Source organism: Camelus ferus, chromosome 21 (assembly GCF_009834535.1).
Source record: "Camelus ferus isolate YT-003-E chromosome 21, BCGSAC_Cfer_1.0, whole genome shotgun sequence".
NCBI classification, from domain to species: Eukaryota; Metazoa; Chordata; class Mammalia; order Artiodactyla; family Camelidae; genus Camelus; species Camelus ferus.
In genome coordinates, this window is record NC_045716.1 from 24,501,258 (window position 1) to 24,753,465 (window position 252,208).

At 44.8% G+C, this 252,208-nt stretch overlaps 18 protein-coding genes and 1 pseudogene across 65 annotated transcripts; 7 read left to right on the forward strand and 12 right to left on the reverse strand.

Annotated features, from left to right (window-relative positions):
• Nucleotides 1–1,073: 1,073 nt before the first annotated feature.
• On the reverse strand, nucleotides 1,074–8,772 carry PSMD4 (proteasome 26S subunit, non-ATPase 4). 3 transcript variants are annotated; one of them, XM_032464319.1, is made up of 11 exons: nucleotides 8,659–8,738; nucleotides 8,232–8,408; nucleotides 5,047–5,187; nucleotides 4,071–4,185; nucleotides 3,603–3,689; nucleotides 3,303–3,371; nucleotides 2,920–3,135; nucleotides 2,407–2,524; nucleotides 2,105–2,236; nucleotides 1,953–2,020; nucleotides 1,074–1,379 (listed from the first exon to the last, which is right to left on the reverse strand). In XM_032464319.1, exons 3-11 carry the CDS (start codon nucleotides 5,166–5,168, stop codon nucleotides 1,209–1,211), a joined length of 1,098 nt encoding a protein of 365 aa, XP_032320210.1. In that variant the 5' UTR covers nucleotides 5,169–5,187; nucleotides 8,232–8,408; nucleotides 8,659–8,738; the 3' UTR covers nucleotides 1,074–1,208. The 3 variants fall into 3 exon arrangements, with proteins under 3 accessions (XP_032320210.1, XP_014416271.2, XP_032320208.1); XM_014560785.2 differs by lacking the exon at nucleotides 8,232–8,408 and having other exon boundaries at nucleotides 2,416–2,524; nucleotides 8,659–8,772; XM_032464317.1 differs by lacking the exon at nucleotides 8,232–8,408 and having other exon boundaries at nucleotides 8,659–8,772.
• A 5,093-nt stretch (nucleotides 8,773–13,865) lies between these two features.
• Nucleotides 13,866–47,680, reverse strand: PIP5K1A (phosphatidylinositol-4-phosphate 5-kinase type 1 alpha). 8 transcript variants are annotated; one of them, XM_032464312.1, is made up of 17 exons: nucleotides 47,536–47,680; nucleotides 47,047–47,443; nucleotides 38,611–38,649; nucleotides 31,582–31,613; nucleotides 30,140–30,220; nucleotides 27,258–27,388; nucleotides 26,703–26,820; nucleotides 26,368–26,520; nucleotides 25,355–25,654; nucleotides 22,978–23,183; nucleotides 21,794–21,877; nucleotides 20,880–20,928; nucleotides 20,629–20,713; nucleotides 19,434–19,580; nucleotides 19,101–19,230; nucleotides 15,724–15,863; nucleotides 13,866–15,534 (listed from the first exon to the last, which is right to left on the reverse strand). In XM_032464312.1, the coding sequence occupies exons 2-17, from the start codon at nucleotides 47,126–47,128 to the stop codon at nucleotides 15,485–15,487; spliced, it is 1,827 nt and encodes a 608-aa protein (XP_032320203.1). In that variant the 5' UTR covers nucleotides 47,129–47,443; nucleotides 47,536–47,680; the 3' UTR covers nucleotides 13,866–15,484. The 8 variants fall into 8 exon arrangements, with proteins under 8 accessions (XP_032320203.1, XP_032320202.1, XP_032320206.1 ...); XM_032464311.1 differs by lacking the exon at nucleotides 47,536–47,680 and having other exon boundaries at nucleotides 47,047–47,512; XM_032464315.1 differs by lacking the exon at nucleotides 47,536–47,680 and having other exon boundaries at nucleotides 15,815–15,863; nucleotides 47,047–47,511.
• On the reverse strand, nucleotides 28,568–28,690 carry LOC116658864 (annotated as a pseudogene).
• A 3,062-nt stretch (nucleotides 47,681–50,742) lies between the features above and the next one.
• On the forward strand, nucleotides 50,743–60,294 carry VPS72 (vacuolar protein sorting 72 homolog). Its single transcript, XM_006186635.2, is given in 7 exon segments — nucleotides 50,743–50,956; nucleotides 54,373–54,396; nucleotides 54,398–54,526; nucleotides 54,704–54,818; nucleotides 55,211–55,387; nucleotides 59,245–59,389; nucleotides 59,712–60,294. Coding segments are annotated over 7 exon segments (1,095 nt in total). The 5' UTR covers nucleotides 50,743–50,839; the 3' UTR covers nucleotides 60,100–60,294.
• Nucleotides 60,295–60,456: 162 nt separating this feature from the next.
• Nucleotides 60,457–65,318, forward strand: TMOD4 (tropomodulin 4). 2 transcript variants are annotated; one of them, XM_006186636.3, is made up of 10 exons: nucleotides 60,457–60,836; nucleotides 61,854–62,018; nucleotides 62,217–62,373; nucleotides 62,685–62,801; nucleotides 63,313–63,402; nucleotides 63,579–63,709; nucleotides 63,805–63,912; nucleotides 64,298–64,441; nucleotides 64,698–64,842; nucleotides 65,199–65,318. In XM_006186636.3, the coding sequence occupies exons 2-10, from the start codon at nucleotides 61,896–61,898 to the stop codon at nucleotides 65,219–65,221; spliced, it is 1,038 nt and encodes a 345-aa protein (XP_006186698.1). In that variant the 5' UTR covers nucleotides 60,457–60,836; nucleotides 61,854–61,895; the 3' UTR covers nucleotides 65,222–65,318. The 2 variants fall into 2 exon arrangements, with proteins under 2 accessions (XP_006186698.1, XP_014416273.1); XM_014560787.2 differs by having other exon boundaries at nucleotides 60,457–60,808.
• A 502-nt stretch (nucleotides 65,319–65,820) lies between these two features.
• Nucleotides 65,821–68,182, reverse strand: LOC102515441 (sodium channel modifier 1). Of its 2 annotated transcripts, none has more exons than XM_006186638.3 (7): nucleotides 68,016–68,182; nucleotides 67,677–67,747; nucleotides 67,339–67,427; nucleotides 67,144–67,238; nucleotides 66,772–66,860; nucleotides 66,167–66,361; nucleotides 65,821–66,015 (listed from the first exon to the last, which is right to left on the reverse strand). In XM_006186638.3, the coding sequence occupies exons 1-7, from the start codon at nucleotides 68,064–68,066 to the stop codon at nucleotides 65,916–65,918; spliced, it is 690 nt and encodes a 229-aa protein (XP_006186700.1). In that variant the 5' UTR covers nucleotides 68,067–68,182; the 3' UTR covers nucleotides 65,821–65,915. The 2 variants fall into 2 exon arrangements, with proteins under 2 accessions (XP_006186700.1, XP_014416274.1); XM_014560788.2 differs by having other exon boundaries at nucleotides 67,677–67,785; nucleotides 68,016–68,166.
• A 129-nt stretch (nucleotides 68,183–68,311) lies between these two features.
• Nucleotides 68,312–75,408, forward strand: LYSMD1 (LysM domain containing 1). The gene is made up of 3 exons (XM_006186639.3): nucleotides 68,312–69,152; nucleotides 73,430–73,791; nucleotides 74,181–75,408. Exons 1-3 carry the CDS (start codon nucleotides 68,973–68,975, stop codon nucleotides 74,317–74,319), a joined length of 681 nt encoding a protein of 226 aa, XP_006186701.1. The 5' UTR covers nucleotides 68,312–68,972; the 3' UTR covers nucleotides 74,320–75,408.
• Nucleotides 75,405–78,336, reverse strand: TNFAIP8L2 (TNF alpha induced protein 8 like 2). Of its 3 annotated transcripts, XM_014560790.2 has the most exons (3): nucleotides 78,147–78,331; nucleotides 76,932–77,045; nucleotides 75,405–76,483 (listed from the first exon to the last, which is right to left on the reverse strand). In XM_014560790.2, exon 3 carries the CDS (start codon nucleotides 76,476–76,478, stop codon nucleotides 75,924–75,926), a length of 555 nt encoding a protein of 184 aa, XP_014416276.1. In that variant the 5' UTR covers nucleotides 76,479–76,483; nucleotides 76,932–77,045; nucleotides 78,147–78,331; the 3' UTR covers nucleotides 75,405–75,923. The 3 variants fall into 3 exon arrangements, with proteins under 3 accessions (XP_014416276.1, XP_032320212.1, XP_006186703.1); XM_032464321.1 differs by lacking the exon at nucleotides 76,932–77,045 and having other exon boundaries at nucleotides 75,405–76,521; nucleotides 78,147–78,336; XM_006186641.2 differs by lacking the exon at nucleotides 76,932–77,045 and having other exon boundaries at nucleotides 75,407–76,483.
• A 6,941-nt stretch (nucleotides 78,337–85,277) lies between these two features.
• SEMA6C (semaphorin 6C) lies at nucleotides 85,278–98,841 on the forward strand. 12 transcript variants are annotated; one of them, XM_032464297.1, is made up of 21 exons: nucleotides 85,278–85,807; nucleotides 86,383–86,702; nucleotides 87,801–87,850; nucleotides 89,557–89,569; nucleotides 91,149–91,263; nucleotides 91,563–91,626; nucleotides 91,755–91,811; nucleotides 92,167–92,268; nucleotides 92,482–92,572; nucleotides 92,782–92,901; nucleotides 93,087–93,175; nucleotides 93,487–93,704; nucleotides 93,989–94,120; nucleotides 94,393–94,545; nucleotides 94,788–94,961; nucleotides 95,254–95,400; nucleotides 95,636–95,713; nucleotides 95,841–95,896; nucleotides 96,055–96,099; nucleotides 96,461–96,556; nucleotides 96,967–98,841. In XM_032464297.1, exons 4-21 carry the CDS (start codon nucleotides 89,566–89,568, stop codon nucleotides 98,022–98,024), a joined length of 2,799 nt encoding a protein of 932 aa, XP_032320188.1. In that variant the 5' UTR covers nucleotides 85,278–85,807; nucleotides 86,383–86,702; nucleotides 87,801–87,850; nucleotides 89,557–89,565; the 3' UTR covers nucleotides 98,025–98,841. The 12 variants fall into 12 exon arrangements, with proteins under 12 accessions (XP_032320188.1, XP_032320189.1, XP_032320190.1 ...); XM_032464298.1 differs by having other exon boundaries at nucleotides 86,383–86,552; XM_032464304.1 differs by lacking the exon at nucleotides 85,278–85,807 and adding an exon at nucleotides 85,809–85,943 and having other exon boundaries at nucleotides 86,383–86,552; nucleotides 89,557–89,728.
• A 4,832-nt stretch (nucleotides 98,842–103,673) lies between these two features.
• Nucleotides 103,674–126,961, reverse strand: GABPB2 (GA binding protein transcription factor subunit beta 2). Of its 2 annotated transcripts, XM_014560848.2 has the most exons (9): nucleotides 126,726–126,961; nucleotides 123,010–123,149; nucleotides 121,434–121,601; nucleotides 120,686–120,880; nucleotides 118,597–118,735; nucleotides 114,133–114,249; nucleotides 112,073–112,258; nucleotides 108,922–109,055; nucleotides 103,674–108,790 (listed from the first exon to the last, which is right to left on the reverse strand). In XM_014560848.2, the coding sequence occupies exons 2-9, from the start codon at nucleotides 123,115–123,117 to the stop codon at nucleotides 108,491–108,493; spliced, it is 1,347 nt and encodes a 448-aa protein (XP_014416334.1). In that variant the 5' UTR covers nucleotides 123,118–123,149; nucleotides 126,726–126,961; the 3' UTR covers nucleotides 103,674–108,490. The 2 variants fall into 2 exon arrangements, with proteins under 2 accessions (XP_014416334.1, XP_014416335.1); XM_014560849.2 differs by lacking the exon at nucleotides 114,133–114,249 and having other exon boundaries at nucleotides 126,726–126,958.
• Nucleotides 126,962–128,270: 1,309 nt separating this feature from the next.
• MLLT11 (MLLT11 transcription factor 7 cofactor) lies at nucleotides 128,271–133,518 on the reverse strand. Of its 2 annotated transcripts, none has more exons than XM_006186633.3 (2): nucleotides 133,360–133,518; nucleotides 128,271–129,651 (listed from the first exon to the last, which is right to left on the reverse strand). In XM_006186633.3, the coding sequence occupies exon 2, from the start codon at nucleotides 129,643–129,645 to the stop codon at nucleotides 129,373–129,375; it is 273 nt and encodes a 90-aa protein (XP_006186695.1). In that variant the 5' UTR covers nucleotides 129,646–129,651; nucleotides 133,360–133,518; the 3' UTR covers nucleotides 128,271–129,372. The 2 variants fall into 2 exon arrangements, with proteins under 2 accessions (XP_006186695.1, XP_014416290.1); XM_014560804.2 differs by having other exon boundaries at nucleotides 133,406–133,514.
• Nucleotides 133,519–134,253: 735 nt separating this feature from the next.
• Nucleotides 134,254–142,413, forward strand: CDC42SE1 (CDC42 small effector 1). Its single transcript, XM_032464341.1, has 5 exons — nucleotides 134,254–134,410; nucleotides 137,480–137,776; nucleotides 138,310–138,420; nucleotides 139,136–139,224; nucleotides 140,103–142,413. The coding sequence occupies exons 2-4, from the start codon at nucleotides 137,723–137,725 to the stop codon at nucleotides 139,208–139,210; spliced, it is 240 nt and encodes a 79-aa protein (XP_032320232.1). The 5' UTR covers nucleotides 134,254–134,410; nucleotides 137,480–137,722; the 3' UTR covers nucleotides 139,211–139,224; nucleotides 140,103–142,413.
• A 421-nt stretch (nucleotides 142,414–142,834) lies between these two features.
• On the reverse strand, nucleotides 142,835–145,109 carry C21H1orf56 (chromosome 21 C1orf56 homolog). The gene is made up of 2 exons (XM_006186631.3): nucleotides 143,897–145,109; nucleotides 142,835–142,977 (listed from the first exon to the last, which is right to left on the reverse strand). The coding sequence occupies exons 1-2, from the start codon at nucleotides 145,073–145,075 to the stop codon at nucleotides 142,957–142,959; spliced, it is 1,200 nt and encodes a 399-aa protein (XP_006186693.2). The 5' UTR covers nucleotides 145,076–145,109; the 3' UTR covers nucleotides 142,835–142,956.
• Nucleotides 145,110–145,206: 97 nt separating this feature from the next.
• BNIPL (BCL2 interacting protein like) lies at nucleotides 145,207–153,713 on the reverse strand. 2 transcript variants are annotated; one of them, XM_006186630.3, is made up of 10 exons: nucleotides 153,505–153,713; nucleotides 151,459–151,554; nucleotides 151,199–151,263; nucleotides 150,750–150,974; nucleotides 148,207–148,389; nucleotides 147,910–148,012; nucleotides 147,646–147,777; nucleotides 146,701–146,787; nucleotides 146,351–146,449; nucleotides 145,207–145,865 (listed from the first exon to the last, which is right to left on the reverse strand). In XM_006186630.3, exons 1-10 carry the CDS (start codon nucleotides 153,546–153,548, stop codon nucleotides 145,829–145,831), a joined length of 1,071 nt encoding a protein of 356 aa, XP_006186692.1. In that variant the 5' UTR covers nucleotides 153,549–153,713; the 3' UTR covers nucleotides 145,207–145,828. The 2 variants fall into 2 exon arrangements, with proteins under 2 accessions (XP_006186692.1, XP_014416287.1); XM_014560801.2 differs by lacking the exon at nucleotides 151,459–151,554 and having other exon boundaries at nucleotides 153,505–153,712.
• Nucleotides 153,714–154,187: 474 nt separating this feature from the next.
• PRUNE1 (prune exopolyphosphatase 1) lies at nucleotides 154,188–172,087 on the reverse strand. Of its 3 annotated transcripts, none has more exons than XM_032464326.1 (8): nucleotides 171,954–172,087; nucleotides 164,429–164,521; nucleotides 163,678–163,880; nucleotides 161,716–161,900; nucleotides 160,695–160,853; nucleotides 159,699–159,793; nucleotides 157,905–158,063; nucleotides 154,188–156,090 (listed from the first exon to the last, which is right to left on the reverse strand). In XM_032464326.1, exons 2-8 carry the CDS (start codon nucleotides 164,465–164,467, stop codon nucleotides 155,662–155,664), a joined length of 1,269 nt encoding a protein of 422 aa, XP_032320217.1. In that variant the 5' UTR covers nucleotides 164,468–164,521; nucleotides 171,954–172,087; the 3' UTR covers nucleotides 154,188–155,661. The 3 variants fall into 3 exon arrangements, with proteins under 3 accessions (XP_032320217.1, XP_006186691.1, XP_014416280.1); XM_006186629.3 differs by lacking the exon at nucleotides 171,954–172,087 and adding an exon at nucleotides 170,539–170,735; XM_014560794.2 differs by lacking the exons at nucleotides 160,695–160,853; nucleotides 161,716–161,900; nucleotides 164,429–164,521; nucleotides 171,954–172,087 and having other exon boundaries at nucleotides 163,678–163,753.
• A 134-nt stretch (nucleotides 172,088–172,221) lies between these two features.
• MINDY1 (MINDY lysine 48 deubiquitinase 1) lies at nucleotides 172,222–183,070 on the forward strand. Of its 2 annotated transcripts, XR_001366276.2 has the most exons (11): nucleotides 172,322–172,542; nucleotides 175,452–176,269; nucleotides 176,632–176,689; nucleotides 177,105–177,169; nucleotides 177,580–177,738; nucleotides 178,067–178,169; nucleotides 178,529–178,671; nucleotides 179,480–179,671; nucleotides 180,004–180,159; nucleotides 180,457–180,624; nucleotides 182,975–183,070. XR_001366276.2 is itself a non-coding variant. In XM_014560792.2 (10 exons), the coding sequence occupies exons 2-10, from the start codon at nucleotides 175,817–175,819 to the stop codon at nucleotides 180,535–180,537; spliced, it is 1,410 nt and encodes a 469-aa protein (XP_014416278.2). In that variant the 5' UTR covers nucleotides 172,222–172,542; nucleotides 175,452–175,816; the 3' UTR covers nucleotides 180,538–181,000. The 2 variants fall into 2 exon arrangements, 1 of the variants encoding a protein (XP_014416278.2); XM_014560792.2 differs by lacking the exon at nucleotides 182,975–183,070 and having other exon boundaries at nucleotides 172,222–172,542; nucleotides 180,457–181,000.
• ANXA9 (annexin A9) lies at nucleotides 181,271–194,853 on the reverse strand. 10 transcript variants are annotated; one of them, XM_032464332.1, is made up of 16 exons: nucleotides 194,784–194,853; nucleotides 193,049–193,172; nucleotides 189,349–189,428; nucleotides 189,124–189,228; nucleotides 188,572–188,657; nucleotides 188,270–188,366; nucleotides 187,626–187,720; nucleotides 187,304–187,417; nucleotides 186,990–187,080; nucleotides 185,906–185,985; nucleotides 185,659–185,667; nucleotides 185,099–185,183; nucleotides 184,882–184,977; nucleotides 184,738–184,796; nucleotides 182,171–182,293; nucleotides 181,559–181,946 (listed from the first exon to the last, which is right to left on the reverse strand). In XM_032464332.1, the coding sequence occupies exons 5-16, from the start codon at nucleotides 188,644–188,646 to the stop codon at nucleotides 181,884–181,886; spliced, it is 987 nt and encodes a 328-aa protein (XP_032320223.1). In that variant the 5' UTR covers nucleotides 188,647–188,657; nucleotides 189,124–189,228; nucleotides 189,349–189,428; nucleotides 193,049–193,172; nucleotides 194,784–194,853; the 3' UTR covers nucleotides 181,559–181,883. The 10 variants fall into 10 exon arrangements, 9 of the variants coding, with proteins under 9 accessions (XP_032320223.1, XP_032320224.1, XP_032320222.1 ...); XR_004314038.1 differs by lacking the exons at nucleotides 193,049–193,172; nucleotides 194,784–194,853 and adding an exon at nucleotides 181,271–181,407 and having other exon boundaries at nucleotides 181,734–181,946; nucleotides 189,349–189,511; XM_032464333.1 differs by lacking the exons at nucleotides 193,049–193,172; nucleotides 194,784–194,853 and adding an exon at nucleotides 189,582–189,766 and having other exon boundaries at nucleotides 189,349–189,425.
• On the forward strand, nucleotides 194,072–202,847 carry CERS2 (ceramide synthase 2). Of its 2 annotated transcripts, none has more exons than XM_032464329.1 (11): nucleotides 194,072–194,203; nucleotides 198,964–199,137; nucleotides 199,568–199,685; nucleotides 199,885–200,003; nucleotides 200,212–200,269; nucleotides 200,372–200,422; nucleotides 200,660–200,752; nucleotides 200,943–201,071; nucleotides 201,274–201,380; nucleotides 201,513–201,666; nucleotides 201,847–202,847. In XM_032464329.1, exons 2-11 carry the CDS (start codon nucleotides 198,965–198,967, stop codon nucleotides 201,985–201,987), a joined length of 1,143 nt encoding a protein of 380 aa, XP_032320220.1. In that variant the 5' UTR covers nucleotides 194,072–194,203; nucleotide 198,964; the 3' UTR covers nucleotides 201,988–202,847. The 2 variants fall into 2 exon arrangements, with proteins under 2 accessions (XP_032320220.1, XP_032320219.1); XM_032464328.1 differs by lacking the exon at nucleotides 194,072–194,203 and adding an exon at nucleotides 194,563–194,581.
• Nucleotides 202,797–230,772, reverse strand: SETDB1 (SET domain bifurcated histone lysine methyltransferase 1). Of its 8 annotated transcripts, none has more exons than XM_006186623.3 (22): nucleotides 230,446–230,607; nucleotides 229,292–229,562; nucleotides 228,397–228,548; nucleotides 218,605–218,639; nucleotides 218,081–218,180; nucleotides 217,315–217,440; nucleotides 216,945–217,146; nucleotides 216,317–216,390; nucleotides 215,227–215,417; nucleotides 214,348–214,477; nucleotides 213,533–213,707; nucleotides 213,294–213,452; nucleotides 212,031–212,663; nucleotides 211,412–211,528; nucleotides 207,354–207,523; nucleotides 206,168–206,796; nucleotides 205,442–205,470; nucleotides 205,196–205,328; nucleotides 204,759–204,924; nucleotides 204,158–204,369; nucleotides 203,806–203,894; nucleotides 202,797–203,616 (listed from the first exon to the last, which is right to left on the reverse strand). In XM_006186623.3, exons 2-22 carry the CDS (start codon nucleotides 229,549–229,551, stop codon nucleotides 203,499–203,501), a joined length of 3,900 nt encoding a protein of 1,299 aa, XP_006186685.1. In that variant the 5' UTR covers nucleotides 229,552–229,562; nucleotides 230,446–230,607; the 3' UTR covers nucleotides 202,797–203,498. The 8 variants fall into 8 exon arrangements, 6 of the variants coding, with proteins under 6 accessions (XP_006186685.1, XP_032320213.1, XP_014416311.1 ...); XM_032464322.1 differs by lacking the exon at nucleotides 230,446–230,607 and adding an exon at nucleotides 230,638–230,772 and having other exon boundaries at nucleotides 203,086–203,616; XM_014560825.2 differs by having other exon boundaries at nucleotides 203,086–203,616; nucleotides 213,294–213,449.
• Between the last annotated feature and the right edge of the window lie 21,436 nt (nucleotides 230,773–252,208).

Consider the following 252,208-nt stretch of genomic DNA (forward strand, 5'->3'; position numbering starts at 1 on the left):
GTAGAGTGCATGCTTAGCAGGCATGAGGTCCTGGGCTCAATCCCCAGAACCTCCATTAAAAACAAATAAATAAACCTAATTCCTCCCCCTACCCACTGCCTCCAAAACAAACTACTCAGCAAAACCAAGCATATTCTAGTCAGGAAGCTATGTACAGGAGAAAACTGTGAAGGGGAAAAAAACAATAAATGTTAAAATTAGGATAGAGGCCGTCTCTCAGGAGGGTGTGAAGAGTTTGGGAAGGAGCGCAGCAAGGTATTATTAAGACTCTAGCTCTTAAATAAAGTGGTTTCAGATACGATCATTTTCTTATGCTTCACAATCTATATATAGGTTAGGTATTTGAGGTGTAAATGTTACTTACCTCTTTAAATATAATAGACAAAGGAGGAGGTTAGGTGAATTGTGCATTCTATTCCATACCCCACAAAACACCTACCTCTCAATTTGGTGTTCCAAGGAGACTATCATGTTTCTCCTGTGGCCTCACAGACCCCACCTTGTGAAAGTCAGGCCTCAGAGATCCCTGATCCCTGGTGTTCTGTCGCCTACTTCCCCACCTCCGGCTCCGTGCACTCGCCCAACCGGTCTGAGTGCCCAAGTGCTGCTGCGTCATTGGCACGTGCTGTCCCTACTGACTGGCAGCATCCCCGTCTGTCACCTGTCGACTGACGAGCTTTCTGCCCCATTAGAGGACTTGAACGTTACCTCCAGGAGCCTTCCCAGAGGCTGGAGGAGTTCGGCCCTCTCTCCTCAGTTTCCACTGTGCCTTGTTGAGGCCTCTCTTTGGGCGCTTAACATGCTCATTTACAGGCTGGCCCTTCCCTAGAGGCTGAGCCTCCAAAGGCCAGTACTGTTTTCTTGTCACCTCTGTGTCCCCAGTGACTAACACAGTGGCTCTCAGCAAAGTCCTTCCTAAAGAAGGACTGTCACGGCTGGATGGGTAGAAGATGGGGGGGGGGGGAAGGGAAATGGTCAGGACTTAGAGACCGGGCAGCAGAGACAGAGCAACAAGGTACAGTCCCCTGTGTGCCATGCAGTCCTCCCCTCTCTCACACTCAAAGCTTCCACTGTTTGAAGCAGAAGAGAAAACAAAAAGTTGCCAAGCTTTATTTAGGTTGTAATGGTTACAGATAACACATCTAACCCTACAACCCACCCCGCCCTATGCGGCCCTGGAACAGGCTCAGCCCCCCCTCCTTCCAGTCTCACTTCTTGTCCTCCTCCTTCTTGTCCTTCTTGCCATCTTTGGTGGCCTGGGAGGCCAGGGAGCCCATGGCATTCCGAATGGCCTCATTGTTGGGATCCACGCCTGGAAGGTTCTCCAGGACACTCTGAAGGAACTCTGGGTCCTGCATCACGTCATAATCATCCTCCTCCTGAAAAAGGGCAATGTCAGCTGGGGCAGGGGGCCAAGTGTAAGAGACCTGGGCCCCTCCCCAACCCGATGGGGCTGGGGGCACCTCTGGCCAATGGTCGCAATAACTGAGGAAAATGCCCAGTGCCAAGATACAGTATGGACCAAACATTAATTACGGACCAATTAGAGGAGAAGCTTGAGAATGCTGCTTCCTGAGCTCAAAGGGTAAAAACAGATGCCACTGCCTTCAGGTTTCTGGCTATCAGACACCCTCTCCTCCTCTTCCTTTTCCTAGACCCTCTTTTCACCCTCCTGGGAAGTTATCACTGAGGACTCTCCAGACTGGTCCCACCAGCAAGGAAGGAGAATTACAGAGCACTGAGACACTCCTCCAACTGCCTGCCAGCATTCTGGCCTTAGCAAGGCTTCCAGACAAGACATGTGCGTCTGTGTGCCTGTTTCCTTCTGCTTCTCACAGAGCTCATCTATGAGGCCCTGAGAGAGGAGAGGCCCCAGGCCTACAGGCCTGAGGGTCTGGACACGAGGGGACTTTGAAGCCTGACGGGCGCAGGGAGTCATCGCTGGCCCTCACCTTGGCAGGCTCGGATGTGTCCATGGCTGAACTGGCATCCATGTCAGCTGACTCCGTCTGGCCAAACTCTGAGAAGAAGAGGTTGTCTGTTCAGTCCCACCTCCCCATCCCGACCTCTCTGCCTCGGCACGACCACCCAGGCCCTGGCTCACCTGCACCCTGCAGGGACATCTGCATGGCGTAGGCGATCTGCTCCTCCTCAGTCATACTGCTGAGATCTGGGAGCCCGGCGCGGCCAAACTCCTGCTGGCTGATGGTCATCTTCAGCAGCGCATCATCTGAGTCTGGGACCAGGAGGAGAGGCAGGGTAGAGCTGTGACAAGTTCCACGCAGACCCAGCCCCAGCCCATCCCTCAGCCCCAGGTTCCCACACTGCCAGACCCCCAGCCCTTCCCCCCGAAGTCTACACCGGGCTCCCACCGAGCACCCTGCAGTCCCGGGACTTCAGTTCCACCTCTTTCACCTTCAGTCCCGGTCGTGGCAATGCCGGCCTCAGCGGCAGAGGCGGCAGCTGCCCGCCGCGCCTCCTCCTCCTGCCGCTGCCTCTGCTCTTCCATGGACACACGGAGGGCCTGGCCAAGGGCAGGGGAGGTCAGACATTCTCCAGCCCTCACGCCCACCGGGCGCAGGGGAAGGCAGCTGAGGGGTGGAAGGGAGTGCAAAGGGCCAGCTTCTGGTTATACATATGGGAAAGAAGCTGGAGAGACAGAGGTGATATACAAAAAAAGGACGGGCTTGGGAGAAGCCTGGGGTTTAATCGGAAGAAGTGAATGAGAGAGAGTCTGACACTGGTGCCCCGGAGATCAGAAAGAATTGTGGGGAAGAGGGACCAAGAGGGGGTCTAGGAAAACGAGCAAGGGTGTTTAGGACTGCCTAGCCCTAGAGAAGCTGTGTGACATATGGGCGTGTCAGTAGAGGAGGGCCAAGGAGGACCCTTGGGCTCTACCGGAGGTCAACGTTTGCTCACCAGGGCCAGCTCAGGATCAGCACTGGGATCCACTCCAAATTCAAAGTCACTAGCACCAAGACCCAGCATGGCGCCGCCTTCTCCAGCCAGAATTGGAGAACTGATAAGGGCATCAGCCAGACTAGGGCCAGGAGGCACTGTCACCAGGTGAGAACCGGTTCCATCTTTGCCATTCAGTGTATTTACAAAGGCGGTCAGCTTTTCTGTGTTCACCTCCTGGGGAAGGAAGAACACAGGAGGCTCTCCTTGCCACCCTGCTCCCGGTTCTCTGCCACCTCAGTCCCTGTCTGTAGCTACTCGCCCACAGTGCACACTCCTCTGGGCGAGGACTGCTCTGTTTACAACCAAAGCAAGTCAGTGTCCCACAGTTGGTCCTTACTCACCTCTTCCCCAAAATTGATTATGTCAACATTTACTTTCTCCTTCTTGAGGCGCTTAGCCAGTTTCACCAGCTAGGAAGAAGGGGAGGGAAATAAGGAACTCTATTCCACAGCTTAAGAGGAAACAACACACCTCACAACAGCAGGCAGAAACCAGTGGCCCTCTCCAGGCCCCCCAGCAGAAACACTGAATTCTGCATATCTACCTTTCCCCAGTGCCTCTGCCAAGCTCTCCTAAGGGCCCAAAGACCCCACTCCCCAAACATGCAATGCCCAGATCCCCCAGCTGTCACTGGGACTCACATCCTTCTCATTGTCCTCCACAGGGCTTCCCACAAAGGCAATGATTCGCATCTTGTGATTCTTGCCCTGTCGGTGCTTCAGAGCCAGCTTGAAAAGGAAGTTCTCAGAGTCAGCTGGAGAATCATCCAGCTCTTTACTGTCACTTTGTTCCTTTCCTTATGGCTTCTATGTACCTCGAGCCTACCACCATGCTCACATCAGGTCTAAACCCTCTCCTCCAACCTTCCTTCTTGCTGAGCCTCTCTGTGGACAGGAAGGGAGGTTAATTCTAAATTCTAGGGAGTTTTCCCTTCACGATCCTCATTGATCCTAGGATTCACCCCACCATATCCTTTCTACTCCTTTCTCTAGGTCATCCCTCTTCCCTTGCTCTGGTTCAAGCTCAAGATTCGAGGGAAGAAATGGACAAGGGTGGAGGCAGTACCCTAGAGCAAGGAGGAACCACCAAGGGGATCCTGTAGGACTCACATGGGCCACGCGGATGCCAGTGCAGAAGGTGATCTTGCCCTTGGGTTGGACAGTGTGGAGCTTAGACAGGATGCGGCCGGTGTCAGGGGTGAGCGTGGTCAGCACTTCACAGTCACTGGGATGCAGGGAAAGCACTTCTGTCCTGACTTCAGGTCAGGACAAGAGCCTCCAAACCGTGCTTGACTCATCTTTTCTTTAGAGACTTTGGTAATAACTATAATCTCTATTTTTCTTAATCAAACATCTAGTGTTTAGAGAGTAGTTCTTACAAGTTCTCATCACAAGGGAAAAAAGTTTATAACCATGTGAGACGTGGATAGTAGTTAAACTTACTGCGGTGATCACTTTGTAATAGACACTTTATCAAACCATTATGTTGTACACCTTAAACCTATACGATGTGATATGTCAATTATATCTCAGTAAAACTGAAGAAAAACATCTAGGGTTTAGTAGAAATAAAACACAGAAAATAAGAAGGGCTTGATTTTGTGAGAAACATGCCCTCTTCTCCCAATATTTCCCCCAAACCCCTCTGATGTCATCTTGCCCTCAGGGCCCTGGGAACCCTCTTTCAACCACTGGATGCTACTCTGTCTCTCTCCTACCTTCTCCTTTCTAGACCCACTTCCTAGAATAGCATGTATACTGGGATGTTGGTCACTCATTTGAAGATTATCAGTTTCAAAAAAAAAATCACTTTTGGGGCAATAAGATGTGTGATACACACCCTGGGGCTCTGATTCAAAATCACTTTTCACTGCCTTTAAATACACTGTGAAATTTTACCCCAGGAGATTTAGCTTAACATTAAAAACAAGTTGCTATTTATATTTATACTGAATAGTGAAGAAGGGAGTCTAGGATGGTGATGGGCGAAAGCAGCCTCGTGGAATCCACAAAAGGGCAGCACGCCGGGTACCATAGCATGTCACGTACAGGAGACACCTCCGCCTTCCCCAGGCCCCTCACGTACTTGGCCAGTGTGATGAGGCCCACGTTGTTCTCAGGGTTGCTGCGGGTCTTGGAGTGGCAGACTATGTTGACGGCGTCCTGTTGGGCCTGCAGCCGGGTGGGTAAGAAGTCCCCGTTCCGCATGTACTCACTGTTGTCCACACTGTCGGACAGGAATGGAGGAGGAGGGAGAAGACATATTGCAGGATCTCTCTGAGACATTCTCTCCAGTCTTTGTGGGACAGAGAATCACCTGCAACCTTTTCTGTTTTCTTTTTTAAATATACAGATGACCAAGCCTTTTTCTAGACTAACTGATTAAAAATAATCAAGGGAGGAAAAACATTTTAAATTTCCACAAGTGATTCTTTAAGCACCCAAGATCATGGTCTACTAATGAACCACAAGCACCTTTGTATAAGGTGCATTTACTGTTCTTAGGCATGGTCATGAAGGAATATGCTGTCTGCTACTGAAATAGGAGTATTCCAAAGGGAGGAAATGAAAAGTGGAATTTAAAAATATTTATAAAATAACACACACTTGGCAGCACCAGGTGCAGGAAAGCACAAAGTAATCATCTGGTTAAATGTTTAACAGCTTTGGCAGCTGAACTGAGCTGCAAAAATGCAGTTTCACAGATTTGGAGGGGGTCTCACCTATTTTATCTATGTGCAACTTTCTCACAATCTCTAAGAATCCAGATAATATGAAATATAAGTGCCAATTTCCCGGAGGCCAGGGGAAGGCAGGTAAGTGAAGCAATTACACAGGATTAATTCATGAAGACCTGAGGTCCCTCAGAACTCTAATGGTCTACAGTTCCGCCCGTAGTGAGGGAAGAGAACAGTGTCCCTGACAAGACACCTCATTTCTACTGACAAGCAAAATACAGACTGAGGCTTTTTTTTTTCTTTAGTATCCTTTGCCTGGCAATAAATACAAACCAAAAATGAAGACAGGTAAGTAAGAAGCTACTGGAAGACAGGTAGAAAAGGGAGGGAAGGAGGGGCAGTTTTCAGGCACAGGTGCACATCACCTCTGCTACTTGTCAGTTCTGTGATCCTGAGGAAGCTACTCAGTTTCTCTAAGGTCCAGTTACCTCAACTGTAAAATGGGTTTTATTGCACCTACCCTCATAAGGCTGCAATGAGGATTAAATGCATGGAAACTTAGCACGTGCCTAATGGCAAGCATGAAACACAGACTAGTTCTTCAATCCACATAAAGGAGGTCAAGGGCTGACTCTACTGACCATGCATTATATTCTTCTTTCCCTGACACACTGTTTCTAATTATTCTCCCAGCAGGGAGGCAACTGCCTCTCTAGGTTCAAATTCAGTGGTGAGTCCAAATATAAAATCAATGGAAGCTTTGAGGATCATCCAGATGGAACAGCTACTAAGTAAAGACTATGGGCAAGACCAGCAGATGAATGAGAGCTGGAAGAAAGGTGCCAGAGGAAGAAGGAGGACTTGAGAGAGAGGGAGAAGCGACAGCGCAGAACACGGCGGTGGGACTCACACTGTGCTGTGCGCGCATCAGAACCACGGCGAGGCTGCTGGTTGCGGTGGCAGTGTTAAACACCAGATGCCTTTGCACCTGTGTATGCAGCCCTAAAAAACGCACTGTTTAGTTTTCCCAACTCTGAACTTCATATGAATGGAATATTGTATGTATTTCTTGTGACTACTTTCGCTCAACAGTATATAATTTTCCCTGCCAAAAAATTCACATCGAAATCAGGGCTTAAGATATGATCCAGCTATTCATAAAGTCTTCATTTAAAAGAAGACTACAGATGCTGAGACCTCCTTGGCCGGAAGTCTGACTCAGCAGATCAAGAACAGAGTTCAATACGCACAATTTTTAATAAGCTCCTCCAGAGAATCCTGACGCACAGCAGAGCACAAGGCCCTACACAACAAAGGAGTGGCTCCCACGGCTATTCTATGGCTGGGCTATTACAGCAGGCTACCAACATGTCTCTCTGGGTGTATTCGTTCCTCCTATACTCTCAGCTGGACCAATGGTCTCACGTGCCCATTTTGTACATAGCTCTGCCTCCACCAGCCACAAAACTTTTTTCACTGGTTCTCTACCGAAGGGTGCAGGACAGAATTCAACCTCCTCAGCCTGACATTTGTGGTCTTCTACCTGGTTGCATCTGCCTTCCCTCCCCAAAAGAAACTGCCTTAAACCAACAACCTTATGACGAAGTCACATTAGACTATTTCCTACTCCCTAAACGTGCCTTGGGAACTTACACTTAGTAGCTTTGTTTATGCCCTTCTGCCTACGTGTAATGGTCTCTCTTTCTCAATACTTGTCTCAGTGCCTTCAAGGCCCCTCTTAAATCTCTCTTGAGGACTCTGCAAATTTCATGGCAACTAGTGTATGTACAGTGCTGCACATTTACAGAGCATCATGACATACATGTGCCATCAGGAAAGCAGATGTTACTATTATTCTCATTTTATAAAGAAAGTGAGAGATTTACTACATTCTCAACAACACACAGCTGGTAAGTACCAAAAAAAACACAGTCCAAATTCTGTCCTCTTTCTATTCTAACATGCTCTCTCACACAGGTTGCCAAATTTAGCAAATGAAAATACAGGACTCCCAGTTAAACCGGAATTTTCAGATAAACAACAAATAACTTTTTAGTATAAGTGTCCCATGCAATATGTGGGACACACTTATAACCATTTTTCAATATTAAGAATTACTGTTTATCCGAAAATCAAATTTAACTGAACATCCTATATGTTATCTGGCAATGCTATCCTCCTGGCAAAAAGAAAATTCCTAGGCATCTGTTTCATCCACCTGGCGATTTGTGTATGTTTGTGAACTATTCTGTATTTATTCTATGTTCACACTTAGAAGAAACTTTTGAAAGCTTGCAGAAGTTTGTGTCCTCAGCTTCTAATCTGACTCCTAATAACTACTCAGCCCAAGTTTGAGACTGATGAGGAGAGCTAGCTCACTGGATAAGAGCCTTTGTGTCAGATAATCCTGGGTTTAAACCTTGGCCCCACCACATAATTAGCTGTGTGGCTCTGGGTAAGTCATTTAAAACTGGCGAGACTCGGTATCCTCATCTGTAAAAAGGAAGGATATTTACCTGGAAGTACTGTGAGGTTTAAGTGAGATAAAGTAAATTAAATGCCTGACACTTAGGTAGCAATCTATAAATAATACCTTTGAAGATGATACAGGGGAAAGCAATGAAGTTAGAGACGAGTGAATGGGGCGGGGAAGGGATTTATCATCTCTCTTCCTAACATCCAACATTTCGAGGAGGCCACCTTCACGACGAGTCCGAGAAGCAGGACTCTGGCTAAAGACAGACCTGAGGCTGGTCTAGAGAAGACGATGCTGGAACAGAGAAAGGTAGCAGGGATCGGCCGGTCAATGGCTGTCCGCAGGTTGAGGGTTAATGTCCTTCGGGAACTAGCTCCGAGGCCCCAGGATGACTCAGGGAGTCCATGCAACGTCTTCCCTCCCGGCCCAAGGCCTCACCTAGCCCGTCAGCCCCCCGCCCCGACCCCAGGCCCGCCCGGCCTCCGAGCTACACGCGCCCCCGACTCAGTCCCGCTCCCAACCGGGCCCCGAGGTAGCTCCTCACCAGACCATAGTGCTCTCCAACACCATCTTGCCAGCTTCCTCCCTCCCGACCGGCTCTCCCGGACCGCCTAACAACGACTCCTCCGATTGGCCCAGCGCTCACCACCAATCACGGATCTCGGCTCGGCCGGCTGGCTCCGCCTCCATCCTCCGCGTTGCATTCTGGGAGTCGTAGGCGCCGCCAAAATGAAAGGGATGTTTGGGGGCGGGAAGAGCAAGATAACACTGAAAAAGAGGACCCCACCTCCACCTTCCCTGTTATTCTGGTTCTCTGATGGGGTTCCTTGCCGACGGGTTCTAAGAGAAGCTGTAGAGGAACGTGCTGTGGCTGCGTCTGTTCCAGCATCATCGTTTTAAAAAAGTGGTGGGATGACTAGTGACAGTCCAGCTCCCCCTGTTCCCCAAAGCGCTTCGTTCGTCCAACTACCAAGCCCTTATACCCCTGAATTGCATGTTTGCGTATCCAGCTCTCCCATTTCATTAAGGGCAAGAAAGTGTCTTCATCTTTGCTATCCCTGAGTCCACTACATAGCCTGATACATGGTGGGAGCCCAGAATAGATTTGATGAATTAATAATTTTCATCTCCCAAAGAATGGGAGACAACCTAGTCAATCGTTTTGGGGTTTTAATCAACAATTACATTCAAATATGCCTTGGCTTACCTCCCCTCTCCTCCACACACACATCCCAAAGTAAAACTGGAAATTCCAGGTGTCTATCTTGGGGCGGGGGGGGGGCAGTGGGGGAGGACGGGGGTGGGTTGGAAAGACTAGGCATGGCTACAGAGATAGCAGATGGTAGATGGAGATGGCAGGAGTGTTGTAGATATTGGTTAGTTGTTGATAAAGTTTAAACGGATATGTTCGAAAGTTATTGGTAACCATCAGAGCTGGTATAGAAATAAAATCTCCATACCACTAGAGAAAAAGATGACAATATTATCATAGATGGAAAAGGAAAAAATAGGAAAGCACATAAAAATAATTGCTGACAAGTTCAAACATAAAATATTTTAAAAATAAGAATTATATATATATATATATATTTAAAAGATACACAATGTAAATAGAGACACACCAGCTAAGTGACAAAAGTTGACAAAAGTTAAAAAAATAAAGGGAGAGGAGAAAACAATATATCAGGCAATAATAATGAAAGAAAACATTGTAACCATGTAAACATTGTACAAATAGAAATCAACACAGATAGTTGAAATCAGATCAAGAGAAGAGTACTTCATAAAATATAAAATTCATCAACAACAAAATGTTCTGAGTTAATCAGGATAATGCAACTCCAAATACAATTTGAACTATCAGGAATAACTATAAATTATTATTCTTCTAAATGTAGAAGTAAACAAATTTTCAACCCAAACAAAAGAACTAGAAAGTGAATGAATACTGTCATCATTGTTCTGGGAAAACATGATCATGGTACCTGCACATGGAGATGTCTGACACCTGCTCAGCTTTAGTCAGATATTTAACAGATTGTGACCAGTTTTTAGTTACTACACTGAAAAAGTCTACGTAGATATTGCAAAGAATACAAAATACAGTGGGCATAAAAAATGAGATAGCGAACAGGTCCTGTAAGACTGATTCTATTCAACCTGGAGAATGGAGAACTAATACTTTCCTCAAAAGGAGAAGATGTCCTGTTAAAACTATGTCAGAAGCTTTTCAGTTCAGAGATGTGTGAGTTGCAACAACGCACACAAAATATGAAATCTGATAAGATCACATTTTAGTAAAACAAGAGATCTATCATGAAAAAACAAAAACAACTCATTCATTTACCTGGGAGTCAGGCACTATTCTAGGCACTTGGAAGGAAACAAAACAAAGTCCTATCTTTGTGAATCTTACATTCTATTGGGGAAGGCAGAAACTAAACCAATAAGTAAATATAGACATAGTCAAATGATAAGCACTGAGAAAAATAAAGCAGGGTGGATATGGTTTCTATTTTATATAAACAGGATATTAGGGAAGCCTTACATTTGAAAAGAGACCTGAAGGCTACCTGGCGGAAAGAGAAAGTGCAAATGTTCTGAGTTAAGAGTGTACTTAAGAACAAGGCCAGCAGAGCCTGGAATAGAGGGAGAGAGAGAGAAGAAATGAGGCCAGAGAGGCAAACGGAATAAAAAGGTGGGATCATGTACAACGGCATAGGTTATTTTAAGTACTCTGAGATAGGAGCTGTTGGAGTTTCAACAGAGGATCACTCTGACTACTGCACTGAGAACAAACTATGGGGAAAAAGAGCAGGAGATGGACCAGTTAGACTATTTTAGTGATCAGATAATATGATGGTGGCTTATTCTAGGGTAGTAACAAGACGTGAAAATTGTGATATATGATTGGATTTCAAGTATGTCATAAGATACAAAACTGACAAAATTTGCCAATGAATTTGATAGAGGATGTAAGGAAAGAGAGTGTTAAGGAAGATACCAGAGTTGGTTCTAAGCAACCAGAAGAATGGTGTCACTATTTCTGGAGATGGATTAGGAGGGGTAGGAACCAGAAATTCAGCTTTGGACATGTTAGGTTTAAGATGCCTATAAGACACCTAAATGGAGATGTCAAATAAGTGGGTAGATATATGAGTCAGCAGTTCAGGAAAAAAGATCTGGACTGGAGATAGTAATTGGGAGCTTTTAATTGATTGAGGTGACAAGTTGGACAAATTATATAGGGTCTTCAGGACTTTAAAAAATTTCCTAGGGAGTGAATGTAGACTAAAAGGGGTCCCATGATTGAGCCCTGGACACCTCAACATTTAGAGATAAGACAAAGAAGGAGGAACCAGAAAAGAGGCTGGAGATGGGCCAGCATCTTGGTAAGGACAACCAGAAAGTATGTAGTACCCCAGAAGCTAAGTGAAGAAAATATTTCAAGGAGAGAGTAATAAACTGTCAGATGCTGTTGACATGTCAAGTAAGATGAGGACTGATATATTTAGCAGGATAGAGGTCATCAGTGACCTTAATAAAAGATATTTTGTCGTGGCAGCAAAAACTTGGGAGTGAGTTTGAGAGACTGGGGTCAAAAAAACTATTTGTAAAAATTCATTTTAAGACTGTTGGCTAACTGTGATCGCTGATTGGACATTAGTAAGGAATTAATTTTTAAAGGCATGATGTTTTAAAAGAGCCCTTATCTCTTGAGTTAAAAATAAAAGAATATGACGTCTGGGATTTATTAACTTAATCCTTTGGAGGTGCAGAGAGAAAGCAGGGGTGGGGTAGAAAGCATAGATGAAATGAATTGGTCTTATTTATGTTGACAATTATTCAAGCTGGCTGCTGCATACATGTTGGCTCACGATACTACTCTTCTTTTGGTTTGGAAATGTCCATAATAAAAAGTAAAGAGAGGAGAGAGAGGAAATTGGAAACAGCTGATGCTTTATAATGAATTTTTTAAAAATAATTTTACAGATGATACTGATTTGTCATGTCTTTGAAAAACTAAATCTGAAATCCATTTTAACTGGCAAGTCTGTTTAAAGAATGAATGAGACGCCAACTCTGAAAACAATGAATAACTTTCAGAATAACTGAGATTGACATACCTTAGAGTAAAATATTAGACCAGGATTTCCAGCTTTATTATCCTATGGCTTTGATTTCCCTGACTTTTGGACCAGATCCTACTTGTATCTGAATACAGATCACATCGTACAGCTGTAAAGCAGCAGCTACTGCTCACCACTAGAGGGACCCTTGACCACTCAAGTGCACATCAAGCGCACCTGCCCGCCAGTTGCCCGAGTATGCCCAGCAACAGGGTAAGGGTAGCAGTAAGATAATTTTTTGCCTAAAACACGTTCAGATTCAATTTCTTTTAGGGAAGAAGTCTCCTTACCCAGCCTAACGGAGGGCTGAGCCTGTGGCTTAACCTCAAGGTAAAAACTTTTAAGAATCCCCAATTCTTCCTTCAATCCAATTACTTGCTCAATCATAATAGTTTTACTCTGTTCTCTCCCTTCCTCTCCAAGTGGTTACCACCATCATCCTAGACACACATCACCTCAAACCTAAATTATTATAGTCTAATCACTTTTTTGGATCCACTTTGATAGGGCTTAGTCAACAGACTAGCCTCAGAATTATTTTTTGATCATGTCCTACTTAGGGACAAAAACATCCTATGCATCCTCATTGCCACAGTTTAAAATAAAAATCCCTCGGCCTAGAGGTCAGGGCTTCCAGTGCTGCTTCTACCTACACTTATCCCAGTATCCTCATTCAGGTCTCCCTCCACCATTGCTCTCACCGCGGTCTCTTCCTCGTACTCTGAACAGATGATTCTTAAACCTGTAGGCTCTTGTGCTGAAGAAAAACCTTCCCAAGCACTTCCAGCCCACATGACCTCTGATTTTCTTCCACCTTTATATTCTGTATCACTCTTTCAGAGAACTGAAATCCTTAACTGTATCATTAATCTAATGTGCTATTTTTGCATGCATGTACGTGTGTGCTCCTCCTGGACACTGTGAACTCTTATGACGGTTACTTCTTCTGAAATGCCTGCCCCATGCACTGCTCATTAGCTACTACATAAATATCTGTAGAATGACCTTAACAAGACAGGGAATAGCAGTGTGGAAAGGAGCAATATTAAATTAACTTGCTTCTCTCCAAAGCTCCCCTACCCACACACCTTAGAGCAATCCTCAGTTTTTGTCTAGTTTCCCATCTCAGTAAAATAGCCTAAGCTCAACCTCACGGAGGGAAACACAGAGCTGAGGGAAGCAGTCTTTATGCCTCCCTAAGAGTGACATCTTAGGGCCAGGTCAAGGGAAAGAAAGGGAGGGAATCCTAGGACCAAGCAATCTCAAGCTTGTTTTTCCCACTGTACCCCTCCTATCCCTCCTAAACCTGAGTAAGATTTGGAGCTTTGGATCCCCAAATCCCTCAATTAAAGTGGGTTGCAACCTAGGCAACAGAACTACATTAATTTCCTTCCTATTCATTCATAGTTTTTCCTTGTGAAGTTTCAGTTGTTAAGATGGAAGGGGTGGCTGGAAGGTGAATGAAGCCATTTCTCCTAGCCTGAGTTAGACAGAACTGGAGTTAAGGAAAACTGGAAAGGATGCATTTGTTCATGGCAACGTGAACAAAACTGAGCCTGGGTGATGGGGTAGGAGGGTGGAGCAGATGGTATATGAAAAAGAACCAAGAAGAAACAAGAGGTCTAAATAACTGATGAAAGTTTAATACATTAAAACCAGATATTTATCACTTTTATATTGTATTTGCCATTTCCGAACAATACAAAGTAGAGGCAAATAGTGACACTTCATAAAAATGTTGATTCCCCATCCCCTTCCCTAAGACCCAGCCTCCCTCAAATATTCCCTCCCACCCCCTACAGAACTCTGTCCTGAATAAAACACTTAAATACATCATAAATAGTAAATTATGAAAAAAAATAGCAAGAATTGTTTCTTTCCTTCTTGTAAAAAAGAACATGGCAGCAAAGACAGGCAGCCAGAAACTGGCTGGGGGTGTCTAATATAGACAGTTAGTCGGGGTACGGGTTAACCTACTATCAAGGTAGGATGGGATGGAGAGGGGATGGTATGGGGATTCAACAACTGGCCTGAGATGCCAGGCCCCCCTCTTCCCCTGACAGGACTAGGGGGATCAGACAGAACCACGACTCTTGGAGACGGGGAGGAGAGGGATGACACAGCCCCCAGTTCCAAGGTCTCTGCATGAAGAGAGGCGGCAGGGCATGAGGCACAGCAATGACCTCACTAAGGCAAGAATCTGCTGGCTCCCTGTGAGTTTAAGAGAATATTCTCTAGCCTCAGAGTCATGGACTACCTGTTAAACAGACACAGGTGCACAGAGCTGCCCCTCAGCTCCACGAATAGCAGGATACTATTGGAAAAGGTGGTGGTAAGAACAAGGAAGAAATCTCCTTTGAAGAAGAATCTGAAATTCATTTGATAAGTCTTCATATTTAGAAAAACAAGCAGAATACATTTCAAACGGCAAAACAGTAATAGTCATTACGGCCCGGCAGTGAGTAGGCCCCACCAGGGAAGAGTTCTGCTCTTTCAGCCCCGTGACTACCCCTCTGCTTAACAAGAGGGGTAAAGACTACCCCCCGTCCCACTCTCTCCGTTCCTTCAGCCTTAAGAAATTCATCAGGAGAGGAGGAGGTAAAGTTGAGCTGCTCCTGGGAGAGCAAGCACCACACTTCCGTTTCTCAAATACCAGGGCTCTTCTGAGGGAACCGTATCAACAGGCATCTCTTTGACACGTGTGCAGTTTTGATCTGAAACTGTCTGGCTTGAAACTGTGTGCTATTTTTCTTTTCCTTTTTCAAGGGGGAAAATAAAAAAGGCTGGAGGTGGTTAAACACCCTTACCCCAAAAAAACTTTTACAAAGATTACAGGGGTCTTCTTCCAGAGAGAAAGTTAAGGTGGGGATAGTGTGCCAGCCAGTCTGTCCTGAGGAAAGTAAGAGTCCAGCTCCTGGTAAAAGGTACATGATGGGGAAGAAAACCACCAAGTCCAGCAATCGCACTCCCAACAGGAAGAATGGGGGTTTAAAAACAACTCAGTTGTGGAAGTCAAGGCTGGCCAGCTGGAAACTTGTGCCACTCAGCTCAGGAGTGGAGAGGATGCTGCTGTTCTCAACCAGCCGGGGCACTAATGCCCATTCATGAGGAAGGGGAAGTAGAAGACGTTCTTCTTCAGGAAGGAGACAGAGAGCTCCCCTAGCCTCCATTACACCCCTTTTCTGATGACCAAGAAAAAGAAAAATCAGCATTGCTGGGTCAAGGGCTGACATCTTGGGATCACAGAGATGGCAGAATCTTGTTCCAGGTCTTCTGATGATTTCTGCTCACTGAAAAGAAAAAGGGTGTAAAAGTTAAGGATGTGGAGTATGAGGTGAGGAGGTAGGAAAGGAATTCAAGTGAATTTCCACCTAGTTGGCAGAGTTAAGAAGTTTTCTTCTAGTTCACCCTCAACTTCCAAGTTACAAGGCACCAAAAACACAAAATTTTAATATTTAGGCGGCACCCAGTCCCCTAACCTTGCCAATCAATCCCTTGCTCTACTCCATCAGTGATGCTCTCTATACTCTTCAAAGTGTCGCACACCTCCCCCACATTCCAGACACTCACGTGGATGAACTCTGACTCTGTAACTTCAGGCTTTTCCAAGAGGGTTGAGCTAATAGAAGAGAAAGAAAGAAAAAAAAAAAAAAAAAAAAAGCAGAGAGAAGAATTAGTAAATAAAAAAGAAAAAGGACTCTCAAGTCAAATCTCATACTGCTTCTTCATGTTTCATTCAGAATCAATTTAGGATTCAGAAAGAAGAGGTTAAAAGCTATTAGATTTGGAAGCACGTTTTTTTAACTATCTAGTTTCTTGACTTCTATGAAATACTTCCCAACACCCTCTTCTCGCGTCTTCAATCCCCAGCTGTGGTAGGCACCCAAGTGATCACTGCCGCCTGGTCATGTCATAGTGTAATTTTCTCCTCTTGAGTTTAGTAACTTTCTTTTAGTGAAGAGAATGCAGCACAGGTGATGGAAAGTCAACTTTTGAGATTAGTTACAAAAAGACGACAGCTTCCTCTTGGACACACACTCTTTCACTTGGAGGCTGTGAGGAAGCTAGCTGCCCTGCTGTGAGCTGCCTTATGGAGAGGATCATGTGACACGAAATGTAGGGAGTAACACAGGCCAGCAGCCAACAACAGTCTAGAAGAGAATGAATCCTGCCAACAACCACACAAGTAAGCATGGAAGCGCATCCTCCCCTGGGCAAGCCTTCAGGGGTTAACAGCTTGACTGTAACCTCCTACGACTTTGAGCCAAAGGCACCCAGCTAAGTCACACCCAGATTCTTTTTTTAAATATATATATTTTTACTGAAGTATAGTCAGTTTGTAATGTGTCAATTTCTGCTGTACAGCATAATGCTTTAGTCATACATGAATGCACATTTTTTGTTTTCATATTTTTTCACCCTAAGTTACTACAAGATATTGAGTACAGTTCCCTGTGCTAGACAGCATGAACTTGTTTATCTATCTTATATATATTAGTTAGTATTTGCAAATCTCGAACTCTCAATTTATCCCTTTCCACCTTTTTGCCCCCTTGGTAACCGTAAGTTTGTTTTCTATGTCTGTGAGTCTTGTTTCTGTTTTGTAAGTAAGTTTGTCTCTTTTTTTTTAGATTCCACATGAGTGAATATGGTATTTTTTTTCTCTTTCTAGCTTACTACACACCCAGATTCTTAAGCCACATAAAATCTGAGATAATGTTTGTTGTTTTTAGCTACTAAATTTTAGAATAATTTGTCACACAATAATAGATAACATAGATTTTTGTACCTGCAAGTAAAGTGTTGCTGTAATAAAAATCTAAAATGTGAAAGGAAGAGGGGAGCAGGCTTGATGAGGGTTCTAGTGCAAGTTTAAAAGTGTCCTGAATATACTATAGAATCTTGCACTTTAAGAGGTTTGCCAGTGAGGGCTTAAAGGAAAGTGAGAAAAATCTTATGGGACATTGAAGAAAGAGGATCCCTGCAACGCAGTGGAACAAAGTTCAGCAACAGCGTCATATGCAGGTATGTGGAAAGTATGTGCCTAAGGAACTTGGTGATCTAGTTAGGGTTTCTAAAGCAAGTGCTGAAGGTGCCACCAGGCTTCTTCTTAGTGCTTATAGTAAAATATGAGAGAAGAACAGTAAATTAAGAAACAGACTACTAAACAAAAAGAAGCCACAACTTGATGGGTTTTGAAAATTCTAAACCTCTCCAAATAATGCTAAAATTAAGAAATGGATAAAATCTACGGCACTGCCAGGAAAATGTAGTCTACAGATGAAGCCAAAGCTATGACTGTAAAACATATTTTTAAAAACCGAAAGTACTATTCATTCATACAAAAGGCCATTCAAAAGACTAAGGGTATGTCTCTCAGATCCTCTCACGTTAACAGGATCTCTAAGAAGCACAGGGCTTATCAAGAAGGTATTTGTGGGTATGGTTTTTGTCTAATAGAATGAATCCCAGTGAGATTCACAGGAGGCCCATAAAATCTTGGCAAGTATTGTAAGACCAGGAACACTACAGCTTGGACTAAAAGGAACAGAAACAGTACACAATGAAGAGAGACCACTGGATCCCCAAAACTCTGCTGGCAAGAAGCAGGCTGAGAAAACTACTCAGCTGCAAACACATTCTAGCTTTCATGAAAAAGGAAGACTCAGAAGGCAAAACCAAGAGTCCACAAGGCAGAGCCAAGAGCCATGAATCATTCTCATGCTTTGAGATCTGATCAAAGAAACTCCAACATTTGCTGGATTTTAGACTAGCTACGGTCAGTGACTCCCCCGTGCCTCCCACTCTCTCTTTTTTGTACAGGAATGTGTGAAGTGGTTGTCTAATGTTTGTCTCACCAATGTATGCTGGGTGTGTGGGGAAAAGACAGCTTGTCTCTTAGTTTCAGAAGCCTACAGTGATCCCTGCTTCCTGACATTCACACTCTTGGGTAATCCCTTCCTCTTGACTGTGGGGCTGATTTAGCAGAATGCAGTACAGGTGACAGAATGTCAATTCTGAGATGTGGTTACAAAAAGACTGTGGCTTCTGCTTAGGTGCAGGCACTCTCACTTGCTCACTCTGAGAGAAGCCAGCTGCCATGTTCTGAGTTATCCTACGGAGAGGCTCATTTGGCAAAGACCTGAGGGAGGCCCCAGACAATAGCCAGCAAGAAACCAAGGCCCTCGGTACAGCAACCCACCAGGAAATGAATCAATAACCACAAGTATGAGCTTAGAAGTGAAGCCTCTCAGTTAAGCCTTCAGGTGGGACCTAGCCCTGGCCAACGGCTTGACTACCACTTCATGAAAGACCTTGAGCCAGAGAACCCAGGTAAGCTGTACCTGGATTTCTAACTCACAGAAACTACAATATATGTTTGTTATTTTAAGTCACTTAAGTTTTGGGGTAATTTATTATAATGTAATAGATGATTAACATACCAAGTAGCAAAATTAAATCACAATCTTTACACTGGATCCTTTTGAAAGGCTGACTGTTCATTGTCTTCACTGCCTATGAATCTTTCCAGCCTTAAATCCTAATCTAAGAATTCTCACTTTACTCACCAGGAAAATGAAGGGTTAGCTGGGATATTCTGACTAAATGTCAGAAAAAGTCTGTACACAAAGGCTTCCCACCACCCCCTAAAAGTGCAGAGATGTCGATCCACCTCTGGATATATTTAGTTCCAAATCACTAAAGATGAGCTCTTAGGAAGGTGAACATGCAAAACTCTAGTAAAGAGCAAAAAGACCAACAACGATCTCTGGAAAAAAACAGAATTGCAGAGGTTCTCAAGGACCTGAACAGAGAGATGAGAAGACTAAGTGGAGAAAGAGGCCAAGGAACCAACCTTGCAGTTAGCACCTGCAAAGCCTCTCCAGCTGCAGGTGAGGAATAGGGGTCGGGGACAGTCGAGACCTCACTGATTTTCTCCAAAGGTGGAGTCTGAGGTAAAACATCAGGACGACCGAAGTGGACGCCTGGAAAAAAGAAAAGGGGAAGAAAATCAATAAATAAAAAAGAAGAGAAAATGGGGTGGGGGAAATAATAGGGAAAAAAATGTAGCAACTTGGCTTTTCCTGGACAGGAATGGGGAGAAGAGGTCCTAGGCAGGATAAGGTAAGGGCTCAGAAGGAAGGGAGGGAGTGCCCCATCACATGGGGACCCCAACCCCGGCGCTGACCTGGCTCCACTTCCGCCTTTGTTGTCACTTGTGCCTTGTGTTCCCCAGAGACCGATGGCTGGTAAGTTACGCAGGAGTTGCCGCTGGGGCCTGCTCGCCGTGAGAAAGATGAGCCAGACCGAAACTTTTTGGAAGGAGAGGGCTTCACTTCAAAAGGGAAAGAGACAGCCTACTTAGCACCCACCTCAGAAACCGTCACCAAGACATAGGTACGGCTCGCTAGTGTCCCCAGCACAAACCCCAAGCTGTTCTTTTGCAAAGCAGGAAAAAGGGTTAATGTCAACAGAGATGGGCTCTATGCGCTACTCTTCAGAGGGGGCATCTCAGTTCACTTCGCAAAGCAGCAGAGAATCTAGAGGAAAAGAGACACGTACATCTCTCTCCCCTCCTACACACAACCTCGACGACTTTGCTTTCCACCTGATGAAATGCCCCTAGGCCGTAACTCCTTTGTCCATTCATAGCATCCTCAGTTAAGCCAGACAGAGATGACCCTCTCACTCTACATCCTCACAGCACTATGGTATTTTACACTTGCCTATGTATCACTTTGAAAAGACTGAAAGGACTTTCCCGTGTTTCTTAAGACTGGCATGCCTAAACCCTCTCTGCCTCACCAAGGGACGACTGATGCCTGTGATGAGGAGATGGGAAGGAGGAGCTGGAATCTGCCAGTGGCAGCAGCATGGAAGGTTTCGAAAGAAGAACACTGGCACTTCCCAACCGAGAAAGTTGAGGGAAGAGACCAAGAACACCTGCTAAGCAGAAATGAGTAAATGCTTCTCCAACCTTCTGATCCTAATCTGAGAACTCCTTGGCACTGGGGACATGGACAAAAAAACTGAACACTGGTAATATCCTTGCCTATCTCTGTCCATAAATGTCTGGCTTTGCCTATCTCAGCTTGTAGCATGGATCCTACACCCACAACTACACATTTTTGCAATCCCGCCAATTTCTCAGAAATGCCCCTCACCTCAATGACATATGTAGGGATTGCCGGGGAGGAAAAGCAGCAACTTGGAAACGACTGGGACAGACAGAGTGACTGACATAAGGATGGGCAGCAGTTCTCACACGATGTGGGTAGAGCAGGAGAAGCCTCTGGCTTTGGCAGTTCCCTGACAGAGGTGTCCTGCCCCTCATCTCTTGAAGTAAGGGGGTCATTAGGGGTCATCTGGCAGAAGCCACTTACAAGGGATCTTCTTGAACACTGTATTGCACATGAAGCGCTGGAACCGTTCAGCATAGAAGCCTGGGCGATGCACCGATACGGTGTCCTGCAGAGCAAAAGAGACGGCTGCACAGTTAGGGAGGGGCGCCCAGCAAGAGGACTTCTAGTCCAGGGGCCTTACCCACAAATGAAATAACCCATAAGAGGAAACAGGGGCAAATCAGAAGGGAGGGAGGCAGAAAGGGGAGAGCGTCTAGTTGGCTGCTACTCACCCCATCATGTACCAAAGCTTTCCAAGAGTGCTCCAACTTCTTAACAAACCTGCCGAGAACAATGTGTATCATGCATTCACATAGGTTTTAAATGAATGACCTTACTGTTTTCTGGTTCAGGTAGTTAAAAAGGCAAGCATAACAGAAAAACTTAAAAACAGCAGCTGGGAAAGCACTCCCACTGTTAGACTGGCTTTCCAAGGAACAGACATTGTAGTGCTTATTCAGCATGGAGATCAGAGATGTTTCTAGATGAATCAATTATCTCCCTGTGGGAAAAGGGTAGTTAGTATGTCCCTGGCGAAGTCAGGGACAAGAATATTTATTATAAAAGGAGAGCTGCAAGGACAGATGGGCAAGCCTGAATGGGGAAACTTAAAATTGGATGATAAAACTCTAAATCAGTAAATCAAGTATTGTCCAGTCCTCGTTAGTACCTGAAAACTTACAGGAACAAAACTGGGGTCTAACACTTCAAGTTTCTCCCCCCTCCACCCCTTCACTGCCTCTTAGTGCCACAGGCTAATACTCTTCACAGAACACAATGACCCTCTTGTTTTTCCTCCATGGAAAAAAGGAACGTGTTTCCAACTGTATCCCAATGTGGAGTATGACTCATCTTAGGTTTTTCACAAAGAGCCAGACAGATGGGGTATTTTACCTAGCTCAGACTTGCGAAGACTGACTCAGCTTTCCACAGAGGTATATGCTATGCTTGGGGAGGTGGTGGGGTAAGGAAGCCAAGAGACAGGCGAGATCAAGGAAATAACCACCATTTGAAACCCAATGAGGCAAGCAGCCAGACTGCAATCATTGTTCTTATTTCAGGAAGGATCTGGTGATAAAGCCACCTGAGAGAGCAGTGTGAGTAGTCAGCTACAGCCGCCCTGCCCCTGGGCCCATAAGCTCCTCACCTGTAAGACTGCAGGATGTCGATGATGCCAATATAAAGCAGCAGCCTCTCCCCTTTACTATTCCGGGCTGGGATGCCACCCATGCTGGGGAAGAGAAAGAGAGTAGGAAAGCCTTTTGGCTAGCAGGCAGAGGCTTCGGCTAACCTCTAATCAAATCACGACAAGTAACTGAAACCTAAACATAACTGTCCCAATCTTCCATAAACTGGGGAAGAAGGAGAGCCTTCCCCTAACCCCAAGAACCACTTTGGAGTACGTATTATAACCTCTTTTTCTCCAAATCTCACTTGCCTGCCTCTCCCACCCCAACACCACCAGACAGAATCTAAAAATCACCCCTACTCAGCAATTTTAGGAACACTCTCCCAATTAACTAAATTTTCTTAGTACTTTCATATTTTAATTTAGGCACACTAAGGCATTCTTCTTGAGAGTCATGGTAAAGAATACCTTAATATGAAACCATCTAACATTTGCTGAGCCCTGTTCTATTTTATTTTTTAAACTTTTTTAGAGGGGGGAAGTAATTAGGTTTATTTATTTATTTATTTAAATGGAGCTACTAAGGATTGAACCAAGGACCTCATGCATGCTAAGCATGTGCTCTACCACTTGAGCTATACCCTCCCCCTAACATGAAACCATCTAAGAGACATTTATAATGCTTCAGCAACTACATTTCCTTGATTCATGATGGTAAGAAAGATGCCGGCCACCCCTCTCTCTCCCTCTTCGGAGACGGCCCACATTCTGTCTATGGGGTGTGTACCTACTTTTAATCTGAGCACCCAACCCCCACACCTCGTGGCCTTTCTCTTACCTTTCAATGTATCTCTCTGACTAAGTCTACCTTCACTCAAAAAAAAAAAAAAAAGAAAGATGCCCTTCCATAAAGAAGTCTACAATAAACTGTTTTTGATGAAGTTCTAACATAATTTGCAGACATGTGTCTAAGACTCTTAATGGCACATTTTTTTCAGTCTCTTCCTTCTGAATAGTTCTCCTTCCCAGATGTACAAATCCCAAAGTTAACACATCTTCCTTTCCTTTTAGGTCTGTAAGCATTAATGTTGTTGACATAACTGCTGAATCAAGGCTACTTCTTCCCTAAAGCTGCATCCCTCCCTCAAGAGAAAATGCTCTGAGCTTATGCTCTCATTCCTGGTGCCCCTGAGTCCACTCACTGGTCATCAGTCTCCACGGTGCCACCTCGTCGAGCCTCGCCCTGAATAGATTCCATGGCTGTGGAGTAGAGAGCCTTTTGTGGGGCCGGTCTGCGAGTGTCAACTGAATGCTGTGACTCATTGCCCAGAGGCTCTCGCTGCGCATGATCTATGTTATGGATGGACACCAGGAGGCTATAGTCCATTATCTTGAAGCTCTGCAGCACCTAGTAGAAAGAAGAAACGCAACCTGAGCCTTGGGAGGTCTGAGAGTCTGTCTTTAGGCTCTCACAGCTTTCCTGATCTAATTTTTCTCAATAATGAACTTCCAGAGTTAACCACAGGATTAGCCTTTGCTCTTCCTGCTCCCTGGAGAACAGCATATTAACCTCCTGTGGTCACCCTTCACTGATACCCTTCATTTTCTTTCACTGGAGTAAATACAAATTAGGCCACTGCCTAGCCCACAAGCTCCTCTTTGTTTATTCCTTCTTTGTATCTCTTCATGGAACAAAGAATACATATTTGTGCTCTGAAGAATCCACAAGGAGGGGCTGGTAAAAGCACACTTTGTGACACAGCAGGTCTGTTGCAGGATCTTAAATGGCCAGCTTCAATTCAGTTCAATATTTGCTGAATTCCCATCATTTGTAGGCATTCTGCCTGCTTTTGGGGATACAAAGATAATTAAGAGAGCTTCTGTCCTCAAGGATATTATAATGTAGGAAGGGAAACAAACATAAAAATAAATACAATACTGTCTAATATGTGTAACAATAGAAGTGCCTACATGATTGAGGAAAAGCACAGAGGAGGTAAGGAAGTATACATAAATTTATGAGGGATAGATTAGAGAGAAAATATAAAAGAAGGAAAGACTAATGCCAAGGCCTGGATGCATGAAAAGCAGGCTATGTGCAGGGAGGTATAATTTGGTGTTGCTAGACCATGAAATGCAAAGGGTACGTGTTTGGCACATTAGAGAGAAGAGCAGGGACAAGACAATGACAGGCCTGATGTCATATTAAGGAGCCTGGGCTGTCTCCTACAGTGCTCAACCCAGTGCGCTCCCACCAGTTGTAGTACCTTACTTTGGTGGTGCAGCTCAACCAAGGGTGTTTTGGTAGATGGGTAGAGTAAGGGATAAAGAGAGTAAAGGACTGATTCTTTTTTTTTTTCCCTCCAGACTGATTCTTATGTTTAGTTTGAAAAACCCCTCTGCTCCACGAAGTCTGTAGGTCTCACAACCAAACGAGTCCACCTGAAACAGGCATTATCCTGGAAGCAGATGCACAGTGAGCAAAGAAGGCAAGGATGGACAACATTATGGATTGAGTAGAAGATGACAAAAGCAGTTTGGAAAAAAAAAATCAAGGACGTGGAAAAATAAGCACAGAAAGAGGTCAAAAACGCAAAAGATGTTAAGAAATGAAAATAATCAACTGTCAAACACTGTAGAAAATTCAAGGAAGGACTGAGAAGTACTCTGTATTTGGCATCTAGGTGGTCATTAGAGACAGTAGTTCAACTGAAGCAGTGAGAGCAAAAGCCAGGACACAGTGGGCTGAGGCAGGAACAGGAGAAGAGAAAGGAAAAGGAGAAATGGAGGTATCATTAGACGGAGACATTGAAAAAAATCCTCCTAATCATAAAATAAAAAAGAGATAAACTTGTTTGTATGTAGACAGAAAACAGTAGAGGTTGAAGCCTGAGGAAGGAAAGGAAGTAAGCAGGTGAAGCAGGATCCTAAAGAAAGAGGGGGAAATGGATCTAGGTCACAAAAAAGACTGACCTGGAATGAGCCACCAAGTTGGGAAGAAATTAGATTAAGGATGCTTAATGTAGAACCATTTATAAATTGGAGATAGGGGTAGCACAAAGCGACAGCACAGGATAGAAAGTTGAGGTAGTCTGTTGAGAAACAAGGCTCGGGGGCTGGGAGTTAGAAAACTGTCCGAAGAGAGTGCCAGTCATCTGAAGTCTCTCAGAGGGGCTAATGAACAACAAGGGGAGTCCAGGCTGGCTATCAGAAATCTGTAGAGACACCAGTACACACAGCTGTGTGATTTTCTTCAGCAGCACTTAGCTTCCAAGATATAAATTTCAATTAGGCAGTCAGGACCAAAAACTGAGGAATTATGGTGCTGGTAAGAAAATAAGGAGAATGTGTGATTTTGAGGCCCAGGACAGGTAGGAAAAAAAAAAAATGAAGACAGGTAGGGGAGAATAAACAGGGAGAAAGTAAAAATATAAAGGCATAGCAAGAATCTAAAGTAAAATTTATTTTAAATGAAGTCTGGGACATGGAGCTAAGGAGTCCCATCTCCCACAGATTAGATGCCTAAGAACAGCAAAGCTGTTTTAGTGCCTGAGAGAGAAGGAAATATGACAAACTCACCAAACAGTCGCGCTGCAAGGTCTTGCACAGAGCATTGTACATGTCAGCATCCAAAAAGAGCCCGTCAGGGATGTCTTGTAAAAAGTCTAGGTCTTTAAGGGTGGGGAGAGGCTTATCTCGCTCTTTCTGGGAAGCCCGCCGTTTGTAGGTTGAGCCCTTGAGGTCGTATTTGATGTGCATCTTGACTGACCGTGGTAGAAGATTGTTCATCACCACAATCCGAATGTTCTTACCACCTGCCTGCACACAGTACAGTCCATAGAATTTAGGCAGCAAAGTCCGAGGGTTCTGGTTGAGGTTCTGAGGGCAAGAAAGTACAAAGAAGTAGGAGAGCAAGTTAGTTTATTTTCCGTGAAACTCAAGGGCCACAGCTGCCACCTACCTTTGTCTGCTACAGGGGATTCAGGTACAATCTACCTGCCCATAAGCCCAAGACGTATTTGTTTAAAATTTCCCAATGCATCTATCTCAGTAATGAGATCACCACCAAGCTGAGCAACTGACCTTCCAATATAGTCATCAGTCAGAATGTTATACATATGATGAATATACTCCTTCAGAGAGGTTTAAGACAGCACTGAAGAAGTCTTAACCCTCAGCCTTCTGTATAATATATTCTTGCAGGTATTAAGGGAGGCAAAGGAGAGTTCCCTAACTTCTCCAGAACCTCCAAAAGATCTCAGTCAGAGAAGAATGAATACAGAACTATCAAGGGAAGTAACCAACCTCATTCCCTAATCTAGAAGCTGGACTAAGAATGGAAAACAAAAACGTCACTGAATCCTGCCTTTGTGTAGGAGGGTCTAAGCCAAATAACACTTAAAATAGAAGCGATAAAAAAAAAAACCCCTTTAGCCACAGAGAGGCAAAAAAGATGGGGCCAAACACACAAAAATGAGCTATGTCCCTAAGACAGAAGTGCTGACATCGTTTGCCCCCCGAGGACAGCCGCCTCAGCTTTGCCCAGGAGCAGAGTGGACAGCACAGGCGGCCACTGCTCCTCTTCCACTCACCATGTAGTAGCCTGGAAGCAGCTTCTGCAGAAACTCTGCCTCTTTGTGCTGGACTGTTTTAATGATGAATTCGTCGTCACTGGACACGTAGAAGAGGGAACCACTAGCCCCAGAGTTGCAGAGTTCAATCAGTGGCTCACTGCAGAGAGAGTACTGGGGCCCAGAGAGAAGAGAGCAAAAGGTTCAGAGATACCAGGGCGTGCCCAACCAGCAATCAACTACAGACGCAGTTCTATTCTAAAGAAAAACTAGAGCAAGAGCGTGCAGAGAGGGTCTTCCTTTGGAAGCATCCCTCTGATACTGGAGTCCCAGGGTCCTGGGATCCGGACGCTTACCAAGTAATCATCAGGCCGTATACCAAACAACTCTCGAAAGTAGCGGAAGGCAACAGGTGCATAGGTCTTGAACCGAAAATCATTGTAGTGATGAGCAGGGGTCAGGTTGCTCCCTTCACTGTGGGGTTAAATAGAAGAAGCCATAACTTACCAATCCCTGTCATCTAGGGAGTCCACACGCTGGGAAGACACTCAGTCACCCAGAAGGAGGTCAATATATCCCTCCTGAGAGAACCAGAGGGACTGGATGAGTCAGGCACATAAATGGACAAAGGCACAATGTGGGAATTAAGACACGGGCACAGTGAATCATATTACCTGCTACTTAATGCATTGAATTGTTTTTTAGGGCTCAGTCCACAGGCCAGAGGCTCATGGAAGCATCCAAAGGACAGCATCTGCTCTCCAAATTCTGCAGTCCCACATCACCCTGATTAAAATCAGGTTTAGGACTAGATGCATGCCTTAATTAGACATGAACCCCTAAAAGGCCCTGATGTTGATATGAAAAAGCCTCATTTTCCCAGGACATTCCCCTGAACATTAACCTCTTACCTTGGAAAGAAGATACTCTCTACCACATAGAAGTCTTGCATGAGGACATCCCGCTCTGGTTTGGTACTCAGGCTCCCCACAGTGTGAGTAATGCCTAACTGGATGGCACCTTTTAGGGCTGATGAGGTTGTCTGAGAAACCAGAGAAACAAGTTTCTATTATTAAATCTGATCACAGCAATAAAAACTCAGGAGAAAAGAACCAGGAGCCCGGGAAAGCAAATGCTCTCCTAGTAGTTCAGACTGAACTGGGGTGATCCAGTCTCGCCATCTCAATGCTTCACATGGCAGTTAGGCCTGCAAAGAATACAAGGGCATGAAGATACACAGTAGCCAGCCAAGGTGGGACTGTCTGAGCCAGCCCTGGCTAGGCAGGAGTTCCCTCCTAACCCTATCTATATTTGGAAGATACATTGTATTAACAGAATAATCTTAGGTCTCACTCCAAGGGTTACTGCCCCTAGAGTATCTGGGGCCCTCCAAACATTTTATTCATCTGATATAGAATGTAACTAAAATTAACTGATGTTCCTATGGCTACTGAAGCTTCACTCCTCTAAGGCAGGGCCTGAATGGTGTTCCAAGGACAACAGGGTGGCAAAAAAGTTCCTTTTTTCTATTTTTTTTTTTGAAGGTTAATTTTTGCTTTTATTTGCCAGTATAACTTAACTACAGTGGCTTGCAAACTTTTTGACCTAAGAAATACATTTTACATCACAATCCAACAAACACACACATACATATGTATATAACTGAAATCAAAGTTTTGCCCAAAATGTCTACCCTGAGTTTTCTTGTTTTTAAGACTTGTGTGTGTGTGTGGTTTTTGGGGTTTTTTTGAGCAGTTTTAGGTTTACAACAAAATTGACAGGAAGGTACGGAAATTTCCCATATACTTCCTCTCCATACATATATATAGTTGTTATTTTCATTTACCAGAGTGGTACTTTTTCTTTTTTTTAACTAAGAATGAACGTACTTTGACAAATCATAATCACCAAGGTCCACAGTTCACTTTAGTTTGGACAAAAGTTCAATGACAGATATCTATCGTTATAATGTCATACAGAGTATTTTGACTCCTCTAAAAAACTTCACTACTCCAGAATGGCATATGGAATCTCTTTTTTCCCTTGAAGAGAGGTTCAAAGCCTTCATGTCTATAACAGGACTCATGGCAGACCCATGCATGGACCAGACAGGCTCTAAGTAGAAAATTCCCCCACTAAATACTGTGGCTTTTCTTCCAACATTGAGCCCTGTCCTACTGGTTCTGCCCAATAGCCATGTGGAATGGAGGTGCAGGGGGACACGTGTAGGGTGTATGTTCATAGGAAGGCCCTAAATTTTGTGCCTTGTCACAATGAAGCTAGATTCCTGTTGGGTGTGTTGTAAACAGAGAGAAAAAAAATTTCTAACTGAAGAAGAAAGCCTGAAAGGCTCAAATTATTTCTGAGAGAAGTATTTAGATTTAAAATTATCATACTACGGTTAAAACAAAAATATAAAAGCCCTACTCTTACAATCCAAGGTTCCAATATCATGGAAAAATGTCATATTAGCTGGATCCGTGCTGTTCAATATAGTAGCTACTAGTCACATTTGGCTATTTAATTTTAAGTTAATCAAAATTAAATTGGGGAATAAGGATAGCTCAGTGGTATAGTACATGCTTTGCATTCACGAGGTCATGGGTTCAATCCCCAGTACCTCCATTAAAAATGTTTTTTTAATTTAATTTAAAATACACTTCTTCAGTCTTACTAGCCATAGTCAGGTATGGTTAGTGGCTACCACACTGGATAACACAGATATAGCACATTTCAAACACAGTAGAAAGTTCTATTGCACAGTTTTGCTCTAAGTGATTTCCTTTACTCCAACCCTCACTGGATATTACTTGTATTTCTACTTACAATTTAATTGGGCATTAAAATTATAAATATTTTTTAAGTGATTACCTTTCCAAATAGATTAGAAACTCATCTGTTTTTGTTTGTTTGTTTCAACGTTTAGCACATAAAAAGAACTCAATAAATGTCTGTCGAATTGACATGGGCCTCAGAGCCCATTCCCGGGAAGAGTCAGGTCCCTGACTGCGAATTGAGTCAGTCCACTTCTATTACTCAAGATAATGCAATAAAGGCAGAGAACAGACACAAGAAAAATTTACGTGGGCCAAGCAAGGTACAGATGCCAAATAAAAGGCTGAATGCTGTCCCCTGGGAAACCTAAGCATCTCCAAATTAGTCCAGAACTGAAGAATCAGATCACCCAAGGATGCTTCTCTCCTGCTTTCCCTTCACCAGTTCAGTTTTCTCTTCTTGGCTATTACTACTACTATCTTTCCAATCCATTCGGTATCTATAGCTCAAAATCAGGTGTTCTAAGTCCTATTCACCAACTGAAATTACAATCTTAAAAAAAAGCCAAAAGCCAAAACATACACAAAGAAGAAATAAAGAAAAACACTTCAGCTGTTGTCTATCTCTGTATCACCAGGCTGAATGGGATCCAGCCTTCACTTTATGTACATACATCCAGCCCCAGACAAAGACAGAAAAACTTCAAGAGTCATGGTTCCCTAAAGCTAGGTAAGAATGGCCTTGGAGGCTTGTTACATGTTTATACCTAACAAGGAAACACAGTTTCTTCAGATCAGTGAAACAGCATCCAACACCAGATTTGTCCATTAAGAACATTCCCATGTAAACACACGTACAGATGGGAGATAATTCACCCTTTGTGAAGCAAATTCTAAACTTCAAGTTGCACGATGGCAACAGTTTAAGATACCAAGAAATGGGATAGAATGTGGAGAAAAATATCAAAGGGACAGAACTCCTTTCTGGAGTTAGAGGGTAGGGTTCCACCCAAACACACCTTTTTATATGTTGTCTCTCCCGAGGAATCAACACCTCGGTGGCCTATTTTCTTCATGGTCATGCCAGAGGCATAAGGCACCTAGAAAACAGAAGAGTCAAGATTAGTATATGATTCCCATTAACACATCAAACAGCTTACTTAATGGTACATCAAAATAAAACAAAACACTCAACACATCCTTTTTAGGTTAAGAACATTTTATAAAATCTTCCGAAGATCCACCCTCTGCAAACACAGCTATATGGTGTTACTTCCCAATGAATCAACTGGCTAAAAGACACAGAAGAAAACTCCAAAGGACACATTTCACCTTTGGTCCTCAGAAATATGACATGGAAAATAAAAATGAGTATTATTAGAGAAAAGTAGAAACAGGGGAAGTAGGAAACAGCAGCCCCAGAAAAAAGGACAGCCCCTCAGTTTACAAAAGCAAGACAGAAGTAAAGCGCGGCAGACCCAGGTTCTTTTTAGAGACTACTAGCCCTCTAACCTTCAATGCAACATGAACACTATCTGCTCAAACTGAATGCACCAGCAGAAATGACTGAGCCACTGGCAAATGCAAGTACTGTGAGCCCAGATACGAAAAGGCTGAGGTAATAAGATGAATCCTCTAAGATAGGGGTCTCACTGACTTGAAGAGATTCCTGAGAATGTGATGTGGCTTTGTTTTCTACTCACATGACAGCCTCTGAAAAACAGAAGGAGTAAAACCAATGGGGCAGAACCTGGAAGGCTAGTCTCCACAGCCAAGACACCAGCACGACAGACATGAAAGGATTCTTCGTGGTGTCAATACTCATTAATTTAATAAGCCAGAAGGCAAAAAAACTATTAGAAATAGGATGTCACGATCTTAGGGCTTGATACTTAAGTTCTGCTCTTTTTGCTAAGGTCCTGAGTGCCGGAAAACTGTCAGTATATAACCTGAACAACAAAGAAAAACTTAGGAAATCAACAGCGTCAGTATGGTTAAAAGAAGTTCACCATATTACCCATGAAGCAATGCACTGGAGGCATTAACAGCAAAACAAGGGAGTGAGCTTCTGCGTCAGACTGGGTCTGAAGTCCAGCCTTAACGCCACGTATTCATTCTGAGACCTTGGGCAAGCTACAGAACCTCTAATCCTCACTTTCTTCATCTGTTCAACATGAATGACGATGGTACCTACCCTCATAGGGGCTGTTTGAAAGATTAAGTAAGAATACCTACAAAAGGCACTTAGATACATTAAAGATGCTCAATCAATCTGAGCTATTATTAATATTCATAATAAACTGTGATAAAAGTAGAGTTGTATAATTACTAGCCTACCAAAGAGATGTGAGAACCCTATCTAGATTCCAAGGCCCAAGCAGGGGGAAAACAAAGATGTCATAAACAGGTATCCTATCCCAGAATTAAAATTTTAGAATCACTGTATCAGTGTGAAACTCACCTCAGATGCCATGGGTCTCTTGATTCCAGACCCTGTTAAAAAAAAAAGCAAACACAACCGTAAGTGTGTACACATACTCACACAATCTCTATCAAGCACACTGAGACAATCAGGATTTGAGTTGCACTGAACCTGACAATGAGCTCCTGCCTCTTGCTCAAGTGATACCATATCCTTTAGGATAGGGATTTTAAATGTCCCTTCTCACTCACAGAGTCCTTATTCCGTTCTTGTTATAGTCCTTTTTTCTTACAGAAGTGTTCATATTTTCTCTAGGAAATGTATCTGTTCTTGATACATTTAACCATCAGAGCCAGAGGGTCTCATTTGATACCATGGCTGAAAGAGAAAGGGCATAAGAGATACCTAAGACTCACTGGACAGTCTGGGGCTTGATTAATCATTTCTCCTGTAGAGCTAAAAGGGTAAGAACTTTTAGAGCATATCTATGGTGCTTTTCTCCTCTATTAATTACTTCAGAAAAAAGGTAAAGAGTTGGTCTATGGAAACTTTATTTATGATAGCCAAGATATCGAAGCAACCCAAATGTTCATCAAGAGACGAATGGATAAAGAAGATGTGATGTGATGTGATGTGTGTATGTGTGTGTGTGTGTGTGTGTACACATAAATAAAATATTACTCAGCCATAAAAAAGAATAAAATTCTGCCATTTGCAACAACGTGGATGGAACTAGAGGGTATTACGCCTAGTGAAGTAAGTCAGAGAAAGACAAATATTCTATTACTTGTATGTGGAACCTAAAAAATAAAAGAAATAAATGTATGTAACAAAACAGAAACAGACTTACAGATATAGAGAACTAGTGGTTACCAGTGGGAGAGAAAAAGGAGGAGGGGCAAGATAGGGGTGGGGAATTAAGAGACACAAACTACTATGTATAAAATAAATAAGCACCAAGGATATGTCGTACAGCACAGGGAAATGTAGCCATTATTGTATATTAACTTTAAATGGGAGTATAAGCTATAAAAATATTTAATCACTATGTTGTACACCTAAAATTAATGTAATACTGTAATCAACTATACTTCAATTAAAAAAAAAGAGTTGGTCTTGGAGATGTGGAGGCTAAGAACTGGAAGATGCAATGTCAAAATAATGACACATCACTGGGTGCAGGCAGAAACTGGCTCTATGTCCCTACATCCTCATCTAGATTTCTGCTGTAAATGCAACAGGAATTTGCTGGAATTTACTTACTTACCAAAGTAACTTTGACTTGCTAAATATTTAATCAGTGCAGATGTGTAAGTGTGTAGTTAAATCTCATAAATATTATTTATGACTTTTATCAGTTTAAATTTAGGAAAAATTTCAAGAATAAGCATGTTTAGAAAGTGACTAAAAGACCATTATCTATAGAAAAAATACTGAACGGTTAAATCAGTTCTTAAGGGTCTGCCATCCTGTAACCTTCATCAATGATCACACTGGAGACACATGATCACAATTACTCAGGGAGACAGAACTTTCTCCCCTTCATATTGGAGAATGTTGGCCTTTTTTCTTCAAAGACTACTGATACATTACTTTGATCTAGTTCTAAAGAAGTCAAAGGGAATAAAGATTAGCCATGTTAAAGAAAATTAAAAAGAAGTGGTCGAATGGGATGAATCTTCAATAATATAATACTTGAGTGGGAAGACCACAGTTCCAGTCCATGTATAAGGATTAATGTAATGCAACACAGACAAGATAGGATTAAAGACAATCAGGTAAAGCTCTAATTATGATTGTTTAAGACCAATGATCAAGGGCCCTGAGAATTTCAGAATATAGCTGGGCTCAGAGGAGAGAATCTGATAGCCCTTAATAGTACAAAGGCCACAGACTAAGCATTTCTGGTATCAACAAGCAGAGCAGCAAAATTTCCTTCCCCCTCATGAGTCTGAGCAGCAAAATTATGGGGAACAGATGGTTTTCACTCCTCTTCCCAAAAAAGGAGGCAAGGGAAATGTCATCTAGCTGTTAAGATGTGCTACATAAAATGACCCAGAAAATTAGGGAAAAAGCAGAGTCCAATAATCCATGCGTTTTGCAGGATGCTTCATCTTCAGTCATGCTGACTTCAGACAGGTGAAAGCGTGTATTTTAGGACTGGAACCCTAAGCTAACGTTTCCAAGGAATAAGCCAGGATGACTCAGGTTTATGATTAAAACTGCTACCGACTTACTGTAAAATTTAAGGTTTCCACTAACAAAAAAATTAGTCAAACTTTTATCTTAGAACCTTTTAGCTGACAGTCAACATTCTGAGCTATTTAAAAATCAGAAGACCTGGGTTCAAATCCCTGTTACACCAGGCAAACTGTTCTCTATACTTAACTAAAAAACGAGGAACCTATATTAGGAAGTTTCTGCAAAGACTAGATGAGATAAACTAAACCAAAGTACTTCATGAACTGTGTGTGACATGCTATACAAATATGTTGTTATATGTGATTTCTAATGCAAGAGCAAAGTTGGGCCCACAGGAAGATTTAATGTTCAATAACTAGACCTTCATGAAATCCTAATTAGCATCTCAAAATTCTTGTCTCCTCCTAAAACCCTCAGACTCTTCTTTCTCCCAACATCCCCTGTGCAAGTGCACACACAACTACACAATCAGTGATTCTCAGTGAGGAAATCGATATGCTTTCAGTTGAGAAGACAACATTGATTCTGGACTCCTTGGTCAGTGCTCGGCTTATCTCTTCCTTTTCTGTCCCAGGGGAAGGGGTCTGGAGGGAACTGGTAGAACCAAGAGCCAAGTCCAGTCCTAGGCTGACAGTCTATTCTAGAAAATAACCTCCTCTGCATGCAAGGAAGGAGTCACTGGACAAAGTAAACAACGGAGGAAAAAAAGCAGGTAAGTGATTTCAAAGCAGAGAGTAGGTCTGAGGCTTTTCTTACTCCCTAAAAAGTTCTACTTTGCTACCTTTCCTAGTTTTATCACACAAACATGTAGCTCTAGGGCTGCTATAATCTTGCAAAGTACCCAGCATGAAGGTGGGAGGACTTCACTCAGTGGAATATTGTGCCAACTGCTTAGCTATCTGCAACTGCAAAGCTTGGATTCATCCCAAGAACACTACAGCTGAAGCAGTTAAGAGTGCTGGGGTCTACGTAACAATAATCAGAGCAAGTAACACAGGGAGGAGAATCAGGACCCAAGACTCAACTCTCTTCCTTGTCTGAAGTTTTGCCCCCAGGGCACAGACCACAGCTCTAACCTACCAAAGAAGAATAAAAGGGAAGAGAAAAATATCTAGAGAATTTGATCAATGTTACTGTTAACACCCAGCTTGGTCCAGAAACCCAATGAAGAGCAGAGCGAACATTTCAGGGAACCACGTACCACCTGCTAAGGCTTAAGCTCTGCCAATGAGAAACCACACCCTGAGACTGAAGAGTCACTAGCACCCGTACCTGTTCACCTCACAATCAAGCTTTCTCTTCAGAAGGAAGAGGAGTAGAAATGGAAGAGGAGGAGAAATGGGGGGGGGGGGCAGGGAGAAAGACAGATCAACTTAACATGGCAACATCCAGCTTAGTAATGCCTGCCAGCCCATGTTTTAGGAGAATGAGATTCATCCCTATGGATAAGACTAGAATATTATTCAACAGAAAGGTTTCTAGCATCTGTGTGAAAAACACTCTCTGATACTATACTATCATCTTATAATCCATATCCACGATCCAAATATATCATCCTCTTTTTTAGGCAGGGAAACTGAGTACAGGGCAGGATTTCAATGTTAAATTTACTCTTCCTCAGGGAAAAACCTTTCTCCTGAGGAATGTGGGAGCTGTTTCTCCCCATCTTAGCTAAAACTCAGAAGGATTATCATTTAAATGCCTACATTACCATCGGTCCACACTAGGAAATGTGGCACGTGCAAGAGAGGACAGCACACTACCTAAAGGTAGGTATAGAGGCTGACAGCTTGGCTATAAGTGCCATAGGAAAAGTCCTAAACCAGCTTCCCCTCATTGGTTCAATTTTAACACATCTCAGCACCAGTTCAATGCTGAATTATTTTTGCTCCACACCGCCTTCATTTATTCAACAAATATTTATTGATCGTCTGTTATATGCCAAGAATTATGCTAGGCACTATGGATAGAGAGTTATACGTCTGTGACCTGGAGAAGATTACAATATTTCTACTTTTTTCTCCATGACTTGCACATCTTCACATTCTCTTATTACTCCTTAACGCTACCTATAAGACTAAACTGAAATGCTGATGTTTTTAGAAAGGTTATTTCTCTTCACTGACCAAACAATTTATATGTGTATAGCACTTGAAAAGTTTTACAAGCATATCTCATTAGGCTCTCAAAATAGTACTACAGGGTATGGGAACTGTTTGGAAGACTTAAGAGACAAAGCCAACAGTTATGTGTGAAACTTCTTTGGATACTGATTAGGAAAAAAAAATTTTTTTAAAGTATCTCTGAGACAGGAGCCTTGAGAGGAGAAATTAATAACTCTTATTGATTTGTAGATAGGACAATGTCACTGTGGTTATGTTACAACTCCCTCCCTTTCTTCTCTAAAATAAAATCCTTCTCTATAGAAAGGCATCCTGAAATATTTATGGCTAAAATCACATGAAGAGTGGGTTCACTTTAAAATAGTCCAGGGGGTGGAGGTGGGGCAATGGAGAACAGATGCGACAGGACTGGCAAAATGTTGCTGTTGAAGCTAGCTGATGGGTACTTGGAGGTTCATTATACTATTCTCTCTACTTTGTGTATACTGAAAAATTTTATAATTAGAAGTTTAGAAGGAAAAGAAGCAAGTCTGGATAGTCAAGCTTCTTCATCTGAGCTGGCTTCTTTCTGAGAGGTTTCCTCTGGTAAAAGTAAGCATTAAGGATGAAGTAGTTTGTTTCCCTCATGACTGTGTAACTCCTACTTATTAATAGGCCCTGGACCAGTAAGCATTCTAAATAACTAGCTAATGTTGCTCTATTGGAAGCAAAAAATGAAGTCATGACAAACAGGCTGCACCAGAAAAATAATGGTTCAGATAAAGAGCCAATCGTGGTGATTTCAAGCCCTAGTTCCTCTGCAGAAAGAAGGAAATGTAAAAGACGTGGAAGAGCAAGGGTGTACTCACTTAGGAAAAAAAATTTTTTCTGGCCAGGGCAGGCTCAGTCTGGCTGAAATCTATAGACATTAACAAAAGTTGACTTTTAAATAGAAAAAGTTGAGAACTTAGCTCCTTCAGACACAAATGAAGCTACCTGCCCATTTCCAAGCTTAAAAAAAAAAAATCAACAACCATTTATGTTATGAAAAAAATCATTCAGCAAGGGCCTTTGAGATTTTTAGTCTAATCCTCTTACTTGTAAGTAAAAGCACAAGAGCCTAAGGGATATGCTCAAAATCACAGAGCAAAGGCAGCGACAGACCCAGAATTGGAATCCACATTCCTAACTCTCAATTCAATTCTCGTTCTTCTAAACCATCTTGTTTTCAATATCCTGACCACTTAGAGTCTAGGTGGGACAAGAAAGCACCAAGGGAACTAAAATGTTTTTACAAACTAACTAAATCTCAGAACTGCTAATGGACAACATGAACACGTATTTCCTTCCCTTGAGATACTCCTTTCCCTTCCATTTTCAGAGTCTTCCTCCATCAGTTTCTCTCAATAAAATAAAATAAAATAAAATTAACAATAATGCGATTGTTTCTTTGGCAAGTCATCAATGTCCCTGGCAAAAACAGTAGGAAAGTACCTTTCCTTTCTTTTACTGAGATTATCCTTGTTCTAAACTAGACAATGCCAGTTCTAGAGGAGCAGAAGCTGTCTTTCAAGTCTAAACTTGAAAAAGCAGTTTCACAGATTTTAAGGTCCTCTCTAGCAGTTGAAAGTATCTTTTTGTCTTTGTAGTAAGACATGAACAATTTTAACAGAGAGAAAAACTAGAGCTCCATTCACCTCATATTAGAGTTTTCTTTCTGGTTAAGTGGGACCATGACTTGCTCTGATTAAAAGCATAAGGATTATGATTACTGAATTTGCAATGGACCAAAAAAGGGCATCTGATAGACACTCTTTTGTTTTGTTTTTGGGACCTCGGAATTGACTGCAGAATCAGTTACCAATCCTTGGTCTAAATCCACATTAACTTCTAAAATATTTTCTGAAAGAATGATCAATAACTCCACATATGCATGGATGAGCTCAGAATTCTGTTGCTTTTTTAGGAGACCTAAGGTCAGAAGGGGAAATTCCCTTCTGCACTGTTTTTTTCCTTCACCAAGGACTCCTAGTTCAATCAGTACACATTCAACAACAAATATTTAATCTGGTTTAAAGTCAAGTTAGTTCACACGCAGACTTTCAGATTAGTGAGAGAGCAATAAGGCATAGTGGGTAGGGATGTGGGCTCTGAAATCATAACACCTAGGTTGGCTAGGTTTGAATACTAGATCAATCGTTTTCTAGCTAGGTAATCTTGGGCAAGTTGGTTAAAACTCTCTAGGCCTTGGTTACCTCATCTATAAAATGGAGATATAGTAACAAGTACCTCACAGGGTTGTTATAAGAAACCAGCCAGGTATATAGCACCTAACATGTAATATATGCTCTACAAATACTAGCAATTATCATTATCATTGTGAATTATGAAACACCATCTACAGGATGGGACAGGTCAGGGGAAATGAGAGGTGCAACAGAAAGAAAAAAAAAGAGTTGAGACTCAATTTACTGAAGCAAAAGGAAACGGAGTTATGGGAAAAACAAAAGATAGTAATCTGATTCATTTCATACTGTGGATCTGTGATAAAATAAGTTTCTATGTTAAGATAGCAACTTTTTTGAAGAGGGTAGAGGGAAATGGGAGCTAAAGTCAAATAATGCTTGCAAAACAACCACAGCCTTCTCAGAAGACCATGTACTACTACTTTAAAAAGTCTGCAGTTGTTATGGGGAAGAGGAGTTGGCTGCTAGTAACTGCGAGGAGCTCATGCTTCTTCAGCACAGATACACATCAGATCTACCTCTCTTACGGTTGACCCCACAGCACAGAAAGTTGAAACCTAAATGAGGAAAAACAGAAAGTTATCACTTACTTCTGGGGTTCTATTTGCTTACAGTAGAATAAGCATATTGAAAAAAAAAACAACTCTTAAATTTAAAGTTATGAATAGGATCTGTCCTGATCCCCAGCACCATACTATGAAATGTGAGATGATTTTCTGCAGTTCTACTAGGTAAATGTCAAAAAAACCCAAAACAAACCAAAAAGCAAAAAAAAAAAAAAAAAAAAAAAGAGAGAGAGAGAAGGAGAAGCTCTGGCAGAAAAATTTCAGAAGTGATCACAAAACTTGTAACCCAAATAATTTCACTCTGGAGTAACTTCAAATTGGCAAAAAAATTCTAAGGTACAAAGCTCCTTTGGACACAGGCTTCTATCCTTTTAAAAAAGAATGTGTGTACATTTTATTTGAGGGTCTTTCACTCCTGAAGGCAATTCGGCAATATCTAGCAAAAAGCTTTAAAATTAAGTATGTACCATTTGTCCCAAAAGTGGGAATTCATCCTAAGTAAATAATTAGTCAAGTGGACATAGACATATATACAAAGATATTCATTGCAGTATTATATATAATAACAATAATTGGATAGATATAATTGGAAAGAATCTAGATGAATAGGTTATACAAATCATGGTGCAGTCATAAAATAGAATAGTATATAACCATATTTTATGTGTATGTATGGCCACAATGTCACAATAAACTGTTGAGTAGTGGAAAAAGGTGAAAAATTATATAGCATAATACTTTCGTAAAACACTTTTATCTATAAAGTAACATGTATATACACATAGAAAAGGTCCAAAAATTATGTACCTAAATGTTAAAATATGACTATATTGGGTAGTGGGATTAGGTTGATTTTGTAACTTTAAATTTCCATTTTTCCTTATGTACATAAATTTTCTATAACAAATAATTATCCACATAATTTAACAACTAAAGAAAAGAGATATACAGGGATGGCTTTACTGTCATTCTGTTTTACAACCCATTTTTCCTAGTAAACTACTACTCAACAGCCCCACACATACAGACCACCAGCACTCCCCTCCTCACACATTAACTCAAGCTCATTACAATCATATTATGTTGTTGCAGAGACAGACCAGAAGGAAAAATGTGAAAAGATACCTAGAAAGCTGCTGACAACTTCAAGCTACAAATAAGTATGACTCCTATACACTCATTCTCTTTCTCTATTAATTATTACTTTGAAATGTCTATACAACCTGAAACAAGCCTACATCAGCACATATGATAAGAGGTTCTCTCTGAAGACGTTTATCTTTTGTATCTTTCAGAATATCAATGTTCTCCTATAAAACAGAGATCTCTAATTTCAGCATATCTCCTGGATACTTGAAAAATATAAAAGAGCTAGCCTCTAAACTATGCAAATAAGCCAAGAAACCTTTAATGTTACTAAGGTAATTTCAAAACAGCTGAACCACCCAAGTCAAGTGCCAAAGTGAAAACAACCCAATCAATTCTTGCTAAAATACGAAGTTGAATCATCATACCATGTCACGCAAAATTTTTCTGAGTAACTCTGTACTAGTCTTAAGGAAGCACTCCATTTTGGTCCTTGACCCCACCCTAAACTGTGTTTGTGATGGAAAAGGTACTGAAGGAGCTGGTTTCCAGTCACTTGGCAAAACATCGCTGTGACTCTCCTTAAGTTTGTATGCTACTACTAAAGCACTGTAGACTAAGATTCACTATTGGGAAGGAGAAAATGCAGAGGGAGAAAAAAATCAATGTAATTCTGAGAAATGTGAGAAAAGGCAAACTTCAGAGCTGTGTTGACTTTAAAAGAGGAGATAATTGAAACAAAGATACTCTCAGACAGTAAATAGCTCCAACGAGAGAGCTGTCCCTCTCCTCTCCCCCTCCACCACAACTCAGTGTGTGGAACAAAACAGAGTTGGCCTTAATACCAGAGCCTCTCCCTGTGCTTTCAGAGCAGAAGCATTTCCGTCAGAGATGAGATGACATCATCTACCAGATGAGAAACTAAGAGGCAGTGTGTGACTGACTTCCACGTTTGAAGTACACATATAATTTGGGGACGCCAGAGGCTAGCCAGACATGCATTCCTCAGACAACTGGAGTTCCGCCTGAACAGGTCATAGAGGAGCAATCGCAGAGATTCAGCTCAATGAGCTACCAATACTACTGCATAAATGTGTCAACAATTCCCATATAAAGCACAAAGAGACAAGCAGACTTTTTGGAAGCAAAATGCTAATTAGGGACCCTTTTGGTTGATAATACTGAGAGTCAGAGATTTTAAAAGAAAAAAAAAATCAAAAGCAGAAACTTGCAAAAAAAACAAAACAAAAATGTCATCAGTCCAGTTGCTCGCTGGACTATCTCAAACAATCTTTCTGGTCCTCTTTAACTTGAAATGCTGAAAGCCATTTTAATTACACCTCTGCATGTGAGAGGCATAATACTTTATCAAAATGAAAATACATAGAAATATGTCTGAAATGTCAGCCTGCCTCCTGAGAAGTACTGTTTACCTCTAAGAGACAGTGTTAAAAAAAAAAAAAAGTACCATTACTATACCCTCAATAAGAACTAAACCAAGCCAGTTAAGAAAACCAAACCGCATTTCACAGAAAAGCTAAATTTTATTTCCTAGCAGGTGTCAATTTTTCCTAAGGATTTTTCTTGAAAAAGTCATAAAGGCAAGAACACTCTTAGAAACAAAAGCTCAAAAGCAGTCTGATCTACCAGTCCTGGGGTCACCTCAGCTAAGGGCCACCTTAAGTAGTAAGGAATGAACCACAAATTTACTGACTCACCTTGGTAACATACAGACTTCACACAAAGTCTTTACCGGTATTAACAATGTATCTGAACCTCAGTTTCCTAATCTGGAAAATGAGAGAGTTAAATTAAAATATCTCTGTATTTCCCTCCAGTGATAAACTTTTGCTTCTAGTTCTATAAGGCAAATTTCATCATTCTCAGGTCTAAAATATGTTATCTCTTGGCACTAAAATTTTGGTTGAAATTTATGAAAAAATTCTGAGTCCTTCTTAAAAGACTCCAATCTCCTGGATAAGCCAACCCATGGCCAAGAAGCATTTGAGATTTCTGGCAGATAACCACCTCTGAATTTTATTTACAAGTGTGGCTCTAGATATCTTGAAAAAGCAGTGAATATTGCTGAATTGGAATGTACATATTTCAACAGAGAAAGTCTAATGATATCATAATGAACATTAACTGTCCCAACAATGCATTTCAATTACCCCCCCAGATCCTTATGCAAGAAAATCAGAGATACAGAGTTACTTCTCTGCTACCCCTTGCATACTGGTTCTCGTCAGTGAGAACTTGAAGTTTGCCAGGGATGTTTACCAACACTGTGCACAGGAAAGCTAATATACTCTAAGCTATTTATATATCCTAAAAAAACCTCTTTCCATTCTCTCCCCTCAACTTCCCTTTGCCTACTCTCCCTCAACATTACTGATCCTTTGGGACAGTACTTATTCTGAGCGAATTACATATTGCTCAGTTTAGTATACAAGGCAAACAAGATATACTGAACTCCCTTCAAGGAATCTGCCCTTCTCTCTCTTTTTGATAGTATTCTTCAGACTCCAACAATAAGGGGCCTTTTTGGGAATCAGATTAAAAATTAATACTCAATGTATACAGCCATTACAAATAAACAGAAAGAGAAAAAAATAATTGGTGACCAAGTTTAAAAAGATGGAGCAGTTGAGAAAAAAGTCCACTACAAACAGGAAACAATGAAAAAAAACAGATCATACAGGAGACAGGAACAAAACAGAATCAACACATATGTACAAACTAAACAATGCTCTCTTTTGATAGGAAAGGGTGGAGAAGTGAAGTGCTATAGGGGAAATGAGCTAGGAAGGGGTTTCCTCCAGGAAACACCATCAGTCAAAACACTCTCTGCCTTTGAGACTGAATGGTGGCCCAGGGATTTCGAACACAGAGAAAGAGATTCCCTCTGCCAGGTTATCAGAAAGTGGCATGCTTCCTGAGGTATTCTTTTATCTTTGATCAAGAGGATACATCCAATGAAAAAAGGAAAGGGAGAAGAAACTGACAACTTCGGTCTTTTTGGTTTCTTCACGTCGAATAAGAATATCCCAAAATTCTACGAAAGAAAACATCCACTTAAAGGATAAAATAACCTCCCCTTCCTTCTCCCCAGTTCTGAGTTTGGCCAGGTACTACCTCTGTTGTTCACTTCACAGGCTATAGATTTCCATTATATCATCAAAGAAAAACAGGCTGATAAAATGCATAATAGCCAGTAGCTAGCACATATTTGAGCAAAGCTATTAATCAGAAGAGTTTTATATCAACCCAGAACACATACAGAAATTAACAAACAAAACATAATATGTATTTTGATATTCAAAGCTAACCTGTAAGTACACCTTACCAATCAATATCAGATGCTGGATACCTAATAAATCTATATAATTATAATTAACACTGGGCTGGAGCAGCCATGGCAGAAATAAATGGTTAATCAAAAACAATGACATTCTGATGTCAGTTTTCTGACAGAATATACCAAGGGGACAAAAGAAAAAAGGGGCGGGGGTGATGTCAAATCTCTGTGGAGAAAGCAAACAGAAAAACCTATCTCTACTTACAAAATACCAACCAAAATAGTACCTGGTGATATTCTGATTACATGGCATTCTGTGCTATCTTTACATTTCCAGATTTCAGTTTCTCACTCCAGTAAGTGGTATAAGTTGCTTTACCTTTCACTGTATGGAAGAAGTGAAGGGAAAAGGATCAGTCTACAAATGGCTTGCACTGTAGACAAAGAACACAGACAAAAAGCCCTCAACAAAATTCCTACCATATGGAGTTATCCAATTACAGCATAATTTACTGGTAGAGCGCTCTGTTGGGAAGAACAAAGCTACCAGAATCAAGGACTGATGAGACCAACCCTACTATAAAGGTTCAAAGCAAAAATGCTTCAATCCTGGGTCTTCTGGAGTTTTCCTTAGTAGTTAAGAGAAAAATAAGTCAGAAAAGGAGCTGACTTTTCATGATAAAAATCACCTGGTGAAGTGTGACAAATACAGAAATGTTTTGGTCTGAAGCAAAATGAGCTACATACAGGTTCATGATGTTCTAAGGTTTTGAGCACTTTTTTCTTAGGGGAGTCACACATGATTTTATCACACGGCTCTTATTTCAGGGGAGAATAGACACCTTAGCATTTTAACTTTACTTTTTTAACTCCTCTACTAACTTAAAATCAAGTCTGTAAAACAGAAACTCTTTACTCCCTTCCTGGTAGTAAAAAGGGGACTCAGTGGCTGAATTTCAAACTCTTGAAGGACTAGTCAAACTGCAGATAGGGAAACTAGGCTCTTTGTATCCTGGTGTGACAGATGTTGCACTGTCAACACCTTATCAGGGCTGATTTTATTTTTTTAAGTGGTGCCACCGTCCAAATAATGAAGATAGAGGAGAAAGGAAGAGAAGGGATAAACTTCCTTTACACACCAAACAGCTGACAGCAAACTGCAGTACCTTTTATTAATAACCAAAGTTTAAGAACAAGCACATGTTGATGGCCGCTGTAAGCTGATATTCATTTATAACTGCCTCCCTCAAATCCAAACATGGTAATTACTCTATGGGAAAAGATGTCAAATATCTCTTAGAGCATATGGTTTGTTCTACCCTCTGTATTTCACTCCTCAGCAGCGTAAAAGACAAGCTCTGGCTTAATGGCTAAATAATCTAGACGGGTTTAATATAGCCTTGGAACAACTAATTGTTCTAAATTATCTGTCCTTCCTAATTTGAATGCCAAAAGATTTTGAGCCTCCAAAGGTTTTGAGTGGCTTATCTAAAACATCAGTCAATCTGTCCCTGAATCCTGATATTCTTATTTTGTATCCACTTTCAACACTGCCAGAAAACCTTGTGAATTCAGCTAAACATCTAAGGACAGTAAGTTGGTTTCAGGATGATTAAAACACAAACATACACTCTCCTACCTTGAATTTCTACAAAGCTGGCCTTCTAGCCTTTAACAATTTAGTAAATTATAAACCACTCCTTATTCCTGCCAATGTGTTAATTCCCCAGTACCATCCAGAGCATCACTCCCCTCCAATCACAAATAAAACACATTCTCTATAGCTTTTATTGCATCAGAATCAAACATCTTATGCTCTTCAAAAACATATCCTTGAAATGAAATACTCTATTAAATTAAATTCAGTAAGCCAAAATCTAAGTGGATGTGCAGAGACAGCAAAAAGTCAACACTCCATATCCACACACAATAATTTCATGTTTTCAGGAATATTTATGAGAATATTTCTTAATTTATTAGTCCAACTGTTATAGTACTTGCCAAAGAAGCAGAGAAGGCGGGTGTAAGAAATTAAAGTAAAAAAAGGAATCTAAAGCTATTTATTCTTAGTCATTATTACACCTTGACTTCACATATGAATGTAGTAGAACCAAGGCACTGTAAAGCCCACTGAAACCAAATATTTGATTTTCTAGTTTTTCAATAGAAAAAAATTTATAAAATCTGAATTACTACCTGCTAATCCTAGGATCTGGGGAAAAAACCTAAAAATATCAAATAGTGACATTTAAAAAAGATGGTAGGACTATCTTAAGTAGGAGTAGAGACCTGAAGAGGAGGAAGATACATCAGTATGTGACAGAAATATTTCTTTTTAACCCTAAATCTGTCCACCTGGCCAATATTTCCATGAGACAGAGGCTGAATCAAATTTTGGGATATAAACATACAGCTTTTAAGATTAACCTGGTTTCTAACACCTGATTTGATAGTTAAGAAGTTTAAGAACTATACACAACCATTCTTTCTGCACTGGAGGAGGGGAGAAAAGGTTTTAAATTAAGGAGTACTGTATTAAAAACTGTCATTTTTACCTTATCCTTCTTCACAGTTAGAATGCAACATGAGTTGTTCTGGCCCTCTAATCTTTTTAGGAAAGGCAAAAATCACTCTCAGGAAACTAAAAATAGATGTACATAAATAAAACTGCAGTTTATGAAGAAGATATTTGTGACCAAGTATTCGCTCATCTGAGCTGGAGCAGGAAAAGTGGAACCGTCTATTTAGTCAATTCAAAATGGGTAGGATGCAATACCGGGCCTAAGGAAATGTCAGCGTCTCAAGTAAAGCATCCATCATCTGGCAGCCTGTCCTGTTCACAGTGTAGAGGCAACAGTAACTGTGGAACACCAGACACTTCTGACAGAAGCTCTAGAACGTCTGACTCAGACTCCCCCCGGCCACACACACACACATCCCAACACCACACATTTTCCCTCCTACACACAATCTGTTGCTTTTCTTGTGGGCTTCTCAGCCCTCCCTCAATCTTCAATAGTTTCTAACTACTTTGAGCTATATTCCCTGGCTCTGTTCTCCAAGTGCCAATCTTCTGCCTAAGCATTCTTCCAGTCCATTTCCTATTATGCAATATTCTCCCACAGCACTTAGAGCCACCCCTACCCTATCCTTCTCAGGCCTAATTCCCAGCATCACCTCCCTCAGCCTCTACCGCAATTCAAGACTCCATCATTGCACCTTCTCCCTCTGTTTTCAGGGGCTTTCAGCCCTAATTTTCTACATTCCTCAGACTCTCTTCAAATTTTCCCATTCCTTCCCAAAGCTGGGCAGTCTAGAGATAAGAGTCACCAAAGGAGGATGTCTGATAAAATGTGTACGTGTGTCTGTGCGACCGCCCGCGTGTTTATGTGTAGGGTGCGTGGGGGAGTGGGGAATGCACGAAGGGAGAAGGAATGACGCACTGGGGAAGCCTCTGAGGAAAGAGACGGCTCCAAATAACTCCAACTTCCAACAAAATCCACAATTCCCTAACTCTCCAGCAATCGAAAGCGTCCCGTAACGTTTCCAGGTCTTTTAAGTCCCATGGCTTCTCTTCCACATTTTTATCCCATTAACCCCACAATCAGCTTGGATTCTGCCTCTCACACTACGTAATTCCGCTCTACTTATGAGGCCTCCTTTCACTCCACTCTTTTATCTTCTCCCTTCGGTTCCCATTCTGTTTCATTCTTGCCCCCACCGACAATCTCCATCCTTTCCTGACCCTACTCTTCGAAGTCCTCAACTCGGTCTCCTCCAACACAACCAACGTTGACATCCTCCCTTTTCTTAGTCAAATCCATCCTCTCCTCAGACTCTCCCCTGCCCGCTGAGAAAGCCCTGCTATAAGAAAGCCTAGCCCTCTGTTCTCCTTACCGGCAACGCCTCGGACATCCCCAGCTACAGGTGCCCTTCCTGGGTCTCGCTCTTCCTCCCAGCGCACAGGCGTCATCCGCCCCCAGACCACGCCCCACCCTGATTACCTGAAGACGAGGTGCAGGGAGGGACCCCGGAATCCACGGATGAAAACCCCACCACCGACGGCCCAGAGGAGGCCGACGCCATCTTGGCAGCCCCCTCCCCCTCAGCGGCCTCGCTCCCTTTCAACGGGCTCTTCTTCTCGGAGTCGAATCTTCCCCACGTCTCTTCACATAACCCGCGCTCTGCGGGCCCCCTCCTGCCCCCTCCGGGGCCTGCCTCTGAAACGTCGGGCCGGCTCCTAGACCAACTCAGGGCCGCACCATTCGGCTGGCATGGGGGTGATCTGCCGTCTCGCACCCGCTCCGCAACTTTAACCGCTTTCCGCGAGCTACTTTCCCCTTTCACATGAGACTAAGCTCAAGCCGTCTGCCGGAACCCCGCGTCCGGACGAAACCACACCTAAAAGAACAACGGGGTGTGAGAAGTCCTGGCTGAGCGAACGCCCCCTCCCCCTCCTCCCTAGCCACAGCCTGTTTATCGCCCAACCCCACCTCTCCACTCAGGGCGGCCAGGGAAATCCGGGCACTGCGCATGCGTCTAACCTTCTCCGCGGCCCTTTCCACCCAATAGAGGGGAGGGAGGCCCTGAAGGGAGTCAAGCCAATCAGGAAGCAGCTATTGGTCACATGATGCGGGTCCCTCACGCCCTAACGAATCCAAGGGTCGAAGACAGCGCGCCTCCTCCTGACCGTAGACCGTCCCTACGGTGGCTCGATGGGTCCATCTAGGTTCAGCTCTCTGAAGGGGCTGATTTGCGGTGCCTGATCTCCAGAAAAAATTCCGCGGGGCTGGCCCTTTCGATTTCACAGTCCAGGGAAGAACTCCCGACAGAAGCGCTGGTGTCAAGTCAGAGTCGTTAAAGAGTTGAATATCACAAAACATCACATGCCATCAACCATTCTTCCGGCTTTACTGCTTTGTTTACTATTTAGTTTAATGTGCGTGCACATCTTGTTTTCCTTTAACATTCGAAACAGGTCTACACTTGTCCTCAAGCGCAATTCTGAGCACAGTGACGGAGCTCAGGAAATATTTGATAATGAACGAATGAACTGTCAAAAAAAGGCCAAGGAAGATGATCAGAAACATATCACAATCTTCCTGCGATCCAAGCCCTCAGCCTCCGTCAGTTACCTAAGCTCCAAAGGGCAAGGAGACAGCGAAATTCTCCATTCTAGTGTAGTCTTCGTTCTTACCCTGCTCTGTTTTAACAAAATGCCCCGGAGATTATGAACACTGGTGGGGATCTGAAGACGTGACTCTGAACAGAATGTAAGCTTCTAGAGACCAAGTACTGTGTTTAACTCTTCTATCTCCAGCTGCTCCCATGGTATAACTGTACATAGTAAGGGCTCAATAATTATTTGTGGAATGAATAAATGAAGAGGAATGTAGCGGGGGATCCTCGAATTTGCAGCCCCCATGATGGCCTGGTTATCCTCTACCTGGATATCTTCTGGGTCTTTGAGAAGGAACCTAGGACCTGAACATCCAGGAAATATCCGCACCCGTTTACCTCTGCCTTCTATCCCTCCTTCACCAAGATCGAAAACAGTTGTTTCCCTGCTGCCACCTGCTGGGTTCTTCATCTTCCTTTGAGTACTGAAGATACACAAACTTCAAATGGTTGTATTGCAATTTGCAGTTCCATAGCAATGAAATTGTATAGCGTTGAAGTATTTTATGATTCTGATTTTGAAAGTGGAAATAGACCGATAAAGCCCTGACTCACCAAGGCGGTAGGTCAACAAAGGGATCTTCTCCCTGGGATTTGATCTGTGAATTTGATTTTAGCCCTTTTGAAAGGAGAGATCTCTGTTTTGTAGCTTCTTAGGGGTCTTTGTTTCTCCTTTATGTACTAGAAAATAGCTACTGTTACTCCTACTACCTTGTATTATGTCAGTTTGTTTACTTGTTTGTCTCCCTCATAAGACTGAGCATTTCAGGGCAAAGATTACATCTTACCCGTTTTTATATCTCAAGCATCTAGAATAGTGCATAACACAGAGTAGGTGCTCAATACATATATCCTGAATATACAAATGGATGAAAGCAAAATTCAAAAAGTGGAGCTAGGGCTGTCTCCCATCTTTTCCCCCTAAACCTTGTCTCTGCCCCCACTCCCTCTCAATTCCTAGGATGGCCTCTGAGTCATAGAGCCACTCTTCCTCAGTAACATTCCTGGCATAGCAGAACTGGGGTGACGTGGCAGGGTGTGGAAGCAAGGGCAGAGCAGGACATGCTGGCTTGGGGCCCCCAAGGAAATGGAAAAGAGAGTTCACCAATATACACTTTGGAAAAGGGGGGAAATCTGGTGCGCTCAAAATAGAGTCACACATACAAACTTGAAGAGAATAGTGCATACACAGACAGACACACAGCACTTTGTTAAAGTGATCTTCATATCTTAGGACAGCTCCTAAGGTCAAAGTGGAGTAGCTACAGCCTGGCAAGATCAATGTAGAGGCAAAATAAAAGGATAGGTACCTTATTCATTCACTTAGTCATTAATTCATTCATTCACCGAATTAACAATATTTAACCTCAACTATGTCCTAGGTACTTTGGGAATTCCTGGTATACACAGATGAAGATAAAATTCCTGCCTTCAAAAAGATCACAGACTAATGAGAAAAACAGACACATAAATCATTAGAATAAAACATAATAAGTGTCATCATAGAGTATGCACAAGTGCTGTGGTTTGACAATCATATTTTCAGAATAAAAAATGCAAAGAGAAGTTGACACATTCTTGACAATTTCACAGACTACTTGAGATTTGAATTATTCCAGAGAATCTAGGAGGCATGATCTTCATGGGTATAGGAGCTGTGACTGGAAAGAGAGGAGTGGGTGTGTGAGAAGGCTTCACTGTCCTACAGAATTGGAATTTTGCCAGGTAGACAAGGAAAGAAAGGGATTTTAAGGAGAAGGAAAACCATGGAGGCAAGACAAGAGACTTGGGTGTTAGAAATGATGCTAGAATAGGATGATGTGGCAGGAGGTGAGGCTATGAAAGTAAAGAGAGGTTAAAATGTGAAGGATCTTGAATGCCATGTTAATAGTAATTACCTACCAAACATCTATGTGCTTACTAAATACTGCGCTAACCAGTTTACAAGGATTACATCTTTTAATCTTTTCAACCACTTTAAAAGGTAGATATTATTATTAGTCCCACTTTACAGATGAAAAAATTGAAATTCAGCCAGGTAAAGCAACCTGTCCAAAGTCACACAGCAAGAAGACCTTAAGCTCAAAGTCAAATTCAGGTCTCGATGGCTATAAAGCTGTCCTCGTAATCACACTACTATTCTGCCATAAGGACTTTGGACTTCATCCTGTCGTTGACAGGAAGCCATTAAAGATATTTGAGCAGAAGGGAGACAAAATCCGGGTTTTTAGAAAGTTTCCTACTGACAGCAGAAGGGGAAACGTACTGGAGCAGAGGGACACTGACCATTTTGAATTGAAAATTTCTTGACTCCCAGATTCTTTACTTAGGTTAGTGGCGCTCCTCGTGTCACCGAGTTAAGAATCATTCCACAGCCCAGGTGCGCGCGAGCTGGGGCGGGGACCTTGGGGTGGTCTCTGCACAGGAGTGGGTGGGGCTGAAGAGTAGAGAAGGTTTAGGGGGCGGGACTAGGAGCCTCTCGACGCTCTGCTACTTCTGCCTGTAGACGACCGGCTTCCGCCGCTGCCAGCTGCCCGCAGGTAGTGGTGTTGAGCGCCGAGCCCCGGGAGCCGCGCTGGGTGAGGGGCTGCTGGTGGCGGCGCAGTCTCTCTAGGCGTTATGAGTTTGGCTGGGGGCCGGGCCCCCCGGAAGACTGCGGGGAATCGGCTTTCTGGGCTCCTGGAGGCAGAGGAGGAAGATGAGTTCTACCAGACGACTTATGGGGGTTTCACAGAGGCAAGAGCCGGGCCCAAGAAGAGGGAGGGAAAGAAGCTAAAAGAAATCCCGAAGGGGGAAACCTCGGACAAAGAGGGGGCGGGGAAGAGTGAGGAGCCCTGGTAGCTGATACTTGAGACGGGGTGGGTGAATCGGGGGGGTACACTGGAGTGCTATAAGGGAGAGCCCTGGATGGGGTTGGAGGGATCTGGAATGGAGAAGCTGTCCGGAGGCACCGCGGACTAAGGCTGAAACCTGTGTACTTCCCCAGGTGCATCTCTCACCGCAGTTCTGACGTCTAACATATGCCAGGCACATCGTAGTCATGCGGTATATACACTCGTTGGCCCACTGCTTGTTCACTTTAAATATAGAAAGGAACCTCTCATAAAAATAGAGGGACTTAGCCTACTTCTTTTAAACCTCATTGTAAATGTCTCTTAGAAAACCCTTGACTGTTCTAAAAAGTGGCCCCATTTATTTCGTTCATTAGATTTTGTTTGCTTACTTGCTTATACTTTCCTATTAGATTGCAACTTCTGTAAGGTTAGAGATGATCTGTTTTGTTCAGCTGTATATGTCCATATATCTCCATTGCCTAGCCCAGTGTCTGGATTGGACTGGCATTTGTTAAGTTTGTATTGTTTGAATCTATGCTTTTTTTTTTTCGGGTAGAAGTAATTAGGTTTATTTATTTATTTTAAGTAGTGGTACCGGGGATTGAACCCAGGATCTCATTCATCCACAGCTAAGCATGTGCTCTACCACTGAGCTATACCTTCCCCCTAAATCTATGCTTTCTTTAAATGTGTTAAGCACCTAGAGCAAGCCAAGCATTATGATAGGTTCTAGGGAAACAGTACTAAAAACACTGCTTTGTCCTTACATATTCCATATCCCAGTGGGGAACCAGCTGAGTTAACAGTTAAAAGATTGTGTGATAAGGAGTAAAATAAGTGGTAAGCATAGGGTGGTATGGTAACACGTGGATGCCAGAGTTGTTTGGGATGAGCATCCCATGGGGGACATGATGTTTAAGCTGAGGACAGTATGGAGAGTAGGCCTTGGCTGGATGAAGAGCAGTAGGACTGGGAGGCGGGAGAGGAGGAAGGTTAGTCCAGCGAGGGGATGGGCCAGAACGTGTAAAGGCACTGAGATCCTGATCTGGGACCTGCACATCTACTTTCATTCTCCACATTGTGAAAGAATAAAAGTTGGTAAGGCTGGAGGGAGAAGGCCTGGGATAGACCATGTAAGGCCTTGTGAGCCATGTTAAGGAGTTTTGCTCTTCATCCAGAGGACTGAAAAGACTCATCAAAGTTTCATGATCAGATTTTTACTTTAGAAGATCACTGTGTAATGAGGAAAGTGGTTCAAAGGAGGCAATGGGAGTAGAGAAACAGGGACAGGAGAGTTCAAGAGGAATTAAAGAAACAGAATCCACAGGACTTGGTGACTTGGAATCATTACTTACACAGCCCTAACCAATTAGTTTAAAATAGAACTTTCTCATCCCTACTCCAAAGGCCATTTTCCTATTTCTGTCATTTTACGAGTCGTTATTTAATATGTACCCTTCGTGCTTCCAAAAAGGGTTTAAGGAGGCTTACGATATAAACAAAAAGTAGGAACAGTAAAAATAGAGACAGATCAGAAGTAATTGTACCAGGAGCCGCTGCTTAAATGGTAATGGCAATTGATATAAATTTAGCTGTGAGCTTCCCGGCAGCCAAACCTAGAATTTCTTTCTTTCTTTCTTTTTTAGTAAGAAAGAAGCATATAAGCTGTTTAAGACAGACAAACTTATTCAGCATTAAATCCTAGGGAGAATTGCCTTCTTATGTAAGATATGTAAAGTAATGGGTTTAGTAGATGATGTAAAAACATTCTCTTACCTAATCGTGTCTATTAATGACCCTCAATAAAAGCCAAGGGAATGGAGTAAATCCGTAACTTAGTGAAAGCATTTCAATTGAGCTAATGTGTAGTTGAATTACCACCCTCTGATGATATGACTTAATACCAACTAAGAGCTGAGGGGATTAATGTGTTCCCAAGCTGTCTTTCACAAACATCAGTTGGGAGGAAATGATGATCATCAGTGTAAGACTGAATGCTGCCTGGCTTGGAGTGTCAACTGTCTGTTACTTGCTTGCTTTGGCAGCTCATATACCAAGATTAGCCCATTAGTCTCATCACTGATTGAAGAGAAAGCCACATGTTTGAGGTGCTGTCCTGCCTAGTAAACTCCCCTGCCCCCAAGTGTTCTTTTCCCTCTTTCCTTTCCAGTGGGGCTGCCATTTTAGCCCTAACCTGCCCTCAGCTCAGGGCTGTGCTGTATTCCTTACTCTCTACCCATCTAACCACCTCCAGAGCCTTCTGAAACACTCCTTGGACACAATTTTCCTCTCCTCTCAAACCTTCCATGGCTTCCCATTATACAGCAGTAACCAGCTTTTTCTGTCTCAACTCACCTGAGGAATGAAATGTATTTCTCAGTAACTTTGGATTACCTCAATAGTGATTATCAGTGCTGAGACAAGTAAGGAGAGGGATAGGATTGAGAATCACAGGCCTGCAAGTCATAAGTTTATTAGCCTTTCATTTAAGTTTCTTTATAGATTGAATGCAACCTTCTTTTCAAATCTTATAGCCCTATAGGGAAATCAGTTAATGCTGGAAGGAGGCTGTGCTGGAGCCAAAGGCAGTCAGCTAGGAAGACTTCTTGCTAGAGATAAACTTGCTCCTTTACTTAGGTCTAAACCCTTATTCCATCAACATGCTATACACATTCCTTCTTCTGCACCTTTGTTTCTGCTATTTAATCTGCCCAGGATTCCCTCTTGGCTGTTTAAATACTGCCAATATTTTGAACCACGGCTCAAGTCCTCTTCATTCTTTAGAGTCTAAAGCAGGGTTTAGTAAACTACAGCCTACAACCTGCTGGCTGAGTCTGGCCCGCTACCTATTTTAACCTGGCCCCTTACAGAAAAAAGTTTGCCAACCCCTGGTCTAAAGTTTCGGCCTTCTCAGGCCACCAGTCCATAGCAAGTGTGCCTTCCTCAGAACACCTGTAACATTTTATTGCCATTTGGTACTTTATGTGCTGCCTTGTATTAAAACTCCCTTTTATAGTTATGTCCTGTCCTCACTAGACTGTAAGACCCCTGAAGGTAGAGACCAAACCATATCTTTTTGTACCCCAGCACTCAACACAGTGTGCTACAGGTAAAGGGCAATCAGTAAATGTTGGAAGGGGTACTGGAGCCAAAGTCCATCAACTAGAAAAGCTTCTTGCCTGAGGAAAATGAAAGGCTAGGCTGGGCTGGGAAGGAGAGTGGGGTGGCCCTCATCAAGAAGCAAAGATATTCTGTTCCTCCTGGAGGGACATTAATGACTCAGATGCCCACAAGAACCTCATCTCCCTATGTCCTCAGGAATCAGGAGACGATGAGTATCAAGGGAGACCAGTCAGACACAGAGGATGAGGTGGACTCTGACTTTGACATCGACGAAGGGGATGAACCATCCAGTGATGGAGAAGCAGAAGAGCCAAGAAGGAAGCGCCGAGTCATCACCAAAGCATATAAGGTGCATGCAGGGGAGCCCTGGTTTTCTTGGATTTCCTTAATTCCTTTTCTCCCTTTCATCTCAGTACTCCCCACACCAGTCCCATTTCTGGCAGTGCTGGTTTTGTCTTCCTAAGATCGTTATCATCTTTCTCCTATTTCTGCTGTTCCCTGGTGTCTGATTCCAATCTGTCCCTAGGAGCCTCTCAAGAGCTTGAGGCCTCGAAAGGTCAGTACCCCTGCTGGTAGCTCTCAGAAGACACGAGAAGAGAAGGCCCTGCTCCCACTAGAACTACAGGATGATGGCTCTGACAGTGAGTAGGGATGTTTGGGTCAATTGGCAAAATTGAAATATGATGATAAAGTGTCAGTGTTAAATTTACTGAAATTGATAATTGTACTGTGGTTATCTAAGGAAAGTCCTTATTTTTAGGAAATAATTCACCAAATATTTAGGGGAAGAGAACCATGATGTGTGCAGCTTAACTCAGATTATTCAGAAAACAAATACACACAGAATGCAAATAGGGTCAGATGTTAACAGGTGATCTGGTAAAGGATACATGGATGTTTTTTGTAATAGTCTTGCAACTTTTTTTATAAGTTTGCAATGATTTCCAGATAAAAAGTTTTAAGATTTAAAAAAAAAAAGTAAAGGAGGTGGACATGAATTCAAAGATCTCTTCCTCTCTGACTTCCTTCCCAGGTCGGAAGTCCATGCGTCAGTCTACAGCTGAGCATACACGACAAACATTCCTTCGGGTACAAGAGAGGCAGGGCCAGTCACGGCGGCGAAAGGGGCCCCACTGTGAGCGGCCACTCACCCAAGAGGAGCTGCTCAGGGAGGCCAAGATCACAGAGGAGCTCAACTTACGTTCACTGGGTCAGTCTGGTTTTGAGAACAGTGGGTAGAGGGACTGAGGAACATGAGAAAAACAGACCTGGGGGACCCAAAGAACTGGAAAGATGGAGATTCAAGACAAGGGAATCAGAAGAAATGAGAAGAGTACGCAATTATGAGCAAGGAAATAAGCAGTTATGAGGGCTCTTCAGAACAAGTTGTATCAAAGGACTTTGGTGTAAAATAAGAATTATATAGAACTGAGTTCAAATCCTAATTCAATTGCTGTAAGACTGCAGGCAAATTACTCACAACCTACTTGCATCTTTCTTTCCTTGTTCACAAAATGAGGTGATAATGCCTACTTTGGTGATCATGAGAATTAGAAATTCAGTAGAATCAGTTCACGAGAGACATAGCTTTAAAGTAAAAATGCTTTAGAATACCCAGTTCACATGCTATTGGGCACAAGTCATGTATGGTAATATACTGTACAAAAAGAGATTTCTGTAAAAGGCAGTGAGAATTTTCAGACCATGAGAGGTGTATGAGAAATTGTGGGAATAGCAGATTTCACACCTCCCATCACATGCTCACGCTGGGGCATACTTTCATTGAGTGAAATGACAGGTGGACTCCTCTACAGTATTTGGTGTGTTATTTCTCTCTCTCACTCACTCTCTCTTTGAAACTCCCTTTTTTGACCAAACATATGTAATTGAACATCTATAACCCAAATGTGATTTCACTGTGGAGTGGAAGATTGTTTACCCAGAATATCTGGGACACAACTCATTTCAATTTAGTGATAGTTTTAAAATTTAGATACCTTAACTCCAAAAGACTACAGTGATTAAGAAAAGATTTAGTTCATTTCCAACATTTTCAGGATGTATTCTTGTGATTTTTTTTTTCCCATTATGTTGGCTTTAAAATGGGAAACATCTCTATCTGTATAATGGCAATTTAGTGCTTTAAAACATAAGTATCTTTCAAAACATGTAATGACTGAGAGTCATCACAAATAATGAGGTCACTTGATGTCACTGTGATTACAACCTGCATCCTTTGACCTCATTGATGGTTTCAGGCCACTGTAAAGAGAGTGATTCCCAGGCTTCTGACATCAGAAATCCTGGAGGGGCATGTTTGACAGGGGAAAAAATAATAAGTTTCTATTTTTTAATATGTTGGATTTGAGGTATCTATGAGCAATTCATGCAGGGCTGAGAAATCAGTTAAATATACAGATCTGGTGCTCGGACAAGATACCTGGGCTAGAAATATAAATTTGGAAGTTTTTTGTTTTTTTTAAATTAAATTTACTTTTCTTAAATGGAGGTACTGGGGATTGAACCCAGGACACTGGGCATACAGAGCATGCACGCTACTACCCTCCCCCCTGGAAGTTTTAGAATATGGGTAGTAATTGACATTAGAGTGGATCAGATCACCCAGGGAGAAAGCATAGAGGGAGAAGAGTAGGCAGAGGCTCAAGAGGGTCCTGCAGACACTAAAATATAATGGTCTCATACAAGAGGAGTGTAGAAAAGAGTCTGAGGAGTGGCCAGAGAGTTGGGAACTCCAGGAGAATTTGTCCTAGGAATGCTAAGGAAAGAGAATGTTTCAAGACAGAGTAACTGGTGAGTGCAGCTGAAACACCAGTAAAGAAAACTGACAGGTGTCCATTGGTTTTGGTGACATGGATGTCAGAGATGACTTGAGGGAGCACTTTTTGGGGACCATGCCATTTGGAAGTTGGTTCGGAAGCCAAACTTTAAATATCTGACTATGAAGGAGAGGGAATAGGGCAGTCTGGGGTCAAGGTAGAGTTTGTCCTTGTTTTGTTTTATTCAAAGATTCGGGAGACTATTTTTGGTAAGATGCAATTGAGTTTAAAGATGGAGAAGAAACAAGGATAGTTGGTAGTGTAGGATCTTAGAGAAGTGGGAGATGGGGGTGGGAGCTAGAGCACAGGTGGAGGAATTGGCCTAAGTTAAGAGGCAGGAGGGAGGTTGGCCCATAGTCATATGTTTGTAAACCCAGAGCAGGACAGAGCAGTAGTTCTCATCTGATGTCTTTTTAGGCCCTGTCATCTGTCAGGTGTTGGAGATAGAGTTGGAAGCTTGAGGAGCATGAAGACTGTTTGAAATAGTTGTTGAGATAGGATTAGCTGCTGATGTTGGCACGTCTGTTGAAGTTTGGAACCATGAATTGATGGTGGTTCCGCTCTTCCCACTGTGTAACTTTTCTCCAGCAGCACTCGGCAGTGCAGGTCTTGACGAGGGAGTTTAGGTCGACAGGAGAATGCCTGATAGCTTGAGGAACCTAAGCTCAATTTAAAAAGGAAAATGAGGGCTGGAAGGGCTGATAGGTAGAATGAGGAGATACCCACGTACTACAAGTACTGAAGAACCAGAGAACAGAGGTGTCTAGAGCAGTGGAGCAAAGACACTTGAGGTGTGGGCTTCACTTGACAATACGACACAGGCACATCCTCCATCAGACGGCCGCAGGGAGAGTGGTGGCCTCTGTGGATGACAGGTTTCCAGTAAGACAAGTTTTGGAAGGAATGCTGAGTGAGGAACTTGAGCAAATAGATGAGTTGGCTGATTATAGAGCAAGAGTTCCAGAGGGTACAGGGAAATGTTCGAGAGAAGGGTTGGAAGGTCGGCTCAAGGGAAAGAAAGCAGTATTACCAGCCAGAATTCAAGTATAAAAGAGGTTAAATGGTTGGTGGGGGTTGGGGTGAGCTATTTCCAGAGGACTCACCTGGTCAGACTTTATCTAGAGGTTTTCATGGTACCCACATTTAAGGAGGACACAGAAATTTGGAGTTCATTCAGAGAAAAGGGACCAGGAATATTTTGGTCTGTTAATGCATTAACAAATCTTTATCGAGTGTTGGTAACATGTGGAACTCTGTGTGACCCTGGTATTACGTAGGTAATATGAGTCACAGCCACTGCCCTAAAGGAAGAGACATATATATCAACGATGAGCTGCCATAGAGCAGTGTCACAGGGGCCAGCCGGAGGGACGGTGGTGCATCAGAGAGGAGTGCCTGAAAGGAGGAGCAGCTACTCAGCTCTGCTAATTGTTGCCATGTGAGGATGCAGACACAGGGTTGCCAGATTTTCTTCTTATTTTTTAAGAGGGACCAGAAATCTCTATATTTAAATATAATTTCCTAACTTTTAAATGTCAGCAACTTACTCAAATTTTTCTTCAAAACGTTATACAGATGAAGCAAGACACATAAGGAGGCTGCCATCCTGCAGCTTCTGCTGTGGACTGTGATAAGTACAGGAATAGAAGAGTGTCCCAGGCCCAGGGTGGCAGAGGGAGGGAGGGACTCAGAACCATGTGGTGTGAGGAAGGGGTGTTGTGATCAGCATGGAGAGAGGAGAACACTAATTTCATCTATTTAAAGGACTGCCATGTGGAGACACGTTAGACGTGTGTCCTTTATAGCCTTAAAGGTAAAACTGTCAGCAGGAAGTGTGTTTCAGCTCAGAGTGGGAAAGAACTCTGTAATGACTGGAGGTGCGTGAAAGTGCAGTGTGCTGCCTTGGATGGAGCAAGCTGAAGGGCAGTAACGGAGGAGTCTGGGGAAATGAGTAACTCCTCATCAAAGGGTTCCTTTCAGCTCTGAAGTCCTGCAGTTCTGAGTGGGTGAGGAACCAGGTGGACTTAAGAAATGATGAGCAGAGAGGATGTCAGGAGAGGCAAGCAGAACACTTATGAAATGGGAGATGCTCGAGGGCCACAGAGGACTTTGATAATTGGCTGGGGTGGGCAGTGACTAGACAGCCATTAAGATGAGAGACTGAACGACAGAACTGGGGTGTGGGAAGAGGGAAACTGACCATCCCCTCTGCCTTCCTCTGATCCTAAAGAGACATATGAGCGGCTCGAGGCTGACAAAAAGAAGCAGGTCCACAAGAAGCGGAGGTGCCCTGGGCCCATAATCACCTACCACTCAGTGACAGTGCCACTTGTCGGGGAGCCTGGCCCTAGAGAAGAGAATGTGGACGTGGAAGGGTGAGTGACTCTCGAGGGGAGAGAGCAGAGCAGTCTCTCCCTCTGTGTACAGCTCGTGCCCCCTCGGCCCCACTTCACTTGGGTTCCCACACAACTTGGGTGTCAGATTCCTCTTCCCCACGGCTCCTTAGTTCTTTCTCTTGTAGCCTCTGTCTTCTTTTCTGTTTTCCCATCCAGCCCAGCTTTGTTTTGTCCTATCACTTAATAGACTCTCTCAGGACATTGCATCTACTGCCACCTTCTCTTTCCTAACCTCTCTGATCTCTTTATCTGTGGTTTTCTCTTCTCAGTTCTTTGTGTTTTTCTCTGTCTTCTCCCTCAGACTTGATCCTGCTCCCACGGCTTCTGCATTGACTCCCCGTGCTGGGACTGGACCCGTCATCCCTCCTGCTCGCTGCTCACGTACCTTCATCACTTTCAGTGACGATGCGACATTTGAGGAGTGGTTTCCCCAGGGGCGGCCCCCAAAGGTCCCTGTTCGGGAGGTCTGCCCAGTGACCCATCGCCCAGCGCTATACCGGGACCCTGTTACAGACATACCCTATGCCACTGCTCGAGCCTTCAAGATCATCCGTGAGGCCTACAAGAAGTACATCACTGCCCACGGACTGCCACCCACTGCCTCAGCCCTCGGCCCTGGCCCGCCACCTCCTGAGCCCCTCCCTGGCTCTGGGCCCCGAGCTTTGCGCCAGAAAATTGTCATCAAATGAAGGGATGTCTAGTCCTTAGGAAGCTCTTTCCTACCCTGACTCGGGGCTCTGAATGTTCCCTCTCTCCTGGCTTCTCCCCTTTGTCATGGCTGATCTTTGCCCAGCCCTTGCCTGTATCTCTTTCCTCATCTTTCCCCCTGGTTCCTACTGCTTTTGTTTGTGTTTTTTAATCTAATAAAATGGAAGGATCCCTTTTGTCTGGTGCCTAATGTAGGGTTGGAAGAAGTATTTGTGGGTGTCTGAGTATATATATAGGTCTTTCTGTTTGTTTAATAGCATTTATTATGAGTTGCCCTTTTCAAATTGTATTCATTCCTCCAACTAGTTTATAAACACCTTAAAATTAGACACCAAAACAAAATCCTTATACTCACCTTTATATCTCCTTAAAGGCACTGCCTTGAATATAGCAGGCACCAAATAGGAACTATGTGATTCTCACGGAAGTCCAGTTTCTCTGGCTCAGGCTCGTGTGAAGGGGAGCAGGTGCCATAACTGCTAGTGGCCACTAGAGGCTCTCAGGGGAGGGCAGGGTATGGGGGCTGTATACGTGATCCCCCACTACCCCCCACTACCCCCCACCTGGCCAGAGCTAAAATAATAAAATGCTGAGCTCACCGTTCCCCCACCCTCTCCCCTGGCACCCAGCTCCTGCTGCTGCTGAGATAGTGCTCCAGTAGAACAGAAAGACCGACTGATAGAAGGGGAGGTGAGAAGGGAAGTGGCCACCAGGACTGGTAGGTGGGGAGGGCGGGGGGCTTACGGATCAGAGCCTGCTGGGAGGTGGGAGATGGGAGGAGAAAAGCGGCTCCTAGCAGGAATGATCTGGAGGGTGTCTCTGTCTCTGTCACTCGGTGTGTTTCTGCCGCTGTCTGTCCTTTCCCTTAACTGTAGTTTAGATTGTCAATGTAAGTATCTCGCACATTTTCTGGATCTTTCATATTTAGCATGGTGTGTATCGGTGGCTTGTGTGTATTTTTCATATTGTAAAAGATGTACAAGTTTAATCCTTTCACTGTTTTTAGAGAAACTTTATCCCATTTGGAAGGCATTTCCAACCCATTGGGCTGTCACTTTCCCATCCAAAGCCTGGGACAAATTATGGGAACTCAGGACCTTCTCCTAAGATCCTTCCCCCAACCTGGAAGTCCTCCAGCTCCTCTAAGCCCTTGCTTTCCCTTAGGATTTAGAATTTTAGGAAACGTAGAAACTGAAATCTTAATCCTCCACAATAAAAGAGGAAATGTGGGTGGGGTAAAAGCACTGTCTTTCTCCCCTCCCACCCCAATCCTCCTTGCTTTCTTAAACCAGTTTAGGAAAAAAGACTGGATTATGGGGAAAAGGGGAGGAATTTCTCTGAAGCTCTCTGCCTTTCTCCCTTCCTTTCAATAGGAACCGGGCTTGGGGCCAGCTGTGTTGGCAGGGCTTCCGGCAGCTGTGCTAGGGCAAGAGGCACCGACAGGCGAGGTGACAGGGGAGGGGTGCTGCCAGGATCTCTCTGTCATACAGTGGGAAGGCAAGTTCAGCCTGGATGCCTGGGATCCCGGTCTAGAGTGGCTAGAAGCTATGGAAGCAGGAAGGAGGCTCTGGTTCTAACTAAACAACCTAACCTTCCCCTGTCTTCCAATGCCCAACTCGATCTCCACCCTCCAAGGCAACCAGTTTATTGTTCTGCCCCTGGCTTGTCTCATTGTGTTCCTACTGTGTCCATGTACATCTTTTGACTGTCCAACCACTTTCCCCATGTACCCCAGGCTCCGTGAGTGCCACACAGTGGGGAGGGGGTGGGGGCCACCATGTCATCGTATCTGAAGGAGCTGGAGAAATACAGAGACATAGATGAAGATGAGATCCTAAGGACTTTGAGCCCTGAGGAGCTAGAGCAGCTGGACTGCGAGCTACAGGAGATGGACCCCGAGGTAGGGGCTCTAGCCCAGGGAACCAGGGGCAGACCCCAGGCGTTTGGGAAGGGTGTGTGGCCCTGGGTGACTGAGACCTACAGGGCCTGGAGTCCCAAGAGGGCCAGGGAAAAGGTGTCTGGAGATGTGTTAGGGGGCCCTGGAGGTGCCCCAGGTCAGAGCGGAGGTCTGACTTGCTCCCCAAAACTCATCCCTAAGAACATGCTCCTGCCAGCTGGACTAAGACAACGTGACCAGACCAAGAAGAGCCCAACGGGGCCCCTAGACCGAGAGGCCCTTTTGCAGTACCTGGAACAGCAGGCACTAGAGGTCAAAGAGCGTGATGACTTGGTGCCCTTCACAGGCGAGAAGAAGGGTATGGAGACCCCAACATCCTTGCCTCCCAGAACCCAGATGGTTGTCTCTCACGTTTCCCCCGCAGCTTCCCTCTCACCTTCCAGCTGCTAGCTGCCCAGGGACGCGGCTACCTGCATCTGCATGCCAGCTTGCACTCTTCAGCTCTTGTAAGAGATCAGGGGACCCAGGCGTCCTAAGCTTGTAGATGACTCAGGCTTTACAGTGGCTCCTAGTGACCCAGCAGTCAACCTCCTGGAGAAGGGAAGGAAGCTAGAGGCCAGGATCTTAGGAGAAATAACCTTTACCTGAACCATCTTCATCTCCCATCAGGGAAACCCTATATTCAGCCCAAGAGGGAAATTCCAGCAGAGGAGCAGATCACTCTGGAGCCTGAGCTGGAGGAGGCACTGGCCCATGCCACAGATGCAGAAATGTGTGATATTGCAGGTGGGCAGCAGTGGGAAGGTGAGGAGTTGGGAAGGTCAGGGGCAGGGGGCTCCTAGCCATGGTGTAGGACTAGCAGGGGGAGGCCCTGGATCAGGACATGGATAGTGGAGAAAGGCTCAGGTAGTAGCTTTTAATTTTTCTTATTTGTTTTTATATTTATTCACTCATTTTTTTAATTTAGTAAGTTAACATCTCAGGGCAATTTTTCAGGGATTATAAAGTAAAACTATTCTGGCTGAAAACAGGAGAGCGTCTGATTGACTCCCTCACCCTGTAGCAGCTCCTTAGGGACCTTCCCTTGGCCCTGTCTCAGTGTTGTAAAAACCACTGCCTTACGCAGTTTAATGGAAGGGACCCCTGGGACCAAGGGCAAGTGGGAACCTCTTTGGAAAAGTGGAAGAGGTGATGCTTTAAAAATGCAGTGGATTCAGAATGAGCTGGGGGGTGGGGAGGGGGCTGAAACAAGTCCCTTTTTCTCATTCCCTGTCCCTCCTCTGCTTACTCTCTCCAGCAATTCTGGGCATGTACACACTGATGAGCAACAAACAATACTATGATGCTCTCTGCAGCGGAGAAATCTGCAACACTGAAGGCATTAGCAGTGAGTTTGGGGACATGGCCCTCAGGGCTCTTGGCAGGCAGTGCCAGGGTCTGAGCAAAGGTAGCAAAGGGGGAAACAGGTGAATCAGGGAGAGGAAGTGATGCATAAGTAAGGGATCCAATGGGGAGGAGACTGTGGGGGACACGTCGGGGTTTCCTTCCTGCCCTTGCCACCAGGTGTGGTGCAGCCTGACAAGTATAAGCCAGTGCCAGATGAGCCCCCAAATCCCACAAACATTGAGGAGATACTGAAGAGTGTTCGAAGCAATGACAAGGAGCTGCAGGAGGTGAACCTCAACAATATACAGGTATCTGACCCTCATCTTCTAAGCAATAACAGTGGGGTAACTCTGCTGACAGATGTGAGTCTCCTAGCCCACCATCTCCTATTCCCCTTTGATAGGACATCCCGATACCCATGCTGACTGAGCTGTGTGAGGCAATGAAGACAAATACCCATGTCCGGAGCTTCAGCCTGGTCGCCACAAGGAGTGGTGACCCCATTGCCAATGTAAGGCTAGTGGACATCCTTCGCCGTCTCCCTGCACCGTGACATGCACCGCTGGCAGGGCTGTTATAAAGGGTTGTGCTGGGGGTGCTACTCCCATCATGCTCTCTGAGGGGAGCCCTGCTGGAGATGCTTCCCCTCAGTCCTGCAGCTCACAGCTCTGAAATCCTACTAACGCGCCTCAATCCTCTGCCAGCGCCGACTCCACGGCATTTAATCTCCCTGCTCTCCCTACTGCCTACTCTCACTTCGGTCTCCCTCTAGCCCCACCTACAGTGCCTCAAGCACTCTTCTCAAAGAGCTGTGTTTCCTTCTTGCTCCCGTTCTTTCTCTCCTCAGTCAAATGTGAAACTCTCCCCTAATCCTAACCCAAGTCCCTACTACCCAGGCCGTGGCTGACATGTTGCGTGAGAATCGTAGCCTCCAGAGCCTGAACATTGAATCCAACTTCATCAGCAGCACAGGGCTCATGGCTGTGCTGAAGGCAGTTCGGGAGAATGCCACACTCACTGAGCTCCGTGTAGACAACCAGGTCAGCGCTCCCTTCCCCTGGACTCTGTAGTCAGCTAATACTCACTGAGCCTCTCCCTGAGGCAGCCCCTGGGGCAGGAGCTTATCTAATCTTGTTTGAACTCCCCATCTTTGTCCCTCTAAAGGAAGCCTAGGCAGCCCCTCTCATCACCCACTCTAGAGAAACAAGCCTCTTTGACCTCCCAAACGGTCAGTGGTCTGGGACTGTGAACAACCCAGACAGGGTGGGTGACAGCTTCCATCTCTCCCTCCCCCAGCGCCAGTGGCCTGGCGATGCAGTGGAGATGGAGATGGCCACCGTGCTCGAACAGTGTCCCTCCATTGTCCGCTTTGGCTATCACTTTACGCAGCAGGGGCCCCGAGCTCGGGCAGCCCAGGCGATGACCCGGAACAATGAACTACGTGAGTAACTGCGGACGTGGTATGTGGGGGAGAGGGCAAGTAAGTGCGGCTGGTGGATCCTCCTGAAAGTTGACTTAGTGACTAACATCCCGAGTGGCTGCCAAAGCGATATTCACACGAGAAGTTCAAATCCAGTAAGTGATCAGAAAGTAGACAGAAAAGCCCCTCTGCGCAAACATCCCTGTTTGGAGGCATGGCATTTTTATTTGCTGTGTCGTTTCTTACTTTGTTACTGTGTTTGGTGGCCTAAGACATTACCTCTGTGAGTCTGGCCAAGGAACTGGAAAGGAGAAGAGCACCTTTGCAGGAAGCAAGAGACGGAATAATGACTTGTGTTTCCTATTCCTCCTTTACAGGTCGCCAGCAAAAAAAGAGATAACACTGCCTTTCCCTTTACCACCTAGAGCTAGGAGCCCTGAATGCTTAAATCCTCACCTGTCCCCCTTTCCTGTAAATAAAGGTCCTTCTGTCCACTCTGCTTGCCTCCTTCCTTGGACTTCGGGGTGGAAATCTTGGCGCTAACCCCCAAGAGTTACTGCCAGTTCACCAGGGGATTATTTATACTCTGGGGATCAGCAGGCTGGGAGGTTCAAGTTACTAGGAGGAGGTGGGGGGAGCGCCCTCCCTTGGTGTTCCCCATAACCCTGCCAATGCTTTTAGTCTCTTCTACTTTCACAGGGTGGCTAGCCCTGGCCCTGTTTCCAGACATGTCCAGGCGCTCCCCTCCCCTCCACCAACCAAGTACCTACCCAGAATCCTCATGTTATTTGAAGGAGGAAAGGACTTTGAGTGGAGGTGGGGAAGAAGGCAGGCAACATGAAGGGCAAAGACCTCCCTCTGACAGACTTATTAATAGGGCACCAGGCTGCATGCAGCTGACGCTTGGCATGGCTTTGGTAGAAGGTGGGGGAGGGGGTAGAAGTATGGGAGCTGTGTACATTGCAGGGAAGGATTGGCTGGGTGAGGAATGAACAGATCTGAAATCTTGAAATGGGATGAGGAACCAGACTCAAGGGAAGTTAGGCTCCCAGCTCCCACTGTAGTTTATTTGTGAACTGTCAGGAGAGAGGGTGTCAGTCCAACGGGAGATCAGGGGGTTCTTCCTCATCAGAGTCAAACTCAACATTCTCATCTTTTACCCATCGACCTTGTCCATCTGGGATCCATCCAGAGCTGGAAACATCAGAGAAAACAGAATTGATCAGGAAAGGAAATTTATTAAGAAGTTAAGTGGGGATAAGAAAAAACAATTGAGAAGGTTTTGGAAAAAAGGAGGGTCAGAGAGAAAAGGGAAAATTTGAGGAAAGTGAGTCTGCATACTCACCTTCGAAGGGTTAGGTAATGATCCAGGGCCCGTCTTCTTGTGGGGCTCATGGGTGCAGCGGATGAGACAGTTGCTGACTCCTTGGCCTGTGGGCCAGCCCCAGGCTCAGGGTCCCTATCTATCTTCCCACTTTGGGGTTCAACCTCTGGGGGTGGCAAAGGGGAATGAGAGACAGAGGGACGAGGGGTTTCTGGTCTGGATAGAGAAGAATCAAAGTCTGTAAAAGCAGTAAAGGAAAGGACCAAATCTCCTGTGACTCCCAACCCCTTAAAGCAGTGCTTCCTAATCTGTCTTCCTCAAGCTATCAGTAAGTGTTCTGCATAAAAAGTCTTTTGGAATCAAATGAACTTAGGAAAGGCTAAGTTAACCTTTTTCAGGTTTTTTTTTTTATCTTAAGACTTTGTAGAGCCCTTAAAATACACTAATATTTACTATTCTTCAAATAGGATTACAAAGCACCATTTCCCAAACTTTTCTTTAAAAGATGAAATTCCTTTTCCTGAAATACCAGTTGACTAGTCCTCAGAATACAATTTAGAAAACAATCATTTTACAGCCATCTATCTCCTGTCCCTCCCTACCTCTGGTTTTCCCAACCCACAGACCTGTACTTCCGGCGGCAGCAACTGTTATAGTGAGGAGCTCTGTGCAGAGCGCTCTGGGTGATAAGTCGAGTCTGGGTTAACAGAGGAGCCTGGCATGGAGATGGGAGACAAGAGTCAGAACCTTCAGAGCTAGAAAGAAGCCAAAGCGGGGAAGGGTATAGCTCAAGTGCGTGGGTGCATGCTTGGCATGCACGAGGTCCTGGGTTCAACCTCCAGTACCTCCACTAAAAACAAATAAATGAAATAAATTACCTCCCTCGCAAACAAAATAAAAAATTAATAAATTTTTAAGAAGAAAGAAGCTAAAGCCCTTCACGCCTACGGTGTGCTGACACAGCCCTGACTGGAACACATCCTCCCCTCTTTGATCACCTCCACTTCGGCCTCTTCCCTCAGTTCATTCTGCTGTCTTGGATTCGGGTCCATACCCTTTCCTGGCTGCTGCTTGCCATAGAAAAGCTGCAGGCCTGAGGAAAAAGGGGAAGAGAATTAAAAGCAGAGCACCAAAAGTGGTCTGAAGAAATTTTAAGGATTTATTCTCTATCCCCTGCCTTCCCCCAAACTTACTGGACAGATGTTTCTTGCCTCCACGGTGGGCAGTCAGCATGGCCAGGGTGTCCAGTACAGGTCGGTGGGGACAGATGGCACAAGCAAAGCTGGAGAGAAGGGAAGAAGATAACTGGTCCCTGGGGAGTGGAGTCTCTGCCTCCTTGTGGGTCCCCACCCTGTCCTAGCAGTCCTTTCCAAAGCCCAACTCCCAAGTCTCCCAATCTCCACCACCCACATCCCTGTCGCTCACTCCCCGCCAAAAAATCCTAGGTACTCCCGCTCTCCTCCTTAATAGCAAAAGCTTATTAAGCCTCTAACCGCAGAACCCTCAAGCTTGATTCACTCCTCGCCCTCACCGTCCATCCCGAAGCATCAGCGCCTCATCCTCTGGGATATAACTGGCCAGCAGATCCCCGACTCTTCTTTTCTGCAGGGGATAGGGGAAGAAGTCCGGAACGGGATCAGCTGGATAGGAGACAGGGATGGAAGGGAAATGACAGGGACGAGGGCTCAAAGGGAATAAAAACATGGGAAGAGCAGAGATTTGGGGCGAAGAGGGGGTCACCACCCAGCTCTAGTCGCCTGGCTCCCTCCGGGCGCCCAGCTCCCAGCTGTTGCCACAGCAACAATACAGCGCCTTCACAGCCTTCAGAAGACAGCTGAAGCTGCTCCAGACGCTCTCCTCTCGCGCTTACTTTGAGCACATTAAGTTGACTCCAATCGTCCCCTTCCCTCTTGAAAGACATCACGTCTGTGAGCCCCAGAAATGACAAATTCTGCCGCGTCGCCTTCACCACTCCTTTCAGGCAGGCCACCGTAGCTAGAGCGGGACCTCTCCTTTCCTTCCGGTCTCTTTCCGGTTGGCCTCCTTACTTCCGGGGATGCGCTTCCACGCATGCACCGCGCGATTCCGAAAGCCCGCCTCCAGCCTGTTGAGGGGACTGCATTTCCTATGGTGCCCTGCGACCCCGCCCGCGCGGCGCATTTTGGGAAATGAAGTCTTTTGTCAAAGAGCTTGCCGCCCGGCTGGATCCAGGCCTTGCATCTTGGCAGATCTGAGGCGTTTAGAGGGACAAGACCCTAGATGTGGAGCCCGAGTTTGAGCGTGTGACTGATTTGATGTGGAGCGGACCTTTGAGGATCGCTGAGGGGAAACTGTGCTACAGCCTCTCGCAATCATCACAAGCTTCGTCTGCGGCCACAGCCCACCTGGGATGGGCCTGATTTGTTCCTGACCCTAGCGGACCAACCCCGGGACGGGGCGGAGTTGGAGTGTCGGGGGACGGGGAGGTCAGGCTACCCGACCTGGGGGCAAACCGAGCGGAGTGTTGAGGACGGTGTCTAGAGTTCAAAGGTCAGAGGTCAATGCCGCTAGTTGCTGTCGGGGGTCGAAAGTCGGAGGGGTGCTAAGGAGGGACTCAGGTAGAGACTGAATAGTCAGGGTACAGACTTGTGGGAAAGGGACTTGGAGGGAGAAGAAGCAAGGGCTGAGAGGTCGGCTAGTGCCAGGAGAGGCGGGGAGACTTAGGAGAGAAGACAGAAGGGGAAAGGAATCCTCTAGCTATCCGTTTCTAGACCCCGGATCCGTCATTATCGATCACTTAGCCGGGCCTCCTGCAGTTGCAACCCTCAGTTGTCCGCAGGGTGAGGAGATGGCTTCTCCCTCTAGACAGGCCCCCGTCGGAGGGTCAGGACTGCTTCGGGGGAGCCGGGCTCGTTCTTATGGAAGCCTGGTGCAGTCTGCCTGCTCCCCAGTGAGGGAAAGACGACTGGAGCATCAGCTGGCGCCTGGAGACACCCTGGCTGGACTAGCACTCAAATACGGGGTGACGGTGAGTCTCGCAGGATTGGAACTTAGAAGAGATTTATTCCTCAGGGGAATGTAGCGGCCCTCTGGGCAACTTCCCCTGAAATTTTCCTAGTTGTATCTAAATTAACTAATTGTGATACATTGTGATAGAAGTCCGGCCCACCTTTACCTTTTTGTTTGTTTTCCCATCTCAGTGTTGCACTGTCTGGTTGGGACAGATTTTGTGTCACTATCCCAGCGGAGGGGAGCAGCTCCTCTTTATTCCGCCAGTCACTGTACCAAAGACTTTACATCCATTAGCCCATTTGATCCTCACATCCCTATCAAGCATACAATCATTGTCCCCTTTTTAGAGATGAAGAAACTGAGACTTAGACTGGTTAACCAGTTTGACCAAGGTCAAATAACTAATAAGTGTTGGAGTGAAACAATTCAAACAGGTCTGTCTGATTCCAAAGCCCATACTATTAACCACATAGAAATTTTAATTGAGAGTGATTAAACATTTACAGGAAATAATGGAGAGCTGGTTTGGATCCCTGAGTTCCTTAAGTGCCTGTCTCTTCTTGTTCTTTTTCCCTCCTCAGTGTTCTGTCTTCTTTTCAGGAAAGTGGCCTCCTTGGTGCAAAACAGGTACTCTCTATGCCAAGCATCTCAGGTCATGCATAGGGTATATTTGGTAGGAGTAAAAATATATTGCTTTAGAGTTAATGAGGATTTCTTTTCCACATCCTGTTGAATTTAGCCAACATTTTTATGCTTGGTATGTTTAAAGCACTGTGATAACCATCTTAGGAGATAGAAACGTCTATGTATAGTTGCTGCCCTCTTGTAATGTACAGTCTAGTGAGAAGTACACAGGGACACAAATAATGATCGTAGGTGATAGAAGGTGGTGAGTTTGTAGAGGTGTTAACAAAGAGTGAGAAATCAGGAAAGAAGATTAATTTTTATTTGGAAGGGGACATTAGTGCAGATTTTAAGGGAGCCATCATGATGGGCCTTGAAAAACTTACAAGTTCCTTCCTCTATGCTCTTCTCTATAAACCTATGTGATCCAGTGGTTTACACCTTCTACATCTTTGTCTTTCCAATAGCCTATACTCTCTTTAAGGGACGGAACTATTTCCTTTCAATTTTATATCTCTAGAACCTGGCATAGTGCCCAGCACAAAGAGGCTCAATAGATGTTTTTTGAATGAATGAAAGTATGGCTAAGATTTCTACCCATGGAGACTGGGAGTATAGGAAAGTAAGCATTTGAAGCAGAGGGATTGCCTATCCAAAGGAAGTGGATATGAAAGTATTGAGCAGCCCTTTCATCCCAGCAGAGGCTCAGAGGCTGTGCAATGAAGGGACCTGTGCTGCTAGTGAATCAATAATTTTTTCTGAGGTTTCTTGCAGCCCTGTACCTTTCTGAGAACAGAAAAGCTCTATGGCCTAGTGAAGAAGTGTTCTGGGCTCTGGCCTCATCCTGCTGCTTACTAGTTGAGTGACTGAATAGTCAATCACTTCCCCTGCCTGGGTCCTCAGTTTCCTCACCATTTGTAAAATGAGGAAGATGTATCAAATAAAAAACTTAGGTAAATAAATTACCTAAGTTATTACCTACCGATCATTTAAGGAACCCTTAGTATGTGCCAAGCTCTGTATATTATCTCATATTATCTCCTTAAACCTTTATGAGGTAAGTGTAACTATTTCCATTTAAAGATAAGGAATAATGAATTACTGTGTTGTACACCTGAAACTAATATAATATTGTAAGTCAATTTTACTTCGATGAAAACATTTTTTAAAGATAAGGAGGCTGAAGCTTAGGGAGATAACTTGCTATGACTATGTACAACTAGTCTAATTAGTAGAGCTAGAATTCAGACCAGGTTCTCTCATTCTCAAATCCTCACTTTGAATTGCTCTATTAAACTGACTAGATTCTAATGGGCTTTCTATCTCTTGGTTTGATGGAAGTGGAACATTCTCTCCTTATATATACTTCTAGGAAATCATAAAAGCAATGGAAAGTTCACAGATTAATTCATATCATCTTGGAACTAGGAGGGACCTAGGATATTATCTAGGAAAAATAAAATTAATAGCATCAAAGCACTTGGCAAAGTAAAAGTACAAAACTACAAACCACTTTTAACTTTTTTTATTTTTCACATTTATCTGGTTTTATTTTTAAACTCTTTATAGTATAAAACTTTATTAGTCAAGTTTATTATAGTAGTCTTACCCCAGGGTGGAAACAGCTTTGATATTTGACAGATATAAGAATTATGATTTCTCAAACTGGTGCCAATATGGAATGGATTTTTAGTAAAACTGGCTGCCTGGCCTCTGATAATAAAATACTGATACAGTATATCTGTGGATTCTGGATTTTATTACCTAGTTTATTTACTCATAAAGCATTCATGAGCTTCTGCTGTGTGCCAAGCTTGTGCAATGCTGAGGAGTGTCTTAGGGATACAGAGACAGCAAGTCACCAACCCTGCCCTTAAAGGACTCACAGTTTGGGCAAGACAAATAGGCAAAAAGGTGACTAACAATATAATAGGGTACGTATTATTACAACAATACTGACAGTATGCATTGGGAACCTTGAAGAAGATAACACAAAGGCAGTGATAGTTGAGGAGAAGCTTTCCAGGCAGAGAAGGGAATAATGGAGATGCAGTCCAGGCAGATAAAGACACAAAAGTGTGAAAGATCATGAAATGTTGGAAGAAAAGTGAAAAGTTTGGGATGGCAAAAATATATAAGTGGCAGAAGAAGGAAGATGTGAGTGGACATCCTAGGGGGGCTAGATTGAGAACACCCTTCAATGCTAATTTTATCTCGGAGTCAGTGGGGAGCTGTAGGAAGTTTATAAGCAGAGTAGGGGGTTTATCAGATTAATTTTTTTAGAAAGACAGATGTCAGCAAGGTGGAGGATAAGTAGAAATGGAGAGAAGGGCAGTTGAAGAATTGTTACAATACCCAGATGAGAAACATTAAGAGTCTGTTGTTCTAAATCGATGGCAGTAAATGTGAAGATGAGATTAGATGTGAGAGAGGGTTTTGCAGCATTTTTGTTTACCTGCTGGGTATGGGTGGTGAAGGTAAAGTGTGAGTTGAGGATGACACTGATATTTCTACCTTGGAAGGCAGGTAGATACAGATGGTGATGCCAGTCATTATGTTCAGTGATGAATAAATAGGTACTAAATAAATATTCGACCAGTGAAATTATTATAGTAAGAAAGGCATTTCCTGGAAGGAGTAAAAAGGCCCAGAATTCTAGGTCTAGCTCTGGCAATAACTTGCTAGGCAAGTAACTTAACTTCTCTGAGCCTCAGTTCCATCATCTTTAACGGATGTTCTCAAAGTGAGGTCCAGGGACCCTTTGATCCACAAGGTCAAAACTATTTTCACAGCAATAATGTCTCTTCATTCTCACTCTCTCGAGTGCATTGTGCTTTCCAGAGGCTACATGACATGTGAAATTGCAGCAGATTGAATGTAGAGGCAGATATGAGAATCCTGTTGTCTTCTATTAAGTCAGACATTAAAGTGATGTGCAAAAATGTAAAACAATGCCTCTCTTCTTGCTACATTTTTGTTGTTTTTGTTTTGGAAAATAGAATTATTTTTCATTAAAATATTTTTATTGGTGGGGAGGGGATAGCTCAGTGGGAGAGTGCCTGCTAAGCATACGTGAGGTCCTAGGTTCAATCCCCAGTACCTCCATTAAATAAACAAATAAGTAAAAACCTAATCCCCTCCCCCCCATTTAAAAAAAAGAATAAAAGCTGATATTCAAATTCATTTACTGAAAAACTTTTTTAAAAAATATTTTTGTTAACATGTAATGGTTTGTTTTTTTTAAAATAAGCGTTTTTAATTTTTTTATTTATAATACCCTTAAGTATTGATAGCTGTGATCAACATGAAGCTTTTTTCCTCAATAATTTTTAAAAATGTAAGAGTAGAGCTCAGTGGTAGAGCTCCTGCTTAGCATGCACAGGGTCCTTGGTTCAATCCCCAGTCCCTCCAGTAAATAAACAAATAAGTAAAAACCTAATCCCCTCCCCCCAAAAAGAAAAAAAATAAATAAAAATAAAGGGGCCCTAAGACCAAAACATATGAAAACTTCTGACCAATAAAATAGGGATACTATCAACCCGTTGTAGTTTTGGTTGTTATAAGATTGGAAGAGACTTTGTATGATCACTTTAATAGGCATGAGATGCTGTACAAATAATGAGCTGAATCAGTATTACTGTCATTAATTGTGGTAACTTTTTTTTAAAGATGGAACAGATTAAGCGTGCAAACCGCCTTTATACTAATGACTCCATCTTCCTGAAGAAAACCCTCTACATCCCCATCCTGACAGAGCCCAGAGACCTGTTCAATGGTTTGGATTCTGAGGAAGAGAAGGATGGAGAAGAGGTACAGCCAAGTAAGGATGAAGTTTGGCCACACTCAGCTGAGAGGAAGAAACAAGAGACAGGTTTGGGACATGCCAATGGTGAAGTCCTTCCCATGCCTGGCCAGGAGCCCCCGACTCCCATCCATGACCTCTCTGCCTCTGATTTCCTTAAGAAGCTTGATTCACAGATCAGCCTGTCAAAGAAGGCTGCTACCCAGAAGCTGAAAAAAGGGAAAAGTGGGTGAGTCTTGAATGATTCCTTTTAAATCCCTCCATAGACTTCTCTGTACTTCCAACCTTAGCTGACCAGACACGAAGTAGGTAAACACAGTGTCACTGGAAGCCTGGTGAAGCCTTTTCCTCCAGGTCACCCCAAGGCAATGAGCAGAGCCTATGGCTACTGCAGTGGGCAGAGGCACTGGGAAATGGCTCTGTGTTCTCACTGCACTGATGATCCACGAAAGGAGCATTAGGGTTGGTATTTATTGAGAGGGTATCGAGGCTCCATCTTAAAGTAACCAGCACATGTTTATTAGGAGAGGAGGACAGCTTCCTGTGTACCTGTTCACTCGGCCAGTCTCAGGCTCTTCCCCTGATCTGTCACTCTTTCCCCGCTTTTCTCACCTGCAGGGTACCTGGGGAGGATTCAGGTCTTCACCTGAGCTCTCCTCGGATGCAGCAACGAGCAGTCCTGGGTCCTGTGCCGCTGACCCGGACCTCTCGGACCCAGACACTTCGGGACCAGGAGGATGAAATCTTCAAACTCTGATGTCCCCAGAAATGATTGAGAGAAGCAAGATGTTGAAGGAGCAACTTGAGGGGGAGAGGAGCCTGAGGTGAGGCTCAAGAACATGGCTTCCCAGCCCAGCTCCCTTACTCCTGCCATCTTCCCAGCCTCCTTGTCCATCCAGAGTTACTTGGCCTGGAGCAGTTCTACTGGCAAGGGTAGGGGATGGGAATTAGACCCCTTCTCAGTTCTTGGGCTGAATCTAGCATTGGCCTTTAGATTCAAAAGGCTCTTTTAACATCCCTGCTGCCTTTCCCACCCGTTTCACCATCCCTTGGCCTTAGAGCAGGGAGGCAGGGACTCACCTGGCCCCCAACTTCCTCCCCATCTCCAACTGTGTTACCTAATTTATTTGGTGCTATTTTGAAGTAATATTTATTTGCTGTATCTTATTCTTTCCCACTCTTAGTTGAAAAATGGGATTTCTAGATCCTTGGGGTGAGGGGAACCCCAGAACAGTGAGTGAGCCAGTGACTGCTGGCTCCCGACCTTTCCCACCTTCCCCAACCGTGTTATTGAGAATGGGTGTCGGTGATCTAGCCCCAGTGCAGGGAATGGCAGATGGTGCAGGGCCTCTCCCCAGTCTCAAGACTTTGGGCTCAGTTGTAGTTAACCAGGTCACTATAACTTTTCCACAACTTTGCTTTGAGAGAAAAATGGCAATAAAGGGTCTGGAACACTCCATGTCCCCAGTTCACCCATCTAATCTGCTCCTCTGTTCAGCCTGTGTGAGGCTAAGGGACGGAGGAAGAATTGCCTTGGAGTTTAAAGAGCAGGACAGTTGTGGGAGTCTCTTTGTGATCCCCTGTCCCCACCAGAGCCTCGTGATCTATGCCTTGCTCCTCACTGCATATTTATTTGCAATTTGTAGCACTGATCTGCAGTACAGGATTTTTTGAGTTTCTTAAACAGAACAAGTAGGCAAGAGCACTCCAGTGATACTGGAAATATGCCTCAGTCTCCTGTATGGAAATGGTGAGAGGTGAGAAAGGCGGTGTTTATATACCTCTTTCCTCTGTGACGATCGTAAAATCTAAGAAGCTGGAGAGATTAAACATTGAGCTCTGTGCATGTTTTCATAGTTTTATTTCCTCTGTGAGCCTCTCCCCTGCCCTAGCCCCGTCTTCCCTGCACTCTGGAGCAGAGCCGCTGCCGCCGTCCAGGCTCTGCCTGCAGCTGAAGCTCTAGCGTGTCTCTGAGGGCCTCCTCCCCACTTCTGTCTTTAGTGTCCCCAGAGGAGTTAGGGTGGCTACGCCCCCCCTCCCCTGGTTCCAAGGACAGGGGGCTTGCCTGTTTGGAACATCCCTTATGGGGAAAACAGAGATCCAGGTTTCACTTCATCTTTTTCAGGCAGCTTTGTTTCCTGTCTAGGGGCTGGACTGGGAGAGAGGCCTCAACCCTCAGCATGGCTTCTTCTCCACCCGCACTTTGGGGGCGGGGTGGACTCAGTCAAAAACACTCTTGGGAAGGACTGAAGCCTGGGGCTGAAAAGCATTAGTGCAGAGGAGCAGGGTTAGAAAGCCCATTGTCTGTGGTTCTCTCAGTCAGCCATTTTGCCAAGAAGGACCGCGCTGGGCCGCGGGCCCTCAGAGCTTCCCCTCGTCCAGCAGCTTCCTGAGCCCGTCGCAGAGCCGGCCGAGGTGCTGCGTGAAGTCAGGCCCGTAGAGGGCCGTGAGCAGCCCGGGGTCAGAGAAGTGGTCGAACACGTGGCGGATGCGGCCGTGAGACTTGGGCGTGAGGTGGGGCGCCACCAGGTCCAGCAGCATGTCCCGGCACTCGGCCAGCAGGCCAGCCAGCACGGCGGCCTCGAAGGTGAAGTCCACCTCGCCGAAGCTGAGCGCTGTCATGGCGCCCTGGCGCAGCTTCTGGCGGAAGCGGGTGGCCAGGGCCAGCTCCCCGGGGCCGAAGCAGCCGCTGCGGTGCAGCACGGCCACCTTGACGGCCACCTTGATCAGGTCCTTGATCACCCGCTGCGCCTGGGGCCGGCTGTGTGTGTACTCTTTGGACACACGGTAGAGCTCATCGAGCACCTGGCTGCTCGTCTCATCGATGAAGAGATGAGCCACAGACCGACCCGCCATCTTACTCAGTAGCTTCTTCTCGGCCTGCAGGACCAGACTCTTGGAACTGAAGGACTCCATGGCTCCTGGGAGGGGGTGGGGAGGTGAGGTATGGGGTCAGTCACTAGAAGAAAGGCCACAGGCTTCCTTAGAAAGAGAGAAATGGCTTTTCCCCTTTCTGTCTCTGGTTTCTGTCTCATCATCATCTTTGTCATCTTTTTCCCCCTGGGTCCCCTCAGCCCTCTGTGCCTTGTTCCCATTTTCCCCTTTAGTACTGTGGGAAATCTTGATCTCTAAAACAGCCTCGAGGAGCAGTCCTAGCTTTGGCTGGAGGACTGAAGGTGCACAGGAGGCTAGCCCACCACCAGTTAAGACCTAAGGGGAAGTAAGCTGTTGCTACTACTGCGGAGCAGACAAAGCTACCTGGCAGGTAGCTCTCACAGCTGCCATTTTTGGACGCTGACTGGGTACCATACATCTATGGGCTCTAGGTTTTACTGTCCTTGTTTTACAGCTGAGCAAACTGAGGCTTACATTAGATAATGTATCCAAGCTCGAGCACAACTGGTTTCCTAACTCCAGAAGCCGGTGTCAGCTGGTGTGCTGTACTGCCTTACACAGGTGAGAGATACAGCGGTCCCGGGAGTCCTGATAAAGATAATAACTAACATTTATTGAGAACCTACTATATGCCAGGCGCTCTATGTGAAATATCTTGGTCTTCCTAACTCTTTGTAAGGTAGGTATCCCCAATTTGCAGTGAGAAAAATGAAGCTAAGAGAAATTAAGCAACTTGACTAAAGTCACTAGCAAATGATAAAAGTGGGCTTTGAACCAAAGAATCAAAAGAAACCTCCTTCCCTGGAATGTTCCCGGTGAGGCTGAAGCGCAGTGAGGAACCCTGAGAGACAGGCCCTCAGGGCAGTCCTAGAGAACTCAGGGCCTCTGCTGCGACTGAGCTGAGGACCCCCGGCGGCCCGTCAGCTGCATGTGTCCAGGGCGTGCTCCCCATGGTCCTCGCCTGTGCCGGTTCTGCTTGTTTTGCTTCTTACTTCCCCCTCCCCTGCTCTGCAGGATGTGGCTGTGACCGCAGTGAGGAGCAGCCTCGCCCTCTCCCCCAACCAAAATGGGAGTCTGAAGAGGCAGGGGAGGTGGGTGGCCGGGGGGGTTCTACCCCGGCCGAATCAGTCCTCTGGGAACCTGGAACCTCGCTCTGCTCCGGGCTTTGGTGGGGGCTTTCAGAACCACGCTCCATGGCCGGAAGAGGAGATTGCTCCATGTGAGCCTGCCTTCCTCCTTGGCCTTCCTGTTACCCAGCTCTCACTGTCCCCGATGCCATCTCACATTTGCTCCACTGTCTTCTCCTTCTCTCCCTGTTTCAGTCTCCCTTTTTCTCTTGCCTGGCCTGCCCTGTGATCCTCTGGCCATGCTCTCCCTCTGTGCCATGCTCTCCCTCTGGCCCTTGTGTCTATCTCCATGTCTCCGAAGGTTTTGCATCTCTCAGTAGCCTGTCACATACCCATATCCATTGTCATCCCTCAGCCCTGCCCCCACCCACCCTGAACCACGTCTTTCTTTCTGAGGCTGCCTTGCCCCAGGAAAAAAACTGAGCTGGACCTCCCCACTGGGGACTCAAGAATTCTATCAAATGAGAGTCTCACAATATGGAAAACTCAGGCTGACAGAGCTGGGACTCTTCTGCCACCATCACCCTTATAGCCTACCCTTCTATCATTGCCGGTCCCTCACCTGCTGTCCCCTGGGTGCCAGTCTTGCCTTGGATGTTCCGGGAGAGCTGACAGAATGGAGAAGCTCCTAAGTGAGAGGCCCTTTGGCCTAGCTCCACCTCCAAGCCCCGCCTCCCTGCTCTGTGCTCAACCTCCGGTTCATCACACTGTCACCCAGGTCTATGTCCCGAGAGTCTCCTAGAAATAAGACAGAGGTCCAAAGGAATACCACTCTGTAGGAAATAGGCTTGATCCTTTGAGGTGAGAAGGAGGGTTGCACATCCCTTGCTCCCAAATCATTTGTCTGCTTCTTTCTTTCCTTGTTGTCCAATTCCTTGAGACTTTGTTTCTCCTTGTATTTCTGTGGTAATGGGGAAAATGTTAAGTACAAATTGCCGGGGTGGGGATCAGTGGGGCAAGTTCTGAAGTTTGAACTGAACTTAGACTGGGGATACCAGAGGCAGGTTAGAGATGAGCAGGTCTGAGTGTGTCCCTTGGAGTCTCCAGGGAAGGGTGATGCATGGGGCATTACTGCAAGAATGTGTTTCCAGTGCCTGCCCAGCTGAGGGTGTCTACACCCTTAATACTGGGGAGAAGAAGGTGCTGGGGTCAGGGCGGCCGAACCAGATATGACCAGCAGGTGTCAGCACATCACTGAACCATTAAACAAGCTTACTGTGCTTTGTAGCTGCTAACAGGATACAAAAATGAAGGTAAGTCACAGTTCTTGCATGAGGCAAAATTATTTACCATCAACAATCTTGTAAGCCTGGTCAGGGAGAGAAATGGAAGCACACATAACTGTAATACACGCCAAATGATGGCTTTAGCTTTAATAGAAGTTTAAGGAATTATGAGAGTAAAAAGCAATTTAGATTCTTTCTGATAGGAGGGCTGAAGAAGTAGACTTAGAAGGATGGATTTAACTACTTAATAGGCAGAATGTGGAAGAAATGCTTCTCAGATAATGGGGATAAGCATGAGCCACCCAGCAAATAAAGATAATACAGGGCACATTCAGGAAGTGGTGATTTATTCTGTATGTCTGGAGCATAGGTTGTTTGAAAAAGAAGTGAAGGGGGAAAAAGACCAGATCATGGAAGGCTTTAAAGGAGTTGTTCAAGGCCTCAGGCTTTTGCTGTAGAGAGAAGGGAGACATCAAAGATTTTTGATCAGGGGAGTGAAATCATTAGCACAGTGGGAATGGGTTAGAGGCTCCAGTAAATTTTGAGCTGAGCGAAGGGCGTGCTTAGAAGGAAGTGATCAGTGGTATAGCTTGCTTAAGCACAGGATGAGAACCAATGAGAGACTTTGGGATCTGGTGATTTTATGAGAAGTTCTAGCAGGCAGGGGAGAATTGGAAAGTTATCTGGCTGTGAGAAGTTGAAGAGTAAGTTGAAGTTAAGAAGTTGAGGCAGCCAGCATACCACTGACCCTGCTGGCTCTCCAGTGGCTCTCCTTGGAGACAGTGGTTGGGTCTTTGTTCGTTTCTTTCTCCTACCTCTCTCAGCCCAGGGTCCAGATCTGAGGGTCCTTGATACAGGTTGGATTGGGAAATGTGAACAACTCCTTTAAGGAGTGTGGTGGTAGAGGGATGAAGAGAAATGGAAAGATAGGTTAAGGGGATGGGGAGCTGGACTGAGAGAGGAACTATTTTTAGTTTGGAGTTTGAGGACATTTGTAGGCTGAGACAAAGGAGCCGGTGGAGAGGGAGGCTTAGAAAATGTAAAGGAGAGGAGGTAATGTTTATGGAGCAAGGTGTGGGGGCAGATGGAAAAGAATGAACTGTGAGTTCAGGGGAGGGAAGTGAGAGGAGAGAGCAGGCCATGCCGTTTGTTGGGTGCACTCCGCTAGATCGTATATAAATATCTCATTTCATTCCCTGATACCTTTATGAATTACATGCACTGCATCCTTTTTGCTGATGAAAAACACTAAGGCTTAAAGAGATTAGATAACCTGACCCCAAATTAGAGAGCTAAGTAATGACAGGCTGAGAACCTTGTGATTCCCAAGCCTCTGCTTTTTTTTGATAATGAACGTGGCAGTATTCTACTCCTGTACGCTCTGTCACTTTACTGATCATGCACCCGGGGACAGTAGTAGGTGGCACTGCCAAAATCACAGGAAAAGTACAAGTCCTTTTTAAAAGAAATGCATAATCTAATTGGAAGATAAGAAGAGTGAAAATACAAGTAGATGTAAATACACTAATACCTTCCGAATCCAGAATTCTGCCGCCAGCTCCTTGCCTGTTTACCTCTCCAGCTTCACCTTGTGCTCTGCTCTAGCCATCCTGTAATTCTCTCAGCTCCTCCAGTACTCAGCATGGTTGGCTTCTCTCTCTCCCTCTCCTTCTACCTCTTCCTGTGCTCTAGACTTTCCCGCTTCTCATCTCTCTTCCCGTGCATACCTCTTCCCTGCCCTGTTAATTCCTACCCATCCTTCAGGCCTCAGCTGGAAAGTCGTATGAAGCCGTCATGACTGGGAAGCCATCATGACTCCCTAAACTACATTAGATCCTCTGTTAGGTAGTCCTGTAGAGCTGCAAACCTCCCCTATTATGACAGTCACTCTTCATTGTAATTTGTGACTTTATTAACTGCCTCTATACCAGACTGTAAACGCCATGAGGGCAGGGATTATACTTTAGTGCCTGGCATGACTGTGCTCAATAAATATTTGCTGGAAAAAAAAAATTCAAAACACATCCAAGAACTAGCAGAGAAGGGGAAATGGTAGCAACGTAAGAGTTACATATTATGTTATTGGCTTCACTCATGTGGAAGTCTTTCTTTTATTTTCTTTTAATCTATACCTATTTCTAGTAATCTTCTCTGAGCCCACAGCATATAATCAGTAGCAAATCAAAAGAGGAAAGAGGAGCTTTCAGAAACAAGACCACCGGTGAGAATTAACACAGATAGCAAGAGGAGGCTAGGAAAACGGAAAAGCAGACAGTTGGAAATTGCAGCGTTGCTGGCCCTGTAGAGGATGAGCAAACGGTATCAACTACACATACTCTAGACCTTGGGGTCCTCACTGTTGTCCTGGACAAAAGTTCACAGTGCTTCCTCTGAGTAAGCAAAAATCTGGATAATGATGATATCTTAAATGTGTGAGGCACTTTGAGATTTACAAAACATTTCACTTACGTTATCTTACTTCATCCTGTGAGGCAGGCAGGCAGGTAAAGTGTCCACACAGAGATGACAGACTCAGCCTTAGAGATAAAGAGGTTTATCTTTGGAGGTCAGTCTATGTCTTAATGACTCCTAGTTGTGGTCTTTCCACTATATAATCCACAGGAAATTAATATCTTTCTGAATAATCCCTATTTGAAACAGTTAAAATGAAAATGTTTTGCATTTAATTGGGTAAATTCAAAGTATCTGGAAAAATACTCAGAATGGAACATTCCTATGTTTCTGCTCAGCTGAGGTTTTCCCGTAGTTGGGATCAGGACTCTCAAACCAGTTCAGGAAGAGAGAGTTGAGTGTGATTTGAAGCAGTCAAGCAACACTTCAGCCTGACATAGCTGAGGTAGTGCACACTTATTTCTTCCTCTACTTACTATATTCCAGGCATTACGACTAAGTACTAGAGATACAAAGATAAAAGACAAGCTTCCTGTCTTTAGAGTAAGTGGTAAATACCTATGAAAAATCCAAATGAAAGTATCCAATAAGCAATTATAAAAGCGAGTTTAAAGCTCAGGAGAAAGACCAAGGTTATAGATATTTATGGTGAGCAGCACATAACTAGTTACTGTAAATCTTGGTGTGGACGATCTTGGCCAGTGCGGGTGTCTAGAGCAAGAAGAGCTAGCTCAGGATATGACCCGAGGGAACACTGACATTTAAGGAGAGATCAGAGAAGGCTGAGAAAGAGTGGCCGCATTAAGAGAAGTGAAGCCATTTATTCACTTAAAAAATATGTATCTATTAAGTCCCTAGCCTTTGTCAAGAGAAAGAAGGACCCAGGAGCCAAAAGAGGAGAGCATTTCAAGAAAGGAAGGGTCAGCAGGGCCAAATGCAAAGGATAAAAGAGGGCAAAAGGATAAAGACTGGAGAGCTGTTCATTGGATGTGACAAGGAGGCCTTTAGTGGCCTTGCTGAGAACAATCTCAGTGGAGTGATGGGGGCCAGAACTAAAATGATTGAGAAGGTGGGGAAAGGGTACAACAAGTATGGGTGGCTCTAGAAATTTAGCTGTGAAGGGAAGAGAGAAGGTGAGTGGTGGCTAAATACAGGCAAAGATCAAGGGAAATTTTAGAATTTTTTTTCTTTCAATCATGGGAGATTGTTGAGCATGTGTATATGCAGAGGGGGAAATGTCAGTAGAAAAGGAGCAGTTAGAAATGAAGGAAGGTGGGGAGGGCATAGCTCAGCGGTAGAGCATGTGCTTAGCATGCACAAGGTCCCAGGTTCAATCCCCAGTACCTCCATTAAAAAATAAATAAATCTAATTACCTCCCCCACAAGAAAAAAAGTTTTAAATGAAAAAAATTAAGGAAGGAGAAAATATTTGAAGACATATGGCATAAAACCCCTGAGTAGGAGATAGAGAGTCAGATTTATTCAACCAATGTGTTAATAGTTAATAGCTGCAATGTGATAAATGCAAAGGATACAGTGGTGAGCAAGACAGACATAGGCCTGAGTGCATGGAGCTACAGTAAAGCAGAAAGGTGTGCCTTCGACAGGCATACGACAAGCATCCTCATGTGCTGGGATGAGAGAGATGTGAGAATGCAGCTAAGTGCATCTCTAGAGGGCAAAAGGTTGGTGGAATTCCCACCTTTTAACCTCTGTTTTCTCTGAAGGTGGATGGGGTTCTGCTAAGATGAGCAAGGATACTGTGAGGAAAGGATCTTAAGAAGCAGGCATTTGGCATAGTTACTTGTAGGGATTGGGAGACGGTCATTTTCCAAGCTTGGAGATCCTGAATTTATTAAAGGCTCCAATCTGTGCAACTGTGATTTTTTTTCTCAGAAGATCCTGGGGAATAGGAAGAGAATCATTTGGTTTGTCCTTTGAAATATCTCTCAGAGTCATCCATTTCTTTCCATACCCAATGCCAGCATCCTTGTCTGACAGGCTTTCTCCCCTCATCCTTAAACTGTCCTGTTTTCTTGCTAGAAGATCTCCTTGTCTTCTTGCTGAAATACAGCATTTGACAATAACACCTTTATCTAAGAACTTAGGATTGTGAACAGCCACACCAACACCAAGTTAACAGAATACATTTCTGACTCAAAAAACACAAAAAACAAAACTTGAAACGATATCCTGTTCGTATTCCTAGCAAATTATTTTAACCTACTCACTCGGTATCCCAGGCCTTCCATAATTTGCCTCCTTCTTCCCCTGCCCTCTGCTTCTAACTAGTATCTTTTACATATCACATGGGCCCTTTTTTATCCGTGTTTCAGGTTCCATGCTCACCAAGTAAAAGCTTTTGCTGAAGCTGAAGCTGTGTTCCTCTTTGGAACACTTTCTCCTTTCTTTTGCACCAAGCCAGCTCCCACCAAAGTTCTCCCAGCCTCCGTGATAAAATATATCCACATCTTTCCCTGCTGTCACCATGAAGAACATTTATTGTTCTTTCTTTCATTTAGGAATTATGTTCAATGTAGCTTGGAGGGTTTGTTTGTTTGTTTGTTTGTTTGTTTTTTGAGACTTGGTATTGCTTTTTAAGCATTTAGTAGTTGTAAGTCTTGTTCTAATTCAAACAGATGGTCATTTTCTTAAACACTGGGACTGCATCCCACAGTGGACTGTACTTGAAGTAAGTGCTTAATATTTATTGGACTGAATTTAGATTTTAGTCGGGCCCTAAAACTTTAAATGAGTTACACCTTCATCCCCAATTCACTAATCTGTTCAATGAGCACATGTGCTAGGAGCTGGGGAGATTTCAACCTCTAAATGCCTGTATATTTTAAGGTGTCTTTCTCCTGAAACCTCTTTCCAACCTTTCAAAACAGTCCTGACTGGCCACTGAATTATCTTGGACCCAAGACTCCCAGCAATTAACCTTGTGTAAGTATTGCTCCATTGTTTCTGATTCTGTTTATCTCACTAGTTCACCTTCCGTCTCTGTCTCTGTGTTTGCATGTTTGTATCTCTTGCTTACTTACTGTGGGGCTTAGTCCAGCCAATGATGCTACCTACTCTGATCTCAGTCCAGGAAGAATTGTCCAAAAGTAGCAAACCTCTGCCCCTCCTTGCCTTCAGTCCAGAGACCAAGATGTGTGTGTCTGTAGGGGGGGTGCCCACTCAGATAAAACTATCCAAGAATGCCAATGTTTCCCATGCCACCCACTATCCTGGGAATTTTGAGAGCGCCTTTTGTCCTAGCCCCCACGCAGGGAAGAATCTTAGCAGGCAATACCAAGGTGGGAGCCAAGCAGTGCTATCTGAAGTAGCCTCATTCTTCCTCCTCACTGACATTCCTGGAATCAAAGGGTCGTTATGGAGGTGAGGATGGAGAAGGAACAGTTTTGCTATTTGAAGGGATGTCCAGGGTCCTCTGAGGAAAGATGGGACACCACTTTGTGTCAATGGGGTTGGAGCAGCTGGTTACTTTCCCTCTTTCAGGTTTCCGTGTTGCTCCTCTTTCTATGTGACTCTCTGAGTCACTTTGTCCTGATCTCCACATCTCTCTTTTGGCCTCAGCCCCACTCACCTGTCCTCTTCCGTCAGCCAACAGCCTAGCCTGACTGCTGGCCACCCTGGCTTCCTGGCTCCTTAGTTCCTGGCCTAGTGGTCTAAGCCCATCTTGCTTTGACAGTAGGGGTGGGAGGGGAGGAGATGTTGGGGATCAGGAAAACTTCCTGGTGACATCTTCCTTTCCTTTCCTAGGCCTCAAGCCTAGGAGCGGGCTAGGCCTCCCTTATCCAGGTCAGAATGAACCAGAGGAGGCACATGGGAAGAAATAAAGGGGTTGAGGTAAAAAGAGTAGAGGAGGAACAGAGGGTTGGAGGCAGAATAGGGGAGAGGTGTACCCAGGGAGCAGGGTAGCCAAAGCCACTGGGGAGGAGAAAGGAGGTCGTGCCGGCTCTGACAGCCCAGCCCAGCGTAGGTCCCCGGGTTTCCTGTCTATCTCTCCTCACAGCTGCTCTTCCTTCCTCTCTTGTTGTGAGATTTCTCCCCAGGGCCTCCCCACATTAAAGCGCGTGACCCCTCCTCTGTCCGGGTCTCAGCGACTGTCCACGGATCTCTCGCCAGGCTTTGGTCTCTTCAGCTCAGCCTCCCGGCCAGGCCCTCTCAGTGGGCGGTGCCCCCGGCGCCCCCCGCCAACCCCCCAGGAGTACTATTGGTGGAGAGCTGTCGAGAAGGCGGTGTTTAGCTGGCCTCCGAGAACCGGATTAGTTGTGGGGACCCCGAGGCGGGCCGGAGGCGGGTCCGTCTGGGAGGCGGGCGGGGCGGCTGGGGCCCGGCCCAGAGCTTCGGGCGGTCGCATTGTTTTCCTCCGCGGAGACGCGGCGGGAGTGGGGTTTGCGACTGGGACCCAGGGCTCGCCCGACCCGACAGCGCCCGGGAGCCCAGATCCAAGCTCCATCCAATTCAGACGCTCCCCACACATCACCAGAGCCCTAGCCACCGATTGCGAACTCGGAGCGGTGCGCGGCCGCTGCCCGCCCGCTGCGCTCTCTATCCCGCTGACCCGGATCTCCGAGCAAGTACCCCGGAGCAGGGCTGGGGCTGCAGGGAGGCGGGGAGGATCGGGGAGCCGAAGGCTGGGAGCAAGCTTCCGAAGTGCCAGAGGGATCTGCGAGGGTGCCAGCGCGCTGTGTGCCTGGATGACGGAGAGGGTCAGCGGAGTTGGGGTGCGCGGGTGGAAGAACGGACCGTGCCCCGTCACGGCGCTGTTGGGCTCAGGGTCTGGGCGCCTCTTCCGAATGGCTTCTCCGAGTCCCATCCCTTGGATTGGGGAACGCGAAACGGGATTATTTGAGGCGCGCACCGTACAGAGGGTGGAAAACCTGGTCCCTTGCCTCCCCAGTAGGGAGATTAAGGCTTCGAGACCTGCGGAGAACCTGACCCTCTCGTTGCCTCTGCAGGGATGGGAAGGGGGACGCGTTGTTCCGGACTTTGGTGTCACGGATGCATCTCTGTCCTTGTGCAAGCGGGAGTCTGTGCACCTCCCAGGGGGTTGGCTTGGGCACAGAGTCGGGAGTGGGGCCCCTGAGAAACATCAGTCTTAGTGCCCATCTCCTCCTTTTCACTCCACTCGCCCTGGGGCTTTGTTAGACCGAGGTCTCTCAAGGAGGAAAGCCGAGCTGGCGACTGCATCTCGAGCCCACGGACCCCGCTCAGCGCTGGCCCCAGGCCCGCCTTCGTCGGTTCCAAGATTCTGGCCCTGCTTCCCTGGCCTCGGAGACCCGCCTCCGCTCCCCAGCCCCCGCTCCCATCCCCATTCGGTCTGCGCCTGCAGGCCCCTCCAGCCCCTCCTCCCGCTAACGTGGCTCTGGGACCCGGTCCCGGCCCAGACTCTGCTACCCGCCCCTCTCGGAGCCCCAGATCCAGTGAGGGGGAGAGACGTCGATCCCCTGGCCTCGGGCCCACCCCATGCAAGTCTCTAGACACCTGGATTATCCTCGTTGGGGGCTGGGTGGGAGGGAGGGTAGGTACCGAGCCTAGGGCTGAGAGCTAAGGGTGAGGGGAACTGTCTTGGAGAAGGGAACGCGCCTGTTACTCGAGGCTCCTTGGCGCGCCCCCCGCTCCTCCAGAGGAAGGTGGACTGGGGCGGGTGATCAGCCCGAGAGCTTCCTGCTATTGTCCCCAGCCCGATCTCCCCTTCTCCATCCCTTCCCCAGCCCCCGCTAGCATCTGGCTATGACCCCGGCCACTCCCCAGAGGTGGCTGCTGGGCCAGGAGGAGAGAGAAGGGCTGTTTCCTCTTCCCAGCAAGGGGAGAAGCCAGGAGGGGGAGAAGGAATCGCCAGGCCTCTCTTATTTGCTCCAAGTGGGGAGGGAGGGGGTGTGAAGCAGTTGGGATTGGTCCTGGCAGGGTAAGCCTTTGCCCAGGCCAGGGATTGGATGGGGGCCCGCTCAAATGCTGCTCCCCCAAATCAGCTATGGGAAGCCCTCTTAAAGATGTATCATAGTTAAGTCTAGGGGGCCAGTGTAATGGCCAACCAAGTGTTTTTAGAGGCTGGACTAATCCAATCTAAGGTTGGGGGTAGGGTGGAGAGATTGGGTGGGAAGGAGGTAGGGCCTGCTCTCTGGAAAGAAGGGGTTGGGGGTGCTAGCTATCAGAGAGCATTTTGCCTAGAAATGAAGAGCATGCAAATGAGATGCAAATTACCCTCTATTGTCCCCAGCCAGGGCGCTTTTGCTAAGAAGGCTGCTGGATTCTGAAGGTTTTAATGTGGGAGTGGTCGTCATGCCCCACAAACTCTCCCAGTCACCCCTTTTCCCAAGACTAGTCCTGCAGTTTCAGGAGTTTCTGTGCAGGGGCCAGCCCCAGCCCCTGCCCTCACGTCTCTGGGCATGAAGCGGCCAGCACCTCTGCAGTCAAGCTCAATGTCTATGGGTCCCCCACTTCCAGAGCAGCATCTCCCCTACCCTAGCCTCATTAGACTTCTCCTGAATGTTCACGTTTACTTTTAAGGGATGTGGAAAGGAGGTGTAATTCAGTCTCTTCCCTCCTGTCCCTTCTTCCATCAGGTCAGAGGTCTCCTATCCCCCACAAACCCTCACAGGAGTCACCACCACAGGTAAGAAAAGGGCAACACCTCCTGAGGGCAGGGGATGGAGGCAGGCCTGGGAGCAGGAAGAGGGTCCAGCCATTCTCCTCACTTGCCTGAGGCTGAAGTTGTTTCCTAGGTGAAGATACCAGTTGCCCAGGGCAACTTGGTGGGGGCAGAAGGGGGAGGATAGGAGACAAGCTGTGTCCTTTTCTCTTCCCCTGGGAGCATCAACATCCGGAAACATGGGAGCGGGTGGTGTGCTGAGGGAGGTTTGGCCTTTCAGCACCAGAGGGTCGTTAGCTAGCTGACTGCTCTGCCCCTGGGGAGGGGGTCATCATTAGGTGCTCCTACCCCTTCCCTTCCTCCAGCTCTCTTGGGACCCCATCTGACGTCAGCCTCCCCACCAGTGACACTGGATTGGGGATGGGGTACACTTGGGTCCTGGCTCCAAGGCAGAATTATTGGGGAGAAGGAATGGGCTGGGCCTGGAAGCCCAGAGTCTCTTTAGGGGACATGGCAAGACAGGCAACTAAGGATTGGTGAAGGATAGCTGGGTTCACAGAAAGGAAGGAGTCTCACCCTTCCTGATCTGATTTCCCCAGTGTACTCAGCCCCTCACTTAAACTGCAAGGGAAAGCAGGAAGCTGGTGTACCCCTCCCACTGTGGGTCCCAGCCAGGGTCAGCTTGGCTGGAGGAGGCTGATAGAGGCTGGTGAGTGGGAAGGAGGGCTGTCTCACTGTCCCTTCCACCATATCCATCTTTTCCTGGACTTTGGGCTGCAATAGCCTGCCTGTCATTGAATTATTTATATTTTCATTCCAAGACAGTCCAAAGAGGGAAGGAAGGGAAAAGGGGCATGTTCAGCCCTATCTCTGCACCAGTATAGCTCCTTCCTTGCCTGGCCCCTCACAGAGGGGTGGGTTTGCTCTTCCCCCATCAAGTACATGCATTGGTTCTTCAGAATTAGGGAGGGAACAGGGGGCTAGAGAGGCTGGGAGGGGGCACAGTGGTCGGGCAGACAGCTGCAGCCAGAGCTAAATTTAGCCTCTGATCTGGCTTTGATGCAGATTCATTTTTGGCTAAGACAGCCCCCCTCCCCCACCCCCCTCCCTACCCAGCTTCTCCCTAGCAATGGGGAGAGCCCCTGAAGCATGAGCTTAGACCAGTTCAGCCAACCCTAGGCTGCCTCCTCGACTCTGTTCTTCAACCCTAGACGGGATGATGGCTGCCTTACAGCTGCCTCTGCCAGGGCACAGCGACAAAATTGCCCCCAGGGTGCCATGGGGGTCTGTGAGGGAGGGCGAGGCAGACATGGTGCACTCTTCCTACCTCCAGTGCCAAGGAGTCACTATTTATAATTTTAAGGCTTCAGTGTCTAATTATAGCTAAGAAGAGGTTAGCAAGAGGGGGGCCAGGAGGTGTCACCTACCGAATGTCCCCAGTCAGGAGACAAGAGGAAAGGCTGAGTGAGAAGGCTGGGAGGGGGAGCGGGTGTGTCCTGTCCTTACCTGGGGTCATGCTGGCAGGCCTTGCACCAGCCAGTTTGGGCCAGTTGGAGAGGGAAGGGCCTTAAGTGACAGTGACAGCTGGTTGGGACTGAGACAGTGCCAGAGAGAGGGTTCTTGCCCCTACTCCACAGGGTCTTCTGGGGATAGACCAGGGGAGGAGTCCACTTGCTTCAAGGGTGGAAGGAAACTGGCCCCTTACCCGACCCTCCTGTCTTGTCTTTCAGGGCCAGCATATGGGTAAGGGGGCACCCCCTGGGGCCTGAGCTGCCCCGCACAGGATGCCCCGTGCCCCTCACTTCATGCCCTTGCTGCTACTGCTGCTGCTGCTCTCACTGCCCCACACCCAGGCTGCCTTTCCCCAGGACCCCCTCCCTCTGCTGACCTCTGACCTGCAAGGTGAGTGCCCCGGTACCACGCTCCCTCTGTGTGAGCTTGGCACTCAGTCCTAGCAATTAGATACTGGGACCCCTTGTGTGGAAGGCAAGGTGCAGGAAGGCTCTCAGTCTCAAGGAAGCTAAGAGCCTGACCAGAAAGGGGAGCAGACAGGTGGAATGAGCTGGCACTTCAGATCAGTCACTTCTCATCTGTGGACCTACTTTCTTCACTCCGAGGCAGCACTGTTTGGTGGTAAAGAACACGGACTCTCAACCAGACCAAACTTTGGCAGGTTGGAATCCCTGCTAAGCTGCTCACTAGTTGTATGAACTTGTCACGCTATTTAACCCTTCTTTGCTTCAGTCTCCTCATCTGCCAAATGAAGATAATAATAGTATTCTACCTTACAGAATTATTTAGGGATTAAATGAGGTAATATAGGTAAGGTGCTGAGAACACTGTCTGGCACAAAGTAAATGCTTTATATGTGTTTGCTATTATTATTAGCTCCAAAATGAAGACTTGGAACTAATTCAGTGGTTCCTAACACCTGCTACCTCCCTTTCTACCATTTTACCAGTACTGTTAAGTATGGGTCCCACTGTGAGGGAAACCATAAGCCAAGTTTTTCTGAGATGGACCTTTATCTATTTGCAGGTTCCTGTTATATATGTAGGATTTAGAGTAATTTTAAGGATGAAGGAACTGCAGTTTGGTTACTGGGAGTAACTGTTGGGGGATGGATAAGATTAGCAAACACTTAGCATGTGCCAGACGCAGTTCTAAGCACCACACTCGTGTTAATCACCTCTCCCTGAACTCTGGGCTCCCTCTGAATGCTGATGACGGTGGGTTCCGTGATCAGGCCAGGCGGGTGCTGGCGTTGGTCAGAGGAGGCAGAAACCTTGGAGGGCTGAGGTGGCCTGTGAGGGGCCTTGAGGGGAGGGTGCAAACAGAGGGCTGGGAGAAATGGGGTGAGTAAATGCTCCAGGTGGGACAGTGTACAATGTGGGAGTGAAAGGGAATCCCTAGCCCTAAGGCAGCTCCATGAAGGGTCTGGGCTGGGCTCTGGAGTCAGACAGACCTGGATTCGAATTTGGGTGCCTGCCACTTCCAACTTAAATGAGCTATATGTACATTTCTTAATGGCTTTAAGCTTCAGGTCCCTCATCTATAAAATGTTAGCCCCTACCTCATAGGGTTTTTGTAAGAAATCAAACAATGCATCTAAAGTGCTAACACAGTGCTTGGCAGAGGTTAAATACTCACAGTTAGCCAGTATTATTTTTTAGTAGCCTTATTAATAGCTTTATTAATACTTCACAACTCATCTCACATACCCACTATGTCCATGGCTGGGTTTCCTCTGGTTGGAGAGAGTGTTGAGGGATTCTGTGGTATCCTGGGTGGCCCTTGGCACCCACTTCTCTGTGCCTTCTAGGTATTTCCCCATTATCCTGGTTCCGGGGCCTGGAGGATGATGCTGTGGTTGCAGAACTTGGGCTGGACTTTCAGAGATTCTTGACCTTGAACCGGACCTTGCTAGTGGCTGCCCGGTAAACTGGCCGTGGCACCGTTGTGGGGTCGACATGCATGCTCCTGGGCAGACATGGGACTTGCATGGCCGCTGCAGCATCTTGCAGGGGACACATGCAGGTGTACAAGCCATGGGATATGGACATGCTTGGACCCAGAGCACAATTGCCAAGGCATGGAGTTAGGGGGAGGAGAGAGGGCAGGTCTGCACTGTTTGTCCCTGAGCAGCTGAACATGGGCAAGGCCGGGAGGGGGGTGCTCAGGAGCTCAGGTCAGGTGTGGTGGCTTGGCTCTTATCCCTCCTTACCTGTCCCTTCAGGGATCACGTTTTCTCCTTTGATCTTCAATTCCAAGAAGAAGAGGAGGGGCTAGTGCCCAACAAGGTGAGGGGCTGTGTGGAGGAGGTGAGGCATGATGAGGCTGGGAAGGTCTAACGGGGGTCAAGTGTAGCCATAATGTGAGGTGGGTCCAGGTGGCCCCATGATTTTCCCTCTTCTGCTTCTCCCTCCAGTATCTAACATGGAGGAGCCAAGACATGGAGAACTGTGCCGTGCGGGGGAAGCTGACGGTGAGGAGTGGGATGAGAATCTCACGGGAAGGAGATGGCCCTGCTTCCAGGCTCTCTCCAAGCAGCCTTCCACCCTTCCCAGTCCCCCGCCCCCCACTTCTCTCATCTCAGGTCACAGAGGAAAATGTACAGGAAAGGGAATTCATGATTTTTAGTTTCCTTTACACACCTCACAAAAGAAGTGAGGCTCCAAGAGGCCAAAGAACTTGCCCAAGGCCACAGGACTAGTGTATAGCTTAGCTGGGACTTTACCCCACATTACTCTGACGGCTCAAGGAGAATAGCCTTACTTCCTGTGACCCCCGCCCCACTCCCCAGGAGCCCTGTTACTGACCTAGAACTTTGGGTTCTCTAGGACGAGTGCTACAACTACATTCGTGTCCTTGTTCCCTGGGACTCCCAGACACTCCTTGCCTGTGGAACGAACTCCTTCAGCCCTATGTGCCGCAGCTATGGGGTACAAAAGCGAGGGTGGGGCATCAGGACTGGAGGGAGGAGAACCCAAGCTGGGTGATCAGTTTGGTGGGGACGGACCAGCAGGGCTGGGGGAACGGGGTGCCCAAAGTGCAGGAGTCCAGAAGGGGTGGGGGAAGGAGGTAAGGGGACATGAAGGAGTGGGCTATGGAGCCACACTCCCAAAGCCCCAAGAACCTGCTCCCTCTGCCTTCAGATAACTTCGCTGCAGCAGGAGGGTGAGGAGCTGAGTGGGCAGGCTCGATGCCCCTTTGATGCCACCCAGTCCAATGTGGCCGTCTTTGCAGGTGTGCACCTGGGCGTGTGAGAAGCAGGCATGTGGCTGGAGGGAACTCCCACCTTAGCCCCTCTCCCAGTTGGGTCTTTCCCATGCTCCTGAGTGGAGGGTTGAGGTAGGGGCCAGGGTCAGGCGGAGGTAGGGGTGTGGGAAACCCAAGAAGAGCCAAGATACGGATCCCTGAGGCCTCCCCTGACCCCATCCTACCCACCCCTCCAGAGGGCAGCCTGTACTCAGCCACAGCTGCGGATTTCCAGGCCAGTGATGCTGTGGTTTACAGAAGCCTTGGGCCTCAGCCCCCACTCCGCTCCGCCAAGTACGACTCCAAGTGGCTCCGAGGTCAGGGCGGGCCTAGGGGAGGGAGGCTGCTCTTGGGGAGGAGGTGCAGGGGGAGAACTGTGGCAGGGAGCAGGCAGAAGGTGGAAGGGTGTGCATGTGTGCAAGGGGGAGAGGCTGTGTGGGGCCAGGAGTTTCTGAGCAGGTAATACGTACTCTTCTGTACGCTTCCTGTCACTCCCCCTCAGAGCCACACTTTGTCCATGCTTTGGAGCATGGAGAACATGTCTACTTCTTCTTCCGAGAGGTGTCTGTGGAGGACGCCCGCCTAGGGAGGGTAAGGAGCTGGGCATCGGGGGTGGGCAGCTAGAGGGCTCTGCCGGACTCTGAGGAGCCAGTCAGTCAGGGGACAGCTCCCGACCTTTATCTCCTGATTCTGAGCCCCAACCTGGAGAAGCCCCAGGCCTCTGCCCCCACATCCTGCTGTGCCCCTCATCTTTGACCCAGATTGGCCCGACCACACCATACTGTTCCTTTGCTGGCCTCTAACATTTGTCTCTTGGTGCTCTAACTCACCGCACTGCTCTCAGCTGGCAGGCCCTGGGTTCCCTCTTGCCATCCTCCTCGTCCCTGACTCTCGTTCCCCAGGTGCAGTTCTCACGTGTGGCCCGTGTGTGTAAGCGTGACATGGGTGGCTCACCTCGGGCCTTGGACCGCCACTGGACATCCTTCCTGAAGCTGCGGCTCAACTGCTCTGTCCCTGGGGACTCTACCTTCTATTTTGACGTCTTACAGGCCTTGACTGGGCCTGTGAACTTGTATGGCCACTCTGCTGTCTTTGGGGTCTTTACCACCCAGACCAATAGGTTGGTACTAGACTAATGTGGCTCGATCTGTGCCCTGCCCCACCAGCATCCAAATTCCCCTCTTAAAGCCTGTTGATGAGGGTAGTGAGGAGAAGCTCCATTTAAAGCCAGTTTGCTGTTCAGCCTAGTTTGTTCTTTTTCTCCCAGCATGGCCCCAGGGGCTGCCCCACCCTCTCGGGCTCCCCCCTAATGTGGTGTATGAAGGGGAGCTGCCATGTCTCACTTGGGAGGAGCTGTGCTGTCCCTCCCAACACCTAGCCTACTTTCTCTTCTGGCTCCTTCAGCATCCCTGGCTCTGCGGTCTGCGCCTTCTACCTGGATGATATTGAGCGTGGGTTTGAGGGCAAGTTCAAGGAGCAGAGGAGTCTGGATGGGGCCTGGACCCCTGTGTCTGAGGACAGGGTCCCCTCCCCCAGGTACCCTGGATGGGGGTGGCTTTTGTAGGGGCAGAAGCAAGCAGTGCCTGCTCCCCAAATGGGATTAGGAAGAGAGGATCCAAGGCCTGGGGATGGGGCTGGTGGGACTAGAGACCTGCAGCAGGGAAGGGAAGCAGTACTGGGGGTGTATGCGTATAGGCAGAGCAAGGGTTACCAATCATGTCTGGGAGCAGTGGGCCAGCGGTGGTCACAAAGCCTAACTCAGCCCCAGCTCCCTGCTCTAAGGCTGCCTCTTCCTATGTGTCCACCAGGCCAGGATCCTGTGCAGGAGTAGGTGTAGCTGCCTTGTTCCCCTCTTCTCGAGACCTCCCTGATGATGTCCTGACCTTCATCAAGGCTCACCCACTCCTGGACCCTGCCGTGCCACCTGCCACCCATCAACCTCTGCTCACCCTCACCAGCAGGTATGGGGCTAAAAAACACTGACCACTACCCTCCCCCACCCAGCCACTCTCTTTCTTTGACCCCACAAGGTAAATCATATTGGTAGGAGGAAGAACCCATGAAAGTGGAAGGGAGAGGGCTAAGAAGGAAACCCTGGGCTGGGGGAAGGGCCCAGAAGTGGCTACCCGGACACATGGGCTGTCCTTGAAACACCCAAGCTTCCATTGGTCAGGTTGTCCTGACCTGAGGCCTATCCCTCCAGGGCCCTACTGACCCAAGTAGCTGTGGATGGCATGGCTGGTCCCTACAGTAATACTACAGTCCTGTTCCTCGGCTCCAATGATGGGACAGTGCTGAAGGTGCTGCCCCCAGGAGGGCAATCTGGGGGCCAGGAGCCCATTCTGTTGGAAGAGATTGATGCCTACAGCCCCTCCAGGTGAGCCCTTTGTCCAGCAGGCCCCCTGCAGAGCAGGGATGGGATGGGCTGTGAGGTGGTACTTCGGGATATGGAGGTGGGGTGGGAACTCCAACATTGGAAGTTGTGGGGAAGAAAGAGCGGCATGGCAAGAAGCCAGACAGTGTGTTGGGGCAGGGTGGCCATTCACGAACCCCAACCCTATGAGTTGTACTCAGTTGCTTGTACACCTCCCTACCTCTGTTTTTTAACTCACCCACGGAGAAAGAAGCCTCATCTGCCACATATCTGATTCCTTCTGGCCTCACCCTAGGTGCAGTGGGAAGCGGGCAGCCCAAACTGCAAGGCGGGTCATAGGGCTGGAGCTGGACACTGAAGGTCACAGGCTGTTTGTGGCTTTCTCTGGCTGCATCATCTACCTCCCTCTTAGTCGGTGTGCCAGGCATGGAGCCTGTCGGAGGTGAGAGGGACCTGAGCTCAGGCCCTGAAGGTGGGCTCCCTGGGCCAGCAGGCACAAAGGAGCAGAGGCATGGGGGTGACAGGGAGATGCAGGGGATGGCTGTGGGGGATGTCTCAAGCATTCTGCAGGTGGGCAGTAACCAGGGACTGGACTAGGGACTGGGTGAGAGTAGATGAGGCAGGGGAATGGAATGTGATTAGAGGGTCCCAGCCTCACATGACTCAGTTTTCTCTAGGAGCTGTCTGGCTTCTCAGGACCCATACTGTGGATGGGATAGCTCCAGAGGCTGTGTGGATATCAGGGGACCTGGTGGGTAAGTGAGGGGCCCCCAGATCTCCTGAGGAGAAAGTTCCCTGCTACTCAGAGAGGAAGCTGAGGGCCAGGGTAGGGGATGGGGGCAAGATGTATAACCGCTCTGAGCCACCACCATGTCCTCTTAGGACTGATGTGGATCCAGCTGGGAACCAGGAATCCATGGAGCATGATGACTGCCAAGGTAAACAGAAGGGCCAGGGGCAGCTGCAGCCATTGTTGAGCACTGCTCTGATGTGGGCTTTTGTCTTTCTCTCCTCCTGTGACACAGTTATGCCCATCAGTTCTGCATGAAGCTTCCCCCTGCTCTCCATCTTCACCCTCTCTCTCCCTTCTTCATAGATGGAGCTACTGGGAGTCAGTCTGGCACAGGGGATTCTGCTTATGGTGAGTTCTACGGTCCCAGCTCCACCTTTCCTCATTCAGCCCACACTCACCCAAGTCTGTGCCCCATGGCAGCAGCAAACCAGCACCCTGGACACTTAGAGAGTCTCAGAAAAGGGTTACATCCTCCAAATACCTAGCATGTAGCTCAGTGCTTGGCACATAATAAGGTGCTTAATAGACAGGTTTTGAACAAATAAATGAAATATCCTGCATGGGGAGCCCTTCCCCATTCCCAGAGGAAAGTGGGGGCTGCAGTTCTGGACTTTTGGGTTCCAAAGCGGGAGAGTGGGGGACCTGCTCAATGGGTGTCAGAGGTGGAGAGCAGAAACCTCACTAGCTCTGACCTGGTCTCTGTCACCAGTGCTTCTGGGTCCTGGCCCTTCCCCTGAGACCCCCAGCCCCCCAAGTGATGCCCACCCCCGGCCCCAGTCTTCCACCCTTGGAGCTCACACTCAGGGTAAGGGGGCTGACTGGGAGGGACAGGAGTGAAGTGTGGGGCTGCTGATTCTTGAAGAATTCTAAGCCTCTCACTGACCGTTGTTTGGTGCTCACTAATAATGCCTGTTTTGAAGCCTCCTCTCCCTAGAGCCCCTTCTTCGGCACCGGCACAGTTTGCAGTTGTTCTTGGCATGGCTACAGGGGCCGGAGCTGGGACGGGGACTCCCCAGGCCCAAGCTCTAGCTTGTGTGTGAGGGTCAGTTCGATGGGCTGTGTGTGTTGAGAGGCCAGGGGGGAGGTGATTCCTCAAGAGGGTCAAGGCTGCGTTGGATTGAAGCTGAGCAGCAGCAGGAGAGCGTGACACTGCGGAGCTCGCCATCCCGCCCCGGCCTACCTTCGCTGAGCCCCCTCCTCCCTCTCGGTCGGCAGGCGTGCGCCGGGATCTGCCCCCAGCCTCAGCCTCCCGCTCCGTCCCCATCCCACTTCTTCTGGCCTGTGTGGCTGCAGCCTTCGCCTTGGGCGCCTCGGTCTCTGGCCTCCTGGTCTCCTGCGCTTGTCGCCGCGCCCACCGACGTCGGAGCAAAGACATCGAGACTCCGGGGCTCCCGCGCCCTCTCTCCCTTCGCAGCTTAGCCCGGCTGCACGGGGCGGGCCCGGAGCCGCCACCACCGTCCAAGGACGGAGACGGGGCGCAGACGCCCCAGCTCTACACCACCTTCCTGCCTCCTCCCGAGGCCGTGCCCTCGCCAGAGCTGGCCTGCCTGCCCACCCCGGAGTCCACGCCGGAGCTGCCGGTCAAGCACCTCCGCCACGCCGGGGGTCCCTGGGAGTGGAACCAGAATGGGAACAACGCCAAGGAGGACCGGCGCTGCGCCCGGGGCGGGAATGCTGCGGGCGGACCGGCGCCGCGCGTGCTGGTGAGGCCGCCGCCGCCCGGCTGTCCCGGGCAGGCCGTGGAGGTCACCACCCTGGAGGAACTGCTGCGCTACCTGCACGGCCCGCAGCCGCCCAGGAAGGAGGCCGAGTCCCCGGCCGCGGCCCCTTTCACCTCGCGGGCGCTCCCGCCCGAGCCTGCCCCCACCCCCACCCCCACCCCCACCCCCTTTGCGGGCTCCAGCCTGCTTCCGCGTGACTGTGCCCCGCCTCGGAGGCTGGACGTGCCCCCGGAGGGCAAGTGCCCGGCCCCCGCCGCCCGGCCTGCGCTCTCCGCCCCGGCTCCGCGGCTCGGGGTCGGCGGCAGCCGGAGGTTGCCCTTCTCCACGCACCGCGCCCCCCCCGCGCTGCTCACCCGAGTCCCCTCCGGAGGCCCCTCCAGGTACTCCGGGGGTGCCGGGAGACACCTCTTGTACCTGGGCCGGCCGGAGGGGTGCCGAGGCCGCGCCCTGAAGAGGGTGGACGTCGAGAAGTGCCAGGTGCCCTCTAAGCCTGCCCTCGTCGGACCCTCTTCCCAGCAGGCCGTCCCTAACGGCAGCCATTTTAACTTTTAAAGGGAGCTGCTCCAAGGCCTCAAGTGGGACCCCTGACGCCCACGCCCTCGAAGGCCTTGAGCGTGGGCATGTCTCCAAGGACAGGTCCCCTCCCTCTCTCCTTGTTCCACACCTCCAGCCTTCCTGGACTCTGAGAGTCTCCCAGGGTCTCTGCCCGCCTCGGACTTATTTATTGACTGCCGACTCTTTCCCCCTGTCCTCGAGAGAGGAGTGGGAGGTGAGAATCTCGCCCCCTCAGTGAGCCAGCTTTTCGGGGGGAACTGGCACACTCCCACTTCCCCCACCTCAGCCAAGCTGCCTTAACTCGCCCCTCCGGGCTTCCTCCACAGACTGGGCCCTGGGCGGGCCGCACGGCGGACTGACGGGGCTGGGCCACGCGCGTTGTGTACAGCGTCCTCCCGGGACGTGCCTCTCCTACCGTGTAGGAGCCTCCGCTTCCCAATACAGCTGTGTCCCCCAATCGCTGCCTGACTTTTCTCGCGGAGGGGGCGGGGCAGGGTGGGAATCAGTAGGCTGCTCTGAGCATCTTTGCCCCAGAATCTCTGCCTTCGTCTTGGCCTTGAGCTCTCTCCCCAGTAATTGGGATGGCTGCGGTCCCACCGGGGTTAATCAGGAAAGGTTTCCTGAAGGAGGCAAGCAAAGAAATGGTGCTTGGAGATGAACCAGGGCCCAGGAGACCCAGGGTAGAATTTAGGTGGGGTTAGGGAGGGCACTGGGAGCATGTTTCTGGGTCGAGGTAAGACGGCCTTTTTCGTAACCTGCTCTATGGGGTAGGAGGAGGGTATTTCTGGAGAAATAAAATGAAGCTGCAGCGTAAGTGAATTAAGTTTCGCATCAGGAAACCTTGTTATAAAGAGAATTTAGCTGGAAGAGCCTGGGTCGCATGAGGGATCGGCTGCAAAAAAACCAGCAAAGGCTTCACTCCTCCTGGAGGCAGAGGTTTGCCCCATTAGTTCCCTAAGGAGCAGTTCCTCTTCGCAGAGCGAGAAGGGTATTGAGAAGCGTTCTCTCATTGCACGCATGCGTAGCCTCCTCCGGGACCGCGCTCAGCCCCACGCGCGGAGGATCAGCCAGCGTGTGTCCTGGTGGTCCTCTGGCCTGGGCTGGCTGCAGACACCTGTTTGTTACTCCCGAGGGCCAATGAGAGGGGAGAACAGGACGGCCTGTCCCACCCACTACCTTGAGCTGAGGACACTTAAGGCCTCGCGCAGGCGGTTGCATGTCTTTACGGATTTACAAGTTCCGTTTTTCACCCCCGTGAGGCCGGAGTGTCCGCCCGGTTGGAGCCCTAGGCTGCCCTCCCGCTGGCGTAGCCTGGAGGCCAGACAACGCCCTACAGCGAAGGAAGCCTCGCCAGCCCCTCTCTCCATTCTTTGCCTAAAAGCCTTCGGTGGGAATCCGCTGGGAACAATTTTGTGAAGTACCCTAAAATGGTTTATAGCGCCAACCTTTACTTCTTGTGATCCTGCCTAGCCAGAGCTCTAATCTAAGCCTCTGTTTCCTCATCTGAAAAATGGGGTTGAGAGGTTCAAGTACGATAATATATGTAAAAACGTTTTCCTAAGAAGAAAATACTGGTATCTTGTGAAACGGTGGTTCCTCCAAACTCACACTTAGGCTATTCCTATCTGTGATTTGCTGCTTCTCAGCAACCCGTTTCCCTTTGTATCCTTGTAACATTCATTTATAGATTTTACCCTCAAGGTTTTTAAATGCCTTCTGAACACTTATTACACCTGGGTTAACTTGTTCTGCCAAATTCTGTCCTCCAGCGTCTACCCTCTTTTTTGCTTGGAGCTTGTTTCACCAGATTGGCGAGGTCCTTTAGATCTCAGTTTTCCCCTCACTGAGTGCCTTACTTAAACCAAGATATTTTGAAATCATTGCTAATTTCTAGATAGTGGAGGAGAGCAAGGAAGGAGGTCAGAAGCTTTCCAATCACCTGACTTCATTAGCCTCTTCAAACCAAGCCCGGACAAAGAAACAATTTAAGGCTGCCGCCTTTCATAGACCTGAGTCTTGCCCTGAAGGTGGTCACAAAGAAAGGGGTAAATGATCCTGAAGTTTAAATATAGACCCAAAAGAGAAGTATTAATGGAAATTTAACCTTGTGACTCTTGTGACTTATTGTGAAGGTTGTTCATTAGTATTTATAACGTATGGCAACTTCTCTAGCCAGGAGTGCCTAAGCTGGGCTCTCAGAACCTCCTCAGGGCTAGTGAAAACAACCACGTTGCAGTGAGAGCAACAGCTCTTTGACTCTGCCAGTTAATGGTTTGTGGGTGTCCTTGGCAATTCAACTTACTTCTCTATGCCTCAATTTCTTTTGTACAGTATGGAAAGAACATTAAGTCAACAGGGGTTTATAAAGCACCATATATATAGGTTCAAATTAAGCGTTTTGTGGGAAACGGTTATTTGCCCAAAATAACATAGACTACCAAGAATATAATTCATTAATACTCATGAAATACCTCATCCTGACAGTAGTGAATAATAAATTAAGGAATGAATTGGAAGAAATTATTATCATTGACAACAGAGGGATAAACATGATCCCAATTAAGGAATCTGATAGTCTCTTAAAAATTAGGATACTGCTCAAACTTTGTCTTTAGACAAACCAGAATGTGCCAACAAGAGGATAAAGTCATCATCCTGAGGGACTTCTAAGCTGATTTCTCAGAGGCATCTTGGGAGGTTATGGAGAAACCAGGGCCCCAGTAGGCAGAGTCCATCAGCTTGTATAAAGCTTTGGGGACCTGAAGCACAGAAGGTGCCACAGTCACAAAGCTTGAAAAGCTGTTCAGCATCTTGGGTTCTTTGGGAGCTAAGTCACAGGGGCCTGAGCTATTACTGTCTCTCAGATTTATGTCTCCTTGATGCCACCACCCCACACTTGGGAAATCACATAGGTATGAGTCACCCTCTGTTACTTAATCCAGCAGTTGACCCTTCAGAACTGTTGACGCATAAGAATTTAAGGTTACATGTATGAGAGTATGGTTGAAGTCCATGGGTAAAATATGAATTCTATGAATCCAAAAGATCACTTACCTTTACCAGGTGTGTGTTAGGGTTCCACTAGGAAATAGTTGACATGTTCAAAATGAAGAGCTACTTTTTAAAAAGTGTTGGCAAGGGACAGGTCAGTAACTGGAGGCTAGCAACAGGCTTATGCCTGAAAGGACAAAAGGAGGTAGTGGTTACAGGGACTCAGAAGGCGAGATTGCATTGAGAGGAGCAGTGACCTTTAATCAAACGGTACAACTAGGCCCAGGTGACCCCAAGGGAGGGAACCTGGGAAATCAAAACACTGATTTCAGTCTTTTCTCTCCATCCAGTCTCCTGCTCAGAGCTCCCTGCTGACTGAATCCAACTGGAAGCCAAAGTGCAGGGAGCCTACTGATAATGCAGGTTAGCCTTCCAGCTCAGAGAATGAGCTACAGGAGGGAGAAGAGTAATCTGCAAGGAAAGACAGAAGATATCTAGCATATGTAGAGATAAAGATCCCATCCATTCCCCACAAGAGATTATCTTTGACTCTCCTTGCTTATGTTGGTGTCCAGTAACTTCACGGAGATGTCTCCTGAATTAGTTTTGGAGTAAAACTTACTTTGGGGATTTTGCAGGGAAGACTGCTTGGAAAAGTTACAGAAGTCCCCAGTTTCTTGACTGCAACTTGAAATGAATCAAGCTGTCCAAAGTCAAGTGAGATAGTATTGGTTTTTAAATTTTTTTCCTTTAGTTTTTTTTATTGAGATGTAATTTACATACAGCACTGAATATAATTTCTTTTTTGGGGGGTGGGGGTAATTAGGTTTTTATTTATTTATTTAAATGGCAGTACTGGAGATTGAACCCAGGACCTTGTGCTTGCTAGGCAAGCACTCTACCACTGACCTATACCCTCCCCGTTAGTATTGTGATTAAAGGACAAACTACAGAGGAAAAAACACTAATAACTCTATGTAGAAACTGTAACTTCGGAAACAATAATTTTTAAAGCTAAGAGGCTTGGGGCAAAGTCACAGCCTGTTTTTTTGGTTTTTTTTTCCTGTATCTATATACTGAAGATAACACACAACTTGCAAAACAGGTATGTTTTTGTGTATGCAGAGTACCTAGCTCACTGCCAGACATGCAGCAAAAGCTAAAAGCATGGAAGCTATTGTTATTATTTATGATCCTGGCCTCTCTCTCAAGCCTCATTTTACTTTATAATAAGAAGTTTCTAAACTTTAAGACTGGTTACAGGAGCAGAGCCCCACACATTAATCGGGGTCCCCTATAGTCTTAAGTAACTTTCTGTTACCTATGAGAATCTTGCACAAATCCTACCGAGGTGTAATTATCACTGAGTTGCTCCCACTTCCACCTTCTCTTGTATTTTCTACCTACTGATCTTCTTGGAGTAGAGGGCTCACTTTTACAGAGAGAGAAAATCTTAAGAAAGTTGCCCTAAGTTCATATTTTTTCCCATCATTTCTGAATATTACCCTTCAGAGAAATCTAGGTTCCTCTCTCTCCAATACCCTTCCAGCCTTCCCATATGCCTAATGATTTCTCTCACTGGGATTTTAATTCAACAAAACTTTTGGTTCTTTGCTTCTCAAGGCTCTTCAAGTCCCTGCTCTTTTTCTGTCAGAAGAGCAAAGATCATATGTACACTTATGAGGTAACTGCCAGATGTACTTTATAATTAATATGTACACAATATTTGTTGATTATATGTATTTACCAAAAGCAATTATCCACATGCAGCCTAATACATGGCGGATGTTCAATTTCCTAAATATTGGCTTTGAGAGCTTGCCTGGAGATTCTAGTGTTGAACACTGAGGCTTGTATGTCCTTGACTTTGGTATTACCCTCCTTTAAGAAAAGCATGTTTATTGACAATGGAACAGCTTTTGAAAATACTATACACTAGATGGGGACACCCACCTAGCCAGCCAGAAGGGTCTGTTCAAGCCTGGCTATCAATGGAGGCTGCGCCACAAGCAGACTGCTACTTGTACATACTTGACGTGTGCTGAATTGGACTGAGATAACAAGAAGCATCTTAGTAATTATGAGTAGCTGAGAAGCCAGCAGAGCAAATACACTATTTCCAAGCCTCCCTGACCTGATGCTCCCCCCACCCGTACCTGAGCATTGACTTTACTCCCACACAAGGCACAGAATCACTTCCTTCACCTACTGTTCTCCTCTCTTAGTCGTTTGCTTTTAGGGAAGGGAGTAGGGGGTGAAAGAAGGGAAGAAGATGTAAATTTAACAAGCCAGTCAAAAGTTCTCTCCATTCTTCCTTCAGTCCTTACTTCAACTTGCTGTCTGTTAAGAATACCAACTTGGGGGGGTGGGTGTAGCTCAGTGGAAGAGTGCCAAGGTCCTGGGTTCAGTCCCCAGTACCTCCTCCAAAAAACAAACAAACAAACAAACACACCTAATTGTCTCCTCCCTCAAAAAAAAAAAAACAGGTAAGGAAAAGGCAGAGGGTGTGAATGAGTTAGAAGAACTGCCCCCACCAAAACCCTCCAGCTGCCCCGCCCTCATTAGCTGGGCTGGTGGGGAGACTTGCTGTTGAGGTTTATCTGTGACCAGAGTAGATTGCCCAGGAGGTGGAAAAAATTTCAGTGACACCTGAAATGGTAAGACTGACAATTTATTAAGAAACATCTTTTTATTTTAAATGATAGTACAAAACCTGTATATATAATATAGATCTGTATAGGTGTACATACATACAAATGCTCACACACACGGACTTCCTCATCAGAATCAAACCCTATTTTATTAAAATCCTAAATAAAAGAGAAGTATACTTAAGTTTTCCTAAAACATACTGTACATAAAGCTGTCTGAAAACCTGAAAAACTGAAGATGTTTTGAGAAGAGTCTAGGCACCCCACCTACCCTCTCTCTGTTCCCACAAATGGCCTTGGCAGAAGGACAGTACACAGGGCAAAACCAGAGAAGGGAGCTGCTAGCATTAGTTTGTTGATAGAGCAAGATGCCTGAAAGCAAACTAGGAAGCACAGGATACAGGGTGTGACCTAGATTAATTCTCAGAAACAAACCACTTAAGAATAAACAGAAAATATATGGCAGCGAAGGAGGGGAGTGGAAATAGGAAAGACAAGGCCCATAGATATTAGAAATGACCTACTAATTAAGTTCTAATGCCTGGGAAAGACTCAATGAGATAAGAACAATGGGGTCACAGAAGCAGAAGTAGTTATAGGGGAAAGGGGAGGAGAGAGAGAGAGGGAATCACAATTTCCTGCCATTAACAAGCCAAATTGCTACTGTAGAGTCTAGAGTCTAGGGACATCACCCCACCCCCAAATCTTAGAGGGGCTTAAAAAAAAAAAGGCAGCACCAGAGGTTCAAAGCTACTCAATTCGAATTCACATCCTTCTTGCTCCTGGTCTCTTGTTAAATACATTGGCAAAGGAAACAGATTACAAACTCAGAAGGGGAAAATATCACATAAAATGGAAATAGATAAGAGCCTAGAGCAGCACATAGGTAGTTTTCATATGATTTCCATTCTAAAGCTCCCTTTCTGGCCATACAGAGATGTCTACACAAGGAGTGGAAAATAGGAGGCCATTCACCAATAAATTTGGACAAAAACTAATTCCCATTCAATGTTAAACTTCTGGGAAGAGTTCACTATACGCCTCAAATCTTCTAGCTCTGGAGGCCCATATTGTTGTTTGTTAGGGAAGAGCCATGCAAGCTTTTGCAAAATAATTTCTTAAAAGGATGAGATATCTAAACTGGGAAAGTAAATGTACAGAATGTCTGCTCCTGCCATGGACCTTTACCTAGGGTTTCTTTTCTGTTCAGGGGTGTAAGAAACTGTACAAAGGCCAGTCACAACAGCTGCCATAGGAGCAGAAAGGAGGCTCACTCTGTGGAAAGGCAGCTCTATCTCCACCCCTGACACTACCCTGAATCTTTCAATTTACATGATGTCATCACATGATATGTTAAAGAAATCTTTGCAAAGCTGGGTACTGGCTCTCCCGAGGGCCTCACTCCTCAGGTTTCTCATTAGTGCCTGTTGAGTATGCCTCTCAGAAAAGAGCCCAACTAATGCTTTTTCTTCCTCAGTCCCTTTAATGAATCTAAAGAAACCCTCTCTAATGTGTTTAATGAAATAAAAATATTTCCAGCTTTACCAGGTACTTTAGAGTTGAACCCCAAATAAACAAAGAGAAAAGTGGAAAAATCCGTATGTATTTATAAACACACACACTAATAGACACACAGCAAAGGGGTGTAAAAATGCCCTCTTCACAAAATAAGTTAACTTCAACTGGAGAGCCCTCTGGTAAATTCATTTCTTTTAGCAATATAAAGAAAGAATGTACGCTGTAGATTTCTAACATTACTGAGCAGACACAAAAATTTTAATAATGCAATAGGAAGGCTGAAGGGGGAGAAGCAAAGCCAAAAATTATGAAACACAGATCTGACAGAGAAAAAGAACATCTTTTAAGGTGCTGAGTTCAAAACACAGAAAACCTAAAGCCAAGTTCTCCCATATTTCAATTAGGAGACCTCAACTCTGGCATTACAATGAAGAGATCCCACAGAGGTAGTGACAGGAAGGGAATGCACATTTATACATATGTAAGTAACTTCCCTGAAGCTAGGAACAAGAACAGAAATATTAAGATTTACTTCTTTCTCTTTTTTAGGGGAAAGCTTAAGATCAAAATGCAAATGCAGGATCTAAAATTCCTATATTAATACTGATATTATTAAAGCAGCTTTATTTTAAAATAGGCAACCATCCTAAGCTCCAGGTTTCTCCTGCTCAAGTACCACCTCTGAACCACTTGTCTGTTATTTGATTCTCTGTAATCCAACCTTGCTAATAAGCCAGTTGGAATCCCCTAACCCGGACGATCTAGCAACATTTTCCCAACTTCCATGTTGATTCAAAAAAATTGCAAAATCACAGAACAGTACTGCCATTAATGTCTTTAATATTTAACTTCTAACTACTTCAAGGGACCCCGACCTAACATTCTCTCTATGGCAATACAACTGGAGGTCAAATCCTACTTCCCTTCTCTGGGATGCGAAAAGGGCTATTCCAAGTAAACAAAAACAAATGCCTTTTTGCTACCCAGCCCTTTCCAGACACGTTCCTTCTTTCTCTCCCTATCCCAACCTCTCTTTTAACCCCCTATCTCAGAGACCCCATCATCAAAAGTAACTTGGGCTGTATTTTGGGGGTGAGAAAGAGAGTCTCTTACAGAAAAAGAATAAAGAAAACCTCTAAATAGTTCCAAAACAGTATGGACTCTGTATGCTCAGAAGGGAGTGTTGGATGGAAACCCCCTGCCACCAGTCAGAAGCTACCTCAGAGGGTGAGGTGGTTGGGCCTGGATATCTTCTGCAGAGTTAATCTCCACCCTCTTTACAGGACAGAAAAAAAGAAGGAATTAAAGTCAATATATACACCAAGAACACACAAAATACATCTAAAAAGACACCTGGTCCCTCTATAGTTAAGCTAAAGCTCTGAAATGGCACACAATAGCAGCTTATTGTCAGCACCTGATTCACAAAGGGACTCAGAAAAGGAAAAACACTGCGAACAGTAACAGGATGATTTAACAGCAGATACCACAATTTTACTCTCACTCTTACCTAGGCTGGCCCTCTGCACTTCTCCATCATCCCCTACAGCGCAGAGTAATCTGGGAAGTGCTCAGTACTTGAGAAAACCTAGCTAAGGTGGCCAGGAGCCAAGATTAATTTTAAAAACTGATATTTTTGCCTATAAGCCTCTAATAGCCAATTCTGTTTGTTAAATTTGATTTGGGGAGTTCTGTTTTCAGTCTATTTTGGGCCCCAAATGATTCTGCACCTCTGGAAAACTGCAGCAAATTCCTTCACTAATCAAGGTAAACAGAACCATGTTAACTGTCAAGTTTTATTCCAAATTAAAAATGTATGTTTTCCCCATGATTGCTAATTAAGAAAAGAGTATTCTAAACAGTCATTCAAATGTTTACTTGGCACATCTCCCTCTGGTTGCTTCTAATTTACAACAAAGCAAGCAAACATGCAAGTCCAGGATGATGAGGACACAATTTCAAAGGCAATAACCTTTGTAATGTAACCTCTCCACAACCCTTCTCTCTCCATCCATATTCCCTTTCTTTAAAATAAAAAACTCTAAGCTGGCAAACAAAAAAGTCTCAGCAATGGAACACTTTCCCAAAGTGTCTAGGCAAAGGGAGCTGGCATAGTGGGAGAGAAGGGAGTAAGGTGATGAAGTGTCTGGCCAGAATCTTTGGTTCCTTGCTTTATGGCACTGATGTTACTCCCTTTGCCAACACACTGAGCACCTTTAAGGCACAAAAGCTCTGCACAAGACCTGACCTCAAGGAAACAGAGCAATTACTCATCCCAAATCAGATGGAAAAAAACTACACAGCATCCTCAGCATTCACCTCTCCTCTCCTTGCATATGAGAGGATACCATGTAAACTCCACAGAAAGGCACACTTAGAAAACTCAGATGTTTATAAAATAAGAAGTTGGTATTAAAGCCTGATACTACATAAATAAATGTTTGGAAGCAAGCTGTTCTAACAACAGACTACCCTCTTGATTGCGATTTTATAAAATCCAGCCAGCAAAGTTGGTATCTTGAGACCAGATTGCTTCCTAACCCCACAAGCCTCGTTCTGGCCACTCTCCAGCATTGTAGAAGCACAGCCTGCAGGATTTTGGATTTATATACACTTCTCCCACATCAAGTTTTCTTTCCTTTCCAGTTTTTAAAAATTCTATGTCTGTTTCTTTTAAACTGGCATCTGAGCTACGGACACACAATGGATGCAAATTCATTCAGACAATCACAAATTTCTTTTCAGTGAAATTAACCCAGAATAGTGGGGAGTGCCTGCCTTCTCCTTTGGAAGTGGAATATAGTTCTTTCTTTTCCCCAAAGCTTGCTTCTAATCTCTCCTCTCCATTAGTTTTCTTTCTTTTTTTTTTTTTCAGTTAGATTTCTTCTTTAACGGGTACACATCATAAATCTAAGGCAACTTTTCAGGTCACTTGATGGTGCAACCATTAAAGGCTCTGAGTGTGTCCGTATTAGGAATATTATTTTAAAATCTTTTGATAGAAAGTCAGTTTTTTAAAAAACAATCAATCCACAACGTCCAGCATTCTTTCAGCTCTATACTTAAAGCAATGATGTGAGCTGAGAAACTTGGTCCTTTTCCTTTTGGTCACTCAGAAGATATGTTTCCTAAATTTGGCTTTGAATTTTCCAGTTGCATAGAGAGCCTTCCTGAGCCCAAGCATTGTACCCTGCGATAGTTTTCTTCTTTAGGACATTCTTAATTTTTATGTAATGTTTGTCCTTGTATTTTCTTTTAAAAAGAGGAAAAAGATGGCATAGTACAAGTTGTGGCCCTTGCACATTAAGATGAAACAGTTTCCATGGAAACTCCAGTATGAGGCTCTGGGGGCCCTCCCGCCCCAGTCACTTGTGCCTCTCTGTCCGCTGTCTCCCTCCCTGTGACTGCTACAGCGCCTGCTTCAGCCACCGCTTCAACCACGGTGCCATCAACTCCATTGGGCTGCTGTCGGGCCATGGCCTCCAGCTGGAGGCGGTACTGTTCTGCCTCCTGCTCTTTCTTTAGGAGCTGGTGTCGGTATTCCTGGGCTCTTCGGTTAGCCTCCTGGAGCTGCTGCTGAAGTAGCTCTCTCTCAGTGCCTTCCTGTAAAAGTCAACCACCACAGGTAAGAATTCCTGATCACAGATTACGCAGATAAAGAAGGGTTCGGACCTTGACAGTTCTGACTTTTGAGTCTTTGCCTTCTCTTCTCTCGACACTGCTAAAAACATTACCTTGCTTTCCTCCACCACGCTGTTTGTCATCTCTTCTACCCTTGGTTTCTTGGTCAGTGGCAATTTCTCTGTTTCTTCTGCCTCTTCTTCAATGACAGTCTCCTCTGCAACCTGACCAGCAGGTACAGTTAGAACTATAAGCCAAAGGACACCAATTGGAGGTGATGAATACACAGTAAAGCAAAGAATTTTTGCTTACTTTGAATTAGAAAATAAACTAAAATTTATTTTCTGATCTCTTACTGTTCATATCTCTTTGGATTTTAGAATCAATAGGTAAGGCATGGCTTTACGGAAACAGAAAGGGTTAGAGAGGCACTGAGAAGAGCTCAGAAAGGAAGGGTGAAAACTTGTGAGTTTGGAAGCCATGCAGTTAAGACCTAGGTCTAAGGCTTTTATATAAAGATGTCTGACTGTAGATCAGAAGCTGTGACCACTTAGCTTACAACTCTGCAGGAATAACTTGTCTAAAGTAGCCCTAATATCTTAAATAAGAAGTTTGAGAAACCTTTCATGAAAGCAGTTTGCCATTAACTGTATCTAATTTAATTATTTTTATTCTCATAGATAAGTGAGAAAGGGTTAACACACGTATGCACCTAACACACATGATGCACTACCCACCAATCAGAATGGCTAAAATTTTAAAAAAGTGGTAACACCAAAAGCTGGCAAGGATGTGGAGAAACTGGATTATTCATAAACTGCTGGTAGGAATGTAAAATGCGAACGTAGAAAATGCTTTGGCAGTTTCTTACAAAACTAAACCCACATTTTCCATATGACACAGCAATTGTACTTCTGGATAGCTATCTCAGAAAACTGAACATTCATGTTCCCATAAAACCTGGACATGATTGATCAAAACAGCTTTATTCATATATAGCCAAAACCTGGAAACAATGTCCTTCAGTGGGTAAATGATTAAACAAACTATGGTATATCTATACCATGGAATACTGCTCAGCAATAAAAGGAAATGAATTACTGACACAAACATCAATTTGGATGGTCCTTAAAGGGAATTATGCTGAGAGAAAACAGCCAGTCTCAAAAGACTATATACTGCATGATTCCATTTATATAACACTCTTGAAATGACAAAAGTATAGAGATAGAGAACAGATGAGTCAGCGGTTGCCAGTGGTTTGGAATGTGGTGGGAAGGAAAGTGGCTGAGGACACACAAGAGCAGCACAAGGGACCCTTGTGGTGGAGCTGTTTTGTGTCTTGACTGACAGCGCTCATACAAATCTACAAACTTACTAAACTGCACAGAACACAGACTCATAAATGAACACATATAAAACTGGAAAAAAAAATCTCAATAAGGCTGGTGGATTATATCAAGGTCAATTTCCTGTCTGTGATAACTATACTAGAGTTATGCAAAGTGTTACCTTGGGGGAAACTGGGTGATGGGCACATGGGATCTCTCTGTATTATTTCTTACAATTGTACAAGAATAAATCTGTGACTATCTCAAATTTAAAGTCTCAGCTTTCCTTCTTTGGGCCTGATTAAACACATTTGTAAGAAGTAGTCCAGTTTATCTAGGCAAAACCTCAAATTTTATTTTTTTCCTTAAAACAACTCCAGTCCTATTTACTTAACTCTGTTATAAGCAGTCTCTCACTTACCCAATGAGCCCCCCAAAACTTTAAATGATAATCATGTTCACAAAAACATCAGTAGTATATTTCCAAATAAAACTAATAAGAACTTATGATATCAAAGCTTAGATTTAATTCCTATTCTTCCTTCCCATACTGCCAAAGATCCATCAATTCAAATAATTTGAAAATTATGAAATCCCCATAATTATTTAGGCCAAGTCAAAATTTTGGTAACACAAAAGGCAACTATACCTTGCAGATACTGATTGGTATATATAAAATAGATAAACAAGTTTATACTGTATAGTACAGGGAAATATATTCAATATCTTATAGTAGCTAATGGTGAAAAAAGAAAAATGAATATATGTATATTTATGTATGACTGAAGAATTGTGCTGTACACCAGAACTTGACACAACATTGTAAACTGACTATACCTCAATAAAAAAAACTTTTTTAATTAAAAAAAAAGGCAACTATACCAACCCTCCTCTTTCAACCTCCAGTATTTTTGAGGAATAAAGTTGTAATGATTAGTTTCTTTGTTTTCAAAAAAAATTTACTTATGTATTTTCTGAGTAAGTAATACATTCACATGGTTCAAAAATTAAAGTTATAAAAGCAAATATATTGAAAAGCTTCTCATCCATCCCCAGCAACCCAGGTGCCCTGCCAGAAGGGAAAAATTGTAACAATGTTATTTCTGAATGTGAGTCCAGAGACAGTCTATGAATAGATTAGCAAATATACACATATTTCCCCCTTTTTAAAAATATAAATGTAGCATATTCTACACACCTCCTCAATCTTGCTCTTGTCACTTAATATGGAGGTCAGACCATAATAGTGTATAGGAAACTTTCTTATTTTTAATAGCTGCATAGTATTCTGTTGCAAGGGTGTACCATAGTTTATTTATCCAGTTCCTTAATGACTTCTACTGAGTTCTTTTTAATCTTTGATGATTACAAATAATACTGTAATGAATAATTTAGTATGTATATCATTTCTGTGTGCGAACATAAATTCATAGAAAAATAACTTTTTAGCCAAAAGGTATGTGCATCTTTAATACTGACAATTTGCTCTTCAGACACTGCATTAATTTACATTCTCACCAGTGACTTGTAAGAGTGCCTGTTTCCCCATACCTTTGACAAAACAGTGTTTTCATGGTATCTCAGTGTAGTATTTATTATTTGTATTTCTCTTGCTATGAATGAAATAAGTTGAATGTATTTTCCTATTTTTAAAAGCCATCAGTATTTTCTTTTCTGTGAACTATTGGTTCACATTATTTGCTCTTTTTTCTACTAGTGTTATTGGTGTTACTCACAGATTTTATATACATTAGGGGAATCAGCCTTTGCCAGCTTGGTTTCTGTTTCTTTTTCAGAGCTTCTTTGCCCCATCTGGCATCTGGCATCTGGCATTCTCCCATTCCTATTACTTGCCCTAATGCCTCATTTTTAGAGGTGTGTTGGATGTCTAAAATATCTTTTAATAAACAAGTGTCTAAACAGGGTAACTCACCTTGCTGTCCATCTTGCATAGTTACAATAAATGGCTGACCAATGTTCCCAGTAGGGATTGCAGTTTGGATATTACCCAGAGGGACTCCATCGGTCACTATGGTGATGACCCTCTGGCCTCCACTCCCCACCACTTGCTGGATTGATGAGTCAACAGAATTTCCCTCCATGATTTCCTCAGAATTAGCTAGAGAAGACAGAAGTAAATATAAAATTTCACTTTAGAAACAGGAGTATAGTCATTTCAGCCTCCTTGAAATTGATACCAGGGCTAGGAAAACTTGAAAAAAAAATGTAGCTTTAATTGTTCACAAAAGCTCTTGTAAATAATGCTAAGTCAGAGGAAAAAATAAAACAGGGAATGCGTCAGAACAGTATTTACTAAAATTTCTTCATTGACATATTAGCTTTCACTAAAGATGGATTCTATGTACAAATACATTTTCAAAACACTGGTTTAAATATGCTTAAATTTTTGTGTTTGTTTGTTTTGTAGGAAGTATCAGAGACCCCAATAAGCTAATGAACATTGTGATTCTCTAATAGGGAATAAGATATGCTGAATTTCCCCAACATATTTGATCTTGGAACTCCTTTTTCAGGAAGTATCTTCAAAGTCCAAATAAATCTGTGGAGCCTAGAAAAATAATTATAAATTAGAGAAGATCTATTTCTACAAGAAATAAAGGCATTTAAGAGTGAATTAATAAAATTATATGTCAAGAAGTCAAAGCACTGGAGTTTGATGGTCAACAACAGTAGGTGGCTTCTCCCACCTGACAGATCAACAGTAACAGGAACAGCAGCTAAGGCTGACTGCTCACTGTGCGCAGGTGCCTTTCTGAGAGCTGTGCGCACACTATATTGAAGACAGATTTTCAGTCTAGTTAGTCAATATCTCCAACAACTACCAGGGGGACCAGCCCCTGGCACTTTGGGATTTCTGTATCTAGAGTCCCTAGTAGAAACTGGCAACAAGTGAGGTAGGGACTATCCATATGAGGCACATTCAGGCAGTTTAATGGAAAAAGAGTACTCACACCTCTCAGAAACAAAGAACAGTCAGATTTACAGCTGAAAGGACCCTGATAGATAATCTAGTCCAACTACCACGCCAGAGACGAGGAGACTGAGACCTGGAGAAGTTAAGAGATTTACCCAACGTCAAAGAGCGAATCAAGAGTAACAAGCAGAAGTTTAATACATTGCTTTTCCCTCTGCCATGCTGCTCACTCACACACATCTGAGCAGAGATCTTTACGACTACCTCCAGTCGGAAAAACAGGATTGGAGGAATATTCTCACCGCTCAGGTATCAATGGCAGAAAGAAATCAACAATCTGCTTTCATTTCTGATGGAGCAGACTGCCAGAGGGTTCCAGAAAGATTCCTAGATGACTGTTTAGCCCTACCTATGACTATCTGCTCCTACCTATAAGAAGCCTCAAGCCAAAAAAAAAGAAAAAAAAAAGCAGCAGCCTTAAGCCTTTTCCCTATAAGCCACTAGCTCTGGCTAAGTGACCTGAAACCTTTCTGATTTAAAATCAAAAGGGCACTATACAGAATATATCTGTGGAAAGCCACTGGAAATGCCAAAATAACATGTCCATTGAAAATAAAAGCAAGCCAACCTGAGCTACACAGGATATAACCAAACGAGAGTGACAGCAGCCCCACGTGTTTCGATGCTTTAACACACGACATCTAGGCCTCTACTTTCAATTATTCTATGATAGCATCAGTCAAAACATAACACAGAGCATTTCCAAACCTCTGCTAATATAAGACTAAACATTTCAATCTGATGCAACTGGAGTCAAGGCAAACAAACTTGAAGCTGTAAAAATACAAAGGGATAACAGTCATTCTCTGACATTGTTCAGCTGGCTGATTACATCACTTGGGATTTTTTTTTTCTTTCTGAAGCTCAATGATTCTACAACCCTTTTTCCTAGCTGTCTCTAACCATAATTCTTTAACATTTCATGCAAATTAAATCTGCTGGAGATTTAAAAACAAACGAAGAAATAGTGATTCACCCAGCAGATATCCCTCACCTACCTGCGGCTCTGTGTGAGCTGGAGAGGGGGGCTGATGCGTCAGCTAGAGCTGCAAGGGTGGCCAGCACTGAGGCGGTAGAATTTGAGAAGAGTGCTGTTGAGGAGGCATAGGGAGCACCTATTTTGGTAAAAAAGGCAAATGAGGTCTGGAGGAGAGAATAAATGGAGATGAACTAAGAATGGCTTACTAAATCAAAACTGTAGCTTTTCACTCTGATGTCCTTAATCTTGCTCGCTAACATAAACTAATATAAACCAATTATCATGGTGCTAAAACTCTTCTAAGTTCTCCCTTTAAAAGGGTTTAAGGTAATATGCTTGGTATAGGGCCACTACATTCCCCTCACTTGATCGTTCTCTTGGCACTGCCTGTGCTGAGCAGACCAAGAGTGCCACCCACTCCCTAGGCTGGCGGTGCAGAGCTCTCCCCGGCAGCAGGCAGTAAGGCAGCAGGCAGGAAGCATACAAAGCACGTCATGCCAGCCAAGAGCCAAGCAGCGGCGCGGGAACAGGTTCCTCCCGGGCTTTACTCAGCCATGCTACCTCTGTGCGTCAGCTAGAGAGGTGAGAAGACCAGGACTGACCTCTAGTGCGAGGACATTAAAAACCTTAAGTTTCACATGCTGACTGTCAAAGGGTAGTACAATTAATCCTAAAAAAATAATTATCTACTTTAGTTATGTCATGATGTGCTTTAAAAAATCTTGTGATATTCTTGCAGCTAAGTTCCAACAGGGAAGTGCATTAGATCTGGCAACAGGCACACCTAACTTTATGAACAGAAAGTATTACTCAACAGTTCTGTGTAAATCAAACTTATAAAATGAATTGCATTTCTCTAAGTCTTTCACTATAATTTCAGAGATACTTATTGTGCCAGTTGTGAATTTACTGTCCTTGGCTCCAAATCTGCCCTTCTTTGCTTTGCCTTGCAGTACTAAAGCTGGACCCCATAACTATTTCTTGTCACCTGGCATGAGATTAAGTTCTGTCATATAGAAGTAGCTCCCCATACTGGCTATTCCTGTATTCTTTAGAGTTCTCCTCACCTCCTAGTTGTTAATCCACTGTTACTAACAATTCTTTATAAATTAAGTTTATAAGTTAATAAATTATATATTTAGAAGTTATATATGTATGATAAAATTATACAAGTCACCATGTAGTTCTGCCTCCTGACTGAAATGTGACTGATACACTTATCTTCTTTTTAAATGTATTCTTAATTTTTAACTTTTCCCACTACCTATGCTTAAAGATTCTTTCCAGTCTTTCTTCCATCAAAAAGTCAATTCTCTGTAAAATATTTAAAAACACTTAATGAACTTAAGTATTTAACACTCGTTATAATAAATCCTTCCACAGAGCAAGGAATCCTTTTCTGATATGATTAGCTAACCTGATTTAAATTTAAATTTCAGAAGATTTTTCCCCCAAAATGTGGATTTTTTCATCATTGCAAACTATCCTAATCACAGCTTTTAGATGATGACTATGGGAATGGAGATGAGAGTGGAGACAGTAATGATATCCCTATTTTATTCTAATTCTTTCATAAAATACTCAGGGAGCCAAATGGTCTGAGTAGAACACAGTGCTTGACCTCTAGAAAAGAGTCTGTGTCTATCTAATGACTTTGTAAGAGCAAGAGTCAGTGATAGCTTATACCCTAATTTTCCTGTTTAGTTCATGCTTTTCTCATCACTCAGCCAAATGCTGACATAAGAATTCACAAATGAAATAAACAAGGAACAAGCAATTCCTAGATATGTCTCTTGTGGAGGTTGAAATATATGTGACAATAAGTCAGTAGCAAAAAAAAACAAGGCTGTTATTATTTACCACAGTTAAAACACACACACACACACACACACACACACACACACACACACACGCTGTGACGATTAAAGTTCAAGTGGGACAAACATCAGTTAGGCCACCAAGCTAAAGGAGAACACCTAGCTAGAACTGCTCCATAAGAAAGGCATGTTACACCTTTTAGCATGATGATTCCAGCGTAAGGGTGCTCTCCCTTTGATTCAAACATAATGACTTACCCAGCTTCCCCTCAATAGCAAAATGAAGAAAGAACACTTATAAAAAATTAGGTTTAGTATTTTGACATACATAGCTGAAACTGAAAAGAGATGATGCAAATTACCTCTTTAGACTTACCCAGGGAAGTCTAGGAAAATAAACTACTTTGTTGTTAAATAATGTTAACTGTTTCGTTATCCTTTATATAAGATCCCACATCAAATAAAGTGATATGTGCATGGATGCTGTTATTTTTGGAAAGGAATGGCATTATTAGTGGCAACCCATTACCTACTCAGAATGTGGCTTACGTAAATAAACTCTTCAGACCAGGATTTAGGGGAGTGTGCTATGTCTGCTAGGTAATCTCTGCAAGTTAGTGAAAACTAGATGCAGAAAAATTAACTACTTTGCCCAAGGTCACGCAGCGAGTAAACACCGGAGCCCAGATTAGAACCTAATTCATTAGATTCCAATACAGTCTTTATGAACCTATACAGAGCAATTTATATTTGACGTTGGAGTGCATCTTATGATTCTACAGAAATAGGAAACTGATCTTCACAACTTTGTTTTACCCTGATTAATGTTTAAATTAGTCTGTGTTCCCAATCACTGCAGTTTCACTGATGATGATTGATATTTTTAATCAAAAATGGAAAATTAAAAGCAAACTTTGTAATCTGGTTTCTGATATCAAAAATAGCCACCAAAATGATAATCCTAGGATACTTTCAGTTAATTCTTAAAAATATTACTGGATGATGGGAAACAAGAGGCTGCCCCACCATTCAGGAAAAGAAAATCCTTTACCTCAGTTGAATAACACAGCCTGAATTTGTCTTATAATTTTTCTCCTTTCTTTTATCTGCACTGATTAAGCATCAGGTAGGCCAGTCCCCTAAAGGAGAATGGCTGGTAGAAATACTTCATGAGTAAGACGACATTGGAGAGATCGGCTCTAATTATGTGAGGGTTCAGCAGTTTCAATCTGTAGTTGTCAACACACAGAAGAGAGAAAGATGAAGAGGTTTGCCAAAAGCAGCATGACAAACGTGATATATAGGTCCATGGGAATCAAAGCTAAGAATCTCTACCCTGAATGTCTTCAACTTTGCTTATCATTCTAGATCAAAGTCTGGAGAATTTCAATAGTTAAAGACTTAACTAGCTCTTTTCACATGTTCGTGAACATGTAATTTTATCGGCTTCTAAAAACTTTTGGATTGTAAAAGTACTTTTCTAATCAGTGTCACCTGAACCACAACAAATCCAAATGACTGTGACTGCTCTAATTATATGTACACGTATATGTAAGCTAATTTTAAAAAATCAGCTAAGAACTAAAGCACAGTGATTTTAAGTAATTGGTAGCCTATTAAATGAAGGTCACTACTGCCCCCTTGTGGGCATGACGGAGTCAACCTTCACTGAGAAGTTGTATTTTCACTTAACACTGATTATTGAAGCCCTCCTATAAAATGGGCACTGAAATACAAAATCTCAGTCTCATAACAACCTCATGATATATGTATTATTATGTCCCAATTTTAAATATAAGGAAAGAAGGCTTGAAGACGTAAGTAGTTTTCCCAAGGTCAAACATCTAGTCAATTAACACATCAGTGTTTGAAAGCAGTTCTGAATGCAAAATTCCACGCGTGTACAAGTGTGTATTTTATCACATTGCCTCTCAATAATGATACCTCATTTAAGATCTTCCTTTGATATTTTACAAACTTAACTATGAATACAGTTGCTTATTTTTAAACGAAAGTCAGGAACAGAAAAAGAAACCAAGAGTCAATTGGAAATTTTATTTAAGTGAGGACACAAGTTCCCTCACTGTAAAGCAAGTATCTGTAAAGAGATGTTGAAAATAAACTCAATTTGCTCTTTTTAGATAAATATTTTTGTTAAAAACATACAAGTCTCAAAAGCTCAATACCAAGTGCTGCTCTTTGCTATTTTATTGTTACACATGTTCTCAGAAACAAATCAAGCCTCTCCTATTGTAGTCACATAACCACAGGTACCTGTATCAGCACTCCAACAACCACGTAAGTTTATTCTGCTTTATGTTTTACTGCTTTAGGCTGCAAATGTTTAACTATTTTCCTTAGCACGACCATACTGAAGCACCCTTGTATTTTCATTTTGGGGTCAGATATAACCCTTCAACAGATTAATCTGTAGAATAATATTACTTTTAACACAGTAAGCACTTATGTATAACCCCAATGTATGATCTTCCCTTTCCCCAGAAAGAGTAAGTGCATTAGCTTTAAAATCTATTATAAATTTTCTATTTTGGGAATATTTTAATAAAGGTGTGGATATCAGAGAGGGTATCTATTCATCTCATAGGAAAACCTGGGATTCTGTTCATTTTAAGATTAAAATAAATGCCCCATTATCAGAATATTACCTGAGGTTGTTTTGGTGTTGGCTGAAGAAACAAGGCTTGCCAGGTTGACAACCTCTCCTGATGTGAAGATGAATGGGGTGGCCACAGTCACAGGGTTGGCTCTCTCGGGATTAGCATTCACCTGATTCTGCATTGCTTCCTACAAAACAGTGCAGAGTATCTCAAAATCAGAACACTTATTAGCCTTAGTTATACAGTTACTGAACAACTAATCCCCCACAATGCTCTATCAAGCAGAACTAGTTCTGGCATACAATGTCCCAGGGACCACAGAGTTCTCATTAAGACTACTGTTTTTTTTTTTTTAGACCAGAGCAACAAAGATGTTAGGTTGCTTTCCCAAACTTATTTCTACTTTAGGAAAAAAAAAAAGGCATATTACTTGCAAAAACTTCTAGACAACTTACTTAACCTCTTTGAATCTTGTCTTTTAATTTGAAAAATGAAAGGGGTGACTTAAAAAGTAATTGCCAGCCCTAATATCCTATGATCAATTATCTACAAGACAGTGCGCTAGCTGGAGATCCCCGCAGATAATCTACAGAGAATAATATTCTCCAGAGTTTTGTCCAACTACTTATTCTATTCTGCCACTGAAGAAATTCCTAAGAGAATATATAACAAGCAAATAAATGTGTGCCAGATTTTAATGTCTAGTTCCATATGCTGCACTTCTGCTTCCAGGGATATCTGCACAATTTTGGTGTAAAGATGCTTATCTTTACTCTATTTTTTTACTTTCATAAGCAGTTTTCTACAAACATGATCACTACTAAAAAGAAGTCAAATTATGCAAGGACCCTAAACAAGGAATTGAAAGTTGAAGAGGATAACCAGTGTGTAGGGAACTGTCAGAAAATAAACAAACAAACAAACAAACCAACCAACCAACCACTGAAAATGCAGCAGAAATGGCTATTTTTTACATATAATTATCCCCTTGACTAAGAGCTTCAATTGAAACAAATCATCCATTCTCTGGTTACTGTTAAATTCCTTCCTGAATCTGCCCCTTCTATAGTCCATTATCATTTCCTTAATTCAGGCCCTCATTGGCTCTTGTCTGGCCTAATGCTGAAGAAACACATAGTGACTTTCATGAACTGTCTTCTCTCAAGTCTGCATATCACACCCCAAACAATCATTAAAAAAAACCTAATCACATCAATCCTCTATTTAAAAGCTTCTATTGGATCCCCCTTGCCCACAAAATCGTCCACACTCTTTGCACGCCACGTAACACCCCTATGCTCAGAACCCAGCCTAACGCTCAGCCTTCACTCCTGCCACTCCCAAACTCTGCTGCCCTTGCCCGATCTTTAGTCACAGAATTACTTACTCGTTCCTGAACATTCCATGTCCTTTCACACCTCTGTGTCTTTGATTTGCTTTTTCTAGCCTATGATATCATTTTCTCACATCTCTGCTTACTTCTCCTCCACAACTCAGTTCAGATTCTACATACACTTTAATCCCTACCTTAAGTATCATCAATACTCCCTCTCTGCAGTCCTGTAACACTTACTAGGTACCTGTTATCACCACAGTAGTGTAATACTTTATATCTTGTCTTTACTTTCATCATGGTGTAAACACTCCAAGGGCAATTAACCTCTGTATCCCTCATCCCGTTATTTCTTGATATACAAGTGCTGGCTTAAGAAATCCATGGATGAAATTATCACAGCTGATTTTTAATTCTGAGATGGCTTCCTTATGACTCAATATGCTTTGTAGCTATGTACTATCTCACATCAGTTGATGTATATTTATAAAACATAAAGAGGCTTTTAATACTGTCCCAAGTCAAGTTTAATTACAAAGGGAAATTTTCATGGAGGAAAAAAACATTCTAAAGCCAAATAATCTTATTTTTGTCCTGACCACAACATTGTTCTTCAATCACCATGAATAATTCAGGGTTTTACAGAATTTTTTAAAAAGATACTAATGTCACTGAGTCACAAGACTGAGACATACTGGAAGTACTACTTTGATGAGATAGGGAAGATTTCGTTTCGATTCAGCTCCTACAAAAAATCCTTAACTTCATCTGAAGTATACTCTAGTGGTATACAAATAACAAGACCTGAAGGATGACCAGAATCTCAGCATTGTTTTTCTCCAGGGCTATGTCAAAGGCAGACTTATCGAACTTGCTGAAGGCATGGACGTCAGCTCCGTATTTGATGAGCAGCTCTACAACCTCTCGATGGTGGTGCTCTGTGGCCCAATGCAAAGCCGTCATCTTCAGCATGTCCTTGGCATTCACATCTGCACCATTCTGTCACAGAAAAGTAATTTTTTTCAAATAGACACTGGTTACAGTAGCACAGGTACAACATCCCATCACCAAATATAGAGGATTTCTAGAGAGATTACTCATATTCAAATTTAGATCATGTTTAAAAAATACCAAAGGGAAAAACATTTCTCAGATTCTCTTGAATTCTGACAGACATCATGCCTTAAGTGAGTGGGTCCTTTAAGGACATCACTGGGAAATTACAACAGATGGGAGAGGAAGGGGAAAAGAACAGATTTTTGTTGCATTTATTAACAGAAAGCTGAGTGCCTGAAAAAACAGGCATAAAAGCAGAGAACACCTGCAGAAGAAAAATTAAGAAAAATGAATAAAGTCTGTTTAGCCTTTAACAGATTAGAAAACAAAATCCTCATAGCCATGATGACACTCGAAAGAGATGCAACTCAATGCTATAAACCGTTCTAGGGTTAATCTTTCCCAGCCTAGTTTCCTACCACCTGTTTAAGTAAGGAAACAGGGAGATGTATGTCTTTTTTATAATACAGACCCGCCACCACTATTCTTGCTTTACCCTAACAAGAAGTTCCACGATGTGTGCATGTCCATCAGCTGCAGCCATGTGCAAAGGGGTCCTGTCCACTTTGGTCCGGGCATCCCTGCTAACGCCTGCTCGAAGGAGCACCTCTGCTGTGGAATAATGACCATACTGGGCTGCAAGGTGGAGGGGTGATGTTCCAAGCTGTGGGAAAATAATACTCATTGAATATCAACTATGTGCAGGGTCCTAAATCATTACTGGAGGGGCAGAAATGAACAAGAGGTGAAGCTAGGGTCCTTTCTTGGAGAGAGAATCTGGTTGGGCAAATAGGCTGAAGAAATGGTTTAAATTAAAATCAACATACTAATGGGCAAATAAATATACCACCAATTAAATAAGTGCTAAGTATAATGGATTTAAGTCAGGTGGACTTACCAGGTAAAATTCCCTAAAGGACATGCTTTTAAATAGGACTTAGAAGAAGGTAAAACAAATGGATAGAAAAGAGCATTCTGAGTCAGGGGTAAGGGAAAGGATAGGCAGGTTCAAAATAATTCTTAGGAAAAGGGCAGAGTCTAGAAAGTTGCATGTGAAATCTGGGATGCAAATTTAATTGGTTGAAATAGACGTTTGTTACCACAGTGAAGTAAAGCAAAAAGACTGACAGACGAAGTACCCCAAAAAGTAACAATAAAAATAGCAATGGTGTGTCAATAGCAATAAGCAAGTCTGTATCATCTCAAAGTAAATCTTCTAAGAGTTATCTATCAGCATCCATTTTGGCCAGATATCTGTTCCTTTCTTTGTGTTATGCTCTTTATTTTAAGCTTATTTCGTTTATTCTTTGCTTTTCATATATTCAGTCTTTCTGCCTGACTGGATTTAATTCACACTGCTCTTTTCAGGTCTATTTATAGAAATGCTAATCTCATGGGTTTCCTTTCTTCCTTTCTGTGAAGTGCTAAGAACTGCTGGCCTCTGAAGTTATGAATTAATCACCCCAGAACAGAGGACACTGCTCATCGAATTGTTAAAATTAGGCAATACTTACAAAATCTATGAATACTAAGCAAGCCCATGTTATAACTGAGACCTGGATCTTGTGACTCTGCTCTCCAAGCTGGCTGGCTGAAGTCATGAAATTACACCTTCCTCTGTAATGTTTTTTAACAGTGGGAAAGGAAGCAAAACGGCGAAACTACTCCTTATTAACCAGGACATTGCAGAGGAAAGGAAATAAGGGGTTTACTAGCTGAGAAATGCACTCTTAGTATACTGATTTTGTTTAATTTCTAGCTAATTACAGAAGCCTACAACCCAATTACACTCCAGGGAGAAGTAAACCTTTAGAAAATACTCTGAAACAACATTATCGAAGACCACAAGTATATAATACCTTACAATTACCACCTATATATCCACAGGAGACTCTTTCAATTTGGAAAACTAGAAGAAAAAGAAAACCACATATTTGGATGAGTCAAAGAACATGAAACTCTTGTAGGGAGACTGAGGCAAAAACAGAATGAAGGAAAAGCAACACAGTCTGCTTAGCCTTTAAGAAAAAGTCTGGGGACACCACACACTGGGAGCCGTTCAGAGAGCTTACCCAGTCTGTGGTGAATGGGGCACCATTTGCCATCAGTGTTCTCACTTCATCATCTTGGCCTTTTCTTGCTGCTTCTAGCAACCTCTTCCCCAAGTCCACCAAAGACATCTTTATGCATAGGAACACAATTGTTCAGGAAGCTATAATTCAAACATAAGGAAAGTTGCCTGTAAAATGCTTTCAGAAGACCTCTTGTACGTGAACACATGTAACACACTTTCCAAGCCGACTCTCCGGTAAGGCACTTCTTTCCCACCGCATCTAACACAGATATTGGGGAAAGCTTCAGGCCCTAAACCACAGATCCCTCGCTTTCAATCTCCAGAAAAATACTTTGGAAATATGTGAAACACATTACCACCTTTCTAGCTTCAGGAAAAAATAAAACAGCATTTCATCCCTCTGAAACAACCATGGGTAGAAATAGCATGTTACACGAAAGAATGAATAGACAAACCAAGGAGAGTGAGACTCAGGTACAAGGCAGACATTTTTTCAAAATGAACAAAGAGAGTCTGCGACTTCAAGAAGACAAACAGCAGTATTTACTGCCAATTATCAATTTTAATTTCAGCTCTGAAGCAAAAAACAGTAATTTTGGGGAACCTATTATTCACCACCAAGAGTTAACAGCTCATTACAACTTTTCTGATAAAATTAGTGGTGATACTAATGAATGCGATTTTTTATACTGTATAATAAAATGCATCAATATTTGGATGATCTGCATTATTTGGTGAATCAATATTTTTCTTTTTTTGGATGAACCAATATTTTTCAAATAACCAACGCATGTTACAAAATCATGCACGGGTAAAAAGACTGATTAAAAATGAAAGCAGATCAATGGGTTTTAAAGTAATGGAATATAAAAATTCACTGACATGGTTTCAGATTCTTCACTGCAACTCACTTTTAAGAAATTGCCACTTGTCCAGTTTCTGTGTAACATCAAAGAATATTCACAATTACCTGAACAAGCTATTTAAAAACTAGTCCTTTCTCCAAGTACATATTGCAACAGATTGAATGCAGAAATAGATGTGAAAGTTAAGCCAGAAATTGAAGAGATTTGCAAAAATATAAAACAATGTCATTCTTCTATTTTTTTCTTGCTTGTGGGTTTTTTTGTTGTTGTTGTTATTCTTTTTTTCTTTTTTCTATTTCTTTAACTTGGAAGATATCTATTTTTCATAAAATTGTGCTATTTATGTTAACATGTAATGGATTCATTATTATATTTTAATTAACATTTGAAAGTTAATTTTTAAAACAGTAAATATCAATAGATATAACACATTGGAGTCCTCAATAATTTTTAAGAATATTAATGAGTCCTGAAACCAAAAAACTTGAGAATCATTGGGTTAGGCAAATCATTTAGCCACTATGCGATTTAATATTCCAATCTACATTATAGAACACTGTGTTCAAACATGGGAATCCGGGAGACCACCAGGGGAGTTTGTTTAAAATGCATATATGCTTGAGGCTCTAGTCCAGGTCCTCTGATTGACTGGAGCAGAGGATGAATTCTAACAGTGTGAAAGTTTATAACCTGTTCTAAGTGTCAGTTTTTACAACTTAAGAAAATGCTAGATTAAAAAAATGAAAGCATAACCTTCTTACGGAAAACTGATACTTTGCATTTCTCCATGGTTATCATTCTCTAAAAATATCAAAACTTCCTTTCAATTTAGTTATCTTATTAATAACAAGAACAAAATTTTAGGTGACTCATTAGCAGAAATGACTCCTTCACATTTTCTCAGATTATACTATATACAAAAGGTTATCATGAAGGCTTAAACAGCTCTACGATAACTGATCACAAAGAGAAAGAATGCCCTACACAGCGATGTTCATAAATGGCTGGCACGAAGCAGGAGTAAATTAACCTAAATTTCAGCTCTATTCTCTACCACAAAAGATACTCAGTGGTAGGCTGAGGTATCTGCTTAAGGAAAAATCTGGTTTGCTTCACATTCGCGGGAAGCTGACACTTCTGGAAAACAAGATCCTTTAGATTGATTTTATCCCATTGCAACTGGTGTCTTCAGCACCTGAACTCCTGCAAAATATTTCTGAGCCATCAATTTTTTTCACTGTAGTCTGCCTTCATATTTATGTTAATTTTATCACTTTTCTTCAACCATATTTGTGAGTATGTGTATCAGTACCTCTAAATGGCAACTGACTCAAATGTTTCATCTCCATTGTTTATATAGGCCATCAAGAGGCTTAGTTTTTACTATACAAAGATACTGTAGCTAAACTTTGGGATTAGAATGTAAATAATCTGTTATATTAATCACCTGATATTTAAAAAGTCTCTTAGAATGTGTTCCTCAAGGTTCTTTTCTCTCCCTATTCTCAGTTACTCTTTTCTTTCAATTTAACCTGAAGCATCTATCTAAAGTAAAATGTATTTTTAAAACAACAGCATTTTGGGGAGACTATGTGCCATTCTCCCACATACTATCCACATCCTGTACTGGCAGTACCTACCAGATAAGAAATGTAGCTTAAGAATGAGATAGTCTAGGCCCTTCTTATCTCCTTGATTACTAAAAACAAAAGGAAAACATTCTCTCTTACTGGATGTACCTCCACTTTTCCTATATACAAAGTTCAGAAACAAAATCTGATCTAACTTGCCTCCTAGGATTTTAGAGATGAATAACAAGGGCACCCATTTCCCCTCCCATACCAACATACGAGAATTTTCAGTAAGTGTGTTTTAATAATTGATGAAATGCTTGAGCTCTTAACAACAAAGTACTCTATCAGAGAGTAATTTCCTTTGTTGATATAAGAATTTGGGTGGAGCTGTTCAATCATTGTTACCAAAGCGTGTATGAACACAGATGCTTAAGAACATCTCTGTTGTACTACGGGTGGGTCAAATGGTACGATGAAAATATGGTCCCAGATGGCTAAAAATGTCAAATTGTTGAAGGTCAGTCATAGAATGTTCTTTTCCAAAGACGTTTTAAAAAGAGAGATGAGAGGGGAAAGTCCCTCTGGGAAAAGGGGGAGGAATGAGATGGTGTGTGCTGTCTCAAGGAAATCTGTGACAATTGGAGAAAGCTAACGGAAAGGAGAAACGGAATCGAAGAATCCATGATCTGACGACCTTTTTATTTCTTTTTCTATTGCACACGTCCCCACTGGGCCGCCAGCTGTACAAACAACAGTGCAAGAACTGGAGGCGGGGCCCTAACGGCTCTTGCTCAGATTACTGAGCTCACTAATAATCTTTAGGCTATTGCTGCGGGCAGAGAATTAGGGTCCTCGCTTTCTGCTCTATCACAAATCCTCCAGTCCCTCACAGCGACGTTCTGTCTTTCTGGACGAAGTCAATTTAGGGCGGGGAGCCCAGATCTCAGCCTAGCGGGCGGCCCCCGGCCCGGGCTCCGCGCTGCCCCCTCGTGGTCACCTCTGCGGCCTCGGCTTCCCACGGTCCAGCTCCCGAGCCCCAGGTCTTACACCCACCCCCTTCTTCACCTCCTTCCAGTCCCCTCCCCTTCCTCCCAGCAGCATCCCCTTCCTCTTCGTCCCCTTCCCCCAGCTGCCCCGGCTCGGATGAAGGGGCGCCGCTCCATCTGCACCCAGAAGTCCGGGGCTGGGCTGGGGAAGAGGTGCAACTTCTCACCGCAGTCTCCCTTCCAGCCCTGATGCCCCCCAGAGTCCACGCGTCTCTTCTTCCCCCTCACCTCCTCGTCCGGGACGCGGCCGACTGCGCTTTCACCGAGCCCGCCAGTTTGGTCCTGTTTCCTTCTCTAGTTAAGACTCCCTGTCACTGACGGTTACTTTTTGGCCTTTTCATATATGCATATTTTGGGGGCCTTTAACCCCCCCTCGTGGAGAAATGGAGGCAACAAAATGGCGGACCCGGAAGCGAAGACAGCGAATATAATTTCTGGCGGAGGAATCTATGAAGAGAAAATGATTAGAAAATCCACATTTCCATTAGAACAAAAGGGTTATACACTTCTCAGTCTCATCTCTATCTTTCGAAGGCCCTCTGAGATGAAATAGTGTATCTCCCAGACATTTTAGGCAGGACTATTTAGCGAGGCGGAGGATTATCGATTACGTGTCTTACGTGTCGTGTAGTCCCGGTAGGGGACGGACCCGAAGGTTTGTTTTGGCGCCAAGAATCCGGAGGACTGCTGAGGAGAAATCGGATTCAGCAGAGGTCCTGCACCGTTTTGCTTGCTTCTGGGGGGCAAGCCTTAGGGTTGATGAGAAAACTTGTTTTCCAGTCCCCACCTCGGGTGAAGATATTTGCGACGTTCCTGGCTTTGCGTGTGAACTGAGCTCTGGTACCCGGAGGACCTATGTCTAGTTGCAGTGTGAATGTGCGGACCCCAGAGCCAAGCTGTCAGCGCGAGCAATGAAACAAACAAGGAAGTGATTTCCCTGTGGGGGCCTGAAAGAGCACGGAGTAGGAGTTTGCAAATCCATTTAGGCACTTTATTTACCAGTTGGTAACCATCACCACTATTCGCCATGAACTTTAGGACATGAACATGCTCTTTAGGTCAGCGAGAAGACCTTAAAAAAAATCGAGAAGGACACGTTACTGCTCCATTCTTTATTTGATTTAGGCTTTTGTCGTTGATGGTGGGCCTTTCAACACCTACGGGGTGTTGAACAACACCCCCTTTTCTGGACTTCTCTAGATCCTGTTCATGTTCTTCAGGGGACTTAACAGCATACTGCCAAACTGGTATTTATGGCATCCGTTTTTAAGTTTGAGGGTCAAAATCTTGTCTCACTCTTGTTTACATCCACTTAGTTGTCTGGTTCAGTGTCTTTCATATAGTAGGATTTCATAAACTATTTGTCAATTAATCCAATTTTTTTTAATTTAATGAGGCGAGTTATAAACTAAGCAGATAACATACTTTAGTTAATTCGTTTATTTTCTTAGGCACCAAGGCTGAGATAATGAAGGGCAGATTTACTGCCATCTAGAACTATTACCTCAAATATGTTGGTAGTCAATGGGCAAGCACAAGTGGTTGGTTACAGCTTTCTCCCGAAATACTTTAATTTTAAGTTGATTTCACCCGTTTTTCCTGTTGCTTATCTGTTCAACCTGAAGTTCATCATTTTAATGTGTAAAGGCTACTCAAATCCTTCTTCCTCAAAACTGAGTATTAGAAAGATAAAATACATAAGCTGAAAGTGAAAGCAAGGCTAATTGTTGAAATGTACACTCCTCCCCTGTGAAGAGAAAACTAGAATCCAGGTCTGGGATTGAATGTCTTTATTAAAGAAGTGATTAAATGGCAGCACAAATCAGCAGCAGTAATTTTGGAAGGACTGGGGACAAGGTGTAGGGTCAGTGTGATTGTTCATTTCTCTGGTTTCAAGGTAGCTGAGGAAATGTGCCTGAGGCCCATTGATTAGTATTCTACACTGCAAATGCAGGAGGGCAAAACTAAAACACTACAACCAAATCCTATGCTTTTTAAAAACTGAATAAAACCTTACAAATTATCATAATAGTCAGCAAGACTGCATCTTAATATTTGAAATCCGAGTGATTTTCCTCTGCTAGAGTTTTCAACCCACAGAAGAAAATTTGTAAAGTGAGTAGGCTTGAAGAAGGAACACTTTTGTGAGAGAGGGTGCCTATTTCTGACATGATTCAATGCTTTCCTTTATTGTCATTTCCCATGATGTATTATTTCCTCTTGTTTTATACCTTGAACTACCCCTTTCTCTGAGAAAAAGTGTATTACAAGAAGTAGAATTAAAAAAATGAGTCTTATCACCTTAGCATTTTAGAAATCCTACAGTATCCCACAGTCTTGTAGCAGATAATCTCAAATTAAAAACTACAAGGTTTTCACCAACCCTTGAAGAAATATTTGTTCACAAGCCTGGAGCAAGAAATTAGGAAGGTTTGAGCAATCTCTGAAGCTGTTCAAAAAGAAGTAAAAAAAATCAGTCCTCCATTTTCACTACTATACCGCTCTCGGGTGCCCTCACCAGGCCTGTTTTCTGGAATTAACATCTGGAGGAGGGAAAGGAGGACTCCCTGTGATCCAATACTCCATTGCTTGAACCCTTTACTTTGTGGCTTGAGGGCTTTTGAGAGAAACTGATAGATAGACAGATAATAAATAAACAAACAAACAAACAAATAAATAAATAAATAAATTAGTAAGTAAATAAATAAATAAATAAATAAACCGACCAACCAACCAACCACAATTCTGGCAGATTCATCAGCACCACCTCAACACAATAGAGGGGAGAGAGCAAGATTAATAGGGGAAAAGTGTGGAAAGTAAGGGGCTTGAAAGGGCAGACAATGAGGGCAAGGTGGCGGGAGAGGTCTTGGGCTTAGAGCAAGTCCAATTCGAAGGAGTGGATGCTGGCAATGGGCGCTCTCCAAAAGTTGAAGGTGCTGTACTCAAGGAGGGCATCGCCGTCAGGGCTTTTCTCCTGTTCTGCTCCAGTTGCTTGCCCGGTCATTTTGCCAACGCTGCTGTCCTTGATCTTGTAGGTGGGTGTATCTGACAGACCCAGGCCTTCCAGCTCCGACAGATCCAGTTCTGGAATGGGCATCCTCCAGAAAAGAAAGGAGCTGTACTGGCTACTCACAGGGTCCCTCATAACTTCCTAAAAAGAAACCACTTGTCAGTCTTCATGCTATAGCCACCTGTTTGTGGCCCATGGCCTTTCCTTACTGAGAAATTTTATATCCCATTTGCCCCTGTACATAACCCAAATTCCCTAGGACAAGATTCAGGAACTCTTCCTCTATTACTGCTTTCAACCATTTGCTAACTCCTCCCCATCTTGGAATGACTTATTTACTGCCTGCTGCTTGGGTCTGGTTTTATGGCTTCCAGAATCTGGCTCCATTCTTCCTAGCAGTAGTACATCCTGTGCTACAGCTACGCTCATTCATGTCTTGCTTAACTCTCTCCACTCTCCATCTTAAAATAGTACCCAAGTTTCAAGACTCCATTCAAGTCCTTAGAGGGATCTTTCCCCTGAACTCATATGTCAAAGACTTGATTTCTTCCTGCCTTTAGATTAGTAGGTCATGGTACCGCTGCAAAGGGCTGCTATAACATTTCTGCTTACTGTTTTCCTCCCTGCTTTCTAAACCCACTATAAACTCCCCTCTTCCAGGAGGACATCCTTACTTACATCCTTACTCAGCTCCATCTACCCTATTTTTTCCAGCATCTCCCCCAACACCTGTATAATTTTACCTGACTGTATCAGTTTGGGGTTACAGATCACTATTATGTGTTTTGTATAGAGATAATCTTATCTTCTTCAAGGGGCTGAGAGTTTCCCCAAGAGTGAAAACCAGTCTGCATTGTACCTTCTTCACAAGTGCTAGGCTTTGCAAACCAAAGACATTCAAGGCTGCTGATTAATTTTCCCTCACTATTTAATACAATGAATACCTTGCCACTACCATTTATAAGCCCACAAATAAACCTTAACAGCCTATTTCTCTCTAGCCTACCTCTCCTTCAGAACAAAATCCAGGTGCTAAAAGAATTTTCCTATGCTATAGCAGGATCTCTTTTCTCTGATCTCAATGCTAGAATAACCTGATGATAGAGCAAATGGATTGGAAATTTCAGATAAGGAAAGTATAGATTGGAAGAAGAAAGTCTTTTAATAGAATTAGGTACTTTTCTATATTTTGATGAATACTTCTATCAACTTTGCTCGTCCCACCCACACCCTGATGTTAGACTATTCTACCTCCCTGCAGCCTCCATCCAGCTGCTTACTAGCCAAAAGAAGGGACAAGAAGCATTAGTTGAAATGTTCCCGAAGGAGCAGAAAGAACATTCCACTACCTCCAAAAATAGAACCCATCTCAAAAGGCTGTCCTCCAGCACACTCCAGTGGCTCTCACCAGGCCTTGAAGCTCCTAAACAGTGGCCTTAAAGAGGTTCCAAAATGCCCCTAAATAATGTGGCAGGAAGAGTAGACTTTAATCTAGAACACGGTCACGTGTGAGTGTAGGGGCTTTAGGAATGCTGAGTGGGTAGACTAGGATGTTTTTAATGTTAAAAGTGGATTCTGAGTTGCTTTCTTCTTAGGTTCAGGCTCCAAAATAAACCCTGGGAACTGACTCAGCAGAGAAGCTGCTTGGAAGGAGAGTGATTTGGGGACTGGAACAGGGTGGGGGAGCATGTTGGAAAGGTGAGGTCATCGTTCCGTGATCTTCAGCCCTGATCATCTCCACAGTAATTTGCAGAGGTATGTGCACAGAAAGCTACAAAAAATGTCCCTATCAACCAACCAAACAACTCTGGCTTAGGTCTGGGACTACTGAGATCCTAAGGAGCAAACCTTAGGAACCAACAGTGTTGTTGACGTCTTCTTAAGGGATTTTTTTTTAAAACTAATTGCCATTTTTGTCTACCTAGCTGGCTTCTTTTACATCCCCTCCCTTACCAATCCCCTCCAGAGTGAGCTTAATAAAATGCTGGGCATGTAATAGACTCTTTAAAAAATGGAATCATAGGGAGAAAAAAAAAAATCATAGAATTTTAAAACTAGAAAACATCTTAGAAATTATCCAGCCAGTTTGGATAGTGTCTCCTAAGCCCCAGTTTGGTCCTTTTTTGATGTGTTGTACATAGATAGTTGCCTGCAGTTTTATATAATCTTATACCAATATTTTCAAAATTTGCAAGAATTCTTAGTTCCTGAAGAATAGATATTCAGTGGGTTAGGTGTTGATTGTTCCTGTGATTCTGATCTGAATAGTGAAATTGCAAAAGGCAGAAGAGAGCAGGCTGGGATTGAGCAAAGGAAAAATCTCTTTGACAAACTGACTCCTTTTCTTACATCCAGCTATGTATAAAAACTGCCCAAACAATTCTGAATATCTGACAGAACTTCTCTTGCAATTAAAAAAGCTAAAGGAAATTTTACAAAATATTAACTCAAAGACATGCACCGAATACCAAATGCATTTCAGAAAGGCACTCAATCAAGCATATATGTCATTTAATATCAAATTAAGGACGCTGACTATACAGAAAATTGAAGCTAAAAATACCCTTTACATTAGTAGTGAAAATTTTAAATTTAATATAGTATGGATTTAATTCCCAAGTACCCAAATTTTACGCAAAGTCCCTTTTCAATTAGCTTTCTCTTCCCCAAATATTCTCTACCCGTACCTCATCTATCTTTATATCTCTCATTTACTTATCTTAAAGGACTCGGACAGTGACTTGTGCCACAATATATGCTCAATAAATGCTTCCCACTTTATTCACTTTAAATTATTCAGATATTTTAGGCAAAGGTAATTTCTTTATAAATATCATTGTCTATTCTTAGAGAGACACAATTAGCAAATACATAGTATCAGGTGGCTTTCTCTGAGCCACACAGACACACCCAAATACGCTTTGTCCAGACCCTCTGTGGGAAATTCGGGGCCTACCCAACAGGGCCTTGCTGTGTCATGCTGCCATCATAGAGGGGAAGGACAAGGGATGGTGGTGGAGGGGAATAGAACCTCTCGGGCATCTCATTATATGTGTCTCATTCTGGGCTTGGATTTTCCTGTTAGCCATGTCCTTCCCCCACGTATTACACTGAGCTGCAAATAAGCCTTTCTTTTCCAGAATCTGCCCCCATACCTAGCTCTTGTTGTCTGTACTGATTTCAATATGGAATCAGGCAGTTCTCCAGCACAGAGGCCCCTACCTTCATACCTCAAGCTGCCCCTTTTTTTGGAGCAAAGGTTTGACAATGGGAGGAGACTGTTCAAAGAAAGGTCAAGATTAATCTCAATATTATTGAATATCTCTCCCCCTAAACTCCTTCCTACAGAGACAAATAAGTTTGGAGTGAGGGTAGACACATCAATGGAACATGACAGAAAAAAAATGGAAATATAGGGAAGTAGAGGCTAGAGCGACCCAGTAGGACTATAGATTCATCAAAAATCTGGTAGAACATCAATAAAACATGTTAAAAAAAAAACTGGTAGAACAAATTACGGCTTGAGAAGGAAGATATAGATAACTAGACTGAAGATAATAAAATACACAGGACAATAAATTATAGGCCAATTGATAACTGAAATAAAGGAGATAAATGCTGAAAAATGATAACTACATGTAAATTATTAGAAATTAACGTCTGTGTGAAGGATTGTAAGGCATGGATGGAGACCTTAGCAGAGATGTGAAACGCTGAACAAGTAACTACCCATTGTTCACAGCGCTGCCTTCTCTCCTCTTGAACTGTACCCCAACCTCACCCTCATTTGGGGTCTTCAGCCTCTTCTATCTTTGCAGCCCCCTGCCCCCCTCCCTCAGTTTAGTTTACCTGTTACCAGTGAATTACTAGCGTGTTCCAAAGATGCAGGGAGTACCTCAGGGCTCCGCTGTCTGCTCTGGGCTGGAGAAAAAGAGCGACTGGGGCTTTGACGGCTTTGTCTTCTCCCTCTCTCTTCAGTGACTGAGTCAGTCTGCTCAGCCTCCCCCTGCAATGCAGCCCCTCCTAAGAAGGGCGGAAGGACTCCCCGCCCCCTCCCTGCCTGACTCGGCTAATTCAAATGATAGGTTCCAGAACACTTCGGGCAGGGAGACAGGATTAAAGCATCTCCGTAGGCTTATTGGTCTGCACTATGATTCCCGAGCTCTTCCATCAGTACCATGCTGACTGAGGGTGCAAATGAACGAGCAGTTAATTGTCCTTTAATTTTAGGCTTTATGGGTTTATGGATTAAAAATCTTAACTGTAGACAGTGATGGAAGAGTGTTCCTTTATTCCCCAATTTAAGAATTTCAGGTTACGAAGTGGTTTTGAGAATCAGAAAAATTCTCCATCTCTCCGTTCAATCCTTACTCCTCCCAGTTCACCTCCCTACCCTCGCAATGGGTAAACCTAGTCCTTTTCCATTTGGGGTAGAGCACAAGAAGGCTGGGGGCTGTGTGTGCTTCTCCGAATCTTTGAACTTGGTTGGGGCCGGGGGTTTGGGGGCTCCGCTTCCTTTGCCCCGCAACGCCTGGCGCGCCAGGGGAGCGCGCGATTCGGGGTGGGGGGCGGCTAGCTGGGGTGCCTGGCCCTCCACGGGGACCCACTCTCCCGGGTCCTCCCAGCAGGGGCTGCGGCCTCGGGGGGCCCCTCCCACGTCCCTCCGGCGCGCAGCGCCGCCTCCGGCCGCAGGCGAGCGGTGCGTCGGGCTCCCAGCCGGACGGCTTTCGTAAGCGCGTCGCGGCCGTTTCCGCCCTCGGCCAGCCCCACCTCTGCCGGCGCGCCCTCGGCTTCCCCACCGCGCCGAGGAGCGAGCCCGGGAGCCCCACTCTGGCGGGCGCCAGGCAGGAGCCCCCCCACACCAGCTGTCGCCGGACGCCTTGATGTCGGAGCAGAGCAGGTGACGCCTTGGAGTCGGTCCCTCGGCCCGTGCGCCCCGCCTGCCCAGCCAGGCGGAGACGCACCGGATGCTGGGGGTGGGGAGGGAGGGTGTCCAGGGCTGTCGAGATGCTGGGCCGGTGGCAGAGGGGTGCGCTCCGTGAGTAATCATGCCCCTCCGCTCCCGGGCGTGCGAGGGTGAGGCCGCCGAAGAGTAGAAGGGAAAGAGGGTCTGGAGTGTTGGGGGAAGCTGGGAGGGGGAGAAGGTCCCTTTTGAGACTCACCGACCTCGGTGGGGCGTGTGCCAACAAACTGAAGCAGAGCTGGTCCGGGAAGGTCTAAATCAGAGCCAGGCAGCCACGGAAGACAGTGACAAAGTCCGAAAGATTTACAGAGAAGTCTCAATCCCAGTTCAACCTTGGGAAGGGCAGAGAGTTTCTGGGTAGATTTGGGGGGTGGGCAGAAATGGAGTCTATGTGACTGAATATACTGGGGAGGGAGAGGTTAGGCCTAGCTCTGTTTCCTCTTAAGCCTCTACAAGACCTTTCCTGGGGAAGGGCACGTTGGTCCTGGGGCAAATGCCTGTCACTTGACTGAAACGTGGGGTCCACCCCCACTTCTCTAGAGCCCCGCAGCAGCCCTCCACGTCTGGAGGTCTCCACCGGGGACCAGCTGCAGCCCTGGGCGCATAGCCAGGATTGCCCACTCCATTCTCTCAATTCTCTTTCTCTCCAGCTGCTTCTTGTGAAGGCTTGTCAGGCAGCGGGTTGGAGGCCTTGGGGCTGGAGGCAGCGGGACCGGGAGAACCGGTTTGGGGCTCGAACAGGACCAGGGAACTGCCTCTGTACATCCTTCCTCCCTGGAACCTTTCTCCCGGCCGTTCTCCTGCTCACTCCCCAGTAGTTTTAAAGCTCTTAAGCCCCATTATGACCTTGGTGTCTCTCCCAGCTCTGTATTTCACCCTTCCTTTTTGGGACTCGGGCCCAGTTCTCAGCACTACTTGGCTGTCAGGATATGGCCTTATAGCGTCTAATCCTGATCCCTCCTGCTGTTTACCCTGCCCCTTCCCCTTCACTGAGGGGTGGGTAGTGGGTTCAGGACTTCGTTTTTCCTCAACCCACTTTTGTCTAGATATTTTAAAGGAGAGTGGCAGCCAATCACCCTTACTTCCTTTCCGGGCCTTGTTCCCCTCCTCCCTCACCACCACCACCTTCACCCTGCCCAGTCTTCTCCTCATGCTGACCCCACCCCCAAGTTTCAGAGACCCTTATGTCCTGTGTCCTGGGGAATGGAATTTCCTGGTCACTTCTCATCATCATTGGTCATTTCATGCCAAGTCTCCCCCCCACACACTTTCCCTCCACCCAGCTCTGGCCAGGTCCCTGGAAAAGGAACAGAAACGTCCTTGTTCCCTTCACTGCCCCTTTCCCTCTCTCCCTTCTCGCTCTCTTCTCTCCTCTCCCCTCCCACCATCCGCTTCTGTCCACTCAGCTTTGAGCAAGGGGGGTGTTGAGGGAGAATCCAGTCTCAGAACAGCCTGTCTGGTAGTGTTGGGGGGTTTCCTCTGATTCTTCATTGTTTTCTTCAACCTTCCCACCCCACTAACCCTTACCACCCAATATCACCACCAGCACGACAAACCCTGTGACCGGCTGACTTCCCCACTGACCACAGCTCCCCTCTCTGGACAGCTGTGTTCTGACTTCCGCCCTGTCTCATTACTCCTCCCCTCCAGTGGTGGGAAGGGAAGTAAGAGAAAGCCCAGGCTCCTGCGTCTTTCCCCCGCTGTATCTCAGTGTTTGTGTGATCTCATCTCAAGGCTGATTTTAAAAAAGCCTTCTCAGTTCTTAGATCAGTGTGGGGTGTCAGAGCATCAGGATTCCAGTCCTGGAGGGAGGGGAGATTCCTGTTCAGGCTAAAGTGTAATGTTCGTGAAACTGCCCTGTTTGGAATCTTTGAGGTTGCCTATTTTATGGGACTGGGGGAGTGCGGTGACAACTGAGGAAACCCATCTGTGCCCTGTGCTGGCTGGCAGTAATGAAAAGGCGAGGAAGTTCTTCCTTGGACACTAATGCTATTGGAAAATTCCTCGTGTCTGGTTGGCTGCTGAAGCTTGGGGTTGGAAATGGTGAGGGAAGAGACGACAGGTTACAGCATGAGGGGAGGAGGAAGAGAGGGAGGACCAGGCCCTGTGGGGTGTGAGGCAGAGCAGAGCGGCACGATAGGACATGTGAAGAGGTGGGGAGGCCGGGAAAAGATTCCTCATGGGACAGAAGATACTGGCACATGTACCTACAGCCTGCTCACAGATGATCTATGCAGGACGCACACGCAGGGATGTGGCCATGCCACGTATGTGCAGACAGGTGCACACACAAGAGTGCATTGATACAGAACACAGATAAACTGTGTATACAGCCCTCAGGAGGGATCTCAAGGTTAAATAATAAAGGAACTGTTAAATGGCTTCTGGGAGGAGTTGGATCTTGGTTGAGGGAAATGAGGAGGAACAAGGGCAGGGAAGAGAGAGGGAAGCATTCCTCACTGCAGAGTCTTGAGTTCCGACCTGCTGCAGTCAGTCACCTAGAACCTAGGTAGTCAAGGCCTCTCTTGGTCTTAAAAAAAATCTAGGTGTTCAGGGTAAAGTAAGGAAAAAGGGAGGGTCAGGGGTGGAGTTCTTGTTTGTGAGACCGAAAAACCACCATTTCCTCTTCAGAGTCATTTAAATGTCCCTCCCCTTCTGCCCTGAACCCAGGGAGAAGGGAGGTGGAGCTGGTAGCACCCCGACACTTTGCTCATTTCTGCCGGTATCCTCTGGTCCCTTCCCATCCTCGCTCCAGCCCCAGCCCCGCTCAGCTCCAGTTGGTACCAGCAGCTGCTGCTTCTTAACCCCTTGGTGACCTTCTGGTTCTCTTCCTTTGTCTGAGAGTCAGGCTTTGAGGTGCTTATGTTCAGAGCAGGTTAGTGCTGGGTGTAGGACTAGGGCTTTTAAGGGAGAGCAGGAAGGTGTGGGCTCATCAGATGGCTTCTCAGGAGATGGGCAGGGGGTTCTTATTAACCTTTCTTCTCTCTTTACTTTCTGCTCATCCAGGGTTCCAAGTCTGTGGAAGACATAACCTTGTGCCTGCCTGCCCACCCTACTCTCAGGATCTGAGACACTGACCTTCACTGCTCAGCTCAGGGCTCCAAGGACTACTTTCTCCAGACCTGTCCAGCTGAGGCAACCCAGGGTGTTGTTAGAGCTGAGGGGAGTGAGGAGTGGGCGGTCACAGCACCAGAGCAGGAGCCCTCCAGGGCCTCAGGCAGAGGAGTGAAACTGGAACCATCAGGGAACATGAGTGAATTTTGGCACAAACTGGGCTGCTGTGTGGTAGAGAAACCCCAGCCGGTAAGTGTCCCCAACCCCACCCCAAACACACAGAAACCAGGTACCAGACACTGTGAAGTAGACATGCCATCTAGGATCTGCCGTCCACAAAGCACGTTTCTTGCCTCCCTGTCTGTCAGGATGGCTTCTGTGGCCAGGCAGGTGTGTACATAGGATAAAGGGGACTGGGTGATGGAAGAAGTAAATGGTCCTAGCTGTCACCTCCTGTTCTTGTCCATTCTGAGTTGGGCAGGAGTTGTAGGTAGAGCTTAATACCTGCCAGTTTTTCCCATTGTTTCCTTATCAGCCAGAGGTGACTTTGACATGTCCTTTCTTGGTCCAGTCTTCCCTGTACAGGCCACTGCCCTTACCGCCCTTCCCTTTCTGCATTTATGTTGTTCCGCTTTGTCCTTCATACCCTAGTGATTTCCCTATTACAATGCCCTGTCCCCTTTCCCACCAGGCCCTTAGCTCTTCCCTTAGTGGTTTTCAAGACTCTTTTCCCTGTGACTGGAGGAAGGGATTTCAGACATAACTCCATCTTCTCCAAGCAGAAGAAGAAGAGGAGACGGATTGACCGGACCATGATTGGGGAACCAATGAATTTTGTCCACCTGACTCACATTGGCTCTGGGGAGATGGGGGCCGGAGATGGACTTGCCATGGTAACAAGGGAATGGGGAGAGGTTGATATGGGATTATGGCCTTGAACTATGCCCCTTTTTGAAAGTTCAAGCTGGAGGCATAGCAAAATACTCTATGGGAAGCAAGAATCTAGGATTCTAGTCCCGGTCGCAGGCTGCATAAATCTGAGGCCTGGCATTTCAGATCTCTGATCTAGGCTCCTCTGTCTTTATGCTTAGCAGATTGCTCTTCACTGGGATGGGAGATACACGGTCTTAAGATTTACTTGGGGGGCTTTTTCCAAAAACCCTAACCTTCCTTTCTATTAATTAAAAACTGCTATCTCAGCACCACAGTAAATTGTATTGTGTTCGGGAGTGTTGGGACAGGAAAAGGTCTGAGCACCTTTGTCCTTTGATGTCTTGTATGCATTTCTGCCCTCAAAACAAGGGAAATGGGCTTGGAGCTAGTGAAGGAGTCTTCACCAATTATGAAACTCAGATAAATATGAGAGAGTCCTTTGTGAGGAAATCTTATTAGTAAAAAACCCTTTTTCTCTCATCCTCATGAGGGTCAGTGTGAAGGGAGGCACTGAGACTTCCCTTGGAGGAATGGAGGTTAGTTTTTACCATTTCAGATTGATTTTGTGGTCAAGGAGCTGGAGGCACGCCTCCTCTTTGCTGGAGGGCGCAGGGGAGGTCTCTTACTGTGCCGTATGGAGACTTGGGAGAGGGTCTCACATGTGCCTTTTCACAGACAGGTGCCGTTCAGGAGCAGATGAGATCCAAGGGAAACCGAGACAGGCCGTGGAGCAATTCTAGGGGCTTGTAGCTCCAGCAGGAATGGTGAGTGATTAGAGAAACCCATCTTACGCCTCTAGCCTCCTGCCAGCACATTGTGATTCCCTGCCTCAGAACCCTGATCCCCTGCAAGAATGGGAAGTGAACGGAGGGAAAAAGAATTAGAATAGAAGAGGCAAGAATGTAGGGTCCATATAACAGCGAGAAAAGAACTGAACAAAATAAACTATGCGTCCAGTATTTAATTTTGATATTAAATAATTGAACCCCAGATATTTAAGCTCAAAAGAAGACTGTCTTGATAGAGCCCCTATATTTTATTGGATGAATTTATATTCTATAAAATGGAATGAAATTGAGAAGGTCTATGATTTTGCTGCGACTAAATTTGGTGAAACAAAAAGTTATAAGGACAACTTAGTTGATGAGTTTCTTAAAATAAATCTGTCAAGTTAATTTTGACTGAGGGGGGAAAAGGATGGTATCTTTGAACATGAACATATTTAAGATAAAATTTATAAATAAAATTCTAAATTGAAAATATATTCAATTTAATAAAGTTATTACCAATTTACTAGGCTTTTTAGCAGTTTACTTAATTAAAAATTATCTGCCTACAGAGAAGAGTTAATTGGAAGTGTCATGTATTTCAAATTGTTAATCATAAAAATACATCTTTAAACACAGGTAACTATTTTGTAAGCCATCAATATAATAAAACTTGTTGGTCAATCAGTTAAAAAAAAAAAAGAATGTAGGATCCAGAAGGGCAAAGAGAAAGGGATGTGCAGGCAGAAATAGAAATAGAAAAAAGAGCATAATGTAGAAATAGTTAAGAGTCTGAACCAGGTGGTGCCTTCTGCCTGAGGCTGGAGGTTTTCTTCGAGGCTAATCTTTCTTGTTTTTCTTTTTTTTAAAATCAGGTTCTACTGTGTGTCCAGCCTCCACCCTGTCCAGCCCAGAAGAGATGCTGCCCCCACCAGATGCCCTCCTAGAATCAGTGACCCCAGGGCCCCTCTTTTCCCTGACTAATAGTGCCTCACAAGGCGTGGGGGCTGGACTCCCTCCCCTCCCTCTGGCTGTAGCCCCTCCTGGAGATGGGGTCAAGGCAGCAGGACTGACCAGGTGACTACTGGTTGGCCAGAGGAGCTCAGCTGGGGCCTCGACACTCTCAGATCTGAGATAGGAGTTTTCTGGGAACCTGGAATGGGTTCCTTTCTCCTGAATGATGGTCTAGGTGCCATATGTTTTTAAACTCTTAACCTGAAACTCCTTAAATGTGGTGGGTGAGTGAGATTATGGAAGCTGAAGCCGGCTTTGCTGAGAAGCTCCCTCCCTCCCTGCCCTTTCCTCCTGGAATGAACTGAAGCAGACGTCAGCCAGGGGCTGGGCGGGTGACCACTAGCTAGTCTACTCTCTCTCTCTAGATCTCTGACTTACAGTCCCTCAGTAGCTCTCTGCCAATACAGGGTCTTTTTCTAGGTAGGCCTCTAACCCTGTTTCTGTAGCATAGCTAGCTCCCTAAGAGCTTTCCTTTTTTTTACAAAAAAATACTTTTTTAAATTCGACTTCTCTTAATTACCCCCATCCTGCTACTACCTCTTCCTTAATCCTGTCCCTGTTAGGAACCTTACTGTTTCCCACTGGATAAGAGTTAAGCTAAGAGGTGGATCTTAACCTGAAGACATTCCATGTAAGTTTTGGGGATCTGGCCTACCCTCTGCCAACCTCCTTGCTGGCCTAAGTGAGAGCAGGAAGAGGGATCTGGAGAGAAACCCAGAACGCAGCCAAACTAGGAGGTATGTCTCAGGGTGTACTATTGATCACTGAGGATGGGAGGGCTGGTGAGATAAACGGGTTGACAACAATCATTGAGTGAGCTTAAGATCCTTACAGCATGGGAGCAGAAAGACCTCTAGAGCAAGGTTGCTTAACCTAGGCACTTTTGACATTTTGGGCTGGATAATTCTTGGTAGTGAGGGACTATGCTGTGCATTATAGGATGTTTAGCAGCATCCCTGGCCCACCCTAGTTATAACAACCAAAAATGTCCCCAGACATGGCCAAATGTCTCCAAGGCGGCAAAATCACCCCCAGGGGAGAGCCACTGCTCTAGAGTCAAGGTATGTTTCTCTTGAGTGATTTCCACTTACTCATCCTAAGCCTGAGCCACGGATGAACTAGGGTTCCTTGTAAAGTAGGCTCAGGGGGCCGCACATAATCTCCAAACTTCTTTATTCCATGTGCTGCCTGTGCTTGCGTGGGTTCATGTCTCTACGATGGACATGTACTGTGCTCCATTCTTAATGCTCTCTGGAGGAGGGGTTCCTGCAGGGTGGAGGCCTGGACAGGATATCGTGGGATTATGGAACAGAAGGAGAGAAAAGCAGTAGAGTTGCAGATACCCCAGCTTATCCTCCCCAAATTTTAAGCTCTGTATCTGTGCCGTAGTCCTAGAATCAGACACAAATAAGACTCAGGGAGTTTTGTCTGAAGACCAGGTCCCACTCTCCACCTGGCTGAGGAGTCTGCTTTAGGTGGGAAAATAATGTAGGAGCAGGGTCATTAGGCACTTTCAGTTTTCTCAGGTGTTTTTTGTTCTGACCCCTTCCTTGCAGGGTGACTGAGGGGCAGAACAGGACAGATGAGCTTCTGCCTGCTCCATGAGAAGGTGGTCTCATTAGCTTGGTAACAGGAAGCATCCTGTCTGATGGTAGTGGGGGTCAGGAATGTGGGAATTAGGATCCACTCTGCTGATTCCACTATCCATCCAGTTCACCCCCTCCTGTAGTGACTGAGGCGCTCATCTTTTGGAACCTCCGTGTATTTCCTGCAGGTTTTTAGTGTCTAAGCTTGGTCATAGAAATACATTCCCAATTTATTCAGTTCCGGTCTAGCTAATTGCTCTGAAGGTAGCTCACCTTGTTGCCCTAAATTCTCTCAAAAGCCTGAGGGTTACACTAGATCTAAAGGGTTAACAGGATAGGGTAGACAGGTGGGGGCCTCCTGGAATCTGGTCATCCTGATCTTGAGCCTTATTCTGATGCCTGCTCTTTGGACACAATCTTCTTTTCTTTGGTGCTCTCTCACCTTCAGCTGCCTTCTCTAATGTGTATGCTGCCATCACTTTAACAGTATTTAGAGTGATGGGAATGGGTTTGAGAGTCATAATTTATATTAAAAATTGTTGGACTTTTAAATACATTTTCAAATAAAAAATGTTTAAGCAAAACAGTTGCAGAGTAATCACTATAGGTGTGTTGTTGGGTTAAAGGATAGACGTGGTTAATGAAGGCAACTCCCAGGAAGTGACTGTCAGGGAATTTTGTGCCGACATTGCCCTTTCTGAGGAGAGAAGGCTAAGTGTTGTGAAGGCAGGAAGCCCACCATCATCTTCCAAGGGCTTAGCTCGTCATTCCTGTTCCTTTTTCTTGGCATTCATCTGAGATTTTTCAGGTCTTTAAAAGAAGTAATTGTTTAAAGACAACTTTGGAGATGAGCAAGATGAGCAGCATCAACATTTTTATCCTGTGGGACAGGGTAGGGACCAAGCCAGAGGCTGCTAGCTACACAGTTCAGTTTTTAAGAGTCCAGAGATTTATGGTCTCTCTCTCTCTCAGATACCACTGTAAAAAGACACAAAAAGACCAAACAATGTTTTTGGGTTTTTTTTTCCTAGTTTTGTTTTTCTGTACTAAAAATATCCAGTGGGTGCTGGGATTGAAAGGGGAGGAGAGGTAGAGATGCTGACACCTCCTCTTGTGGTTGAAGTGGCCATTACCTCTGATTTCTGTTTATCTGAGTAAGGAAACAAAATAGAGAAAAGGGAAAATATTATAACCACATCTATATTCTTTTCCCTTCCTTGCTTCTTCATTTCTTTCTCCCCACAAACTCAACACTCATTCCCTCAACACTACTGCCCACTATTTATGCTGCTTTTTTATATTGAATAATGGTATCGGACACACAAGGAGAAGGACAGAAACAAACTGCTGAAATGACCAAGTAGACATGTTACTGTCCTTCCCCTCTCCCCAGGGCCCTGTCATCCTGAGACCTTGAGGATATTTTATCAGATCAGTTAGAAACTTTGGTAGCTCTTTTGGTAAAGTAGAGGACTATCCTTCCTTGAGACTTCTTAGGTTTCTGGGAATAACCCCAGAAGGACAGTTCTAAGGGACGGCGGTGGTGAAGAGCATGGGGACTACTGAAAAACAGACTTGGCTTAAATCTTGCTGTGACTCTGTCACTTACTAGCTTTGTAAACCCAATTCATCTCTAAAGTGGGAATAATTCTACCATAGGGTTGTTGTGAGAATTGAGCCAGGTAAAGTGCACATGCTAAGACCTCAGATATTGGCGGCTGTAACTGTTAAGTTGTATTAGTAAGCTGAAAGCTATTAATATCTTCCATATCCATTACTTATCTGTGCATCAAGAATTCTTTATATACCTACAGTCTTAACAATTTGGTCAGTAATCATCTGATGACCAACAATACATGTTGCCTAACAGGCTAACAGCAGTTACTTAAAAAATAATTGGTGGAATCAGTGGCTAATGATGTGAATAACCAATGCATATTATGAATCAAGAACCAAACAGGTAAGTAATAGTTCATGCAGACACACTGGCTGGCTTAGCAGCAGGGTTTTGGGTATCAGGACTTTTCAGATCCATTAACAAAGATCCTGGCTCAACACCAAACACTTACTGGTTGCATCTCTGTGAACACTGAAGAGAGGCTGTTCCAAATATCCTCCAGCCCAATCCTGACCCGTTTCCAAAAAGCAAGGGCTGAGCTGTACCTGGGGCTGGGGCTGGGGATGAAGGGGGTGGGTCTGAGTCTGGTGACCAGGGGAGGAATGGGGGTGGTGGTGGTGGTGGTGGTGGCCTTAGTGGTGGTCTGAGTGGTGCAGCTGGTGTCAGGACAGAGACCTGCGTCCAGGGGGCACTCCTCCCGTTGCCGGTTGCAGGGGCATATGTGGTAGGTGCAAGGTCGGTGCTCAGTGTGGAGTTGGCTCAGGGCCCCAACGCGGAGGCGCCCGGAAAGGCCGTGCAGCTTCCCGCCCCGGCTCCGGCTCATGGTGCCTGACTTGCAGTGGCAGTGCCACGGGCCCCAGGGCCCCAGCACCAGCTGCAGATCCTCGGGAGCTGGCATGGCTGTGGGCGAGGGCGGTGGCCACGGGTTCGAGGAGGACCTTGCTGTTGACCATTGGCTCCGGGTGCTGTCGGAGAACGGCTGATCCGCAGCGGTCTTCCCGGTGGAGGGCGGCTGGCTTGAACTCATAGTGTTTTCAGAATCATGGCCATTCGCTGCAAACCCTCGGGTGGGAATCGTACTGGAAGTCTCCGAGCCAGTGTCATTCTTTCTGGTGTAAATTACTACTCCTTCTTCCAAAGACCCATCCTCCTCCTCCGCCAAACGCGACCGGCTACCTGTGGACACCGTGGAGGCCAAGAGCTCGGCAGCAGCCGGGCCTGCCATGCGGTCGGCCGCGGCCACAATGTCATCCTCATCCTCCATTGTTACCCTTATTTTCTGGGTAACACGGCTCCGGGCAGTGGTCCGGTAGCTGTGGGTCATAGGGCCCCCGAAGCGGAAAGTGTCCCGCTGCGTCGCGGTGGCGGTGGCGGTCGAAGTCAGGCCTTGGGCCCCCGCCGCCCGGGACCGCAGACTCAGCAGCAGGGCCCAGAGCAGTGCGGCGGCGGCGGGGACCATGGGGCTGGACGGTGTGGGGTTGGGAGGGAGGCCAGCGAGGAAGGCCGGGGCTCCCACCTTCTCTCCCTCCCTTCCACTCTCGACCCTCGGGGTCGTTAGAACCGAGGCCCGTGGGGGAGGGGCGGGGGCTCCGCCGCGCGCCCCTCCCCTCCCCCAGACCCCCTCCCCCATGCCCTCTCCCCGCAGGCCCAGGCGCTCAGCTAAAAATCCCAGGGAACCTGTAGCGTGAACCCTGTGCCAGAACGGACAGATTGTGATGTAAGGGGCTGGGGAAAGAGGAGTTCACTTCCTCGGAGCAGAGCTTAAACCTCTCATCACAGTTTATTAACCGCTACAGATCTGAATTTATTAAAGAGGACAAAAGTACAGGTTTGAGAACAACCTTTCCCCAGGCTCACAGGCCAGTGTCACAGGCAACAGACGTGACTACTGAAGGAGAGAGGGTAACCTTGTTGTTGACTGTTCCTTTAGCATTTGGGGCACTGACTGTGGACTCCCAGTAGGCAGGCTGGCTGTGGTCAGTCAAGCCCTGCCCTCCCCATTCATCCCTCACCTTCACAGACTGCTAGAACACCCCAGGGGGAAAGGATCTCGGCCCCGAAGGATCTCAGACTCAGGGAGATGAATTTGCCCAAGGTTCTACAGCTAAAGCAGCACCGCTTTGCACTTTCCTATACAAAATGGCACCACAGGCACCCCTCCAACTGAAAGGAAAGTCACCCACCAGATCAGGTTCTGGACCTCAGAGCCTACTCTGAAGGCACCGTCACAGAATGAATGACGTCTCACTGAGGTGTGAAGACCCAGCGATACTGGGGTTGAGGATAAGATGTTTACAAGACAGCTCAGATGTTTCAGGGGTTAGGGTGTAGGCAGATCAATTATCTTTGCTTGGTTATGAGGTCCTTTTACTCCAGTCCTATGCTAGATCCCGCCTGAGCCATAGAGATCCTGGTCCAGCCTAGGAGAAAGAGAGGAAAAGAAAGTGGTTCAGGAGCAGGACCTGGGTCTTGCTCAGGGGTTTAGGGAGAGAAGCCAGGTGAACTGGAACAACTAGAAGATTGGATGCTTGGGTTGGGTCGGTCATCATATAGCACCCTTTGCTCCCTAGCACCCTCCCCTCATTGGATATTCTCTCCTATTTGCTGCCAACGTATTCTTCCTTAATTTCTAGGGCTAGTCTGAATCGCCTCTAAATTCTGTGCTGTGATTACTCTTTTATTCGTTGATCACTTATGTGAATAATTTTTTCATTTGTTCTTGCTAGATACAGTAGCGTCTTTAATTTCCTCTCTGGGTGTGTGGAGTTTTCCCGGATACACTGAAGTATCTGAAAGCAGGGCCGCGGTCTTTTAGTTCCTTTGTATCTCTCCCAAGACATTAAGAAAGTGGGAAGTGGCTTTACACATCCCATCCCAAACTTTTATCCTTAAGCTCAGGACTCACTGTCTGACAGCTTCCGGGATGTGGATCTGATCCATGGAGATGAGTTGGGTCAGCTCTCCCAGGCTGCTCAGAAAACGAATCTTTCGTGTAAACTTAGAACTGAAAAGAGAGGATCAACCAAGTGTGTTTTATACCGGGAAGAGGGCTCCTGGAGACCCTTACAAAGGGAAACATAATAGGTGGAGAGTGGCTAAGGGTAGAAAGAGTCAGGGTGGGGCAAGAACGTCTTAATCTTTTTTTTAATTAAAAAATTTTTGAATTAAATAAAAATTTTATTTTAAGGAGCTTCTTAATCTTGATTGTGAAGACAGGGAGACGGGGAAGGGGGTCTTTGTCCCCAAAGCTAGTACCTGATGAAGGGCCGAAGCAGCGCCAGGAATGCCTTCACATACCACGTCGCATGGACAACCAGCAGGGCGCGCAGGTTCTTCCGGAGCCTGCGGAAGAATATGAGACCGTCCCACTCTCCTTCCACCTTCACACCTGAAGATCAGGTGGAGCTGTCTTCTGTTCTTCTCTCACTTCTCCAACCTCCAGACTTCCTTTCGCAGCTGGGTCTCATCTCCCTTCCTTTAACTGCAGTCTCAGCTCCATTGATCTTGTTTAGCCTCCTCATTTTTAGGAAATTCTCTCAGAATCCCTTAGCCTGGTCTCCTCTACCCACTTCCTTCTGTGTCCTACCTTTGCACAGCTCCTTCTGTACACTCCTCCATCACTCCATGACCAGGACGATTTATAAAACTCCAGGTAAAGAAGACCAGTGAGAAGGAAAAAAAGAAAAGGAACGAGAAAAGTGTGCAAATGGCAATGGCAGATGGAGGGAAGAAAGAAAAAAAATAAAGGAACATCGGGGGGAAAAAAAACACATGGGTCAGGGATGAAGGCAGACAAGAAAAGAAGAAAAGAAAGCAATGGAGATGTGGAAAGTGAAATAAATGGCAAGACTGTGAGAAAAGGAAGGGGGGCCTTCCACATGCCGGGCAATGTGCCACGTTGATTTACCTGATTTTCACAAATACCCGGTGGCAAAAAGTATTCTCATCGCCATTTTACACAGAAGGAAACTGAGTCCCAGGAAGGTTAAGTGACTTGTCATACAGCTAGTAGATGACAAAGGCAAGATCTGAAACTAGATTTCCACGACTCCAAGTAAGGACAGAAGACAGGAAAGGTTTGAAGAGGGGTGTAGAGGGACAGAGAAAAGCGGAAGAGACTGAAGGAAGAAGAAAGCGTGGAAAGCTAGAAAAGAAAAGGATAAGACAGAGAGCTGCAGCCCTTTTGTCCTAGAGGCTCACCGCCGGTCCAGAGTACGGTAACACTGGCGTATCCAGCTCAGAGGTGGAACCTGGGCCCTACTTGTGCCTCCGCTCAGGTGAACCAGCAGATAATTTTCAGCTACCAGCAGCTCCAGAGTCCCCACCATATACCTGAGGAGATGAAGGTGTCAGGCAAGGTATGTGTTTTGAATCTATAATCAGTTACTGATCATAGGAAGGGTTCTTTTCAACTTTTCCCTCCCTTGACATCCACCCTGGAGCCCTTCAGGCCTCCCACCTCACCTAAACAAGTGTTCCATGACGTAGGTGTAGTTGGGGATGCTGCTTCTGGGCAGATAACAGGAAGTGAAGACGATGACCGCATTGAGGCCATCACCGTGGTAGCCTGGGGATGTGAAGGGGAGAACTCATTCAGTCAACAAGTAAGTATTGACGGACAGTACATCTGTTTAGGGTGAAAGACTCTGAGGGTCTCTGAAAGTTGCAAGAAGTCATTCTGAACCCAATAACTGAGTTTCCAGCTTAGCATTTCATTCAAGAAGTCACAGTTCTCACCCCTCCACTTAGGCTAGCCAGTACCTCCATGAGACAGCACTTTCTTATAGGGCTCAATGGCAGTCATGTCCACTCGCTGCTCCTGCTGTCCTGTTCGGAACACCCTCCAGTGATGACCATCTTCTCCAGCCACATCCCACATGCAACCCCGGCCCAGCCTCTCAGCTGCCTCGCTGGCCCCTAGACCCTCTGCCCGGGGCAGCTCATCTGAAAAAGAGGGATGGGGGAGGATCAACAAGACAGAATATACAATGGCCTTGAGGCCACTGCACTATGGCAGGTTGATAGCCCTTGTCATTACTCTTGATTCTTTCTTTCTTCTCATGCTTTTCCTTCCTTGGGTGAGTTCATCTGTTCCCCTGTCTTCAAGTACTGCCCGTAAGGTGATGATTCCTCTCGAACCCAGGCCTCTCTCCTAACACCAGACCCACATCCCTAAATGGCTAGAGTGGACATCTCTAGCCAATTTTGTGTTTCTCTATTATCTCCAAGTCACCAGACTCCAAGTGCAACTCAAATTCATCCTCTTCCTCCTCTCGCCCATATTTCCTTTCTTGATGAGCCCATCCATCTAGCTGCCTGAGAGAGAAAACTGTGTATCTCCTGAGACGCTTTCTTCTCTATCAGCCCTTGAGCCAGATGGACCCACATCCTCCTCCATCTACCTCTATTACATCCTTTTTATCATTCTTTCTGCTACTGCTGTCCTGGTACAGGTTCTCAGCCTTTGTCACCTGGCCTTAGTGCTAGCCTCCTAACTCGTCTCCCTGCCTCTTGTCTGTTCTCCTCCGTGCCACCCTTTGCATCACTGCTAGAGCAAGCTTTCCTTTCTCCTCTACCTTTTTCACTCAAAGGATAATATACTATACCCGCTAATTCTGCATGATCTTTCCACAGCAATAGAAAGAGCTGCTTCACCACAAAAAATAAATGCCTAGTCTTTAGTATTCCACTGTATGGACGGATGTGCCACAACAGAATATCCTACTGATGGAACTTTAGGCTGTTTTTAATCTTTTAAAAGCCGTTAAATCTGACCATGTTACTCCCTTGGTTAAAACCATTCAAGAGACTCCCTACTGCCTACAGGACAAAACCTCAATTTCTTAGTGTGGCAGCAAGGACCTTCATGACTTGCCCCTTGCCTACTTAACACAGCACTGTCTTTTGTCTTTCTCTCTTCACCTCCCAGGCCTTCCTATATGTGACAGAATAAAATATAGCTTGGTTTTGTCCCTAGTTCCTGAAACAGCTCCTGATGATAAAGGTCAAGGTGGTATCTTTCCCTGTTCATAACAAGCCCCTTTCCACCACACAAGTTTATGTTAATGAAGTGACTCTGGAAGGCTCCCACGGATGGGTGGCTGCTTGCCAGGGGAAACCACCACATGATCAGAGGGTTGGAACTTTCACCCTCTGACCTCTGAGGAGGAGAGAGGGACTGCAGGTTGTGCTAAATCACCAGTGGTCGATGATTCAATCACACCTACATATGAAGCCTCCATAGAAAGCCCTAACTGAAGGGGTTCCAAGAGGTTCCAGGTTGGTGAACACATAGAGATGCTGGGGGGGGGGGTGCACCCCTGGGGAGGGCACAGAGCTCACCCCATTCCGTGCACACTTTGTCCTACATATCGCTTCCTTCTGGCTGTTTCTGAGCTGTATCCTCGGAAAATAAACCTGTAATCTAGTAAGTAAGCTGTTTTCCCAAGTTCTGGGAAATGTTCTGATAAATATGAAACCTGAGGAGGGAGCAGTGGGAACCTCTGATTTATAGCCTGTTGGTTAGAAGCAAAGGTGTCAACCTGGACATGTGACAGGTGTCTAAAGTCTGGGGGCAGTCTTGTGGGTGAGCCCTTAGCCTGAGGTGTCTGTGCTAGCTCCAGGTAAGTGTCACAGCTGAATTGTAGGACACTCAGTTTGTGCCTGGAGAGTTGGAGAATTGGTTGTTGTAGGGAAAACCCATACGTTAGGTGTCTTAAGTGTTGTGAGTAGAGAAGAAACAAAATTTCCCTTAATACTTAAAGTCATGCTTCACACTTTGCATTTCCCAGCATGCCATGCTCTCGCCCAAGCTGCTGCTTCCACCTGGAATGCGTCTCCAACCACCGACAAGCTCAGCGCCGCCTCCTCTGTGGAGTATTCCCCAGCACCTCTCAGGCAGAGCGGACCTTTGCCTTCTCCCTGCTTACACAGTACCCTGTGCACGTGTAGATCACAACCTGTAACTGCACTCGTTTGTATATATGTTTATTTCATACTAAACAGAGAATTCCCTGAGGATAGGGACTGTCTTCTTCATCTTTATAACCCAGTTCTAGCTCAGTGATGGCATATAACCATTATTCAAAAAAGTTTTCCTTAATAAACGAAGCACACCCCCCACCTGCTGACTACCCTCACACTGGACCCATGGGCTCTACCTTTCCATCCTGAGGAGACTTTGCTGGCCTTGCCTCGTGGTCCCCACCTTATTAGTTCTAACTTCAGTCCCATTAAATCCATCCTGAGTGTCTTTAATCCTGGGCTCTACTTCAACCAGCTCAGTCCTCAGCTTTCTTTCTCACCTTCCCATTCAAATTCATGTCCACTGTCCAGCTGCTCCGAGTCTGAAGGTGTCTCCAACTCGTCTACCTCCAGGTCAGAACTGCCCTCGGAGGAGGAAGGATCAGAGTGGGTGGGAGACGCTCCATCATCTCCAGGCCCCTTGGTCAGATCCAGTCGCAACTCTGGGGCAGAAAGACGCTTACGCATGGGGCGATGGCCACATAGGGCTAAAGTGTTGGGGGTACCTGGGGTTGAAAGAGGGGAAAAAAAGAAGAGAAACATGTATGAGTGTTGATGGGAGAGGTTAGAATTCCTGTATGTGTAAGTGACGATATGGGTTGAATTCCAAAGAATGACCAACACAAGGGACATTTGGGAAAACAAAAGTTGAACCACAAAGGGACAGGATGGCATAATCTTTCTCTGGACTAGAATCAAGAACTTGAAGCCTGGGTTCTGATTTACCTACCTGCCTGTGAATCTCCTTCAGGATCAACAGGATCTTCAGAAGGGTCAGCCTCTTCAGGAAGCAATCTAGAGGGGAAAAGATTAAAAGGGAGCAGAAACTGAGGCTAAAGGCATCAAGACAGGTATGGATTCTCTCTCCGCCATGATTTTATCACCTCTTCTCTCTTTTCCCCAGCTCATTCCTTCAAGTCTCAATTTACCTTCCTGCCCTCCATTTGTGACCAACCCTCCCTTTTCCCAACCTCCCTCACACTTCCTCACCTGGGGAATTCTTCATCCTGCCATTCCTCCATCAGCTCCAGTTCCCCAAGTCTCAGGGATGCTCCTAGCCCTGCTGTTTCTGCATTCTCCCTGACCCTGATAGTCCCCCAGAAGAGATTATCATGAGACAAACGAGGCAGTGTTTTAAGGGAGCTGGATAGTAGGTGAAACACTGGGATGAAGAACAGTAATTAAGCTTTCAGAATATACATACAGCTTATACAACTCAATAACCAAAAAAAAAAAAAAAAAAAAACAAACAAAAAAACCCAACAATCCAATCAAAGTAATGGGCAGAAAACCTAAACAGACATTTCTCCAGTGAAGACATACAGACGGCCAATAGACACATGAAAAGATGCTCAATATTGCTAATTATCAGAGAAATGCAGATCAAAACTACAATGAGGTATCACCTTATACCAGTGAGAGTGGCCATCATTAAAAAGTCCACAAACGATAAATGCTGAAGAGGGTGTGGAGAAAGGAGAACCCCTTCCTACACTGTTGGTGGGAATGTAATTTGGTGCAGCCACTATGGAAAATAGTATGGAGATTCTTTAAAAAAACAAAAAATAGAGTTACCATATGATCCAGCAGTACCACTGCTGGGCATACAGCCAGAGAAAACTAATTTGAAAAGATACATGCACCCCAATGTTCATAGCAGCACTATTTTTTTTTTAATGAACTGGTGATTTTTAAAAAATAACTTGCAGATACTATCAATGAGCTTTTGTTGCACAGCCATAGCAGCACTATCTACAATAGCCAAGACATGGAAGCAATCTAAATGTCCATCAACAGATGACTGGATAAAGAAGATGTGGTATATATATTCAATGGAATACTACTCAGCCATAGAAAAGAATAAAATAGTGCCATCTGCAGCAACATGGATGGACCTAGAGATTACCATACTAAGTGAAGTAAGTCAAAGATAAATATCATATGTTACCACTTATATGCGGAATCTAAAAAACAAAAGAACACAAGTGAACTTATTTGCAAAGTAGAAACAGATTAAAAAAATATAGAAAACAAACTTAGGGTTACCAAAGGGGAAAGGGAGAGGAATAAATTAGGAGTTTGGGTTTAGCAGATACAAACTACTATATACAAAGCAGATAAACAACAAGGACCTACAGTACAGCACAGGGAACTGTATTCAATAGCTTGTAATAACCTATTATGACAAAGAATATGAAAAAGAATATATATATATATATATATATATATGTATAATTCAATCACTATGCTATATACCAGAAGCTAACACAACATTGTAAATCAACTATATTTCAATTAAAAAAAAAAGAAAAAAGAAAAAAACAATAATTAAGGAACAGAACAGAAAGCAGGCCTTAAAAAGAACTCAGATCTCTCATCGCTGAGATGTTTTTACCACCTTCACCACTTGTTGGAAACCGGTCACCCCTACTGTTGGGTTTAGGGGCGGAGAAAGCACGGAATGTCAAGCTAGTTATTTTTACCTGTGCGGCAGTTGCTCCACCCGCACAGTGGGGGTGAGAGGTATTTCACATTACAGCTGGCTGGAACCCGACAGACCTGCCCAGCTGTCACTGCGCAAAGTTGGGGAAGATGGCACCTTGTCAGGCCTGCCTTTCCTCGACCACACTGGGGAGTGGTTAGGGGAAACCACGGCATGGGTGGAGGGGTGGGGGAAGAAGGTAAGAGGGAAGGGAGATTTGCTGGGAAAAAGAATCTGGACCTAAACATAGTTCTGGGTCAGCTTTCCTGATGGCCATTCTGGAGGATGGGTTGTTAGAAAACAGAGAACAGGGGCATAATATGGAAGCTTCCTTGAAAAAAAAAAGCAGTAGGAACTATCCTGAAATCCCCTGTTCCCTAATTCTCATATGATACTGGCATTTCCTACCTAGAACCACCCCCATCCCTTCTCTGCAAATTAATTCTTGTCTCCTCTAGGAACTCGAGATTTGACTTGGTAAGAGCTGGATGGTGGGAAAGTCCCAAGACCATTCACTCCTTGTTTCCAACCAAGTTAGCCAAGATCTTACTCACCCAGGATCGGATGTCTTTTCTCCTGCCTCTTGTAGAGTTCCCATCTTCGCAGGTCTCCCTGTCTCCTTCTTTAAACACTGAGAGTTGTCGGGGAGCTGGATATCCCAGCTCCCCAACACTTCTGAACGCTTTTTCTCTGTCTCAACTGTTTGTTGCTCTTGCCTCCAAGGAGGAGGGAGATGTGGAAAGGAGGTAACCTCCCCTTCAAACAGGTTTGGCCACCTCCCTTCCCAAGAAGCAGGTTTGCCCAAAAGAAAAAACCTGCCTATGTGGGGGCGGGTTTTGGGGAGGAGAGTGCATTTTCTAAAGTGGCTAGTCTTGGGTGAGTCTAGGAAGGCAATTTTCCAGATTCCTTAAAACCTTAAGGAATCTGCTTTAAAAAAAAAAAAAAAAAGAGAGAGAGACAATGGTAGAAACCATTTTAAGACTATCTTGGGCCTACTTCTTGAGCATAAGGAAAATCAAGGACACAGAAGTATATCATAAGCAGGGTTCTGGAAGAAGAAACAAAGGAAAAACTGAGGATGAGGGGAGATAGAAGATTGTTGCTCCTTATTCCCAAAAAGAGTCAATAGAAGGAAGACATTAAGTTTAGCAGAAAGAAGGGAAATGAATCTTGAGAAGGTTAAAGTAATTATCAAGGGGAAAGGCCTGACCCTAGTTGTAAAAAGAGACAATAAGACTCCAAACAGGAAAAAAGTATTTAATATTTTAACAAAATGCAAAATAAAGTACCCAAGTTACAAAACATAAATTCCTTTGGTTCAGTAATCACACCACTATTTTACCTTCCAATGACTACAAACATCATCCCCTCAAAGTGAAGCCAGACTGTTCCCCTCATATGAAGACATCATGCCAAAACCATCACATACCCCACTGTTCATCAAAACTGTCAACAACTTACAGGGAATAGAGCTAAGGGGGAGGAAAGGGGCAACAGGTTGGTCTGAAGAAGAAAGGGAGACTCTACACATGCAGAACAGGTCAGTGGGAGGGAGCCCTTTGCTGGTCACTATGGTATGAATCATACCCCTGTACATGCTACATGAGGCTGAGTACCTTGGTACAATCACACATAAACAGACAATCCAGTGACCCTGAGCATTCCCAGGGAAAACAAAAATAAAAACAGAAGCAGAGGCGAGAAAGGACAGTGGCAAGAGGCAGATCACAGAAATCAGGGAACATCTAATCCAGACCCTCAGTTTTATAGATGGGGGAATGAGACCTAGAGGAGTGAGTGTCTTGGCAAGACACACAGTTTACAGCAGTCAGTATGAAACTCCACGTTCCCTTGTACTGTTAGCAAAAAGAGAATTAAATGGATACGAAACCGACAGACCCGCTAAGGCAGGGGACAGAGCCGGGGTGCTCACTGTAGTTCTGCTGTCTTTTGGGAAGAGTGCCTATGAGGTCTTAAGGCTTTCCCGGGTGTCTCCTGGACTCTCAAGAGCCAGGGGTCTTTCTAGGTCTCTTCAGGGTCCCTGTGGCTCTGGGTCAGAGGGATCCAGAGAAACTGAGAGCCACGCCACACGACCAGAACGGAAGATAAAGGTCTCCAGTCTGCTCCCAAGCAATTCCGAAAAAGTTACAATAAACTCAGAATAGAAATTTAGCCATCTGGGAATCAGACACCATCACCTAACTGGGGGCAGAAAGTGGAGCTGGAAATCTGCAAAAGGCTGAAAACTGGAAAAGGAATTTCCAAAACCTAAAGTGGGTACTGTATTCAGTAAATACTTGAGTTAATAAGAGAATAAATGAATACATGGAGAAAATGAACGTTTGGTCCCAATGGAAAATACTGGTTCTGTTAAAGAGCCTGCCTGCGGGCACTTTTGGGGTACGCATTCTTTTTGTGCTACTTTTCTGGAACTGTGTATGTTCCTATATTACGACCCTGGTAAATGAAATAGAGGTGAGCCAGTGTAGATTTAAAGAGTTAAGTTAAATAATAAAATTTGTCTGCTCGGTAGAGATTGTGGGGAAAAGGTAGAAAGCCAGCTCAGCTTTCTTTCACTTCTTTCTCCTCCTAGGTTTGAGAACAGTACACCAGGTCCTGGAACAATAAAGACAGAACTGCTGAAACATCTCAAAACATGCATTCAGGGTGGTTCAAGCAACCTCTCTCACTTTCCCCTCCCCTCCCAACAGTCATTTCTTGGACAGGGAGGCAGTGGTAGATTCTGATAGCGAGATCTGACTACACTTCTCAAAGATGACCTCGGCTGAGAATTTAGGCAGCCCCTGATCCAGAGGGCACTCATCCACCAAGCTGTTCATGGGCGTGGGGGGCAGCGGAGGCTCCTCGTCATCTTGACTCAATCCAGAAATCAGGGAGTTACCTGCCCTGTCCAATTCCTTGTCCGCCTGTTCCCTGGACACACCCACTGTCTCAGGCTGTCCCGAAGGGATCTTCATGGAGTCAAAATATGCTGACAAGGCTTCCTGGAGCAGAGGCAGAAGTTTCTTTCGAGAGACCTGGGTGTTGCCTTGAAGATAGGCTTGGAGGTTAGGGTGGATGCTCGGGGCCGGAGTCAGCTTCAGGGACGGAGAGTGGGAGCGTTCCAGGACTCCACAGATCTAAAGCGGAGACAAGACAGGGAGATGGTGCGTAAGATGGTGAAGCAAAGAGCTGAGGCTTCTAAGTTAGACGCTTCTCTTATAGAGGAGACCCTCCCCCTCCAAAGTTGTTTTTTCAATTAAGTCATCCAGAGTTGTTTTATACATCTGCTAATATACGTAGTATTTTAGAAACAGAAGAAACTTTTGAGATCATGTATTTTATTAATAATTAAACCAAAGTCCAGAGAGATTAAGTGTCTTGAACAAGATAATGTAGATGATGGGAGACTCTGAACCAGAACCTGGAACCCCTAGCTCCTAACCTAGTGTTGCTTCCAAGTGTATTCCTGTGCTCAAAAACTTGAACTCTGCCCTTAGCTGAGATGGAACGAGCATCTATACTGAGGTCAGGGGAAGGACAGAGACAGAAGGAATGAATAGATCAAGTCAGGGTGGCAGGTATGCCAGGCATTGTGCCAGGTCTGGCCATTTACAAATATTAGCTCATTTGCTCCTTACAACTGCCTTACAAGTTGGTATTACTATTACCCTCATTTACAGGTAGGGAAACTGACGCTCAGCTAGATAAGGTAACTTGCCAAAGGTCAAGTCTGAATGGAGCAAAGCTGATACTTGAACCCAGGTCTGTCACCAGAGCCGGTGTTCTCAATTACTATATTATACTATTCCCAACACTGGAGGAAGGAAGGAAGCGGCAGGGCAGGCTGTGAGAAGAGGATGCCCGTTTCCCAGCACGGAGGCAGCCTGGGCAACAGCAGAGGCATCAGACGTCTAGAGTTTCAGAGGGACTGTGGCGGGGAAATTTGGGAAGGTGGGTAGAGGCACTTCTTACAGCCAAAGCGCCCTTTCCTTCATGACATGATTAGTAACAGCCCCTGGTTACTGAGAGCCTACTTTGTGCCCAGCAATGTACTTTACACATGATATGATGTTTAATGGTCATATCAGGCTAATTAGTAGGTAGTATTATGCCATTTACAGACTCAGAAGTCAACTGACTTGCCTTTGGTCAAAGAGCAAGTAAGTGGCAAATCTGGGACAGAAAAGCATATCTATCTGCCTTTAAAAACTGCAGTTCAAACTACCTTCCACTGAATGAAATTACATTTGGTTCCCGAAGGAGAAGATAAAGGCAAAGAGAGGTGGGAAAGGATGGACATACCTTTTATGGACACGAAAGATTATCTGGCTATATTCAGACCAGTCTTCAGCAGTCTTCTCTGCTAGGAAACCCAAAGGATCCCTGGACTGCCTTAAGTCCACTTTTAAATTCTTCCCTGATCTTATCAGTAACCAACAGAGGAAAAAAAAGGGAAGGAGGTGGGAAAGGTGGCCAAATGGAAGATGAGGGGGGAAAAAAACAAACCCGCTGCTGGATTACTTCTCTACTTTGCAAATACAGATTATTTAATCCTTGCATGGTTAAGCAGTAGAAAAGGTTTCTCTTGTATTTCTAATTTTCAAGGCAATAAGGTAAAAAGGAGTTTTCAGGGTAAGGAATTAACGGTTAAACCAAGAATCAAATTTTAACTCTAGATTTAAAACATGTCTTTTTAACCCAATTTTGATTCATTCTAAGTAGGAACTATGTCTCTAATTCTTTTTGGACTCTCCCTTTCTCAACAACAGTATGAGTAAGGATACTCATATATATATTGAATGGAAAAAAGCAGAGAGGAGAGACTCTGGAAATAGATCAAGGAATCCCTACGTAAATACAAGAACCACGGAGAGATCCTTTTCAGCACAGGGCAGTGAGTACAGGCAGAGCTCTGCAGGGCCCTCAGGCTGGAAAAGGGACAGAGACTCACTGTCATTCGAAGTGCTGCGTGGGGACAGAAAACAGCCAACTGCCGCACTGGCTCATTGTGAGTGTTGAAAAAGATAGTCATGGCGACCAGGGCGTCATAGCTGTGAGCCTGGCAGAGGGCATGGAGGTCTGCGATGAGGCCAGACCTCTGCAGAAAGACCTGGAAGAGAAGAAATGGACAGGGATGAGGGCTGCAGCTGGACCCCCCCTATCACCAGCAACAGAAAATGCTTATGAAGGGTGTCTTTGCATGTTAACCTGGGACCTGTACTCCATACAAAAGGTATCTAGTATTTACTCTGTGCTATTTATGGCTGGAAAGCAATATACAGAATGGGGAAAATACAGGCTTTGGGTTCAGAAAGAACCGGTTTGAAAATCAGTTCAATTACCTATTAGCTATATGATCGAGGATCCCTAGACTTAAGTTTCCTCATCTGTAAAATAAGGGTAAAACATGTACCAAACATGATTGTTTTAAGAATTAAAAAATAATAATGTATGTTATGTGCTTGGCATGTGCAAAACTCTCCTGCTCTTGCAATCAAACAAGCAAGGTCTTTGCCTCGTGGGTATTTTTATTCTAAAAGAGAAGGAGGGGCGCGTACAAGGAAGTGCAGACACGTGACCACTGCATCCTTGGTTCTTCATTCTTTGTCAATTTATATTCTTCTCCAAAATTTTATGCAGTATTTCCTCCAATGAATAATAGCACCAGCTGCTTAAGATCAGGGCTTTTCTTTATCCTTGGCATTTCTAACAAGCCGATTTGTACTGAGATTATGATACTTGGCAAACATTTTGTGCTCCTGTGTTTGGCTCCCAAACTAGATTATGAGTTGCAAGGGAAGAGGTCATGCTATTCTGTTTTATTTAATTATTTAGTATTCTTTACATTATTATTTAGTAGAAATCTGTGCAGTCTATGACAGCATGTGTTCAGATCAGATTGTTGAATGATTTAAACCAATATGACATGGAACCAGGTATTAAAATACTTTATGAAAATTATAGTCATTCACCCATTCGACAAAATTTACTGAGTATCCACTCTGTGCCAGGCACTGTCAAAGGTGCTGGAGATACAGCAGAAACAGGGTGCTTGCTCTGGTGGAGCTGATAAACTAGCAAAGTGTTATAGACAGTAAACAAGGAAACCGTGAAACATGATTATTTCAGTGTTAAGTGCAAAGAAGAAAACAAAGTAAGATAATTTTTAGAAACTTTTGGGCACAGAGGATATTACTTTAGTTAGGGTGGTCAGGAAGAAGCTCTTAAAAGAGGAGACACCTGAGCTAAGTCCTGAATGATAAGAAGGAGCCAGCTCTGCAAAAGAAAAAGCAAGTGCAAAGGCCCTGAGTTCGGAGTGAGCTTAATGGTTCTGAAGAACAGAAAGGAAACCAGGATGGCTGCAGTATTGTGATTACAGGCATGAGGCTGGAATGAGGTTAGGTCAGACAGAAAGACGAACGCCTGATCAAGGAAGGCCCTGCAAACCACAGTAGGCCTTCAGATTTCATCAGAAATGCAATGAAAATGCAGTAAGGGGAAGGCGCCGATATGATCTGAGGGAGATCACTCTGGCTGCTGTGAGAATGATTTGTAGGAGTCAAAAGTGGAGGCAGGGGGTTATTACAGTGAAGTGAGAGATGATGGACTGTGGGAGTTGCAGTAGGGATGGAGAAAAGCAGACAGGTACAAGATGTATTCTGGAGGTGAGCCAAGAGTGAGGGGCAAGGTTACATACAAAACTGAAGGTTTTTTCTCTCTACCCACACCTACATCTTGCTCTTACCTCCAAATCCATATATATTGCACTAATGGCCACCTTGGTGCCTTGTCTAGAGATGGTCTTCTGGTCTTTTCTCAGCATCTGCTCTGTGGTCAGTCCTAGAAAGTAGATGTGAGACTAGGGGTCACACAAGAGAACCCAAAGAACCCAGGGTCCTAAGACAGACCAGGAAGGTGCAGACACCGAGATAGGTCAAGGAAGAGGAAAAACACAGCCTCTCTTTGGGGCAATGAACAGAGCTGACAACTCAGGAGGTAATTATATAGTAGAAATTTACTTAAATTACTGGATCATGATATAGTTACCTTTAGAGCAAGGGCCTTTGGGGAGAAGGGTAAATGGAAGAAGAGAGGCTTTCACACCTGATTTTTCTCCTTTCTGTGTTGTTTCACCTTTCTAAAAGTACATGTGGGACCCTTCTTTTTTTTTTTTTTTTTTTTTAATGTCAACAGGCGGTAGCTGGGTAAAAAATTATGGAAGTTCTTTTGTTCTCTTCCTTTGTCTTTTGTATATTCACCCTAAATGTTTCTTCTGCTTCCTTAACCAATTATCTAGACCTCACTCTACTAATGCAGTTCGGTTGACCCTCTGAGGCCATGGGTTTCACATCCCTAGATAAGGAGAGCCGACTGTATTCTTCATACCACGTCATTTTACGTGAGGGACTTGAGTGTCCGAGGATTTTGGTATCTGTGGGGGCTCCTGGAACGAGTCCCCCACAGACACCAAGGCTCACCAGTATTCCCTCAGCATATTTTATGTCTCTACATTCTCTAATTAGACTGGAAACCTCTGAGACGCAATATATTCCTTCTCATCCTCCCAACAGCCAGGGTGGAAAAATGTAGTGAGTGGCTGATTAGTGCACGCTCGGGCTCACACATTGCTTAGTTTCTTCTGGTTTACAATTTAAATCATCATGCGTGCTCTGCAATTGTTTTGATGGTACTGAAGTGTGTAATGAACAAGGCTCCTGCCCACCAGTTTAACACTCCATACCTGATACATCAAACTTTGCCTTTTGCAGAGAATCAAAGATGTCATTTCTCCTGGGCAGATCTGGGAAGAGGGCCTCCAGTTTCTCCACATATTCAATGTCCTTTAGGGTTGCCTTTCCAACTTTAAGGTCCATGTTGACACAGTCCAGGATGATTGTTCCTGTAGAAAAGGAAGATGGCAGAACTCAAATCCTGTGGCCCTCCATTCCTGACCACTAGGACACACATAACCCTCTAACCTAATACAGAGGAGACTGTATGGCAACTCACTGAAAACAAAACAAGAAACTGGGATGACGTCCTGAGTAAGATATCCCAAATCCAAACTAAAATGCAGGCAGGGAAATGGGGAAAAGGCAGAAAGGAAGTGTGAGCTCCTCAATCCTTAGAGATTTTGGAACCTAGTCAGAGGGAGATGACCTCTCTTCTGTAGGCCAAATTCTAGCTGGAAGAGATAGCGAGTTCGAGGCCAATTCTCTCTCTCTCTCTCCTTTTCTTTAACAAATGGAGAAAATCAGAACAAGAAAGGTTAAGAGATTTGCTCAAGGTCACGTAACTACCTCCTGGGCAGAAACGGTATTAGAATTCATTTCCTGCTGCTGCTGCTGCTGCTGCTGCTTTTTGGTGGGAGGAGGTGGGGGGAGGTACTTAGGCTTAATGTATTTATTTTTGGAGGAGGTGCTGGGGATTGAACCCAGGACCTCGTGCTAAGCATGCGCTCTACCACTTGAGCTACACCCTCCCCCACCATTTCCTGCTTCTTAATAGGCATCTTCTAGGCCTGCTGTTCTGGGCTTCCTTTCTGCTTTCTCTGACAAAGTATCCTGCAGGCCTTTAATCGACAAAGCATCCTACAGCCTTTTGATGCCTAACTGCCCTGAAAGAATGCCATCCTTTGTTATGGACTAAATGGCTTTGAGAGGGTATGGTCAGGCTGGAAGAGTCTAGACTTCTCCACTCTCCCTTCTCTGGGATGGGAATAGAGGAACTAGTCAGGTCCCCAACCCCCAAGCCGCCCTCACCATGCAGAAGGGCTGCAGTTTGCCTGTCCAAGATCTCTGGTGCCCCCTGCAGGATTCTCTCCGTCACCAGGGTAGCGCAGGACCCCACCAGTTCAACTGAAACATGGCAGGGAGGGCAGTGTTTCTGATCAATGGGCCGATGGTCTAGCACCTCTGCCACTGCCTCCTCCAGGGCCGCATCACTTCTGTGTGGAGAAGGAGGTGTGGGGGGAAAGAAAGAAAGATAGGTAGGGGCACTCCGGCTGCTTCAATCAATCTCTACCTCGCTCGTGAAGCAAATACAGACATCTTAGGCAAACAGACCCTTGCTCACTTCTACTTCTGCCTCGCTCCTCTCAACTCTTTCTTAAATATTACAACTGAAGTCATCTTTAAAGAGTGTATAAGTGAATCTGATGAAGCATCTGCTACCAATATCTCACCCACATAATCTAATATCCTTTAGGGTTGACTCTTCAATTGACACCCTGGACACCCAGCATCTAAATCTTTCCTGTTCCCTCAATTCACTTAATATCCAAATTCCATGCAGGTCGCCAGATCCTGTGGCTTCTATTTCAATTCCCATTCATTCCCTCCTTTCCAACCTTCCGCTACTGCCTTATTCTAAGCCCTCTCTCTCTGAACTCTCTCTCATCTGAGTTATTCCAATAGATATTTAACCAAATACCTGTTTCCAGGGCTCTCCTAAGCTGTCCTTCAAACGCTACCTGAATGACCATTTGAAAAATGCAAATTTGATTCTGCTAGGACCTGGAATAAATGGAATTAACATTAGTTCCCCACTGCCCTAAAATGAAGTCTAATCTCCTTGGAAGGGCCTACAAGATCTCCATGATGTAGCCCCCGACTACCTCTCCAGTCTTATCTTTCTCTATGCCCTCCTTCTTCCTCATATTTTGGGCTCCGGTCATGCAAATCAAATCCCAGTTCCCCCAACTCACCATGCTATTTCAGGCCTGCCTGCATTTGCTTATATTATCAGCTCTGCCTGGATGCTTTTCCTAATTACCTCACCTCCCCATCCACCAAGCAAATACCTAGTCTTCTTTCGGGACTGAGATCAGCATCAACTCTGTTAGGAAACCTTTCCTGATACCCCCTACTCCCCTCTAGTATATATATTTTTTTAAACATTTTTTTTTATTGAGTTATAGTCATTTTTCAATGTTGTGTCACATCCCAGTGTAGGGCACGATTTTTCCTCCCCTCTAGTATATTTAACTACTTCATCTTTCATGCACCTGCTGTCCCTAGAGTGACAGTTAACGCTTACCTCTAACGCCCATTACAATGACCTGTTTGCCTAGTTCCCTCTTCCTGACTGACAGCTTCCTGAAAACAGAGACTCATATTACCTTCATCCTCTAAACAGAAGTTTATTAATGACTGAGTGAATAGATGGATTAGTGCCCTTTGGCTGTCCTAATATAACCAGTGTGCTCAAGGGAAAAATATACACATTAGTATTAGCAGGAGCCAGGCAGATTTAGGAAGATCTCGTATTCACATTGCTTTGTTGGCAGTTTTTTCCAGTCCTAAATTAGGGATGGAATTATTATAGGCGTGCATTTGTTAAACAGGTACTAATGAAATACTGGTTTATGTAGCAAATAATTTTGCTAACTTTTTAAAAGCTACAAATACAGTTGCAACCACTATTCAAAGGTTTCTATTACAATAAATCTGCCACGAAACCTTAAAATAATGATACCAAAGGTAGATTTAAGTTATTTCTGAGTTAGCCTTTAGTTTGAACTCTCTGTGTTTCTGTTTCTTTTTATTACTTGTGTAACTAGAGGACCGACAATATTTCTTGCTGACTTTCTATACCTGCTATCACCCAGCGACTACAATTAGCCTGTGAGACCTGTGACAGCAAACATTCTTTCTTCTCTTTATATGTTACTCATCACAGCCCATGGCACATGACAAATATCAGCTTAGCTTCCTTCTACTTACTTGGGTAAGACATGATGGTCAACAAGGATGAGGGTGAGCTGCCCAGCCTGATGCAATGCATGCAGGTCAATCTCATCCCGGAAAATCAAAAGGGACTCTGGAATGTGAATCTTCTGAAGGAAGAAGACATTGTCGCCTCGCAGAGGTAGCTCAGAGCGTTTTATATTTAAAACTGGCACAAAGACCTCCTCAGTCTCAGTTGTCTGGATAGAAAAGTGAAAAGCAGGTATGGCAATATTATGTCACAGGACAGGAAAAGTAACAAGACTATTGGGACCAAGGGAGACATGACCTTGGATAAGTTACTGCCCTTCTCAAAGCTGCAATCGCCCAGTCTTATCAAAATAAAAGGACGACTCTTGCCCTCTCTCCTTCTTAGCAATAACATGAAGGTCAACAAGATAACACTTGGAAAAGACCCAGTTCTAGATGCTGCAGAGAAGGGACTACTGGTCCTCAAGAGCTGACACGGCCCTGAGGAATATACCCTAGATCACTGATACCCATAAGGAACTCAGTAATTAACTATTTGAATATTGCTTATGGTTTACAAATTCTTCAAAATACACCTGCTCATTTGATCCTCACAGCAACACTGCAAAACCTTAGCATTTTAGATTTTACAGATGGTGACATGAGTCTCAGCACAGTCAAGGGATTTAACTTACTCAAGGCTAAATGCTGTTAAGTAGCAGAGCTGGGTCTTAAATGCAAATCTTTTCATTCTAAGGGACTCTTCCTAGGTACTCACCTTTGCCAGGTAAAAAGCCAGGGCGAGAGCTGACACCATGGAGTCCAAGTCACAGGCTTCATTTCCCAGCACAACATGTATCGGTCGGGACACCTCAAGATACAGGAGAATGGGAAATTAATGAAAGCATCTCTATTCATTTCCATTTTCCTTATATTTAAGTAGGGCTGCACGCACACCCTCTCCGATCTTCACAGAGGGGGTAGGTCAGATAGTCTTATGGGTCCTTGTTTCATGAAGATATTAACTGAGAGAGCATATGTTTTAGCTTTAAGCATTCCACACATGCCTAGTTAGTGGGAAAGTGCTCCTTCCTCTCTCCTACACTATCTCCTTGAATGTTAACTTAGCGACGAACAGAGAAGTAAATAATTCTCTGATTCCTTGTGCTTCTTTGGGCGCTCTAGGAGAAGTCAAAGGTAGAGCCTTTGGGGTAGCCGATGTATTCAAACCATATCAACCCTGGTTTGTTTTTTCTCTATTTTCAAAACAGGGAAAAGAATCCTTGCACTTCTAGATCACGAGAACAGGTGAAGAGACTCTGAAGATAAAGGCTGGGGGTGGGGGAGGGATAAACTGGGAATTTAGGATTAGCAGATACAAACTACTATACACAGAATAGATAAACACAAGGTCCTATGTACAGCACAGGGAACTATATTCAATAACTTGCAATAACCTATAATGAAAAAGAATATATGTAACTGAATCACTATGCTGTACAGCAGAAACACAACATTGTAAATCAATTATACTTCAGCTTAGAAAAGAAAAGAAAGGTTAAAAACAAGGTCTAGTCCATCATCCAGAAATCTAGTCCATGAAAACTCTCCCTACCCAGAGGCGCTTCAGTGATAACCAGATATAACCAATATACACTCACAACCCAAGAAACTGACACCTTCCCCAGCAGGTTCAGATAAAAGCAGGAACAGTTGCTGCTACTGCTGGAAGTTTTATTTTTAAAGCTTTGAGAAGTCCAGCTGCTGATGGGAACTCTGAGGAGGGAGGCATATGTGCTATTATTAACCTTGTTCCCTTGCATCCTATCAGAATTTTAAATAAAATACATTTAGACCTACAGGTGCCCACAATAGCAGAGACAAGGGTTTTGTTTTAAACATGTATTGAGTGTGCCAGGCACTGTTCTAATGTTTTTATGTGCATGAGCGAATCATTTAACCCTCAAAACATTCCGAAGAGGTAGGCATGTTAAGAATTATTATTTCATTCCAACTGTTTGCATTTGGCCAGGTGGAATAAGACCACAAAGTCCACGGCTCAGCTTAGAGCACAAGGATTCTCTCTACCCAATTTACTCTTGAATTCCTGTCTCAGCCTCCTTCTTTGCCTCCGCTGCCGGCTAGAGGGGCAGAGCCTCCTCGGCCTACTTCTGAGAGAGGAGGGGATAAGAGAGACCAATGAGACACATGGTTTCTCAATTTCAGCCCTGCTGGCATCTTGGCCTGGATAGTTCTTTGCTGTGGGGCTGCCCTGTGCACTGTAGGATGTTTGGCAGCATCCTCTGACTCTACCCACTAGTTGCTGGGAGCACCCCAAGTCACGACAATCAAAAATGTCTCCAGACTTGCCAAGTATTCTCCAGGAGGCAAGCTCACCCCTAGCTGAGAACTACTGGGTTACAGAAAGGTGAAAATCCAATCTGGCTTCTTCAATCAGGGACGATTTGCTAGATGGAATAGTTTAGAAAAGTGCAAAAGGTGTTTAGAGGAACAAAACGTAACAAGGAATAGTTTAACAAGTAAGGTAACTTCAGGGGAGAAGACGATTGAGGGGAGCCTAGAATCACCTCTCTGTACTGGTGTCACCCCAGCCCCTCACCCCCCCAAGAAGCCACAGCCAGAAAGGGACAACTTAGGAAGACTTTTGGTGGAATTAATTGTGCCATCTAGTAACTAGATATGTTTTTGTTTTTAAACCACCCTCTTCCCCATCTCCCACTCCCACCGCTAGAGAGAAGGGCAAGCGGCAGAGGCTATCTGTCGAGGTCTGGGGCAAAGGACCTCTGGGGAAGGCCTGCCCTTAGGCTCTCCCCTGTGCTCATTTCTCAAAGCCTGTTTCGAGAGGGTGGCCGCCAAGAGCCGGTCGCCCTGAGCAGCCTGGGAGAGGGAGGATTCTTTTCGATATTAAACTCTTTCCCAACACAACGTGAGAATTCTGTACCCAAGACCCGAGTCTTAGAGTAATTTTTCTGACTTGCAATTCCTCCTCCTGATACCAGAGAAGGCCCCTCTGTTTCCTGGATACCAACAACTGCCCAGATGGCTGTGGACCAAAGTGACAACAAAGCACTTGAGATAAGTGGCTGCAGAGATAGCTGGCTCACTGAAGCAGTAAGGGAGGGCACCATGTTCTCTAGACAGGGAACTATACAAACACGAGAGGCCGTATTGCCCTGACTCTGGAGAATAAAGGCAAGAGGAACAGAGAAAAGGCAGAGTAAGGGGAAGAGGCCTATCTCTGGGCACAAAGAGGCCCTCGGAGAACCTTTCCAAAACTCACATCAGTGCTGCTTCATTCCGAGTGGCAGCCAAATAAGGATCAGTCAGATCCCCAGCACCGAGAGGAGGCTAAGCACAAAGGAGGGACCAAATACAACTTCATGGCTCTAAAGGGAAAGGAAATGATTCCAGAGGAAGGTGAACAACTAACCCCTTGTGCTCAGCCCAGGTCAGACGGCAACCAAAAGGAACTGGTACAAAAGGAATACGCTGGGATTTTTAGCAAATCTTGGAACGGGAGCACCTGAGGGAGGTGGCGGCATTCCCTTCCCCTGTCGCACCCACCAGCACCGAGCCTGACTGATCCATTCACCACCCGCATGACACGATGTGCACGTTCCCAGCTCTGTCCTCTGCACTATTTGTTCTTCTCTGTCTGAAAGCAGCAGAAATGATCACAGACTGGGGTTGACTCCCAGCTCCGTTTCTTACTTGTTGTGGGACGTTGGCCTAAGCCTCATTTTTCTCATATAAAAATGAGGATACTACCGTAACCAATTTCAGCAAGCTGTTATGAGGATTGAGTAAGACAGCATATGAAAGCCTGCCCTGTAGTAACAGAGATGAGCTCCTTCCCATCTTCTCCTTTTTCTGGCCCTCCTTGTCCAGTCAAGCCTTATCTAAAGCCCCCTCTGTCTGAAGTCTTCCCTGACCACCCAGGCCAAAGCGACCTCTTCCTGTCCAGCTCCAGCTCCTGGGGTTCTCATGTGGAACTCAACTACCACCTTAAGGAGCTTGCCATCTTTTCCTGGGCATGTACTACAAATCCTTAACATTGCTTACCACTTAGGTGCCTGTAAGCTTTGTTGTTCAAACTAGTACACTTCTGAGAATGAGAAGGGATGCAATGAATGATTATACCTCAGTAAACTCAGCTTGTCCTGGGCAAGCCGGTCGTATGGACGCCTAACCTACAAGGCACCATTCCCCTCCACGTTGAGGGAAAATACGTGTAACTCTTAACCCCCAGCCCATCCTCCACCAGCTGAAAGCACAAGCCAAACGGCCTCTGTTTTCTGACCATCAGACGAAGAGTTCAGGGCAAATATAGCTATACTTAGAGCACAAGGAAACCTGAGTTGCCAATGGAAGAAATACAATCTGAGAGCCACAAGCAGATATAAAGTTTTCTTTTCTTAAAAAAAAAAAAAAAAAAAATGAAAACCACTAGTTGAAATGACTATGTCCTAATGTTCTCTGTGGCCTCAACAGCGGGGGAGAGGGGATGGGTTTTAGCGCTGGCAAAGCCAACCACTTCCCTTCTCAGGCTGAATATGGCCTGATGCCTACTCTACACAATAGTTAATGGGAGGAAAAAAAAAAAGACAAGGAGCCAGAGATAGAGAAGCCCTCCCAGCAGGGAAAATGGGACTGACTGACACTATCACCAGGACTGCAAATTTCTAAGGAGAATCAGCACTCCTGATTCTGGCCTCAGGCTGACAAGTGCAGAAAACACAGATTATCCAAAGGCTTCTGGATGAACACCTAAACTTGAATGCAGCCCCACCCTGAAGCAAAGATTTTTTTTTTTTTCCTCACCAAAAGTGCAAGATGACTCACCATGATTAGGACATTTAGTTAAACAGGATTTCTTTTCAGTGGAACAACCTACTATTATTGTGGCCAAGACTGGAGAAAATTTATCTGGTATCAAATGCTGAAAATATGGTACCAACAGGAGAGTTGGCTGGGTTATCAGCTGTTTCTATCTTGTGTAAAAGTTGACAATTTCCTAAAAGTCATACTGTAATTCAACAGAAACACTCAAACTTAACAGTGTCTCTGTCTAAATCACGTCTTTCTTTACACAAGAAACAACAGTGTGGCCACTGGGGAACTGGAGAGAGAGAACAAAATGATCTTTTTTTCTAATTTCATATCCTTTTTGTATTAAAATTTTCTCACTATGTACATTTACTACTTCTATAATTAAAAGCAATCTAAATTGTTGCTGCCCATGTTCACCGGCTGACATTCCCAGTGTCTAATTTTCTCGTTTCTCCTGGCACTGGATAGGCTGTGTGGTGATGATAAGAGCTCCAAGACAGGACTTCGCCTTCACAACTCTACAAGTTTGGAAAAAGGAAGGTCTAGATTTTGTTCCTTGGGGGATGAATGCCGGCAGAGAAAGGTCACCACGATACCAGTAATACTGAAAAAAATCCAGTGTTTTTCAGCTTCATACTCCTGAGGAAGATACACTCTTAACCTGGGGGTATTTCTGGAGGGTGGATGCTGCAGAACAGATGCATGCCATGAAGTGTTATCTGGTGAGGTTTCAGGTTCAAGGACTCTTTACCAAATGGTGAAAAAGAGACTGGTCATTTGGGTTATTGGGGGAAAAAATCCAACCGCCTAGCACTGGGAATGGTGCCACAAAGGCTGTATCAGTCCTCCAATGAGTTCTCTGTGATAGAAGTCAGAGGTAGCCAAAACGAATTGGCCCCAGATAACTTTATGCATTAAAACAACTTTCCCAAAATTTGAATTTCACAAGGAAAAATTTTTGTGTAATTGATGTTAAAATTGAACTTCACCCCTATTTTTCAGGTGAGGATATTCATTTATGACAGCAGCTGAGTCTGCAGGAGGAATTAGGTAAATTTTAGGATTTGTTAAAGACCAGAATCTATCACCCAGGGGAATCTGTAGAGTTTAAGATACTCAAAAAGGAAGAATAGTCAACCATCTGTCTAGATTTCTCCAAGGACAATATAACTCGAAGTAGGGGGGCCAGATGATCTCCTGGAGCCTTTCTCTAGCCAGCTTTTTGCTGCTAACTGGGGACAGCAGCCTAATGCTACACGACCAGTCAACATGGCTGGGCGATTCCAACCGGCTCAGAGAGTACCAAAAATAAGCCACAAGGCATTCAGGAGTCATGTTTATAGTTTTGATTCCAAACACACTTTGTGCTTATCCTGTCCAGGCCACGGATTTTTATGCAATTTGTGTGTGTTAAGGCCTAAGAAGAAAACTGAAGGCAAAGGAATGCAGGTTATGGGTCAACAGACATGCCTGTTGTATTGTGTATGTTTACCTTAAGAACAGATTTAAAGTAAAACACCACCACCACCCCTAATGTACAATGAGTTAGGCCCGCCGGACAGCAACCGCCGTTCAGAGGCAGCAAAGCCGCGGGCACCGGTTCCCTCGTCCCCCAGGGGTTCACCTGGAGGCCAGTGGGCCAAGGCCGCCTCGCGAGCGGAGAACTGAGAGAGGGGCGGGGAGAAAGGGACAAATACACCTCGCGGCAGCACAGCCCGGTCCTTTTGACGGAACCGACCCGCGACAGCCAGCAGCGGCTCAGGGGCAGGACCCAGACCCATGCATCCTCCTCCCCGCTCTCGGGCGGACCCCAAAGGCAGGGGCCCCCAAACGGGGTGACCGAGCAGCACTCCCACTCTCAAGGGGTAGGTTCTCGCTCCTCACTTCTTAGGCCCTAAGCTTGATCAGATCCCGAGCCCCCAACCCACAATTCCACGTTCCCTCCACACACACCCTCGGGCTCCCCCGGATCCCACATCTTCGTCCTTCCTGAACCCCAGGCTCCATTCCTTACGATCACAGACAGGGGTCCGTTACCTGCAGAGCAGCTCGACAACCCTGCAGGTAGTCCTCCATGGTGAAGCCCAAAGCGTGCCACCGCCCCTCTTCGCGGAGAGGTTACCCGGAGAATGCGCCCCGCCCCGCACTCAGGGGCTTGAGGCGAGAGTCAGGAGGCGGGACTCGAACCCGCTACACCGCGATGCGGCCCTGACCCCTGGAGGAAGTGCGTAATCGGGCGCCCCGGGAGTCCGACGTCGCCCCTCCCCCAGCGGCGGAGGCCGAGCTCTGCGCCCTGGGACTCACGGGACGCCATTCCGGAGGCGCGAAGTGGGGCGTGGTGTAGGGCATCCTGGGAAATGTAGTTCAGAAGCTCCGAAAAACCGAGGGAAGGAGAATTTTCTGAGATCACTTATCTGACACACAAATGTACAGGTGTCACCTAACCTATCTTTGTGGCATCTGAACACGCCCTCTCGAGTCAGGCTAAATGTAGCATCTGTCCATATGTTACCCCAGCCATCAGGTTGACATCTTAAATTACACTGGGCAAGAACAGCCCTTCAACCTCCTTCCTCGAATGCTCCCCTTAACCAAACTGACCCATTGCCACCAATTTTGTGATTTTCTGTGTTATAAAACTTTAGAATAATCTCTGACCTCTCTTTTTTTCTTAACACCTAGTCTCTTGCCAACTCCTGGCTTCTTTCACAACTCTGTATCCTGTTTTTTTATAGCAACGGCAAATGTCTCCTCATTCTTTTCCTAGACTGTTGTAACCCGGGTTCTTTGCTCTCTGCCTCCTTAATTGTTCCGACTGCCCATTTCAGCTTTCAGAGTTGCTTAAAGTTTTCATCCTGCGGCAGCCCTGTAAGTAGAGATTGGAGGGCCTTTCAGAATGTAGGGTTGGGTTCCAACCTCCTTTAACTGCCACCTTCCAGCCCCAGAGTTATGCAGAGTATTGCACATAAATGTACTCTCATCATCAAATGTTCCCTCGTTTTTAATGCATCCTTCTATTTCCTACCATCAGCTTTTCCTGCTCCCCACTCTAGGAATGGAGAGGACATGACAGATGAGAGCTGGGGCCTGTGGTGGGAACAGGGACCAGAGCACAGGGGTGCTGGGTCTCCGGCTTGCAGCTAGTTTTCTCCCCGCTGCACTCTTCCCAGAGCCTGGGGCTTCTTCCACACCTTCTGCACTACCAGGGTACAGCCCAAACAGCTTCATTTCTAGATTTTAAAACATGATATAGTAAGGACTTGGAAAGGAGCAGGATTTTTTTTTTCACTTTAAATGAGTAAATATGCAAATACCATGTTCTTTGGCCCTGCCTCTATGGATCCAGAGCAAAGCACTGCCATACCCAGGGAGAAAGCCCAGCTCCAACAAGCTGCTGCTGTCCAGCCCTGCTCCTCCCCTCAGCAAGGGCACTTGCTCTTCCCTATTCTCACCAGAGAGGCACAAGTGCTCCGTCCCTTCCAGCGGCAGGCGAAGGCAAGAGAAAGGGTCTGTTGTTTTTCTCTCCTTGTTTCTTTCCCTCATTTGCTGATCACCAAGCTGCTGACCAGGTCAGAAAGCCCTAATGGAAATCCTCCAGTGCTGGGCAGGCTCCTCCTCCTCCAGGAAGCTTGTCCTTGACTGATTTTTCTTTGTCCCGATGGGAAAAAGAGAGAGAGAGAGAAAGAAGAAAAAAGAAAAACCACAAACTTCCTTTGAAAACCAGCTTATGGACAGGGCCTGGAGCGCACGCCCTAGACTCGGCGACTCAGAAATCCTGAAGACATTCTGAGCCACCGGGTAGCACCTGGCAGCACCCCTGCCCGCCTCCACCTTCCTCCAGTGCCCGGGTCATGGGCGTGAGTCCGGAAGTGGCCACGATCCAGCCAGGACCGCCGCTCATAAACCCGTATAAGCTCTGGTGTTGACAGCTGGGAGGCAGCTGCGACTGTGGCGGCGCCCCTCACTGTACCCTCCTCCCCCATCGTATGGCCAGAGTTGAACCCTCCTTCTAAGTCCTGGAACAGCACCCACTTCTTTAAGGTAAAAACTGTTTTAACCATTTCCTTCACCTCTTCTCCTAACCCCCAGTTCTCCCCTTCCTCTCCAGCTCTGGGGTGGTGACACGGACTTGTCCTTCCACCTTGGGTCTCTACAAGTCTGGACTTCGAGGGGAACTAAGGCAGGAGGAAAATGTAAAGGAGGTGCTGCTTGGTCCCTACATTTCCTCTTTTTAATGACACCTTCCCCCTCTCCCTTGCTGGCCAGTAGACAGCAGACTTGGGTCTGACTGAGAAGGAGATTAAGGTGGGACAGCAAAGCACTTGAGGGGAGAGTAAAGTTCCTGGGGAGAAGGGCCGGGAGGGGACGTCTCATTAAAGCTACATACCTGTTTTATACGCTTCTTCCAACTTCTGGCGATTTACTGCCACTGGCTGGGGAGGGGGCCGGGGCTGTTTTAACCCCCTCACTCATCCCCAGAGGATAATTCCAGCCGGAGAGAAAATGTAGAACTTGAGTTAAGAAAAGAGGAAAAGAATGAAATCCTGATTTGTTTGACTAGGACACTCCCTTCACCCTCCCCTGCTCTGATCCTCCATGCACCCCCATCTGGTGAGCGCCTTGTAGAGGGGGAGCCCTCCACCGCGCCTCCTGCCCCTCTCCTGAAGCCTTAGCCCCTTAGCTTTGCCCAGTGTCTGAGGCCCAGCTCTCTCCTGTGTCCAGCCTCTCTTGGCTCAGCCCTCCAGCCAGCTAGCTGCCCAGCCCCCACTTAATTACTGATCATTTCTGGCATTGACAGAAAAGATAAGAAATAAGCCCTGCTTTTCTCTAAGCTTTTAAAAAATTTTCCCAGGTGCTGGTTTCTGCTTCTGAAGCTCATTCTTTTTTATTTTTTCATTTTTATTTTTTGGTAGGGGGAGGCAATTAGGTTTATTTTTATTTATTTATTCATTTAATGGCGGTACTGGGGATTGAACCCAGAACCTCGTGCACGCTAAGCAAGCACACTACTGAGCTATATCCTCCCACCCCAGGCTCATTCTAAGTGTAATTTGGGAAGGGAGGGGAAAAAGGAGAGAGAGAAAAAAAAAAAACCTGTAAGGCCTACAGGCAATTTTTGCTGCTTTGATTCTGTTTCTTTCTTTCTTTCTTTCTTTTCTTTTTGAAATTAACACTAATTCTAAATTAACAACATGTAAATGAGATGCAGCTAGCATAAATTATATTTGAATCAGGAGGATGATCGATTTGAGTGACTAGGCTTATTTCGGTGGCTTCTGTGTTTCTCAACTTCATCCACAGGCTTTACCTAGCCCTAAATTCCTGCTGGATTGCAAGAGGACGCATAGTCTCAGGTTAAGAGGAAGCGAGAGAAATGATTTCTAACAAGTTTCATTTCTCCCCTTTTCTCACCCTGAGTAAGGGGGAGAGGGGAGCAAGGTGGAGAGGGGAGCAAGGAGGTTGCAGGGAGATGTTTTTCAGGGGGGTTTGTGGCTTTATATCTTTAACAGCCCATGGTGTTAATAAAATGTCTATCTACGCTTAGTGCTGACAGAGAGCAGGTTAAACAGGTCCAGTGTTGACATCTTAAATGACCTAGGTAGGAATACACAGGAAGAACATACACACAGGTAGATGAACAAAGATGCTGGGCCAACTGACGTCCTTCAAAGTCAAATGACCCCCACTCCTGGGCTCTCAGGTGTCTGCCTGCCCTCTGTCAACAGATAAAGTACATTCTTTACTGGGCCTGTTTCCCCTAGCAAACTAATAACCCTAGGTAATGCCTAATCTCGCAACAGCTCAGGCCAGCTTGCTTCAGTCCACCTTATCAGAGTCATAAACCCCACAGCCTTTCGCAGACCCTAAACCTCTTACCTCACCTACAATCAATCAGACTTGGCTGCAAGCCGATCAGGCATCCTGCCACCCGACCTTATAAAACCCCCCAACAGCCGGCCCTCGGGGCTCAGCAGGCACCTCTCATCTGTGTGGCCCACTGTGGTCTATGGCAGTGTTCCCTAATAAACTCCTTTCCACTCCCATACTTAATCTCTGGTAGATTCCTTTACCAACCCACGTGTCACTGGCTTACCTACTGACTGGCCACAACAGTAGAGGGAGCACTTTTTTACATAAATCAATAATCAGGGTGGAGGAGGGTATAGCTCAGTGGTAGAGCGCATGCTTAGCATGCACAAGGTCCTGGGTTCAATCCCCAGTACCTCCATTAAAATAAATAAATAAACAAACCTAATTACCTCCTCCCTCAAAAAAGTTTTTTTTTTTTTAATCAGCATTTTCATATTTCATGTAGTGGGCAAGAGGGTATCTCTGGGTTGGGTAGTTTTTGGAGCAAAGAGGAACTGAGGAGAAGTTGCTATCCCAGCTCCAGCTGTCTAAGGAAGCTTCCTGGAAGAGTTTGGGGCGGGGATGGTTTTGGTGCCTCTAATCTGAAGTTACTTATCGGAACCAATCTATGATTCAGATCCCCAGGGCGCACACTTCCCCTCTCTAGCCTACAGGAAGCCCCTCCTAGGATCTTTCTGTTGTGGTTTGGGATTGTGTAAAGTTCAGTGGAGTTCTTGGTGGAGAAAGACTGCTTTCTCACTGGTATTTCTCCTCTAGGGTCATAATATTGGCTCTCTGCAGTTTCATTCTTCACCCCAAACGCTCTATGGGTGTTCATCGTTTTGCCCTTGGGGTGAGGCAGAGAGAAGGTAGCCCTAAAGGTACAAGCCCTGAACAGCCAAGGGGTGGGGCTAGGCTAGGACAGAGGAATGACTCTTGTCCTGGCTGCGGTGGGCCAACCACAGGATGAGCTAAAGAGCGTGCTCTTAGTAACCATTAGTTTAGTTGTAACATTTCTTCCTCCATCTCTTTTCCTTCTTTCTCCTTTTGCTCTTCCTTTCTCTCTGCCTTTCCTCCTTTCCTTGTCCTTACTCTTTCAGGGAAGCTGACTCCACCCAGTGTCTTCACTCCCGCTGGAACCATCCCTCCCGAGCCTGGAAGCCCTGCACGTGCGCTGGTCCCACCTGGTCACGGCAAGTTAGGGGTGAAAGAGCTCAGCCCGGGCCCTTTCTGTTTACCCGAGAGCTGTACTGCCCAGAGCCCAGAGGGACTGAACAGACACTAGCCACGCCTTCCACGCTACACCGGTTTTCCAAGACTTTTCTGGGTCTAGTTGCTTTCCGGCCTGATGACTTCCTTCTTATTGGATCATTCTCTCTTTCACATATCGAGCCTGGATTAGGTCAGTCCCTGAGGACAGTAAAGCCCGCTGGGACCCCTCAGCTGCCCCCCCCCCCCACTGACCATGGAAGACCATCAGCCTGAGCATCCAGCCTCTACTAAAGACAGCACTGCAGACGCAGTCAGCCCAGAGAACCACGAGGTCCCGTCAGAAGCAGAGGAGCACCCTCAGGACAGGGATGCCAAAGATGCTGATGGGGCAGCTGGAGAACGGGAGCTGGCCGAGCAAAGTTCGCCGCTGGCCCAGGGCCAGGATAACCTCAAGCCCCTCTCACCTGACGCTAGCTCAAGCCAACCGGGGCCAGCTCAGGGGACGCAGCCCGAGGCAGAGACGGTGGGGGCCTGCTCCAGGCCGCAGGAGCTCCCCCAGTCCCCCAGAGCCCGACAGCCTGAGCTAGACTTCTACTGTGTAAAGTGGATCCCCTGGAAGGGAGAACGGACACCCATCATCACCCAGAGCGCTAACGGCCCGTGCCCTCTCCTCGCCATCATGAACATCCTCCTTCTTCAGTGGAAGGTGAGAGAGAATTTGGAAGGGGGGCTCAGAAAATGTTGCTCATTCTGATTTTCTCAAACCTGTCAAAACTTTCCAGATTATCCTTCCTACTCTTCCAGCTTGAACAAATGAGATAAGATATTCGTAAAAACAAAACAATTATCTGTCCTGCTCCTGTGTCTTCTACTCTCTAGCAAATGGGAATGCCTTGCAGTATCTCACATTCAGTCCTTTGTTCCAGTTGCCAAGGCCTTTTCCCCACCCCCACCCCCCACTGCTGGACAGCCCCCCTCCCCCACCCCTGCCTTTCTGAGGTTTCCTCCTTCAGTGCTGCGTGAAGGAAAGCACACGCCTGGCTGACTTTGATCACTCCTTGCCCCCAGGTGAAGCTGCCACCTCAGAAGGAAGTGATCACATCAGATGAGCTCATGGCCCATCTTGGTGAGTGACTGGGCCTTGAAGAGGACTTACCCAAAAGGTTCCAGTGCTATCCACTCAGCCAGAAATCCAGAATATTGAGGGAACCCCCCCGTTCGGGGCTCTTTTGTGTCAGGGAAGGTAAAGGTCTACGGGGCTTCTCTGCAGGGCTGGGAGATGAAAAGCAAAAGTGAAGGTGTCAGGAGTCCTGAGTCGTAACCCCAGTTCTGCCCTTGGCTTTCACGTGTGACCTTGGGTGGGCCCTTCACCTTTGTGAGCCTGTTTCTTCCTCAGAGAAATGAAAGGTCTGTGTTAGATTCTAAGGCCCTTTGTAGCTCTGAAAATCTGTGGTTCTGTGACATCCCTGCTCTCCAGGAGAAGAGGAAGCAGCTTTTGGGACAGTTGGTGGGGTAAGTTGATAAGGATTCCTGTCTTGCAGGAGACTGCCTTCTGTCCATCAAACCCCAGGAGAAGTCAGAGGGACTTCAGCTTAATTTCCAGCAGGTGAGGTGAAAGGTCTGTGGACGTAGTGGTTGTAGGTTTATAAGGGGACAGGCGGGCTGTTAGAGAGGCCTTTCTGACGCTTCTCGAGAGGGTTCCTTGAACTGTGATTTCTTTCTGCAGGAGGGGGAGGGTGTACCTCTGTCCTAGACAGTATGTCTATTTACATAAAATAAAGAAGGGTTGATGCAAGGGAGGAATGAAGTGGCTCGTGAGGGAACCGGGGAAGAAAAGCAACAAGGTTAGATTTCTTTTCTGGAGGTGAGAGTGGCGTGGGGTGGGGGGCAGAGAGGCTAGAATAGCCATCATTTTCTTTTTTCCCAGCTTTATTGCCATATAATTGACATATAACACTGTGTAAGCTTAAGATGTACGACGTGTTGATTTGCTCTATCCATCGTTTTCTATCCCAGAATGTGGACGATGCAATGACAGTGCTGCCTAAGCTGGCCACAGGGCTGGATGTCAATGTGCGGTTCACAGGCGTCTCTGATTTTGAGTACACACCCGAGTGCAGTATCTTTGACCTACTAGGCATACCTCTGTACCATGGCTGGCTTGTTGATCCACAGGTGAGAGTGAGAGAGCCCAAATGAGACTCTTAACCAGCTCAAGTTGAGAAAGAAACAAAATTTTATGGGCTGGGGGTGAGGGAGGCAGGGAGTAGATTGCCTTGGGAGGGGATTAAGGTTTAAAAGGTGGGTCCACTGCAGAATTCCTTTAATTTTCACCTTTTTTTGTGGGAGAAACATTCAAATGCAAGCAAACCACAGGCAAATAGGTCAGTTCTTTTCGACGTCGAAAGTTTCAGGAAGCTTTGGTCATAGGGTTGCAGTGCCTGTGGACTTGGTTCATTTCCTTCCTAAAAAAGATCTCACCACCACCCCACTGCCCCTGCAGAGTCCTGAGGCTGTGAGCGCAGTTGGGAAACTGAGCTACAACCAGCTGGTGGAGAAGATCATCACCTGCAAACACTCCAGCGACACCAGCCTGGTGACAGAAGGTGCCATCCCTCCCTTCTCTTCTGTGGGTCTTCGGTGGAGGGAATGATGGCCCCTTCGGTTTAGCGTTTACTGTCTCCCCCACCACTTCACACTGGAATGGAAGCTCCATGAGAGTGAGTTTAGGGGGTTGCCTGCTTAGTTCATCGTTTTATCACCCAGTCCCTCACACGGTGCCTGGCGGCAAAATAGCTGCTCAGTTAGCATCTGCTGAATGAATGAGTACAGGCTTCAGGGAAGGGATCTCACAAAGTGGAACTGACCCCTTGCGCTTTGGTGGGGGCTCTCTGGATGGTCCTTCCTACTGTGGACTTTGGATTTTAAGCCCCCCCCCTTCCCCCTTCTTGTGCCCTGCTGCCAGGCCTGATTGCAGAGCAGTTCCTGGAGACCACGGCCGCACAGCTGACCTACCATGGTCTGTGTGAGCTGACGGCGGCTGCCAAGGAGGGCGAACTTAGCGTCTTTTTCCGGAACAACCACTTTAGCACAATGACTAAGCACAAGGTGATGAGGGTTTGGAGGCGTGGGGGTTGCAGGGCTGTCATTCCCTCCTGCCTTCTTCTTCCGGGTCAGTGTTTCCATCAGGATAGGGTAGATTAAGCTGTGGTGACAAATGACCCCTAAAATCTCTGTGGTTTACCACACGAAGATTTGTTTTTCACTCATGTTGCCTGTCTACTGCCGACTGGCTGCAGCTCTGTCCCACATCATCACTCTGGGACCCAGGCTGACAAGACAGCCATTATCTGCAATAGAGGAGTTGAAAGAGACAGAGGGACACCAGGCCCTTGCTTTTAGGGCTTCTGCCCGGAAATGACACACATCAGTCCTGCTAACCCCTCCCTGGCCAGAGTGAGCCCTGAGGAGTCAGCCTGCTGTCAATGGGACAGGAAAGGAAAAATCCTCTCCCAGGAAGTGGCAGTGGAGTTTTTGAACAATACTGCAGTTTTCCAAAGTTAGAAATTGTCTGAGCTCTTGAGCTGAGTAGAAGGATTTACCCTCATAGCCATCAGGTGAGCCCAGAGGACCAGGGGAGGTAGGGTAGGCAGCAGCGTCTTGGGTGGGACCCAGCCCCGAGGACTCCATGCTTGGCCACAGTGACCGCCGTCCACACACCCAGGTGGCCGTGCCCTCAGACAGCCCTGCCTTCTTCCCACAGCCACACATTTTTATAAAAGATCCACTTTGCTCACATATTCCAGTTGGCACGCCGATTGATTCAAATAGTTTCTGAGCATCTCAGATGATTTCTGGCCATCAGCTGCCTCCGTGTCATCTGTCTGACCAATTAACTTTGTCCTCTTCTTTGCAGAGTCACTTATACCTACTGGTCACTGACCAGGGCTTTCTACAGGAGGAGCAGGTGGTGTGGGAGAGCCTGCACAACGTGGACGGAGACAGCTGCTTTTGTGACTCTGACTTCCACCTGAGTCATTCCCTGGGCAAGGGGCCTGGCGCAGAAAGTGCGAGCGGCTCCCCAGAGAAGCAGCGGCAGGTGGACCAGGTGCGTGGGGCCTCTGGGAAGGGTGCAGAGGGCACATTTGCCTCAGAGAGCTCTTTGCCACAGGCCAGCTGCCTGCATCTTATCATCTAGAGGCTGTAACATATGACACACTCGGCCTTCTCCTCTCTGTTACCTTTGGAACGTCTCTGCACTTGGTGTGTATTCTCTGACACCACAGGTAATACACTTGGCTGTGAGTTTTGCTCTGGAGGAGAAGGAGCTAGGGAATTTGAAGGAAGAGAAACAGCTGGTTTGGAAACCTAAACCTAGCCTGGGTATCCCCCTGCCCAGCCAGTGCCTCCACCGACTCTTGTCCTTTCCCCTCCCTCCAGGACTACCTGATCGCCTTGTCCCTGCAGCAGCAGCAGCAGCCGCAGGGCACGTTAGGTCTTAGTGACTTGGAACTGGCCCAGCAGCTTCAGCAAGAGGAGTACCAACAGCACCAAGCGGTCCAGCCCGCACCGGCACGGGCCCCGTTGCCGCCGCAGGTGAGCCTGCTGCGCCCTGCCCTCAGCGCTGCCCCTCCAGCGTTCCCGCATCTCCCGTGAGCTGCGCCTGCTTCGCCTGGTCCAGACACTTATTCCTGCCAACGTCCCCGCAGAGTGTTCCTCAGGGCAGGGGCCCTTCTCCTGTCTGTCCCTCTCCCCTGGGTCCCTCTCCCCTGGGCCCCTTCCTGTCTTTCTCCCTGCACTGCCCTTCCCAATCCTGACCCTGCTTCCACCTAGAATCTCTGTCCGTGTGCTCTTCCATGGTTGAGGGATGACCAGTTGTTAAATCTGATCCAGGGGCGAGGAGCCACATCTGGACGCCCAGCCGCCGAGCGTCGGCAAAGACCGAAGCAAGAGTCCGACTGTGTCCTCCTGTAGCGCCGTCAGCGCCAGGCTGCCTAGCCTCTACGTCCGGAGGCTGGGGCTCTGTGGCTTGCTCCCCCAGCTCAACTTGAGATATTCAGGGTAACTTATTTATGGACTGTTGGGGATCAAAGCAGGCAGTAAATGCCAAGGTCAGACTTGTGACGTCCTTGCCCTCAAGTGCTGCCCCCTCCTCCTCCCAGCCCTCCAGGGCAACAGTGGGGTTGATGGGGTGAGGATTTCTGATTCCCAACTCCCTTTCCCCAGAATAGTCACATTAATACACAGACTCAGGCTCCAGGGTGAGGTCCTTGTCTGGAATGCATCTTCCTTACTACCTACCCCTGACTGGCGGAGTCCTCCTGGCCATCCTGCAGGCCCCTCCGTATCCATTTGTTTCAGGGTTTGGTTTCGGTTTCTATAGCCACTATTTGTAATGCCTTCCTAGGGGTTTGGAAATAAAACTTCTTTCTGGAGAGCTGTTGTTTGCCTTACCCTGCAGCTATGGGGTTACGTATTTGACCCAATTGAGGAATGCAAAAGGCAGGGTAGGGGAGAGTAGAGGCCTGAGGGTTGGTCCTGTCATTTTTAATAGGGCCAGCAGGGGGAGCCAAAGCCTGCATTTTCCTTTTTTGTTTTGTTTTTGTTTCTGTTTTTAATAGGTCTTCTTTGAGAAATAGTACTTTAATTTGGGAGGTGGGTTTCCAGGTCCTTGCTTTGGACAGATGAATTTCGGGTTATTCTCCCTGCTAACCCCAGTCTTCCCAGGCAGGTGATGGGTAGATTGGTCCTCTGCCTACGTCTCCCGTCATACAGATGGTCTTTTGCTACCTCTAACCATTTCTGACCTCGTTCTGGTTCCTCAGTTATTTTGCCTGAAGTTTCCTGAGGAAGAGAGAATAATGGGGGTGAGGGGAGACATCGAGGAGGGGGTGGTTGTTGATAATGGCACATCAAAGGCACCTCCAATTTCAGGGCCTCCTCCCAGCCCATGTCCTGTTCCACCCAAACTTCAATCAGGGAACACAAACAACAGTGAAGTTTGCCAAAAGAATTCAGGTATCAGTGAGATGTTCTGGCCAGAGTACGGGAGGGATGGGTAGAGCAGAAACCATCAGAGAGAGCCCATTACTCCACACCCAGGATAGAGCGAGGGGACCCAGGGGCAGACAGCACTTTGAAATGAGGGAAATTAAGGGATTTAAAAGAACCTTGAGTTCCAGCCTCAACAAGAAGCTGGAGCATGTGATGCTCAGTGAGGGGTTATCTTATTTGGAGGCCCAGGTGGTCTCTTGCAGGCTCAGCCAGACATGGGAATCTCAGATCCTTGAACGTCATGTGGGGATGGGGGCAGAGAGGTCTCAGAGGTCTTCAGCCCTGCACAGGGCCAGTAGGGCTGACCGGCAATCCCCTTTCACTGCATCCTGTGGACAAGAAAGTCAAAGTGTTAGAAAGACCCACCAGCACCACGGCTCGGGTATCGTCCCCTCCCCCATGCTGATCCAGAGCTTGTTTGGTGCCTGGAGTCCAGCACTAAATTAACCAAAGACTCCTGAGTTCTCCAGGGCATGAATATGCTCAGCTGTGCGCAGGTGCAGGTAAGGGGTGAAGCTCTGAGGCTCCAGGGTAAGAACCAGCCAAGTCTCACCTGGAGGGAAGAGTAGAGGGACTTCCCAAATTTCTTTTTGAACTCGGCTCTAATACTCAGAAGATCAGTCTCACTTCGAGAAATAAGGATGCGCATCAGGTCTTGGTAATTGGGCTCAGTTTCCTGATAGAGGGAAAAACAGAATGGGGAGGTCGTGGTAGTAACATTCTCACAGAGTGGGGACTGGGCTGCACGGTGAATTATTCTAGGGAGGGCTGGTGAGGCGAGAGTCAAGGAAAAAGAGAAGTGCACGTTGTCTAGGGACAAAGTTATCTTTGTCCTTTCTCATGGAGGATGATGTGGCAGGAAGGACCAGTTGCTGTGGGGGCAGCTGGAATAATTCTCATTCCTTCCAGGCCTTTCCTGGCCCTCCCACTAGCTTAGAACCTCACTTGAAAGCAGGTACTGATGGGAGGTTAGAGGAGACTTGCTTCCTAAAGACTTCCAGCATGAAAGCCAGGAAGACTGCTTTTTAACTTCCAAGTTAGTGAATGTCCTAGGAAAGAAGAGGGTCAAGTGACTTCTCGTTCTGATACACCGGTTTCTCCGGGTTGGACCCCTGACATTCAGCATAACTTATACCTGCACCAGGCCTCCTGCCTTTTGGTTAAAGATGGTAACGGAGGGTTCAGTTTGGAAATAATAGAGGTATAGGACATCATCAAGCCATGAGCTATAATTGATTATAATAAACAATGTTCTCATGAGAGATTTCTAAATAAAATATTTTGTTTGCAGAAATCCTCTTTGTGTCATTAGCTGGGTACTGGTGCTGTCACTATTTCCTAATATCCTCTTTTTCAGAGTTTCCTCAGTCACTTGACTCAAGAGACCCTTCCCAGAGCTGCCTGAAACCCACACTTACGGCATCCCCACAGACCATAAACCCCCATGAAGAAGCAAAAGAGAGTGATGAAGTGAAAACAGGATGCTGTATTTTATTTGGACTCATTACCTAATTGTCAGTGGGCCTGATGGCTACTGTATTTTAAATTGCCTGTCTCATCGGTTTTTTTTGTGATACAGATTGCTGAGTGCTCCCCAGTACCCGTTCTTCTCTTCTTCCAACTCTTGTTACTCCCCGGTTGTAGAACTGGGGCAAGAGTCACTTATTAACCGAGTATCCCCAGGGGTGCACAGGCACTCTCCGCACAAACCTACATCAAATATAATTCCAGTCCTGTTACTTGAGCACGTACTTGGCATCTCACACTGCCCTCACATCTTTACAATGAACATTCCCTTTATGGTTCAATTTGGTCTGACTTTATCCTGAATCAGCCGTCACTAAATGTTCATTTTTCTAAATAAATATTTATCACAACCTATGTTTTCACCTATCTCTCATAAAATCATAATATGGAAGTGTCTTGATCGAGTTTTCCTTTTTAAAAATTATTTTTCAGAAAAACAGGTCTATATTGTTTTTTGACCCCTACTTCTAAGATAAACCTGGTATTTATATCCAAGAGTCTGAGTCCTGTAAGCCAAATACATTATAATCATTTACTGCTGGAATACAAGTTTGTTTTTCTGACAGGAATTTAGATACCCACAACTTTTCAAGTGAATCTTAGCATTCACTTATAACAGTACAGGCTTTATTGGATAAGTACAATAATCTACTGTCAAAATGGAAATTTCTGGATGGTAACGTAAGTGCTTCTATGTACTGTCTTGAATAGCTGTCAATAAGGCATGGTGGTTTCCCCACCAGTATACAGAAAGCCATTCCATCTGCCAAAATGATAACTACTTTTATGTCCTTAAATTTTGGGGTGAGCTTTTTATTTATAGGTTTTGGGGGACAGTTGTACTAATAGGAGACCTAGCTCAATGAGCGGAATGACTGGATTCTGTTTATAAAATTATTCAAACCAAGATCACCCATTTGTTTGGATAATACACAGCAAAGTCTGCCCAGTGTGGAGAGAGGTGGACCTGGAGCACTGAGGACATGGCTTATGGTGTAGACCAACACCTACGGTATAGACCAGGCCCGGGGCAGTGAAATGTTCCATAGGACCATTATGTGTGTTTTAGGGAGGCTATATGATTTAATAGCTATGTGGCCTTGGGCAAGGTACTTAACCTCTCTGTACTTCAGTTTTTTCATCTAAAAATCAAGGATGGAGTGTGGATATGAGGATTCACTGAAACGTGTAGTGGGCTCAGCATAGGCCCTGGCACACAGTGACCCCCTGAGAAACGGTGACTCTCTCGTCCTCCTTTCTAGCTAACCATCATCCATCATTATTTTGGCAACACCTGAAACAGGACAAGGCACTGTCATACAGAACAAATTCATATCTATATTTGGCCACGCAGACATTAATTTGGTCAAAATTTTGACTGAAGTGCCCTTGGGGTCAGCTAACTCAGCTCTAACCAGAGCGCACCCCCTACTCTTGACAAGACAGTTTGTAAACCTGAAAAAGACAGCTGCTCATGTTTACAAAGTAATGTGAGATTGCTACGTGAGCAGCAGTGTGAAACCTCCTCGGTCTTGCCCAGGAGGGGTCTCCTCCCAATTTCTGTTCCAAAGGGGAAAGGGGTCTCCCTCTCACCTGGAGCGCTTGCTGAAGTTTATCAGCAAAGTACAGCGGTGTGTTCCGGATCACGGAGGCTGGAAGCAAAGAGGGCGAGATGGAGGGAGGGAGCTCCCATTCCGTGAGAGATGCCTACCCCCCAGGTCCTGAGCAGGCCCTTACCTAGGCTGAGCAGAGCCACCTGGGCAGCTCCGTGGAGACGGTCCCGGACAGTCTTCTCAAACCCATGCCCCGTGTACCGCTGGTACTGGTCCAGCACTGTGGTGCACGTGGGAAGGAGTTAGAAAGATAAAGGAAGGGGCGGGGTTCACTACCACTGAGCAAGACAGCCCTTCCTCAGCCAAAAGCAAGCTGGGAAGGCAGGAAGGCTCATGCATACCTCGGATGAGGTGTTCAGGATTTCGCTGGGTGAAGACAAGGACCCACGTGCTCTCGGTGCTGCGTCCTGCAGGCCACATTAGCGCCTGGGAGGGCAGAGCAGATCAGGTTCACTGGTTAGGGCCTGGGGTGGCCATGGTTATGGGGTTCCCAGAACCCATCAAGGCAGAAAAGTTTATTTTAACCTGTAAATTAGCTGTATTTATTTGTCTATTTATGATTTTATTTTTTAAAGGACAGAGCTGTGAGAGGACTCTGCCCTCACAGCTTCATTCCCCAGTTTGGGAAAATCCTGGCACTCAAGGAAGTCAATAATCCCCAAGGGAGAGTCCACCCAAATGCCCATGAAAGGAGAATCTGCGAGTTCTGGAGTCAGAGGCTAGCTGAGAGAAAAGCCTTCAGTCGTGACACTACCCGATGCCCCATGCCCCACTCATGTCACTGAGGACTCCTACCCCCAGGCAAGGACCGTTTTGCAGGACAAGTGGGTACACGGGTCACTGGCTCTGGGGGATGGTGTCTCGTGTGCATGGCTGTGCAAACTCCCCAGCACCTGCTCACCTGGACGTCCCTGTTCGGTCAGGTTATAGTCAGTGACCCCTGAGTAGCTCTCCCGGCCCCCCTAGGATGAGAAGTTCTCTCAGGAAGGCTCTTTGAGGGGCAGCTCTTTATCTCCAGGTCTACAAACCGAACCCTGGTCGCCCCCGAAGCCCTTTCCCGTTCACTATACCATGCAATGCTCCCCACTCTAGCCCACCTCCTTCCCCGGTGGGGTAACTCCTGTCCCCCACAGGCCAGTCCTCCGCACCTTGGCCAGGGCCAGGAGCAGATCCTGAAAGAAGCCACTGGTCTTAGATTTGATGTCCTCCTTGGCCTCCACCTGGAAATCTGGAGTGAGGGCAGGAGTTCTCTGAATCCTCCTGATTTTTCCCAATGAGGACAACTTCAGGGCCTGCCAAATGCCTGTGCTCTGTCAATCCTGCCATTCCCTGTTTGATGGTTCCTAGTTCCCAGGATGTAAGGCAGAAGCACCCCTGTGGTCACCCCGAAAACATCCCTAAGCTGCGAGTAATCCATGTGCTGCGGGATCACGCACTGTGGAGTGGCCTCATCTCCAGGTGCTGACCTGCTGGAGGCAGGAGGCAGGAGGCATCTGTTATTCGAGTGGTGGTCAGACAGTGAAGACAGGATAGGGAAACCCGTATTCTGAGTCAGGATGGCCAGAGCCTGGCCCCCCCTCCTGGGAGGCAAGGAAGAGTAATGTGGCAGGTGGAAAGTGAAGAAGGGAAAGAGAGGGAAAGAGAGAAAAGGAAGGGAAAAGAGAAAAACAGGAGCCAGAAGGGAGAGAGGTAGGAGAAAGGTGAAGACTGGCTGAGACTGGACATCAAAGGAAACCTGGGGAAAGCAAGACCAAGAGGGGGTGTGTCAGGCTGAGGATGAGAAGAAGCTGGTTACCAGTCAGCAGGTGAGGCAAGAGGCAGCCAAGCAGGGCCAGCAGCCAGGGGTCTGAGAGCTGACACCTGTGACTTAGAGAGCAGGCCCCACCTTTGCCCCTGGCTGCTGCAAGGCTCCACTCAGCTGGGATGTGCTGTGATGGCAGAATCAGCAAGGGGCTGGGAAGATGACATGGGTGCCCTTGGGACTGTCACAGGGCTCAACATTATCATTACCTTGGAGTCCGCCCTGGAGCCCCGGACTAAGATGGGTAATCATTGCTTCTCTTTCTTTAATGATGACATCTGACTCTCTCCCTGGCAGAGGGGTGGGTGGAGGAGAGACCCCAAGGGAACAGAACCAGACAGGCTCCCAGAGGGCCTGCAGGGAGTGCAGGAGAGGAGAGACCTGTCCTGCAGATCCCACTCCAGTTCTTTGAGCCCCCTCCCTGCTCTTACTGTGCTTGTAGACTGCCAGGCACTCTTTTAGCTGGGGCGGGGTTCGGGTGGCAAGAATTTCCACGGCCACATCCTCAGGAGAACCTGAGTCCTACAAGAAATTGGCAGGGGGGCACTCTGAGACTGGGCCATGCCACTAGAACAGCAGAGAGCAGACGCTGACTATTCTTCCTACAGGTCAGCACAGGCTGTTTAAAGGGGGCTTCTGCCATGTCCGCTCCTCTGGAGCGGGCAAAGGCAAGGCAGTCAACCCTCTCCTTCCCTCAACCATGTCCTCGCGCCCAGGCACCCTGGTAACCCTCTTCTCCTGGTACCTTCAAGGCTGTCCTCAATTCCCAGGCATCGAAATGGGCTGCAGGCTGCAGCAGAGCCACCACAATCCTCTCAGGGTTGCCGGAGAGTGCAGCCTGCAGGGACTTCAGCAGATCCTACAAGAAATGGTCCCCATGGCAGAGGAACAGGTCCCAGATGTGTGGGAAGGTTTGGGGATATTTGATGGATTTCATCTCAGGCCTGAGCACCAGGCTTCCCCCTGCTCCACCAGGGTTAGCCAGGGAGCAGGGGCTGGCCTCCGCTGCTACTGCTGTGGTCCAAGGCTTCCAGTCCACTGCTCTGGGGCTGCCAGAGTGGTCTCACCTGCTGGGTGCGTTCCTGGAAAGCTCGAGAGATGAGCTGCCTTTGCTCTCTGCTCCGGTTGGTGAGCACGTCCACGATGGCACTGTGGTCCACACCTGAACCAAGAGGAGTGCTGGGCTGTGAGCTGGGCACAGCCCACGTAGGGTCTTCACAGGGTCAGGATCCCTTATTCCATGGAGCTGAAGCCCCCGGAAGAGGCAATGATAAGTTCTAGGAAAGGCTGTGTCACCCACACTTCCATTTGCTCTCAGAGAAGATGCAAATAAGATGCCAAGACTGGCATCAAGTCTGACTCAAATTTAGGTAAAGGTGGCCTAGGGTGGTGGGAGAAGTGGCTTTTTGGGATCACAGTCTTGAATCAGAGTCCCAGCTCTGCCACCACGAGCTGTGTGATCTTGCAGCAAGCCTCATTAGCTCCCTGAGCCCCAGTTTCCTCATCTGTAAAATGGAAATAGTAAGTCTTGCCTCACAGAGGCGTTGTGAGAACGGGGACGACATACCTACCGTGGTACTTGACATACAGGAATTAAGGCATTCCACAAACATCTACTGAGTATCGCCAGCTCCTCATTCCTGGCTCCTTCTGGGTCTACAGACAGGCTTTGAAAAGGCAGATTCCCAAGTGCAGAGGGAAAGGGGCTCACCTCGGCCTGCAATGGCCCTCAGCAGCCTCTGCACATCCTTGTCCACACTGAAGCTCAGGAAGGTCCTGAGGGTGCCCAGGGTGCCCCAAGCTGCAGTCTGTAAAAGCAAGGTGGGAGGCGGGTACCAGTTGTCTGCCCACACCCCTCCCCCAGTGTCCCAGCCAGGTCTTCGGCATAGCCTCAGGGCAGGCTCTTGCTTTCCTGTTCCCTGGCCCTTCCACTGTCCCTGGGTAGCTATAATAATTAAAACAACAACAACAACAACAACAACAAAAGATTCCTACAATCCCAGTAGCCCCTACCTTGTTGGCAAGGCCGAGGTGGCTAAGGATCTCCTGAGTCAGGGATGGTCCCGTCTTCTGGCTGCTCACAGACATGATGTGACTGGCTGCCCCGGAGGGAGGGGAACAGAAGCCAACTCAAGGCACCGTCCCAGCCCCTCTGGGCCTCTCTATGACCCCCAGGCCTCCCTTTGCCCGTTCCTTTCCCTTGTTGCAGAAAAAGGAACAACCTGCTTGGCAGGTTTGGGAGCCCAAGTGGAGGGTAAGGGGGGAGCCCCCACCTTCCCCACCGCTCACCCTCCTTCAGGAATCAAGGTTTGACCAGGGATCTGCTAAAACCAGCACCATACAAACCCCCCCTGACTCTAGGGCTGGTCACAAGTTTCCCCAGGCCTTGGTCTGAGGTGGATGATCCCCTTCTGAGGTCTGCGTCCCTTCCGCCCGTGGCCTGGCTGGGTGATCCTGGGGCAGTGTGGGGACGTGAGGCGAGGTGGCAGGATTAAGTACGTGGGTGGGAGCACCTGCAGTCCAGCTACAAGTAAGCCCCTGCCACCCGCCTGCAGAGCTGTCTACCGCTGTCTGTCTCGCACCCTCCGAGGCTCCCGGCTGGGAGCTTTAGGTCAGCAGGTGCACTCTCTTAGCTGATGTGCGTAAGTGTTCTTGTGGGTACACGGGTGCCTAGAGAAGGGAGCAGGCACTCATGTTAGAAAAGAAAAACTCCTTTCTCCCTCCCCCAAGTGATCAACAAGTAACCCCCACCCCATCCCCTCCGCATGAGAGCCCAGGTCCAGTGCTCACCCAGAACTGCTGGGGGTGAAGAGGGTGCCGTCGAAGCCTGGCAGTGTGCCTTGTGTGGACACCAGCTCCTGCGTGGCCTGCTGCAGGAGAGGGTGTGTGTGCAGCTCAAGCTGAACCGCCAGTCAGATGACCCCGCCAGCAGACCAGCCCAGCTGTTGTCTCCAGCTCTGGCCCCTCCCAAATGTGGGAGAGGACCAGGCTGTACTGGGTCCCACAGGCAAACACCTCCCTACCTACTGAGCTTCTCTCCTCCCAGGAAATGGGCCTCAACCCATGCAAGGGAACTCCGCCGGCCTCTCAGCAGCTCGGCCCGGACACTGGAGGCTTTGTGCATTGCTTTCTCTGTGGGGCCAGGTGGACCACAGAAGCCCGGTCTCTCAGTCCAGCTTCTGACCTGGCACTGCCTCTGACTCTAGCTCCCTAGGGGGCAGGTCACACAGGCTCCAGGGTGATTTCAAGGCTGATAGAAAAAAACCTGTTGGGGCGCATACCAGCAGGGCACCCCAGCCTGTACCCCGGAGGGGGTCCTGGCCCAGGAACTCCCTCGACTATTGCTTTTTTAGAGTGGGAGTGGGTGGCAAAGAGTGGTAGGGTGGGGAGGGTGATACCTTTGGGGAAGGAAGGGCACAGGTATTCCGGAGGCGGGAGCTGATCTGCAGCCAAGAGAGAAAAATGCAAGGGTGTTCCCTGCAGACAGAAGCGCCACGCTCCCCAAAGGCAGCAACAGGGAGGTGAAGGAGGCTCCCTGGGTCCCTGTGTCTCGGACTCCTGCTGCTGCCTTTTGGCTGCTAGTGCTGTTTTAGCTGCGGGTGATGCAAACCCAGCAGCTGGGCTGGAGGCTGTCAGTGCAGAGAACAGTAGGTGAAGAGTCTTGGGGAACCTCGAGGGGCCCCTGAGGAGGTGGTTATTCAGACCTCACAGCCAGCTCCCTAGGGCCTGGGAGCGGTCTCCTTCCCGTCTCCCTAGACAGGTCGGGTGGGGGCTGGGCAGAGGCCAGAGAGTGGTCTGCTCTCCTCTACCACGCTCCCATCCTGGGAAGGTCCTCACTGGGTTTCCTGCATTTTACCTGGCAACCTGAAAAAAGGGACTCAGATTCAGTACAGTGATTAAAAGCAAAAGTGCCGGAGCCAGACTCCTTAGACTCAGAATTCTTGTCTGCCGTGTGACGTTCGCAACTACCTCAACCTTTCTGTGCTCAGTTTCCTCCTTGTCAAAATGGGGATAGTAACAGTGTTCACATTATAGGCTATTGTGAGAATTAAATAAATCAATACATGTAAAGCACTTTAGAAGAGTGCTGGGTATAGAATGGTAAGTACACATGTCAAAATGGTAACTACTATGTTATAATAAATATTGTTATAATGTTATTTTATACTGATAACTATTATTAGTGCCTCCTTAAGAATTCCAATCTTGGCTCTTTTCTGTAACTTTGTTCTTGCCAATTCCCAACCTGGCCACAAGAGAGCATCAAAAAACACTGAGAAAGGGCCCCGAGCCCCCTGGCGGCCACTTGAGGTCTCCCAGGCTCTGGCTCCACCCGCAGATATCAAGGGGCCTACTTGCTGGCAAGAGCGATTTCCTGAGGTTCCTGGTGGGCTTGGTGGGCAGGCAGGGTCAGGGGAAAAGCCGCAGGTAGACCTCTACTCAAGGGACCCCACTGAGACAGAGCTCAGGACATACGATGACTTTCTAGGCTGGGTTAGTTCAGTACAGTGGCTCCACAGCCAGAGTTCCCTGCCTCTGGCTTTCTGCATCCATCAGAGTGTCTTCTTGGGCACATGTTCCAAGCAGGCTCAGGGGGAAATGAAAGGAGAGAGAGGGCTCTTGTTTCCCTAGTCCAAACCTCTGCAATGGACTGCTGGCTGAACTGCAAGGCTGAATCCTGAACTTGGAGAAGGCAGCAGAGTAGTCCTGGTTGTCTAGGAGTGTGAGAACTGTGTTTGATGCCTTTACAAAGCCTCCACTGAAACTGGTGGAATCTCACTCCTTTTGTCCCTGGATTTTGTTTTGTTCAATTCTAGGGCCAGACTGAGGTTGTTTTCAGATTTACTAAATCACCTTCCACCCCTATGCTCTAAATTTCAGAAGTTCCAAGTTGGAGGAGAGCTTAGGGATGACCTGGTCTACCACCCTCTTGTTACTGACTCAAGGAGGCTGAGTGACTTCCAAAGGCCATGGTGTTGAAGCCAGAATCCAGGTCTCCTAACTTCTTAATGTTTTCCTCGTCACTCAGAGGAGGGCGTGGCTGACTTGGGGTTCCTCTTAGTGGAATACAGGAGGACAAAGCAGTAGTAAATGGAGACTCAGCTGTTGACTCATGAAAACTCGTTGAACTCCAAGTTCATATTGCTTTTCTGCAAATACTTTGCGTTGCATGATTTTAGAATATATAGAACCCCCCATCTATATTTCCTCTTGTTATGAAACTTTTTCTCCTCATAATTCCTGGCACCTCAGTCCCTCTGCTTATGTACTAGCCAAGCTCCAGGCTTCTGTGCTGCACGAGCCAGCCTGACCTGGGAAGACCAAGGCTCACTTTCCACAACTGGGTCCTTGTCTTTGCACATCCCCGAAGGCTGCCCCGGCACCTAAATCCCAGGCTGAAGGCCTGTTAGTGTCCTCTGCCTCCTAGACACCTCAGCAGCCCATACAGAGGAAGTGAGTCAGGGCTACGCAGGCAGCTTGGGGCACTGTGGGTGTGGCCGTGCCAGCCCAGGGTGGTGGGGGATGGTCAGAAGGCCGGTGATCACGACCTCCTGGTCCAAGCTAGACAGACTGAGTGTGTGTGTGCATCTTCCTACACTGGTAGCATCATTCTAAAGCTGTCTGAGGCCCAGTTTCCCCTGCTCCATCCACCTTCTTTGTTTCCTGGAGGGCTACACCCTCTTATCTTTATTTTTCAGGCCTTGACTATTCAGCTCCTGCCCCAAACTTCCCCTCCCCACAGCTATCTTACAAAAAAGTTAACTGGTTTTCAGTCTTCTGAGGAGTCATTTAAAAAGCCTGGTGGGGACCTTGGGAAAGCCTGGCCTCTAGGAAAACTGAGAAAAGGGCTCAGAAACTAAAGGAGGGGAGCCAGGTAGGACAGACATAGGGAGGAGGCAGAGAGTTACCCAAAGGTTAGCAGGGTCCAAAGAGGAGACACTGGAACCCTGCTGGTAGAGGACATCTGGGGAGGGCACTCAAGAAAAGTAGAGGGAATATGGAAGGCTGAGGGAAGGGGACTAACAAAGGGGTAGAAAGATATGTTCATAAAGGAGGAGTTCGGCCTGGGGCAAAGGGGCAAAGGAGCAAAGGGCTGGAGGGGTTGCTGGGAACTGGGAAATCAGGCAGGTCTGGGGCTGAAAAAGGCTGAAGACGCCTCTGGCGACTAGTTGAGGATGCCAGGGGCCAGAGGGTGGGCAAACGAGTTTTATTTCCCTGGTGGTAGGCCTGGGCTGGGGGATCCACTGCAAAGAGCGAAAGAAAAGTTTGGAAGTCAGTCAACTTCTGCGTTTCTACCTCTCCAGAAAGAGCCTTAAGTGAGGGCCAAGCTCTCGAACTGGATTGGTGGGAGGTCACATTCTTCAGAGAACTGTCAAAGGACCTGAACTTGACTAGATAAACCTTGAAACAAGCTACTGTCAGAGGTTCTAACTGTGACAGTGTAAGAACGCCAACATTTCATCAAGGTGAAAAATTAAGTTACCCCTACCTGGCCGGCGCTCTCTAAGCAAGCCCTCCAACACGTTTTAGTCACACTCTGTCCACGCGAGGAATCAAGGCCAGTTTTCTAAGATAAACATGTTGCATCTTCCTGAAACATCAGTTTTACCAGACTAAGGAAAAAACATTTTTAATATGAATTTGAATACGGATAACCAAAGTCTAGATCGAAAGCAAATACATCTTACACAACAAAAGTTGGGGGTGGGCTCTTTCAGAGTCTACTACGGTAGGGAACGCGTGCCTCTGGGGTAGGTTTTACAGCACTTGGGTAGAAACGCTGTGGGTTTTACGGCGGGGCTGGGGTGGGGGTCGCCCTAGGGGTCGCAGGCTCTGCGCTGGGAAGGTCAGCTGCCTGGGTCGGCCCTGGAGAGGAGCTCGGCCTAGACGCGCGACACTTGGGAAGGACTCCCCGGGGCTGCGCCCGTCGGGAGCCGGGGCGCCCTCCTCCCTCCGCTGCCCAGGGGGCCAGGCGGTGGGAAGTATGGCAATCGGTCGGGCAGAGGGACCTGAGGGCCGCAGCTGGGGGGAGGTCGAGGACCGCATTCAGGGGCGGGTGGGATGGGGCGGGGGCCCGACCGCTCCGCGTCCCGGGTCCTCGGGCACGTCGCCGGTCTGTCCTGGGTCCCCCGAAGGCTACATCGCATCCCTAACGGAGAGACCTGAGGCTGGGAGAGCCCCCCACACTGCCAGCCCTCATCGGGGGCTTCTCCCCTTGGTGCCGTGTTTCCAGTGCCGGGCGCCGCGAGGGCTAGAGTCCCGGGGCTCAGCCACCCGCCCTGGGCCGGGAAGGGGGCGGCGGCAGACCCCGCGCGGAGGCTCCGGCCCCGCCGCCTGCCCTCGTCTCTCCTTCCGTCGCCGGGCCGCAGGCCCACGCCCAGACTCCCGGCTCCTGTGTTGCTCGCGGCCTTTCTTTCCGGGGCTGGCTGGGCTCGCATTCGGCTCGGCCGGGCTCGGCGGGCGGCGGGAGGAGGAGGAAGGAGGGAGGGAGCGGGCAGGCGGGCGGGCGGAAGGGGGAGGAGAGGAGCGAGCGGAGCCAGTCCGGAGGGGGCCCGGAGCGCGGACCAGAGCAGAGACGGAGCAGCGGCGCCCGGCCCGGCCAGCTCCGCGACGCCGCCGCCGCCGCCGCCGCCGCCGCCGCCGAGTGAGTAGGGACCCCCGCTCCGGGGCCCCGGGGCGCCGCGCGCAGGGGCGGGGCGGGACGCGGCGCGGAAAAGTTGGGAGAACTGGGGGCTGCGCGGACGCGGCTCCGCGCACAGGGCCCGGCGGGGGAGGGAGAGGGCCGCGGAGGGGAGAGGGGGCCCGGGCGCACACCCGCGGGCCTCTGGGCGCGGGGCGCTGCCGCGGGCTCGGGGCCTCTGCCTGGCGCGCTCATGGCGGCCGGCCTGGGGGAGGGCGGGCGGGCCGGAGCGCCGTGCGGGAGCGGCCGGGCCCCCAGCGCCGCCCCGGGGCAGGCTGGCCAGGCGCCGGGGCGTCCTCGGGCGCGCCGCCTCGAGCCCAGAGGAGCCCTGGTAGACAACAGGTAGGGGCCGGGAGGTGCGGGAGCGGGGGCTGCTCGCGGACGGCCGAGCCCCAGGCGCCCCTTTGTTGGGGAGTAGACAAGCCCGGTGACCACCTGCGCGAGAGCCCCCTGCCTGGCAGCGGGCTCGCAGCGGGGCCCCTGGCCCGGACAGTCCCGTGGCTAGAGTGGGAGGAGAGTGGAGGGTCTTGCCGCTTTTTCTTACCCGCCCACTGTGCCCACTCCGGGAGGGCGGTCAGAGCGTCCATGTGCTTAACGGGAAACAGGAAGGAGTGGCTCTGAGTGTCTGTCCCGGTCCCCCAAGGCTAAGGATCCTATACCGTTATGGAGTGAGGGCGGGGGTTGGGGTGCCGGGGGAGGATGCTGGTGAAACTGGTTTTCTGGGCCTCACCTTGTTAATTACTGGCTCGGAGGCTCTCCGGCAAGTAGGTTAATTGCAGGTGTGTGGTACTAATATTTGGCCTGAGCTTGGGGATTCATTTTCTCCCCAGTCCAGGCTCTTGGTATCAAAATCTGGTCTCAATCACCTGAGCTGCCAAGTCCGGCAGTCAGAGGGTTCTGAGGATCCTGAGGAATGGAGTGAGCCCTTCTTCCCAGGGCATTGAATCAGGGAAGGCCTCCAGCAATCACTCCCACATCTGTTTTGGAGGGGTCACTGTCCCATACCAGAGTCCAGGTGACTGGGCCTAATGTGGGTGGCTGACTGCACTTGCGATGGGGCTTCTAAGGGTAAGGACTTGTCAGCAGCCTTCCTCCCTCAGGGCCTGGCCCTAATCATGCAGTGCCCTGCACGGACTCTAATGTCCTGAAGAGAGTTCCTTGTCTTCCTTGGTACCCCACAGTCCACTCCCTTCACTGGGGCCTCTGGCCAGCTTTCCCCCTGGCAGGAAGGGCCTCCGCTCTTCTGTCACTGGCCACAGGCTGGCTAACCCTTTACGGTTTCAGCACCACCCCCTCTTCAACCTGCCACCCTTTCCCTGCCCCTGGGGGCTGTAGTCTTATGCAGTATTGGGGTGTGTTAGGGCCTTTGGTAGGGCATCCCCCCCCAAAAAATACCTAAATTTTGGAACCTATACTGCAGCCTGGAGCAATGATCCACCTCTTCTTGGCTGCATCCATTGCTTGCAGCCTGTTCCTAACTCGCTGTTGCTGCCTGGAAAAGTTTTCAACAAGGAGGACTATTCAGGTCCTCTTCTACTTCTTTTTTTGTGTCCCCCAGGCTTCAGTGGAAGCTGACATCCTGTGGGACCCTCTCTTTGTCACTCTCTCCTTCCTTGCTGATCTCACTATATTTTCCTCAATTATTCCTCCAAATTCTGAGAGCCACTGTTACTGTTATCACATTGAGTCTGTGAGATCCCTTCCTCACAGACTCAAACTTCCTCCCTCCCAGTCCTCTGGGTCTACAAGCCCCCAGGGGAACCCCCTACCCCTTTTCAACTCTGAGGGTCTGGGATGGGTTTGTCAGGGTTGGGGCAAAAGGTGGGGACTAGGCAGAGCCCTGTTCAAGTTCCTGGTAATCCAATGCCCATGAAATCCCTGCTCTGCTGGCCCCTCTCCAGCCTTGTCTCAGAAAGTGGTGTCTGTCTCTCTGAGGCAGGTGTGTGTGGTGGGGTGTGTGTGAGAAAGACATACATACTCACACACCCAATTGTCTCTTCATGTATGGTGGGGAGTAAATTCTATGATTGGAAAAATATAAGTGTGGTTTTCTCCACCAGAAAATCAAGTACCTGTCCAGAGGGCCAGCATGCCCCAAGAAAAGCCAAATTGTCTCCCTATCCCGAGGGCACATCCCCTTTTCCTGCCCCAGCCTTTTGCTTATAGGATCCCTTGCTTGGCTTGGTGTGCTGGTACCAGGCAGCCGTCAGGGATGCCCCTGGGAGCAGACTCGCACGTTCTGTTCTGCGGGGTGTGTAAGTGAGGCCAGCTAGGAGCCCCTGTTGCCTTCCCTCCCCCTCTGCATTAGGTCAAAAGTCCTGACCCTGCCAAATCTGGTGCCTCCCTCTGCTGGGCTCGGCCCTGGGGCCAGGGAAGCGGGGACGGGGTAGTTGTGCCTCTGCTAATGGAAGCAGTAGGCAGCACGGGAGGACTGTGGTCGCAGAAAGCCTGAAACCCAGGTGTGAGAGCGCCCGCATTAACCTACATTTCTGAACTCCAGACCCATCATGCTCATGCTATCTTCCACTCTCCCTGCGTGGAGCAGGAGGAGGGCAGGTGCTGTCTAGTCTGGGGGTTGAGATAGTTGCGCTATCCAGGCGCTTGCCCTTGACCATCTCTTTGGCAGTTTCTCTGCCAGTTCCCCAGCTCCTCACCTTCTTTGTGTAGGGATCAGACTGGCGTAAGACATTCCTGGGCCCCAGGAGTCAGGGACAGGGACTCTGCTCGTACCCTCCAGGACCCCCGCCAGCTCTCTGAATCTTTAATCCTCAAAGTATCAGTGACAAGAGATACTAACGTGCAGGTTCCCACTGACCAGGGTGGGGATGGGACCCAACTTCTAGCCCTGTCAGTACCCTTGACTTTAGACCTCAGTGGAGGACAGGTTGAGCTACAGGGAGACATAGCAGTCAGGTGACTGGTTCAAGGTTTATTTCCTCACCTCCAGTCAGGCTAAGGAAAAAAGGTGGAAAGGAAGAGCCAGAGGTGTGCCACCACATCCAGGCATTCTGCCTGGTCCCTTCTCTACTAGATTTTCTATAACTTTTTTCTAGGAAAAAGGTGTATGTTTGTGCATGGTTGTTTGGAGAGAGTTCTGTGGATAATTATGTTTAATTTTGTACGGTTCAAAAGGCTTCCATCTCTTTAACTAAATAAATATTTATTCTTGTTAAGGTGGAGGGGGAAGGGGCAGTGCCCTCAGGAGCTGAGGCCTGGAATGTGTGTGTGTGTGTGTGTGTTACTGGGGGAAGGTGGAGCTGAAGCTCCTTCACTGTCCGTGCTGACCTCTGATTTCATCCGAGAGCAGTGACCAGGAGTGGGGACAAGAGGGTAAAGTCCTTGAGCTGGAATACTGACCCGTGACAGGCTGAGAGGGATTTCGCAAGTGCTTCTGCGGTGGGTGGAGGCGGAGCTGTCTGAGGAGCAGGGCCGGAGAACCAGCCCAGCTCAGCTGTGATCTGATCAACCTTCAGCCGGAGAGCGGCACCACTTGGTCTCCAGTTCACAGCAGAAAACGATCTCCTCAGTCTCTGTCCTCCCTGGCTGGGAGAGGACCACCTTTCTTCCGTGTCAGCTTTTAGTCTCAAGGCCAGTCTGGATACCATTCACCTATCCTCCCGGGAGGATGAAGGGTAGGGAGCCTGGAAGGTACCGCCCTTGCCATCATCCTGGGTTCACTCTGAGTCCCAGGACTGCCAGGTGTTGTGCTGGTTCCAGCATCACTGAATCTTCATCCTTGCTGCTTCTTTCAGCTCCAAGCAGCTGCTAACTCCACATGAGCCCTAGACCATCCCCTCCCTCATTTGAGTGTTTAAGTGGTCGCTACCACCCTGGTGAGCCTTTGTCTTTCAGTGGAGGGAAGGCGGAGGCTGGGGAAAGCAGCCCTCTTTCCTGGGCTGCAGGTATTTGTGACAGGTGTTCCCCCGCAGGCTAGTATCATACTTTCCAGATGAGCCTTAATAAGAAATAGCTCCTAATTCCACCAGATGTCTTAGTCGCTGTCTCGATTTTCTATCTCCCAATCCCCGACTTTCTGCAGCCTAGCCTTCATTTTGTTTCTGAGAAGAGGCTTCAGACAGGGTTCTTCTGCCTGATGTGTAGGGACTGGATGGCTTGGCATGTGTGTTAATCTTGTGTGCAGGAGTTTGATGTCCATCGATTATCTTGGAGCTCAGCATTGTTTGGGGGCATAATACTCTGGCCTCTCAATTTTCCCTAGGACCTGCTGCCCCGCTGGGTTGTAAGGAAGAAGGAGAAAGGGCTTGCCCCAGCCCTGCAACCTGTTTTTGGGCTTCCCTGGCAAGGGAGCTTCCATTTATAGGTTGGCTTGGGGGATAACAAGGGTGGCTGGAGAGTAGTGGGGAGAGGGCGCCTCTGACTTGAGATTTATTGGCTACAGCATCTAGGGCCAGATCCTGTCTGTCCTCCATGTGAGGAGAGCAAAATGATGGGGAGACCCCCGGGTTCTTAAATCTAGGGAAACATGTGGGGGGGTGGGGGGGTGGTAGTGTTAGCGTCGCCTTTGGTTGATGTAAATAGTAAATGTTAGACTGGAAAGCCACTTTATTGTAGGTGGGGAAACTGATTTGCCTACATGGCCAGGACCAGAACCCAGGGCTTGCGTCTTTGCCCCTGTTCTTTTTGCTACACCATGAAGACCTTCATCTGTCTCTTCCCCTCTTGCTGCCCTCTTTGATATGCTCCACCTTTCCCTCCTCCCTCAGGATGCTCCAGACCTTGTATGACTACTTCTGGTGGGAACGGCTGTGGCTGCCTGCGAACTTAACCTGGGCTGATCTAGAAGACCGAGATGGACGTGTCTATGCCAAAGCCTCAGACCTCTACATCACACTACCCCTGGCCTTGCTCTTCCTCATCGTTCGATACTTCTTTGAGCTGTGAGCATACCGACCTGCCCTTATGCCTTCCGCGGGTGCCAGCCACACAGTTTCTTGTACTTCAAGTCTGTCTCTGTTTAATTGGTCCTGAACCCTGGTATTCTCACCACCCAGGTCCCAGCCTACTCTGTGCCCCCCACTGAAGGCAGCATTGTCTTTCTGAGTGCTCAGCACCCCCAGGCCCTTTCCTTCAATGGTTATTTGTTCTCACCCTCTACCCCGCCTGGTCACTAGTGAACACAGACAGCTTTGTCAGCCATGGGCAGCCCAAGGGAGCCAGAGAAGGGCCTGCCGGGAAACTGAGGCCCAGGAATAGTTGCCTGAGCTTGCAGTTTGTTGTGCCCTGCCCGCCCCCACCCCCGCCTAGAAGCTACCGGGAGACTGGTGCTTCAAGAGAGCCAGACATTAGTCACTCATATCCCTCCCCCAGTTACGTGGCTACACCGCTGGCTGCCCTCCTGAACGTAAAGGAGAAAACTCGGCTGCGGGCACCTCCCAACCCCATTTTGGAGCATTTCTACGTGACCAGCGGCAAGCAGCCCAAACAGGTGTGAGCCGCAGACTCTGGTCTGGGAGTTACTGGGTTCTGGTGGGCAGCGGGCAGGGGATGGGGTTGGAAGGCCAGCTCTGGCGGGTGAAGAGATGGGACGACAGCAGGCCTGACATGGGTCATCTCTGGTAGAGGGTGGAGGGTGGGTGCTGCTGAGTTCTGAAGCAGATCGAAATGGGCTTCTTCACTGCACCCAGGCGGAGGTGGACCTTCTGTCGCGGCAGAGCGGGCTCTCTGGCCGCCAGGTGGAGCGCTGGTTCCGCCGCCGCCGCAACCAGGACCGGCCCAGTCTCCTCAAGAAGTTCCGAGAAGCGAGGTAGGGGAGGTTGGGGCCAGAGAAGCTGGGTGGCAGAGGAAAGTCTGATGTGTTCTCCTGGGAGGGGTGGGCCATGGCTCTATGCAGAGACTGCACCCAGGTGAGGAGGGAAAGGTGGGAATCTGGGGGAGGTGTACTTGGGGGCTGGTTGCAGGGCTGTGCGGTTCTCCCACCCCACTCTCTCAGCCATTTCTGCTTCCTCTTCCAGCTGGAGATTCACATTTTACCTGATCGCTTTTATTGTGGGCATGGCCGTTATTGTTGACGTGAGTAGGGGTTACTGGGAGGTGGGAGTAGGTTCTCTGGCAGGGTGGGTGAGGCCACAGAATTTGGGTCCCTTCTTTTAACCTCTCACCATCTCTTTGCAGAAACCTTGGTTCTATGACATGAGGAAAGTTTGGGAGGGATATCCCATACAGGTACGAGATGGGTCCTGACTCTTTACATGAGGTGATTAAAGAGAATCGCTGTAGGACAGGATTAGGACGTACACACCCTTGTGAAGAGAGCATCTCCGGAACACGCGGCAGAAGGGACTGGAGTCATAACACAGTGCTAAACACAAACTCGGGGGCTAGAGGGCTGGGTTTGGAGAGGTGAGACTCTTGCGTCCAGTTGCTCTGGTGTCCCTCACCTTTCTCTTTCCTCTCTCCCAGAGCACCATCCCTTCCCAGTATTGGTACTACATGATTGAACTCTCTTTCTACTGGTCCCTGCTCTTCAGCATTGCCTCTGATGTCAAGCGAAAGGTAGGTCAAGAGGCTGTGCCATTAAGCCTAGGAGCCCAAATGAAGCCCTGGGATGAACAGCCTCCCCCTTGACTTCTGGGTGCTTTGGATGGAGCTGTGGGATACGTGGAACTAACAGTGAGGGGGAGGAAACAGAACAGTGCGGGCTAGGAAACCGGACAAAGTCCTCAGGAGACCATCTTTTCTACAGGATTTCAAGGAACAGATCATCCACCACGTGGCCACCATCATCCTCATCAGCTTCTCCTGGTTTGCCAATTATGTCCGAGCAGGAACTCTCATCATGGCTCTGCATGATTCTTCTGACTACCTGCTAGAGGTCAGGCTCCCTGGGCATTTCTTCACACCTACAGACCCTGGTGCAGGTTCTCTGTTCCTCTATCCTTGATTTGGGGTGATGGGGGGGTTCCACATTCCAGGGACCAAGGCGGTGGGCAGCACAGAACCAGTGTGCTAATGGGCTGTACATGTGACTGGGAGAGTCAGGAGCCCATGATGACAGATGGGGGCTATCTATGCAGTCAGCCAAGATGTTTAACTATGCGGGATGGAAAAACACCTGCAACAACATCTTCATCGTCTTCGCCATTGTCTTCATCATCACCCGCCTGGTCATCCTGCCCTTCTGGTGAGTAGGTGGCCGGACTGTACTCCGGTTCTCAAGGAATCAGAAGTCTTGCCCCTCTTCCCTATTTATCTGTTCTCCACTTAACCCCTCCTTGCTGTGCTCACAGCTCTGGTCTCTCCCTTCCCGTCCTAGGATCCTGCACTGCACTGTGGTGTACCCCCTGGAGCTCTACCCCGCCTTCTTTGGCTACTACTTCTTCAATTTCATGATGGGAGTGCTGCAGCTGCTGCATGTCTTCTGGGCCTACTTCATCCTGCGCATGGCCCACAAGTTCGTAACTGGAAAGGTAAAGGCTGTCTCCGTATTTTGTGGGCCCTACTACCCTCCACTCCAGAAACTGCCCAAATTCCTGCCCATACCAGTAACCCTCTAAAAACTACTGTGGGGCTCTGGGTACAGCTGGAAAAATTATATCTAGAGAGAGCCAGTCCGTGGGGGTTTGTAACCCTTTCCACCCTTTCCACAGCTGGTAGAAGACGAACGCAGTGACCGGGAAGAGACAGAGAGCTCGGAGGGGGAGGAGGCTGCAGCCGGGGGAGGAGCAAAGAGCCGGCCCCTAGCTAATGGCCACCCTATCCTCAATAACAACCATCGTAAGAATGACTGAAACATTGTCCCTGCTGCCCCTCAGATTACTGCATAAAGCCAAGGAACTACCCCACCCTCCCCACAGGGTCACTTTAAGCCCTGGGGAGAAAGGAGAAAGAGGAGAGTGTTCTTCTCTGTGCCCCCACCCCCTGCTTCCCTGTCACCCAGTTGCCTTTAAGCCAAATTCCACCCAGCCTGCCCCCAGGAAAGGGGAGGTCGGCTGTATCCTTTGTTAGAGGGGGGATGGTCTTATTTTCCTCTCTATTTTCCAAGTTGTCTGTTCTATTTCAAGACCCTTCCTCAGCGCTGGGGATGGGGTTACAACTCACATTCCTTATTCTTCAGAATTGGGCCCTAGCTGTTTGCCTTTGACTCCCTGACCTCCAGAGCCAGGGTCGTGCCTTACTGTCCTACCTGTGGGCCTCATTCTGCCAAAGCTGGACCAGGGCTCACCTTTCTAAGCTCCCTAACTCGGACCAGAAACCAAAGCTGAGCTGACTTTAACTTCTTCCCTCCTAAGATACAAATGAATTGAGCGTAGGAGGGTGCACACGACCCTTATCCTACCTCTGCCAAAAAGTGGGGGCCACACTGGGGACTGCTCAGTCTTCTTACTTCTCGGCCAGCTGTCCCTGCAGTTACAGGTCCAGGATCTTACTGCCTCCTTTCTCTGGCCTCTTTCCCTAGGCTAGCTGGTTTGGAGTAGAATGGCAACTAGTTCTAATTTTTATTTATTAAATGTTTGGGGTTTTGGTTTTAAAGCCAGAATGACAGCTAGCACCTGGCATTTCAGCAGAGGGACCACTTCAGACCAAAATGTACTGTTAATGGGTTTTTTTTTTTTTAATTAAAATATATTAAAGATTAAGTAAAACATGGCAACAAGTGTTTGAGACTATTGAGAATTGAGAAGAGGGATCAACTAAATAAACTAAGGTAGTCTTCCTCATGCCTTCCTAATGGTTATGTAACATTTTAAAATTTCATATGGCGAATAAGAAAAAGCAGAGAAGGGTCAAGACTAATGACAGCTGCCCACTGGGAAAAATGGGGAAAACAGGCCTCTCATCAAAAGACCCAGAAGTGGGAGCTGAGGGAGAGAAATCAAATCACAATCTTAGTTTTAACATCTTGTTAAAAGACTTTCAAGAAACAATACAAACCAGGGATAGTAAAATACACAGCCCTCATTGCAGGCATAAAGTCTGTTAGAAGCATGGACACAAACAAACATAGGATGGGAAGGGTGAGCAACAGGAGGACAGAAGGGACGTCAGGCCCAGGGTAGAGTGGTAACCTCTCCCACCCCAGGTGCCTTAGGAGGTGGAGGAGGGGGCCTGCCTGCTAGCACCACAGTGGAAGAGATCTCCTGATCCAGAACCCCCATTTCTATCTACTAGGAGCTGGGGGCATAGCTAGACTGGAGACTTGGGTTGGGGGGGGGGTCAGAATTCAGCAGTCACGAAGACCCAGTTCCTGAGGAAAGGGCAGTTCAGGAAGGGTTCAGAAGGTTAGGAAGGAGGCTGCCCTCTAAAGAAGACGCCCTCTGCATTCGATGGCCCCACAGCAGCACAGCAGCTCCTTGCCTTCCACGCTGCCCACCTCGTAGTTGTAGTCCCAGGTGAGTTCTGTCCCAGCCCGGATTCTCCTGAAAAGGAAGAAAAGGAAGGGGGTGGTGAAGACAGCAAAGAACCCAGGCGCCTGGGGTGGCAGAGCTGTGCAGGTGGAGCTGGATCACAGATAGAGGAGGGGCCCTTAGAATTTCAGTAGTTCTGCCCCTTCCCAACCGTGGGCTGCTTTTCCTACCCAGCCATCCCCTTTCCTGACTCCTTCTTACTTGCTGGCAAAAAAGGCCACCCAGGGGAAGCGAAGATCATGAGTATCCACGAAGACATTCTGGACAAACAGGTTGGGGCTGCAACTGTGCTGTAGATTTAAGGACAGGATCCAGTAAGAACTAAGGAAGCAGAATCTGGTTTTATGGGGTGAATGAACGTTGGATGAAAACAATGCCAACTGATCCTCCACATCACAGACAGAAGTTTTCAAAGAAAGCCACCTCTTTAAGACCCTCTGAGATGAAGAATTTATGGCAAGAAGAGGTGAGTTTATGTAGCTGCACTAAAAGAACTAGAAATTTGAGAACCATGGGATAATCAGCACATACAGGTGAAGGAAAGGGGTCTCACATTGAGGTAGCGGCCCAGGTTGCCTTCAAGCTTGGCATCAATGATGTAGCAAGACTCCTCACCATCGTAGAACTGGCGTGTGTTCTTACGAACAGGAGCGCTCTCCCCCTTTTCCACGGACGCCATGTTGGTTGACTTAATGGCAATCCCATGGGTTGATTTAAGAGCAAAACCCCGGGTTGATTTTACTGCCACTTGGCGCTTCATTGGACCTAGACAGGAAGGAGAACGGGGTTAGACCCGTCCTGCCTCATGACCAGACACTCCACTTGCGTTTTCATCCACACCAGTGCAGCCCTGTAACACCAATAAGCTGGGACTCTAAGGCAAGGAGCCTAAGGGGCAGCTTTTTCAAGCAAGATTAGATCTACTGGCTAAAGGAGCTGAGGGAAGAGTAGGGAACTGGAAAGAAGAGAGGAAGGGGACGTGTTAAACAAGGTTAACAGTTTGCTGGGAGTCAGGGAGCCCTCCTAGAGATGCTTCAACTCTTAGGATCTGAATCCCCCCCCCCCCCCAACTTCTTTAGCTTACTTAAAAAAATCCTCTATCCCAACTTTCCTACTGGTTCCTTCCTATAATCCCCCAAATTCTTCCAGACTACCAGACATGTTCTTCTTGTCCTCAAAGTCATCCCCTTCAGAGCCAGAGGAGATGGTCTGGATATCATCACTGTCAACGGCTGTGGCTGAAGTCTGCCCAGCAGTGGGCTTTCGGCTGGTCCCACTTTCCCCCTCGCTTTCTGTGCTGCTGGACAGCGTCAGGATATCCTGGAGAGGCAGAAGGTGAAAAGAAGGAAGAAGAGTAAATGGGGGGGCCCCTTTGAGTCCTGCCTATGGTCAGGCAGGAAGGAGCTAGACTAGAGTAAGATCAGATGTTGGATGAAGGAAAATGAGGCAAGAAGTCAAGGCCAAAGAAACAAGAAAAGACCTAACAGTAATTATGGTGAAGGACTCGATGAGCTAAGGACAGCGTTCCTTTGCTCAGACTCTGAATAGAACAGAAGGCTGGGTGAGGTACAGCTCGAGAAAGGCCACTTACGTCAGCACTGGACTGAGCGGAGGCCACGAGTCGTCGGCTCTGATGCATACTAGTCTTACTTGGTGGGCGGCGAAGTCCTTCAGTCTTCACAGGAGAAGGATTGTACCCATAATTTCGAGAGCTTTCAGTAACTCTGATGAGAGAGGAAGACATGAGAGGGGTCGGGTTATTGGCTGTTTCTTAGGTTACTTTTGTAGGCTTGAGAGAAGGTAGATTTGGAAACAGGTCAAAAAAAGAGGCACTTACATTGACATCTTGTTTCGGTCATCAGGGTCCTGGAAAAGAGAACAAGTGAAGGGTTAACACGTTGATCGCCACGTCACCCAGATCTGGGTGATAGTCGTGTTTCCTCAGGGGCACTCGATCCACAGGGGTGATCAACGTGTTAAACGTTTGCATCTCAAATGACCTCCAAAGACCTTAGCCAGTGAGAGGTACACTAAAGCGGGGTGTGTATGGAGAAACTCCTCTGCAACTTGACAGTAACAATCATTTTCATCAAGAAGCCCCCTTGGGAGGGGTCTTGAACACTTCCCAGCAACAGGGCATTAGAACACGTTCACGGAAAATCCCATGAGCAGAATCTTACAAGGAAGAGGGATACGGCACCACCTGTAACGTGGTAAGTTTCAACATCATTAAAAATGTATGTAAAGCCAATTATTTGTATTTCTACTACAATAGAAGAAAGTGGTGATGAAAAAGCAATTTAAAAAATTACTTCTAAACCCTTCGCTTTGGAATGAATCAGATATTCTCCCTGCAGCAGGCTGATTTTAAAATAATTTGGTTCTTTAAACAAACAGCAGGAATGTGCTGGGTAGAGGGGGGATATTAATCAGGTTTCCCACAGAAATAGCCATCAAGTAAATAATGTACATGTGAAGACTCATGGTGAGATGGCATAAAGTTTGTTACTGAACCGAAGTTACACAGAAGTCATGGTTCTCAGAGTTCCCTGCCATTGCTTACCTCTTTCTTGGCCTGCTTGACGTCGCCCTCATCCTTGAAGCCCAGCCCTGAGGTGGAGGCTTTCTCAGCCTCCCCTCTGCCTCCCCCAGCCCGGCCTTCCCCCCCTTCACTAGTCTTGAAGGATGAACGGCTGTCAGAGTCAGCAAAGCCACCTTCACTGACACTATTGCAGCTCAACCATGAGGCCACCTTGTTCTTGGGTGTCTCTTCAGAGGAAGGTGGATTGCAGCCACCTACAGGGATTGGTGGAGGGACAGGAATATGTGGGGGCCCAAGGTCGGGGGGGCGGGAGTCCTTGGAAGGCATCTCAGACACTCCATTCTCCTTCTGGCCCCGGGTTTGCCTCCGGGTAGCATAGCTGCGCCACACTGAGCTGGTGCTGAAGTCCTCATCCTTACAGAAGTTATCATCTGAGCTATCGTCATTGGACTCTTCGGGGTCCTCTGTACCGCTGTTGCCATCTTCCTGGTCCTTCAAGTCTACACCACTGCTGTCAGAGGAACAGGGGGCATCGCTCTCATATCCTTCCTTGAAGTTCTCCACGCTCTCGATGTGGTCCAGATTGGCAAAGTACTCATCACCCATTTCCAGGCCCTCCTTGTCTGCAAAGTCATCTGTCAGGATTTTGCCTGGAAATGAAGAGAAAGGCCTCCCAGATTGAAAGAACAAGGTTCATTCCATCAATATGCAGCCTACCAGCACAGAGAGCCAAATCACCTCCATCGTGGTCTCTCATTTCTGTGTGACAGTACCTCCTCCTCAGTGTCTTAACTATGAGAGTAAGGGGAGCTCACTGTAGCTTTAAATCTTGCCCTTTCTGCCTTCCCATTCTTCCTTTTTACTTTGTTTACCTAAAGAGAGTTTTTGAGTTATGCTAAAAGATCTCCGGGTGCAGTAGAGTGATGTAGGAAAAAGTGATACACTGGACTCTACTATCATGTCTCTCCTCTGAAGCATCATGTCCACAATTTCATCCCTTTTCGTTCTTGTCCTCATGAAGCACTTTTGCCCCTTCCTGATCCACCCAGACAGGCACGTCACTCATGTTCTTTACAGAAGAAAATCCTGGCCTCCTCTTTCTCCCAGTTCACATGTCAAGTATCTTATTCTAATGTTAACTTGTCTTTGACTCAACTTCCCACCATGTCCTACCCTCAGAAAGCGACCCTTTCATTTCATCACCAACCTGCATAAATACAGACAAAGGAGCCTTTCGCAATGTCATCCAAGCAGCGGATACCCCAGCCCTTGTTCTGGGTCTTGAAGAGCTGCAGCCGAACCTGCAGTCCATGCTGCACCAACCGGTTTGTGCACATGTTTGGATCACATTTGCAGCGTTTGTTACATTCATAAACCCTGGGAGAAGGTCACAATAAAAATCAATCCTAACATGACCACTGGAGTATCCATTAATATCCACAGAACTGTTATGATTCTTAAGGTATCGTCATTTATTAGGCAATGATCTAAATGAGCAGACTTACTGAACTGTCTATGCTCTTTGATTCATTTGGAAATATAGCCCAAAGAAATAACTCAGAAGAGGGAAGGGTGATTGATACAGATGTTTACACCACCACAGTTAGTAACGCTGAATACCAGAGTGTCTAACACCTAGAGAAAAGCTAAGCAAACTATGACAATGAATACAGATTGAAAGCCATTAAAATTAGCAGACAGGCTATGTCAGTCTGTAGAAACAGATGCATAAAAGAAAGATACAGAAGAAAAGCAGAAGCCCACATAACAGATACTGAAAAGGACTACAGAGGAGAAACGAACTAAAGTTCATGGGATTTTTGCTTTTATAAAAATGATTTTCATTCTTTTATTCAGTGAACATTTATTAGATACCAAGAATTGTGCTAGACACTGGGAACACAATAATGGAAAAGATCATCATCTCTCCTCTTGGGGAGTTCGCATTCTGTCTAGTTTAAGTAAGGTACAGCTTAACTATTTAAAAAATAAACTACCGAAGTTAATCAGATCTAGCAAACGTCAACATTAAAGGAAGACGACACAGTTACACCGAGAAAACTCATTTTCGGGTATCAGTGTTTCTGCTTTATCTACTCAGTGTTGGGATTTTGCTTCTTTTTTCCTGGTGTGTAAATTTAAGGGAAGACAACTGCTTTTGGAAAGATGTCAACAGTACAAGCAGTTAGTTGATGACATCAGTCAAATCCCTCTGGATGAAGATGGTAAGAGCAGCTTCAATTTATTGGGCATTTATACTCTGTGTCTGGCACTATGTCAATGCTTTACATACATTCTCTTATTCTATCCTCAAAACAGTCCTATAAAGATCTTTTTTTGACTTAAGAAAATACTAAAGCATAATATACACAGAGAGAAGTACACGTGTAAGTCTACAGCTCAATAAACGTTCACAAACTAAACACACCGTGCAGCCAGTACCATACCAAGGAACACCTCTGCCAGGCCCCTTAAGACCCCACTGGGGTTGGGAAGGCATTAGCGCTCATATCCTCTGTCGACTGCTGATACAGAATCAGCCTGGAAGGGACAATGCCAGAACCTGAACTCAGGTCTAATCACCACCATAGGACACTTTCAGAGTAGCTATACTATTTCTCGTTTACTCAACAAAATGTCTTGAGTAGTTACTGCGCGCCACACACTTGGTGAATCAGCTGCTGGTGATACAATGGTGAGCAAGAGAAACAAAGTTCCTACCCTCATGAAGCTTACATTCTAATGCAAAAGGAAACAAAAACAAGTCAACAAAGTAAATGTAAGTTGCTGCACATACTACAAAGGACACAAACAGAATGCTCAATGCAAGAATTCAAGGAGTGAAAACGACCTAGTTTTAGAGTGACCGGGAAAGGTCTCCCTGAGGAGGTGAAATTTAAGCCGAGAGCTCAAGGTTAAAGAAGATAACTATGCAAACAGTAGTGGAAGAATGCCAAGAAGAGGGCACAGTATGTACAAAGGCTCTCGAGGCAGGCTGGCAAACACTGGGTGAGCCGAGTCCAGGCACTGAAGAGTAACAGTGCACTTGGAACAGTTTTGGAAGGAGAGAGATAGGAAGGGGCCAGACAGTACACTGTCTTTTGATCTGATCCAAGATTAATAAGAGAATAAAACCCAAAATGTAATGGGAAGCTAAGAGTTTTAAGCAGGGGAGTGACCTATTTGTGGTATTTGAAAATATTTTTATGAAACATTACAAACAAGGAAAGAAGATATAATGAACATTCATCTACTACCCAGCATTATCAAATCTAAACATTGTTACAAGATTTAGTTTTTTGTTTATAATAAAAACATAAAGGATACAATGCAACTAAAGCTAATAATTATCTTTTCCCTCCCTTAGTTTTTAATACGCATTCAGCACAAATCCATGTCCTGATTTCCCCGGTGGTCTCAACCTCCTCTGAAGACACTCAGACACATCAGGTTTTCTATCCAGCCCCCTTCCCCAGAAGTCTCTTGTAGTAAATCTGACCTGCTCTCACACTGCTGTCTGTTCTCTACACCTGGTGCACAGCTGTCAGCCTGGAAGCCCCCTTCACTTCGCTATCTCTGGGATTCCCCTCACTCCTCTTTTGAGCTGGATCCTCTTTTTCCTGGATCAGTATGCCTTCCTGTCCCTTGACTTTTTTTTCCCCTCATTTTACTAAACACTTCCAGTAATTTTCTGAGAAGAGAAATAATGGAAAAATTGGGGGTATTTCATGTCAAAAAGTGTCTTTAGTCTACTTTAACCCATAGCTGACAGTTCTCCTGGGTTCAGAACTCTAGGTTAGAAATAATTTCCCTTAGAATTCTGAATACAATTGTCCTTAATTGCCATCTAGCTTCCAATGCTATCTTGAGAAGGCCAAAGTGACTGTGAATTTTTATTTCTTTTATGGTCTACTACTCTTCTCTACAAGTTTTTAAGATTTTCTTTTTGTCCTCAGTATTCTGTGGACACAATGATCAATCAAAATGCTTTAGCGAGGATGTGTTTTCATTCATTATGCTAGGACCTGACTGGCCCTTTCAATTTGGAAATAGAGACCCTTTCATTATGAGAAAACATCTGAATTATTTCACTGATGCTTCTCTCTTTTGCTCTCCCCGTTAATTATGTATCTTGAGCACTAAGCTTATTAGCCCCCACATTCATATACATCCGAGTTACCACATGATATCTTTTCATTGTCCTTCTCTTTCCCTGACCTGTTCTTCTCAGTCTCACGTGTTGGCTCCACCTCCTCTGCTCCATCTCTAGGCGAAGAGCCCAGGGCTTACTCGCGGGCCCCTCCTCTTCTCCAGTATCAATGTTCTCTCTAGATGAACCCATCCAGCCTTTGAGTATCACTCTGGTGCTGATGATTCCTAATTCCTTATGTCCAGTCCTTACACTTCTCTCCAGAAATCTCACTGCCTTCCTGACATTCCTACTTGGGTTGCCTGACAGGCATCTCGAATTTAACATGGCCAGAAAAGCAGCAGAATTTCACTCAGACCTGCAACTCTAGGTCTAGTTTTTCATCTCGGTAAAAAGCAGACATTCACCTAGTCGCTCAAGTGTAAAATTTAGGACTTGTCCTTGCTTCTGCTCCTTCCCTCCCATTCCACAGTCAGCCTTTCTAGTTCTGCAGCTCTACCTCCAAATGCATCCTCAGTCTACCCTCTTTCATCTCTACTGCCACCTTCCTCCTAGTACAAGCCCCAGCAACCACCACTTCTCACCCAAATTCCTGAAATTATGTAACTGGTCTTCCGAATTCTACTTTTGCTTCCCTAGAGACTTAATTTTCATAGAGAAGTCACAGTAATCTTTAAAAGGGAGATCACATCATTTCCCTGCTTAAAATTCTCTAAAGGCTTTCTATCGCATCATGAATTTGATTCTTATTTTTATTCTGATTTACAAAATCCTATATAATCAGGTCCCTGTCTACCTCTCCTCTCTGAACACATCTCACTTGCCAGAGTAAACCACAATTTGTTAAGGATATTCATACAGCTATGAAATTAAGATCATCTTTTATTGCAATTCAAAAATTGCTACATATTATTCAGTCATTATATATCTTCATTTCAAGGAAAGCCCAAGAAAGGAACAGTGCTGGAAATTCAGTAATTAAGATTTAATTGATAAAATGTCTGTTTCAGTTATTCTATTTTGGGCTCCAGTTTTTAGAATTCTGATGGTTCTCACAAGCACAGGAAAAAAAGAGTTCGGTCTCTGAGGGGCTTCAATTTCCCCTGGCTACTCACCCCGTGGGCAGACACTCTTCTAGTCTCTTGTACTGGTAGCCAGAGTTAGGGTTGACCTGGCCGCCTGGGGTGCAGGCTGTGGCCTGGATAGTTAGCTGATGGCAGGCACACTTGGACCTGTGTAAAACAGAAAAGTACAACAGCAAGAGCTGTGAGGCTTTCTTTAGAGACAAGAAGCACTACTAAATAAAAGGATGGGGACAGGGTAGTGAAATTTCTTTTTCTTCTCCCATACATGTAAATGAGAAAAGAGAAGATAGTAAAAAAAAAAAAAAAAATGACAGAGTGAGAGTAAGATAAAGAGACAGATAATGAAACAGGATGGAGGGAAGTAAAGGGAAAGGAGAACCAGAGGAAGAAAGACAAGACACATATGCCCAGGGTTATGCAGTGAGGCATGTTAGACCTCGGCCTCTCTCTCATAGCTTTCATGGAGGCCTGACAGCAGGAGCTCCAGCCGAGGGAGGAGGTAAAGGGTGCTAGGGTACCAACGACAAAACCACAAAGGAAGGTAAGGAAAGGGGGGAAGAAATGCTGATACAAGGCAAAGGAAGGGATGAAAAGAAAGGGAATCATAAGAAAGTTGGAGGTAGGGCCGGCAATTCCTCTACCAACTCACTTGTCCCGGCACCCATCTTTGCAGTCACATCCAACCAGAAATTCAGGGCCTGTGTTAATGAAAACACCTTTGCCCGGAATTCGTTCCTTGCTGTAGGCCACCTGGGGTGGGGGAGTGGTGTCAATCTCATTGACACAGGATAGGGGAACATCTTCCTTCCCATAGGTGATGTCCAAAATATAGTAAAAAGGCTTATAGGGCTGAAACTTTCGGTCCACAAGAACATATGGATCCAAACAGAACATCTCCAGGAAGAGGAAGTCACAGCCAGTCTCAAAAAGGTAGCGCTCAATCTCCTGCATTGTCCGAAGGCAGAGTCCACAGGGTGTCTTATAGATAACATGAAAGCCCATCTTGCGGTTGACTCGGCGCCGGGCTGTCATCCGCCGGAAGTCATACAGTAGTGGGACTAGGAGAGGGTTTTTGCCCCGGTACTGCTCACTTCTCATAGGTCTGACTCGAGACAGACAGGTATAGCTGCAGACGTGAGGTAAGTAGAAAAGCTTCTCCATGGGGGCGCGGTAGGAAGGCTCTGCCGGGGCCCGCTCCAGCATGCCATGGAAGGCTGGGGGTGCTGGGGGTGCTGGGGGAGCCGGGGGTGCTGGGGTAGAGGGTGTTGAGCCTAAAGGTGATCTGCAAATGAGATGCAAGAGATCAGATAAGAAGGCAATGGGACCTCTCTGTTGTATAATCAGCCCAGCAGCTGGCTAAGCCACTTCTCTAATCTTTCAAAAGGCTGTATTCTTGAAGCTAAAGACGATACAAGAAAGTCAGATTTCCCCTCGCCTTACTAAACCTGGACAATGAAACACCATGGTTACTCATCACTGACAGTATCTTTATTTCAACAGAGTACATTTTCCTAACATTTTTTTTGCCTGTGAATTATGGAGGTAGAGTCCAGTTTCCTACCAATGCTTGCTTTTCCTGCTACGTGTCCTGTAAGTGTCCTTACTAACTCCCGTGATTCAAGGAATGAGGCTACAGAGTTTCCTTTTTATTGTAATGATGACACCACATTCAATGAGCAGTTTTAACAAATAACTTTCTGGTGATTTTGTATTTTTAGGCACCTAGTTTCTAACTCAATTATTTTTACGTTCTGTTTCTTGGAAACTTCCAGGGTTAAAGCTTTCTTCTCAAGTCCAAACTCTTTATGATCACAATCTTAACCAGGCCCCTTGTCGCCAAGGAACCTCCCTATACAGTGACCACTCAGTCCACACTGCCAAGGCCCCAAAAGAGAGCCTGAGATTTTCTCACCTATACGCCTGATTGATCCCAGGTTTCCCACCAGGGGCATTTTCACTGAGTGCAGGGGATGTAGGGGAGGAATGACCAGAGCCCACAGATCCTGGCCGGAAGGATGTGCTCTTTTTGGCTACCTGCTTCCGAGATTGGGCAAGCTGGCTTTCCAAGCTTCTAGATGAGAGATCATATAGTAAGGGATACAGAAAATACAATGTGAAAGAAACTGGCAAAAGAGAAGGAATAGCACTCACTCATTGTCACCTGCATGGGGGGACAGAGGTGGACCAGGTGGGGCAGGTGGGGCGGGTGGGGTAGGTGGCACCGGTGGGGCTGTAGGCTGTGGAGGTTCTACTGGCTTGAACTGGGTGCCAGTACTGGCTAGATCCTGAGTATACTGGACCACAGGACCTTTGCTCCTCACAGCACCTACAGAAAAAAGGAAATCGACCATTTGAGAAGAGCTGTGTCATTTATATTCATGATACACCTGATCCTCTATTTATGTAATATAAACAAACAACGATGGAAACATTTTGACCAAGTGCTAAGACTGTTAGATCTCATTATTTAAACCAATGAATGGGAATACTGGAATAGATTTTACCTTCCTGCCTCAGACAATTTACATTAATTACATTATACTTTGGTGAAATTTTTAAAAAATGCATTCTTTGATCAACTAATGTTGTTAGGAAAAATTAACCAGAAAGTATGCCAGGAACATACAAAAACAGAAACAGTTTTGGGCTTAAAAAAAAACTGACCACAGATAACACATACAGCAGATAATTCTCATGTGGATAACAGAGGTAATTACAACCACCAATACTCCTAACAGAAGCCAGTTGTTTCATACTTTTATGTGGCTTTTAGAACAAATAAGAACCACTGTGTGTGGAGGCAGCACCACAGATCCATCACCACTACTGGAAACTACTCAGGGCATGTGTCCTGTTTCCAGTGAGTCAGTAGTGTCATCCTGGCAAACAAAGGACAGTCACTGTATGTAAATCCCTTTGCTGGCTTGTCGATTTCTTCGCTCCCTAGGGTATCTTTCAGGACATACCCATGTTCGGACGTGTCCTGAGCTGTCCCCCTTGCTTCTTCTCCAGTGCAGAGGCTGAGGATGTCTTCATGCTGAACATGGGCTCTAGCCGTGTAGAGCCGCGATAGATCCATTCACATCTTTTGTCATCCTTGAGGGATTGGGAGGAAAGAAGGGTTGGGGGGAAATGGGCTAACGGCCAGAATCTATCCTGCCACTTCTGAAGAATATACACTAGTCTCCCTTGGGGAAAATCTCGCTGATGAGTCCTGAAATCCTTAATCTAGTCGATAAACTTATGTGCCAGGCTCCAAGATAGGAATCAGGAATATTAAAAAAAACCAAAACCATAATCCTTGTCTAAAAAATTACAGGGGACAGATGTTTATAATGAGTATAAGGAGCGTACCAAGGATCATAAGGCCTTAGGATCAGAGGGCTGAGATAGCTCAGAGAAGACATAATTCTAAGAAAGGCAGGAGAGGTGAGGACAGGATAGGCACAGGAGGTCTAAGAGTTTAACGGCCTTGAAAGATCACCAAGACCTCCAATTCCCTGACCGCTCTTTTTTGCCCCACTCTGCTACCAAAGCCCTAACCCTGGGCTAACAGACTAGCTGACTTCTCTGTACCTAAATGCATCGTGGATACTCCTAGAGAAAAAAACAAAAACATCATCATGCAGATTAGTGTTGGAATTAAATTCAGGGAATTTATTTCCAACAACCACTCACAGAGGAACAAAAAAAGACAAAGCAAAATTTGACCTAAAATAGTGAGAACAGGTAAGAGGATAAGAAGAAAAACTATGGAGTAGCTACAAAATCATCCCACTATTGCCTCTCAGGCTCCCAAGTCCCACCCAGACCCCTGCCTCTGAAACTCCAGGCAAGAAGAGTACCAGGAAGAGGATTCTGACTAGGCTGCCGTCCACCTCCTCGACTCGGGACTTCCACCACGTGCCTTCCCACTCAGTCTTGATAAGCTGGCCACTCTTGAGCAACACCATGGGGCGGTTGGGGTAAGCAGTGATATACTCCTCTATGAAGTCTCGGCAGGAGATGTCTTCTATGTCCTCCCAAGTCTTTTTCACTGTCCCAAGGAAGAAGCAGGACTGAGAGAGGGCAGGTAGGGCATGTCTTGATAGGGAAAAATGGTTGGCAAGGAGACGTTTAGTATTTTTCAAGTCGGGAGGGAGAGAAAAAATAAATGAAGAAATCATAACCTCAAGGGAAGCAAAACCAAGACCATTTAAAAGTACTGAACCTAATGTGTCAATGTACGAACAAACCAAGTAAATATTAAATAAGCAACATGCAAACATAGGTGTCACTCATTTCTAAAAATGGGTATTTCTTCTTAGATAAAGTCAAGTGGAAATTCTTGCTAACTTGATGTAAGTCTAAAAGTAGATCGGAAAAGATCAGGTGGCACCATGAAACTGACTTAAAAAAAACCTGCCCTTCCTTCTCATATCTATCAGGCTTATCAGGGACCCTGAATGTATTTACTGCCAGGTTATGTGGAAACACAACAGTGTTAGTTGACTCTTCTGCAATTAAAAACAGTTGCTTCTGTAGGAGTCTGTCCCTAAGCCAGAGCTGCAAGCATAGTGGACACTATGAAGCCCCGATCTAACTCAGCTTCTGTAGAAAGCACTGTGCAGACTACAGACTTATACAAATGTTAGACTAAGCATGAGACTAAGAAAGAAGTAACATCTTCTCAAACTTAAATCACTTAGGAATGAAATCAAAACACATCTACAATGTGAGCATCAGTCATGACCTTCTAGTTGTCTCACTCTTTGGCTGCAAAGACCTAGTACTCAAGATGAGCAAATAAAACTATTTCTCAAAGGACATTTAATCAAATTTATGCTCTTTGATACTAAAGCACCATGAACATTAGGTCTTTTCAATTGGTTGTCTTAAGAAGAAATACAAGGTAGAAGAGGAAACAGAATGAAGGAAGAAAGGAAGGACACTCACGTGGCCGGCAAATGGGATACAGTTCAGATTGCGTAACATAGGAAGCATAGCCATCATCAAAGAAAATGAGAAACCTGTAAGGAAAGAGTGGTGGTAGAAAGATCAGGGGGCTGCGTTACTTAACGTGACCTACAGAAGTTACCTTTTCATAGCTTCCACTGTTCTGGACCATAAACAGAACACACTCCAGGGAAGATGTGCCAGTGCACTACTTCCTTTCTACTACTCTTTCTTCCCACCCCAAGAGTTCAGAATTCTCCCTTAATCTAACCAATATATTCCCACTTTTCCAAAAGCTGTTTATCCTCATTACACTATCAGATTCCTACTCTGCCGAAAAATACTCGTCTCCATTTCTTCCCTCTACCTGAATTCTCTATTCCCCTAACCATTAATCAATCTTGCTGATTCTTTCCCTAGTTTTCTCCTTGAGAAAAGGAAAAAAAAAGTGGGGAGAGCAGAAAAAAAGAATCATCCACATGACTCCTGTGGCAAAGAAAGACAAAGGGTTTCTGGCCACTGGGGACCAAGAACACAAAAGCTAATTGTGAGATCTGGGCTATGGCTTGAACAGGGCAGGTGCTGTGCTCCCGGCCTCCACTCTCTTTACCACCCTCTGTCCAGGTACCTGAGCTTGTTTTTGACGTTTGGTGTCTCAGCTACAATGCCAGCATAGAGCCAGACCTGATTCCCATCTTTGTATTTGGCCACTACTCGACTGCCCACATACAGCTTGTCAGCAGGAGGGTGGTAATCATAGGCAATGTGGTTCCCTGACAGTAGACTCTTTCCTTTGTTGTCAAATTTCACCTTGTACTTCTTTCCTGGCCCTGAGTAAAAGGGAAAGATAAACAAACATTTTAAAAAAACCATCAGTTTCTGTGTAAATCCTGGTTGCTATTTGAGAGACAAAAGGCAAGGCTATGGGGAAAAGAAACAATCGGCAATGGAGACCTGCAGCTTGTCTTTCATTAGTTCTTCCTTTAGCTTGAACATACCAACCGTCTGGATGGCAATGAGGGTGCCTTTGTGCCACGTCTTAGTTCTCTTCTTGCCCAGAATGCGCATGCTGACTATGAGGTCACCATCTTTGCTCAGTTCTCCAGACATCTGACTCAAGGTTCCTAGGAAAAAAGTAAAGTTGTTCTAAAGAGATACAGGTTGGGGAGAGAATGGAAATACAAAGACGGTACTGGGTTACTGGGGCACATGGGGTAATCTCTGATCCTCAGCCACTTTTGCGGCGCTCTTGGCCACAGGCAGAAATGTAAGACACAGCTGACAACTACTTATGCTAAAAGGAAAAACATGAATAATTGAAATTCACATGCAATTCAGGACCATCCCACTTTAAAAAAAATATTTCCAATTCCTTATCAATAACAACATTAACTATCACTCACTAAATGCCATGTAGCATTTATAAAACATTTTCCTGAAGGGGATCTCTTAACAGACCCATTCTACAAACAAAGCTTCCCTCAGACCTCTTTTTAAGAGTCTGAGTTATGGCCCTCTCTCTAACTCCCATCTGGGAGAAGAAATCATGAGCATGGAGCTAAAAATATATTTGGATAAAACCATCACACAGTGGAAAACCAGGAGTCAAAAAGACTTAAGGAGACAGCAAAGAAAACCTGCGGTGTTAAAAAGAACTCAACAGAGGTGGAGAAAGACTCTGAAATGCTAAAACAAAGCCAGTTAGCCATGAGATCTCTGTATGAATCCAGCCCCACCGGTACTGAAGTACCTCCGGACCCTGACCTTTGTGTAGATCCTGGGAACTGCTCTTCTTGTTGACAGCATCCATGAACTTCTGGACATCCTGAGCCGACTTTCTTAAGGCAGCCATAGCTTCACGGAGCTGTAAGGAAGGGGACGAGGGAAACAAGTGTTAAAATAGTAAAATAGGTTAGAAATGATTTGACAGGAAGAACTTGCCTTTTAAAAAAGAAAAACAGAATGAATTCTGTTTAAAAGCTTGTTACTTTATCAGGCAGAACTGCCCTTTCTTACAAATCTGGTTCAGAAATCTGCTTTAGGAAGCTTTCCTTGATTAATCTCACCTAGTCGATCACTGCCAAATTCTACACTCACACAGCACTCAGTGCCTGTATCTATAAGGAACTTTTGCACTCTTATAACATCTGTTAGATGACTGCAACCCACCGGGCTTGCAGGGTAAATGATTATATGTTGATGGCTAAATTGACTGAATGGTCAGGCCAAAAGTTTCTCTCATTTTCATATTCTTATCTCTCAACCTTCTCTTACCCATCCCAACTCACCTTCTGGTCTTTTGGAGTTCTGCTCCCAGCATCCCCTATGGATGAGAAAAACTCTGAGTATAAGAGACTTATACATAAGAACTTCCAAGAAATCAAGAACTAAGCTACTTAAAAGCATTATCACGGAAACATTATTGGTAACAACTGAAAACTAGATCTAGGTACACATATCTATGTACAAGTACCAAAAGCATCCAAAAAAATGGCTGTGCTTACCTGGGGATAAAGTGCTGGGACAGGTGATAGTCTATGGTATTTGGGGGTTTTCAAATATTTGAATTCTCACAACAATATTTATGGGTTATTTGAATGATTTGAAAAATGAATTGTGGTTAATGAATTAGGCAAAAATGTTTATTCTTGAGTAGTGCTGTCCAACAGAACTTTCTGCTATGACAGACACGTTCTGTATCTGTACTGTCCAATCTGTTAACATTGGCTACTAAGCACATGAAATGTGGCTAGTGCAACTGAGGAAATGAATTTTACATTTCATTAAAAAAATTAAAAAAAAAAATTCAGGTATAATTTGCACACCAAAAATTTACCTTTTTGAAACATTTAATTTAGCGGCTTTTCAGTATATTCACAAAGCTTCATAACCTTCACTACTATCTAATTCCAGAACATTTTCATTACCCCAAAAAGAAATGCCATTAATGAGTATGGGGTTTCTTTTTGGGGTGATGAAAACACCCATTAGCAGTAACTCCCCATTCCACCCTCCCTCCTACCCATCTCTATAGATTTGCCTTTGCTGGACATTTCATATAAATGGAGTCATATTATATGTGGTGCATCATACAAGATTCATCCATGTTGCAGCATTTATCAGCATTTAATTCCTTTTTATAATTGAGCAATATTCCACTCTATGGATACATTATATTTTTCCTTATCCATTCAACAGACAATGGACATTGGGTTGTCTTCACTTTTTGGCTGTTATAATGCTGATATGCACATTTGTATGTGAGTTTTTATGTGGGCATACATTTTCATTTCTCTCAGGTGTACAGCTAGGAGTAGAATTGCTAGGCCATAAGGTAAACTTTTGAGGAACTGAGACTTGTCCAAGACGACTATACTTAGTTCAGAGGCGCAAAAAAGAAAAAAAGCCCCAACAAGGCAGCTGTATCATTTTACACTCCCACCAGCAATTTAGAGGGTTCCAGTTTCTTCACATTCTTGTCAACTCTTATTACTATCTTTTTTATTATAGGTATCCTAATACATATGAAGTAGTTTTGACTTGCATTTCCTTAATGACTAATAATGCTGAACACCTTTTCATATATTTATTGGCAGTTTACACATTATCTTTGAAGAAATATCTATTCAAATCTTTTGCCCATTTTTTCAACTGGGATATTTGTCTTTTTATTTTTGCGTCTTAAGAGTTCTTTATACGTTCTGGAAAATACTAGACTTCACACTTCACATAATTTAAACAGCCACATGTGGATAGTGGCTATTCTACTGGACAGTACAGTTTTAGAGATTTATAACATACATTTAAAAACGGAAGGCAATGGTGGTAACTTCTTAGTAAATTTTTTTTTGAGGGGGAGGTAATTAGGTTTATTTATTTATTTTTAATGGAGGTACTGGGTATTGAACCCCGGACCTCAAGCTTGCTAAGCACGCACTCTACCCCTGAGCTACACCCTCCCCTGAAATGGTGGTAATCATTTTGCAATATACAAACATATCAAACCATTATGTCTTACCCCTTAAACTAATACTATATTACTTGCTAACTATCTCAGTAAAACTGGGGGAAAAGGTAGCAAGGAATAAATATGGAACAAACGAAAATGGAAACCAATGTAAATGACCTAAAAAACCAAAATGGTTAAATAAACTATAACAGATCCAAATGAAGTTCATAAAGAATCTTCAATAATACAAGTCAAGCTAATAACATACTAAGCTTTAAAAGTTAGGCTATAAAATTATTTATTTGATATGAACACAACCTTGGAGAGAATACAGACACACACCTGTGCATGTGCACACATTCCTCAAAGAGCTGTGAATATGGCATATGATTAACATCTGCTATCTCAGAACTCCACAACTGTAAAAGGCTTCAAAACACACGTTCTATATTTGAGGAGGAAGGACAGTTGTTAATCTTGTGGGACTTTTTATTTTTACTTTAAAAATATATTTAAATATACACATGTGGCAAAAAAATTCAAACACTATAAAAGGACACAATGAAAATTAAGTCTTCCTCCCACCCCTACTTTTAATTACTCTCCTTAGAAATAACCAGTATTAAGAGTATCTTTTGCAACCAAAGATATTCTGCAAGTGTACATACGTATTCTAGACCCCTTCTTCCTTTCACTCATACTCAATACGCATTTTTTATGTTGCTTGTTATCCTCACACTTAATGTATCTAGGAAAATATTCCCTATCAGAGCTTATAAATCTTGATTCTTTCTTCCCCATTTTTATTTATTGTGGCAAAATACACATGACATAGAATCTACCATCTTAACCATTTTTTAAGGGTACAGTTCAGTGGTATTAAGCACATTCATGTCATCGTGCAACAATCACCATCATCCATCTCCAGAACTCTAAGTCATCAAGTTAAGACATGAGGAACAGTTCAGAGGGAGTGTGGGGGAGTATAGAAGACATTAGTTCAAAGTGATCAACTGTATGAAAGCTCTGAATTACATATTAAACTTTGCTAAAAATATAAGCAGAAACTTTATACCAATAAATTGAATAAGTAAGAAATATAAATAACTAGAAAATTACAAGTTACCAAATCTGACTCAAAGAAACAGAAAAGCTTTGCACAAAGAAAACAGAAATCTAGATGGTGTCACAGGCAAATTCAATCACTTAAGAAACAGATAATTGCAACTTTGCAAACACTTCCCAAGAATTAAAGAAGAAATACTGCATATTCCGTTCTGTAAGGCCAACAAAATCTCAATATTAAATTCACAGAAGGGTAGTACCAAAAAAAAAGTTATAGGTCTATGTCTGTTATAGAAGTGAAGATGCAAAAATCCTAAATATCAGCACAATAAATCCAGCAATGCTTAAAAAAGATACCATATTCAAGCTAGATTCATTCAAGGACTATAAGGTTAGTGTAATAGTAGAAAACTTAGCGATTTAAAGAAAAAATTCACATAACCATTTTACTAGATGTAAAAAGCACGTTCAATAAAATCAACATCTACTTATGATAAAAACTCCCAGAAAACTTAGAACACAAGTGCCATAAACTGACAAATGACAGCTTCAAAAACCCGTAACAAGCAATCAGCTTAAACAGTGTAAGGTGGAAACATCCCCTTTAAAGAAAGCCAAAAGACAAAGAAACTCACCATCATCACTCCCATTTAACGTTATACTAATACGAATATGACAAGAAAAACAAAAGACTTATTTTCCATAAGCAAAGGAGGAAAAACTGCAATTATTTTTAGCTGATAGTCTACATAGAAAACTTAAATGAAATCACAGAAATAAAATTTAGTAAGATAGCCAGATAGAAAAATCTATATGCAAAAGTCAACCACATGTCTACCAGCAACAACTAGTTAGAAATGTAGTTTGGTTTTTTTTTAATATTTATTTTTTCTTTACATTTTCTAGGTGACTTTATTTTTTAAATTTAAAAAATTTTTTGTAGGGGGAGGAAATTAGGTTCATTTACTTATTTTTACAGGCAGTACTGGGGACTGAACTCAGGACCTTGTGCATGCTAGTCATATACTCTACCATTTGAGCTATATACCCTCCCCTCTGAAATGTAGTTTTTAAAAAAGATATTTTTTGTGGCTACTGAAAATGGTAGTTAGGGATAAATCTGACAAAAGATGTGTAAGCTTTCTGTGGAGAAAATTAATCAACCTTACTAAAAAAAAATGTTAAGGACTAAAACGATTTTTGTGTGGAAGAGTTAAATACTATGAAACTATCAATTATCCCTAAATTGATCTTTTGATAATGTTAATGGTTTTGGGTTTTTTTTGGTGGGGGAAGAAGTAGGTAACATAACAAGTTAACTCTCAAATATAAATATAAGCTCAACAGGTGAAAAAGAATTAAGACATCTGTGAAGAACAAGAAAGTGAGGTTACTAGAGTTAACAGATATATGACTGGATAAAGAAGTTCTGGTATGTTTATACAATGTAATATTCCTCAACTATAAAAAAGAATAAAATAATGTCATCTGCAGCAACATGGATGGGCCTGGAGATCATCATTCTAAGTGAATGAAGCCAAAAAGAGGAAGAAAAATACCAATATGATATCACTCAGATGTGGAATCTAAAAAAAGAAAAAAGAAGACACTAGTGAATTCATCTACAAAACAGAAACAGACTTGCAGATAATAGAAAACAATCTTATGGTTATCAGGGAAAGCGGTGGGAAGGGATAAATTTGGGAGTCCAAGATCTGCAAATATTAACTACTACATATAAAAATAGATAAAAAATAATCTTTGGTATAGTATAGGGAACTATATTCAGTATCTTATAATAAAAAATTTAATGAAAAAGAATATGGGAATGAATATATGTATGTATATGTATGACTGGGATATTATGCTGTATACCAGAAATTGACACATTGTAACTGACTATACTTCAATTAAAAAGAAAAAATTAACATGTAAAAAAACAGATATAAACATTTATAAAGCCACACTGATTGGACAGAACTGACAAAGGAAGAAATGAAAGATCAATGAAACAAAGAAAAGTCCAGAAATAAACTCACATATACATAAGGAAATAATTTATGATAGAGTAGGCAATGTAAATCATAAGAGGGAACTCATTTCAATAATGATGCTGAAAAATTGTTTAATAACAAATATGAGAAAAGAAAATACCTCAAATACTACACAAAAAATAAATTCCACTTGGATTAAAGACTTAAATGTGAAAGACAAAACTATGACACTTTCAAAGGCAGAAGGAAACTTTCAAAGGAAGAAGATCTTTACAGACTCAGGGCAGTAAGGATATAAAAAGCAACGACCATAAAAGAAAATGCTAGAATTAGAACTTCTGTTTATTCACAAATAACATAAAAAGTAAATACAAACCATAAGCTTGGAGTGATATGTACAATTCATAACTGCAAAGGACTAGTAATTACAACATAATTATAGGAATAATAGGAAGACATCCTATGAACCAAAAAAAGACAAATAACAATTGAGCAAGAGACATGAATAGACATTTCAAAGAAAAACTACAGATGACTCACAAACACATGAAAAGATTCTCAAATTCATTAGTAGTCAGGGAAATTAATTTGAAAATCACAAGAAGTGTCTGCAAGGATGTGGAACATAGGCCACTCTCATCCACTAGTGGTATAAATATAAATTGGCACAACCACTTCTGGAAAGCTGTATGGCCACTAATTATCCAGTAACGTTGAAATTTCCGTATCCTAAGAACTAGCAGCTCTACTCTTACAGTACATAACCTAAAAAGATTCTTGTACATGTGCATCAAGAATCATGTACAAGAATGTTTAGAGTATTATTTATGATTGCAACAAAACTGAAAAGAAATGAAATGTCAACTGTTAGGAGACTAGATAAACTGTGGCATATCCACACAATAGAAAACCATACTGCCCTAACAACTGAACCAAGCATCACACATCAGCATGATGTTGAAGAAGTCACTGAAGAATGCATACAGTGTCTAGGATCCCATTTACACAGTTCAAAAATAGGCAAAACTATAGCACTTCTGTATATGAAAAGAGTGATATGAAAAGGTTGGACAATTCCTCCTATGCAGAAAATAAGTATAAAACTAGAAAATTGTCAAAAACAATCATTTCAGGGCACTGGAAATTGACCAAAGGCAAACAATAGCTTGAGAAGGATTTATTCCTGCTAAAACTTCTGAAGTTTCTGGTAACAAAGGTGGGAGTCTACAGATCTCTCCCCAGGGGCAGCTCCCATCCCCACTCTACCTCCAGCTTGCCAGGCAAAAACTGTAGCTTTACCACTGAGGTGCTAGCCATGACAATAAGCAGCTTTGAGGCTGCAGCTCTTGCTTAGGGTAAGCAGTAAACCAGTCAGACACATAACAAGGAGGTTCTAAAAATGAGAGAGCCACAGACAGGCTTCGGTAAGTTCTCTATATATTCTTAGGTGACTGCTAAACTATGCATACGTACAGAGGACCCAGGAGAGCCTGGTAAAAAATGAAACCCAAGGTCAAAGAAAAAAAATCACAAAGGAAATTAAAATGTGTAAGCTGAATGAAAATGAAAATAAAATGTATAAAAATTTATAAGGTGCAGCAAAGCAATATGCTTAGAGAGAAAGTTATAATTTTAAATGTTTATACTAGAAAGGAAGAAAGGTCTAAAATCAATAGTTGAAGCTTCAACTTTAAGAAACTAGAAAAAGAACAAATCACACCTAAGAAAGTGGAAGGAAGAAAACAATAAAGATCCTGATGAAACTGATGAAATGGAAAACAGAAAAACGGTAAAGAAAATAAATCAATGAACCCAAATACTGGTTCCTTGCAAAAGAGCAAAAATTGATAAACGTGTAGCTAGATTAATCAAGAAAAAAAGAGGAGATCCAAATAACCAACATCAGGAATGAAAGGGACATCACTACAGAACCTACAGAAATTTAAAAGGATCATAAGGGAATACAATGAACAACTTTATGGCAATAATTTTGACAACTTAGATGAAATGGAGTAATTTCTAAAAAGACACAAACGAACAAAACTCACCTGAATAGGAATATAAAATCTAAATACACATATCAGGTAAAAAGAATGGATCAGTAATTAAAAACCTTGCCACAATAAATTCAATGTGATATCCTGGATTGGATCCTGGAACAGAAAAAGTCCAGAAACTGAATAAAGTCTGGAGTCTAAATAAGAGTAATGCACCAATGTTTGTTTCTTAGTTTTGACCAATATATAACATGGTAACCTTTTTTTTTAAATGGAGGTACTGGGAATTGAACCCAGGACCCTGTGCATGCTAAGTATGCACTCTACCACTGAGCTATACCCACTCCCAGCTATGGTAACATATTAACATTAGAAGAAACTGGTGAAAGGTATGCAGGAACTCTCTATTATCTTTGCAATTTTTCTGTAAATCTAAAACAATTCCAACTAAAAAGCTTATTAAATTTTTTTTTTCCATTAAGGAAAAGTTCAGGCCAAGATGGTCTCATTGCTGAATTTATCAAACATTTAATGAAGCAATAATACTATTCCACACCACTCTGAGGAGGGAACACTTTCCAAATCATAAGGCCCATATTACCCTGATACCAAAGCCAAAGACATCATAATAAAACTATAACCAACAGCCCTCATAAACATAGATTCAAAAATTGTTAACAAAATACTGGCAAATCCAATACAGCAACATATAAAAAGGATTATACTCTAAGACAAAGTTCATTGGAGGAGAGAGGGTAATTCAGGAACAGAAGGTTGGTTTAACATACAAAAAATAATTACTGTAATACACCCTACTAATAGGATAAAGGACAAAAGCCATATGATCATCTGAGGACAATACAGAAAAAGTGGCTGACAAAATCTAGAATCAAATCTAGTTACGATAAATGCTCTCAGCAAACTAGGAATAGGAGCAACTTCCCTCAATCTGATAAAGGATATCTACAAAACACCTACAGCTCACATTATAACTAATGCTTAAAAATCAAAAGCTTTCCCCCTAAGATCAGGAACAAGGATGTCTGCTCTCAAAACCTTTTTTTCAACATCATACTGGAGGTTCTATCAAGTACAATAAGGCAAGAAAAAAATAAAGAGACATCCAGATTAGAAACGAAGAAGCAAAATGACTTTATTTGCAGATAGTATAGGCTAATATATGGAAAATCCTAAGGGATTCACAAAAAACTTCTGGAACTAATAAGTAAACTTAATAAGGTCACAGGCTACAAGATCAACACACAAAATCAACTACATTTTTATATCCTAGCAACAAGCAATCCTAAAATGAAATTTTTAAAAATCCCATTCACATTAGCATTTAAAAAAGAGTAACATACTTAGGAGAGATGTACCATGTTCAAGCATTAGAAAACTCAGTAATTGTTAAAAAGGTAGTACTCCCAAATTGACCTTTAGATTCAATACAGTTCCTATTAAAAATCCTAGCAAGTTTAAAAAAAAATTTGGAGGGATAGAAATTGATAAGCTGATCTTAAAATTTATTTGGATTATGTACAAATATAAATGAATTTTGAGAACTTTCACTGAGTGATTTTAATACTCACAGTAAAGCTACAGTAATTAAGGCAGTGTGGTGCTGGTATAAAGATAGACATTTAGATCAATGTGACCGTCAAATACATGGCCAGCTGATTTTTGACCAGGGTACCAAAAGGATAGTCTTTTCAACAAGTGGTGGTGGAACAACTGGATACCCATGAGCAAAACAAATGAACCACCCTCAAACCTTACCTTGAAATTTTTATTCTTTAAGGGATACCATTAAGAAAATGAAAAGACTACATCTGGAAGAAAATGTTTGTAAAGTAGATCTGATAAGTGAATTGTACCTAAAATACAGTAAGTCTTCTAAGTCAATAATAAAAACACAATTCAATTTTTTTAAGACAAGATTTGAATAGATATTTCCCCAAAGAACATATATAAATGGCAAATAAGTATGTGAAATGACGCTCAATGTCTCTAGAGAAATGCAAACTATAATCACAATGTGATACTGCCACACATCCACTACAATGGCTAAAATAAAAGACTGACAATATCAAACACTGACAAGGACATAGAGAAACTGGAACCCCCATACTTTGCTAATGAGGATGTAGAAGAGTATGGCCACTTTGGAAAACAGAATGGCAGTTTCTAAAAAACTCATACACTTACCTTAAGACCTAGCAATTCCACTCCTAGGTGGAATATCCAAGAGATGTGAAACATAAGCCCACATAAAGACTTACACACAAATGTTCATAGCAGCGTTATTCATAATGGCCCCTAACTGGAAACAACCCAAATGTTAATCGATTGAGGAATGGATAAAAACATGTGGTATATCCATCCAATGGAACATCATTCAACAAAAAAGGAACAGACTACTGATACATGCAACCACATGGATGAACCTCACAAACATTATGATAAATGACAGAAGGTAGATATAAAAGATGACATATTGTGATTCCATTTATTTGAAATTTCTAGAAAAGCAAAAACTTTAGAGAAATAAAGCAGATCAGTGGTTGTGAGGGATGATAATGGAGACTGATGACAAACAGGCACGAGGAAACCTGGGGTGATGCAAGTGCTCTAAAACTGGATTGTGGTGAAGATTGCACTACAGTATAAATAATTTACTAGAACTCAAATTATACACTTAAAGTGGGTGAATTCTACAGTACGTAAGTTATACTTTAAAAAACTATTAAAGAATAGACAAAACCAAATTAACTCTTTTTAGATACACACGTAGGGGCTAATGCCATCTACAAAGAAAAGCAAGGGAATTCAGAATAGAGGTTACACAGAATGGAGAAAGGAGAATAATTCAATCAGCAAGTAGCAGATAGGGAAAATCTACAATACTAACAACCTTCTATTTTCTTCTGTAACAGACAAGGCCAACAATTTAGAATTTGGAATACGGAGTTAGTGAGGATGGTTTCTCCTCTCTTCTTTTATCTCCTGTCTGCACATCTTCCCATTTTTCAACTTCATCAGTCCTGAGGCTTTCCTATCCATAGCCTTATCTCTTACCTGAATCAATACTGAGGACATCATCATCTTCATCAGGAATCTCAATTATTTCTGTAGGCCGGGAAGCTTCATCCTCAGAGCTACTGTCTCGGTACTGTAGTCCCAGTTTGGAATAAAAGTCCTTCACCAAAGACTCACAGTTAGTCACTGCCCTGATATTGGAACACATGTAAAAAAGGTTAAAGCCAGCAGAAGCAGATGTAAAAGCCATTAGAATTTCTGTATGTATTTAAGTATACATTGGCCTCAATTTAAACAGGCATATTCCAAAGTGTCTGTTTCGAATTTAAAATGCTTTTCCCATTAAAAAAAAGTTTAGTGGTTTCTAGATTAGTTCTTCAAAAATCAAAAATAAGCCCAAAGCATGGTCCTTTCAACTTAACCTCATTATTTTCCTGTTTTGTTTTTTTTTTTCTAACTGTATTTTTTGGGGATGGGGAGGGAGGTAATTACCTTGTTATTTGAAAATGTGTTCTAAGTGACAACTAGGGCACCAGAAACAAACCTTCTACAGGTTGAGGAGTAGAAATCGGGGTCTAGGAACTTATTAATGCTTCATAGTTACATAAAACAGCAGATCTTTACAATATGCATTCCCTAGATGAGCCTACTAAGAAAACAAAACAAGTGTTCTGAAGTAGAATGAAAGCTAAAAGAAGGGAAAGGGACTCAAGACTTGGGACTCTCCTACTGCTGATCATATACTAGCCTCTGATGAATGAATATATTATATGGGTGCTTTTGTGAGGTCAGATTTTGGCCCCTAACCTTTGAGGAAGAGTAAGGTTCTACACATCAATACCTTGTAAAGTATAAAGTGCAAAATGTCACAAACAATTATACTTTAAAAATGTCTGCCAATGGATAGATTTCCTATTTCCCATATGGTTCTTACCTGGATGCATCATCAAAGAGCTGGTCAACATGGGCCACCTCGGATTCCTTCTGTATCACCCATGTCTCTAACTCTGCTAGTTGCTTCTTGCGCTGCTGTACACAGTCCATCTTTTCCAGTTCTTCATCGATGAACTGCCGAAGTTCCTCCATAGAGATACCCAGCTCCTCAACCACTGCCTGTTGCAGTTCTGCAATCTCTTCAGACTCCACTGCAGCGGTTGCTGCATCCAAACCAATGCACTCGGGGAGGGAGGACATGCTGTTGTCCTCTACATGGAGCAGGAAACTATAATTACTTTTGGAGTTATTAAAGCCACAATAGAGAATTTCAGTCCCCTAATAAAACTCATCCCTACTGTGCTACTTGTTATTCAAATATACGTAGTTAGGTTTGATTCCATGTTCTCTCTCCCCATTCTCCAGTATCTGAATGTCAGATTTTGTAGTGTTCTCATCTCGTGTAGGCTATAGACTGTAGGCCTGAATAAAATGCAAAATTTGAGAGGGCCTGCAGAACATATATTATGCAACATGGAGCTGCCGAAAATAATGTTTTAGGAAACTGAGGAAAATATTTTTAATGAGGAAAATATTTCTGTGACTTGCGTTAACTGACTAATGAGATAAATCTTTGTTTGCACGCTATGCCTACTTTAAGCACATATCCCCACCTGGAGAGGAGGGTTTGGTCTGTAACTCACTGATTCGTTGTTTTTTCACTTTTCCCCTTGCATTACTTCGCTTTCATGAGGAAATTTACTTTTTAAGAAATCTACATTACTTAAGCACACAAAAGCTTGCAGCAAAGAGGTTCCCCCAAATAAAGAGAAATAAAGCAATTTGGGAATAAAATGTGGCTACCTACCTAAACTCGACAATTCAAATACCCCCCATACATTGGTTTTAACTGCTTTTATGATCAGTTAAAGCAAAACTGATGCCAGGGTGCCGTGCGACCCCAGCGCCAGTTCTCACCGCCTCCATTTTCCTTTTGCCCACACATCGCCCACTACCCATTTTAGGGGTGCGTCCCACCCACCCGCAGACCCAGCTCAACCCCGCCCCCGCTAGTCTCTCAGGGAAGACTTCCTTCCCACCCTCGCCCGACCTCCTACCACAAACAAAACATTCCAGACAAGCCCTTCCAAATACCTCAATTAACAGTGTTTCCCACACCTCCCTGCTGCCAGCTACGATGGCTCTTCTCACCAACCAGACCCCAGACTCACGACTCAGGGGTCCGCCTCGGTACGAAAGAACGAAACCGAAGGGAAAAGGGAGCAGGGGGAGGGGAAACAGCGTGAGGGAGGGAAGGGGAAGCAAAAAAAGACGCCGGAAGCAAACCTGAGGTGCCGTTCCGGTCGCCACGACGGTAGCCTGACGGGGTCAAACCCAAAGCCGCAGGGCGCCCCTCAAAGGCCGGGAAAACTCAGGCGAGTACGCGTGCGTCAAAGCAGAGCCTTCCAGGGCACACGTGAGAAACGACTGGCAGGGTAAGGGAGGCGTGGCCCGTGTAGGCCCCGCCTCTTCCACCCCCAACACCTGATGGTAGAAATAGCTAAGTTTATTGTGTAAGGGCTCAGTAGGCAAACACTGTTAGGTTTAGATTTTCTTCTCACTTTTACTTGAGTTTGTTTTCTTATGTAAGTCGTACAAATTGTAACAAGTCGAAGAATATTAAGATGTAATAAGAAAAACATGAAAATATGCTCTCCACCTCTGTCACTTAACTGCCCCTGATCCATTGAGGAGGTTTTCTAGGCTTGTGTGTACAAGGTCAAACGTGGATTTTTTTTTTTTTTTTATGTTTTGTTTTCACTTAATATGTGGACATCCCTTGAAGTCAATAAAAGGATAAATGTTGTCTTTTTGACAGTTGCATAATACTTCATAGTATGGCTAAACCATGTTTAGAAATTAAAACTGTTTTCAGTTTTTAGCTCCTGCAAATAATGCAACAATAAGCATTAACATCCTTTTGCAGTTCTACTCTTATTTCTGTAAAGAGGTTCCCCAAAAAGGAAGCTCAGTAAAAAAAATGTACTTTTCCTCATTTTTATTAGAATCTCCCGTCAAATTACTTTTCAAAAAGATTGAAACAATTTTTACTTCCACTAGCAAATCTCTAAAAGTATCTTTCCCCCCACACCCTCATTAGGACTAGATGTTAGCTGTTTAATTTTTTTAATTGGTATGTGTTAAACTAATACCTGTATCAGGACAGACCAAGTTATGTTACAAAAACAACTCCAAAAGCTTAAAACAAAAAACACGTATTTCTTGCTCACACTGTGTCGTCATCTCTAGAAAGTTGACAGTGGCGCTCTGCTTATAGCTCATAGCTACTCAGAAACCCAGGCTGATGATTTGTCCTGCCATAAGGAGAGAACACTAGAGGGTCTCACATTGGCAATTAAAGTGACTCAGGACACTAATTTGCAACTCATTGGCTTGAATGAGTAATAAGGCTCTACCCAACCACAAGGGGGCCAGGAAGAACAGTCATGTCTCATCTCTGGAAGGAGGGAGAAGCAGCTGTATTTGATGAACCAGCACTATTGACTACCACAGAATCTCATTATTGCTTTAATTTGTTCAGCTAGTTTTACACTAACTGCACCTAACTTTATTTTAAAAGTATAAAACAGAACCTTCTGTGTAAGATTGGAAATAGGGCCCAAGCAGCCAGGATCATCGAAGTTTTTGAAATCCTCTCCAGCTGTCCACATTTGCACTTGTGCTCATTTCACTTGCCCGCCAGTTTCCTGGGACCACTTGAAGTGGCTATTTCCAATTGCTAAGACACCAGGAATTGGGGTACAGAGAAATAAAGGTCTCCTCTAGATATTTGAAATTCAAAATGTTCCTAACTTATCTCATGATGGCATTATTTTCTAACCTGAGCTAGAAATTTTAGACATACTACTTCTTACAAAACACACACATGCATCATATTTGTTGAGTGTTTACTTCATACCAGGCACTGTTCTAAGCATTTTACAGTTATTAATTTATTTAATCTTCATCATAATACTAAGAGGTAGGAACCATTATTATTGTCTCCTTTTTTAAAATTAAAATTAAAAAATTGAGGTATAATTGACATACATTATGTTAGTTTCAGATGTACAAAATGATGATTTGATATTTGTATATATTGCAAAATGATCACTACAATAATTCTAGTTAACATCTGTCACCAGCCATAATTTTTTTCTTGTGATGTGAAATTTTAAGTTTTTCTTCCTTAGCAATTTTCAAACATGCAATACAATATTAATTTTTCCCAGTTCTTTCTTTTTTTTTTTTTTTTTTGGTATATATACATTTTAACTGAAGTATAGTCAGTTTACAATGTTGTGTCACAATATAGTATTATTAGCTATAGTTGCCATGCTGTACATTACATCCCCATGACTTCTTTATTTTATAAGTAGAAGTTTGTACCTTTCAACAACCTTCACCCATTTCTGACTTATTTCACTGAGCATTATGCCCTTGGATTCATTCTTGTTGTCACAAATGGCAAGATTTCATTCTTTTTCGTCTGAATAATATTTCATTGTATATATTATTGTCTCTTTTTTATGGATGAGAGAACTGAAGCACAGAATTAAATTTCCCAAAGCTACAGAGATAAAAAGTGTCAGAGCATGGCAGTTTGGCCCTACAGCTTGTGGTTTTAAACCATTATGTAAGACAACTTGTTTATCCTAGTTCGTAAATGCTTATTGTATCTTTTCCCTCCTTTCCATTTCCTATTCTACTGCCTTTATTTAGTTCTTATTTCTTGCCAAGACAAAATAGCCTCCTAACTGGTTGGCCTTATGTAGATCAGTCCTATAGTAGGTCCCATCATGTCACTCCCCTGCTTTAAAATTGTATTTTCTTTATGTTCAAACTTCACAATATAAAATTTGAGGCTCTTCATAATTTGGCCCCAACTTACCTCTCTGGCCCGTTTCCCATTTCTCCCTTCACACTCCTTATTGTATGTTATTTTTCCACCATGTTTGTGCATTTCACTTTTACATCTCCATACTTTTGTTTACTGTGATCTGTCTCCCAGAATGACCCTTCCCTTTCTGTTGGTGAAATATTAATTATCTACAGTCCAATTCAAACATCTTCTCTGTGAAGTTTTTATAGACTAGCAGTTGTCAAGGTTTAGCATGTATCAAGCTCCTGGAGGGCTTCTTAAGCCACAGATTGCTGCCCCCCACAACACCCTTGGGGTAGGTCTGGATAGAGTATGAGAATTTCCACGTCTAAGATTTTCTGAGGTGATGCCCATGGTACTGGTACTGGGACCAGAGTATAAAAATCACTGTTCTAGACCATCACTCACCCCGCTCTGGAATTGGTTCCTGCCTCTGGGCTTCCATTACCTTAGTTCCTTTCCACTTGGGAGTTATCTACGTATGTGTGTTTCCTCTGTTGGTTTGTGATTAATGCAAGGCTGAGGTCCTGTTTTAATCATCAGTGTTTCCCCTACCACCTGACATGCTGCCCTGTGCACGAGGTGCTCTGTAATGTGTGTTGATTAAAGGGAAATCTTTGCTCTGCTCTGATTATTTTTTTAAACATTTTTTTATTGAGCTATAGTCATTTTACAATGTTGTGTCAAATTCCAGTGTAGAGCACAATTTTTCAGTTATACATGAACATACATATATTCACTGTCACTTTTTTTTTTCCACTGTGAGCTACCACAAGATCTTGTTGTGATTATGTTTTTATTAGTTAGCTTCTTCCAGCTTTCTGATGTGTGTGTGTTGGGTGGGCTGGGGGTAGAAATGAGCAACGACGAATATTGAAGAGAAACAGGAGCTATTTGGAGCATCATATTCCAGTCTGATTTCTTCATTGCCCTGAGAAGCTGAAGCGATCAGTCTAGTAGATCTGCAGTAGGACTCAGGAAGTGTCTTCTAAGGACTTGCTACTAAACGTGCAATCGGGGAACCTGTTAGAGATCCTAAATCTCTGGCCCCACTCAGGGTGTACTGAATCAGAATCTGAATTTTAATAAGACCCCCCCCTCCAGGCAATTTGTTTGCTCACTGAAATTTAAGAAGCACTATACTATATAGGAAAAGCAGGTCTGAGCTGTATAATCCTTTCCAAGGCAGTATTTAGGGAGCCAAGCTCTGGCTTTGTTTTTGTTAAGGGCTGAAGACTAACTCTTGTCAGAGATGGTCACGACCTGATATATATGGCTCACATTATTAAAATTTACAAATTATTGAAGTAGACAGATTATTGGCAGTTTAATAATGTAAAGTAATAAATAACTGATACACCAATTGGAATGCTCATGTTGGTGTCCTCAGCACATTCACTCCTGTAATCCATTGTAATATATTGAAAAATCACAACCACATGCTACTTGGTCATGAGAAATCATAGTATTGGGGCCAAACCCTTGGAATGCCAAATGATCCTTTCCTTGCAGACAGGGGAAATTAGATCATTATTTGAAGGTTATTGTGTGATCTCAGAATCAAAACAAAGGAACATAAGGATTAAGAACTTAGAGGGTTTCAGACATCAGGAAAGTAATATAATGAGCAAAATGAGGTCAGTGAGGGCTGTAGTCACCTGGGAAATACATGTCTCCCCTACAGGGAGCAGACAATTTTTGTCCTGTGTGACAGATACAATGCTGCCAGATTGCCAATTTTTCAAGTGAACTTAAAAATCCATATTTTTTTTAAATGAAAGCTTCTGAGTTTTGAATGTTGAGAATCCATTCAAAAATTTTGTAAATTCTGCAATACTCTAAATCAGCAACTCATCCTCTAGGAATATTATATACTTTTGAAAGATCATAAAGTACTAAATTATCTTCTGCAACATTGTTTGGAATAACAGAATATTTAGAAACAAAATAAATTTTCATCAGCAGGGGTTGGTTAAACAAATTATGGAACACTCAAACAAAGGCATACTGTTCAGCTGTTTTTTTTTTTTTAAAGGCTAAGGAAGATCTTTGTGCATTGATATGGAGTGATCTTTGAGATACATTATTAAATGAGAAAAGCAGGTGCAGAGCATGGTTTTATACTATGCTATTGTTAAATATTGGCAAAAATGTACATTTTTCTTACCTATACATAAAACATCACTGGATGGGAGGGAGGGTATAGTTCAGTGGTAGGGTGAATGCTTAGCATGCATGAGGTTCTGGGTTCAATCCTCAGTATCTCTCTTAATAAATGAATAAATAAACTTAAATTTCCCCTCGCCAATATCGCTAGCTAGATACCTAAGAAATTAACACTGGTTGTCTCTGGGAGGGTGTGGGACAAGAGTAGGAGTAAGGGTTTTACATTACACTATTTTATACCTTGTGGATTTTGAAACATGAAAATGGTTAGTTTATTCAAAAATATTACTTTAAAAATAAAAACAAAAGAAGAATGTCTGGAAAGATACACAGATATGCAAAAACAAACTACCATAATAGCTGTTATCTTTAGAAAGAAGGATTGGGAAACAAGGCAGTATCCAGGAACCTGCAGCATTTTTATCCCAACGTACCCCTACTCATGCTTTGTAGATTGCACTGGAAGGAGTCTGGCCCAATAAGACTTCTCTGCAGACCAACTGGGTTTCTAAGCTGCGACTTTAGGTAGATGAAAGGAATGTTTAAGGACACCAGATTAACAAAGATAATGAGGGCAATAAAAACAGGCAGATCCAAGGTCTGTGGGCTGCAACTCCCTGAATCTCCACACCAAAGACTATCTGGCTACTGGAACTGGACATATTCTGCTGTGCAATGGTGAAGTCGCCTGCTCTCCTGAACAGCATTCACGTTGGCTCTGTCTGAGTTTGCCTGGGGATGCTCCTCTTTTCTCTGCTTCCATAGATGATCCACTTCTTCTGACTGATGCATTTTTTCCCCCTTAGATTACTGGAGAAAGTAAGATAACAGTCAAATCTGTGACTCTCTAGCGACTGTATATTGATGCTGTCATTCATATATGTTTGTCTTGCATTTATTTTAAGGGTTAGGGAAAGGTTAATTTCTTTTTTTTTCCTTTTTCAGTTTTATTAGGTAGAATTATTACAGTTCGACTGCGCATACACATTATAGGAAAAGATTAATTTCTGAGTTTCTGGAGGGGACACATGTAACCCTCAAGCAGTGACTTCAATCTTAATCTGTTTTTATTTTACCCTGACCTACACTTTACTCTGAATTTCTTTTCATCAAATTTCTCTCTCCAGTTTAACCAATACTGCACCCTTTGTTCTGGTAAAGGCAAAGTCTAGTGGCTCCATTGGAAGGCTTTGGTTTCCCTGCTTTCATTTTCAGCAATCCTGAGAACTTACTCAGGCCAAGGAGAGGGGAAGCCCTGCTTCTGGGAGTCAGGAACAGACACAATTATCAAGTCTCTATCTAACAGTGCATGGCTAAAATTATGTCTCCATATCATTCGGCATTGCTACTAAAACCTGATCCAGTATGGTCTCAAGGATATATGTGTCCTCTGAAGTGACTGCATGTTGGTCCAAGTCCCTGCACAATTCCAAATGATGCCCCACAGCTAGATTCCAAGGTTATGGCTCTCTTAATTCACAGCCCAGGCTAGGTCACTGCTGCCTAGAACATCTGGACCTGAGAGCTCTAATCTCTATTATTTACTGTGCTAGAAGCAGTCCTCTTGAGCCAAACCTGTGTTGAGCCTTGATCAGTGGCCTAGATGCCACCTTTCCTTCTAGTGAATGCTCTTAGGGACTTTCCTGCATGGTAGCCATAGTTGAGTCTACCAAACTTCCCTAACTTCAGACTTTGGAAAGTAGGGATTATGATTTCCTTCTCTTTTCTATTAAAAGGTCCCTGGGAATTAAAAAGCCTTTTTTTTTTTAATTAAAAAATGTTTTTAAAAAGTCCCTGGGATGATGATTGTGACCATAATCATCATGTGTTATGTGTTAGTTTCCCATGACTGCCATAATAAATTATCACAAACTAGGTGACTTAAAACAACAGTAATTTATTCTCTCAGAGTTCTGGAGGCTAGAATTTCAAAATCAAGGTGTTGGCAGGGCTGCACTCCCTCCAAAGGCTCTGGGGAGAATTCTTTCTTGCCTCTTCCAGCTTCTGGTGGTTCCAGGCAAGGATTCTTTAGCTTGTGGTTGCATAAGTCCAATCCCTGCCTTCATCTTCACATGACCTTTTCCTCTATCTCTCTGTGTCTTCTCCTCTTCTGTCTTTTATAAACACATTTGTCATTGGATTTAGGGCTCACCCCGTTAATCCAGGATGAGTTTATCTTAAGATCCTGAATTACATCTGCAAAGACCCTTTTACCAAATAAGGTCACATTCATAGATTCCAGGGGTAAGGACGAGCATGTCATTTGAGGGCCCCTTTTCAACTCGCTAGATGTTATTTTCTAGAACAGGAAATTCGGGCAGAGAGAGATTAAGGGATTCACCCAAAGAAAATAGTTCCCCTCTGCCACAGAGCTCTGCCCACATGAGAAAGGCAGAAGATTTTATAAAACTTCACACACTAAAAAGGTTCTGTTAGACTCTTATCATAGGACAGCTGGTTCCTGCTGGCCTTATATTTGCGTAACTAAAGGGACTTCATAGGACCACTCTAGGAGGGCTTCTAGTTTTACCAAGCATCATGACATTATATTATATTATATCATAAAATTATGGCCAACTGTCTTTTCTTGAGAATATTAGGCACCAAAGGATTGAAACCCATGGCCTTATTTTAATAAGTTCAACCTGTCTCTGTCCCACTTTGGTAACAGTTTCCCCGAATAGGAATAATTCAGACTGGCTGTGTTTCATCTCTTTTATTATTCTCAACTCACCCTCACGTGCCCATTGTGGAAGGCAAGAGTAAGAAGGCTAAGAAATAGGGAGGTGAAATAATATAAAGTCTGTGTCATAAATGTCTGCATAGGGATGGGGGTTATAGCTCAGTGGTAGAGCGCGAGCTTAGCATGCACAGGGTCCTCAGTTCAATCCACAGTGCCTCGATTAACAACAAGAGCAACAACAAAAACAAAGCCTGTATAAAAAATTTCAAACCTCCTGAGAAGGAAAGTCTACCAGGCTTCTTCACAGTTCAGCTCAGAGATGTTTCTGTGGCTGTGGAGCTGGCCTCATAGGGATTCTTCACCAACTTGGCACAGCGAAAAATCATCACTATTAGGAACAGGAACAGAAGAACAACAAAGGCGATGGCAAAGCCTTTGTCTACATCAACACTGCTGGGCAGGCTTGACTCATCCATGGGAACACACCCTTCCCTCTACCCTGGTCCAGCTGTAGCTACTTTCTCAGGTATATCTTCAGATCTGTCATATTCCTAGACAAAAGAGGATATAAAACAAGTTTATTGGTTTGTATGTGTGTGTATGTGTTTTCTTAATAATGATATGTGGAAGCCAAAGAGAGTTTTCAAAAAAAAATTAGCAAGATTTAAGAGGCATTTATGAAACTGATAACATCAGGTGACTTAAAATGTATACACACATGTAAAAGCTGGAGAAATACTCCAAGGCAAAACGTTAGCAAATGTGTATAACTCAGAAATCAACTGTGGCTTTCTTGCTCTCTAAGATCCAGGTAAACTTATCTTGAACTCCCCAATTCTGTTTTACATCCAAATTGTTCTTTAATATTTTTTCAAATTCTAAGAGTACTTACTGTAACTAATTTATTGTGGAGTCTTAACTTACTAGGTATGAACATAAAATTGTTTTACTTTTTCTAATCACTATGTTTGTGCCGTCAGTCTCATCTCTTAATGAAAAATCAGGTATGTCTCAGAAGTTATCAATTTCAGTTATTAAAACTTAATCCACCAAAACAATACCGAAAAGAACAAAGTCAGCAGACTCCCTCTTCTAAATTTCAAAACTCACCATAAAGCTACAGTAATTAAGACAGTGTGGTATTGGCATGAGGATAAACATATAGATCAATGGAATAGAGTTGAAGGTACAGAAATAAACTCATTTATCTATTGTCAACTGATTTTTGAGAAGAGTGCCCACACCATTCAACGAGTAAAGGAAACAACTGGATAGCTATATGCAAAAGAATGAAGTTGGACCCTTACTTCACACCGTATATAAATATTAACTCAAACTAGATCAAAGACCTAAATGTAACAGCTAAAATTCTAAAACTCTTAGAAGAACACAAAGGAGTAAACCTTCATAACTTTGGCTTTGGCAGAGGATTTTTAGATATGACATCAAAAGCACAGGCAACAAAAGAAAAACTAGATAAATTGGACTTAATCAAAATTTAAAACTTTTTTTTTTGCTTCAAAGGACACTATCAAGAAAGTGAAAAACTCACAGAATGGGAGAAAATGTTCACAAATCTTATATCTGATAAGGGACTTGTATCTAGAGTACCTAAATATTCTTACAATTAAATAATAATTAGACAACCCAATTAAAAACTGGGCAAAGGATCTGAATAGACATGTCTTTAAGGAAGATACACAAATGGCTAGTCAGCACATGAAAATGTGCTCAATGTCTTTAGTCATGCGGAGTTACTAATCAACAGGAATAAAATGTCAGTGAACCCAGGTGATTAAGCTCTAGAGACCTGCTGTATGACCTTGTATGTATAGTCAGTGGTCATGTATTGTACACTTAAAGATTTGTTAAGAAAGTAGATCTCATGTTAAATGTCCTTACTGTAAGAAAATAAAATTTGAAAGGAAGAAAGGAAGAAAGGAAGAAAGGAAGAAAGGAAGAAAGGAAGAAAGGAAGAAAGAAAGAAAGAAAGAAAGAAAGAAAGAAAGAAAGAAAGAAAGAAAGAAAGAAAGAAAGAAAGAAAGAAAGAAAGAAAAGAGTTTGGATGAAGCAGCCTGTGGCAACAGAGAAGAAGGCAGAGTTGAGACTGAATTGCTCAAGGGGGATTTTTTTTTTTAAGGACCCAGTATGGACCCCAGATAGGGACAAGACTTCTGTTGGAGGGGGGGAGCGGGGGTCACATAAAAGAGAATCTAGTCCAAGAGGGCTTCCTGCTAGAATGAAGTTACCTTAACAGAAAATGGCTGGAGGTGAACTTGGATTCAGCATTGTAAAGACCAGCCAGAGGAGAAACATTGATCTGGAGGGATCTGCAGTTAGATAACTCTAGTGAGGGAATTTCTGAGGAGCCCATGAAAAGCACATCACGAAAGAAAGAGCCCTGAACCTGATCCAAGCCGGGAAAGAAAAAAATGCCAATAGATTTGTTTTGAAAAATGGTTCAGTGGGTCTTTTGGTTACACGTAGAGAAAGCTAAAATATTGTTTTATAAAAGATTAGTTGGGATGGCAAGGAGCAAAATTGCTCTGTGAAACAATATCAAGAATTGTGTTCATAATGGGCAGAGTTGTTCCTCGGCAGAGAAATGTAAGGAAGTTGTCCTAAGACTTAGGATGAGATACAAACCAGTCTGGGGCACTCCCTAACGGCTGGAAAATGTGGAAAAATTAGTGGCTATCTGTACTATCTTTAAGATATAAATCTCATTCACACATGTATCATATGATTCATGTGCTTTATCCTTTCTACAGTGCTCTTTCAGAGCAGGATCACGAGTATTTTTGTGTTCCACATTTCAGTGGTTTCTCGCTCTCTGTATCTGTTAATATCCCTTGGGGTCTACTTCCAAAATATTTCTCAAATCAGTTCCCTTTTCTTTATCCCTATGGCCACCACTGTGCTCTAGGCCATCAAATGCTAGACTCCTGGAAATACTCTCTGATTTCCTGAAAACACTCTTATTCTCCTCCAAACCACAAAGCAATCTTTAATAAACGTAGATTGACCAGTCTTCTGATTAAAATCATTCAGAAGCTTCCCAATGTTGTCAGACTTCTTAATGGGGTTGAAGGCTGTCCATGATTTGTTTCTTGCCACTCTCTCCCTTATACTATTTGACCTAGCAAGGCTGGACTTCTCACATGGGTTTTGCATGATCCTCCTTTGCCTCCAGGTCTTTTCTATTAACATTCTCTCTGTATTATTCCCCTCCTTCTATATTCAACTTCCAGGCATTGTTTAAATGTTAATTTCCCAGGGAGATAATCTGGTAATTGTCACTACAGTTTATTATAATTACTTTAGTGTCTATCTTCTCTAATAAAATAGTAATCCTACATGAGAGTAAGAACCCTATATAATTTGTTTTTTATCTTAAAAGTCTGGAATATATTAGATGTTCAATAAATATCTGTTCAATGAATGAATGTAGCAATATACTTTGCTAAAGTGTGCATGTAAAATTGTTTGTTGAGTGAATGAATGTGGCATTGAATTAAGAAAGGAGAAGACCGTTGTTGATCTAAAAGAAAATAGTGTCAGCAGAATGGTAAAGAAGGAAATCCAGACTTTAGTGGATTAAGCAGGGAAAGACAGTGAAGAAATGAAGACACTAGGACTTTAAATCATTTATGAGTTCAACTAGGAAGGAAAGAAGTAGAATAGCAGCTAAAAAAGCCTATTGCAGAATCAAGTGAGAGATTCCTTTTCAAAGGCAGAATAGAACGGTATCAGGTAGGATGTGTTTGGTTGCAAGTGACAGAAAAGTCCACTTAAGTGAGATTAAACAATACATGAAATTTATTGACTTATGAGGCTGAAGTCCAGTGTAAGGCTAACTTTAATTATGGTTGGATTCAGAGATTCAAGGCATTATCAGGATTCTGCCTTTATACATCCACCTTTCTTGTATGTTGATTTTTCACGCAAGCTGGCTTTCCTATGGTAGAAAGAATGGCTCCAGCAAATCCAGACCTCACATATTCCCCCTTCATATTATCTCCTCCTCCCCAGCTCCAGAAGAAGAAAGAATACCTTTATGTTAGTCAGGATTCTTGTTTGCAAGCAATAGAAATGGAGTTTCTTTTACTTAAGCAGAAGGGTATTTATTACAAAGACATCAGGTAGCTACCAGAATCAAGCAGGAGAACTGGTCTTATAAAACAAGCAGAAATCCAAAGAGACCAGGCATTGGGAACCACAGCCAAAGTCAGCACCGGAAAAGTCTGGCTGGGCACTGTCAGCACTGGACTGCACCACCACCGGACACTGCTCTTGCAGAACACTACTGCTACCATCATTGGATACTGCTGCCTCTGCCATGCCTGAATTATAAATCGTGTCGTCTTTGTGTCACTCAATATTCTAGTCCTGGCTGGAGCATCCAGCTGGTCAGAGGGGAGTCACACACCAGCACCTTAGCCACCGTGGGGTGGAAGAGGGGATACTTGGTTTCTCTAGGCTCTGTAGTGAAAATGAGGTTCTGTCTCTCACAGACTCACATAAAGGAAGACTTCCCTCAAATAGAAAGGTTTTTGGGTTGAGGAGACAAAAAGTGACAAACATCTATTTTTTGGTCTTGGCCCCAATCCAGCTATATGCTGTTTATAAGAGACTCACCTAAAATTCAATACTAATATAAAACACTCTTATTAATATTCTTAGCAAAATAAGGGTGGAAGGGAACACCTTTAACTGAAAAAGGGTATCAACAAAAAATGTATAGCAAACATCCTACTTAATGGTCAAAAGTTATAAAGATTTTCCTTTTAAAATCCGGAACAAGACAAAGATGTTTACCAGCTTCACTTTCATTCAACATCATTCTGGACGTTCTAGCCAGTGCAGTAAAATTAGATAAACAAAGAAAAAAAGAAAAAAGGCATAAGGATTTAAAAAGAAGAAACAAAAAGTTTATCATTCACAGATACTGCCTACAGAAGAGTCTACAAAAAATATGAGAAATAAGAAGTTTAGCGAAGTGTCTGGATAAGGTACACAAGTCAATTGCATTTTAAAATTCTAGCATCAAACAATAAAAAAATGTAATTTAAGAAGACATTTATAATAGCATAAAAAATAAATCTAATGAAAGTTGAGCAGGACCTGTTTGGAAAAAATTATCAAACTTTACTGAAAGTTAGTAAAGAACACCTAAGTAAATGGAAAGATATGCCATATTTATGAATTGAACATGGTAAAGTTGTTAATTCTCCCCAAATTAACCTTCAGATGCAATGCAACTCCACCAAAATTCCATTAGAGTTTTTTAAGAATACTGACAAATAGATTTTCTTAAGTGTATATGGGAGCTCACAGGCCCAAGAATTAAAAAGACATTCTCAAAACAAAACAAAACAAAAAAAAAGAATAGAGTGGGGAGAATTCCCATATCAGTTAAGACAGTTTATTACAGAGCTGTAGTGTTTTTGACAGTGGGGTATATGTGCAGGCATATATAATAGACAATTTGAGCAGATTAGCAAGCCCAGAAGAAATCACATATTTAGGGAAACTTGTATAGCAGAATGGGCATTGTTGATCACAGAAAAAGAATGGACAATTTTTTTTTTAGTTCTTATTTTTTATTGAAGTGTAGTCAATTTACAGTGTTAGTTTCAGTTGTACAGCAAAGTGATTCAGTTACACACATATATATATATATTTTTTCCAGATTCTTTTCTATTATAGCTCGTTACAAGAAACTGAATGTAGTTTCCTGTGCTATACAGTAGGTCCCTACTGCTTATCCACTTCACATATAGTAATGTGTTATCTATTAATCCCAAACTCCTAATTCTTTCTTTCGGAAGCTTATAGTCCAATATGGGAGATAAGACATATCTATACAACTATGACACAGGTATAAAGTGATAAGTGCCAACACAGAAGGTAGTGGGCCCATCTGAAACCGTCTGCCCCACCCTTCTCCTTCAGCGCATCTATATGGCTATTGTGGGAGCTACCATGTTCTGACATGGCCCCACCATGCTGGCTGCCACAGTTCAATGATGTAGGGTAGGCACCTGAGCTGGGCCAATGCTCTTCTCTTGAATTTTTGTAATTGAATGGGAAGTATATCCTAGCACATACTAGGTATTCAATATGTATTTGCTGATAACTGAATTGTAATTAGAAAAGCAATTTCATTGCAGTTTTAATACTGTGCCACTGTCTTTTACCCATTTCTATGTACCTTAGATGTCACTTTCTGGATCTGTGGTGCTGAATACAGTGATATGATGCTGAATACAGAATACAAGACCCACGCAAACTCAAGATTATTCATCAAGATACTTCTGGGGGGAAGGTATAGCTCAAGTGGTAGAGTGCACAAGGTTGGATCCCCAGTAAGTCCTCTAAAAATAAATAAATAAATAAAATAAATTACATCCCCCCACAAAGAAAAAAAAAAGAACTTTCTTCTATAAATTATCACTAGTAAAGAAAAATAATTTGATCACATAATTTTCAGTAGAGATGTTAAAAAAGCTTGCCAGTATCCTTAGAGCGATTTGCAAAAATGTGGGAGCAATTTAAAAAAAAAAAAGATACTATACTTTTATTGCTTGAGATAAGACTATAATGAGCCTTGAAAGTCAAGGTAAAGAATTTGAATTTTATTCTTCCAGGCATAAGGGAACAATGGAAGGATTTTGAGCAGATAAATGCCTTGAGAGCAGGGGCCATATCTTACTGTGTAGCCCACTGACTCTACCTGGAATGTAAGCTCTATGAGTTAGGTCTGTGTCTGTCCCCCTCATGGCATAGCTTCAGTGCCTAGGGCAAGGCTGGCACATGGTAGGTGTCTAGTACACCTACATAAATGAATTTATGTATATAACAGTGCCTGGCACCTTGTGCACATACATTTCATGCTTGTTGAATGAAGGAAGGTAAATAATCAAAGCCATACTTTGGGAAGATAACTAGCAAACGTATGTAAAGGGAATTGGGGACAAGAAATAAAAGACACCCCAGGGTGGAAAAACAATGAGGAGGAGTTGTAACAGTCTCAACAAGAGGTAACAAAGTTATAAACTGGGATGACAGTGTGAGTAACAAACAGGAAGGAATGGATGTGAGATTGTGAAGGAGGATTTGAAATGTTTTAGAAATTAAATGAACATGTGAGAGGAAGTGATAAAGACAACTCTGGGGCTTGAATTTGGTTACAAGTAGGAAAACTAGAAGAGATGAGGGAATTTCAGGGAGGGGGGTTTACAAACAGCCTCGTGTGCTACAGAGGAATGGAAAACCTTCACTATCTGGAAACTGGAAAACATCAAGTTGTCTTTGATTCTCCTTCTCCTTCTCTAATTAAATTTGAATCCCTGAACTTTTAATCGAAGGTCTATAATTTACTTATTCAACCTTCTCACTCATAGCTGCTAAATTCCTAAAAGCTAATTCTGCTCCTGTTAGGCTGGTATCTTTTCCTCTTTCTCCGTTAAAAATACATTCTTATCGAAGCGAGAAAAGAGAAAGGATGATGGTATTTTGCTTCTAAGTATAACATGTATGTTCTTGGCTCTTATTTTCATATGCAAGGATACGATCCAGCTTTTATAGAGCCGGAAGTTTATACACGTTGGAGGCGTCTCTTTAAGAAAAAGAGCACAAGGTTTTTGATACAGAATGGGAAAAAAATCACAACAAGTTATTGGAGATATGGATATTCAGTTTCCATTCTGAAACCTCTTAGATAAAATAGCTCTTCTTGACAGATACAATGACAGATAAAATGGTAAATTCAAGATCTGTTTCCCAAAGAAGAGACCTGCCCTAGAATTTTTTTTAGTGGCTCTTAACATTCCTGTTTTGTTTGAGATCAGTAGTAGCACTGCTCAGGACCAGAGTAGGGAAAAGGAGGTAGGGCATGAATCTATTGGTTTATGTAAAATGTGGTCCTGCTAAAGTAGGAAACAGAACAAGCAGTTATTTACAAATCTGCAGCAATGTCAGTTCCTCTCTTACTTACCACTTCCCAGAAAGATCAATCCCCTTTTCCTTTCCTTGTGTTCTCTTCCCAAGTCACTTAATTTTCCCACCTGTAGTGCCCTATATTTCCTTACCAAGAAACCCCCCAAACTTAAAAAGACTCAGCTTTTTTCCTGCCGTAAATTTTGTCTGAAGGGAGAAGTGATGGTGAAGAAATACAATCATGAAGCTTTCTTACTATAATCCCTAAAATCAAAGACAGCCCTCTAGCTAATAGGACAAACAGAGGTCCCCCAAGTTTGCCTCAAAACAATATGCCCAAGACATCCCCTTTCAGATAAAAATTTCATTTTTCAAAAAAAAAAAAGCTCTAAGAAAAAAGCTGTTCACTTCCCTCAGTCATTTCCCTAGTGTTCCCAAAGCTCATAGAAAGGTGTTATTAAACTCAGAAGAATTGTTGGAATTATTTCCATAAAAACTTCATCAGGAAGGCAATATGGGTAGTTATTTACCTTCTGAGAGTGATACCCAAGGCTGGCTGTAGGCAGGGCTCCTACTTAAGCACATCTCTCTTGGCAGCCTCTCTTCTTTTCATCAGCCCCTTCTTACAAAAGGAACATGGTTGGTGACTCTCTCCCTTCCCCACTGCCGCACTGAACTCAGAACCTTCATGAATAGTTCAACTAAAACAGGATCAAGTTTCAGACACTCCCATAGTGAGTGAGAAAATGATCCCGCTAGATTAAATTGGAGCCTAGATCAGTAGAAGTATATTTCCACAACTCTGCCAGGGCTGGGGCAGCCAAGGTTAATAGCTCAAGTAATACCTTCTAAGTAGGATCACATGGGTGGTAGGACATGGGTCAGTAGCCAGCTTTTTTTGGTCTGTGCAATGATTCTCTGCACTAGCAGCATCACCAAGAAATTGTTAGAAATGCAAATTCTGGAACCGTCATTTCAGCCTTAACGAATCAGGAACACTGGAGGTATGGGCACCTGGTTTTAACCAGCCTTCTAGATGACTATGATGCATGCTCGAATTTGAGAACTACTTGTCAACAAGATCAGTGAAGCTTTACAATCTTCCCTTTTCCTCGAAAAGAATTTACTTAGAACATCTGGATCGGAAAAGTCAAAGCTATTTCACTTAGCATTAGTTATTATATACATACACATACCTCAAATGCCAAATTGACTATTTCCTCTAAGATTTTATTTGGTTCATGGAAAAACTTCTATAGGACGTGTGTGTATGTATGTATGTATGCTTATAACTATACAGAATATTTCTGGAGGGACACACTCCAGGGCTTCAGGGTGAGAATTGGTTGCTTATATTGTAGCATGTGTATATTAGCAATTCAAAATTTCTTTTTTTTTTTCCAGTAGATAAAAATTCAAAGTATTATCACACCTTAAATAAGGAACTCTCCTGAACAATGTTCTTTATTTCATAAAAATATTTATTGAGTGCCTACTATGTGTCAGTCACTGTATTAGATGCTGGGGACAGGATGGAGAATGAGTTATGGTCCCAGTCCTCGAACTTTTATTTTCCTGAGTAATACTAATTATAGCAATTAAAAAATATTTTTAGTTTCCAAATTTCTCTTGCCCTTGACCATACCATCTCAAATTATGTGAAAGAGTTGAGGGAAGGTAAGGGTAGTAGCTCTTTCTTTCAAGGGTAGGAAAAACTAAAGCCTGAAACAAAACCAGACTTTGGGGCTCATTGCAATAGCTACCATTTATTCAGTGATGGACCTTAAAACAAAATTGTGACAGCTTTCTATTTTTTTTTATAATTGTAAATGTAATATAAAGTCATATCACATACAAACACTACAGATATGCATACCAAAAGACAGCAATCTCCTATTAATTCCATTCTCCAGAGATACACTGTTAATAGATTGGTAGATTTCACCAGGACTTTAATTTCTATATTTACCATAGTTCATTATTATTTACAAAAGAATACTTAGCTTTTTCATTTAACAGTGTATCTTGGATATCTTTCCATTTCAACACATATAGATAAACGTCATTCTTTTTAATGGTTGCTGAAGACTCAGGTATTCCATTACATACATATCCCATGGTCCATTTTCTCTATTAGTAGATATTTGGATTGTTTCAAATTTCTTATTATTATACTAACATTGCAATGGATACCCTTGGACATATTTCTCTGGTCACTTGTGGAAATGTTTTGTGGGATAAATTCCTCAAAATACTAGAAATATAAACACTGGGTTGCAGGATATGAACATTTAGAATTTTAATAGGTATTGCAAATTACACACTAAAAAGGTTATAGCAGCTTATGCCTTATTCCAGTTTTTTAACAGTGTCACCAATACAGGTTACTTTCAATCTCTGAAATACTCATCCAGCTAATAAGCAAAAAATAATATCTTACTTTTTTTTAAAAACTTGCTTTTCCCTAAATACTATGGTAGTTGAACTTCTACTGTTTGTGCATCTTTTGTAAATTTCCTACTATACCTGTCCTTTCCCTTCTTTTGATTGGCCTACTCATCTTTAATTATTGATTTGAAGAATATATATATGCATATATATATTAAAATATATTTTTACTTACAACTGTGATTTGTGTTGTTCCCAATTTCCAGTCTCCGCCACTCCCACTCTCTCACTTTTGAGTCTGCTCTTTATCAACATCAGCTTCCAGAATTCAACCTCCTTTTTCAGCCCAATAACCTCTTTCTGGCTTCTCTTATTTCTTTGACCAGTCTCATCCCCTTCTACACACTCTTAAATTGTGCTTCTGCCACTCTAGAATCTTCCATCCCCAAGATACTGATCTAATTTGTCAATCACTTCTCCAGTTCTGAATAAACTGCTCTGTTTACCTTCTTTCTTCAGGCTTCTGAGTACTGGCAGAGAAAGTACTAACAATGCTCTGTAGTTTGATGAAAATTCATGCCTTCTCACTTTGGGCCCTCAGAGCATTTGACAATATTTGTATTCATACCTTTTTAGTCATAACACTTCCCAACCAATTGCCTACAGTTGTACAGCTACATTCAGCACCATTTCTACCTCTTATTCTCAGTAGCAGTTTCAGCTATTATTTCTCTTTGAGAATTGAAGCCATTGTGCATGAGTTGTCAGCTTCTCTTTCTAGTTCAAAATGTCTGCACATTGTCAGTAAAAGGCTGTCTTGGTTTTTCTGAGAGTAACGCTTCCACACACAGCCCTAACCTATGTCCTTGTCCCTGCTAGCGTCCGTCTTGCTTGTTTTCCTGAGCACATACATTTTATTGCATTTTTAATTTGCCCCTTTCCACAAGTTCAGTCTACTGACAAATTTTTCTATTCCTACCCCTACCCAATCCCTCACCCCAGCTACCACTCAATTACTTTCTCTTCACATTTCTTGAGAAAGTGATGTGTGCTATTTACTCACTTTCTATTCATTTCTTACTCATATGAACTGTGGTTTTTACTCTCTCTACTCTCCTTAGATTTGTTCATCTCATCTCTGAACATGTGATGCTGTTGCCCAAACTCTTTTATCTTGAAGCTCTTTTGGCTTCCATTGTCCTGCTCTTTCCAGGCTGCCTCTTCCTTCTTCCATAATCTGAAACAGGTATTTCTTGAGGTATTCTTTGTGTCCTTTTTCTTATCCTTGTTAGTTTTGGTGCTGTTATTCCTCCGACCACAAGTTTCTTGCAGTTGATGCACAACTTTAGGTCTAGGTCCCTTCCTTTCTTTTGGGCATATGCCCTGTGGTTCCATATGCTTAATAAGCATTTTCACCCGGCTGTCCCACCAACCAGTCCAACAACTGAACTTCAACTGAGCAAATCTGAACTTTCTGTTAGCATCCGTCTCTGTTATTGATATCATCCAGAAGCCTTCTTTGACATCACAGCTTCCTTTCATTCCATATACAATTACATGGTAAGCCTTGTTGATTGTTCTGTCACAACAGTATTCATGGCAATCATATTCTTTTGAGTTTCACTGCTCTCTGTCAAGTCCTTGTAATTTCTCCCCTAGATTTCTGCAGTAGTTGTTTACCTAAGTGGATCTTCTGCTTCTAGTCTCTCCTCCCCAAAATAACCTGGATCAGTGTTCCTTAAAATTTTAACTTCCAAGAGTAGGGCTTCCAGATAAAAAGATGAATAATTTTTTAGTATAAATGTCACACGCAATATTGAGAGAATACTTATACTAAAATATTATTTGTTGTTTATCTGAAATTCAAACTGGACAATTTGCATTTTTGTTTGCTAAATCTGGCAATTCTATCTGGAGAGCCTACATAAGATGGATAAATCTGCAGACCACCATTTTAAGCGATTAAAAAAACTGACTTACCATAATAATTAAGGTAACCAAAAAAACCTGTGACAGTTTAAAAATTAATAGTGGTAATGGTAACTGTTTAATATCACCGAAATATAAACTGAAAATATAAGCTGAACAGTTGGATCTAATACAGATCTAGGATCATGGGGCACATCTAATTGAAGACTGCTTTCGGTAGAGTCAGATCCTAAGTAGAAGAGCATATGGCAACCTCAAAAGTTGAATGCTTCAACTTGGGAGAGAGCAGGAGTTGTAGTCAACTGCATGGGTTGCATTTAGCTCTGGAAAGCATTTTTTCCATTCAGCTGCAAGATTTGGATGTGGTTTAAAATATGTTTAGTGATGTGTCATCCATTTTTTTTCTCTGATGAAGAAAGAGAATTATCACGCATTGGGAAATAAATTCTTGGCAGTTAAGTCATTTATGTAACAGTCTGGTTTTTTTTACAAAATCCTGATACTTTGTTCTTAACATTAAAAATCATGGCATTTACAATTTGAAGTAAGAAGTTCAAGTTAATAGAAACAATAAAAATATTGCTCAGATAAACCATTTGAACAAGCCTACTCAGAAAGATAAAAATAGTTTTTTATTATTATCTGAATAGTAAAGAAGGGATTTTTACTCCAGCCCTTATTTAGAAACTTGTGAGAGCACCTTCCCGATTACTGGCCTCCATGCTTCATTGTGGAAAAAGCAGTCCGATAACATTTGCCTGTTTCCTCTCAAAGGTTTTGCTTACTGGCTGCTATTTTACTATATTTAGACTTTGTACTAATTTGTTCTATGAATCAGAATCAGGAGAAATTGTTTGACTACTGTTTTCTGAATAAAACAGAAAGTGGATTGTTTGTTTACTGTAGGAATAATACCCTGTACACCCAAAGCTACAAGTCCAACAGTTTTGATCACAGGCTACCTTTTTCAGATTTTCTGATACCTCACAAAATAATGTTTTAAATGAAAAATTTTCTAGATGACAATGTCTTCTTAACTTTTGAACTTTTAATTGTAAGTCATGTAGGAAGCTTTGGGGCCTTTTCCCTTGTGTACTGCATATATTCTGTGAAATGATTTATATTGTGTACATCAGTTGTGTCCACTTGTAAGATGAACATCTGTTAGCAAGTGCAGGGCTGATGTTGTCGTTTCAGGTTGCATACCATGATTCTGTATGATATTTGATTAGGGACTTTTTTAAGTTTTATTTTTTATTGAAGTATAGTTGATTTACAGTGTTAGTTTCAGGTGTACAGCAAAATGATTCAGTTATATATATACTTTTTTTCAGATTTTTTTCCACTATAGCTTATTATAAGAAATTGAATATAGTTAACTGTGTGATACAGTAGGCCCCTGTTTATCTATTTTATGTATAGTCATGTGTATCTGTTAATCCCAAACTCCTAATTTATCCCTGCCCCCCTCCCTTCCTCTTTGGTAACCATAGTTTGTTTTCTATGTCTATGATTCTATTTCTGATTTGTAAATAAAATTTGTAGTTTTTTATATTCCACATGTAAGTGATATCATACAATACTTGTCTTTCTCTGGCTTACTTCACATGATATGATAATCTTTAGGTCCATCCATGTTGCTGCAAACGGCAGTATTTTGTTCTTTTTTATGGCTGGGTAATATTCCATTTTATATATATCTATATATCTATATCTATATCTATATATCTATATCTATATCTATATAGATATAGATATATAGATATATCCCATTATATACACACACACACACCACATCTTCTTTATCCATTCATCTGGCAATGGACATTTTTGATTAAGGATTTTTGCCTATAGCTTGTTATATTTTC

Excerpts from the sequence above, each read along its gene's own strand:
- C21H1orf56 (XM_006186631.3), bottom strand. The coding sequence starts at position 145,075 with ATGGGGGAGGGGGTCTGGGGGAGGGGAGGGGCGCGCGGCGGAGCCCCC. Across the intron at positions 142,978-143,896 it reads TGTTCACAGAGATGCAACCA|ATAAACAGAAATCAGAGGTA; the intron begins GTAAGTGTTTGG and ends TTCCTTACTCAG.
- PIP5K1A (XM_032464312.1), bottom strand. The coding sequence starts at position 47,128 with ATGGCGTCGGCCTCCTCTGGGCCGTCGGTGGTGGGGTTTTCATCCGTG. Across the intron at positions 21,878-22,977 it reads ACCGTGGAGACTGATGACCA|CATGGGTGGCATCCCAGCCC; the intron begins GTGAGTGGACTC and ends TCTCTTCCCCAG. Across the intron at positions 20,714-20,879 it reads AAGCTTTGGTACATGATGGG|GACACCGTATCGGTGCATCG; the intron begins GTGAGTAGCAGC and ends TTTGCTCTGCAG.
- MLLT11 (XM_006186633.3), bottom strand. The coding sequence starts at position 129,645 with ATGAGGGACCCTGTGAGTAGCCAGTACAGCTCCTTTCTTTTCTGGAGG.
- PSMD4 (XM_032464317.1), bottom strand. The coding sequence starts at position 8,684 with ATGGTGTTGGAGAGCACTATGGTCTG. Across the intron at positions 2,525-2,919 it reads CTGATCCTGAGCTGGCCCTG|GCCCTCCGTGTGTCCATGGA; the intron begins GTGAGCAAACGT and ends GCCCTTGGCCAG. Across the intron at positions 2,021-2,104 it reads GATGTCCCTGCAGGGTGCAG|AGTTTGGCCAGACGGAGTCA; the intron begins GTGAGCCAGGGC and ends TCTTCTTCTCAG.
- CDC42SE1 (XM_032464341.1), top strand. The coding sequence starts at position 137,723 with ATGAGTGAATTTTGGCACAAACTGGGCTGCTGTGTGGTAGAGAAACCC. Across the intron at positions 137,777-138,309 it reads TGGTAGAGAAACCCCAGCCG|AAGAAGAAGAGGAGACGGAT; the intron begins GTAAGTGTCCCC and ends TTCTCCAAGCAG. Across the intron at positions 138,421-139,135 it reads CCGGAGATGGACTTGCCATG|ACAGGTGCCGTTCAGGAGCA; the intron begins GTAACAAGGGAA and ends GCCTTTTCACAG.
- MINDY1 (XM_014560792.2), top strand. The coding sequence starts at position 175,817 with ATGGAAGACCATCAGCCTGAGCATCCAGCCTCTACTAAAGACAGCACT. Across the intron at positions 176,690-177,104 it reads TGAGCTCATGGCCCATCTTG|GAGACTGCCTTCTGTCCATC; the intron begins GTGAGTGACTGG and ends CCTGTCTTGCAG. Across the intron at positions 180,160-180,456 it reads GGGCCCCGTTGCCGCCGCAG|GGGCGAGGAGCCACATCTGG; the intron begins GTGAGCCTGCTG and ends AATCTGATCCAG.
- PRUNE1 (XM_006186629.3), bottom strand. The coding sequence starts at position 170,577 with ATGGAGGACTACCTGCAGGGTTGTCGAGCTGCTCTGCAG. Across the intron at positions 163,881-164,428 it reads TGGCTTTTTACCTGGCAAAG|ACAACTGAGACTGAGGAGGT; the intron begins GTGAGTACCTAG and ends TTTTCTATCCAG. Across the intron at positions 161,901-163,677 it reads GACCATCATGTCTTACCCAA|AAGTGATGCGGCCCTGGAGG; the intron begins GTAAGTAGAAGG and ends TTCTCCACACAG.
- CERS2 (XM_032464329.1), top strand. The coding sequence starts at position 198,965 with ATGCTCCAGACCTTGTATGACTACTTCTGGTGGGAACGGCTGTGGCTG. Across the intron at positions 199,138-199,567 it reads GTTCGATACTTCTTTGAGCT|TTACGTGGCTACACCGCTGG; the intron begins GTGAGCATACCG and ends TCCCTCCCCCAG. Across the intron at positions 200,423-200,659 it reads GGGAGGGATATCCCATACAG|AGCACCATCCCTTCCCAGTA; the intron begins GTACGAGATGGG and ends CCTCTCTCCCAG.
- TMOD4 (XM_006186636.3), top strand. The coding sequence starts at position 61,896 with ATGTCATCGTATCTGAAGGAGCTGGAGAAATACAGAGACATAGATGAA. Across the intron at positions 62,019-62,216 it reads TACAGGAGATGGACCCCGAG|AACATGCTCCTGCCAGCTGG; the intron begins GTAGGGGCTCTA and ends CTCATCCCTAAG. Across the intron at positions 64,442-64,697 it reads AGCTCCGTGTAGACAACCAG|CGCCAGTGGCCTGGCGATGC; the intron begins GTCAGCGCTCCC and ends TCCCTCCCCCAG.
- GABPB2 (XM_014560848.2), bottom strand. The coding sequence starts at position 123,117 with ATGTCTTTGGTGGACTTGGGGAAGAGGTTGCTAGAAGCAGCAAGAAAA. Across the intron at positions 112,259-114,132 it reads CAGCTCACACAGAGCCGCAG|CTAATTCTGAGGAAATCATG; the intron begins GTAGGTGAGGGA and ends TGTCTTCTCTAG. Across the intron at positions 109,056-112,072 it reads TATGCAAGATGGACAGCAAG|TTCTAACTGTACCTGCTGGT; the intron begins GTGAGTTACCCT and ends TTTGGCTTATAG.
- TNFAIP8L2 (XM_032464321.1), bottom strand. The coding sequence starts at position 76,478 with ATGGAGTCCTTCAGTTCCAAGAGTCTGGTCCTGCAGGCCGAGAAGAAG.
- SETDB1 (XM_006186623.3), bottom strand. The coding sequence starts at position 229,551 with ATGTCCTCCCTCCCCGAGTGCATTGGTTTGGATGCAGCAACCGCTGCA. Across the intron at positions 228,549-229,291 it reads CTCTTTGATGATGCATCCAG|GGCAGTGACTAACTGTGAGT; the intron begins GTAAGAACCATA and ends TTCCAATATCAG. Across the intron at positions 206,797-207,353 it reads CTTTGTCTGTATTTATGCAG|GCAAAATCCTGACAGATGAC; the intron begins GTTGGTGATGAA and ends CTTCATTTCCAG.
- SEMA6C (XM_032464299.1), top strand. The coding sequence starts at position 89,611 with ATGCCCCGTGCCCCTCACTTCATGCCCTTGCTGCTACTGCTGCTGCTG. Across the intron at positions 94,121-94,392 it reads GACAGGGTCCCCTCCCCCAG|GCCAGGATCCTGTGCAGGAG; the intron begins GTACCCTGGATG and ends TGTGTCCACCAG. Across the intron at positions 95,401-95,635 it reads AGGCATGGAGCCTGTCGGAG|GAGCTGTCTGGCTTCTCAGG; the intron begins GTGAGAGGGACC and ends AGTTTTCTCTAG.
- ANXA9 (XM_032464332.1), bottom strand. The coding sequence starts at position 188,646 with ATGTCTGTGAGCAGCCAGAAGACGGGACCATCCCTGACTCAGGAGATC. Across the intron at positions 187,081-187,303 it reads AATTGAGGACAGCCTTGAAG|GACTCAGGTTCTCCTGAGGA; the intron begins GTACCAGGAGAA and ends AATTTCTTGTAG. Across the intron at positions 184,978-185,098 it reads TCCTGAACACCTCATCCGAG|TGCTGGACCAGTACCAGCGG; the intron begins GTATGCATGAGC and ends CGTGCACCACAG.
- BNIPL (XM_006186630.3), bottom strand. The coding sequence starts at position 153,548 with ATGGGAACTCTACAAGAGGCAGGAGAAAAGACATCCGATCCTGG. Across the intron at positions 148,390-150,749 it reads ACATGAATTTGAATGGGAAG|ATGAGCTGCCCCGGGCAGAG; the intron begins GTGAGAAAGAAA and ends CCTCTTTTTCAG. Across the intron at positions 148,013-148,206 it reads GAAAGTGCTGTCTCATGGAG|GCTACCACGGTGATGGCCTC; the intron begins GTACTGGCTAGC and ends TCACATCCCCAG.
- LOC102515441 (XM_006186638.3), bottom strand. The coding sequence starts at position 68,066 with ATGTCTTTCAAGAGGGAAGGGGACGATTGGAGTCAACTTAATGTGCTC. Across the intron at positions 67,748-68,015 it reads GTCAACTTAATGTGCTCAAA|AAAAGAAGAGTCGGGGATCT; the intron begins GTAAGCGCGAGA and ends TATCCCCTGCAG. Across the intron at positions 66,861-67,143 it reads GGGAAGAGGCCGAAGTGGAG|GCTCCTCTGTTAACCCAGAC; the intron begins GTGATCAAAGAG and ends TCTCCATGCCAG.
- LYSMD1 (XM_006186639.3), top strand. The coding sequence starts at position 68,973 with ATGGCTTCTCCCTCTAGACAGGCCCCCGTCGGAGGGTCAGGACTGCTT. Across the intron at positions 69,153-73,429 it reads CACTCAAATACGGGGTGACG|ATGGAACAGATTAAGCGTGC; the intron begins GTGAGTCTCGCA and ends TTTTTTTTAAAG. Across the intron at positions 73,792-74,180 it reads CTGAAAAAAGGGAAAAGTGG|GGTACCTGGGGAGGATTCAG; the intron begins GTGAGTCTTGAA and ends TCTCACCTGCAG.